At 41.3% G+C, this 288,358-nt stretch overlaps 4 protein-coding genes across 9 annotated transcripts in view; 3 read left to right on the top strand and 1 right to left on the bottom strand.

The window, feature by feature from the left end:
• Positions 1-8,749: 8,749 nt before the first annotated feature.
• RNF150 (ring finger protein 150) lies at positions 8,750-137,434 on the top strand. Of its 4 annotated transcripts, none has more exons than XR_011048364.1 (8): positions 8,750-9,426; positions 82,526-82,776; positions 88,975-89,046; positions 89,467-89,549; positions 97,936-98,032; positions 104,382-104,592; positions 127,998-135,080; positions 135,998-137,434. XR_011048364.1 is itself a non-coding variant. In XM_068402865.1 (8 exons), the coding sequence occupies exons 1-8, from the start codon at positions 8,961-8,963 to the stop codon at positions 136,004-136,006; spliced, it is 1,296 nt and encodes a 431-aa protein (XP_068258966.1). In that variant the 5' UTR covers positions 8,750-8,960; the 3' UTR covers positions 136,007-137,434. The 4 variants fall into 4 exon arrangements, 3 of the variants coding, with proteins under 3 accessions (XP_068258966.1, XP_068258967.1, XP_068258965.1); XM_068402865.1 differs by having other exon boundaries at positions 127,998-128,104; XM_068402866.1 differs by lacking the exon at positions 127,998-135,080.
• A 30,442-nt stretch (positions 137,435-167,876) lies between these two features.
• Positions 167,877-225,985, top strand: TBC1D9 (TBC1 domain family member 9). 2 transcript variants are annotated; one of them, XM_068402921.1, is made up of 21 exons: positions 167,877-168,168; positions 183,700-183,810; positions 190,555-190,673; positions 192,907-193,135; positions 194,202-194,463; positions 195,605-195,812; positions 198,558-198,764; positions 200,493-200,663; positions 201,152-201,302; positions 202,896-203,110; positions 204,371-204,488; positions 205,461-205,746; positions 206,883-207,012; positions 210,576-210,674; positions 210,795-210,863; positions 212,201-212,441; positions 220,625-220,690; positions 221,925-222,011; positions 222,943-223,017; positions 223,158-223,258; positions 224,313-225,985. In XM_068402921.1, exons 1-21 carry the CDS (start codon positions 168,042-168,044, stop codon positions 225,036-225,038), a joined length of 3,798 nt encoding a protein of 1,265 aa, XP_068259022.1. In that variant the 5' UTR covers positions 167,877-168,041; the 3' UTR covers positions 225,039-225,985. The 2 variants fall into 2 exon arrangements, with proteins under 2 accessions (XP_068259022.1, XP_068259023.1); XM_068402922.1 differs by lacking the exons at positions 222,943-223,017; positions 223,158-223,258 and having other exon boundaries at positions 224,313-224,424.
• Positions 225,986-231,887: 5,902 nt separating this feature from the next.
• ELMOD2 (ELMO domain containing 2) lies at positions 231,888-243,868 on the bottom strand. 2 transcript variants are annotated; one of them, XM_068404022.1, is made up of 9 exons: positions 243,812-243,868; positions 243,424-243,571; positions 242,594-242,622; positions 241,130-241,224; positions 239,912-240,041; positions 238,838-238,971; positions 238,156-238,224; positions 236,770-236,903; positions 231,888-236,363 (listed from the first exon to the last, which is right to left on the bottom strand). In XM_068404022.1, the coding sequence occupies exons 2-9, from the start codon at positions 243,566-243,568 to the stop codon at positions 236,206-236,208; spliced, it is 894 nt and encodes a 297-aa protein (XP_068260123.1). In that variant the 5' UTR covers positions 243,569-243,571; positions 243,812-243,868; the 3' UTR covers positions 231,888-236,205. The 2 variants fall into 2 exon arrangements, with proteins under 2 accessions (XP_068260123.1, XP_068260124.1); XM_068404023.1 differs by lacking the exon at positions 243,812-243,868 and having other exon boundaries at positions 238,853-238,971; positions 243,424-243,763.
• Positions 243,869-244,036: 168 nt separating this feature from the next.
• Positions 244,037-288,358, top strand: part of MGAT4D (MGAT4 family member D) — a 46,058-nt gene continuing 1,736 nt past the window's right edge. The window contains exons 1-15 of the mRNA XM_068403473.1: positions 244,037-244,492; positions 247,411-247,555; positions 249,260-249,337; positions 261,265-261,426; positions 264,957-265,097; positions 266,984-267,117; positions 269,308-269,354; positions 271,722-271,835; positions 273,464-273,539; positions 278,688-278,799; positions 279,731-279,861; positions 283,701-283,808; positions 284,689-284,882; positions 286,898-286,976; positions 287,102-287,180. Of these exons, the coding sequence (XP_068259574.1) occupies positions 261,402-261,426; positions 264,957-265,097; positions 266,984-267,117; positions 269,308-269,354; positions 271,722-271,835; positions 273,464-273,539; positions 278,688-278,799; positions 279,731-279,861; positions 283,701-283,808; positions 284,689-284,882; positions 286,898-286,976; positions 287,102-287,180 (1,240 nt within the window). The 5' untranslated portion in view covers positions 244,037-244,492; positions 247,411-247,555; positions 249,260-249,337; positions 261,265-261,401. The remainder of the gene's footprint in view (positions 244,493-247,410; positions 247,556-249,259; positions 249,338-261,264; positions 261,427-264,956; positions 265,098-266,983; positions 267,118-269,307; positions 269,355-271,721; positions 271,836-273,463; positions 273,540-278,687; positions 278,800-279,730; positions 279,862-283,700; positions 283,809-284,688; positions 284,883-286,897; positions 286,977-287,101; positions 287,181-288,358) is intronic.

A 288,358-nucleotide genomic window follows, 5' to 3' on the forward strand; every position in this document is an offset into this window, starting at 1 on the left:
TGAGCTCTGTCAAATTTTTAAGTAACAACTATGTGTACTTTTCCCTTTAACTCTGTTTTCGAAGTCTTCGTAGGCTGTAGGCTGAGTCACAGTCCAGGTAACAAATATCCTTCCATTTAATTTAAAGAAAGGTCCAACGAAGGAAATAAGTAAATGAGACAGCAAAATCCTGGGCTCTCATCTTTTTCATATGCTTGGCATCCCTAGGATTCAGTGCAGTGTTCATTCAAACCAGTGGTAAAAATACCATTTGAAGAGGAATGTTAATAACTGCATGTGAAAGTGCTTCCTTTGAGCAGTAGCACTGCTTCTAAGGACCTGTTCAGTCACAGATTTGAGTAGCAAACAAACTTTAATAGCATATGCAGGAACATCATAACATATGCTTAATGTGACACAGCTACACTGCATTTCGGCCATAACCTGTAAAAATGGAAGTCTGGATGTACTGAGCTTACAAAACTGTCTGTGGCAGCACCATCTGGTGCCTTCCAATAATACTATTTGTGCTATTTTTAGGGGAGGGAAAGGAAAGAAATATCCTGTCAACTTTTAAAGCTAAATTTGGACATAGACAAAGGGGATTTCCTGGATCATCTAGTCCATACCCTGCCATTGCATGCAATCATAATTCCTTCACATCAGTTTATCATGTCTTCTTTAATTCCAGTTAGGTAATTAGAAAATTTCACAGTTCTGTTAATTAAAAACTTTCCTTCATTTTTTGTGTACTCCTTTATATATGATCAACTTGCAGTCTTAAGTGCCAAATCCTAAATTACTATTTTCCTGCCACTGCGTTTAGCCTTCCTGATATACCAACAGAGAGAAATCATATCCCCTTCAGCCTTCCCCTTGTTGCCAAGCTTTTAACTTTTTCATAAATGATTCTTCATACCCTCACTCTCCTAGCTGCCCTTTTCTGCATCTTCTACAAGTGCAGTTCTTATGCACAGCTCAAGGGGGGCTTTCTTGAGGCCTTGTGGTAGAAGATTTGTATGCTCCCCATCGCTGCTGATCCTGTCTGCTAATGCATTTTAAGGCTACATTTGAAGGGAGGGGAGGTTAATGGGGTCTTTGTGACACTGACATCCTCATGAACCGGTATCCCAACCAATAAGCTTCCAGTTCAGAGCAGAAATCTCTGTATCTTTAGTCTGCAAATTCATGACCTGGCATTATGTACTATTGAATTTCATCACATCTCTCTCAGTCATATCAATAAGGTTCTCCTGTATTCCATACATGCCTTTCTCTCTGTTGCCAATGGCACTTTATTTTATGTCATCAATGAATTTCCCATTTTATTTGTATGCATTATGGTCATTAATGGTCATGTTAAATATGATCAGTCACAGGAATCTCTCTTGGAAAACCTCCATTAGTAACCTCACACATCTGTTTTCAGCAGAACGTATTACTATCTTCCACTTGGCCAAGTGTCTGTATTTGCCACCTGTGTGGCACTGCTCTGTTGAAGTTCATCAGCAAGGTGTATTAGTATAGGAAAATGCCCAATTAATTCAGGTATATGCTGCCTGTCTCCCAGGCAAGACCAGGAATCTCTGCATATGTCTGAATTGGGCCATATAAACATTCCCACCATTATCCTGGTTATATCTGTTTTTCATTATTACATTCAGAGGCTGGTTGGTGGAAGTCTTGAGAAACATTAGCATCTCAGTGTCATGGGGTACACTCAACTTCTGATCTGAGCATCGTAGCTTTATGGAAGTGTAACACTGTAAAGGAAATGTCACTTGTAAGCAATTTCTGAATCATAGCTAGGATGTGCACATGTAGCTTGTCCCCTCTTACACCCCTACTGTGCTGGCAATTAATAGCTTCATTTTGGCAATGGTGGAAGGATTTTAGGGGTGTCCTCTCAAAAGCTGAACTTCCCACTAGAAAATCTTTCAGTGTGACTATGCCACTCCGAACTTGCGGTGTAGCCTTGGCGAGGTGAACATTGTATGTTGTAGCTCTGCACCCTCTTCTGCTGGTGATGATTGCTTAAGGAGCAAGATGCAGGATGTCGGTTGAGTGAATAACTTTGTCCATGTGAATACTACCTCTTCTGCAGCATATTCACTGATATGCTTCAACCAAAATAGTGTGAAGCAGGATTCTGCCTCTAATTTGAAAACTGCAGTAATATTTAATATATACTGTCCACAATAGATGCTGTGTTTTTCTGCACAGAGACTGAAGTCTGTATTTCTTTTAGGCATTAGAGAATGGCGTGTAGCTGGCAACCTCTACTTCCAAGATTTATCATTATACCACAGAAGTTATGAGCCACCTAACTAGCACTTAGCATGACTCTCTTCATTCCAGATCACATGAACTTCCAGCTTGAGGCACAGATCATCCCTAATCACACATTTCTATGTAGCTTCTGCAGCAGGTTCCAATCTTTACACAGTCTTGGCTAATACATTTCCAATTTGTCTGGGTTTTTTTGGAAGAATCTCTGTTATAAGTTACAGCTTCTTTTAGGTTCTTCACAATATTTCCCCTGGAAGATGATTAAAACACTAGGAACCGGCATCATTTTGGAGCTTGAATTCTTGTGTGTTAAGAAATTCTGCCACAGCAGGACTGCGCTTCACTCTGTGTGTGTCTGTCAACACCACAGCAGCAAGTACAGACACAGAAATACAAATCTGAGCCTTATCCTACACTTAAGCTAAAGACTGTCTCCAGTCTGTCTGGCTGACCATTCAAGAAAGAGATGAAGCTACCTGGATCTGATGCTAGTGACAGGAGTTCCATCCCTTCCCCCCATGCTGTAGGCTATGGAAGATGGTAAGCTTAATAACAGTAGCTTGTTAGGTCCTGGTAAACCTTTGATATATTTGGTTACACATGCTCTGCCTTAGAAGGAGACAGGTAGGAAAGGAGCAGTAAGTAAGGTGAGCACTTGTAATCAAGTTACTGGTGTACTGCAGGAGAAACTGCGCGGTTGGGATGGCAGGATATGCTGGCTGACGCTTAAATAACCCCCTTTATAGGAGAGCAAGGAAAATAACCTAGTAACAGGAGAAAAATAACTTGGTATTTTTACATTGCAAAGGAAAAGCCAATATTTTGACTGAGGGCTGAGTAAGCCTCTACGTGAGATTAATGAGAAATGCAGAAAATGATGAAAGTTTAAGGGAGCTGAGTGAGCTATTACAGAAGAGAAAGAAATTGCAGAAAGAAGACATGTTTCTTTCAGATGTTCTTTATTTTTAAGAAGCTATAATAGAAGAAGGAACAGGCAGAAAGGTGTTCAGCAGCAGCAGTCTCCTAGGTTCTTGTAGTTTACAAAAAAATCTCTGTAACAAAAGCAGACGCTAAACAAATATGACAAGACATGGCAATTTTTGCCTCTAGGACACAGGGAGCACCATCTCACTATAAAAAATTATCAAGGATCAAACAAGATAAAGTTCCTTTCAACTCTTTTCATAATTTTTAAATTAAAATGTCACTTTCCCTATAAATTCTATTGAACCTTTCCTATAGCTCCAGTGAGGAGTTTCTCTTGGCTGGAACACAGGTTTTTTTCTGGAACTTTACTCTGAGGATTTTTTAGACCATCAGAGCATTATCGAGAATATTAAATTGATGTAAGTAAATGAAACCAGAAATACTGTAGCAACTATAGTAATTCAAACAGTGTTAGAGAAGAATGAAGCAGTATTCCAGTCTAAGGCAGGATTCTGTAGTAAAGTAAGTGACAAGCAATATAGCTATTAGCATATGAATAGGAAGATGGATGGAGTATTAACAATGTCAGGTCAAGAAAAGATGTATTGCTCAATTAACTCTCTAAATGAACAAACTTGCTGGTTTTTTTTTTTAACTCAAAGCACAGTATTAGCAGCAAATGGGCAAGTCGATGGTATTGCTTTATCCTTTGTGTGGTCTCCCAGTGTTAACATCTCTTCTGTTCTTCTCCAGCCGTAAACAAGAATTAATTTCGGTCTCATAGCTAGGGAAGGAAAGAGAACTCATTTTCCCAAGCACCTGCAGAGAGGTAGTATTTCAGTCAACTTTTCCTGCTGTCCATCAGCATCAAGAAGCCTTCAAGCTGCACTGGAGTTACCTCTAACCCCAACTCTCTCTCAGTCCACATCTTCTGGGGTCCTATCCCTCTGGGGACTCATCACACTCAATGCAGAGGGAACTGAGCTGCTGACTGAAACCTCTTGAGAGCAGAGAGAGATGAGATTTCTCACCTACCCTGTGGTGTGTATTTTCCATAGGTTTGCTTTTGCTTGTGTCCAGCCCATCGTAGGATCATTGACCTCTGGGTGCATCTAGGTCCTATATCCAGTAAGGCATCAATTTTGCGTGCTCTGAATTGCTTGCTGGAGGCTGTCTCCATTAATGGTAAAGGGAGCCAACGCACCTAATTTAGGCTTTCTCAATACCCTGCAATGCCATCGTCAGTATTCTTCTGGATTAAGATTCCTAACTTCCAGGTAAATCCCTACTTCAGCAGAATTTAGGCAGCCTAGTCTTTAAAAGCCTAGCTTTTAAACCTTTTGCTGTTTTACCTCTTGGCAATGATTGTCCTGACAGGCTGAGACAGAGGTCCAAAAAACACCATGGGATTCCATAACAGAGGGGCTTAGCAAACTGGAGGAGATTCCTCACCTTTAATGAAAGCAATTTCTATTCATTCCCTTTGAGATCATTTGAAAGTTTGGGTACAGGCACAAAATCCAGCACAATCTAAACATAACAAGTTACCTTTTAAATTAAAAAGGGTATAAACTAATGAATTTTACCTTGTGAAAGGGCAATCTAACAAAGGATTGTGGCACATACAGGTAGTCATGCCATGAATACCTAAATCCAGCTTCTGAGTTTCTGTATATCAAGGATCTGGAGCTGGAGTTCCCCACATGCCACTTCTTTTCTACTTATTGACCATATTTCACACATTGAAGTTTGAATATGATGGTCTTGTAATTTTCTACAAGGTATAGTTCAGCTGGAATGATTCTCACTTCAGAAACACGGAAAAGAGGGAGGAGAATTCGTAATATATTATTAAAGTCATATATAATGTGCAAAATTCAGAGATACACCCCCCACCCCAATGCTACAGACACTGTAAAATTATTTTCAATAGCATATAAAAGTAGAGATTGTGCTTTTCACTGTAGTCCAGGCAAGGTGATTTGTGATCATGCTGGATGAGTGCCTTGTATGCTTCTGTGGAGGCTGGAGTGGGACAAAAGTCAGAGGGTTTGGGTTTTTTGAACAAGAGAGCATAGTCTAGGGTAAGGTGGTGGCAAACATCTTGCTGGCCTGAGAGGAAACATATTACAGCTGCTTGCATGTTCATTGAAAGTACGGTGGGTTTGTGCCAGGACCAAAACAGAGCTCTGGGGAGCCAGGCAAAGGGAGAACCTCAGAAGTTCCTGTGAACAGAAGCAAATATTATGGGGAGAACGACCATCAACTATTATACCAAACTGGGCAATTATAAGTCAAGGCATTAACCTAGTTAATTGTAGTTCAGCATTCAGCAACAAAAATAATCAAATATTCTGTTGTTTTTATTCAGGAGTACTTATAAGATGAGAAGTGACCACTAGATGATAAATTAATTGTGAAGAATTTCATATCTTGCACTTAAATAAAGCATGCTTTCCAGCAGTATTTTTTTTTTGTTTAATTTGAATATGAATAGATTGTCTTTCACTTCCCAGGACTGTCTTGCTTTTGAATTTTCTCCAATGGATAATCAGTGATTAATCAGATGCTTTCCTCTAAGTTGCATTGTCTGGTTTAAACTTTGGTTCTTGTTATGCCTTTATCCGCTAGCTTAGAGAGCCTATTACTACCTGCTGTTATATCCCTGTGGTGGTACTTACACAATGTAATCATATCGCCTCTTTTCTTGAAAAGCTGAATACATTGAGCATCTGAAATCTCTCCCCAGGTAGGAATTACTTCAAATTATTTTTAGGGTTCCTTTCTTAACCTTCTCTGCTATTTCAATATCCTTTTTAAAATGCAGATACCGAAACTGGACAGCTTCCAGTATCTGTCTCTCTGATGCTTCATGCAGAGAGAAAATCGCTTCCCTACTCCTACTTGATACTCCTCTGAAACATCTGAGGATAGCTGCATCCTTTTTAGGCCCCTTTTCCCTAGGAGTATAGCACAATTCCTTCCTACTCTGACCCCCAAATCCTTCCCTGTGTGCAGAGTAAACCACACACTCCCCAGTTCTGCTCCAGAATGGCTGGCAGTTTTGGTCACCTGGAGTCCTATTTTTGCATTAAGCTCTATTAAATCACATTCTGTTTCAACTAAGCTTATCTTATCTGGTCCTTAATAGGTTGCACGTGCAATGAGAATGTCATGTCTCGTTGAATAACACACCTTTCCAAAACCTGTTATGGCCATGGCTGTGTAACTTTACTAACCACACTGATAATTTCCTTGCAAAAACATGAATCATCTTTGCTTGGCAGGCCACTTCCTGTAAAAACAAACTTTATCCATACATTGGATTTTTTTCTGTCTTGTTTTTCCTGGGATTGATTAACATTGGACTAACTGGCCTGTAACTATATGGTCACCATAATTAGTTTTTCTGGATCTTATCAGGAAACTGAACACTCAGTCTTTCAAGATTTTCCTGTTATGCCAACATTTACTTGAAGTAGTGTCAGAGCGCTGGTTATTCTCTCTGCCCTTCTGCCCACTCTTGGAATTCATGTGTGCTATTTTTCCAGGTCTGCTGGTTTTTGTATGTTCATAGGACATGCTGCTTAATCTTGCTTTTATGAGTCAATAATCAGGCAAACACATCCTCCCTTTCTTTCCAGATATAAACCTGAAATATTTCTTGATCATTTAAACCTCTTCTGCCTTCTCTTCTAATAATACTTCATAGTCTTCCAAATATACAAATACGTCATTGTCCATAGCCCTTCCAGGCATGGATTTTCCCCTTATGGCCTTTGCTTCCTTTATGAAATCTCAACACTTTCTAATTAATGCTGATTGCTATCTACTTTTGTTTCTCAATGGTAGTTTTACACGGTAATTTTTTCTCCTTAGTCACTGACTTCACTTCTCCAGGAATGGGCTTTCCAGAAAAGTTGTTCTCTTGCTTGATGGTAGACTTTTTGGCAACCCACCTTGTTTCACTGTAAACTTCTCTATTTCATTCCCCTATTCGCCTGTACCTTTTTCTCCCAAATTCACTTTTCTCAACTTTGGGGAAATAACTTTTTCAAAGCAGCACGTGTGTGTGTGTAAAATACAGTTAAGGCTGTCGTACATTTGGTGAGATCAATGGCAGCTATGAACATAAACTGGAAACAGGCAAATGGTCCTGAGGCGCCGTGGGAAATGTGAGACAGGAGCCACTGGCAGGAGTGGGCAGGCTGGGGCAGGAGCTGGGCCAGGAGCCAAGATTTGGTCTAGTGGAAGGTGGTGTCCCTGCCCATGGCAGGGGCGTTGGACTAGATGATCTTTAAGGTCCCTTCCAACCCAAACCATTCTATGGTTCTATGAAATATTGACACTAGTCAGATACTCAGGCATCTCATCTGAATGAAAGGGAATGGTATTTCTAGCAGCAGATTTTAACAATGAGGGGGCTAAAATAGGCAATATCTGTTCATCTTGTGAGATGTTCTTCTGTTACTGAGCGTAGTTATAGAAAAGCAGAATTTTTGCTACTCGCACCAGGATGGACAAACAGAGTCAGTTGCGTTTTGACCCTGTTTTATGTTGGTAGAAAAGGCTTTTAAGTCTTGGTGTCTCTTTGGGTGTTTTATACGTTAAAAATCCCCAGATCTCGGCTTTCATTGAGCCAAGATTAAACTATTCTTGAGTGTTGCCAAAGCGCAGCTCACTCTTTCTTTGAGGTTTCACCTTCCACATTCTGTCTGTTCCTGTGGGTTGCACACCCAGTTTTGGTAAACGTGCTTCTCTGCATCATTCAGAGCTGTATTGCAAGAAATTGATCCGGTTTGTATTTTAAAACCTGGACACGGGCACTTAGCGGTAAAAAACTTTTTAAAATACACCACAGAATCACACAGAATCAACCAGGTTGGAAGAGACCTCTGGGATCATCGATTCCAACCGTTGCCCTGACACCACTCTGTCAACTAGACCATGGCACTAAGTGCCATGTCCAGTCTTTTCTTAAACACATCCAGGAACACACCAGTGATTATCCCTCTCGGCTGTGTGGCATGATTACGTTGTAACAGTCATATTTGCAGGGTTTTTTAAACGTATCCTACACCAGTCAGGAAAGGAGGGGGAAAAAATAGATCGCAGTTAAACCCACGCATGGGAGGTGTGACCGAGCGATCGCGGAGCCCCCCGCGGCCGGGCTCCCCGGGGCTCCGCTCTCTCCCCGGCGGCTCCCCCCCCTCCCGCGCTGCCGCCCCTCTGCCGGCAGGTGGCGCTGCCCCGCCGCCGCGGCGCCCGCTCCTCCCGCACCCGGCGTCCCCCCACCGTCCGCCGCCGCCGCGCCGCACCCCGGGGAGCGCTGCCCCTCCGGCGGGCCGCGCCGGCGGCGTCCGCAGGGGCAGGGGCCGGGGCCGGGCCCGGAGCGGGAGCGGAGTACCGCGTGTGTGCGTGCAAATCCCCTCCTTCCCCGCCCGGGCTGCCAGCAGCGGGGGAGGCAGCTGTGTGAGGGAGGGGAGAGAGGGGCAGGAGGAAGCAAGGCGGCGGCGGCGGCGGCGGCGGGAGGGAGGGAGGGCGGAGACGGGGCCAGCCCGAGGAAATCAAACGGCCCCGCCATGAATTAGGCAGCAGGCTGCAGAGGGGAGGGCCCCCCTCCCCCTCCTCTTCCCCGCACGGCGCCCGGCGGGAGCAGCACCGCCCCGCACGGAGCCGGCTGCTCGGGGCACGCCACACACGCACAGACAGACGGGCGGGCAGGCGGGGGCGGGCCGGCCGGCCGGGGTGGGGGGGCCCGGCAGATGAAGATGGCAATGTCTGTGATCCAAGCGTGCCGCAGCCTGGCTCTCTCAACATGGCTGCTGTCCTTTTGTTTCGTGCATCTGCTGTGCCTGGACTTCACCGTGGCCGAGAAGGAGGAGTGGTACACGGCCTTCGTCAACATCACCTACGCCGACCCTGCGGCCGGCAGCGCCGAGCTCCGCAGCGAGAAGAGCGAGTGCGGGCGCTACGGCGAGCAGTCGCCCAAGCAGGACGCCCGGGGGCAGGTGGCCCTCTCCGCCTCGCCCACAGACCGCTACGCCTGCGACCCCAGCACCCGCTTCAACGCCCCGGCGCCGGGCAAGAGCTGGGTGGCCCTCATCCCGCGGGGCAACTGCACCTACAAGGACAAGATCCGACACGCCGCTGCCCAGAACGCCTCTGCCGTGGTCATCTACAACGTGGGCTCCAGCAACGCCAACGAGACCATCACCATGCCCCACGCAGGTGAGCCCTGGCACCCTGCCCACGCTCCGTGGGGGCACCCTGAGGTCTGCGCTGGGCGGGCGGACGGACCCCATTTTCCCATGCGTGGTGTCCCGCTCTGCTGCCCCACATCCTTGGGGTGGGAGATGGTGGGGGAAAGGTGTCCTTGCACCTCCTGGCAGGGAGCAAGGTGGGCTGCTGGCCTCGCTGGGCATCCATCTCAGGGGCTGTGAAGGACCTCTCCACGCTGCCATGGCAAGGGATGGACGTGCTGCCAGCAGCGATGCACGCTGGAGCTCTAGGGGTGAAAAGTTTGGGAGATACAAAGTTTGGGTCAAGTTGGAGGAATGGATGGGACCCGGAGCCCACTGTGGGGCACCGATGTTTTGTTGTGTGCTGAGGAACCTCTGGCAGGTGCTGTGTGGGATCGGGTGTGATTGAGACCTTCAGAAGAGAAGCGTAGTGTTTATGGTGCAGGCTTATCAGGAGATGTAATAAAGTAGGGAACATAGCGTCCACTGTCTCGCCTGTGATAGTGTAATAGCTGGGGGATCGATTAGGAATGCTGAGTATCTGATTTGGTGAGAACATGAGATATTTTGTCCAGGACTGGGGTTGGAGGGGGGTTCACGGTCCCAGGTGAACGCTCTGATGGAGTTTGCGCTCGCAGTGTCAGCACATGGGTGCTTGGGTCCCAACATGTGCTCATCAGCTAGAACTAAGCAGAAATCCAGTCATCGGAAACGACCCAAACCTTGGGTTACGCGCACAGAAGATGCTGGTTTTGTAACATTGATCTGAAATAATGTTGTTTTAAAAACAGATCACCAGATTTATGTTTAGGGACAGTGTTTTCTGCCAGGGGTCACTGATCTTTTATAGCAGCCTATGCCATGGAGACTAAAATGCCACCTATTGTGAAATCTCAGTTTGGTTTGTATCCAGTAACTAATCATGCCCAGCTGTTTCATGCCAGTTGACTCTTAGCAGAGTTAGGGGTAAACTGAAACACAGAAAGGCTGCGAAACAGGATGTTATTCTAATGACATTTTAAATTTCCACAGTAAACGAGCATGGATGTGCTGAAAAACAATTTGTTGCCTCACTGTAATACTGCTGATGCAAAAGTAGTGCTTTTGGAACCTCTTGTGTGCAGCCTCTTTAAGAGATTAACCATGTATTTGGGGAAAATTCATGTTTCTTTATTAGGACTGGTGGAAGATGGGGGGGTTTTAGTATTTTCCACTTGTTTTGTGAGACAAGCAACTCATAACCTTTTGAGCTCTTGAAACTGTGCTTTATAACCTGCGTGTGGTTTAGTAGCTGTTCAGATTATACTTCTTGGTAGTTCAGGTATCACAGATTATTTACTAAGCAGTATAAAGTAGCAGGAGCTTGGCATACTTACGTGTTCTTAAAGTAAAGCTCACGCTGTTTCAGACCTTAAGATGCATCGCTTGTTCGTGTCCAGTGAATTTCACTAGAACTGCTAACATGTTGGATCAATTAATGGTTTGCCTCCTTTTTAAAGTGTGCATTGAGCTGGTTTCCCACACAAATGGTGTTTTAGTAAGAAACAGTGGGAGTAAAAAATATGTCTAACCTTTTAAAATGTTAGAGCTTTTGTTTGTTCTAAAGTCTAAAATGAAGTAAGCGGGGAATCTTTCTTACTGAAAGTGGCCTCCGCTTTCAAAAATATGAACGCTGTGTCGCTTATCTTGGAGGCAGCTTCTTGTATGTCATATGACTCCTTACAGTTTATTCTGAGACTTCTTTTTGAGTACTGAGTTGATAACCCAGCAGCGTGGTTGTACAGTATGAGAGACTGAAATGAACAGAAACTTGCAGAGAACAATCTGGACTTGTTGAACACGACCAGGGAGACTGAAGGGCTTTGCTGATTGATTGTATGAGGTTGTCTTCATTTTAAGGATTTTTGTTCTGTGAAGTTGAAAAAGGGTTGTTGGTCTTAACCTTAGGGAAAACCTGCCCTCTGCGTACAGTTAAAACTCAGAGGAGTTTTAGAGCGTGTCTGCTGGAACAGGAGGAAAAGTAATTATTCTTAAACAAACATTTGACAAACCAGCAGAGATTGAGAACTGGATTTATCTTTGCTCTCCCTCTTGTACCCCTGTTATGCTGGGACAAAGCGAATGCATAAGCTGTGTAAAATTATCTTTTTGACTTGCAGCCTTTGACGTTTGCTGGGTCCCAGTCTAAATGATAGCACAAGATTCTAGGGAAGAATGAATCAGGTTTTTGAGTTCAGCAGCATCTGCGCTGCTCTGCCCACGCCAAACCCCGGAGTGGGAAGAAGAAAATTCCATCCTGGAAATACTTGGGGGGCGGGAGGGGAGGGTGAAATATGACCTAAAAAGCAATTTAAAAGGCGAAAGAAATATGATGTTACTCTCTCTCTTTTTTTTTTTTCCCTTTTCTTTTCTCCCACATATTTTTTTTGAGGTTGAGTATAAGCTTAAATAAACTCTTTCTATACAGAGCTGTATATCCTGTTGCGGAACAATGTGGCTCCTGCCCTTACTACAGAACTATTACTCCTAAGAGAGAGGTTTCTTTTCCTGATGCACGTTCTTCTCTTCTGTATGTTTTGCATTCTTTCTTTTACAGTCATTTTGTCTCTTTGTGCTGCTTTTTTCTGCTCCTCTCACCCCCACGCTCATTTCTTAATTTCTACCCCTGTGCTTCATTCCCCTTCTTGACCACATTACTGTGCTATTTCATAGTGCTTTGCCCTTGCCACTCTCTCCCCAGAGCTCTCTTTCTCCTGCCAAAGACCTTACTTCACAGCTGTGTGTTTAATTATATTTCCTGTTTTCTATTAGAATGCATGCTAGTGACCCTTTGCTGACATGGCACCTCCTGATTTTAAAATCTATAGGTAACTGAAGCAAGATACCATCCTTGAATTTGAAGGAGGGTTGGTAGACCTCCCTTCCCCCCAACCCCCCCCAGTCAAAACCAGGGTGGTATTATATCAAAGCCTGTTGTGGAAATCTTCTTTCCAGGATTTATTTATAGTGCAGCAGACAGAACCAACAAAGTGTTTGATTTGAACCAGTTCAGTCACCGTGTTGAAAGCCTCTGCTTTCAGGGAGCGTGTTCTTAGGTCACTGCTTGCACATCCAGAAGAGTGAGGTAGGCTTGTGACATCCATGTTCACAGGGAGGGCAGAGCTCTGTGGTTCTCGTGCTAGGACACGCTTAGCTTTTACATCATCTGCTACAGCCTTGGCAAAGCGGCATCTTTATTTTTATTGGCTTGAAGTATGGTATAGGAGCTGCGAGTCCAACTGTGTTTGCTTTTTGACTATGTACATTTTAATCAGAGAAGGAACAAAAGCATCTTGAATTTCTGTTTCAGATGGTTTTTATTTCTCCTAAATCAACTTTTCTAGTAGAAAAGTACTGTAATAATATAGAGGATGTTCTTTTTCCTCCAGAAGAATAATCCATGGTGTTGGCTAGGCTTTCTGATTGGCATTTTTTCCTTATTCAGAGCAAATTAGCTGTTATTTAGGTTTGAAAAGGCTCTAGCCACTGTGTCTACATTTAATAACTTAGTATTAATTGGAATTATTCTTACTACTTGTTGTAGCACATGTGCTAACGCTTCTTCTGAGCTCTGAATCGATATAGCAAGGGAGCCTTCCGGAAGATGATTGAAGGTGAGAAATGCCCTCTCTCCAGCTCTTATTTGAGGGAACCTGGGCTGACCACTTCTAACTCAGGCACCTTTCAAGTGCTTGGGGCTAGAGAGGGATGTTAACTTGGACCGTACACATGATTCATATGTGGTTAAAAATGAAATCTTTAGTATTCAATACAGTGTGTAACGTTCAGTTTGAATTCTGGGGTGCATCAGAATATCTCACAGAATGGATATGATTATTATGTGAAGTAAATTTCATCCTAAGTATTTTGCACCAGAAGCATATGTGAGTCAGGCAGTTTTGCATTCTCTGTATTCTGCTTTTCCAGTGCATGCCATCACAAATTGTAAGTCACGTGCTGCATGTGTGACAGCCTATTTTCAATGAGAGGCAGATGCCTTGTTTTCTGTAATGCCTCGTACACGCTGGCAGCAACTGCCAACTGTATCTTTGAGACATGAATCTCGTATGTGGTCTAAGCTGACTCCAACTTCTTCCCTCCCTCTTTGGCCCTCAAGTGCAGCATGTGTGTGCCAGATTGGATGAGGAGGGCATGGCCATCCCACTGCAAAACCAGGTGTGTCCCTCCACGCATACTGTGAATGGGGCCAGCCTTGATCTGTGCACATTCAGTTCAATAACAGTTTCTTCCCTTGTACTTGGATTTTTGTTCCACGATCAACGACTGGTCTTGCCTTTTACATGTTTCAAGATGTGTTGGTAGTAGTTTTGGCTTTGGGCTCCCCTGTAGATATGTACTGATGTGCAAATTAAACACTGAAGTTGATGATTTCTCTTTACAGACTTAATTCAGTACTGTAGCTACACTTATTCCTTTACTGAAACAATTGTTTTCCTAAACTTTTGTTGAATTCTAATAAGGAAAATGTGCTGACAGCATTCACACTGAATTTACATATGGATAAGTGTGAATTAATCGAGCGTTGACGATTTCAGGCTTCCAGGGCCTGATATAATTATTTTCTGTTCCAGGCACCCAGGATTCATTCCTAATAGAAACCAACTCAATGGGGGAGGGAGATGGAGATCAGTGCATCTCCGAGCCTTATCCATCATGAAATTGAGGTGTGGCTGCGGTGTGCTGCCATCCTTAGGAACTCAGAGGAGCTCCTGGATCCATCGTGTAGGCCTGGCTTTCAGTAGTTTTTGAAAATCTGGTTCTCAATATTTATGAAAATCAAGGGGTTTGTAATGTTGGCTAGAGCCAGTGGTAGTGCCGACAGGCTGTCCCACGGTGTTGGCTAGTGAGCCACACTTCTGCCTACTAGTTCTGCTGTGGTTCCGTGCTAGACTTCTCTACTGCAGATGTGTTCGGTTATGCCAAGTGGTGGGGGGACTTTGTGATGTTAGGTAACCGGTTTAGCTTTAACTGAATTAAAAGGGATGAATTTGACCTACAATGACTAGAGCAACAAAATCATCTTAGTCTCCGGTACTACTTGGGACAGCCACTTCAGCGTTGAGGTGCTGAGTTTTGTCATTAGATGAAATGCCTTTTGCCTTGTTGAATCTCGCATCTTCTTTCAACCTCACGACTGGCTTGTGTATCTCCTTCAGAGCCCATTGCAGTCAGTGGAAAGACAGTGAGTCCATAGAGCTTTGGATCAAGTCTTAAGGTACAGCTTTCCCTACAAGTGCTGAAGTATTGATTCATTGAAGGTTGCATTGATCCTCCAAGCTTACTGATTGCAAAAGCAGTTAGATTTCTGCATGCCCTTCGGTTATCTGCAGCATTTGTTTGCAGTAATATTCATACAAGTGCTGTCTTCAGACCTCTGCAGTAAGAAGTGACACAGCAAGAAGAAAATCTTCCTCAGAAATAGATCTGTATCAGCAGTGTTTCTAAGTGCTGCCGGTTAATCTGGAGCACCTCCTTTTGGTATACCATCCTTACAAGAATGGCTTGCTTTTGATAAAGTGATTATTTGTTCTAGTCTCTTTGGTATTTTGGCTTTAAAATGATATATGTTAGCTTGGGTTATTAGAATACTGTGGCAGTCAGTGGCTAGTGTGTTAACTCCATTGTAGCTTACTAATTCATGCAGATATATTTCTGTGCTGCCCCCCTTCATAGTATGTCACAGAGCACAGGAACATTTTTTTGGAAAAGGGGGAGAGAAACCTACAGTTAGTTCAGTGTTGGCACTTTAAGAGTCTCTTTTCCTGCTAAAAGAGCACACTTTCTACTTTTCTCATGTAAGCAAAGGACTAAAAGAACCCATTATTTTGCCGCCCTTGTTTGGTGGAGCTCATAGTGCACTGTCATGTGAGATGACTGAGTTTCAAGTGACCTCTGCCTCCTTACACCACAAGCCAGGCTGATGAAGAGTTAGATTCTTCACGAACAGATAGCCCAACGACTTCCCCACTTCCCAATAACTTCTGCATAGCTAACCTGCACAGAATCAGCATTCATTTCAAGACAAGCCCCACTTCTGCCCTTCCAGTTGCATTTGAGTACTGGTCACCTGATGACTTCTTTGGCACAGAAGGGCGCAAACAATACAATCATTGACTCATAGAAATCAGATATGGAAAAGACTGAGTAGTCTATGTAATCTGTCACTTTACTGATGCAGGACTGCTTCCTACGGTGTTACCATCTACTGCTGTCACAGTGCTTTTTGCTTAGCATCTTGCAAAGGAAAGAATCTTGGGATGCTTCAGGACCAAATACAGTCTATGCAAGCAGCAGAATGGTGCTGAGGCAAGAGCTATTAAATGTAGGAGGATATTAGATAGTAATACTGTATCTTGCAGTAATATTTTATTCTCGTAACTTCCACAAAGTCATCTTGGCAGAGGCATAACTGCTAAAGGATAAGGTTTAAAACCAACTGTATCCATTCTACCACACAGTTTAGGGGAGTATATGGCAACTGCAAGAAGAAAGAGGAGACAGAATACTTGGTAACTGGTTATGTCCAAACAGGCTTACTCTGCTGTGTCTTGATTCCGTAGTGGGATGTGACCCAGGACTTCACTAGTGCCCAGCTCTCTCCTCATTTCACTCCATAGTGTTTTGGTTTCTCTGGAAGAGAAATCTAGATGGATAGGCCACATGTCAGCCACTGCATAGTTTGACTAGGTCCTGAATGTGGATGAGCAGGGCTCAAGGATCCCCCCAGGGTACTCTGCTTGTTTATGAGTGCGTTTAGATGTAGTATCTCAGAAGGTAATTCTATTAAGAACTACGATTTCTGTGACCTGGAGGAGAAAACCCAAATCACTTAGGTGAAACATCAACTTTTAAAATTTACTGTATTAAATCTACCAGCTTTATATCTGCTGTCTGACCCACTGCCCATATTAGTGGATGCCGAGTTTCATAAACGTACAAGTTTGCTAATGAGTTTGCTGTGAATTTGAGCTCATCAATAATAGGGCTACTGTTCTTTAGTGCAGTTTATGAACCCCTTAAAAGTAATCCTCCAGCCTGGATAGGTTCTAAATTACTGATTTAGGTGAATTTACCACCCTGGTGGAAACAATGTTTTTTAGTTCAAAAATGGATGAGTGGAAACACCTCTTTTTTCACCAGTTTTAGTAGATGGAGACAGGTTGTAAAGATTGGTTTGCTTATGAAACAACAGTACTATGCAGCTGTGTTTTACAAGAGAGGCTTAAAAAGGGCATTATTTAGTTTTTTGGCTCCTCTTCAATGAGTTATTTGAGACAAACCTTAGAAAACTGAACTTGAGGAGAACTGGAGAAGATGATGAAAAGATTAACCTGTTTGTTTTATTGTTATTCTACATTGAAATATGAAAAGCTAGCATCTTTGATTAGTTGCTACTTAAAGATATAATAGCTTTTTCAAATAATTGTTCGTTTCTTTTCCCTCTCAAGAGTGACTTATAAATAACATCAATAAAATGAAGTGCCTGTTCATTTCCTTCTGACAGTATAATCATAGTGATATTCAATTATACTGCTAGACCTGAGGGTCTGTCAGAGTTTTGATCTCAAATTTGATGTGTTTAACTGTGTTTAAGTAATATCCCCTGCTGTAGATTGGAAAGGTAGCCCGTTTATTTTAACCTTCTTTTCGGTTTGAGACAAAATTGGAGGAAAAAAATGTTTGTATTTAATTCTCAAAACACAGAAACATAAATTACAGCCATGTAACTTCATGGAGTCCTGGTTTGAGTATGTCTTGTATGCTCCGTAAACACAGGTAGAAGCATTACATCTGCACAGGAATGTAGTTCCTCCAGGGATACATGGGATAGGATGAGTTGGCAAGTGCTCCCTCGTGCTATACACTTTATGAGACATAGCTTTTTAAAATTAATTTATATTCCATAGTGTCTTGAAGCCTTTATCATGAGAGTGGACCCCTGGCACTGGGGTGCTCCATAGCAAAGCAGTTCTTTCTCTCTATATGCTCTTCTACCAAGACAGCCACTTATTACTGACATAGTTGTCTATGAACCATCATCATTTGTCCCTGAAAATTGGCGTAATTACACAGGATATTATTCTTCTTCTTCATAATTTGTTCCATACCTTGGGCTTCCTCCCTTTTTATATGCTCTTTGGTCTGCCTCTTACTGTTCAAATCTCTCCTTACAAGGCATCTCTTTTTTGCAAGTCATTGTAAGACTATCTCACCAGATAATATATGTTTTTTAAAGAGAATTATGCATCACATTAATCTGCGCCTTCCAGCTTTATAAATCACACATCATTAAACTGTGCTCTTCTATTTATTACTCGATCTCACAGGCCTTGTCAAAAAATTCACGTCTAGCACGGTCGCTGTTATATTGTGTTTAATGTGTCTGACGTTACACAGCAGCACTAAGAATGGACTCAAGAGCCTAGTAAGTAGGTTCATCTTTAGTTAACATATTTGTCTAATCTTAACATTACTGTAAAACGTGTCAACGTTGGTTGAGTGTGTCGTGGGTTGGCTGGGTTCAGACCCAGTACAATAAGCTCTATGGTTTTATTGTTTTGCTTAAATAGATCGGTGGAGCACTTGAGAAGCTTTTGCACCTAGTTGTTACTGTCATACTAGCAGAGCAATTCCAGTTCCTCATGATCAAAGCTCTGAGTGCCTTAACAAGCTTCACTATAAAAGATTTCTTGGATTTTCCAGTTATGCAAGAGTTCTCTATCAGTATCTGATAAAGATCTCTCTGGTTTTACATCCTGTGATGCTAACTAAAATGTGAGTATTCTTTTTCCTTTTCCATTTCAGTATTTTCTGTTAGAATACAAATATATTTTTGCTTTTCCTTTGCCTCTTCAGAAGTCTCTGTATTAGAGAATCTTAAATTTTTGGCCATATTGCTGGGGCATGTCTGTGTTTGTACTCAAAAAAAAAAATCTTTAAAACAACAGTCCGATGCTGCAGTCTCATTCATGATTGCTTCTTATACTTGTACATCATACGCTTTCCCCTCTTGTGCCTTTTTAAGCTTTTATTATACGCTCGCTGTCTCCTAGTTTTACCTGCCAGTATCATGTTCCTTGAGTGAGGCAGCTTTCACAAGATTGTTTAATCTCTGTGCCTGGTCTCTTATCACTCTTTGTACGTCCAGGTGTTTGAAGTACCATCTGGTTGTCCATGAAATTCATACCTTTACTAAATACTATATCAAGGCTTTTCACTCTGGAAAATGAGGAGCTGTCTGAGTAAAATCCATTATGTCTTGTTATAATATTGCCTTTGATGTCTTTCTCTTACCTTATTTTTCCTTCAATCCTCTGTCCTCTTCATTTTCTACTTAGTTTCTTCTCTCTCTTTTTTTTTTTTTTTTTTTTTTTGAGGGGGGGTATAAATCCTTTACTTTCCACACTTCCAGTAATTCTTGCCCTTGGACTTCTCACCCATTTTTTTTCTCTTCTTCACTTCTCTTTTTATGGGCTCTGCACCTATTTTTTCATCTCTTCTAGTTTTTTTTCCCTTTATCCCCATCCCTTGCCAGGTTGACAAAAATAGCCAAAGGCTATTGCTTTATGTACAAAGTTGACTGTAAGGGGAGGCAGAGCAGAAGGATTATGCTCTTTTGGTTGCTCTTCCTTTGCGGCTGACTCTCCAGGTTTGAAGAGTATCTGCTGACTGGTGTCTGCTGCGCAGGGGCAGCTTGGAGGAGTGGGACACCAGCAGTCGGGACGTGTGGCAGTGCCGTTTATGAACAGAAGACTGCCCATCAGGCATAGCACATTTAGTATGCTTAGAATGGCTTTGTGCTGAACACTCCTAAGTCTTTTTCATGAATTCTTAAAAGACTAAATTATGGTCCCCTCTATGTAAAGAGGCAGATCCTGCTCTTTCATGCTTTTGCAGAAGATGATTAAGTTTCCCCTGCTGGGTGCTAGAAAAACTGACTGGGAATTTTTCCATCAAAACTGTTTTTCTTTAGTAGTGAAATGGATTTTCAGAAAAAAAAAATGTTTTGGAAAGTTTTTGCTCTCCAAAAAAAAGATCTTACAGTTCTGAGTTTGAAGAAAGATTTTATTTTAGTAAATATTTAATGTCTCAGAATTTCAGGTTCAGAACAGTTTGGTTTCTCTTTCCTTTTTTCATGATATATTACATTTTAATTAGCTCCTACCAGCTTTAGGCACTAGTTACACCCCAGAGCACAGACCTGACTTCTTCCCAACTCGAAGGTTACACTTCCGTAGGAATCAATGCATGCATTTGGTTACAAGTAATATTTAAAGAAACTGAACTCAGGTTTGCAATGCTGAATTTCTTTTCCCTGTCATAGGGTGCCAGCAGCTTTCTGTCTTCCCATAGTGCAGTCCCTAAGCTGTAAGATCATTGGCCCTGGCTGTGTGTGTATATATCCTTACCAGCAGGACAGACATGACTTTAGCACTGTGTCTAGATACATATGGGAATGATACTTGCTATGAGATAAAGATTGCTCTCGTAGACAAAGACATGACAAGGATCAGTAGCTGCCAGTGGAAGTGAGACAAATTCAGGCTTGTAGTAAGATGCAATTTCCTAAATGGTTGCCAATAACTTAATGCTATTTGAATGGGCTTGGATAGGTCTCTAAAAGTCCCATCCTGGAAAAAATTACCCCATTGTCTGGGAAAATGGTGGTAGTATGTGTACAAGGAAGGTTAGAAAAGGTGATCATGGTAGTTCTTTATGGTTTTAGGGACTGTACCTCACTGGAACTACCACCCAGCTCTTTTCCACACTTGGAGACTGTCAGAACAGTTCTGGTAGAAGCTCTGCACACTGGGCAGAGGTAAACCCTATGGCCTGAAGCATCAGCTTTTCAAGATGGTTCTCTGCATAGCATGTCCTTTATCACCTGGAAGGAACTTAGCTTGGTGACAGTATTGAACCAATGTCAGTTCATTATTTCTTTGTGACTGTTGCTCATAGAAGAGAAAAGGCAAGAAAAGGCACTTGCAAGTAAAGCATAGGCTGAGCCACTTCTATTTTTTGTGTCTGAAGACAGCCAACAAATGCAGAGAGCTGCCTGTAAGCCTCCACAAAGCAAGCATTTGCTGGAGCATGTGTCTCGCATCGTAAAAGAAGTTGAAAGCCTTTCTCTTCCAAAACTTCTATTTAAACGTTGAATGTCAGCACAAGGGAATATCATGATTAAATGCAACCCAGAGCGGCAAAAGTATCACACGTGGGGATGAAATACTTCAAAAGGCAATAGTACTGTCATTCACTTTGCCAGAGAAATGGCTAAAATAGCCGTTAGATGAAAGTCACATGAATGAACCTGAATCCTGGAGAAGTGAATTCATGTTGATGGGAAAATAATAGCCATGGAAGTAGCTTGTGACCCCCGTGGCATCATCACCAGGGCGACATTCTTCCTCTTGGAGACTATGAAACTTATTTGACTAATCCATATATCTTAATCCCCATTTCAGTTCTGCACTGACTCCCATTTCTCACTGGTACCCACTCTCATGATCTTTGAAATTTTCTTGTTTGCTGCCTCATTGCTGTTTGTTCCAGTCCTTCCTTGCTGCCTTTACAGGTGGTGGGAACATTCCCTGAGGTGATGAGCATCGTGGTCACCTTGTGCTCAGGTTTAAGCTTGTACATTTTCTAGTTGCCTTTGGCAGTTTTGCGTGTTGCTTGGTGTTTGAGTATGGGGGGTTGTATTGCTCACAGAATATTGCCCAACTGGATCCATAGATGAATTAGAGAAGGCTACCAAACAGCTTAACTGTATGGGAAAGTAATGAGCTACATCTAAGGCAGTCGGGATCCTCTAGTGCATATTGATTCTTCAGTGAACTCATCTGTCCTTTTCACCCCCCCAGCCTGCTAACCACTGCTTAAGAAACCGCATACGAAAATTTATTTTTTGTATCGTGTTTTTTTTTTTCCCCCCCCTCTAGAGACATTCTATTTTCTTTATCCATTGAAGTCCCAGAGGGTCTTTTTTTTTTTACTTTTTTTTCTGTCCTAGTCTACTAACCAGGACTTACTGAGATGCAACTTATAAGAGTCCATAGCCTATTTTTAAGAGGAAAAATATGGCTGTATAACTCTTTTTTTTTTTTTCTGTATTTATAATTTCTAATGGTTGGTAGTTCAAGGAAATTTTTGGTAACAGAGAACTGATATTATCTGGTTTCTAAAGATGCATGACCTATCACTTCTTTCTCCAATAATTAAGGGCTTCATTCTCGTTAACTAATTTAAATAATCATCTTTCTGCTGTTAGACTTACAAAAAATAACAAAGCAAGCACTGAATTTTTAGTATAGAATATCTTCTAATGATTATTTTATACATTTGAAGTGTAGAATCTGTTCTTAGTTCTCAACCAATACTGTGTTGAGTCAGCACAGTGATTGCTGTTGGTCTCTTCTGGACAATTCATTTTATGTCCATAGACCAGAAATATTTTTCTCCAATGCAAAGATAACTCTGCTAGCTTTATCACAAAGCTCTTGTCTTTGCCTCTGACTAGCCAAATCTGTTGTGGATTAGCCTGCAAAACAGGAGCTACTGTGCATATGTAAAGCAATAGACTGACTGGTGGTAATGATGGCAGGGAGGCAAGCGTAACTGTGTCTCACCTAGACCGATACAGCAACTCCTGACATCTCTTACTTGCAAATGAGCCTGATATGTAAAAATCACTTCTCAGTTTACTAAGGTAGTGATTTTGCCGTCATAAAACTCACTAGTAGGTATTTTAAAATTTAGGTTACACATTGTTTATAATGTCTACATTATGTTAAGGTAATTTGGAGAATGCTTCATGTCGCAGTTTGGGATGATGTTTGCACAAATGATTATAGTTAAGCTCATGTTTAGTTCTTGCTAGGAATGGGCCAGAAATTGAGCACCTTGACTAAATGGGATTGAAAGTGGTTTTATGAGAAAATGTCATCTATGAAAGCGGTAGAAGTGTCTGATGTAGCCCAGAGGTTTATTACTAAGAATGTTACTGTGGTAATCTTGGGGGGATCTTATGCCCTTCTGTAGCCCTGTCAGTAGTCAAGGTCCTTACAATAAGGCATTTTTATTTGTAATTGTAAATATAAGATATATATATATTTCATAAAACAGGTGCTTTATAAATACCTGTTAAAACAGATGCTTTAATTATTTTACATTTTTCCACATAGATTGGCTTCTGCTTTCTGGGTTATCAGGCATGTCTGCATCACAGTAAGAACTTCCAGTGAACGCTGTTCCCTTGCCATCTGAGGAAGAGGTGACCACCCAAACCCTTGAAAACCCAGATGCTGTCTCTTCTTAACTGTGTTTTATTTGCTGTTACCAGTGCATGCAGAAGAACAATCATGGCTGTGAGAAGTGTGGACAGCTGGTTAGTTATTTGCAGATGGCTTAGAGATTTGTATCAACCAGTCAATTGTACTTGCTAGGTGAGCTAGAGGAGTTCGTGTAATTTAGAATAGCCACACAGCATTTCTTGATAATCAGGGAGCTGACTAATTTGGAAATACATACATATCTAAGGCCTGTCAGATACACAGCAGCTCCGTACCTTACACTCATTCCAGTTTGGGAGGAATTATTGTAATGTTTTGCATGTTTGATTCCAGGAGATAAAATTTTGCATCCTCCCTTGTGGCCTTGTCAGTCTGTCAGCTTCATTTTGCTTTGAGAAATTCAGGAGAGGTTTCCTTAACATTCCCCATGGTACATATCAATTTTGAACAGAACTTTCAGCCACTTGGATAGTTGTTGGGGGTATATTAAGAGGATGGGAAACTGTAACCAAGGAGGAGGGAAGTGTAACATTAGCAGATATTCTTCCAGTAGGCATTCATAACAAGTTAACTGCCATATTTAGTTGAAGGCATCTGCCTGGAAATAATACAATACTTATTTTTAATAACCTTTAAGTATGTAAGGGTGCCCCATGACAACTGTGTTAACATCACAGTAAGATTTGCCAGACCAGACAAATATTAATGTATAATATGCAAGTATTAATGAATACCTGAAGTGACTCAGTAGTGTCTTCAGTGCTCTGCAAATCTGTATTTATCAGCACAAGCTTCAAAGATCCTCCATAATCTCAATGTGAATGGACATCAGTGGGAGTGAAGGTGATTAGTGTCCATTTGTGAGTGCCATGCTTTTCACAGGCCTGGGCCCTAGTTTGCCTTCTTCTGTGTTTCCTTGTTTAATAAAACAGGATTGGAATCCATCCATCACAGAATTATTGCAGGTTTGATTAATTTGAAAATAAAGCTGATGTTCATGCTGTTATCCAACAGTGTCTCTACCTGTTGGCAAGAGTTTCAGGATCTGAGAGTGCGTTAAGTCTGTATTTAAGTGCACAGTATTCAGTCAGCTGCAAAAAAAATAATTACAATTTCATTTTTGTTTTCCATCTTTAACAATAGCAATGTCCCTGTCACTGAAAGGGATAATATACACAGCATGTAAGCACCCTCAGGCTTATAGCAATGAAGAGATTGTACCTTCTTCTTGTGGAAAAACGCTACACTCTGCAGACTTGGTGTCATGGAAACTGAAAGAATGTACGAAGTTTTAAATAGGCAGATGAATTTTAGATCCACTTCTCTAGCTACTTTGAAGAAGCACACAAACAACTTGGCTGGAGAAGTCACAAGAAGCTCACGGGGAAAAAAAATTCCCCAGCATCCATATGATGGTCTCCATAGTTCTTACATGGGGTATTGGGATTAGACTGGGCTTTAAACTGACTTTTCACAGGCCAGATTTTCTTTATGCAGGCTGCTTTCAGGCCAACTCAGATGCTGATTTCTGAACTTTCAGGTTAGCCACCTTAAAGAGTCTCCCAAGTCCCCATTTCATTTATTTACATTTTTTTAATGTTATTAAGAGAAAACCAATTACCATCCTGTAAAATTCCAACCCCAAAAATCTTTCCTTTAGAAAAAGCATTACAAGTTTGCTGATTGCCAGCAATGCACTTACCTATGCCGTTAATTTGTAACCTCTGCTTCTGAAATCCTAACCCTGCTGAAGTCAATGCCAAAACTTCCGAAGGATTTCATTGCCAAGTAGTTAAAGCAAGAAAATAAATACCTGAACTCATTATATATCTTCTGCTGCCCCCAAAGTATTTAACACATTGTTGTCAAGTACAGAAAAGCCCCATTCATCGCAACCCAACAGAAATACTACTAGCCTCCCAGCAGCAATCTCGGTGAAGTATTATCAGTCTGCATTTCATACGAATTGCACACATCTATCAGATTCAAGTAACACAAAATACAACACCAGCGCTTCATTAAGGTCATTTTGTAATTGAGTAAAACTACGGGCCAGGCTGTGAGTGCCCTGAAGCTTTAAGTATTAACTTGCATGAGTTGTCCAGCGCATTTAATAAAAGCTCCACCTGGCCTTCAGTGATTGTATATATTATGTAGCCGTTGTTACATTTATGATATAGGTAGAAGTTAATTTTCTTACTTTTTGAAGTGCTTGAGAATAGTAGGTCATGTCATAATGTGTATTTCTGACAGTGGGCTTCAAAACAAGTTTTTCTGAAATCTACTGACAGCTAAAATTTAGTTCTTGCAAGGCTTATGGCTTTTGTGTGAAATGAAAAGAATCGGGGAGGTGTGGTGCCGTTAGAGCTGTGTTTCAGGAAGAGGCTGAAAAGCTTGGTTTGCAAGATGCACGTGCCTGGTAGCTCATCTCCAAGAGTAGTGAGCAGCCGGGCTCACAAGAGCTGCGAGAGATGTTGCTGCCTGACAAAACTCATAGCTAAGATAAAAGCTTCTAAATCTCAAGCAGGTAGTGGCTGGACACACTGCAAAAAGACCTGTTCTATATTTGGAGGGTGAGAACAGTGAGGTTTTCGCACCTTTCTTCACTAACTGGTACGCTAAGAAGGAATGGCAATGATGACAGCCTTATCACGGGGGGAATGCTTCAGTGATGGTTGTCAGGAGAATTAGTATTTGCAATTTCCAGTGAAGGAGTGGAATCTACGTTTTATACCATCCATTTATATACCAAATAAATGTGGACAGTTGTCACAGAAATAGTTACAGAAGCAAAGTCTATCCACATTAAGCCTAGCAGAGGTCATTTCCAGTCTGACCAAGTTAGGATGGCATTTAATACAGGCTGAATTTATTCCAAACAGAGGGTTAGCTGTTAGATCTTGGAATATGTGGTTGGTTAGTGAATTTTTTTTTCCTTAATTTTCCTGGAAATACTGTTCAGCTGAAAAGACCACACTGCAGGCAATAGTGCATGGTGATTTCAGTGCCTTTGTTCCAACATGCATATTGTGTTTTGAGTGATGCTGATCTGTTTTGAGAGCTTGTGGGATTTTTCAAAACCACTGCTATGTTAATCTTATTTGGCTCCTATAACATGCTTCAGATGACTCTCTCTTTTCAGTGTCTGATGACAAGATATTGAATGGTGTGATTTGTACTGCAAATGGTTTATTTTCAGTTTTCACTTCACCTTCATTTTGGAAATCTGTGACTGTTTAACTCCTTTGTAAGTCTTTAGCATGCCTTATTAACAGTGAGTCTCGTTGCTAATAGAGATGTTTGCTCATGAGAGAATCTCTGTGTCTCAGTTAGTGTAGGCATTCCTGTATCCTAAAGACACTTTGCCTTTTGATCTCGTTGATCCAAATTAATTGTAAGAGGCTAAATGCAGACAGAAATATCAAATGCACAGCTACGCTTAACAGAAACGTTACGATTACATACAAGTATCAGAAATCAAAGGAGAGATGCAGATAGGTGATTCGGCATAGAAATAACAGGGTAGCTGAAGTTCATGATTTAAGCTGGTAGTTCTGATCTGCTTCTACTTAGGCACTGAGTCATCCAAGGCCTAAAAGCTAAATGAAGATAGAGAACATAAGCCTTCATACAAGAACCAAGGTAAATAGAATTACCCTCCTTTTGTGTCCTCTCACATATGGGCAGAATTGGTCTCTGATGCAATCTGAACATAGACATATATGAGGAGCAGGAATATTACCAGCAGAGGAAAATTTCCAACAGTTATGACTAGTATTCCTCCCTGGGAGCCTATATGTGTTTTGTTTGTTGTTGGGTTTTCTTGTTGTTTGGGGTTTTTGTTTTGTTTTTTAAAGGGGAGGGGAAACAGGCATGTAAAAAAGCATGTAAATGTCCGAAACAGCTTGATACAGCATCTGAGTTGCATATTCAGAGAATAACTAGAAGTAACCGTTAAACTGAAGATTGGCTTAAAACAAACTGTATAACTTAAATACATCCCCTTCACATCTTCAGCTGTGTCTTGTGTACTAAAATTTGCTAAATTTGGTGCAAGATTTAGTTTCTGAACATCTTAGATCTGGAGTGTTTCATATCAAATTCTTGTTTCAAGTCATTTAAAGAGTTGTGAAAATCACATTCAATCCAGAACTCTAATCTGAAATTTCTGGCTCTGGTACATGTACAGATAATCAGATTTCAGTAGGGGAATACAGCACTTACCTTATCTGTTGCAGATAGATCCAGCATGGAAAACCCTTATAATCAGCAGGTACTATAAGGAGATCTGCACTGGTATTCATTTGAGTATTAAAAATAAGGGATTAATTAGCAGTGTACTGTGATATCAGTATTTTGTTAAGTGCACTTGTTTTCATCATCCTCAAAGCTTGCCTAAATCTCTCAGAGAAATGGTGGAAACCATATAATGAACCATATAACCACATCAGTCACAGCTGTATAAAATGTAGTGAGGGCAAAAATGTGAAGCCTGCAAATACTGACAGGTAACTCTGACAAATGCTTTGGTTTAGAAATATGAGCACGTGCGACACACTCTGAAGAGATCGTTTTCAGCAGATCATCATAAATTTGCCTGAGAAGTAGGTGCTAAGAGGAATTTATTTCTGACTGAGTAGATGCAAAGTCTCTATTGACATGTTCCTATAAAAGGAACAACCCAGAGGAAGGACTCTGCCTGCTTAAAACGGATTAGGACCCATTTATGCACATAACTTCCATCTAGACATGTAAGTACCCTTATTTAGGGGTAGATAGCAAGAATCCTTTGCCCATAGGTACAGATGTGAGTGTATGTCTCTGTGTCCTTATTCACACAGACATATCTATAAAAATAGTAACTTCCTCCAGGGAGATCAGCTACAGCAGATAACCCATACCTGGTCTTGAACTCACAGATGAGCCAAGGCATGTAGATATCCGATATATTTTGCCAATGAATGATCTATGTAGACGTAAACAGCCCTGTTTTGAGTCCATGTGGCATGGTGGTAGTACTCTTGCTGGTTGCTTTGGGGTTCATTTCAACTGCAGTTGTGCAGAACATGGAAAAAAAAATGGAGCTTTTTAAAAATTTCTAGACAGTTTTAAAGAAGCGTCTTTTCTGTACTCTTTTCTGATTTCGGGGGGACTGAGGAGAGAGGGAGGAAGAAAACTTGTATCTCGGCCAGCTGTAGTCCTTAACCTTTCAGATCTTAGAATGTAAATAAAATGTGTTACACAGTTAACTCATAATGCTATCCTGTAGCTTGTATATGCATAGGTGTAACAGAGTGGGGACAGAATTTGTCTTCTATTCATGAGCATTTCAGAGTACTAGAAGCAAGAGATTCCATCTGGAGATGAGTTTCCCATAGTTTCTGGGTACAAAAATGAAATAAATGTTGTTCCCATATTGTTCCAACTGCTTGATTAGAAATTAGTCAGAGAGTGGTCTCTGTGTTCTTCTCCATCTGGACATGCATACTCCATTATAAGCTCAGATATGAAATTTAAAATTTCTGTTGAAGTGTTTCACTCCCCAGCTAAAAAGACAAGGTTGTTTGTAGGAAAACTGTATAGATTAGTTTTACAGTCTTAGGCCCTCATGCTGAAAATACTCATGCGGGCAAGTACCTCATGCATGTAATGAACTTGCTTGATCTATTTATAGCTTTACTCAGTGTATGTCTGTGCCCAGATGGTGCTCCTTAAATTTCACTGGGCTGTGTGTATGAGCAGCAGTTCACACTACGGATCACAATGCAGGACAATAATCCAGGTAGCAAACAAATATACTTAATTAAGTAGGTGTTCACAATTAGTTAATACAATACTTAATGACTTTTTTTACTCATGTCTCTCTGCAAGAAGGATCTGTAACTGATAGAACTTGCAAAGTTGCTTTTTTTTTAAATTTTGGATAATTTTCTTTATAAGGATAAATAAATAACATTCAATTTTAAGAATGGAGAAACTAACAAAAAGGGTGGAGTAGCTAAATCTTACAGTGTGTCAGGATCAGATTCCAACCTTCTAGAGTCCCTTTCTCTCAGTAGTAATAGATCATTCTCATCCCCACAGCACCTTGCATTTCCAAGCTTGTTCTTTGCCAGTTTTGGTTCTCTGTTGACTCTTTCCATATGCTTGAACTCTCACCAAGATTGGTTTGGATGTCTTTAACAATAAGACTTTCTGGAATTTTCCTCTGTGCTTAACTGAAATCTGTTTGTATTCACTTCCTCCATAAGCTATTCTTATAATTCCCTATAAAAAATATATTATGATTTTAATATATATTCTGAAATTCTACTTCAATCTACTAATTCATAGTTTTGTAAAGCTCAAAAAAACCCCCATAGCTGTGAAGGGGGAACATAATCCAGGCAATGAATGCTTACATTAAACTATAGTTGGAGAAAATGCACTTCCCTGTGCCCTCCCCTCCTATTGAAATAATAGATTTCATGTTAAATACAAAATTTGCATAATATACTTTTTTTGGACACCTCCAGCTACTGAATGCTGTTTCGTCTGCTGATATCCTGATAGTTGTGAATGGTATCTGGTACACACAAACACACCTAGGATGGCTAATTTTAACACTTGCAGGGGAAGGTATTATGACCGTGGGTAAGGATGCCTGCAGCTGTCTTTGGGAGGGTTACAAATGAAAGCTCACTATGAGTCCAGGCTGAAAGTATGGGGTTTTTTGTTTTGTTTTCCTGTGCAGCAAGTGTCAGGAGGCTGGCTTCCCTTGTGCAGCTCGTTACTTGTAAAAGCATTTCAATATACAAATGTAATGCTTGATTTGGGCGCAATGGTTGCAAAGTATTTTCTATGACTTTTAGCAGGATAAATTACTAGATTGGGATTATATCAAAGGAACTTTAGGATTATTAGCATTACTAATCTGCTTCTTGATCAGAACTATTCAGCCCATTGAGTTCAAGGTGGTGAGGCTAATATATTTCTGTAACATGAATGAAATCCGTGTCAGGTTTTAATACAGCCTCTTGTGCACTGCATATAACTTGACTCTGTAAGTAGCCAGATGCTATGAGGTGCTGATTGCCGGTTTTAAACTAATGGTAGCTTAGGGGTTCTTACTTAGGAGATATTAGAAGTTACAGGGAAGCAGTGAAGAAGGGAATACTGCGTCTTTAGTCATAGCATGCACAGCAGTGGCTCTGTCTTTATTGTAATTTCTGTACATTTGGCATAAAACCTTTATTTTCTAGAAAACTTTTTTGTCACTGCTCTGAGAGGACAGAGTTGAAATGGAAAACGTCCTTTGAAAAAAGATCTGCAAGGTCATTTTAATTAACTTTTAAATTTTTTCAAGACATTCATATATAAGTATGGATTTTAATACTGTTAGAAGTTTTGCAGTAGTCTACTCTTCCTTGCTCTTCTGTCCATGGCACAGTCTCTGCTTTCTGGTGTTCATGAAGACCCAGGTAGGCAATATGCTGCAGACTGTCTGCAGAAAGCCTGAGACAAGAAGAGAGTTACTGACCCAGTGTATTTTCTTCAGAAGCATAGATGTCTCAGCAGCCTCTCTCCATTCTCCCTTGCTCTCATCCTTCCTTGTCTTTCTCCAAGCTGCTTGTTTCCCACTCCCATATTGCAGTTTTATGTACTTGTAACTGTTCCAAAAGTAAGCTGGGCTTTAAAAAGATTTTTAAAAATCAAAAAAGAAGCAAGTCTTGTTTGGTTTAGATCATATCAGACCTGATTTACCCCGCAGTCCCTTGGTACCGTGTTGGCCCAGCTGAGCGATAGGTGAGTAGTGGTGCTGCGGCAGGAACAAGCAGCTGTTGGTGAGGAGGGCCAGTAACTCTGTAAAATGGCTTTGTTCCCAAAGAAAGTGCTTGGTGGAACGGCATGTGGATTACGTCTTGAGTTGAGCATCAAGTGCAGCTGTGTTTTATTACACTGTCTGCAAAATAGAGCAGTAGTGTGCAGGCAAAGCTCAAAAGCCCCTTAGCGGCTTCCTAATCTGAGGTCAGCCGGGAAGGGTTTCCCCTGTTTCTTGGTTCAACTTCCAGCTTAGAGGAAGGGCCTGTACATAAATCTGCTGTATATTCAGTCGTCATTTAAAGTGGTCTGGGCTATAGAAAAACAGCTTATAGCTTTGTTAGAGGACCAAGGGACTGGAATTCGTGTAAATAACTCACGTGTCATATGTGGGTGTGGGACTGTCCATATAATGTGTATGCCCCAGCTTCCCAGGCTCGGGGTGCTGACCTAGGCCTTCCCTGCCATACACCCTTAGGCTGTTCATGTTGCTTTTTTCTGACAGCACTTCTATCACACCAGCTGCAGCTTCCTGCTCCCCAGATCTTGGCATGCCCTGTGGTTTGGCTGGCTTGATGATATTCCCTGTTCCAGCAGAGCCATCTCTTCCTGTAGAACATTTATCACATCCTTGATGACCTTCTGTCCTGTTAGCAGTTCATCCTCACTTTCAGTCTCTATTCTGACTGTGATTTCAAGTCGTGTCACGTGCCACACTTACAGGGCATGCATTTGCTCTTTCTTAGCCATGTGCTTGCCTGATCATGTTTAATCAATGCTTTTCCTGAGGGTGGTCTCTAATCTTGCATAGTTTCAATATCTGCAGCTTGTTGAAATAGCTGTAATATTCTGACATATAGTAGAACTAAATGTAGAATGTCTGTCTTTCTGTCCAAAACATTTTAAAGGGCAGGGGGAGATTTTCAAAGAAAGGTAGCTGAGCTCAGGGAAGAGCAGTTACTTACGCTGGAAAATCTGTGAATGCATCTTGGGTAAATCTGCCTGTGGTTTCTTGGTGGTGGTGGGGATGTTAGTAATACCCAACAGCATGTACAAATGCAGTGTTCATGCTCATTCTTCACATGACATGGCTGCATGGCTGTTCATCTCCTACCCATACATCTGCCAGATGTGGAGGAGCTATAAGTAAGCTGTATAGTAAGCACAACTCTGCCCAAGTAAGCTTTTCTGATCAAGGCTAAAAGTTGCATCTTCCTCTCAATGCATCTTCTTTCTATCCTTTATGACTTCGATGAAAAATCAGAAACAGTTTTCTTCAACATTTCTTTCATGTACATAACAACATACTTCCTCGCTGTAGCTTCAGAGAACCATTATTTTTTTCTGCTCCACCCTCCTATAGTAACCAGCCTCTATAGACCATCAGATGCTCTTCAGACCTACCAGAAGTTCATTTAAATAGCAGAAACTGAACATTGCAAATCATGTCAGGATTGTGAAAAGCTGCCTGAAACTCAAAATCAGTCCTGACCTGGAGTTGTTGGCTCGCTCTTCTGCATAGACCTGAACTGTTACAGGTATAGTTCAGTCTTTCTTTAAAATCAAGGTAGACCTTATTTTATGGAGGTGTATCTGATTAGTCTAGTACATGAGTATCCAACTGCACATCTCTTACTAATGGCAATGAATTTAAGTTTCTGTCTGTATTGCGCTATTTAGGCAGTGGACAGCGTCTTCTCCTTATCGTTCTTCACATCTCTATCTGTGAGTTTTCTTGTAAGTTAACAGAACCGGCATTGAATCATTGCAAACAAATAGAAAATCTAATTCTAAACCAGTTGTCCAACTTTGTATAAGACTTGGTGAATAAACCTATCTTTGGTTAAGATTCTGGACATTTTAAAATGCATTGTAAATTATTAAAATCCTTTTATAGACTCTATATTTAGTCCTGTGCTGTCTCCCTGTCACAGATGTACTATTAATTCATTAACATGATTTTCTCTGTAATTTTGTTAGCAGGCTTGACAAAGGCGAGAATTGTAGCAATTCAAAAGGGGAGATAAAAAGTGAAGGTAGTCACTGACCGCAGTAAAGAGTGGAAAAGCGTTCTTCTCAGCAAATGAAAAGGTTTTTATTTTATTTTGCAGATGGGAGATGTAATATGCTAAAAATGCAACTTAATATGCTTCCACATCTCGTTCGAATAGACATCAAGCAAAGCAGATGATCTGTATAGCGTCAGAGTACTTGGCTTCCGTATTGCATAAATATGGATTGTTATTTTTTGGCTGTTTTGGTCTCCCACAGAGTCAAGTACATACTTTACATGTAAAAGATGTGCTCGCATTGCATTTGAGATGGGGTCTTTGTGTATTAGGAAAATTTACCAAAAGGTCTGTGATAGACAGCAGAGAATATCAGCTACCTTCATTAAATATTGCTTTTAATACATCAAATGTTACAGAGTAGGTACAGATTAGGAAAGAAATATTTTGCCTCTTAAGTCAGTGAGGATGGATGAGGGGTTAAAAAGCTGGTACTGGATTCTAGTATCAGTACGTGCTTATTGTCAGGCTGTTCATCACCAGCTGGAAAGCAGTGTTAATAAAAATACCTGTTATCACAAAATCTTGTTAAGAAGCACGTACTCAGGCTGCAATTATTGTATCTTAATGCAAGAAGAATGCATTCTTTGTTTTTGGCTCTAGAAGAAAAATAATTAGTTACCACATTAAAAGACAAGCGGCAAGCATAATTAAGTGGTATTGTGTGATCTTCTTCTGCTTCCAGTATCAGTTTTCTAAGTGCCATATGTACCAAAGGCATCACATACAGTGCTAGCAGCGCTTGGTAGCTCCTTGTAGGAGAGCAGTTTATGGCTCAAGGCAGTTGTTTATTTTGTTTGTTTAAATTTAATCACTAGTACAGTTGACTATCTAATACATACCTCCGTAAGGCTACCTGTGGCACAGCGGGCTTTGAGCATTGAAATAGTCCCGTCTGAAGTCAGAGACAACTTGTTTCTAAGGTTGGGCTTATGATCAAGTACCCTGTTGTATCAGGGACTATGACAAGGAGCCTTCTGAAGGAGGCTAATAACAAGTTTCCAGGTTTCCTTATTGTGTAGCACGTTGTCTCAAAATTACATGTGCTGCGCCATCATTTCACCCAGTTTCATTGACTCATCGGAGGCTTGTTGCCAACAGTGTGCTTCATCAGTTGCTGCCAGGAGAACAGTCTCGTGAAAAGGCAGGCGTGCATGTTATGGAGCTATTCAGAGCTCCAAACAGGATGAGTGCTGAGAAAGAGGAAATAGAAATAGAAGTGACAAAAAGCTACAGATGTTTGGAGAGCCAGAAGACTAACGCAGGAGCTGCCAAAGAAAGAACAGATAACAGCAACAATAAGTGGAAGAGAAACAAAGGAGTGTGGGATGTGGTAGAAATCCTTATGAAGGAAAAAGGTCTGAAATATTTGTCAAGATGGGAATCATCACCAGACCATGAGTGGATTATGGCATTTCCTAAGGTCTTTTCTGTTTCACCACAGTTTGGTGATTTGATTATATTTGCTAAGGTGAATTTACTTCTGTTTATACTCATTTTCCCAGCTGAATGCTTGTCAGCTAGCAAAAATATCATAGGTTTATAGCCTTATATAGGATTATCTTATTGTAACGTTTTATAACATTCAGTAGAAAAGGAAAGCTGATGGTCTAGAGTATTTGAAATGTAATTTGTATTTTAAGTGCGTGTTTTTATCAATATTCTGAAAAGAAGTACCTGTTCTTCCCTGGATCTGTGGAATTAAATTCTGCTCTGCACATACAGATGTAACACTAAGATAATGAATACCCAATGACAAATTGGGTCCATGTTTCCTCCCACAAGCCAGCTTAAGGTATGCTCACCTAGAAAACAGAGGTGTGTTTATAACCCCTGAGGCCAAGCAGTGTTATCCTGCACTGGTGATAGCAGCGGGGAGTGCTCAAGAGCATCAGTAGTGCCTGCATCAGGAGCAAGACTGGGTACTCTGGCCTCTCCTGCTCTGTTTACTAATGCACACTAACGCCCACTCCCCGTATCTTCAGTGTTACTGTTAATTTGTGCTAGCTGGAGTAAAGCGTGACAAGTGGGTAGCTTCATGTCGCTATATAGACATACTTCTAGGCAAACTCTGTGTCTTGCCCAGCCGGGAGGTGGCAAAAGGAGGCCATTGCAGTAGCCAAGGAGTGCCAGAGAGCAGAGGTGTCTGTTGGCCATCCTGTTCTTTTCCCATATCTTCATGCTGTCGCTATGAAAAGGTCCCTCGGGTCGTGACTTAACTCTGAGCAAGGCAAAGCACAAGTAATGCATCTGTCTGCATCGTGGATCCTGTCATTAGTGTTTTTCCTTCTGTCCTGTCTGTACTTTTCATGCCAGTTAGAGAACCCTCTCTAGCACCAACTAAAGCCTCCATTGAGGGCTGTGGTGCAGATAGGTCCTCCAATGCAGAAACCTTCGGAAGGCGTGCATTGTCCTCAGTGAGGAAGAAAACGCTGCAAGTTTCATTTCCATAAAGCTAAAGCAGAATCCTAAACAGCAGCCTCTTCAGGTTATTTCCTATCTTCTCTGTGCAAAATATCAGTGTAGGCCAATCACAAACTTCTCATTTTCTGCAGTGCTTGTAAATATAACATTGTACATTTGTTAATAAGAAGAAAATGAGTTTGAATTTCCCTGTGAGATATGAAAAGAAGATAATCACACAATACTTCAGAGATGGAGGGCTCTGAGATGTGTTCTAATGCTACAGCTGTCAGCCTTTCTGTACATGCAAATGTCGTACTGTCAGAATTTAATAGGGTGAAATAGGTTTTCATTTTAAATGAACAAGAACTCCAATTATAACCTCTTACAATTCCAGTTACTGTACTCGGTCGGGGTGAATGTGTTTAACAGCAATTCAGTATATGGCGTAAAAAAAAAGTCCTTTGCATGTTGGCTGGAATTGCAGTGCTGGTTACAATGTCATGCTGTCCGTACAATAGGGTAGACAAAGCACTTCCATTAATCCCCCTGTATTTGGTTTTTGTAACTTTTTTTAACATGCCTTTTAAACTTGGGAGTTGTCACTCTTATTCTTAGTCCAGAAGTCAATTTCTCTTGATAATTGGTGAAAGTCCCACCTGGCTAATTTAGAGCTCTGCTGTTTTTTAAAAATGGAGGTTTATGATTAGCTAAAGAAAAATAGTCTTGTTCCGTGTTTTAACATTCCTGAAATATGCAAGATTAGAGCACTTAATGTCATGAAAGAATTGTGATATCCGTAATTGTAAGCATAAAATTTCAGTTGGTATTTTTATTGTATTTCTGAAGGCAATTGCTTTGCTGAAAAAAAATGATGTAATTGGTAGCAAAGTCAGTAAACTGTTACCGAAGTCATATATGTGATCCTGAAAGATCTATTTTGCAAATAGGTCCTCACAAGAGAATGTTTGTGCACTGAAGTTAAAAAAACTCTGCCCAGGTTTTATGCGTCTCTGTGCATATTGAGATAAAAACCACAACTCAAATATTTTAAAGAATTCAGTTTCTAAAAAGAAAGCATTTCCATTTTAATTCCCTTTTTTTGATAGTTTGGAATCACAGTGAAAGTTTATTATAAATTTAAATTTACAACCTGATGCATCTTCGTGTACTACTTGCATGAAAACAACATTGTTTTTTAGCAAGATGGGCTAATTTGTTATATTCAAATCTATGCAATTTTAAGATGTTAAGTTTGTATCTTGAAATTTATGCCATTTTAAGATATTAAGTTTCCATCCCCATTTAATCATAGTCCTGGGTTTTACAAACTGTGGCTCAGTCCTGGAAACACCCAGGTGCCTACAGAGTGAAAAGGTTGATGTCTGAGACAGGACAGGAAGAAAAATTATTCCATTTTACTTTTCAAAGGGAGCCTCTATTGCGTAAAGTAGCTTTATCTTCTTCTACTAAAGACATCTTCCCTGTGTACAGTCAAATTAATTCATGCTTATGATAGTTTTCTGTAAGGTTTTGAAAATTTAACATAGCAGATGATAATTGTCTGTCAGTAGTAAGTTCACTTGGCGTATGCTTGAACCTGTGTATGTTACTGTGGTGGTGAACAGTTGTCCTTTGAAGCCCCATGTGAAGACTGGAGAGTACTGAAGTTATACCAAGACGTAACAGCTGGAACAAAGCTTGACTCATTCGTTTGCTTATTTACTAAATGGGAGATATAATTTTACTTGTAGTTAAAAACACGTGGTATGCGAGTTATTGAAAAGAACTAGTTAAAACTTCACGTGTCTCTTTTCTCTGAAATTCCTTGCAGAATAGAACTGTCTGTAAGAAATATTTTGTTACTGCAGTCTGAAATGTTAGTATGAGCAGTAGTATATACTTCTGTTGTAATAGCAAAAGAAAGCAATTTGCTTAAAAAACTCATGTATCTACTGTGGGCTTGTCATTTGTATAGCCTGGCAGCCTTGGTGTGTTTGTGTAGGTCTGTGGTTGGTTTGCAGAGGGTTTTTTTGTTTTAAAAAAAAAAAATATATCAACACTGTTTATTACATAGATATCCATTTCATGATCCATTAACTTTTTAAAAAATACATGAAATGCAATACCTATAAAATAATACATAGCTATAATAGATTAAAGTATGTAAGAGTATTATTTATCAGAAATTTTGTCAAATTCAGACCTGAAAAAATAATCCATATCTGGGCTCTGTGATAAAAATAACAGCGGGATATATTTAGATCACGAACTAAAATGAAATTCAGTAGTCTGTCAACACTGTTGATCTATTTCTGAATGCCATTTAATCTGGTAATGAAAGCCACAGTATCTTCCCCCCCCACCATCCCCACCCCATGCTTAACTGGAACGATTTTTTCAGGTGCTGAGCACCTGTGGCTCCAAATCAAACTAAGTGCCTTGTCTAGCATAAATTGAGAATTCTGCTTCAATCAGAAATGCTCTTCCACAAGTCCTTTTTATTGCAGAGATGACCGTCTGCCCTTGTAAGCTCTTGACAGTGCTATTTTAGGATGGTTTCACTAGTTAGCTCTGGAATGATCGGAACACATCTTAACAGCAACCAAAAAAACTGATCTAAAACAAGTGCACTTAACTCTAGCTCTGACATGCTGGTAGACGATTCAAAATAGTATTATATTTGCTTCAGAGGAAAAAACTTTGGAGAAAATAATGTGGCCAAACAGTGGAAGTGGCATTTAAGGCATGCTTGCAGACTTTAATTCCAGATTAAGCTTTACTGTCTGAATGCCAGTGCACTCACTTCCTTGCCATAAAAAGATCCTGTCTCTTCACTTCAGCTGATTGCTGGAATGTAGAGAAAATGCTCACTGATGGAGTGAGATACAAAATGAAGTGCTGCAGATTAGTGCAGTCGGAATTTGGAGTGCATGGTGACTTTTCTCGCTGAGAAATTATCCTTTTAGGCATTTAAATGGGGCTTGGGGCAGAGTGTTTGGTTTTTGGTTTTGTTTGTTTGTTTCTTTAATGGCAATATTCATTGTATTGATAGAGAAATATGTTTGAGAGCTGGGTATGCTTTTCACAAAGTGAGTGTTTAACTTGTCCCACAGTAATCGATGCCTGGCTTGACCATGTTTTGCTCACATCCAGTCTAAAATTATCAGGAAAAATACAAGTGGAGTTGAGGGCAGAAATTTCTGCAGATTTGCCCTCCTCCTTCCACCCCTAACCGGGGCTCTCAAGTTAAGAAATGAACATACTTGGAGGATTTGAAAAAGAATTATTAAAGTAAGAGCCAATCAAGTGCAGAATGTGTCACAGAGTAACTGGTGCTGTCTTTTAGGAACAGATAAAATATAGCAAGTTATCTCAGCACAGATAGCTTCAGGAGAAACAAAAAAAATCCCCAAACCTGTATCATATACTTTATCACATAAATGTGAGTGTTTTTTCTAGTTACGCAGTAGGTTTTTGTACATGCTGTTCCTCACCTACTCCCACTGAAGCAGGTACTTACTCTTGAATCTGTTACAAAGACTGGGGAGAGTTGGATGAGACGTGCTGTTCTGAATGGATGCTGCAGTGCTCCTCAGTGATCACTCAGAAGGCGGCATGCACTAAGATGCGTGCAGCACAGCCTCTCACCACTGGTGACAAAAATGGCACATTTTGGGGGCTGAACCTGTTTACGCTAATAATAGGTGCTGGTTTTGTTCAGTGCTGAACTGAATCATCAGGAATACTTTCTGCTGCTGAACTGCTCTGTCCTATGGAACAGGAACCTAGTAATGAGGTATTTGGGTTAGTTTGATTTTGCTGTGGCCAGGTTCAGGTGAGAAGTTTGGCAGTTTTCTCTGTGTGTTTTTCAGTACTGGCTGAAAAAAAAATAAATGCAACAAACTTTACATTTTAAGCGCACATCCTTTTGCATAGGTGTGAATCTTCATTTGCTGGCTTTTACCACATTGAGCCATTCTAAGTTTGTTCTGTTGCATATCACTGCTCCAGATTGTGTTAGTGTTAATGAGAAGATTTGCATTATTATGCATGCTCTAATGTGATACGAGAAGCTGCAATGAGTTAACAGCTATGTCCTTCAGTGATTTAACTTTGGCTGCACACATGATCTTTTCTGAGAGATGCTGAGCACTTGCAACTCTTTATTTTCTTTTCCTTTAGTGAAAACAGTGGCTACTCAGGACCTTTGAAAAGCACATCACAAATCTACTCAAAAATAGCCATGATCCTCAGAAGCCCATTTCTTGGCATAATTCAGAACCATTAACAAAGTAAAGGTGATTATCTCTGTGCAAATGCTCCAGTGTACAATTAAGGGCATAGTTTTGAGCGTTTCAACAATCAGAATGATTTTGACTCTGAAATATGCTATAGCACATCCCCAGGCTGCCTTCTGCCAGGAAGCATCACCTTAAGTTTAATAATATCAAACCTTGAGCAACAAAAGCATTTTAAACTCGAAGTTTTTCTAGCTAGTCCTTTGCACCATTTGGATTGAATGGCTCCTTTTTCCCATCCCTGACCATATTTGCTGTAGCACTACTTACCTATAATGATGTGCTCAGTGATTCAGACCTAGTAAGGAGGTTATTACAGCAATGGAATAATTTGCATTTGAACTTACTCAGAGGCGAATACAAATACCTATAAATAAGCAAAAGTCACTTTCTTCATCTATCATTGCAGAGGCATCTAAAAGCCAAAAATACACTGTGCATGATAGCAGACAAAAGATGGGTTTTTTTACTCAAATTCATGAGATTCTGCTCTCTAGAACATCGAAAATAAGTTTAAAAAAGGGAGTGCAGTTAAGAGGAGACCAGAATGGGGATAGAAAGTTGGAAAAGGAACTTACCTAGATGCATGTCGTTCTTGGAAGAGTTTCTGTAAATCACCAAGTTATGGACTCTTTGCATCTTTGGATTGTCCCTTTAATTTTATCATTGACCAAATGGCCTTTAGCAGGTCCAAAGAATGTGCGGTGCTGCTTCTTTCTGCGAGAGTTGTTATTTAAGATGCAACAAGGCTCATTAGTATGGAGGCCTGGGTACCAAGAACACATGTAACATCATAGCAGCCGTAATGAATTGACCTGCATTGCCTTCAGGGTGGAGCAAACACCAAGAGCTTCCCAATACTTATTGATCTGGTTTTGGAGAGTTTCCAGTGCAATAGATTTGTCCCATTTTCAGAGTACTTTCTGTTGCATACTGAGGATTTGAGTAACATGTAAAGTGCCTAAGTGATTGCAAGCCCCAGCAGGATAAAATTAAAACCTTGTAAGACTGAGCTCCCTCGTGAGATATCCCATACTTTGAAATGGTGAGGATGAATCTGGAAAAGATTTATCAACAGGACAGGACACAGATGAGACTAGAACTTGGCCAAGAGATATACAGTATATTGGTGGTCACAAATAAATGCCTTGGGTGTATTAAGAATCTGTTTTTGTAACACCCTTTAAACAGGATTAAAATAGAAAAAGAGGCAGATAGAGGTAAAGGATCTAGCCTTCTCTGAAAACATTGGAGATGTGCTATCAGGTTTTTACTGGTGGGTAATTTGCCTGATTATAGTGATGGATCCTTGATACTCATTCATTTTGCACTTTGATAATTCCTTTGAAAAGTTTGGTCAATACGGCAGTAGCCTGTAATCAGTAGCTCACAGAGCACCAAAAGTCAGGGAGATGTGGACTCAGGAGAGCCGCCGGTATTCCCCATTTGGAGTCGTGCTCCACACACTTCTCAGTTGCCAGGATGAGTGTACAGTTGCCAGTGGTGATGACTGGGAGGAAAATCAGAGATATACTTTTATTTATTAACACTAAAGGTAAAAAAAAAAAAAGTCACTCCATTCATTGTATTATTGGGAAATATGCTGCATACAGATCAGTCAGAAGACCTAAGTGCTGCTTAGCTCACAGGAACTAAGTACTTCAGGAGGATGCACAAGGAAAACAGATTTCAGTCTGTAGTTTTCGGAACTACACAGATTTCCAGTCCAAAAATCCAGTTTGGGTGTTGTTAAAGTGGGATCTCTCATGCTGGACCTCTGTTTTCATGTCAGAGCTCACAGACTTTCACAGAGCTTCTGGTACAATCAAGAGGCTCTCCTAGCAGATCATAAGGTGGAACTGGAACAATAGACTCGAATACTGGCTGTGGTTTGTCTCCATGTCTGTGCTGTGATTTCAGTGCAGTTGGGAAACGTTTGAATTTCATTGTCTGTTCAGCAATTCAATAGTATAGTTACTGGAAAGTATCGTTAGCCACCCTATAAAACCTTTTTTTTCAGTCTTCCCTTCTCGTGTTCTAAAAGCAGATAAAATATTTTTAACCACGTCTGGCTTTTAAATTCTTATGAAGGTGTATTTGGCCAAAGAAGACGTTGCATTTCCCTCAGAAAGGCATTCTTTTTGGTTGAAGGTTTGATCTGAGTTGATGGAATTAAACAGAGATTATTTAGCACTGCTTAACGAGCAAAGATTGATTAGTCAGGTATAAAGACACGGTAGTCTTCCTTTCTCTGAAAGCCTATTTCAGATCAAATTCCGCAGCTCAATGTAAAAGATGACTTGATAGCTCGTAGTGAGCTGTAGCTAAACTGTACATAACAAGGCAGGGAGTTGTGTGATGGAAGCATCTGTATGTGTGTATGAGTGAGAGGGGAAGGAGGGAGGGATTTTAGCTTGTTTAGAAAATAAAATGCATCATTAATCGAAATCCGACAGTAGCATAAGCTGTGAGAACCATCTTCCAAACAGCATGCCATGAGCCTGCCTTGTTTGCTGCTCTCTGCCAGCTGCAGTCACGTTTTTGCCTAACTGCTGCTTTGTTTCCTGGCGCTTAGATGGCCCCGTTGCCTCTGCCAGAAAAAAGCATTGTGGGGAAAGACTGTCAGAAAAAACATCCACTGAAAGAATAATCTGCTCAGATGCAATGTAGTGGGAATGAAGGAGCAAAGAAGAGAGATGCCAGTTCTCCACTGTTCCCAGTTAAATCCGAACTTGTTGGGAGCGATTTTTAGAATGATCACCTTTCTATTTTGCATCCCTTCTTCAAAGCTAGATACAAAGGTAGTTACAGGACAGAATGTGAATACCTAATAATTTCATGTATTTGTCACTGCGCTCTTTTGCATACATGGTAGTTTTCTCCCTTCCCTGAATAAACGTTTTTCCTTTAAACACCCTGCAAGAATTTTTTTAACTTTTTTTAAATAACAAACAGGTCATGGGCGAGAGAGTGCAAAAGCTGACAAACACAAAGCAAACAGCAGTTATGCACAAGGAATGCATGGAGGAATATACATAGACGTACAGGAAGTTTTTAAATAAACTGAATATAAATACAGTGGAAGCAGAAGAGGCTGAACTGCTGCCAGAAGGATAATTATGTAATTGATGTGCTTGTCTATGAGCCTGCTTTTTCTGTGGTTTGATATATAGCTCCGCTAACGAGGTAGGTCTCAGTCACAGAATTTGGGTCTCGTGTTCTGTGTGTAAGCTTTAGATATACTTGGACAGCTCTATGAGCAATATGCCTGCAGCCTTTTGGAAATGAAACGCAGCTCGTCTAGGTAACGCTTGCCGTATCTTGTGGTTTCTGGGCCACGCTATTTGCCACTTCCCATTCAGAGAAGATGGCAGTGGGAGTTGGTACAAACAGAAAATGAGTCATGTTGTGCACACAGCGATTCGCATCTCCTTTCCAACGGGAGTCATGTTTATTTACATGTATTTTCCTGATTGCTTTTGTAACTGAGTTCTCATTGAGCCTCCTTTGCAAATTAATCATACTCTTCATCTCATGCTTAAGCAGAAACTGATCTCATGGGCAGATTGATGTGCTGATGAAGTCCTTGAAAGTCAGAAAAAAGGATGAAGTTCATAGGTGTGTGACTGGAAGAATCAGGTTGTTTTGCTGTTGTGCCACACCAAAGTACTGGTGTTTTGGAAAATAATTGAGTCTAAGCTGAATAATGCATTACCTGGGACCAATGAGATTACTCTAGTTGAAAATTGATTTTACTGTTCTGTTTCCTTTGAAGATTATCAGATATCTTTTTTTCCTTGCTCTCTCTTTTAGTTTTCTGCTATGTGAATTTTCATAGTGTCTTTGTGCTTTCCTTATAACTTTGTTCCTTCCTCTTACGCACACATACACACGTGCGTGCACACTTCACAGAAGAATGTTGAGAAACTTTACAAGTTCCAGAGCTCCATCATTTTCTTTCAGAGGGGCAGAAAGGTGAGAGGGTCCTCAGGATTTCTCTTTCCTCCTTTAAGTGTATTTTCATCTTTCCATTTCTTGTCCCAGACAAGAATCCCTCACAGCAGTATTTCTTTACTCACTACTACCTCTGAAGACATTAGTATTACAGCAGTCTGCTAGTGAAGGAAACTGTCTTTGCGGCCCCCATTCAGTGAGCAGTGTGTCTCTGCCACCGTCCCAGGCCTTAACAACAGACACATTTTGATGAGTATTTTTTCTGTAGTTCTTAAGAGAATTATGATTAGTAACTAATAGCGAGACTCCAACATACTCCTGTTTCCTAGCATTCGGTCTCTTGAATCCCTGTATATTTGTGTGCTAATTTATGTGCTCGAGTGACAATTAGGAGGCTTCAAATCTGGAAATGCTACAATTTAATAGGTAAGTTTAAAATAATTAAAAGTGTTTTGCAATTGGTATGCTTTAGACAAAAGCACAAAGGAGACTAGTTTAAAGATACAGACCAGAAGTTCCAGATGTATATCCCATGATATACATTACGCATGATTGTGGAATATGTACCTGAGAAAGAGATCCCAATGAGATGGGACAGCATCTGTTCTCTGAACCAAAAAGACCTGCTTTTCTGCTCTGCCAGGATTCGCTTTGCCCCTTACGCATCAAAGCTGGCATTTAAACCTTCACTGGAGGTATGATTCCTTAGTTTTGAAAAGGCACAGACCTTGAAAAACCAGGTGACAAACCATTAAAAGGGCATTGTACCGCCTGAAAACATGGGTTATATGCATGCAGCCTCAGATGGGAAGCATGCCACCAGGGTCACTGAAGTGTTACCTGACTCTGGGAGCAGGATTCAGTCACTTAAAAGGAGATTTCTAGTGCCCTTGTAGGCACTGTAGCATTCCCTGCTGCCCACGGGGCTCCCAGAGGTCCTGCGGAGGTCCTGCGTGGTACCTACTGTCCCTGTGCAGGTTTCTCACATACCCTAAGGAGTGTCAAGCGGCACTGGGCACCTCTCTTCAGGCCGTTGAATTTGGTGGCAGAAGGAAGTGGCTGGAGGGGCTACTGGAAGAAGTGCCAGGAGCTGGGCAGCAATGAAAGCACAGCCAGAGCACATAAGGGGGATGTGAGGGAGGCAAATAAGAAGTGTGTAGGTGCTGAGGAGCAGGCAGATAATTAAAGAAACTTAAAATATAGGAGCCTGATTTTTATACATTGAGATGTGTTTCTTCACAGAAAATTATGTTAGCGACTTTCCTCCTGCAGTAACAGGAAAGTCGTTCAGGCTGGATTTGTTTTTCCGTAGCTGTTTTCCTGTGTATAATATGTTGCTGTTCCCTGGGCTAGCTTTGTTGACAAAATTCCTCTCCAAAGGGTTTGTCTGCAAACTCACTTATTTGTCAATAGTGTACATGACTAATATGAACCAAATTGATGGTTCAACATTGTTTTGAAGTAGATTGGTCTTGGCATCAAGAGATATTTTCAAGGAAGTATAAAGCCAAAAATAGAGGTAAAGAATATATATGCAGCAGAGCCATGACTGGAGAGTCATTAGCAATGATATTACTAACTAGGCCACACTTAAAAAGAAAAAAAAGAAAAAAAAGAAAAAAAAAAAACAAACCAAAAATCCAAATGGGAAGAAATCTAGCATAAGTATGCTGCAGCGGGAGGCGGTGTCTGGGTAAGCTACTGAGAAACGACTGCCAGGTTTATGAATTTAAACAAAAATTTCATGCATTTAAAAATCTGGCTGTAGACAGCACGACTTGGGAGCAAGTCAGCTTCGTGGCCAGGAGCTGAACGCGAATGCTGCTCAGGATGGAGCCGAGCCAAGCCAGCACTGCTCAGCACGGTGGGCAAAACTGTGCTTTGTGGCAGCCCAGCCTGGGCAAGGGCCCCCCCAAAAGAAGAGGCAAGGAGGGAGCGGGTGAAAACTAAGAGGCGAGGACCCTGGAGAGGGCGTTCTGCAGGACCGTAGCTGCAGAAGGCCGGTGCTCATGCAGTGCTTGACTGCACCTCCGTGGTGGCTACTGAGCCACGTGCTTCGAGCCCTGCTGCGGCACTGGCAGCTGGCCTGGCTCTGCCCTTCCCTGCCGTAGTGGTGTCTCAGGCTAGTCTAGTCTAAGTCTAGAGCTGGCTCCAGGTTACCCAGTGAATTACTTACTATTATTCTTAATGAGTTGTTGAGAGCTAGGTTAGCTCAGATCTCAGCCAGCAATAAGTTGTCAATACATTTAAATTATTATTTTTAACTTTGTAAAGAAAGAAGACTGTTCAATATATTGTTTGTGTTTCTTCTGGCAGTAAAAAGAAATTTCCTTTTTAGCACTGCCATATTGCTTAATGTCCTCCTCTACCTCTTTGGTGTTTTTTAGTTATAGCATCAATTACAAAATAACATCTTAAAGTTTTGCAGCTTTTTACACAATAAGATGGTGATTTCTTTCACCAAGGGAGGCCATTGCACTAGGAACCGATGACTCCTGCTCCAGCATCTGGAAGTGAAAAAGAAAACAAGCCCATTTTGTTTTGTGAGTGGCCGCTGGCATTCAGGCGCTGCGGGACATGCCCAGGACCAGGCGTCTCAGTGCGTGGAGAAGTGTCACATCTTGTACAGGCGTGTGCGGTGAGTTAATGTGCTGACACAGTGAGCAGGCACAGGGCAGCTGGAGAGGAGATTGCTGAGTGACGGGGAGCAGGAGTACTCAAGGTCTCTCCAAGTTTGCATTTAGGTCTAACACTTTGCAGCCAGTGTCTTTGGTAGCTCTTGTCAAAAATATCAGTCATTTTGGCTGAAGGCAGTGCAGTATATGCTTGTACGGGGCCCCAGGGTCGTCTTTTTTCTTTTCCTAGCTCTATATGGCAAAGTATATGGGACACACTTACATACTTGAAACAGGTGTTACAAAGGCTATTAGCAAGGTATCATGGCTGAAGAATAATTAAGACTGCCATGAGGAAGAAAGGTGCATTAAAACTTTTGCAATTAATCAAACTAGTTACTTAGCACACTCAATCAGCATCCAATCAAGATCCATAAATAAGTATGTCACAAAACTTATGCTTATTGTAGATCACAGGAAAAAAATGTTGTTGGGAATACTGCTTGCGAATATAAAGGCACTATGACTGAGTTTTAAATCTGCTTTGCAGGGGTGGTTTTCGTATTGTTGAATGCTATTGTTTCTTGACAAAAAGGTGTCTTAGATGGTGTCTAATATTTGTGTATCAGTGGCATTACTAACCTTGTGATATCATAAAAATTAGACCCTCTTACTGTAAGCACTTTTGAAAAAGAAGATTTTAAATTTGTTATGCTGTTATTCTTTCATTTTTTATTAATACATTCCTCATACCTTTTTTCCTAAACTTGCACAGGATCAGTATGAGGCTGACCATACAGTATTTTATCCTTCCTAAATGATCATTTAAATTTACTCGACTTTGTTAATTTTGATACTTAAGCCTTTTCTGCATCATTTCTTACCCTCTTTGCCTGGTATTCAAGCATTTTGTTTGCTCCAGGTATATATTAAGAGAAATCTTTAATATCCTTAGATGGCCATGGATGTTTGACTGATTTGATTACCCTCTCTTGTCTGCTTTCCCTTTTTTCCCCCCCATTAAACACAGACATTATATTCATGCATATTCTTTCTAGTGGTTACCCTTACTTCCCTGCTTTTAGAAACGCTTGCAGAAGAGCTGGTTGCTGCAGCCACTGCCTTTCTGACATGTCATTTGTGAAGTTTACGTTCTGTCCTGGTTTGGCCTAAACCAGGCCAATATTCCTTTCAGTGATTTTTACTTTCAGCTAAGTCTCTTCTAAGTAACTGCGCTTTCTGAAAGTAACTGCATGTTTTGCAGACAGTGTCTGCTTCTAGGACTGATAACACTCGAAGTTTGTAGTTGTCACTGAGGCACTGGTAGGGATGTTATGCAGAAAGGCTCTTGCTGTACTTAGTCTTAGAGAAACCAAGGTCACTGCTGAATTCCTCACTGCTTACGAGTGAAGAGCCGAAGGGGGGTCGCACCTGCAGGGAGGAGCGGACAGGGCAGGTGACCCAAAATTGACCAGCGAAGGTATTCCATCCCATACACGTCATTCTCAGTATAAAGCGGGGGGATCACGAGGGTCTCGGCCCTTCCTTCTTCTGCCCCTTCCCTTGCGTCTTCTGCTGTGTTTGGGTGTTTCTGCTGCTTCGGGCTGCTTCTGTGGCTTGAGCCTTTGGCCAGTGTCCAAGGAGGACTCTGTCTTTTTTCCTGCTGCCCCCGATCCTGATCCGTGCATCCCTGAATCCAGCTCTCGACCGTCGCTGGGCCCAGCCTGGGCCTTCCCGGAGCCTGCCCTGCAGTGCCGGTGGTGATGTGGCCAACATCGGGGGAGCTCGATCTTGGTTCTGTATATATTTGTATATATTTGATTATTCCAATATTATTATTATACTCTTTTTCATTATTATAGTTTATTAAAACTGTTTTAACTTTCCAACCCGTAAGTCTCTCTCCCTTTTCCCTTTCCCTTTCCCTTCGGGTGGGGGGGGAGGGTTAACAGAGAGCATCTGCCACAGGTTTAATAGCCGGCCCAGCTTTAAACCGTGACAGGTTCTTTCTTTTTTTTTGCTAATAATACAGTCATGGATAAATATCACTTACAAATTCTGCTCCTGTCCTTGACAAGGTGAAGTTATTAAGACTCATTTACAGCCTGTAAGAGGAGATGTCTGGAGATGAAGTCTAGTGCTACTAAAATATTAGTATATCTGTCTGCTTGTTACTGATCATTGCTGTCAGGTGAGAAAACCTGTGATACATGTTCCTATCTCATCATCTAAGAATTTATTCACATGAATCTTAACCAGCATTAGTCTGAGCTGGAAGGAGGAGGGAGACATACACCTGCCAGAACAAAGACACGTCTGGGAATTTCATGTTGCAATTAAACATGCGAAAGAAAAAAATCAAACCATGAATATAAATGGTAGGCAGGTATGAAGACACGTTAACTAAACATTGAGCTCTCCAGTTTCTACTAGCAGAAATACAAGTATTTGCACAGAGAGTGTTTTGCTTTTGTTTTCCTTCTGGTTTTTTAGGTTTGGTTTTTTTTTTTTAAATCTTCTTTTTGTTCTGTTCACACGAGTTTTGAACTTTCTGTTTCAGTGCTTTACAGAAGCCTTTTTTGACCCTCAACACTGCTGAGGGAAGCTGTTATAATGTGACCTTTGAAGAAACTAGGATCAGTGTTGCAGAGGACAAAGCTATTGCAATAGTCCTCTGAATTTTGTGTGTTGAATAATCTCCCCAATGGAAGAAGAAGTAGTGATGCTAATTAATCCTCCTTAAAATACCTTTTTAGCTTTTATCAGAGCTCTGATTCCCATATAGTTAAGTTTCTTTAAATAAAGAAAAAAGTGAAGATACAATTTTAATTAAATGAGTAAGATTCTTATTTGTCTATACATCAGTGTGTTTATATAGCATTGCTTATACCCTGGGAATGACTGCAAGAATGTCAGAAAGTGAAAGGAGAAAAGCCAAAAACCATTTTTTTAATGTTCCTCTCTTCCTTACCCACCGTATTTCAGTCCCCTGCTATGAATTTTCTTGTAAGTATCCATTTCAAAATACTTCTTTACCTCCGGTGATATAGTCCATCCTCACATATTTCATTTCAGGCCTCCAACCCTTCGCAAATGGAGTGTTTTCAGGCCTCAGCATTCAAATTTCCATCAGTTAAGTTCCCCTTTCCAGCGCCCAAACTGAGACAAAAAAGTGCTGTGAGTTTTTTTTTCTTTGTTGCTTTCTTGTGTGAGACTTGAAAGTGTAATCATTTTAAGCTTTTGCTTTTTTTCTTGCGGCTTTTTTTTCTTTTTTACCCAGAAAAAGCTCTGAGATTGAGAAATATTTTCGAAGGAAAGTTGAGCTTCATACATAATTACTTCATTTTTCCTTCCTCCACAATGTCCTCTCATCCCCTTAGCACTTCTACCTAGCTGCTTGACATTCAGATCATCTTTTATCAGAGGACTTGTTTTTGACGAAAAGATGGATGGCTTCCCCTCAGCCCCGTCACTGTCTTTGGATGAGCCCAGCACCCTCACTGTTTTAAGAGGTGGCTGAAGCATCCCACACTGGGAGCACCTGGCAGGCGTTGAGTGCTTTGTCCTCCATCCCCCAGGCACTACCCAGAGCTTCAACAAGGTGTGAGGATGTACAGCTTCTGAGGCAAGATACTAAACAGGTGAGGTTTTATTTCAGGAGAGACATGAAGAGCTGTGTATGCTTCAGTCTGCTTTGTAGTGATGTTTGCAGGTGGGAGGGATGGACACATATCAAAGTCAAGAGGGAGAAAGCAGAACCACCAGCTTGCTAAATACTTTCATGAGTTTTCCAACCCTAAACAGACCTTCCATCACAGTCAGGTTTTCCAGTTACGTTTATGAGAAATTAATCAAGCCCAATACGTGGAATTTCTGGGTACATTCAAGATTTTCATTACTTTTTCCACAATGTGATTCCAGGTCATAAGATTAACTATACTTGTTACAGAATCCCAACAGAAATTTAAGACACTAACTGTATGGTGTTGTCAGCCTTGTCTTTTCCCTCTCAGTCATTTCATGTGTTTCTTTGAAGCTTTTATTTTTTAAATCATCTTTTACATTGAGGAAATGAAACTTCCAAATTAAGTGTGAAATATTCCCTTTGTCAACAAACAACTTATTACAGTTCTGCCGTGTTATGGCTATACGTGTTCTTTGAAAGATGAGCTGTTGCTTTTGCTCTGAAAACTCACCCTTTCACATGTTGTACGTGCTGGGAAAAAGCTCTTGTACCTTTTCCCTTTCTTCTTTTTCTCCTCCAGTGGAATATTAATGAATTATTCATCCAAAACTCTCAGAAGACAAGGCATAAAAAGGAAGAGTACCTGAATTCCCCAAGTTTTTAATTTTGCACTGCTTTTCACTAAAAAAAAATCCTGAAGTGATACATACATCCAGGTCTGTGAACAAGCACTATTGAATACATAATATGTGATCCTGGGAAGATCTATGTGTGCTTTAAGTGCAGGAGCCATTGACTTCAAAAACACAGCTACTGGTAATAAGCATTGTATATGAAGCCTCATATGTTGAATCTAAAAGAGCCAATTCTGTGGAAAGAAGCTGGGCTTTTTTTGTTTTGACAGCCTGTAGTTGTCTTTTCTCTTTATTTATTCCCTTATTTGTCTTAATTTTTTCGTTATTCCTTGCTCTGTGGTGCTTGCATGTAGAAACCTGTGATAGTTAATGATGGTAATAGAGCGAAAGCCAATAACGGTGCATACTTGAAATCTCTGTTGTTCTGCTGGGACCAACATTTCCAATACAGCATTAATTTCAAAAGAGCTTGCTTGATGCTGGAGAAGTCTTTTAGAATATTTACTTTGAGACTTTATGCTTGGCTCTGTCACATGTGATGCCTGATATTTTTAAGACTTTGTTAAAACAGGAAAATGAGGAAATCTGGGGGGAAGGAGGGAACTTAAAGATTTTTCTCGTCTTGATTTAAAATATCATTTCTGATGTCAGCCTGCCTTCTCTTAGTCTAAAGAGCTATTGTTGAAGAAAAGTCATAACTGAAAATAAAATAAATTGTGAAGTTTTTGCTTTGGTGCAAGTTTTTTTGCATTTGCATGTAAATTAGTCTCAAGGTTCAAATGTGATGCTTTAGAGAGTTGTCAGCAGTTGTACCACGTGCTTTTTTTCTCTTTTTTTTTTTTTCTGGTGTGCTTCAGAAATTAAAATAAAGGCATGGAGAATATTATTTCTCCTAACAAAAAAAAATTAAATCCTCTCAGCTCATAAATGATACATTTGACCTTTTGAATTTTGTGGCCCTTAACTATTATTCAAGGTGATTGTGAAGAAAATGTCTAGTATCTGAGAGGGAGTTCTGTTGCTATTGCAAGTTACATTGCCTTGCCTTTTTTTTTTTTTTTTTTCCCCTGCTGAAGAAGTGCCCTGTGGTAGATGTAAAAATATTGGTAGATGACTTGGTTCTAGACAGTGCAGAAGGTTATTTCCTTCTCAGTGTAATTTTACAATAAAAGCTTTTTCTTCTCATTAAACTCATGAATTCTGTTGGCTCAGTGTTTTTAGAGTACTTCAGGTACAAGACTCAAGATTCAGGAGAGATCTTCTGCCATTAGAGCATAATGTGATGAACCATTATAATACTAATTTTTATATTTAAAGTGGTTCATATGTCCATTGTGAGTAGTGATCTTTGTAATTAGAATTATAGTACAGTTCCCATAATTGTTTTCTTTGTCTGGATCCACTCCTTGTTTATCTGTCCTCCACTCTGAAAAGCCTCATCTAAGCTGGTATTCAAAGGCCAAGTTCTACCGCATCTTATTTTGAAGGCTAAATTATTTAGGAAAGATGGACTAATGTTCTTTTAATCTAGAACATGGAAAACTTTTTGTTTCAGATTTTTTTTAGGTAAAAAAAACAGTCATACGTGGATTGATTTGGATAGGAAAATGCATGTAAATGGCAGAATATTTCATAGAATTTTTTGCAGAAAGTTTAATTTTTCATTCTCCAGCAATATTTTATTAATATTTTAAATAGAAATTAAAATATGAATTTTTTCAACCTATATTGGCATGGATGATTCATTCTACAGGGAACAATTTTTTAGTTGTCTGATCTGTCATCAGATCCATGAATCCTCATACCAGTTGTTTCTGCTCCTATATTTTAGCCACCTTGTAGTTAGAGAAGAATGAAGAATACTGTTCTGAGCAAAAAATTATAATGATGATGATAAAAGTTCTAATGAATTTTATGAGATGGGTGGTACCAAAGTTACTCATGTCTAATGCAGCATGAGAATAGACATCAAGGAGACGTAAATATACTAATACTTGAAATCTGTTTAGAAGGAAAAAATGTTGGTTTTCATTAAATATGCCTATATTTTCCATTAATATAGAATGTGATTCTAATATAATGTAAGCTAATATAATGTAATTTGCTACGTATATACCAGTAGCTGGGTTAGGGGTTGCTTGTTGTCATTTTGTTGGTATAATAATGCCCACAAAATGATGCTTTTCTTTCTCCCATACTCTTTTATGGATGCAGGAAGCTGTAACCCTGCAAAGCAGCCTCAGTTTGTAAATGGACTGCAGCAAAAAGACCTGGATGGTGCAGAAAGGTTTGGTTTGTGCTTTGTCCCAACAGAGAAAACTGGCCTTTTAAGTCCGTCTTACCAGTAACAGGATGGTGGGATGAAAGTAGGCAGAGATATGGAAAGTTTTCTTTGTTTATTGGACATTGGAAAGCTGATTTCTGTTTTTTTTGTGTAGTAAATATAGGAAAATAAAGGTACAGAACTGTCTTCCATTACTCAGTTAACAATAGCGTAGCAGACAGAGAAACACAAAGGCAGAATAAATTATTTCTTATTAGTCATAAAATGTCATGTTTTACCACCTACTTCATGCTCAATAGTTATTCATTTAGTCAGGTTCCTCCCGGAGCACAGCAGAGGTGGCAGGATGAGGCCCAAAATTTGAATGACACCCTTAGGCTCTATTTAGCTGCAACATTATGGTTTAAAAGGAAGTTGATCCATCTGGTATTTTCATCATACATCAAAAGCTCTTTCTTGAAAACTGTTTGCTATGAGAGAGAATAATTAGGCTGTCTAGTTTAATACAGGGTATTGAATTTGAAAACTGCGCCAAATACTTACGTAGTTATGGAGGAAAACAGGTCTGTTGGCAGCGGCCAAAGTGACATGACATCAAGATCATCTATCAAATGCAACTTAGCAGAAGCTGGGAAAGTCTCTGCTGTGCATAGCGCTTTGGCTTTTTGCACTCTAGGGAACGCTGGACCTACTAAACACCAGAATCCTAAACAGCATCTAAGAGCCTTCAAAAAGTAGAACACTGAAAACGTATTATATTTACAGTGGATATTTTTAGAGAGCGCAGTGTAACACAACGGAGTACAATGTGATGAAAAATGTCATTGAATATATCACTTGTAAATCTTTCATAAAATATGCCCTTTCTATCTCAGAACTTCTGTCAGCCTTCCATTTCCTCACTTTAACAAAACTTCATTTATTGACATCAAGCTTCTGTGTGGCTGTACTGGGTACAGAAGCATCAACCTTTTTTTTTTTTTTTTTTCTTTTCCCCCCCCTCCTGCCTCATACATTTACTTATTTGAAATGTGTTATGAAGGAGATTCATAAAAGATGAAAACATAAGACATTTTGTACAAGGTGTGGTCCAAATCCTTTTTCAGTCCACCTGCCTCTAGTCTGATTATCTACTTTGCCCTGCTAGGCTGTTCAGACAAGAGGAGGAAACTGAACAATTAGGTTGAGAAGCAAAGAGGGCTGCTCCCAATTTTCTGTTCTGTTGAACCAGTGCCCTGAGAGTGAGGGACTTTTAACACTTTCACAGAGACCTCGTTAAAGGGGCATGCTTCTTTGGTATTAGGTTTCTCATCTCACTTTGGCTTTCACCATGTACAAGGAGCCTCAGCACTGAAAGATTTTTATAGGGTGTTACAGAGGAAAGCTAACTTCTATATGAGGATGAAGAATCCCGTGTGATAAATCTCTTTAGCTTAGAAGAGAGGAGGATGGCAGCTGCTTTACCTGTGGTGGTCCTGATTCCATTGTGAGTGTTTTGGCTGGTTAATCACTTTATAAACAGAAAAAAAATGCAATGCCTTAACCAGATTTGAGGTATCTGAGAAGTTGTGTGCTAATGGTTTGAATAAAAACTACTATAGAAAACCTTGAAGGCTACACACATAAACATGCAGAAGTGGGGGACTCAAATAGCAACTTGTGCTTTTTGTCAGTGGCAACTTACACGTGGATCCTCAGATGCAGAATGCCTGAGCCCGTGTGCCTGAGGCATTATATGTGACGTGGCAGATGTGTAGCAGGGTTCATCCAGGATTTCTCCTAGCTTAGACCGAAATTAGCATAAAAATCTTTCTTGACCAAGAAGAGGTTGGACTAGAACCCCAGCTAAAATTTTGGGGGTCTACAGAGTGTCTAAAAATGACATAAAAACATCTTGACTACAGAAGACATTTGATCATAAGAAAGACTGGTTTGGACTAGCTTTGAGGCATCAGTGGAGGCATCTTTGGAAATTTGGCCTTACAGGTGGGATCTTTCCTTTCTGCTTAGATAAGGACTTAATCCTCAGAGGCTGATTGTGTTCAGATCCAAGGATTTGGCTCAGAACCCGTTTTGTATGTTAATGATGTGAAAGTGCAGGAACTTTGAAGGTTCTTTGCAGGCAGGAACAACTGAGCTATATACTTACCATCAGCCAGGCTCCCACTAGTTAAACTACAGTGGAAGAAAAGTTGCACACGTGGAACTTGACTCTGTTTCCATTGAAGTCAAGGCATTTTCATTCCAAGAAGAAGAGGATCTGTTTTAGTTTTCCTTTCAACATTGGAAATGAGTGTCTAACAGACTTTTGAACTCTGTGAAGCACTGTTTAGAGATTTTTTTCCATTTAGTATAATCTCTGCTTCCACTTTCTGAATATTTTTGTTTGTTTGTTCAAAATGTTATTGGCATTGTTAGAAAAAATATATATGCTATACTGGGTGGGGTGGTTGTGAAGTTTTAAAGAGATCTTTAATTGCCTGACATAATTGTGAGAGTACATTTCTATATAACTGAAGGCATCAGGCAGAAAACGATTTACACAACTTTAACTAGAACTAAAGAGAATGTTTTTGTGATTTCAGAGCTGGTTTTATGACAGTATAAATTCATGGCTCCCCTAGAAAAAAAATCTGAAACCGTATTGTTTCATTGAATGTTGCCTGTAATTTTTGTGTGGCAAAGAACCAAAACATCCCTAGGAAGCTGTATGTTTGTTTGTCTTTTTATTAACAAGCTGTTGGCTAAATACATTTCCATTGTTGAATGACGAAGACAGTCAAATATTTACGATGCAGACATAGGGCAGCTCCTTTTGAAGGCTGTGTAAGAAACATCTGGCCAAATGACTGAACATCTTTTGTAACAGGGAATTGCTGGGATTAATGGGCAAGGATTCTGACTAATTGCAAGCACTGACTCTTAATGAGTGCCACATGTGCACCTGTTCGCCCCTCTCTCTAGCCCCTCCATAAATCTGTTGCATGGGTGATGTTCTGATGGGCGGCTGTTTTGTACTGTAGCTCGAAGGTCATTTTTCCTGCAGCTCCGTTTTATTTCACACATCTGGGCACATCATGCACACAACAGGATGTCAGCGCTGTTATTCAGCTGTAATCTGGTGGCCCTACATATGCACTAAATCAGTTCCTTAGGCTGTACTTAAAAGTTCTTCTTGTACTTATTGCTCTGCATTAGACAATGTTGTCAGCTGTTTTGTCAGTATTTATCAGCTCTTCAGAATTTGAGTGATTCTGTTCCGAGATGCCTTCCATGCCCTCCGGCACGTAACATTACAGCCTAAACAAAGGCAAAAGAGTTTGCACTGACCATTTAGGGTCTGGATCACTACTTTTCTAGTTCTAGATGGATTTAATGCCCCTGCAGGGAAGTAAGTTTGGGGAGGAGGTGCTCTGCAAATCACAGTCTGTGTCTGGCAGTGAAATTTGCAGAGAATAGGCCTCAAATACCCTTTCCAAGCCCAGTCAGCACAGATCTCTCTCCTCTAACCTGCACTGATTGCTTAGATACCTGTGCTAAGCTGTGCCTTTGCCCTCAAGGTGCTAAACAGGCTCAGAGAGTGAAAATCCCTCATCTGCGCAGTCCCTATGGACCACGGCCTTCCTAGGTGTTCGGGAAACTTCCAGCAAGCGTGCAGATTTGTTGCATGGAGAACCTACATACGCACATATGCAGCGAGTGTCACTGTACAGAGAAGGCTGAGTGTCACCCTGCACTTGCAATGTAGGCTCCCATCACCTGCGTAGCAATAGGTCTCCTGGCTATAGGGATCTTCGAAAATGGAGCCCTAGAATATAGGGTTGTGAAGGCATCACTGCTTGAGTCCTCAGGAGAGAGATGGAGTAGGGCAGGACCTCTTATTAACAGCTTTCTTCAGGGGCAAAGTAGCAGGAAGGCAGTCCTGTGAAAATGTTTGGCTTTAATATTATAATGCAGATATGCCAGAGAGAGAAAAGTGAAACAAAAAAATCTAGAAAGAAAACTCATAAATGGGACATTTGGTGAGCTAAAAGTAGTGGCCCTTATCCTCAGTTTAGGGTTACAATAAATGAGTTGTTGAACTAAAAATCAGTAAGGTGAAACTTTCACTTAAATAATTCTGCAATGACTGCTTAAATCCATAAAAACTTTCTCTGTCGTGAAATGTGGTATGGGATAATCTGGGGTATGACTTTCAGAATCAAGTACTTCGCAGTACCTTTATGTGCATCTCCTTTGCCTTTTGCACTTGGGAATGTAGACGGTACTGTACTTTATAATATTTACAAAATACTTGAAGTCACACAGAATAATGGTTTGTTTCTGAAGCCCAGACAAAACAAATCAAGATTCTTAGCACCTGTGTAAATGTGATAAATTACGAAAAGCAAGCTTACGTCCTAATTTTGAAAAGCCAAGGTATTGCTGTGATGTTTTCAGCTTGTTGCTGTCCAGCTGCTCTGGAAAAGCAGCAGCTGCTGTGCTTCATTGCCTGCTTCTTTCCTGGAAGGTGCTTTATGATTTAAATCACTTCTTTGGGTGGAGAAAAGCAGATCTCTAATTCAGCAGCAGCCATTTACATTGACTTGACACCAAGAAATAAAACCAATTGAAAAGGATCACTGCAAGGATAGAGAAGAATAGGCTTAACTAATAAAAAGCTGCTGAAAGCAAAATAAAAAAAAAGACCTACTACCAGGGTTTAACTTTACTTCAGAACATAAAAAGCATACACAGTTTTATGCATTTAAAAGTAAAGAAAAGCGTTATTTGGTTTTTTGGGGGTTTTTTTAAGGCAGGTTTTCGTAATATGCATTGCTCATAGGTCTAGAATAATCTCTTACATGTGAGAGCAGCATCCATGTGCTATGTGGGCATTTTAAGCAAAGAGCTGACTGTCACCACGTGAAATCCTTTTGCCTTTTTTTACCTGGAGAAGTAATGCTTCCAAACTCGGTGCAAAGGCAAGAGGAGGGCCAGACTGTACAGCCCTATATCTGTGACTCTTTATGCCATGTGCTTTTAGCAGAGTGTGGCATGGCTAGTGGGTACCTTCCCCCCACCGCCCCCAGTCAGATTATCTAACAGTTAATCTGTTTTGTTGATGTGCTGAGCGACAGCAGCTCATTCAGGAACAGACTCGGGGTGGGAGCGGGGAGCGCTTCTGAAAGCAAGCTGTTTCAACCAAACATTTTCCTTTTAGTGATTCGCAGGATTAAATTTCAGGCTGTTGCCTATGGAACCTGGCATTAACAACCAACGCGTTCAACACGTTAGCTTTTCCCCTCAACTTCCCTTATGGAAAAAAATAGAGTCGTAGTTTATCACCATCAAGCTCCCTTGAGCAGCTTATAAAGCTGTGATTACCCTTTTTCATCACCTTTTAATACTGACCAAAACCTAGGGAGTTAAATTCACAATCCCCTCACCTTTTTTCTGTATCTGTGGGTGTTTCTTTTCAGCATATAGAGACTAGTTCTGAAATGAGCTGGGATTGATCTATGCTACTCTTAACCTCTTTCCTTTCTAGACATCATTATTATTTCCCAGCATACGTGTGCATGTAACCATCCATATTCAAGCTATGTAGCAAACATACTTCCCTCTCACCTAGAGGAAAGGTGGGAATATATGTCTTATTTTGTCAACATTTATTGCGCTGTCTTTCTCTTGTTTCAGTTAAGTCCATTAGCCTGTAGATCTTGATACAGTTACCAGTTTATATACTGCTTGGTAGTTGGTATAATGTCTGGATGGTGAAGCCTCTTGCAGTCATCTTTCTCCATAACATAAAGGGGGGCAGGGAAGACCTAAGTCTAATTAGAGTGAATGAATCTGTCTTGTACATGCTGCTCAGAGGCTTTGCTCTTATCCATATTACTGTCACAGCTGAGGAGCACATCACAAGAGCACGCTGGTGCGGACCCCGAATGCTTTATGTGTATAGATGACTGCAGTGTGTTTGTGCAGGGTGAATCCAGACTCTGCAGCTTCAGCTTTCACAAAGCCTCTTCACAAGGGGAAAACAAATCATGTTAGCTAACGTGTAGCAACTGTCAGGAAGTAAAAGCCTAATGAAATTAAGATGAAGTGCAGTTCTCACAGGTTGCCACAAGTGCTATGGAGAAGCTGAGAGATAATCAGAGCCTGGTAACAGGCACTGAAACTACAGATACCTTGCCTTTTCCAGAACTGCATTGCGCTTTAGTCTGTGTGTAAATGGTGTAAGAACATATTTTGACATCACAGAGACAAGATTTCAGCCAGTACAAACAGGACTGAACTAATAACAGCATAGGGTGCAAGCCAAGAACTAGACAATCTTGCCAGGATAACAGGAAACTTCAGCATGGAGTCACAGGGTCGTAGTGTGTGTATTTTATGTGGGAATGCTGTGTTTGCTTAGCTGGACCTGCTAAACTTGTCCTAACCACTGTAGGGATGTGTCCTGTCTCATTATATACCTATGTTATTTGTATCTGGCTATTTCTGTCCATGGAGAGTGTATAAATTGTGTGATACTTCTCACCATGGTGTTTAGAAGATCCTGAAGGGAATAGGTTGAGAGATGCCAAGTGGCCTTTTGAAAGTGCTCAGTGGTGCAAAATGCTGGGAGAAGCTCTGATTCTGGTGGTGAAAGAGAGGGCATAATGTCCCTGTATGAATGTGAAGGCTTCGGGGATTGTCCGGGGCTGTGAGTAACATAGGAGCTGCCATAGTCAGGCAAGAGTCCCCTTGGGCTCCTGGATCAATACAGGTGGATTTTTAGCTTCTAGACAAATAGCTAAAAGGGTCACAAATAAACCTTCTCTGTTTGTGATCAAAGGTGGTGGTCCACCATCTCCTCTCCATTCGATTTCTGAACGATGGCAAACAGCAGTGGCTGGAGCAGCCCAGGTTCTTGAATCTTCTATTTGTCCTCTCTGAGCTTGCTTTTTTCCCCATGTTATTTTTCAGGTCTGCCCTATGTATGACTCTTGACTCCTGCCCCAACCCTTAGCACTATGATAAATGTAACCCTTTCACTCTTTGATTATCATAGTCAATCAGTCTGTTTCTAAGTCAGCATCTGTCATTCAGAAGGGCCACTTTGTACAGTGCCACATGGTATCCAGCCCTCATTCCCTCCAATTCAGCAAGCTGCTCTGAAAACCCCACTGAAACAAAGCACCTGTTTGGCCCTATGTGGTTCAGGCATCAATTTTATTTCATTTTTGAAGCCCAGCATCACTCTACCTTGGCCCAAGATACAGGACTACAAAAGTCTTCTTTCTTTCCAGTTCCAGATTTCTGCCTCTTTTTGGCTTAGTTTCTCCAGTTCCTTCTCATTAGACTTGTGTAACTCCAATAAAACTGGTAAGGTTTTGCCACTGGAGCATTTGGCTAATATTGTATGCCAAACAAAGACATTTTGAAGAGTAACTATCTGCATGTCATGAGTATGTAAATACTTACTTTTTGCTTATGTAACAGGTTTTTTTAAGTTGTGACTTTTGACAGCTACAGTTCGATTTTACCAACTGTTTCTTTCTAAAAATGAAGAAAATACAGGATAGCAAGAGCAGAAACGATACTTTTAATGTAAACAAGTTGGTTTTAGGGTGCTAATGAATGGAGCGACTACTGAAAGATGTAAAAAGCATTGTATTAGTGACTGGAAAAGTGAAGAGTCATGTATAATTCAAAACTAAATCCCCCAGGAAGAGTTCACATAGCACACATGAACTGTTGAGCCATTTAATAAACAAGGAAACTGAAAAGGGCAGCATTTGCTGTAATCCAGACATCTTGTTAATGCGTACAGGTATTTGCAGCCAAGCGAAGAACATTATATTTAACACTGAAGAGTATCTGAGTGAGAAACAAGACAGGGAATTGATAATAACACAAGAAGGTTTTATCAAACCTCTGAAACGTTTTGGGATTCACTTTCTTAGTCAGGAGTAGTGATACAAGAATTTCTGAACTGTGTGTTTGAACTCGCTGTACTCCAGCTATATTAAGTGATAGTAACTTCAGAAGCCATTACCAGTATACAACCTGGCAGTGTTTGGCTTATTTTCAACCAGCATTGCAGATATCATGTAACAGTGGTATGAGACTTTCGGTGCCTTCTGTGGTAACTTCTTCCCAGGATCTTGACAAAATGGAGACCTCCAAAAATTTCACATTGTGATCAAAGCTCCAGTGAACCAAACTTTGCTCCAAGTTAAAGAGTGATGCCACTGATACATGGAAGTCACTTTGCATCATTTGGCCCAGATGTTACTTTTTTTCACAGCTAAATCTGAAATTCCAGCAAAGCCACTGATGTAGATCTTCAACGTGATAGCTGAACTGCTTTCTTTTTTGGTGGATCCTACTGCCCTTTAGCATTTTTGGTAGCACTCTCAGTCAAGCTTTATGTAGCAGCTTGTGTAGGCTACAGCTTCCAGTCAGAAGCAGGACTCCCTGCCTTGGGCTGACTGCTTTGCCCAGTTTCTGTGGGGGTAGGTGAAAGTCAGCTTTTTTTTTTTTTTTTGTCTTTTTGTGCTCTGCTTTGTGCTGTCTAATCTGCCTGACATGGGAGAACTGATTTAAAAGCTGCCCACAATATTTCCTACTAGAAAGAAGTCTGAAGAAATCAGACTGAAGAGAACCTTAAATTTTTGCACATATTTTTTGTGTGTATTGCTGGATGGCCGTGTACCTCCACACGTACTGGGGATAAAAATATAACGGACTGACATAGATTTCAAACCTCTAGGTCAGTGTGGCTCGCTGTGGTAATTGCCTAGTGACCTCCCTTTTGGATCCTTGACAAAGCCTGTCTTTTTAACAACACGTACTTCTGCTATGACTTCTGATTATGGATATAGAAAAAGTATTCCGTTCTTGGTCTTTCTCTCACTTCTTGTAAACAAATAGGTGTTGACTATTGTGGTCATTATTCCCTGAGGGCTTTCTGTGACCGCTTTTCAAGTCTATACTGAGATGAACAGCTTTGTGGTTCGGGGCAGCCTTCAGTATGTGGAGATCGAGTTCCTTGGTCTCCCACAGATTTTGTTTAATGACAGTGGGTTAAGTGCTTTGGAGAGCATTCATCCTTTTTTTTTTTTTTTTTTTTTTTAACAAAAGTTACCTAAAAGTGGGGCTACTAATCTGAATGAGTCAGCTGGGTTCTGTTTATTGTTGAAAAGGAGAGCATGGCATCTGCAGAGGGTGAATATCTCATCTTTTTTGACTGTAGGAAGAGCCCTGAGGTAGCTAACTTGTTACCAGCTGAGTTGGTGACATTAATTCCATGTTCTGATTTTAAATCAGACCACTCATTGATTTTGATGGGAGCACACCTAAGCACCCTTTTATTTCCTTTTCTGGGCATTGACTCATCCAGCCTGAGGCATCCCATGTTTAGAGTATTGGGTTTAACTTTTCGGTGTTTTTATTATCTTTCCTTTAACATTTAGATTGCCATATTCAGGTTTTGAGATGAAACTCACAAATAACTGATCTACAGAAGCATCTCAAGCAGAATGCATTGTTTCTATGGGGTTTTTTCTATCTTTTTTTTTTTTTTTTGGCAAGTACATTTCCACTAAATATTTTTAGGGACTACCATGATGCCTGTAAGTGCTATAAACTAGTAACTGAGAGAATCATGTAAAAATAGCATTGGAAGGAATCTCAAAAAGTCATTTAGGCCATCTCTCTACACTTCAAGGCAGAAGCAACTGTTCTTACGGGTCGCAAAGGTTTGGTTTGCATCTTTATTAACTTGAGTACTCTTACTCACTGGTGCCCTTTCTGTACTAGCTTAAATGTTTTTCACAACACACCAGGATTTTAAAAAATGAACATCTTTTATTAAGCTAGGTGCATTTTACTTTATTTTGTTTGTAGGTGGGATAAATGCTGTCTGAAACAGCTGTGCCAGATGTGTGAGACTCCATCTTAACATTGTTAGTAACCTGGCAGCGCTTCATAGAGCAAAGCAGTAGTCTGTCTGCAGGGAGGAACGAAGATCTAAAAGAATTCACTAACAAAGTTGAAATCTTTGTTGATACACTTTGTTTGTATCTCAGTGCTGTGTTGAAAGAACATTAAAAAATTACCACTGAAAGTCTGGATAAGAGAAGAATTTCATTCCATTTTGGGTCTTGTTTATTCCTTCTCTTCTGGCTTCTGGAAGTGGTTGTTCAAGTTTAAGTGTCTCGATTATATTTTTGGTGTAGGAGACTTGTATGTGTTGACTTCTAATGTACCAATCTCTGAGACTGCCAGGCTCGCCTTCTGGGGAAATTTTATATAACTGGAGTGTCACATAAAGTGTGTTGCTTTTTTGACTGAATTCCTTTAAAGTCTTTGGTATTTCCCTCTTTTATTTCTGAAGTTCCTTCATTTGATGTCATAAATAACACCGAACTTGCTGAATCGCTGCCTATGAATTGCTTCAGGACTGGCTGAACTTTCAGAAACAAAAAGGGAAGTGAGAGGATTTATTCAAACTTGACATTAACATGAGCAAGTGGCACTTGAGGCACTGTCCTAAATACTAAGAACCCCAAAATATTTACAAGAATTACAGAACTGATGTGCTGCTTTAAAGCCATCCTGAACCTAAGCAGAATCAGAAAAATTAGGAGACTGAAGGTTAACAGTGCTGCTGTCTCATGACACAGAGATTTAAACACCCAGGCACACAGACAGCAGCGTTATCATTGTTAAATGTGTATATAATAGTGTAACTTTGCATTAAAAAAAACATCCATATCCTTGTATTCTCAGAATTATCATCCTTTAGGAATGTGGGCTCTCAGGTTTTGCTTTCCATGAGCTTTGGTACCTCACGCAGGCGCAGCTTTGATGGAACACGCGTTCCTTGGTTTCTGCTTCCCTTGTCTTGCATCGCTGCTTACACCAGTGGTACCCAATCCATTCTTTGCAGTCCCTCTGTGCTCCCATGCCTTGTGCGGGCACAGAATGATGCCGTAAGAGCCACAGAACTGTATTTTTGAGCCTTTTACGTTAACTGTCGGAATAATGCCGAGGTTTTTGCAGAGGATTATTGCAGACTTTGCTTTGCATTTCCAAGTGAAGTATGGAAGAAACATCTATATACTTTGACAATCTTGTATCTCTTCAAGCACTATGTGAGGACCAGGTCTTCCCTCCGTGTGGTGGTGACTCTTCTTGCCAAATGAGGCTAATCCCTGGATAGTAGATAGGTGTGATACAGTAATTAGTCCAGAGTACCTCCCCATGGGGCAGGAAATACTGTTTTATTTCTTGATTTCGTTTCCAGCCTTTGCTTAGTAAATAAATGTCTTGAGAGCCTCTGAATAAAGGTAATTGCAGGAGAAATGTACTAAAAGTGTTTGCAAAGAAAAATGCTTGAAATGAAATTGTTGGCTGATATTTTCACTGAAGGAGATTACTCTTATCTGCCTTGATGTTATAAATAGTGGTTTTAAGAAACACAAGATTTTCTTTGCCCAGTGTAGCATATACCAACAGAAATATGCAGTTGTGTGTATATCCTGCATATCCTAGTGCGGTCGGAGATACCTCAACTTGATTTGAATTGTGTGTTTTCTTAAGTCTGCATTTCCAGTGAGAATACTTAATCTTCTTTATGCTTACATGCAATGCTTCTTAGCCTTTTAAGTAATCTGTATCATTCAATTATGAAGCATACAGTTCTCTAGGATTTGATAAAGGTGACATAAAAATAATGTTATCTTTAAAGAAATACAGAGATGTTGTATCTGAAAGGCACGTCACAACTATAACCCTTTTCTTTTCATCATGCCCACATGCTTTTGACGGTGGAAAAAGGACATGCTGAGCAGATGAAGAGGGATTTCTTTGTCTGCAGGGGGAATGTTTTTCAATAATTACAACTCCTTTTAAGTAACTCATTGGAAATAACATCTCTGAAATGAGATTGCAGAGTTGCTTTAGCCAAGGCGCATATCTGGCAGTGATTCGTTCAGATGATGTTTAAAATGGCTTTTCACGAAGTCTGCAGTCCTACTTTGCTGACAATGACAACCTGTAAAATGCCGGGATGTACTGCAGCATTTTAAGAAAATGTTTTGCTCTGACACCTGCCAGGACATTTGGGGCCCTGTTCCCTTTCTCCAGGATGTCTGTAACTTCCATATATAATCAATAGGAATTGCTCATATCCTGTGCTAGGAAAGTACAGCCTGTGAGCCAGTCTATTAAACCCTGTTGTCTGAAGAGCAGTGTACAAATACCACCAGGTTTCTCAGTTTTCTCTTATATAGACCTTACATAGTTGGCCTTACATACTAGAGGTCTGGTTCTGCATCCTTTTAAGCCAGTGGGGGATTTAACTTTCATTTCATTGTGGGGAGAACCAGCTTTATGGAGAAAAGGTGTGTGACTTCTGAACGGAAGCACACACCTTTCCTCCCTGGTTGTAAGGTGGGAAAATAAGGTTTATAAGACATATGCTTTCCCTATATTATAAATGTGCTTTTGAGGTGTTTATATTACTGTCATAGCAAAGTGTGCATTATAAAGGTTTTTAAAAGAAGCTGCATATCCAAGCTCCACATAGATTTAATAATCATAAGGTCCCAGAGCATAATTGTTTCTCTGTATTGCGTTAGAAGGCATTCCAGTGACTTTCTCTATGTGAAATCGGGAGAGATAAACAGTGTGCCTCTATAGAAGTATAAATATTTTTCTCCAAGACATTTAGACTTTCACATGCTGTTGAGGGTTGTTTTCCTTTTTTTCTGGTCTGAGAAGCCCTGCATATTCAAAACATTTTCGGGCTTGATGTGTAGTTTTAGCTGAGGGTGGGTGTATCTTGCAGAGCTTGAGGTTTGGTTAACACTGCCAACTATTTCTGGGTTCACACGGTTCATTCGTCTACTTGAAGCCTGAAAAAAAACACATCTTCTGTGTTTCATTTGTGGAGTTTTTCCTCTTTTCAGTTTGTTTTTGTTTGTTCTGTTTCTTGTTTTGAATTAGGATTTCTGCTCTGTGCTGGAGTTGGAACATCACCTTGTGAAAGATCGTGTGTGTTTTGTAATGTGCAGCTTGTGGTGCCTTTCCAGTCTCACTCCTGGAGCCAAGGATGACTGGCTCAATAATAAATGTTAAAGAATTCTTTAGTGAGTCTGTTGCATGTGAACAGCAACGTCTGGCAATCTTGAACTTCCCATCAAATAATCTCACTTCAGCAATCAGGTTACTTTAAGCCCATGTGCAAATGGGAGTTACAGTTGCCATGGCAGGTATCGGTGACTGTACTGAATAAACACACATACCTACACGTCCTTGCTGAACGCTTGTTTGGACTTTTGTCCACGTGGAAGGAAACACAGTAAAGTTCATATTTTGTCCAGCTTTGTTCTCCTAATAGCTGAGTGTGTTTGAAATTAGACCACGTAAGTTTACCACCCCTAAGTTTCAAAGCTTCTGAGAAGCTGGGGTGCACATCTAAGAAACTGCGGAGTAGTTTTTCTAATCTGATCTGGTTACTACAGATAATCAAGTTTCCATCAGTTTCTCCTGCACTGCTTGAATAGGTAATTCAGCTCAAATTACATGCACCCCCCAAAAATACTTTTTTCCCCTGTCTAATGACCCTCACAGCTTAAAAATTTGTGATTTATTTCTGATTTATTTCTGATTTGAAAAGACTACCTTAAGACTCCAGCTATTGATTCTAGCTGTGCCTTTTCCCAGGTAGACAAAGGCCCTCTTACTAGCCATTATTTTCTCTCGTTCAGAGCCATGTGTACATAGAGATATATATAGATATAGATATATATGTGTATACATGTAATCACGTCACCTCCTGGTCCTGTTTTCAATAAACCAAGCTCCTGGCATTCTTCGGGTCTCCCCGAAACACTTTCTCTGCAGCCACGAGCAGTTGTGTTACTCTGTGTCCTGGTTTGGCCTAAACCAGGCCGATTTTCCTTTCAGTGATTTTTACTTTCAGCTAAGTCTCCTCTAAATAACTGCACTTTCTGAAACTAACTGCATGTTTTTGCAGACAGTGTCTGCTTCCAGGACTGATAACGCTCGAAGTTTGTAGTTATCGCTGAGGCACCGGTAGGGATGTTGTGCAGTAAGGCTCTTGCTGTACTTTTTCTTAGAGAAACCAAGGTCACTGCTGATTCCTCACTGCTTACAAGTGAAAAGCCGAAGGGGGGTCGCAGCTGCAGGGGGAAGCAGACAGGGCAGGTGACCCAAAATTGACCAACGAGGGTATTCCATCCCATACACGTCATTCTCGGTATAAAGCGGGGGGATCACGAGGGTCTCCCTCTTGCTCCTCTTGCCCCCTCTTGCTCTTTCTGCTATGGCTGGTGTCCAAGGAGGACTCCGACTGTTTTCCTGCTGCCCCCAATTCTGATCTGCATCCCTGAATCCAGCTCTCGACCGTCGCTAGGCCCAGCCTGGGCCTTCCCGGAGCCTGCCCTGCAGTGCCGGTGGTGACGTTGCCGACATCGGGGGAGCTCGATCTTGGTTTTGTATATATATTTGTATATATTTGATTATTCCAATATTATTATTATACTCTTTTTCATTATTATAGGTTTATTAAAACTGTTTTAACTTTCCAACCCGTAAGTCTCTCTCCCTTTTCCCTTTCCCTTTCCCTTCGGGTCGGGGGGGAGGGTTAACAGAGAGCGTCTGCTGCAGGTTTAATCGCCAGCCCAGCTTTAAACCGTGACACTCTGCTGTTCCTCTCAGTTGCGCTTTGCTTCTGCTCACTGTTTCCTGTTTATAAATCCCAGGATCGTAGGGTTTCTTTGCCACAAGGTTACCCCTGAACTCCATCCTGATATGGCACTTTTTTTTTTTGGTTGACTATCCTGCCAGAATAACTGCTTTCCAGTTTTCAGTCTCTTTGGTTTTTCTTTTTTTCTTCACCCCCACCCCACACCCCCCCCGCTCCCGGCTTTCTTTTTTCCCCCGTATTTGTTTGTCCAGTCTGGCTCCCCAGTTCCTAGAAACACCACCTTGCTTGTAGGCGTGCTTTAGGAAATGTGTATTGCCACAGGGGCCCAGGTGATCCCTGGCAACCCTCCCCTGCCATTCAATCTGCTTTGTTGTGCTATTTCATATAAGAAACAGGCTCTATTGTGGTATATGGTTGGGCTGGGTTTTCCTCAGGAACATTACTAGGTATGTGTTGGGAGATACACAAAGTAAATATAAGAACTAATGTGTCAGTAGATGTTCCTTATTCTGCGCTGAGTCATTAGTGAGTTGGATTCATAACTCTTGTGCTTTAGTGGAGCCAGAAAGTGGGACTTGCAGACTAGAGCATAGAATCATAGAATGGTTTGGGTTGGAAGGGACCTTAAAGATCCTCTAGTTCCAACCCCCCTGCCACAGGCAAGGACACCTTCCACTAGACCAGGTTGCTTAAAGCCCCATCCAACCTGGCCTTAAACGCTGCCAGGGAGGAGCATCCACAACTTCTCTGGGCAACCTGTGCCAGTGTCTCACCACCCTCACAGGAAAGAATTTATTCCTAATACCTAATCTAAATCTACCCTCCTTCAGTTTAAAACCGTTACCCCTCATCCTGTCACTACCTGCCCTTGTAAAAAGCCCCTCTCCACCTTTCGTGTAGGCCCCTTCAGGTACTGGAAGGCTGCTAGAAGGTCTCCCCGGAACCTTCTCTTCTCCAGGCTGAACAGCCCCAGCTGTCTTAGCCTGTCTTCATAGAGAGGTGCTCCAGCCCTCTGATCATCTTCGTGGTCCTCCTCTGGACTCACTCCAACAGCTCCACGTCCTTGTTATGTTGGGGCCCTCAGTACTCCAGGTGGGGTCTCACGAGAGCGGAGTAGAGGTGCAGAATCCCCTCCCTCGACCTGCTGGCCATGATGCTTTTGATGCAGCCCAGGATACGGCTGGATTTCTGGGCTGCAAGCGCACATTGCCGGCTCCTGTTGAGCTTCTTGTCAACCATCACCCCCAAGTCCTTCTCCTTAGGGCTGCTCTCAATCCATTCTCCACCCAGCCTGTATTTGTGCTTGGGATTGCCCCGACCCACATGCAGGACCTTGCACTTGGCCTTGTTGAACTTCATGCGATTTGCATAGGCCCAGCTCTCAAGCCTGTCAAGGTCCCTCTGAATGGCGTGAGTGTGGGTGAGTTAGGGAAATCAGAGCTGTGTTCTCAGCTCTGCTGCTGATTTTCTCTGTGACTTGGACACCTTGCCCACCTCTAAGCTGATAATACTTACCCACTACTTTACAGCCACCAGAGAGAGAAGATGATGGTGTTGCAGCTGCAGAGAGCAACATCCAACCTTTTACTGGGATCAGAAGCAATCATTTCTCGACAGGGTCAAACGCAGAAAAGCAGCATCTCTGGTGCTAGCCAGGTTAGTTCGACTTGCTGGTGCTGCTAAAGACTGGCACAGAGAGAGAATTTTAGCTGCTTCCACGCATTCTTTTGCTATGTGAGTCAGGGCTCAGGTTGGTTATTTACTTAGACTGAACAGCAGCAGACAAAGTTAAATCATCCCTACCCTAGACTACGGAGCTGACAGTTGAATCAGTCAGTCTGAGGAATATTAGCTGACACCAAGATAGCTCACTTGGGGCAAAAAAAAACCCAACCCAAACAAAACAAAAGATCTAGGAATCTACCTAAGCAAACGTTCCGCTGCCCCAAAACAGTGGTTTTAGGTCATTTGTTCTCAATTTTGTCTCAATTGTTCTTACTTATGTCTCTGTTCCTGTTATTCTGACTTTTTTTATCAAACTTCAAACTGTTATTGAAGTTTGTCTTTAGAAAACCCTGACACCATAGTTAAAAAGGAGTTTGTTGCCCCCCAGGCCTTTTCCATGATGTACAAAGGCCCTGGAAGTTTTATTTTACTGTAAAGCTCTCAAGTTCTCTGAAGTTGATTTTCTTAAAAATTATTTTAACCTGGTTTGCATTGGTGTAGGTAGCTTAACTATAACAGTTTGAAATCAAATTTTAGTTAAGCTTCTGCCTGTTCATAATGTAGGAAAGACCTAACATTTATCTTCTGCTTGATTTTTTTTTTTTTTTGTTAGACATTTTAAGTGTTGTTTACCCTAAGGGATTGTAGGGACAGCTGGAGAATTGCAAAACTAACAGTGTTAGAGACTAATGAAATAACATTTGATTTCTTGAGAAAGGAGGTGAATTTTATTGTCTGAATAATATGTTTTTGTCGTGATTTTTGTCTGATTTATACTAGTTTTATCTTTTTGATTTCAGTATGTGGACTCGGTCCCCAGTTCTAAATGGCTTTTAACCCCACTGCCTGAAAATGAAGGCCAGAGATTCAGCAACTCTGCCCCATCCTCAGGATGGAATGCTTCCCTGACAAGGTTCTTGAGCAAACAAGGTCTCTCCAGCAAAAACAAGAGAGACTTTATTATTCCTGTTTATGTCTGAGGTAAAACAAAGTAAGACATGTCCCCCTCTGTGTTGAGGGTTTTGCTTGGTTTTTGTTCCTTTATTTAATTCAGGAAGTCACTGGCATTTGGGTTTTTAATAGCTCATAAGCAGAAGAGGCTACAGACCTTCCCCCCTAATTGGTGTATGGCTTTGACCGGGCTGGGGGCAATGAAGAAACCTTCTGCAATTGGGTTGGGTGACATTTTGAGGGAAGCAACTGACACTGTGCTGCATGTTTCCCCTCCTTTCCTTCCTCTGCTCCTCGTGTCTCAGCATGCAGAGGGTGACTTCTTTCCCATTCCCCCTGGACCTGGGAGACATGCGGGGCTGGGTGCCTGCCTTGCTGGCGGGCAGGAGGTTGCTTTGCAGGCAAGATGTGAGTCTGTTGCTAGACCCGTAGGAACGTGTGTTTTTCCAAGAGTTGGGAAGGCGTAAAGAGAAGGGTTACTTGAACTGAGAAATAAGGACATTTCAATATTTCTTTGTAGTTTTCTGAATTATTTTTTTATCACTGATTAAAAACAAATGAGGGCTAATTCTACATGAAAGCTAGACCGCTGCTTTTGCGGAGGGTACAAAGACTTGTGGCATCAGTCATCCCTGTGACGCTAACGTGAGGTGACAAAGAAGAAGGTTCAGGCTTGTGGCTACAACTTACACTGAGCGCAATGACTGAAGCCTTTTTTCTTCCTGGGAAAGTCTGTAGGATGGCAGCAACTAGGATAAGCGTTGGCAAACATGCCACTATTAATCAAACCTATCCATCCCCTATATGGAAAAGTGTGTTTTGGAATGGAATGGCTTCCATATGAGGAGCGGATGAGTAAGACGGGGATCATTCAACTTGGAAAAGAGACGACTAAGGGCACATATTGTAGAGGTCCACAAAATTCCTGTAAAAATTTAATGGCACTGAGGGTTGTTCAGCAATTTTGGAGGGTTTGGCAATGTGTTGGTGATAGTCTGTCTCTGATTTGGCTTGTTTCATTCTGCTGCTGTGTTCCTGGCCCTCTGCCTGAGATGTGGCTTATTTGTCCTTTTTGTTTTGTTTTTACCATTTATTTTCACTGTTTTCTTTCTTTTGCTCTATTTAAATTCATTGTTCTTATCAGTTATTTTTAATCCCATCCCCCTGCACAGAGTGATAAAAGCAGTTAGTGTTTTTGCACCTCTGGGGAAGTTTTATCTGAGTGAGGAAAGAGGAAATCCCCTGAAGTAATTTCACAAAGTTCCCGGATTGCTGCTCCAAACCTGTTTCTTGCCCAGCTAATTCAGGGTCACTTGAACTGGAACATGCCCAGCAACGTTGCTTAAAACCACACCAGATGTGCTGTGCTGTTTTCTAGCTCTTTACTTTTTCAGTCATCTGTGCTTTGTCAACCGCAAACCGCTCCTACCCACACGGAGCCACCGGAGTTGTAGTATGTGGTTTCGACCAGAGCTGTCTTAATCTCTTGGTGTGGGGATTTTCTGTGTTGGATTTGTAGGCAAGGGTGTCGGAGGGCTGCTTCTGTGAAGCTTCATCTTCTCTGGAGTAAAACGGATGCCTTGTAAGGCTGCTCTGACTAGCAGGTTTGATGGTGCAGGAGGAGGATGTGCACAGTTGTGGCTCTCCAAGCAGCAGACAGTGTCGCCACATCCCCTTTCCTGCAGCCTGCGGAGCCCAGTCCTTGGATCAGTGTGAAAGCGGGGGATAGAGGGTTACGGGGAAGCTAAGGCAGCCTTGAGCTGTCCCTGAGTAATAATTAGGGTGCCGAGGTGGAAGACCTTCAGTAGGAGCTCTGCTAACTGGTGGGGTGACATGCTGCACCTAGGAGGTGCTGGGGTAGATGGAGAGGGTGCAGGAGAGATCGAGGGTCAGAGCAGCACCACGGCGGGGGCTCTGCAGTGCCCTGGAGGGGCCTCACCAGTCCCTGGGTGCTGCGGTGACTTTGAAGCTGCTCAGACTTGCACTGGGAACTGATGTAGTCCCAGTCATGGGGATCAGTGATGAGCGCCGGTGATTAAGAAACCCTCATCTGGTCCCCATCTATTTCCTTTAATGAATAGTTTTCAGCCAGAGTTGTAGATGAAGCCTCATGTGTTTAAGAGGTATTTTCATCTGTATTGAAAGTGTTTGAAACATCATTTCAGAACTCAGGCATTTCAGTTGAAATGAGGTTTTTGCATACGTGTCTTTGTCTTTCTTTTTTTTCCTTTTTTAATGGCTTAGAAAGTTCCCAATGGTACTTTATTCTCCAGGGTCAACTGTTGTTTATTTTTCATATGGCACTAATATTTTTTTAACACTTTCTCTGACATTATGAGTAAACAGGCAGGATTTGTCACTACATGAAAAAAACACTGATTCTGTCTCTAAATTTAGATTAAAAGCTGTAATTAATCTGCATAATAATGGCTACATTTTTTCTGTGTATAGTTTCATGCTTACTTCCTAATTTTCTGTGTGTTCTCAATATTCTTTGTCGATAAAGTTTGCAAAACACGAACACATAACTCTATATTAGCAGGACATAATTCCATATAGGTTATTTAATTATGCAAATAACAGCTTTAGTGCTTCCAGTGTCATTGATTTGTTTCCCTCGTTTTATCTTTGAGTATTCCATGCATCTTTGCACACCTGTAGGTTGCATTTCTACTGAATGTGTTCGTGTATGGTCAAGGTATGGGATTAAAGTTTGGAAGGAGGAATTCCAGGTCCCTGCTGCATTTAGCTGTGCTAGAGGTAGCTGGCCTGGGGTTTGCGGTGGGAAGCTGTGCTTCTGGCCAGGGTTCACCAGCTCACATCTCTCCTGGCCACCAGCACTTCCCCATGTGGTGTGTTGTGGGAGCAGTCACAAACAGCGAGGGGTACTGCCTTCCTAAACCGTTGGAGTATGATCAGCCGACTGTTTTTATGCCATATTCTGTGCAAGCATCCTGATTCACTCAAATACGGGCTTAGCTGGGGAGGGATCCCTGGCTTGAAGGGAGGAGGGTTTAAAGCAGGTGACAAACTCGGCATGCATGTCCCCAGGCAGGGAGTGGACAATGAGAGCATCTACCAGCTCTTGCCAAATTGCCCTGCTAGTAGAGGGAAGAGCACCTCGGGCAGGCAAGGGCTGTGCTGAACCTGCCCGTGTTTCCAAGGAAGACGTGAGCAGCTCTAGCTGTTCTGCTTGTTCATCCCACCTTTTTGGAGGAATATCGGTGCTTTCCTGTCTTGGATGAGGCTGGGATTCAGATGCTCTGCCCTTGTCTCTCAAGAACCTTTATTGAGTCGTTCAACACACTTGCTCTAGTTTCCCCATTCATAAATGAAAATATATTTGTGCCTGTTCTAAGAGCACCAGGCACAGTAACTAGCTTGTGTTTGCATTGTACTCTACCCTGACTATGTAAGATGCTATTTAAGACATATTTTCTTTTGGCACAACTCTACTGAAGATAGCGAAGCGGCTTCTGCTTTGTGTGTTTTGCCACAACTCTGAAAAGGTTGTATTTTACTAATAAGTTATCCTCATAGCATGTTTTGCTATGAGTTGGAGCATATCCTAGCTGTAAGGCCTGTATAAAGGAGTCTGTCTGGCCACCTTGTACATGAAAAAAATAATAAAGTATTGCAGTGTGAGTTCCAGAAGGGAGAACTTACAACAAGTGGCGTATGCCATTAATGGTAGTATATTGTTTAGAAACCAAGGGAGATTTCTGCAGAGGTCTTGAGTACAAATGATTAGCAGCTATAATGAAGTAATATCCTGGTTAAGATCATAGTGTCTCAAAAATTTGTGCCTTGGGCTAGGTTGGGGTCTGAAGAAACCTCTCGGAGAACCACTCGTTTTCTGTAATTAAGTGTGAATAAGTAACACCACGTTGGTTCATTAGCATTGGTTAGTTCAGCAGACTGATGAGCTGACACTGTGGGAACCAAGCCCGGGAAAAAAATGCATCTATCATGCTGAATTTGATTTTGTGAGTTTTGTAGCTTTTTACTTCTTTTTCCTTTGCTGCAGTTTCTGCATAAAATCAGAGGAAGTCAATATATTCTGAGCTCTTGCAGCCTTGGCAAGTTCAGCTTTGATTACAAAAACATGAACAGAAATTTCTTTGTCCCTAAACAGTAATAAACGGTGGCCGAGACTGCTTTTCACAGGAAAGATCACAGCCAGAAGCATCTTGCGTCTCCTGGTTTTAGCATCGAAAGAAATGAACCAAGAAGAGCTCTGCTGGAGGTTATTGTTGTTCACTTCGGGACCGACTAGAAAACTTTTGTATCTGTTACTTAAGTACTGGAGCCCGTCATTAACATCAGAAGGTCTTTTTTCTTTACAGGTCACTTAATTATCCTACTACATATTTGTGCTTCTGCAATGAAAAGTGTTTCGTGGCAATAAGGTTGTCTAAGAAAAAAAAAATATTTTGCATAAAAGAGTTTCCTTCTTTTACAAATGGGGAAAGTGCTGTAGGGAAAAGGTGTCGCTCCTCTCTCCATGGTTGCTGCATTTGCCTTTTAAGGAAACCTGATTTACAGTTAAATGTTTTGGAAGATGGGCAAAGGACCAAGGCGAGTGCTAACAGTGCCAAGGAGAAGCGGGAAATGAGGGAGAGGATAAGTTGAAGGAAATATCTCTCTGCTTTTAAACAGAGAAGGAAAACAAATTGGAAATGTGGGTGGGAGGAGATGAAAGCACCTACGTCATTGCAAAGCAAGGGCTCTAGAGTAAAAAAGAAAAAAGATTATATGGTGAAAACTCGTGTTCTGATAACTTCAGTAGCTTGATATCCACCAACACGGGGCTACGTGCTGCTATGCTGTCTTTGCTTCAGGCCTTCCCCGGCATTTTTTTTCCCCTCAGGCTGGGCGCCCTAGAAGGGGGTTAGCTCTGCCTGCCTGGTGTGTCTCAGTTTTAGCAGCAGGGACAGAGAAGGGTCACGTTCCTCCTGCTTTCCCGTCCCAGCTGGCAGCTCCCTCCTGCACCCAGCAGGGTGCGAGGGCAGAGTGGGGCTGCTGCATGAGGGCACCCGGGGGCAGGCAGTGCCTGCGGGCCCCGCAGGTGGGTGGGCAAAGACTTCTGCATCCCGCTCTGCAGCCTTCCCTCACTGCCCAAAACCTCACCAATCCCTTGCCCTTGGTGACAGTGATACCTTTCTGGGATGGGCACTGAGAGAAGAGGTGGACAGGCCCATCTTCAGGACCCAGGTGTGATGTTCAGTGTAGGGACTGATGCAGTCCATCTCTCTGGGCCAGCAAGCGCATCTCCTGTCTTGCTACTGCTTTCCTCTGCGCCTGTGTTCATACCCCTGTGGTAGCAGCTGAACACTTGATGCTCACATGTGGTGCACAGCTCTGAGCCACCAACCCACCCTCCTGCCTCCATATCAGAAACACACCCTTCTGCCTTGGGTCAAACCCTAACGGGGGCTTTGAGAAGCAAGAGGCACCAATTTTCTCAGCCTCAGTCCTTTCTTGTTCCTCACCAGTTGCAGAAATGGGTATGGTTTCCCCACTTCGGCTCAAACAGGGACTTGTAGCACAATCAGACCTCTGACTTCAGCCCTGTTTTTTCGCTGTCATGACTTGACTTAATCTTTCTTCTATCCAGGGGAGATAAAATTTTCAGTTCCCAGTTAATGTAGAAGCAAGTTTATGGTTTGAGACCAAAGGTTCATCTGTCCCAGCACTGTGTTTCTTGTGATGGCAAACATCAGCTGCTTGGGGAGGAGTATAAGCGTGGGGTGAACGTTTAGTCCTGCCTCGCCAGAACCGCTCTACCAGCCTCCAGCAGTTTGTGGTCCCTGGGAGCCATTTGTACTTGGTGGCTCTCTGATGTTTTGAACACCAAGATCTTGTCTTTTAACCGCTTATTTTCTCATGTGAGGCCCTTCCTATTTTATTCAGAGTTATCGGTTTTGCTTAAAGAGTCTTTCATGAGGAACCTCACTGAATAACTTTGGACAACCTGATCTGTAGTTGCCCATATCTTTTATGAAACCTCATTAGAAATTGGTGTCCTTTCTAGTCCTCTGGCATTGAGACCGTTTATGCAAGAGTTTATAAATGACAGTTTGTAGTCATTTCACCTATGATATATGATGCATTGACTATATATTACTGTTACTTGCTATATATTGCTCTTCTCTTTGCCAATTTTTTCTATAGTCTCATTTACTGATACTTCAACTTGAGACCAATGCTGTGAATGCCCCATAAAGGAGAGTTCCTGCAGGGAACAATCCTTTTAGCCCGTTTGATTTCTTACCAGTAATGCTTCCCAGCTGGCCTACGTAAGAGTCTAGGACATTGTTTAAACAATATTACGCTGCTGCTTCTCTGAAATGGGTGAAGCTCAGAAATCAGCTTTTCAAAAATATTGCTTTGGTTTCTAAAAGTAATGTTTGAGTTAACAAAAACACAATTTAAGCCTATGTTTAAAGGACAAAAACAGGCAATAGCTGATACTCTGGTCAATTTATAATTGCGCCATACAGAACAGAAGAACTAAGATCAAACTCTCATTGGATGGTCTTAAAAACTTGGAATTGTTATTGCAACTATGAAAATATTAGAAAAATTTGCATGGCATTAGAATTCAATTGAAATGCCGTCTGATTAACCTATATACCATTTCCCATGTAATTTAATTGTAAAGAAATGAAAACCGATTATAAAGCAATAGTATTTTCAAAGGGAGCAAGGTCTGTAGCAAAAGGTAGTGTGTTCTAATAGCCGAACAGACCGTTCTTGGTTGTAGCTTAGACAATCCACAACTACAGTGCCATCACCATGGATTCCTTTTCATCCTCTTCAGTACTAATTTTTCAGCTGAGCTGTTGTTCTGGAGAAAAAAAATATAGTATTCTTTAAAAAATGATGCCGGTGTTTGCTCCAAATTTGCTTTAAAATGTTACACATCATCCAGATCCTAATGTAAAGTCCATTCATACAGATGCAGGCAGGAGCGGGAGCTACGGCAGGAAAGCTCTTGCGTGGTTGGCAGTGCAGGAGTTCCTTGTGCGGAGCAAGCGCTGCTGAATTGGGTCACGCTGTGTGGGGCGGGCAGGACCCACAGACCATGGGCTGAGCCCAGGGAGGGTGCTCCAGAGCTGGGCACCGGCAGGCTGTCGAATCGTTTAGATCTGCGTTTGTTTTTGCTTTTTTCCTATAGGTGCTAGTTACCAAAATTGATTCCTAAAAATCAAGTTATTTCTTCAAGAAGTAAAGGAAGAGTTGCTTAGGTTCTTGAACGCTCTTTTCAGATTTCTATTCCTGGGCTGTGAGCAGGACTGAACACTGCCTCTTTTATCAGGGCAATTTCTGAACTCTAAAGTAGTGTTTGCATTTTCAGTTACAAAATCTGTAAAAGGATATGCTTTCGTACTTGATTTTGATGTACAACACAAGAGAAATCCTTATTTATATCTTGATAGGGTACCTTGGAGAAGACTATATGCCTCCCAAATTGGAATTCTAATCAAATAATTCAATTAATTATTTCTCTAACTGACTTCTGGCAGTTTCCAAGCACGAAGAATTAAATCATCTCTTCTAAGTTAGATGTGTCAGAAACATACCACTTTTTAGAGCTTCCATCAAAACTTGAAAGAGCTAACGGAGCAGCCCGCCACTGCGGGCCCTGACTGCTCATTAGGAGAACAGAGCACCGTTTTCAGTATCACCCCTGAAGCTTCCAGAGCAGAATCAAGGAATATCACAGATTTGTCAGCCCAGCATGTGGCCAAGGTGGAAAATCGACATACATCTTCTGGCCATAAAATCTGTTCATTTCTTCTACAAAAGCCACTGTTACAGAACTGAAGTCTGTCTTTTCCTCTGTCACCATGAATAGATTGTTACACTTGAAGAAGTTTGCAATTTTGCATGAAAGCATTTCAGCTGAAGTGTATTTCCATAACCAAGTACTGTGGGGAGGAGGAAGGTTTGGAGAGAGTCTTCCAGGTCTTTTTCCAAAGTGCACACTCTTTGACTTCATTGCTGCTTCTCAATTCTGTCATCTGCCGCCACGTGTAGGTGTTGGAGGGCAGCTGGCGCCTGCTGCAGACTTCTTCTCCATCTCCCCTCACTCCACAGTTCTTCCTGCTGTTAGCAGTTCCTTAGAAGATGGGACTCCTTCTCCTGCAGGCTGGGGTGAGGAAGAGTCCAGGATGACCCACACAGGAAGGTACAGTGCTTGGGGGATTCAGCCTATTAATTCCAGCGCAACTCTTTGTAAGTGAACAAAGTAGCCACAGCTTGGTGCGGCTGTTGTGCCATTGACGGATTAGCCACAAGGCTACATGTTTGGCCCCATGACTGGGAAACAAGCTGAGCCTGTCTACAGCTCCCCAGCGTGGCCACTCTGGAGCCAGCAACGCCCAGGCCTGTCCAACGTCCACCGATGACTGTGCTGACGGCCCTCCTGTGTAATGCGGTGGGATGCAGAGCCCAGAAGCAGAATAGCTGCCTGAAGACCAGCAGCACATTTTCTCCACCCAGAAATATTTGATCAGGCAGATATGCTTCAGCAAGTTAAAGTGACTTAAATCATCCCAAACACCTATAATTCCTACCTTACTTGTTTTGTTATTGGCTCGTAAGGAGAGAGCACTGATATGTTAAATCTTTCCTAAGCCAAAAAAGAAGGAAAAAAAAATCCATTCACAGCAGCCTGAATACCTTTGATTTATGAATCTCTGATTCATCCTGACAGCTACTTAAAAATTCATGTCAAACCCTGCATTAATCTTGGCCAGAAGAAGAAAAGAAATGTGTTAGGTAACAAGAGTGCCACAAAATGCAGTTACCATTGTGGCTGTGTTTAATGAAAGGCGTCGTTAGCATTTAACTCACCAGAGAAGCATCAGTACATATTAGCAGATACGTTCTCTTTTTTGAAGTCTGTTGAGCAAATGTGTACTTGGGCATAGAAATGCATCTCTAACATTGATATCTCATTACATTATTTCTCCTCTTTAATGTGTATAGTTTTCACGTATGTCAGAGCTTCCCGTGTGTCGTTAGATACTGAAACTGAGATAATACAAACATTTTGTTGTAGAAGGGAGAAAAGGGAAATAAATTACTTTCTCTTTTTTTTTAATTTTCTTTTCTTTCCAATACTGAGCATATTTGAGATTAAAAACTTAGCTTAATGACTTGATTGATCAAATAGCATTCTCTATAGTGCCTTGGAGAAATTATCATAAACTCAATAAAATGTTTAAAAAAATTCCTGATTATTACTTGTTGCTGATTTGGTTATTTTTTTCCAAGAATGCTTCATTGCAAATGGCAATATTTTCCAAGAAAATAACCAGATAGCCTGCAATTTGAATATATTAAGGGTTTGAATAAATAAAAGCAACTGCTTTCCTCTTACAATAGCTGTGTCTTCTCCTTTGCATTTCTAAATGCAATTTTACTTAGCTTATATCTGTGGCAATTCTTTTGTGTTTTTTTAAAGTATCTTAAAAGGCCCTAGGCCCAAGGTGGCAGAAGACCATCCTGGCAGAGAGATATAAGGAGGAAAGAGAGCAGAGAGGTGTGTGGCTGCACTCGTGTTCAAAACCAGTTATGTCTCCACCATGAACTGAAGCCAGAAAGCTGCACTGTAGCTTAATCAGAAAGGGCAGGTGACAAAAAACAGGAATGAAGTTAAATTTATGCAGGAGATTACAAATTTTTTCTCCCTCTCTTTCATTACTGTTAAAGAAAGATAGGACATTACTGTGAGTTGCTTGTTTTATTATTACAAAAATATTAATTTCATAATTGAACAATTGAATGTGATTCTTTACTTGCAACATGTCATATCTGGCCTGTGCCCATTATTTACAGTTCTTCGGGAATATACTAAGCTGTATTCAGTTGAATTAAACATAATTAAACCTGTTGTTAAAGTTTGTAAAGAAATTTAAGATTCAAGATAATTAAACAGTTAAGATACTACATATATTTTCTGCTGAAAATGGTTTTGCCTGTATCTCCCAGGCAAAGGGAGATACAGGCTTTCAGGTAACATCATTCATGCAGTGTCCCAGGTTGTACTGAAGATGATGTTCATACTGGACAAGTGAGTAGGTCAGAATGGTGGTTTTTGAGAGGAGTTGATGAAATTCATTTCAGTATTTTTGGCTTTGGGATTTTTCACTATGGGTTCTTTTTGGCTATGTGTGAGGTGGTTGCTTTGGTTTTCTTGTAGAGTGATTTTAAATTTTTTATTTTCTTTAAAGAAAGGGAAGAGAACAAAGGAAGGCATAAGCACTGCTCCAGACAATTTGTCTTATTGACTGCAGGAAAATTACTGGCATGGCACCAGTGCCCTTCTCAGCCACTTTGAGACTTGGCAAATTCTCCGTAGGCTGTTAGGGTAATGTTTGCATTAGCTTTTTGTAGTAAACAGGTATCAGAAGAATTGCAAAGGTTAATTTATCTTGGCTGCTGACGGTGGGCTATAACTAGTCGAATAAAGGGAAATAGCTAAAAATTATTAATGCTTTATGGAAGAGTATCAGCAGAAGGGTTAAATTTCCTATCATAAATATCTATAACTCTTGACTCAGCCAAACTCTTGATTTCCTCATCTTCATTGACTGGCCTGTTCATAATCAGGAAAGTGTTATGATGGAAAGTCTCATGAGAGAAAGAGTGGTGGTGTGTGCACTTCTACTCCAAGACTTGAGAGAGGAGGGTTCAGTTGCCAGCTTTGCAGCAGATTTCGTGTGTGAGTAGCAACGGTCTGTGACAGCTATTTCAGTACCTCCAGTTGATCCAGGCACCCAGCAGAATTTGATAGTTTCCACCACGGTTAGCATTTTCCATGAAACGCCACCCACCTGTCTGCTTTAGTATACCGGAAATCTTGCTAGATACCTCCTGCTCTTTAGCATCTAAATACCTTTGAAAACCTGGTTTATGCCTCCCAGGGGTTTTTGGTGGAGAAATGTCTGAGCTGGACCATGAGGACTGGGCACAGTGCTGCACCGGTGAAGCTTGGGTTGAATATCAGCTTGGAGGGGGATGCTGTTAGAAACACAAGTCGCCCTCTCATGTCTCCATTCATGGCCAAGCAATCCCTTCCCACCTCCATGAATGTCCTGAGGCAGGCAGCAATTTGTTCTCCTGCCACAGTCAAAATACAGGTAGCCACGGGAGTAACAACATGCTGGCTGTTTTCCTGGGATTTCAGCTGAAATTCTGAAACGCCATGTCTCTGACTTCAGACACCCCCAGTTTGTACCTTTCTTTCTAAATGCCAGTTTGTGATCATTTCATATGCTGTTGTTTCTAGCATGTTTCTACATTCAAATACATCCTGTTTGTCCTTAGCTGCTTAGTACAATTCGGGATTTGACTATTGCAAAACACAGCTTATGTGTAAAAATTGTCTACATATTTGTTTTGTGAAGTGGAAGAACAGAATATCCCTAATACTAAACCATAAAGCAGTGGTAGTTTATCTATAAAGCCAGAAAAGGCATTTAACAAGCTGCCCAATCCCAGATAATTTCAAACTATGTTTGTCATGTGCATAGGGGACATAAAATAATGAAAGGAAAATAGTTTCATCAGTGTGTGATGCAAATAAAATGGAACGACACTGTACAGAAAGGAAAGCTGGTGTAGAGTGAGGCTTGATAGATCATTGGAGTACCCATTTCACAGGGTTGTGGCTTCAGAAAGATTGACAGGACTGTAGGAAGTCCCTGCCCCATCCCATTAGTAGTCAGGGCAATGGTTGGACTCGATGATCCCAGAGATCTCTTCCAACCTGATTGATTCTGTGATTCTGTGATTAGCGGACACCCCTTTGCTGCCTGGGTTGTACTGACTCGCGTCCTTGTGGGGCCATGCTGCAAACTGTGTTGGGGGCTGATCTGGGCTGCACTGGCATTTTTTTGTGGAATAAAACAGTGCTCTTGACTTTAAACTTGCATCAGTTGGCGAGTCCAGCTCCCAGCTGGGGCTCCCAAACATCTGCGTGGGCTCAGGCTGTGGGGAGCCTCTGACGGCATGGGGCAGTGGGTGAGCTAGGAACGTGTCGAGCTGCTCTTGTCCCTGCAGGCTTCTCCTGTTGCCAGCCGTGGGCAAGGGCAGTGATGCCTTGGCACCTTCAGGCTATGAAACCATGTGGGGATCAGTGATTGAAAGTATTTCTGATCTGAATGCGGAGTTTGGAGGGGCTTCTCTGACAGACTCGTGACCCTGCGAAATGGGCTATGATAAATGTATATGGAGTGTTGGATGGAAGGATGCTGGCTGCATCATGTCTCCCTTTCTGCAGTGCTTACAGCAATATCATCTAGATAATCCTCAGTAGCTCCGAAAATCTCTGTTTACATCAAGTCATGAAATATATTTTACATATCTCACCAAGATTAGTTTATAGAAACATACTGTGTAACTGGTTCCAGTTGAAAATTTCACCAGATCCATCTGGCTTACCTCTTGGTGAAAACCAGCAGGAGAAACGGGAACTTTTTTGTTACTCTTTTGCCCTTTTTTTTGGCCTTGCCACATCTTGTCATTTTATTACACAGCGATCACTTGTTTTACTGAAGGTTTCTTTTCTCTTTCTTCTGTCTGATAGGCCTAGAAGATGTTGTAGCAATAATGATTCCTGAACCCAAAGGAAAAGAGATAGTGAGCCTCCTGGAGAGGAACATTACTGTGATGATGTACATCACCATTGGGACACGCAACTTGCAGAAGTATGTCAGTCGGACCTCTGTGGTGTTCGTCTCCATCTCCTTCATTGTGCTGATGATCATCTCGCTGGCGTGGTTGGTCTTCTATTACATCCAGCGATTCCGCTACGCAAACGCCAGAGACAGAAATCAGGTGAGCAGTGCTGGAATGGCTGTTTGTGTTTCCAAAAAGCACTGTGGGATTCAGCTTAAAAGTAACATTTGAGGAAATTGTGAATGTGTGGTTAAAAAAAACAAACCAAACCAAAAAAACAAGAAAGTGAAAGGAATGGGGATATAAAAATGCCTGTGTTTGGGAAAAGCCAAGACTTCTGTCAATATAGATGGGATTGAGGAAAAAAGAAATTAATAAATATAGTGTATATATATTACAGGGTTTTTCCCCTGTGCAAAACACACAAAAAATAGACAGAAAGTTGATAGTGTTTATTAGTGAAAAGGTTGCCTTGGTACATATAGCCAAGTGACATAGAAATGTATGTAACTAATGACACTTGAGATCGAAATGATGGTTAAAAATATAGTGAGGCATGTGAATGTCTGTGTGTGAAACAAGGGTTCACAATAAGTGAAGAAAGGAAACAAGAACAGGAAGTGTTTTCGTTTTAATACTTCTTTAGAAATCTTGAGCTTGAAAGGCAAACGTGTCTCTGTTCATTTGAAAATGATCACTGAACATATGAGTGCTGTAGTGACAGCCAGCAATATTATTAAACCATTGCTTTTGGTTTTGGCATCTTGTCCAAACCCCCTGAAAGAGATATAAAACCTATAGAGCTGGAGAGAAGTCAACAGCAGTGGGAATGAGCCCTAGGTCCTGAGGCCCTCTGGATTTATAAAGCGCTGTGCATCTTTATGGTAGTTCAGCAATGAATAATAATAGCAATGATAATAATAAATTTAATCTTTTCTTGTCTGGATGCAACTATCTCAGCATCAGCAGAACTGTGAAGCTGAGGCTTCTACATTTCATTCTAATGGCACAGTAGAAAATGTTATCAATGTATGAAATCTGAGCAGATAACCATTTTACTGCAGGGGAAAAAAATGCACTGTAATTCAGAGATGTTTCTGGACCCCTAATAAATTACTGTCGGGGCAGGGGGAGGGCTGCCTTGCTTGCTCTGCAGAAAAAGTAAAACTGAGAGTGTTAATAATCATCTTGTAGAGAAAAGTACTGTCACACACTCTGTAACGTATAGTTAACATATAGGGATCCCTCCCCCATTGAAATGCAGGCATCCTCTGAGATAGAGAGCAGCTGCTCTGTATTTACAGACAGAAAGAATATATTTTCCTTTTAAATATACAGTATGAGATTTTGGATAGCAAGAATGAGACTATCCCAGCTGGAATTTGAACATCACTGGCAGCAGATTCGCTGTGACTGTAACGGCTGGGATAATTTTTAGATGCTTTGGCTGCAAAAGCACATTTGTGCCTAATTTATGTATGTGAGTACTGTAAGTGTGCTTTCAATCAAGTAATTATACAGGCAGAGTAGCAGTGTAAATAGACATACACAACCATGAAACCCAGCGAAATAAGGAGCTCGTTCAGGTAATATGCTATAGTTTGGAACGGATCGGTTCATATGTTCGAGCAGACTTCCTTGTCAGTATTGTCTTTCCAAAGTTTGAAAAAAGACTAACATGTGCACAAGCAATTGTCCCATGCAGAGGTTTTAATAACTTTGTTATTATACTAGTTCTGTTCTTCAGAAGAATAAGAAAGCATGCGTCCTAAGCAATTATTTATTACTAATTTTTTGCCAAAGCTGTAGTAATGATATGGGGCAAACTAGAATTTCTTCATGTACTTTCTTCATCCAGTTTTGCCTGACATCTCCTCTAATCTCTTTATTGGCTCTTTTCATATGAAAAATGGTAGTGATATACAGACAAAGCTCAACCATTTGTGTTTATGGGTTGCTGTGGGGTTTTTTTTTCTCTTTTAGTCCTAGCTATGGAATGTAACGATGTAGGTAGTTCAGAAGAGCTCAGCTTGCTCTTGCCCTTTCCATGAGGGTTCGTCTCTGTTTCCCCTAAAGTTCTGCTTATTTTTTTTTTTCTTTGATACATTTTCGTGTAGCACAAGGATGGGATCACAAAGTTCTACGTTAATATCTTGGATATTCAGATGTATACAAGAAAAGCTGTTTGTGTTGCTTTGCCGGAGCAAGATTCTTTTGTCACTGCGCTCAAAAGCTTTTGCCATTATAACTTGCATGTCTGTTTGTATTAAGGTATCGTGCTTACTTGTTGGAAAGACTTGCATGTGTTGTAAGCACCTTCATTGCTGGCCAGCTTTAGGAAAGATGCTTCCTTCTATTTGTATTTGATGTACTAGGCTGAAGTTTATCCAAAGGTTGAAATATTTGGATAAACAGAGCATCGGATGAAGGGGGAGCCAGCTGGCCTATTCAGAGAAAGTTGTGCTGTCAATTCCTGCCCCGCAATGCGATAATATCTGACTGCGCAAACTGACTGCCCGGTTCTGAAAGTGTGAAAAACTGTGACTTATTGATTAGACTTCAGTTAAAATTAAAAAAAAAAAAAAAACAATTTTAAATTCATTTTGGCATCTGAATGATTTAAAATCCCACAGTTTTAAAACAACGGCTTGCGAGGGCGTATGTTTTCTGTGCTAAATAAGAACCTGTGCCTACCTCTTTGTTAACCTCTGTCATGCATGCCCTTCCTAGGTTTGGCTGATACTGGAGTTGCCACCAAGAGCAGTTCAGCCTCCTCTGGATTGGTAGTCTGGGCACTGTGCTGAGGGAATGGGAAAATGTGGCTGACTGCAAAATATGATTGGCAGAAAAAGCCATTATCTCCAAGCAGGAAGAGTGTTGCACTGTTACGTGAAAGCAAGATTTCTGAACATCTTTCCTGTAATAGCCAGGACATGGGCTTAAAAAAAAAAAAACAAACCCCACAAAACAACCAACCCTGTCAGTGTGTCAGATATCGTACCTCACCAGTAATAGTAGACTTCTGGTTTTGTTGTCTGTGATAAGTGAGATGGGAAGATGACAACGGAATGATGTTTATGTGCCAGACCTGCTGACCATATTTCTTCCATATCATTCCTTCCCATTGGTTTCTTGTTAAGAAGAAGTTTTCTGTAAAGTCACTTTGAAACCAGGTGGGCTTTGTGAGTTTTGCAGGATAGTGAAAGCCGAAGCAGGCAGTGATCACACTGGGGCTGAGGAGGGTCCTGTGCGTCCTGTGTTAATCTCCAGTGAAGGGTCTACTTTAGTATGTGACTGGTAGCATGTGGAGAGTCAAGCAGTTATCTGAGAAGGAAGGCTGCTGGCCGTGGCTTGGAATGAGAGTTTTGGGCCGTTGAATAGAGATCTCAATCTTTGAAGTAATCTTGGGAAGATGCTTCCCATGATGGAGTCCACAAACTTTCTGTGGTACAGCAGATGTGTCTGATACCTCGTCCTGATGGTGTGCTTCATTCTGCACAAGGTGATCTCCCTGCAAAGGTGATAGTTTAGTAAGGCTATTAAGAGAGAAGCACTTCCCGTAATTTCTCTTCCACAGCATCTAGTCATTTACTTGCTCAGGAACAGACAAGGGATGCTTTCCGTGCTCCTGTCCTTCTTTTTAACTAGTATCACCATCTTCACAGGACCACTGCATCTGATATGCTTAACTCTTTCCAGCCCATACTGAATGTTGCAGCCTTGCTAATGAGATTGAGATTTATAATTGTAAATCTCTAAAGCTCACTTTAAACCCTTGAACTATTGTAATGCCTCTTATCTTTTAGAGGGAATCATTGATTAGTGATAGCATGCCTTTTGTTCAAATGGAAGAATACTTTGAAAGTATAACTTTACTCCAAGATATTCCCGTTCTTTCAAAAACTAAATTACTCTATTTGCATGTAAAAATCATGAACTTGTCTATTTAAGATAGATGAGAAAGCAAACATGAAAACAAGCAGATCAAAGATGTACATGAGTCTTTAATCTTGTCCTTTCCCCTTGAAGAACGTGCAAAAAAGAACTGAGACATTTCATTAGTTTAAGTAATAATAATGATAAAAAGGAATCACAAGCAATTCCTGAAGCAGGACATAATGGCTCTTGTCTTGCTGTATGTTATCAGTCTGTCTTTGATTTACATTAAAGAAACAAATAGCTGGCAAGAGATGTTTCCAGCTCTCTCTCGTCTGATCCCTTTATTTAAGGGAGACTGTGAGAAAAATGTACCACAGAAAAGATGATGTATAACTACAGGATACTCCCTCACATGTAATAATTAGTTATGCTGGAAAGCTCATATGTAAATCTCATATGATAGCCAAGATCATTTTCACCTCTTTACCCAGATCTGACATTGCTCTCTGCCTTCAGTATTGCATGCATTTTGTCAGTCTTCCGTGTCTTTCCAGTCCAATCAGGTTACTCTCTAAATTTAATTCAGTGTTTTTTAATTGAATCTGAAGAACAAAGTGGTAATTTGTTAATTGCATCTGTATGGTGATTAGGTCTCAATTTACAAACTACATCCAGCTTCCTTCCATTTTTGGCTTCATGCTCTCAGCCCCTCCAGCTGGAAACCCTTCCCACTGACAGGCCCCTCTGAACTCTGGTATAGGCGGTGTTCCCAGCCTGAAAAGTTGAATGTCTTCTTGGTCACCAAGGCTCCGAAGTCTCCCTCCTATCTAATAACACATGGCTGGAAACGTGGATGGGGAGGGGGGCTGAAGAGTTGAAGTCTGAAATTGGTGGAAAATTGGGATGCACTGTATCATGAACTGTTGTAAAACTGACAAGACATAGGAGTAGGTGTTGCTGTGTGAAACTGAGAAAGGCATGAAAAAACTGGAGAGAGCCCAGAGGAGGGTCAGCAGTGTGGTCTGGGGACAGGAGCACATGACATCTGAGGAGAGGTGGAGGGAGCTTGGCTTGCTAAGATGGGAGGGGAGCAGAGGAGGAGGAAGGACTCTGCTTGCAGCCTTCAGTTGCATAATGGGTGGTTTGAGAGAACGAAGAGTCAGACTCTTCTCAGAGGAGCACAGAGAAAGGACAAGGGTAATGGTCACAAATTACAAGGGAAATTCCATTTGTATGTTTTTAAAAAAAAAAAAAGACTGTGAGAGTGGTTAAGCACTGGAACAAATTAGCCACAGAGGTTGTGAAATCTCCCTTCCTGGAGATATTCAAAACTTGACTGGACACAGCTCTGACTTTGAAGTTGACCCAGCCTTGAGCAGGGGGTGGGAGTACATGACCTCTCAAAGACCTTTCCAGCCCATGAGTCTGTCTCCAGATCGCCTCGTTGTTGGGTTAGCACAGGTCAGCAGCCAAGTCCTTGGAGCACTGATACAGGCACAAGCTCGATAGCACAGGGTGCAGAGGTAGCTCTGCTGAGCAGTGATTGTATGAACTGCCCCATAGTGTTCTCAGCCTCTTGCAAGAGGCAGGCATCTCCACCATCAGCATTTGAGAACAGGGTGTTTTGCGTCAGGCTGTTATTGCATACTTCAGTCCTGAGTGGCTGTGACCCTGCCAGCACAGTAACAGTGTTTTGGAAATACGGGAGAACAGTCAGAAACATCACGTGGTAAGCAATTCATGGTCCACTGGAGGGAAAGAGAGAAAGGCAAAGAACAAGCAAATGCTTGTGTATGGATAGGATGTTACTGCAGGACCACATAGTGCTTTACCTGTAAGAAACTGCAGATGCTGTCGCCTCCTTTTTATACCTTGCATTGCTCCTATAAAGTAGGCAACTCTGTATTGCAGGAAAAGAGAACAGCAGAGAAGATTACTCTTTTTTTTACGTGGTTAACAAATTAACAGCTCACTTTCAGCACTTACATCTTGCTGAAGAACATGAACTAGTTCTGGAACAACATAAGAATATAGACCTTCTGAATCTTAAGTAAGTCCAGCATTCACTCTGCTTACTAGCCCAGGCCTCATTTAATAATGTATTTTTAACAAGTGTCATTAAAAAAAGAGAGGGAAAAGAAGTAGGATACCCCAATAGTGGACTTGTTACATACATTGCTACTCGCTGGAATAGTAAAGGTGCTGTAGTGTAGCATCATGATGGGCTCACATGCAGTATCCACCGGAACTCCACTAGAGTAGCTTTGCCTCATCGGCCGTGGGTTACCAGCAAGCCTAGAACACCTACTGTGCCCTTATTGTGAATAACAGCATGACTGACTTCATCTGTTTATATTTATACAGCGCTGTCCTGTTTCATGTACAGTTACTTCAGATTATTAAGAAGCCTAGGGAGAAAAGGTGATGATTTCTGCATGAAGAGATACTCTTTGCTTAAAGGCAAATTTTGTATTACAGCGCCGGCTTGGAGATGCTGCAAAGAAAGCAATCAGCAAGCTGCAAGTCAGAACAATCAGGAAAGGTGATAAGGTAATTTTTCAAATTGCTCATTACCAAATGAAACTCAGTACTGAGGATTCCTTCAGACCACTGGGACAATGAGGCAGAACAGAAATGGCAATTGCTTATTTAGCTCCTATGTGTCCTTCGGGGGGGGAGGAATACTGGTAAGCAATTTACGGATGGAATGGAGTAGAGAGAGAAGAAGGTGATTCTGTGAAGATGCAGAAAATCCTGAAAGTTAAAACATGCTAACTAAATCTGCATGCTTCCCAGAGCAAGTTTCCAACTGGAAAAGTGTTGGAAAATCTGACTTGCTTGTCTTGAAATGCATTACTGGATTTGCAGCATGCATCAGTGACTGTTTAACTTTGTCACATAGGCTCTTGCATGAAGAGATTAGCTGACAAAATCAAAAAATGAAAATGATGGATGTTCTCTTTCCTGTAGGAAACTGAGCCAGACTTTGATAATTGTGCTGTTTGTATTGAAGGCTACAAGCCCAACGATGTTGTCAGAATTTTGCCGTGCAGGTAAGTTGAAGGTTGAAGGTGCTTTTAGCTCTGGTAGTCTCTCTATTTCAAGACAGGCTCTGTTCTCACAGTATCATACTGATGCTATTACCTGAAAGCTTGGGGAGAGAAGGATGAGTTTATCACTTTGATTTATTCAAAATCTGTTCTGTAAAGATATCGGAAATGCCTCTTTATTCGACTTGAAGTGAAAGTAGTATTAATGGTGGAGAGAACGTGAGTTTAGCATGATAGTCAGAAATTTTGTCTGATCTGGACCTATTACAAAGTCTTCAGTAGGATTTTTAAACTAGGGGTTTTGATTCCTTTGTTTTGCTCACTGGTTTTATATCAGTCCAGAATAACGCTCTTAGAAGAATTTGCCCTGATTTCAAAGTGTGCCCTGGGCACAGCAGCCAGGGATAGACCAGGCTCCTGCTCCCCATGGAGCCACTTCTTTTTTTGTCCTGGGCCATGTCCAGGCGCAGAGAACAGGATAACTTCTATCAAAAAAAAAAAAAAAAACAAAAAACAAAAAAACAAAACCAGCCATAAAGAGAGGGATGCTGAGTAGAAACAGTAAAGCAAAAAGAGAATGTGACAAAGACCACATTATCTGTTGCTGCCATGAAAATATTCTCAGGCATGTGGGACATGGAGGTGACAAGAAGAGCTTTTGGGCTTGTTCTCTCTCTTTTCTTCCCCTCATGTGAACGTGCCCTGTGCAGCACATACACTCACAGTGATGTGACACAGGAGCGCAGCCTCTTGCCACCCATAACAGCTGTGTTCATCTCTCTGTGCCATTGTATTGTCATCTGTGAAGTGTTAGCTAATGAAGGATTTCCCTAAGGAGATCAATTTCTTGGGAAATTTCCTAGAAACAGTGGTTCCCCTAGGAGAGCCAGAGCAAGTGTTTGATTTCCCTAGAAATAGGCATCTCATGTGCTGTACATACAGAGCAGAGATTTTTTTTTTAATAGAGTTCCTTTCTTCTCCTGCAGACATGTTCACTGGCTTGAGAAACTGAAATATTTGTTTCTATTCCTGCTATGTTGTTCCCTAGTAGATATTTGACTGTTACAAGCTGCCCATTTCTGTTCGTTCACGTGACTCATTAAATCTGTTTACTGCCATCACTAAATGGCAAACAAAAAGCAATAGATTAATCATAAATTTGACCTACTGTAAATCCCCCACAATGACAAATTGCATGTGAACTTTTTTTTTCTACAAACAGACACAAATGCATGACTTCATGAAGCAGAAATACAGGAAAATGAGAAATTACCAGAAAATGTGGACCTTGGTTTGACATCAAGCTTGTTTTCATAGAAGCATAATAAAGCTTGGAAATTTTGCATGATAGAGAGAGGCAGTTTTTGGAGGTAGTTGTACTACAGCAAAACACATGTCTAAGCTTTAGCTTTCATTTGTGTCTTGCCTCATAATTCAATGAGGCTCCAGCCAGACTTTGTCATCCACAGTGTTGAGTCAAGCAGAGTGAATAGGAAACACATAGTTAACAGGTGATGTTCAGTTCTTGGCTGACTTAAAAGGTCGCCCAGAAAATGACTCATGCTGAAAGGTTAGCAGCAGCAGAACTGTCTTGTAAAATACTCACAGTTTGAGCCTCAGCAGTTTTGAATTACAAAAACTCAAAAGATCTTTCCCAAGCAGCTATTTCACAAACCCTGGCTTTCCTGCTACACATGTTGTGAGGGTAGTATTTTACACATTTGCATGGATTTGGACTTCCAAAACAGGAAATGGTAGTCATGATTCTTTCTGCTGTTGTCGGTCTCCTCTCCTCATCCAAAAAAAAAAAAAGGTGGGGTGGGGATTAATTTCTGTCTCTGTTAAGTGAGTAGGAGAGTGTTATATCTTGGTAAAGACCTACAGACTCTGTAGGTTTCTTCTTCCAGCATCCTTAGTTAAACTGTGTACAGTTTCTAGTCTGGGAACCTCATTAGACTGCTATTTAATAAGAGGCTGGCATTTCACCAAGCCTTACAGAAGCCAGCTCCATATGCTACCAGGGCTGGCTGACCTTAGTGTTTCTATCCAGGAGGTGCTCAAGATGTAGAACTTTTTACCTGCAAAGCCAAATACGCCCCAAGACCTGCACATGAAAGATGCTGCTTTGTACTGCAGGCAGTACTGGGAAAACCACTACTAGCAAGCACACTCTGTATAAAGCCTTGTCTATCCTGAGATTTCTTTTTAAGACTGGTGGAGCCTGAATCTCCTAAGAAATCAGTACCAAAAATCCACCAGCCAATATTGCAGTGGATGAGCTCTGAAGTCACACAGATACATGTTGACTAGTACTTACGCTGTTTCCCCAAATGTCCTCTCTTTTCTGTTGGCAGAGAGCAGGCACTGGGATAGCCTGTTGTTACATATCCTACTCTGGAGAGCTAGGAGGAGAATTCCAGTTAACTTGTGCTTCTTCCTCTCTGCCCCCTTTAGCCAGCTCCCACATCTGACTGTATTAATAAATTTCACTCTACAGAATGTATTAAATAAATAAGGACTGACACTTGATAAAAAATGTGTTGGCTTGCAGCTGGTTTTATGTTTAATGGTAGCAAGCATCACTGAAGTTATCTTTGAGAGCACTGACACAACATCAAATGTAACCAAGTTCATTGTTCCCAGAGTGACATCTCTTGTCATAGCCCTAGTTCCTTCTGCTTGTCCTCCATCGCTAGCTTCAAAACGCCTTCGTCTTTTCTGCTCTGTCTTTGTAGAAGTTACTGGTGCTGCTGCTCCCAGTGTCTGCCTTTTACTAAACTTTTATTAACTTTACTAAACTTCTACAGAGAGGCAAGACGATTCTTTCAACCTCATCTCTGCTGAGTTCTTCATAAGCTCTTTTTTTGGTTGTTTCATTTCTGTCACCAATAAACGCGCTTCCTGACCCCGTTTCAGCTCGTTCCCTTCCCCTGAACCTTCATTCCATGAAGAACTGTGATTTCAGAGACTGCTTCACTCCTTCTTTCTCTTCTTATTAGGTTCCTGTGAAAACTGTTTCATCCCAGACATTCTTCTCTTTGATTCCTTCCTCTTACTTACTCTCGTGATAATTTCTTTTGTCCTTCCTTCTTCCTCAAAAATAAACAAATAATACTGTACATGCACCCCCCAAAAGCCCAAAACTTTTTATTGGATACTACTGCATGGCTCAGTTTCTCACCAAAACCCTTCTCAATCCTCTGCTGCAGCCTTATGTCTAATCCAGGCAACTGATGCTCTTACTCAGAGTCCCTAGGGATGTACCTCTCTTTCTGCTTTTGCCTCCTTTTCTCTTAGCTCATGCTTTTTTTCTGAGAAAAATCACATGACTGCTAGGTTTGTTTGGGTGCAGTTCAGGAAGCTGGGACTAGGAGTGGAAGGTGGGAGGAGAACAGTTTCCCTTAACCTGGAAAAAAGCTTCTCGAAAGTGTTGGCAAGCTGAAAGCTTTACAATAGTTTTACAACAATCAAGTTATTATTATTATAATTTTGGGCTGAGCCCGAAATGAATTTTTTTCTTCTTGTATGTTTAAAATTGCGGCTTTAAAGAAAATTTAAATACATTTCAAACAGAAGTTATCTCCAGTTAGAAAAATATGAAGTACTATTCAGATAATAGTAAATGAAAGGCTCTGGGATTTTGAGGTTCTTTTTTTTTCTTTATGCTCTGTGAGCTTTGCACAGCCGCGTGCAGTCACAAAGTCACAGAAGAGTGCAGGAGGGATCCCAGGAGGCCAGCACCTCTGGAACAGCGCAGGGGCACCAGCCGGGCACGTGTCGTTCTTGGGAGTTATTTTTCCAACACGCTTTGCAGCCTCTGGGGATGAAGACTCTGCAAATTCCCCTGATAATTTATTGCAGTGCTTCGCTACCCTGACTGTGGTGAAGCTTTTCCTATTGTGTAACCTGGATCTCACTTGCTTCAGTTTCAACATGTCATTGTCTCTCTTATCCCTAGGAGAGGTGAAGAACCGTTGTTTCCTTTCTCCTTATGGAAGCCTTTGTTTTGTATGAGGATTGTTACACCATCTCCTCTCCTCTCGCCTTCCTCTCTCTCAACTAATCAATTACAGTACTTTTGAGAAACTTTTAAACCCATCCAAATCAACATAGTTTTGCAATGCATGTGGTTGCACACAACTGAAAAAAAACCCATATATTTTTCTAGCTCTGACTTTGATTGTCAAAGCCATGTCCTGAGCCAGTGCTTGAAACGTCTCTCTTACTGTTATGGGTCATTACTTCTGAACTCATCCATGATGCCTCTCCCTTCTCCTTCCTCTTAAAACTTGCATCAGTCAGAACTGCAAAGGGAGAAGGATTTTTGTTGCAGTTGATCTTTTTTCATCTTTGTCTTAAAATGTGACAGTGAAATATTGCAGTTACTCTCTCATCTTACTTTGTGCTGACCCTTATTTTGCCTAAATTTGGATAATAAACTTATCAGGACATCAAACAATTCACAATTTGTTGAAAGCCATAAGCATGTATATAGTGCTGCAGCTAATAATAAATAAAATAAACTTTCAAATCCAAATCTGCAAAGCCTTCCACTTCTCTGCACAAATGTTTGCATGTTCAAAGATAGATATTATGAGCGCTCTAATCATTTAATGTGGTACAAAAATTTAACAATGCAAGTCTTTATCTGATTTTCAATAACATTCAATTTTTCTGTAGATTTCTGTCAAATAATCAAGTTCCTTCTGTTGTACATATTAAATCTGAAATTAATAGAGCCATAATACACTGTGCTAATTTAGTATTGAGAAGTGCAAAGTGACATGATCTGTCATTTATTTAAATTACTCGGTATTGGTAGGATTTATTTTAGAATATTGTTTTTTGAAGTCAACTTTAGGAACAGTAAACTTCAGTTTTTAAAGTCTTTAAGGCATGAAAGTTCCAAGCTTTTGGTGATTAACAAACATTATGAAATGTTGTAATATGAACCACAGCTTGACTGAGGCTTGCAAAGCTTGAACTTGAAAACAAAAGGAGACTTTCTAGTCTATGGTAAAATGGCTTGATAGAAGTTATGTATTTTTTATCCAAAACAGATTTTGGAAATCTGTTTTTTTCAAGACAATAATGAATAACTCAGATTTTGTAAATGTACTGATTATTCTGGCACAAATATGCTTCAGATGTTTGCAGTTAAACATACTTGTTTATGAATTTGAGTATATAATTAAAGAAAACCAATCACTGTCAAGAATTTCATAGTTATTTCAAATAGCTGAAAAGCAAGACATCGACTTTCAGTACCCTCTGTGAATTAATACACTCAAGGAATTCTGTTGGTTAGACTTCTAAGTGTAAAATTACACCTGCCTGAGGACTGTATCTTTATGCTTTCACCTATTCAGCATGCTTGTCTGATGATGTGCTGAATATGTCCCTCCTGAGATAAAAGGAAGGAAGAGTTACCCAGGACAGAGACCGAAATTTGGTGCATTGTGTTTTTATCCAGTAAGGCAAGTCTTCTTTGAAAGGAGGGTTGTGAACTTTAGTAGCCTTAGTAAAATAGTGGTTTGAACTTCAACTATCATGATACTTCATTTGCGTTAATCATGTTGACATACAGGATCAGATGAGGTTTGACAAAGTTTGGTATTGCAGCCAACTGATATAATTAGCTGAGGTCGAACCTCCAAGAACAGATTTGCCCTTTCCCATAGTTGTGTGAAGTCAGACCACGTACAGGAATGCGATAATTTAGCACGGAGCTTTGTTCCACAAAGGACCCGTTTCTTCTAGAAGTAGTGAGAAAAACATAGCAGTGAAAAGAAGATTCTGAGATTTCATACAGTTTTGGCTTTTAATTTCTAGTGCTATTTAGGGCTGAAGCCAGCTAGTAAGCCAGCCAGCTAGTATGTGGGCCGATACTGTGTTAGTAAGAGCCAGGGTTGCAAATCGATACTGATGAAAGTGCATCTCTATCTTCCATCAAGTTGAAAAGCCATGTGTATCTTGTGTGAGAGAGGCTGCGACACAATACAGCAGCCAAACCCATTCAGCTGAATATGTAACACTTAAATATTTTAAATAATTTTGCTGCATTAAGTGATTCTGGCTTACACAGAGATTGCATTTCCTTGTGGAGGCTGGTATGTGCCCTGCTCCAGGTGGAGCCGTAGAATCATAGAATCAGGTTGGAATCATAGAATTAGGTTGGAAAAGACCTTTAAGATCATCAAGTCCAACCGTAAACCTAACACTGCCAAGTCCCCCACTAAACCATGTCCCTAAGCACCACATCTGCACGGCTTTTAAACACCTCCAGGGATGGTGACTCCACCACTTCCCTGGGCAGCCTGTTCCAATGCCTGACAACCCTTTCAGTGAAGAAATTTTTTCTAATATCCAATCTAAACCTACCGTGGCACAACTTGAGGCCGTTTCTTCTCGTCCTATCGCTTGTTACTTGGAAGAAGAGACAGCACCCACCTCGCTACAACCTCTTTTCAGGTAGTTGTAGACAGCAATAAGGTCTCCCCTCAGCCTCCTTTTCTCCAGACTAAACAACCCCAGTTCCCTCAGCCACTCCTCAAGAGACTTGTGCTCTAGACCCTTCACCAGCTTCGCTGCCCTTCTTTGGACTCGCTCCAGCACCTCAATGTCTTTCTTGTAGTGAGGGGCCCCAAACTGCACACAGTATTCGAGGTGCGGCCTCACCAGTGCCGAGCACAGGGGGACAATCACTTCCCTAGTCCTTCTGGCCACACTATTTCTGATACAAGCCAGGATGCTGTTGGCCTTCTTGGCCACCTGGGCACAGTGCTGGCTCATATTCAGCTGGCCATCAACCAACACCCCCATGTCCTTTTCTGCCAGGCAGCTTTCCAGCCACTCTTCCTCAACCTTGTAGCAGTGCATGAGGTTGTTGTGACCCAAGTGCAGGACCCAACACTTAGCCTTGTTGAACCTCATACAGTTGGCCTTGGGCAGCTGTGAGCTCTGTCCAACTGCCGTTACCTGGTGGGTTACCTCGTATGGCTGCGCTGTACGAGCGATGCACATGGGACAGGGACAGCACAGGAAGACACAGGCTGGGGACTGCTCAAATGTAAAAGTTCAAGCAGACTGAAATGTGACTTTCAGGCTCTGCCAAGTAAAATGTGGGACACCTGTTGCAAGCCTTAGAAAGGAAATTTAGAACTGATCTGTATAGTGTTTCAGAACAAGGAAATCAGTTTGCACCTTTTGGAGCAAGACTATATATCGAGCCTCATATTTCAGAATAAAATACCCTGTTTCAGTTTTGCTTAAATCATTACGTTATGTTAGGCAGTTGGACTAAGGTCCCTTCCAACTGAACTATTCTACTCTAGTTGATTGATTAAAAAAGATTTTTAGGAAGGCAAGTCAGTTTTCAGTTTCCTACATGCCAGTGTGATTTCTGAGGTTATGTGCATGGTAGGAAGCTTTCCTCCTTTTCTTCAGAAGGTGTGGGGCTGAACAAAGCTCACTGCCTTGGGCTGAGTCCTGACTGCTCTACTTGGCCTACTGAACAGCATTTCCTAAATCCCAAGCCCCACATTCCTGCATTTTATAATGTTGGTCCTCTATAACCACAGGGCAACAGAATACACTCGCAAGAGAAAATACAATCTATCAGTCAGGTACACGCACTAAATAGCTCTACATTCAGTCTCAGTTTGTGTCAGGCAAAGCTGGACAAGAAGCTTTCAGTTCCTCCACCTGGATAATGTCTAAGGCAAGTGGCCCCCCCCGGCAAGCACAGGGCTCAGGTAGTTGCTTAGTGGCCACTTCGGACCAAGCACAGGGTTAGCAAGAACTCCTTCAGGGCTGGAATTGTTTAGGAGCTCTCTCTGATGGGCAACTTCTAAAGAGCAGGAAAGTCAGGGAGAATGTTTTAAAAAGCATTGTCCTGTTTTTTCCGTTTAAATGAAAAGTAGCATTTTTTTAATTCACTTTATTTCCTTATGCCTGCATCCTAAAAAATACCAGACCCCCAATGGCTTCACATTTAAATTATGTGTAATCAGGTTTGTCTGGAGAACCATCAAGAAACACTAATGTGATTTTTACCTTTACCAGCAAGCAGGTTTTGTTTACTGACAGCCTTTAACGTTTAAAGAATATGGGTTTTGCTGATGCATTTTGTGTATTTTTCCTAATTCTCTAATTATATACATGTCGTCTTTTCCAAACTTAGCTGAGCAACGCTATGCACATGTGCTTGAGATGCTGCAGAAATAATTTTAGTCTTGTGCGCGTAGGATACAGTTTTGCAGTCCTTGCAGAGGTCACAAACCACACCATTTGAAATACCCTCACTTTGCTGAATTCAGAAGTGTCTGGTACTAAGTGGTAAATTGTGCTGTGGTGAATTTGAATTAAAATCTTGTGGTTTTCATTGCAGGCATCTTTTCCACAAGTCCTGTGTAGACCCCTGGCTGCTAGACCATCGTACCTGCCCGATGTGTAAAATGAATATTCTAAAAGCTCTAGGGATCCCGGTAAGCACGTCGCAGAGCAGCCAGTCAGGGCAGAAGGGAAACACCAGCTACTTGGGTATATCCCTAGCCCTTTGCCTGTCTGTTCCCATCCTACTCTTCTTGCCATGTTATTGTTTTATTAAGGGGGGTACGAGCTGAAATGCCTGACTCTACCTGTCTCCTGCACCCCACTTTTATTAGCAAGGAAGAGTGTGAGTATGGGGGGTGGTTGGGTGTTGGGATTTGTGTGTCTGTGGTTGCCTGCTTTGTGGAGCAGAGGATTGTTTGCTGGTGTTTTGGTGTATTTATAGATTCTTTCACATAGCTTTTGGTTGTATTTTAAATCAGGACTGGATTTATTGTTTTAATCCTGCTCTCAGTTCAAATCTCAAAGCAGGTCTGCAAATAAAATTTTCCCTACTATACTAGTAGAGGACAAGTAATTGCTCATTCTGGGAAGCCAAACCTTTTTTCTGTTAGATTTCTCTTGAAGTCTATCTGTAGCAAGCTGTGTATCCTAATTCCACTTAGGGAGCATTTCTCCCAGTAACTAAGCATGTGGCGAACCACATGACATACAAGAAATTTTTAAGCTCTCTGTTATTTGGAACATTCAGATGTGGTTAGAAGCTGCCAAAGCAATTGATCTTTTTAGGTTGCATGTTTACATTCAGATAGTGCATGTCCTGTCTGCCATACAGTTTCCTAACCGCAGTTATCACTGAGATGAGGGGCTTCTCCAGGAAGAAGTGAGTCACTTTCTCACACTGTGTGAGGCATGCCACGTGATAGTGAAGTTCAATACTGAAACACTACCAGTTGGTGTATTAGCAGGTGCTGTAAATACCCTCCCCAGTTCCAGATGGTGACATACCAGCTCACATATGAAAGAGCTATATAAAGTAAAATAGCTCATGTGGACATATTAGGGGAGCTGATGCAGCCATTCTCCAAGAGTTCATTTTCATGGAGACGAGGAAGCCAAGCAGGTTGCTGCAGAAGAGGTGCCACAGCAAGGGATGAAGTATGCTTTTTACTGAAGTAGGCAGAAATGTTAATCAACCTAATATAATCCAAGCTAAAAACACACGTGAAAAATGAAGTAGAGCTTTGTAGTTAGAGTAACATGTCATTACAGTTGGGCTACTTTTTCTGCTAAGCATGTATATTATCTTTAGACTATTGAAAGATGATACAACTGTTAAATCAGTATTTGAGATGTCAGGAAAGGCCAGAATGAAGGCTGGCTCTGCCATTCATCAGCTCTGCACCTAGGCTTCAATACAGAAATTTTTCCCCAGGTTCCGTGTCTCAGTTTACAGGCCTTCCAGTAAGCAGTTACCCAGGATTTTCACACCTCTTCTCCATACCCAGTATATTGTTCCATGGCTTTCTTCTGCACCATGCAGGACCACATGACTTCTGCTCTCACACTGGTCCATTCATATTTTTGTCCAAGCATTTCATTAACATGCTCTTCATACAGCTTCATAATCAGGTGATACAGACAAATCAGACCTCTACTGTTTGGAAGCCTGCGGTGAGATGTTAAGATCTTTCCAGAAAGTTTAGTAGCGTTAGTATTTACATGCAGAACACGGCTCTCACTGACTTCACTGACAGCTGCTGAAGGCTAAGCCTGTCCACAGGCTGTCTGAGGCTGGGTATACATCGAGGGGAAGGGAAAACATGCCCAGAGGCCATGTGTAAAGGTTTTGGTTTACATGACTGGCTTTTACGACATAGGAACAGCTCTGTAGTGGCAGGTATAGAACCTAATTACCAGGAATAATTAAAAGCACCATTCAGTTTCCTCAGCCATCGTTTCTCTTCTCACAGCTCCCTGTCTCGTTCTCTCTGTACCACGTAGCAGAAGGGGGATCTGTCCTGCTCCACTCACTGGGAGCTTTCCGCATGGAGCTTCTGTGGAAGTTATTGTACTGAGCGTATAATTAAAGATGCTGCTGTAAGGAACATAAACAACTGGGTCAAATTAAGATTTTAGAATCAGCCTTAGCACTGGTCTGTCTTAACTCTAAAAATCAAGTGCATGGATGTTAATGTTCCACTATCAAAGTTTGTTTAGAGGATTTCATTATATGAATTTCTGTAAAAAAAAAACAAAACCCTAGGTTGTTCTAAGACAACAAACTGAAAACAGCCTGCTCCATCATTCGAAGGAAGCATACTGGCTCCCACCCGCATGGATCATCGGTTAGGTTCCTGAAGCTGCATGCTAGAGCCTTACCCCTCGAGGTGACTTATGGTAGGAGCTGTTTTCCATGGGAACTGGGAGCAGATGGTAGCCTTGGTGTCAGAGGTTTCCTCTGGCTGACGGCAAAGGAAGCAGGAGCCTAAGAGCATCTGGTAGCTTGGGGGTTAAAAATTCCTATACTGCCATCAGTTGCTCCTCCTCCTCTGTTTTCTCTTTCTAAAATATACCTCAGCTCCTGCTTCTTCCTCTATGACTTTGTGCCCTTTCCTGCTTCTCCTCTGCATAACGCGTCCTGCCCAACCTTTATCTTTTTGAGCTCCTGCCCTGGTGTCACTGCTCGTGCTCCCTGCTCAGCTCGCAGGACCTGTTCTCCACACGAACAGAAATTGTGCGTCCTCCCCCTTTTCACTGCCTGGCACCAGCTGAGGGCAGCCCGGGCTGGGCTGGGCATCGGTCCTGTGGGGTGCTTTCTGGTGCCACCATGAACTCGCAGGCACCATGCAAAGCCCTTTTCTCTTTGGAGAGTGTGGTTGTTGCTCCTGAATAAGCCACCAGTCTCTATCAGCACACATGAACTGGTATTTTCAGAGGCTCATAACTTAGTCAGATGTCAATAGGCTGTTGTGGGAAAAGACATTTCTGGAAGAAGCTGTAGAGCTCTAGGGCTTCTCAGTGAGAGGTGGCTGTAGAGTGGATAAAGCAAAATGCCATTCCTTAACCACATTCTTGAGTCTTGCTGTGCCATCTTAGCTGAAATTTCCACACAGAGAAAAGCAGCCTTAGGCAGGCAGCAGTCTCTGGTGGGAGACTTGAGCACAAATTTGCCAAAGTCCGTTGCAGGGTTTTACAATGGGAGGAATAAGGAAATCTTACCATAGGCAGGGCTAATATGTTTTTTTTCCTGCCAGCTGCATGTTTGTCCTATGGTTGTTAAAGAGCTGGCTTGTGTGACTGTGGATATATTGTGCTTCATTTAGCAGGAAGACTCGGTATTTTCCAGGAAATGATTGATTAAAACCAAAATATCTGAATGTTTCAGTTCAGTTCACATCTAAACTCCCCATTTACTTTGTAACAGAGGATTCAAATATTATCTGCCCTAAAACCAGATTCCCCAGGCTGCCGTGAGGCACCAAAATCACTGCACTCATTTTCACGGTAGCTGAGCACCCCAGCATCTTCGCTTTTCACCGTGGCATTCTGCAGCTCCAGAGGGTTATTAACTAACTATCCATCAGGGAACAGTTGACGTAACCTTTTCCACTGTCTCTTTGCTGGTGAATCCAGCTCAGAGTATACCTCTTTCGGCTGTAATATTTGAAGGGATTTATCAGTGAAAGAGTCTTTCACTTACAAAGAGCGACATTGCTATTGGGATGATCATATCACATAAAATAGTTTCCCTCTGCTTCTCCCTCTTTTCTGCAGAAATCTGCTGGATATGCAGACAGCTGCATTTTTGGCAACAGATTGGATGACTTGAAGCTATTCACTAAGAGCCTTAGCCAAGCCCTCAGAAGTCAATACAAAGCCTTCCCTTGACTTTAGTGGAATTGTGCCCTCAAAGCACTTACATGCGGGGAATGAGTGAAACCAATATAATTAAACTTAGCAAATGTATCTGGGTCACTCTGACAGCAAAAGCCATAATGTCTTTTTTCCGATCAGTACTTCATATCATTAGTTTTATAGTATGCTGCTTAGTTTGGGGTATTTTTTCCAACTAAAATGATTCAGGAATAAACGGACTAATTCTATCGAGCAATGTTATTTTTGCATCTTTAATGTTTGGTTTGGCTTTCAATTATAATCCCTCCTTTTTAAAGGTTTAAAAGTTAGTGATAAAACCCCATTCTAGGAATAAATGGAATCAGAGCAAAGGACAGACAACTGATCCCCTGAAAAAAAAAATGAAATAGTGTTTCCTAGAGTAGAAAAGAAGAAACAGGCCTTTTTTTGATTTAAGATACACTGTCATGAAAGCCAAATTTAAGCTAAAAATGAAATTCTGAAAGCATTTGTTATGACAGCTAAGGGTGAGGGAAAGAGTTATAGATCTAAGGAATAATTTTGGATCCAAGTCCTACGGATAAATGATTGGTATTTCACTTCGAAAAGTACAGGTTCGATGAGTTTCATTAAAACCTGGTATAGCTGAATGTGCCTTTATCCCAGTTCTGAGGAGCTCTCGCTGCTTGTGGATTAGATTGGAGCCAGACAATGACAATTCAAATTTTTATCCCAAACTTCAGTTTGTGGATACAAGTCAGCTGAGGATTGTTTAAAATGCCAGCCTTTTTTATTAGGAACTTTTGGGAAAAAATATTTATGAGGTGGCAACAATCAGCCAGAGAATGTATGGGAAAAGAGAAAACATGCTAGGTTCCTGGTTCTGCAGAAAATGTAAGCATATGGTCACCTTCTATGGCTGAGTTCAAAGGGATTACTCTTGTGCTTAAAGCTAAGCTTCTGTTTAAGTCTTTGCTGTGTCATATTTTGCTTAGATTCTAGGTGCATTTTCAAAAAGGCCTTAGCAAGTGAGACGACTAAGCAGAGCAAAAGTCAGATCCACAGAGCAGAGTACATCTGCCCTGACTTTAGCCATCCAGGAGCTGGATTTCCAGTCTAGCAGCTTAAGGCCCATCTCTGCTTAGTGCTGAGCTGTGGGAAGGCAGAGGGGGCAATTCACACCACTTACCTTAAGGTGGGATGGATCACACAGCAACATTGTCTCAAACTGTTGAAGTTAGACGAAACCTAAGTGACTGATCCAGATTAGCTGTCTGACTCCTGGACAATAAAGATACATGGGAACAACTTAACTTTAGGTGTCCTCACTTAACAAGGTATCTACGTAATTGCAGCTCAACCTTGCTGTGTCCCTCTGTCATTTTGGAAGCTTTGCACCCTGACACACAGCATCCTCATGTCTGAATTAGCCTTGGGTTTCTTACAATATGTTAAAACTTCAAAACCCAGTTCTTGAAGCAGTTATGCAAACAATTTTTCTCCATGCCTTGGGGAGAACTAGATCTGGTTCTATGGGCAAATGGCACAAGAATCTGTTTCCTCTTAGAGGAAAGAGAGCTTTTTCACTCATATGTTTGTCGCCAGTGTTTATGGGGAGCTCTATAGGAATCACTGCTGTATGAATGGGAGCATCAGGCTTATAACAGGCCCAGAGAAATCAGGGCTAGAAACTAGCCTGACTGTTTTAAGTGCCCAGCTTGAACATATTGTCTCTGGACAAATGATCCCCTTTGCCATCCAGTGCCCACTTGAAGTCTCAGCGCCCTTTGAGAACAGGCGCTCAATGCTAAGGACGCTGTGCAAGTGGTGGGCTCCACAACCCCCTCTCATTGCTTCCCTGTGAGGTCAATGAAAGGCAGACACCTGACTTGAAGAGCTTGGCTCATTCTGGAGGTGTTGGTGCGTTCACTATGTAACCGCAAGAGAGAAATGTCTGAATGCCCCAGAACTGGATTTCAGCCTTGGTCTCTCTGAATCACAAAGCAAGAAAGACTATGAATCGAATAATACTCTTCAATTTGCCATTATTGCTTCTTTATTTCTTTTCTCATGATTTTATTTTGTAGGAAATATATCATTAGTACAGGAAAAGATCTTTTGATGTTAAAAAACTTATCTTATAAACAGCTTTAGCTTCTGTTTTTGCACCCCACACATAGATGCGCCCACGGGCAGTTCCCTTGAATTCCTATTCCTGAAAGCTCTGATATCGGCTCTATAAAATGTATATTTTGGGAAAAGATAATCATTCCCCTTCAGCTACTGTCTCTGTTTACATTTGTAATCTGACTCAGCAATCTGCCTGTGTTGAGCAGATCATATTAATGAGTTACTTTCTCAATGTACACTCTCCCAAACCTTTGAAAAGTATAAATAAAAATATTTTGAGATTGTAGGTGACACAGTTTCATACTGAATATCTGCAATGCAGACAGTTCTCTCTTCCAACAAATTGCATTAAAAGGTTTTAAGTATATGAAAACAAACAAACTCTGCATGTTTATTTGTCATATGTTGCCATTTTCAGTACTGAAAGAAAGTAAAAAACCCTAAAGAAGTGGGAACAGGTAAATTAAATCTTTTTATCGGGTAAAAGCTCAAATTTCTTCTTTTTCTTTCCATTAGCCAAATGCAGATTGCATGGATGATATACCTCCGGACTTGGAAGCATCCATAGGAGGACCGCCAACCAACCAGATAACGGGAGCCAGCGACATAACAGTGAACGAGAGCTCTGTAGCCCTGGATCCCCCGGTGCGGACTGTGGGAGTACTACAAGTCATCCAAGACATAGACTCCTTTCCCCAGGTTGGGGAAGGTAACTTCACAACAAGCAGTAAGTTCCTCTTTCTGGCAGAATTTGTAGTGAATAAATGTTTAGAATCTCGAACCACAAACCAATCTCTTGTGCGGGAAAAATGGCCTTTGAGGGCTCTTTCACTGGAGCAATGGCCTTGCTTTAAGCCTAGCAGAAATCTACAGGGTAAGTAAATTTATATATGTCGTTCTGCTGTACTGCAAACACTTCCAGCCTGTGTGCAAATCAGTGTGTTGAGTAGCAAACTCTAATTGGAGTCCCCTGCATGGACGGAACAAGCTATTTCGTTCAACACGAAACAGAATAAACTTACGATCATCTTCAGATATTGTTTATAGTAACTGATGCCTTTCACAGCGATAATCCGCCATGTATCACCTCGCTTCTTTGTGAAGCAGATTGGCGCGTGTCCTTTGGCCTGCCTTTCCTCACTGGGCTACATGTTACCTTGTGCAAGTGTCCTGGTTGGGTGCGGATAAAATTATAGAATCCATTTTCTGTTGCATTTTGTTTCAGTTTGTGGCCAGCTGTGGGATGGTGATCAAGGCCATTAGCAGTGAAAGCCAGGGCAGCTGCCCCAGGCTGCCCCACAGGTGTGTTCTGTAACATTAATGTCAGGTTCACTATAAATGGGAAAGCTGCTGGGGATGGGGGGCTCTTTGCTCTGCTCTCCTTCTTTCTCCTTCTCCTCTCTTCTCAATGGTTATTCTCCCTGGAGGGACTTGCCACCACTCTATGGGCTAAGTATAATTTTGTGTCTTTTGTATTAGTATCAATATTGGTTTTCTTATTTTGTTAAATCTGTTTAAATTTCAACCCACGAGTCTCCCTCCTTTTCCCAATTCCCTTTCTTGGTCGGGGAGGGGAGAGTGAGTGATAGAACAACTGGTTATTGTTTAGCCCTGGGTGCGGGCTAAACAGAGACAGGAAGCTATTCTTACCTGCATATCATAAAATAAGCAGTGAATGCGCAATCCCTTTTACTGCCTTCAGTCAAGAAGAATGTTGAATTCTGGTTTTGCCTATTCTTTCTCTGCTTACATCAATTGAAGCTCATCTGGTTATTTATTCATACTTGAACTTCTCATTTCAGAAGGATTGATGGTCGGAGTTCCTGTGCTTGAAAACCTGAGCACAGTGAAATAATGTTGCCAATGTGTACACAAAAGGAGAATTTTGGATGTTTTCAATGTGTTTTCACTTGTTTAAGGAGCAGCATTTGAACCAGTAACTCTCAAAATGTTTGCATGTCTCTCTGTTCCTAAAAATTATGTTCTTTGTTGAAAATCTACTTCTGACAGTTTAAAAAGAATGTTGTCAGCTGTTTTCAGTGAGGATTGTACTAGTCTAAAATTCTCATTTTTAGGTAAAATAGTAGATCAGTAGAAAATACATATCTGTTTGATACCAGTTGGTGTATCAGTTTTGACAAGACTATTGTAGAAAATTATCAGATATACTTGAAGGGAGGTAGAAGAATGTGATAAAATACAGGTTTGTGTATGGAGCCAGTGTAGGTCCTGGAAAAGATTATACGTTTTCAACCATTTCTAGGTACTACTCTGGGCCTGGGCATGAAAAAGAAGGCAAGTAATAATATGATGTGTAAAAGGTAGGAGAGAGATGAGGGGATTAGGCTGAAATGATTTTACATTAGTCTCCTTACGCCATGGAGAGACTTAATAATCACATTTTCCCTCATATTGCAACTGGTGTCATGGCAGTGAAAATAACTTCTGGAAACGCTGGACTTGCAACCTTAGCCACAAGTGACCCAGCAGTGGATTTTTAAGTTCTCCCTTTGTGGATTAGCTACTGGTTTCAGGTTTGGTCCTTTTATGGTCTGAGTCCTGGATCCAGCAAGAGGTGAGCGGTGAGGTTATAGGCCCAACTGTGATCCATGGCCAGCCTGTCAGCCGGTGCCATACGACTTTCTCAAGCCTCCTTGAGTGCTGGCAAGAGCTGTTCAAAACAAGATTATTCCAGTAATTGTTTTTAAATGCATTTGAGACTGATTTAAAGCATGAAGGAAAGTTTTTCCTTCGTGGTACCACAATGTAACTGGGCTACACAGTGGTCTCAGCTGTACCCTCTTAGCCCTCTGAAGTGCGTAGCTCCTCTGGCAGATAATTATCCTTGTCCCACTGTTCTTTACAAGGTCTGCTATTGAAGTTGGGAAGGGGGGCTGTGGTGTGCCCTTTACACCCACAGCTGCATGGCACATGCTGAGAAGAGCCGGCGGCCTGGTGCAAAGCCCAGCACTGGGGGTAGTCCATGCTCATCCCAGGATCTTGGCACACTGAGAAGCGGTTCTTCTGGTTTGTCATCAGGGGTAACAATGGTGTTGAGGCAGCCAGGGAGCACAAGAGCTCAGTAACTTCAGCGACTCTCTTCCCCTCCAATTTTGTTTCCAGAGTCTGTGGAAGGATCAGTGTCAGTCCAAACACATTTGTTCTTCATTTTCCAAGTTGCCAGCTAAGCGACTGGGGGAAAAAGTTGCTCTGAGCCAGCAGAATACCACAGAGATGCTTTATTTTGTCTTTGTGCCCTCCATTTTCCCCCTTACTTTTAGTGACATTGGGCAATAGTAGCTAGCACTGGGCAATCCTGAGGGGTGAGAGCAGAGCCCATGGAGAAGGAACTCTCGCCAAGACCAGTGGTCTGTCCAGGCACATGGGTAATGAGGCAGCAAACTGTGGAGCTTCAGGAGATCTCTGTCACCTGAAGAGGCTGGCCATGTGGTCTGGGGAGGGACTGTGAAAAGGGTTTTTCCCTGGTTATTTGAGAGAGAGAAGGAGAAGAGGGCGGGGGGGGAAAACTGGCAGATGGCCTGAGCTCTGTGAAGGTTGTGAGCCTCATGGCATCACAGGAGTGGCTGTGGACCCACTGCTAAAAACAGACCTTTCCAGTCGTTTTGTGAGGAAAGAGGAGTCCTGAGAAAAGCTTAAGGACCTTGGGAGCTTCCAGACCCTGGTGTGCACCTGCCTACACTGCTGCTGTCACACACAGTCACTCAGGGAACTCTGGTTTAGTGCTTGGTTAGCTGTTGTCACTCACCCATTATTGGTATGTAGACATGAATCTTCATCTGGATTTCTCATCTCAAAGTGGAGTACAGTACTTGAATATTAGTCAGCGGTAGGTGTGCACGTTTACATGCTGTCATCACCACATCCAAAGTGGTGCAATTTGCAGTAGTGCCCAGAAACAGAGCCGTTTGGTCTCTTTTTGCAGCAGAACTGCAGCAAAGAAAGAGGTCTTTGGTTGGGAGTTAGGATCTGAGTTCCAGCAGTGATGGGAATTTGTCCCTCCAGCTGCCTTGTGTGGATTTGGGGTGTTTGGGCACTCTGAAAGGTAGCACTAGCATCTTGGGCAGCCTGAACTCTTAAGCCGGTGAAAGGGGAACAGCTAGGACCACTGTATAGTTGTGGTATGAAAGCAAATGCTAACTAAATCAGAGGACAACTGTAGGCTAAATAACTGGGTCATAGCTGTCGTATAGATGGGGCTTTATAGGCATTGTGTCTGTTTATTGTATTTGGGCATTGTATTTCTCATTTCCAGAATCCTCGTAGTTACACAACTGCAGAGCTTGCTGAGCGTGCCCTTTCTGTGAACTAGCCTGCCTGGGAATTTGTAAGCGATGACGCTGATTGCTCCTAGGAATCTTTGCTGAAGTTGCTAGGTTCTGGCCTCTATATAGCATTAGTGACGGGAGCATACTCCAAGGCTGAGTCTGTGCTAGAGTTTTTCTTCCTCTTGTTATTGAATCTGTACGGATTCAATAACTCCAGTGCAGTCTTGACGTGGCACCCTGTACCCAGCACCATGAGTCCTTGCATCCGTCCTTATTCCTGGCAAAGTTCAGTGGTCCAGAAGGACTTGCCTTCTTCTTTCCACCCATTTCTGCAATACTTTTTGCTTAATTGTTGTTGCATCCTTTTTGTTTGTTGATTAAGCATTCTGGTATTGTTGTCTTGTTTTGGGTTTAATTTCCCTTTCTGTGTTTCCAGTGAATATTCAGAGCCAGAAGAGCTCCCACAGTGTGTCTGGAGGGAGGATATTTCCAGAGTACTGTTCACATTGGGTGAAATTCTGTCTCCACTGAAATCTGGTGGCAAAGCTCCCACCTACTTCAGTGGGGCCAGATTTTAATTTCTGGAACTCAGCCAGTGCTTTTCTTTTTATTTCTCTGTGTGTGCTCAGCAGACGTTTCCTCTTCTCTCCCTCCCTTTTTTTCCCCATGCTCCTGAATAGATAATGTCTTCCATGGGACCCTTAGCGACGTAGTGTACTATGAACATCTGGATGGGACTTCATTTGGGGGCTCATCCCTAGGGTTCCTTGCTAAACCACACATCTCCTGTGTAGTAGCACTGAGCACTTGAAAATGGACCAGCAGTTTCTCTCAGCTGGCTTCTACCAAGATCCGAGCTGTCATAAAGTCCCTTGGGTGTATCTACAGCCCAAAGTCTGCTCAGTATTTAGTCTTAGTGACTGTTTGCTCTCTGTGGTGGGATTTTGTGCAGGATCCTGGGATACTCTCTTGTAATGTGATATTTCTGTAATCAGTTGCTGAAAATGGATTGATGGAAAAATATAAAAACTGGAGTTGGAAAAAAAATGGGGGGGGGAGGGAGGGTGAAAAAATTATGTGAAATACATAAGAGTTTATCTCAGCTGAGTTTCCTGCTTTGACCCTATTACTTTTCAGCCTCCAGAGTGTATGAAAGAAGATAAGCAAAGGATCTTTTTCCATAATAATGCATCATAGCAATCTGTGTTGCCTAATTTTTAGTAATGAGTTATGCAAAATGCTAGCATCTTTGGGAATTTCAGTGCAGGTGGAATTTCCTGCTCTACAGATGATGTGAGTGTGAGCTGCACTTGGCTAAGATCTGAACTTGAAGAAGCTCTGAAGTACACCAGCTTTGGAGGAGGGGAAGGTGGGTTTGGGATTTGAGGAGGACATTGCAATATTCTTTGGGTCAGACTCAACTGGGATTGAATGATACGATTAAAAAAGGTAGTTTGCTGGGAAAGTAGCATCTATTTTAAAGGTTGTATAGTGACTCTTGCAGGGGAAAAAAGTACTTATTAATTTTTTTCATCTTTTATAGCATCCACGGTCATTCATCTCCCTCAACCCATGTGGCACTTGCTAATTTCTGCAGTAGATAATGTGCACTACCTGAGTCTTTGCTTTCTGTTGGTAAATACCTCTAGTATAAGGCCTCAGAAATCCCACCAGCACTGTCTCTATAGTTGGAGGAAGATCTATAAATAATTCTACTGCAAACACGGGCAGGAGTTTTAGTATGAAAACCCACAAACTCTCTCCCAAGATGTCATATCACCTGCAAAGTCCACCAAGTTTGGTGCACTGTACAGCAGTGTGGGCAGCCTAGAGAATACCGGCAGTTCCTTTTCTGCCTCTCGTTTTGTTCTTTCCATAAAACCCTGCCAACGTATAGCTCATCATGACTGTTAGGACACTTTTAAGTCTCTTTGATAGCTCTTCGTTAAATCTATTAATATAACTTCTCAAGTAATTATTTTGATCTGTGTATGTCTAAAATGTCTTTGTGAAGAATAATCAGCCTTTGGAAGTGGATGAAAGTACATGGTAAGAATCTGATCCACTGTTGTCTTGCAACCCCTTGACTGATCCTCTGTGCTGTTAATAGCGGGGGGTTTAGGCAGAATGCAAAGAGGGAGGAAAAGGTGGAAAAACTCCCTAGTCAGTAGTTAATACGGAAAGTTATTAACACTTGCATTAGCACCTAACACTGTCCTGGAGACAGAATACTGATGGGACCTAGTTAAAGGTTGAGCAGATTGGGTCCCATGTGCCTGGAGTATGACACAAGTCCTGTTGGCTCTATTAAAAGCCTGTGCGGATGTTGCACTAAATAGTTATCATGGACTGAAAATTCCAGTGAGCTGAGGTCGTAGTTTCATTTTGAGATTCACACCAGTGCCAACATAGCATTGGTGGTTTGGAAGGCCAGCAGTGGTTTGAAAAAGTCACCAAATGAAACCTAACTGGCACTAAAAATGTGCTCTGGGTTATGGCGTACACCTACAAGACTCCTGCTAGGCTCTGTGAATGGACAGTGAAGTTTTCCTGTTATAAAACTGCTCTTCCTTTTCATACGTTAAGATGTGAAATACAGACAAAGTGTTTCTGTACTGCACATTGCAAAAAGAGATGTACAAAAATACTGTGAAAGAAAGAGCAAATTTAAAGTCTAATTTATTTTGTTTTGTTTCAAGTCTGCTGTGTACATTGATGTGTACAGAGCAAGGATGAAACCATCGGTTCCCAAATCTCCCTTCTTCCCTGCAGACATACTGAGCTCTGTCTATGGCTCAGTCAGGGGGCATGGTAGGTACACACAGTAGTCTGGGCTAACCTAGGGTGCCAAAAAGGCTGCAGATCTTAAGAAACTTGCTTAATAATTGACTCTAGGGAGAGATTTAGAAGAAAATGTTCACCTTCAGTAGTGGAAGCTCCATTTGTAAGTCTGTCTCTACATGTAAACGCTGTGGCAGTTACCAGCTTGCCTCTCTGTCCCAGATTACTTATTCCTGCCTCCATTGCCATTCTGTTGTGCAGCTACCTTGTGAGCCCAATCCAGAAGCTAACCAATTTCTTCCTGTTTTGGTGTTCTTTTTTTCATTTGGATCAGTTCCCTGATCCAGAAGTAGTTGTGCTACAAGAGGAGGAAAGAGATGTGGAGCACAAGACAAGAGAGGGACATATAAGCCAGCTTTCACAACAGTATTGCCAAAAGCAAGCACACTAACTCAAGCACAACTAGACCCTACACAGCTGGCTGTTTTGCCCAGAAATCATGATAAACAAATAGGCAACGTAAGCATGGAGTTTCAAATCTCATTTGAATGCTCCTATATCTGAGTATGCAGGCATTTTATTAACAGTCAGTGAATATGAGAGACATAAGGGATTTATTATCTATGAGGAAATTCAGTAAGGAGAAGTGCCATTGTAAAAACTGTGATGGCACACAAGCGTGTCCTTAGACACATCATTCCCAATTGCTCTGAATGTGCATTGCATGCATGCAGGGGAAAAGGGGATCTGAGGACTGGGGTCAGTGATAACATAGCTTATATCTTTCTTTATACTTCACCATCTTAAGCAGACAGCTAGATAAACCATTGAACAAGAAAGCTTTTAAAGCAAAATGGACAAACAATGTAGAGTAAAACACAAATCCAAACTGCAGACAGACCAGATGACTTAATACTAGCTGATCTCTTTGATTTACACTTGAGAATGAAAGCCTTGCCTTGCAAGAGATGTTCAGCATCTTGCATACAATCTGCTTGATTATTTAGGACTCATTCTCCCATCTCTAATACCTGTGGAGTTTTTATTCTGATTAGGGTTTTTTTTTTTTTTACACAAAAGCCTCCGCTGAAATCGTCAGGAAGTGCTGTTTAACATACAATGTGCTGCTGTGATTCTGAATCTTTTTCTGACCAATTCAGGAGCAGACAAATGGGAGACACAAGGATCCAGCTTGGATCAGCACCTGAAAGTAGAATTGAGAAGTAAGACTGAGCAACAGCTCTCTAGGCAGGCAGGCAGAGGAAAGGCAGGGGCTGCTGGCTGCTGCCAGTATTTCAGACAGATAAGCAATGCACAAGTAATGCTTGCCTGGACTGCACAGACCACAGAAATCACACAAAGGAGGTTTACAATCTGCCAGTTCCTTATGCAGGTAGTTAAATAACACAATGTTTTCAGCTGCTAATGTTGCTTTGGGAGACAGCCACCAAATGTGGTACATGAGATATGTATGACTTTGCTTCAGATTTTGCCCCCTTGTGCATGGGGTATTGAATTCAACTGAGATGTTGCTAAACTTTATTACTTCTTTATAATTGCTTTTTGAAAGGGTAGTTGCATCAGCAAATTGTCTTTCTGTGTGTGAAAAGCTATCAGTCTGTAAGACCAAAGTAGTCTCAGAGTAGGAGATTTAAAAAAAAAAAAAAGACCCTTTGCCAACCTGCTCTGGGAGATGCTCCCAGCTGCTGAGGAACCTGCAGCCTAAAGGTACACTTCAAAGGAAAGAGTGTTGAAGACAACCTGTGATAGAAAGGTTCCATTTTCAGTTGTTCACCCTCAAAAGTGCCTTGTTAAACTACTGTAATGACTGCATATTCCACAGGGTGGAAACAATTACATTTGTTTGCAGTAATTCATTCCTTCTGTCTCTCTTTTTAAAAGAATCCTTCAGTTTTTGTCTGGTTATGATTGAAAGATGCAAGTCCACTTCCCTTGTAAAAACTGAAAATATATTGTAAATTAATATTCAGTTTCTAAAAGCCGTCTTTCCAGACTAGATAAATAATGTAACAATATTTTAATCTTTAAATTTTTTTAAAAAGCTCCTGAGATATAAATATTCTTCTGGAACCACCTGGGAACCTTCTAGAAACCACCAGTTTCAATGAAGGAGTTGAAATTGAAGAATTTGAATGGAAAAGGAAAGGTAGAAGGGGTTAAAACCAAACTTAATGTCATGAAATTTTGACTCTAACTTTGCAGTAGTGTTCCCAAGGGAAATACTAACCAATCAGTGCAAAGGCATTTACACTTTTTGAAGTTACATGCTTGGTTTTCCAGGTTTTCAGAGAGCTTTTGTTATTTTTACTTTTCCAGGTACGTATTGGTACATAGGGTAATATCTCCTTCTGCCTCTCTGAAGAATGTGAATGCTCAGAACCTTCAGAAAGAAGGTGGAACAGGAGTATGTATTCACTGAAAAGATTGAAATGGAGACAAAATGTTTTCATGCAGACAAACAGTGTTGAAAAATTACTCTGTTCCAATTTGAGTTTTACTTGTAGAGTGTTAGGGAGGTCTTGATGGTAGTGGTGGTGTCCAAGTGACCTAATGAACATATTTTCTAGTAAAATTCCAGCTGCAATTTCTTGAAACTTAAATTGACCTTTCCCTGTCACTGGTCTGAGAAGAAACTCTGAAAACGAGTGTCTTGGTCTTGGCCTTTCTCATGTTCTCGTGAGCATTTCAGCAAGAGTCCCTGATAAAAGCAGTGGCCTGGGGGGGATTTTATGATGCCAGAAGTTGTTCACTTGAAACTAGATTGTGACTGCAAGCTTATTTGAAAGGAAATGCTAAACGGCCCTAGATTTATGTAGCCTAAGTTTCTATTGATGTCCCTGCAGGATTTCCTGCCAGGCAGCCCCAGGCCTTCAAGGGTACTTGGCCAGTGAGAAATTATTCTGGGTGCTAGGACTGAGGAGCCTTTTAGGCACCTTTAGTGGCCTTCAGGTGAGATTGAGTTCACTCTTTAGTGTTAGCCTTGCTGGTTATTGCAGACTGGTTGCCTGTCTCTGGGTTTTAATTGTCACATCTAGCATCTTGTAAGGAAGTAAATGGAGCTCGCTTTTTGGTGATGTTACCTGTGTGAACCGTGAGCAAGGAAAGCAAAAGGAGCTAGTTAAATAAGGAGGTAGCATGCTTGCACTCTTGCTTTAGGCTGGTAAGACAAAACTGTTGGTTGCACATCTCAAGTCAAGGAGTCAGGTCAAGTAAAACTGTGCTGTGGTTTTTTTCATAAAGTCTCATTTTGGGCAGAAAGGGAGACAGGCAGGAAGCAGACAGGGGTTTAGAGGGACATTCACATTAATTTAAAATCTTTAACTCAAAATGCTTGTTAGTTTGGTTTTAGTTTTTGTAAAAGCTGATTTTTTTTTTCTTCTTTACATAAACCATTTTTATAAATGTATTTTCAGTCAAGATTCGAATATAGCAGGCCTGGCCTGGCAGATCAAAGATTTATTTTTTAATAGGGGAAAAAAACCAAAAATGTTGAGCTATTGCAGCATTGTCAAAGAAGTGTTCCAATTAAAAGGAGATTGGCATCAGTTGATTTAAAATTTTTCTAAATGAACAAAACTAGATAAACTGTTGACCTTTTTCTTTATGAATGCTTTTCTCGATTGTTGTTCTGTACTGAGTTTCTCTGTGAACTTGCATTAATGTACACAGCCCAGCTTGTTAGAATTTTATCTGATGCACTCTCCCTGCTGCAAGAAACAATAACATTTTGGACATTTCTGTTCCAGATAGAGAGTGATTCTGTATACCTCCTAGTTGTATTTTAATCCTTATTTCACGTGCTTGTGATGAGTTTTAAATGTGCTTATTTTTCTTTCCTATAGAATGCTTTTGGTTACATCAAAAATATTGCGAAATCCTTTAAGCAAACTGAAAGCCACCTAAAGGAGATCCAAAGGGCATTTAAGAGGTTGTACTTTTCCAAAAAGAAAAGGTTTTGATACAGTCTCTTTTGGGGGTGGGGGGTGTGTCTGATTTCTAAACTAATGAGAAGAGCCACATTTCTCATAAAAACAACTATGTATAGATGGATTAAATCAGGTTTTTTGCTTAGGTTTGCAGGAAGTCCTGGGAAATGTTCCTGCTGGAAACTACGGGCTGTTTCTGGCTGCATAGATCTACTTTACTGTTTCTGCTAGTACTCAGTCACAGTTATACAAGATTTATAGATAATACCAGCACCGACAATGTCATATCCCATCTGCCAATCCATAAATGTCAGCAGCAGTTTGAGTCCTTTTGCACCCTGTGCAAAATGCCGACCCGCAGCCTGGCACGAGGCACGTTCTGCTTACAACTGCCCTGTGGCACACAAGGACCTTCCTGGTACGTAGACCATGCAAATAATGGGAAGCTCTTATTTTAAGAAGTCTTGAGCACAAAAGTTCACGTTTTGATAGCAAGATTTCTGTTTGTGGCCATGGTCAAATTTTGTTCTCAGCCAGAGAACTGGCCACAACCGTAAATAGCAAATCTTACTGATAGCAAAACTGTTGAGTAGGCTGCAGGGAAGATCAGAGCTAGAATAATTCCTGTTCAAAAACTGCATAATTACACTGGAATGTAAAACGTGTTGCAAGGTTTGATAGGCTTGTGAGGTTTAAGAGAAAGGAGCGTTAGCAGCTGAACTCATCTGTCATCGTAGGATGTAAAAAGGAAATTTAAATCTCTGTGGGTTGGTGTTGCATGAAGGGTTCTTTTGAAAATCAGGTATTAGAGCTTTTAACTGACACCTGGCTGTAGTTCTTCACTGGCAAAGAGATGAACTGAGTAGCTGAGGAGCTTGTACAGTGAAGGATGCTAATTACTAGCAAATCTGAAAGGGATTATATCGTGCAGCCACTACAATAGTAGAGAGTAGACTCAACTACCCAGGACATCCCTTCCTGTGCGAGTCTCCTAAGGCTTCCTCTTTAAGTAAAGAGAAATAATCTGTTAAAGAAATTGTCCTACTGAAGCTATTTTGAAGTGTGGTTTCTGCACTATCTGCCCTTTCTTGCTATTGTTTTAAAACATCATCATCACTTAGACTCTAGAGAAGATGAAAAATCTGAAAACAGCTAAGCATTTCAGGTTACTTATTTTAAAGGAGACATTTATGGTAGCTCCAGCAGTTAGTAGTGACTCATCTTAAGTGTTTGCCAGTGCTCAGTGAAGGTCAGAGCTGTCCTTTCTGTGTGTGTATGAGGGAGGATCGGACACGAGTACCTGCCAAGAGTGCATCTGAACACAGGGCACTAGAAATGAAGTGTACGCTGTTTTCAATTAGGGTAAAATTTCCTTATGTAAACATTCTGCAAAACTGGATATTAAAGACCGCTTCCTTGCAGGATTTTTAAATTATCCTAGGGCCCTCAAAAGAGAAGTGTGTTAATGCTGTAAGAAGCCTGTAGGAAGGAGATTCAAATTAGTAGAATATATTACTTTGGAAACATCTAGATTTTATTTCAAAAAAACTACTGCAATTCTAATGAAATTAAGGGGTGACACTTCAGCTTGTCACGTTATTTTTCTTCATTGCTCATGCACATATAAATGGCTGAAACTGTTTCTTCTGTATGGAAAAGTGGCTGCCCCCTCCCTGGCAGTGTTTAAGGCCAGGCTGGATGGGGCTTTGAGCAACCTGGTCTAGTGGAAGGTGTCCCTGTCCATGGCAGGGGGGTTGGAACTAGATGATCTTTAAGGTCCCTTCCAACCCAAACCATTCTATGATTCTTATTTAATCAATCATTCTATTAAATCTTAAATGTTTTGTGTAAAGATAAAAAGTGCCTGGCTAAGCTACTGAACCATCCCCTTCATGTGTTCAGTCACTTTACCTATGTGCCCATCTTAGCATAGTAGAAATAGTATAGCTATAGGGTATGGCTGCAGTCATCCGTTCGGGTTCTTACTTGTGTTCCAATACATGCATCAGACCTGTCTGCAGAATGTTGTACTGTTGGTGACGCCACACCATCAAAAATGGCTACATCTTCCAGTACCTGGTGGAGTTTGTGAGACTGAAAAGCATGTGCTTTGCTTTTAAACAGCGGATTTCTTACAGAGTCACTGAGACACTGTAAGGTTGAGGCTCTTTTTTTTTTTGTTACAAGAGATTTTTCTACAGCTGAATTGCACTTAAATCAATCTTTATCTTTAGAACTACAGTAAGTAGATAAGCCATGGCCTATGACAAAATATATAATTAAGCTGTCCAATTCAAATCAGGTTAGACAGCCCTGTTAAGTTCAAGAACATATTTTCTCTGGGTTGTCGTGCTGTTTCTGTCATGTATTCTCTGTTTTTATGGACTTGTGACAATTGATCTTTAACCTAAGCCATGTACTTTGGTCAAATGTCTCCCAGTTTTTTTGGGGGCATGTAGCTGACCGTCCTGTAGGAGCGTCAGCATGTGACAGGAGACTAGAAATGGTCAAATTCTGCAAGTCCACGTGTGGCTGGCAGGAGGCCAGACACTGATTTTGCTGCAAGGTGTCAGAAGGGAAAAGCGAAAAGTGTGACACACAATGTTATGGTCTCTGCACATGTCTGTTGTTTGTGGGCAGCCCTTGGGCAGTGCGGAGGGTGCTGAAGCTGTGTGGATGTGTGACCACTGAATGCCCTACTAATCTGCCCAGACTTGGCAGGCACGGCAGTCCCACAGCTGTGTCCTGCTTCAGGCATTGGAGATGTTGCTGCAACAGAGCCTGGCCCATTCTCAGGCACGTTGTTTCCTTCTATTGAACAAAAAGGAAAACTTGTTTTCCCCTTAAGGTAAAAGTTGCAAAATACAACTTTAAACAGTGTTAGTGACAGCAGTAAAAATGACATATCTGATACACAGGTTTCTCCACCGCCACTGTGGGGTTTTTCTCTTTTGGCTTCATTACTATGTGCATTTTTTTCATATGTAATGAGAAGACATCCCTGGGTGATATTTTTATTACAGACATTTCTAATGGAATTAAATTTCAGCCAAGCATGACTATCACCAACATGCATGGTGAGGAAGGGGTTCCTGGCAACATGCACAAAATTCAAGAGCCCAGGAAGTGCTGGGCTGGTGACTTGCCCCTTTATCCTGGAAATGTCCTGGAGATCTCAGGTGGAGCCCAGTGTTAGCAGCATTGGAAAGGAAGGCAGGACCGTGTGTCAGAGAGAGGGAGAGGAGATACACATGCACTTTATTCAAGTAATTCCACCACTCTTGAGCTTTTCAGCCACCTCCTTGTGCATTTTCTCATTAAATTCTCTAATATATGCACAGGCATTTTGTGACATCTTTGCACAAGGATGTTCATTGTAACTGCTCTTGATTCCTCAGTACTGTGCTTTGCTAGTGACCTAGGTTGTTTGAGAGCTTATGCAGTAAAAGGTATTTAAAGAGACAGATTTGAAAATCATGCACATGCTGCCATGACAGACAAACTCAGCCAGACTAACATGAGCTTTTCCAACCCCCTCATTCAGAAATTAACAGGAGTTGTATTTAAAGCAAGCTGTTGTTTTCTGTTACAGCTGTGTACATACTTGTAATTGAGGAAGCAGTTCGTAGTGATAAGGCAGAAATGTTGCTGTTCTGCTTGTCACAGCAGCTTACATTCTCAGAATTAATTGCCCCTGTGCAGGTTTTCACTGGATAGTAGCCACCTTGTACATGAGCTGAAGTAGGAGTGAGAAGCTTTCAACATCCTTGAAGAATAACTGGGCTAATTGGAGATCTCTTACAACAGCCTAGCCAGGCATTGCTCTGCAGGTCCACTTCCATGTCCTAGTCTTGTTGTGTGCCCTTGGTGAATTGCTCTTCCAAGTACCAAGCGCCCCTTCTTGCGTTCCCCAAGTGCCAGAGGTGGCATTCCCACTTCCCAGGAGGGCTGTGGTACTGGGTATCTTTGCAGGATTCAGCAATGCTGAAGCTGTTAGGCAGAGATCATAGCCATGGGCTGCAATTACCCCCAGGCCCTGCTGTGTGCTGGCAGACCCTGCTGAGCATCAGCCACCACCCAGCCTCAGGTGCTCCACAATGGGCTCTTTGGTTGCCCCAGTGGGAAGGAGGGTGCCTGTGGGCTGAGCATCCTTTTCTCATTCCTCACAGCCAGGAGCAGGATGCAAAGCAGAGCTGCTGTGCAGGTGGGGTCAGCAGGGATCTGCAGTCCTGAGAAGGAGCGATCTCAGGTGGCTTTGTACAGCTGCTTCTGCCATGGAGTCCCCCAAGGAGAGGTCACAGCTCTGCAGCATGATCCAGACCAGAGAAAAAGGTTTTGGAAATGACTAGCTTACATGAGTCTTTTAGTTTAATATTGTATGATGCTTCGGGGTATGACAATACCTCTCTGGTGTGACTGCTCTGGGGGATTTGTGTGGTGTTGGTGAGTACATCTCTCAATCACCTTGTGAAAGGATGTTTCTTGCTTGTGTTCCTTGAGAAGAGAACAGAACTGAAGTTTCTCTTACCATTCCCCTCTGGCTCGTTCAATCCAGCACATTATGTGTCTGAGTCAGGCTGTAATTTCCTTCTCCTTTCAGGCTTGCAGGAAGCAGAGCACACTGCTGACACGGGTTTTTAAAATATAAATAAGAAAGTTCAGTCACAATAGCCGTCACCAGTATAGCCCATGGAAACTGAGATGCACACGATTACATTGTGCAATTATGCTTCTTGCATGTAAGTCTCTATTATGACAGCCTGCCTCTAGGTCATACAGTGTGTGACACATGCTAGTACATACAGCATTAGTAGTACATACAACTGTGCTTTTGTCACATATCTGCTGTCCCTTCAGATTTTTCAATGGCTGGCAGTGTGATTAAAGATCTTTGCTCACTGCTCAAAGGGTGTGTATCTCTCCGCACTTCTCACCTCGACTACCAAAAGAATCCCTGCAATATCCCTTACACACCATTAACATGACAAAGCATGATTATTTTTAACTCCATCAGTTAATGCTGTTTGTTTTGCATTGACACCAATGAGCCCTGGTTGTTTAGCAGCTGCTAAGAAAACCAAGTGAAAACATAGTCCCTATGCTACACCTGACATATTAGACGTATAACGTCATGGTACCGCAGGGACAGCTTGCAGATGATGAATGCAAGGGGGGGTCCCTTCCCTTCCTTTCTCTCTTTCTGTATACTTCTTTCCTGAAGTTGGCTGCAGTACTTGCCTTGTGACTGAGCCAGCCTGTTCAGCTGCTAGCCTAGCAAAAAATGTTTCCAAGAGAGTTTGCAGCCATTTTTTTAAATTAAATCAACTCCCTGGCTAATCAAAGGAATAGCAGAGCTGACTCGGGATAGGTGGCAGGAGGGTGAGCTAGAGCAGGGGAGTTGGACTTCCACTGCTTGGCTCTGTCATGCTGCTGGTACACGGAACTATACTTTGGCTAAGTCAGAAATTTGGTCTGCACGCAGAGAAATTAAATGGAAGAATAATAGAAATTGATCAGAGAATAATACTTGCATGTGAAGTGTTTGTAGCAGTGCTTGGGACTGCACGGTAATAGTGGGTTTAGTTCATTCTGGACCTGAGAGACTTTTCTGTGAGTAAATTTGGTGAAGAGTTGAATTAGACTTTTTGTTTAACATGAAATGGAAAACTTAGTGTAATGTTTCTTAGGATTCTTTGAGTGGTGTAGGAAACAGCAGGATGTTACCAAAAGTAGCTAAATTCTTTCAGAATTAAAGATCTTTGACTATTTAATATATTACCAAAGGTAGGTAAGGTCATGTAGTTACATGTCATGTCACGTAAAGTTTGAATCTTTTCCTTTTGTATGGGAGGTCTCATTTTCTGATTTTCAATCAAATAGATGAATAATTTTGCATGTTCTAAATAATAATCATTTCTAACAGGCTGTACATTGAATGAAATGCATTCAGATTTATTTCTGAAACTTACTGTGGGCATCAGAAGAGTGTGCTCTCCTGACCAGAGGTGCAACTGGTGCTTATTTGGGCACTGAGGATGGCCAGTGGTGAACAGTAGCATCCCACTGTCGCTCTCCCCTTCCAGACAATGGGAAGGCTTGGAGGGAGAGAGGAAAAGTAGCTTTGCAAAGGTTTAGGAGGCTGGATGCCCTGTTGTGAAGGAAGTAAGGTAGTTCTTGTCTGGCAGTCAAACGAGGGGAGAGTGGGGGGCTGAAGAATGGGGTCAGTCAAAGATGGAAGAAAATACTTTTTTGTGAGTAAGACCAGATGTGCAGACAAACTGTGAAGGACCTTGAATATGGGGATTAGCTGATATGAGAGCATAGAGGTTGGTGCAAGAGACCTTAGTGTGCTGACTCCGTTGACTGTTCAGGTAATCTTTCTGATCATATTTTGACTGAGTTTCCAATAGGAAAGAGGAAAGACTAGTCATGAGAAAACAACATTGCAGTATCTAGGCCACAGAAGGAGTTTCTCTGCTGGTCCCAGGGCAGGAACGTGATGAGCATGACCCATAAGAGTAAGGAGAAAGAGGAAAGTATACTGAAAGCAAAAATACTAGGTTTTCTTATGTCATACTTGGTAGAGGCATGTTCATTGTATCACAGAGAGGGTTGGCAGCTCCCTGCTAAGACAGCTGATCAAGAGTTCCCAAAACGTCAGCCAGCCTCTCAGAGAGAGAATACACATCTCCAAAGCGTTGACTCCTAGAATAATGTTAATACGTGCTGTGAATTTCAAAGGCCTTGTGTTCTGATTCATGGACAAAATCCCAAGCAGCTAGTTTATGCTCATTAAAGATAGATATAGAGATATATATGAAATGAAAAAAATTGTTTGCTTTTCCAGCCAATCCGGTCCAACTTATGTCATATTCAGGCCCATCTGTGAAGTCTCTCAGCCACTTAGGGGTTTGATCCAGTTAAACACATTTTTGAATTGTTGGGTTGAATGAATCTTGCCAGGTCATGGCATTTGGTTCTTCCTGGTGTGCTGATGGTTGGGTATTCTTTGCAATGTGTTTCAGACATTGTCTGCTTTATCCTCTGGATGAAGCTCTGTTGCCATTAGTACATTCACAGAGCTCTGGCTTGTTTATGGAAAAGACTCTAACCTTTTCTTCCAAAAGCAGTTACCATGCTCAAGTAGCTTTCCCCCTTGCTGCCCAGATAAGTCTCTCTCTGATGCTAGGGAACAGCAGTAAAATATTTCCCTAGTACTTTGTTCTCAATTGTAGCCAGCCAGACTTCTTCATCCATTTTATTAGCCTCTGTGTACAAAATGACCGCATTAGTAACAGGTTTTTTATAAGCCTTTCTCCTCAAACATATTCCCACTGCTTCTTTTGCATTAGAGGTTTTATAGACATTTTTTTCTGTTTTATTTCAGTTGTTTTGTTAGTGCAGTTATGGCCTGTTCTAAAATGTTACGATTATCACGATGACATGGAAGGAATTTGGGACTTATAAAATGATCCAATAAGAAGTATTGGATGATTAATTTGAGAATAATTTTAAGACTCAGTGGTGTTTTTAAAGAAGGGGGTCTTAGCGATAAAATAAATTTGATTGGTACTGTTGTGGAAGGAGTTGCCATTTGAGGTACCAGCTTCATAGGACCATGCTCCTCCTCTTAGACTATAAGCAGCAAAGTGATGCTGTGGCAAGGCTGCAATGGGAGGGAGCAATAAGCTCTGCAATGGTAAAGTGCATTCTTGGGCAGACAAAAACAGAGGGCTCTAGAAATGTCTCTCTCTCTCTCCCTGTCATAAATCAAATGTGACAAATAGTGTTCTGGTTGTTCTGATACTGAAACAAAATCTGAATAACACTGCTTGCGTTGGCAGTTTGCTGTGGCTTCATGCTGAACAGAATCCGTTCTGATAAAGGCCCTGCATCAATGCCTTTAATGAGCCTGGGTATATTTTCTTCTTAGGTCCTCAGAGCTCCAGGACATAGTCACATTTCTTCTGGAGCAAAATACTTCGAGACACATATGATGGGGGGCAATGTTTTTTTAGTAGAAGTGAGCCCCAGATGGGAGTAAGGTTCATGCTAACACAAATTTTAGATATTTGTCTAGATCTGAGAGCATACCTGTCACCAGGGATTTCATGTTTTGGCTTAGTTCTATCTTCAGAAAATGAAGAGTTCTGAAATAAGGTATATTTCATTGTAGTGACAATGTGAAATGAATAGTGAAATTAAGTCCAAGTTTTGCTGTATATTTATTGTCAAAATGAGGTTTTAGGCAGAGTCCCATTGTGTGCTGTACAATTTCTGCCAGCTAAGGATGGGATAATAACTGATGAATTTTTCACAGCATTTCATTAGATGAAGAAATCAATAATTATTCATTTCTCCTCAAAGCTGGGCATCTACCATCAAGAGTGGAAGATCTGCACAAAACAAGACTTGTTTCTTGTGCTAAATGCTCAACTTTATAGCTAGGCAAATAGGTTACACCTAAGTCAGAAGCATGGTGGCAGCTTTTTCTTACCCTCTGATACCTGTGACTGTCATAAGATGAAGAAAACCATTAGCAGCTGCGCAGCTCTGTTCAACAGTTAGTGAGGGGAGCAGGACCGAGTATGCTGAAGTAGTTCACGGAGAGCTGATAATAAATGAAGGAAGGGAGGCTGACTCCCAGCTGAATAGTTTATTGCTGTGGCCCACGTTTTTAATCCACAAGAATAGGAGATTGCTGGCTTTAGTTACACTTTCAGTAGATGAATTACACACTTGGTGGCAGCTCTCATTTGACATGTAAAAATTGATACATCTCTGCTTACTCACAAATGGGTGTAATAGCAGAGAGCTACCTGAAAGTGCAGAGAAGGAAAGAAGTCTGTCATCTTAGACAAATCTTGTATGCATCCAATGCTAAGAAGCTTTTGCTGTATAACATTTTAGTGTATTCTTATTTTTCTGCTGATTTCCTGGATGCAAATTGATTGCGGACCTTCTAGCCCAGTCGTTGGGTTCTGAAGCTTTCCCAGCTCCGTGAGCTTGGGGGAAATCTCAGCTTCTGAGGCAAGCAGGAGCAATTTTAGGAGAGCCCTGTGGCACTGCACGTGTCCTAGGGACATCAGAGCACAGCGTCGGATGTGGCCTCCTTGGGAGGAGCACAGTGGTGAGCAGGATGAGGCCTCCATGAGTGTAAAACCCACCACAGTTACATCAGTTTGTTCCTCATCCTTGAGTGGGTCATTACAAGTATATCTCAATTTGTGCCCATGCCTGCATGTTTACCTACGTGTGGCAGGTGAATGTTTTTGTAAACTCACTTTCCACTCGCTGTTGAATGCTTAGGTCCCTCCCAAGACTCGTGCAAACAGTATCAAATTCTTAGAAACCCATCGTCTGACCTTTTTCTTTTAGAATATTTATTAGTGTACAACAGCCACAGACTTACCCAAAGTGTTAGGAGTAGCAGCAGCAGTAGATAACTATTACTAGTTTGCACTCTTACTGTTTTTAGAGCATCAGAGTAATTAGCTGTTTTCATCCTGGTTTGATTGCAATTACAATCAAATATAAACATCACTTTTATATAAAGTTCATTCTTTGCCACAAGTAAGGGCTGTAGCACTTTATGTAGGGCAGTTCCATATCTACGTGGTGATACTCTTCCTGCATTAGCATCATTAAATTTAAAGTAATATTGGCCAGAGAAGGAGTTTGTTTTATTGCACCTCTCAAATGAATGTGTGTCAGGGAATATAAGTGAGTGGAAAAAGTCTGTCTGGAAGGCAGCGTGCTGTGGTGTATTGCGTTTCGCTGACATGAGAGGAATGTGGCAGTGAGGTCTACAGTTGCCTCCTGTAGGCACTAGCACTCAGGCTGAAAAGCAGCTTGGGATGTGCCTTTTGCTTCATTAAGCAAAAGGCTTTATGCCTGTGGCATGAAATGCTATAGAACATGGTGAAGTATTGTAGTGTATGTTGTTAGGCAGGATTGCCAGTGTCAAAAACCTAAAACCACATGTCAGATATTCCAACATAAAATCTGTCTAGAAATGAGGGATATGTTTTTTTTTAAATTCTTTTATTTCCTTTTTACTTCTTAAGGTTCATTTATTTTTAAGTGAAAGCTGAGATCTTCACTGAAAGTTGAGATCCCCACCTGACTTCAGGGCTTTAAGAAAAACACCAAATTTCAAAAAACTTGCAAAAAGGTCATAAAAGTTCTTAACAGTGAGTCAGGCATCTTCTGTAGAAGCTGTGTGATTGCATAAGCTTTGACACTGTAAATAAGATCTAAAAACCAGGGATGCAAAATGCAGGCTAAGCTCATGGCACTCACGGTTTAGTTGAGTTTTGCTTAGCTTTACCAAATGTCACTAACTGTGCTGGCTCACGTTATTGAGCAGCTGGCCAAAAAGAAAAAAAACACCACAGTCTAGAAAGCCTGTGTTGTGTGGGGGAGCCATGGTGAGGCGGTTTGTAGACCTTGCAGCCAGAGTTACCTACAGCTGATCTGTGTCTGGTGTAACTTCTGCAGCCTCCTGGAGTTTCATCCTGTGCATGTTGGGGTCAGTAGTAGGACTCCTGTTTACAAGAGCAAGCATGTCATGCTGAGGGATGCATTCATTTCCTTGTGTTGTCTGTGTCTGCCAAAGAAATGTTGGTGCTGACCCTTTCCCTGAAAGGGAAGGTGTAAGGGGTGGTGATATCGGAGTTTTCCTCCCCGCTCTACTGAAGCAGCAGGCTGTAGCTTTAGGATTTTGAACCGCTGCACTGTTAGCAAGCAAGGAAGGTGGAGTATTCATGTTTCTAGGCACTTCCACAGCGCTGGAAAAGCAAGGCCAGGGCATAGGCATGGGCATTTTTAGGATCTTCTGTTTATTGTTCCTACTGACCTGCACTTCAGTCCCAAAGAAGACGAACTACAAAGCCCACACTTTGGAAAGAGTAAGATCCAAGAATTTGAATAATTGTATAGGGTTTTTAGTGTAAAACTCAAGTTTGCTGGTTTGCAAAGTGGGTGCTTCTATATACATAGGTTAGACAGTAGGTGAGCTGTAAGTCTGCTATTCTATCTGCCTATCTTGAACTCTGTTGAGATCTTTTTTTGCTGTGCAACCCTAGAAGAAGCAACAATTCTTGAAATAAGACTTCACCATAAACACTTCTCATTTGATGCTCTGACATTTGGTGTTGGCAGCTCAGCCTGCCTCTTCAGCATGCGTGTGGCTATCACCATGCAGCCAGTCCTTTCCTGCACAGCTAGTTCAGATGAAAATCAGCTTTCTCTCAATAGTGCTCCAAGCAGCTGTTTGACACGGCTAAGCCTCAGGAACTCTGTCATGCAAATATAAACTTGCTCTTAGGTCAACATTTAAAGCATCATTTTCATTGTTTTTAAGAATCCTATTAGTTATAGAGGAATGAGGTGGTCTGGAACCATATCGTTCTGGCTTGGGGAGCTGTTACCACTACAGATGATGCTTTAAGTCTTGGAGGAATGTGATGCACTTTTGTACCTTGGATCTAACAGTTCACCTAATGGTTCAATCTAACTGAAGCCCACTGAAGTCTGCAGGAGATACCGTTCAGTTTGTAAGTACTTCCTCCACCTCCAGTGGAAACATTTATAGTCAGAAGCAATGCCTTGAAATATTTTACTTCTATCGTATTGATAAGGAAAAAGTATACAGATACAAAGAGGTTGTGTGCATTAATTATTTATCTTGCAATCAAGAAAGTATAAAAATAATCCAGACTGGGAAGGGTTGTAAAGGAAAGCACTGGCTCTTTCGGTTTGAATAATGCAGACACCACTGAACCTCTCTCCACAGAACATGAGGTCTAATACCAGCAGAAGTACATACCTGTTTTTTCTCTAAAACAGATCTAAAAATCCTGCAGCTCTTCAGAGGAGACTAATTGTGCTCACTTAGCTTGAAGTGAATAATTAAACTGTGAGGAGTTATTATTTTCCTGGCTCCTCTGTAATGTTTCTTACTTATTCTTAGATACTCAACTTTTAGACTTTTTAGCATCAATCAAGCTCTACTTCTATTGTATGAAAAATAAAATATGTAAAGGAAAAACTGCCACAGATTTAAATACTTTGTATTGTTACAGTGCAATTATTATTGTAATTAAACCACTTGAAAATATGAACCATCAACTTTTTCTCTCACGGACTCAGCCACCTATGGGATTTTTGTGCCTTTGAAAATCTCCCCAGGGATCCAGTGTGCTTTGCTTCTCCTGATTGAAAGAAAGAAGGAAAGTTCTTGAAAGAAAATTAGCTTTTAGTCCTTTAAAATCTGTTGACTTTATCTGCTACTAAATACACATGTAGTAAGTGCTGTAGGATCAAAACAAAAACAAGATACTCCTCCTGCACTTGTAGTTTTGATGGGATTTGCAGGTTGGCAAAAGTCCATAATCTGACTCACTGTATTTGGGATCACGGTGGATTAAGGTAGGTCCCTTTGGCCTGGATCAAGAACCTGCAAGGTATCTTCAAATCAGAGGAAAGAGTGAACAGAAAAGACCGGAAAAAGAGAAAGAAGGCACCTAAGAAGGCAGGGAGCCTGGTCCCGAGTCCTGGGGCAGAACTAACGACACCCATGTTGCTTCTTCCAGACATTAGCCTAGCACCCTTTTAAAAGTCTCTGCTAACAGAGATTCTGTCATTTAAGGAGGGTTTGGGATGATTTTTTTCCTCTTAGAAATGTTTTCCAGATGGTCGACCCACTTCACCCAGGTGACTGTGACTTTGTCCTTAACTTGCTGCCTTTGTGAGGAGAGTAGAATGATGCCATGTTGAGGAAGTGAAAGGGGATGGGGAAGGAAGTGCTCAGCTGGTGGGAGGAAGATCCTGGAGATGAGGGGCCTGGCTGGAGAGCCCTGAGAGGATTAGGAGGAGAAGAAAGCATTACCCATCCAGGCTCCTTGTCGTGGTGTTTCTCAGTACCGATGGCTTGAATTTTCTGATATTTTTGAAATGCTTTAGACAGTTATTGAATAAGAGCAAAGTTTGGAATCTAAGCACAACTTCAGTGGTGGAGAAACCTCTGGGTCCCATCTGCAGAACTAAAAAATAGTAATGCATTGACAGAAAGACGTGACTGTAATGCCCTCTTCCTGTCTTTTGTATCCTCACAGATGAACAGGAGCCAGCAGTCAGCAGTGATTCAGATATTTCATTGATTATGGCAATGGAGGTTGGACTGTCCGATGTGGAGCTTTCCACTGATCAAGACTGCGAAGAGGTGAAGTCTTGAAAAACAAACAGAGATCCAACACTAAACTACAGGGGAGGGTCACAGGGAGGGACCGAGTCAGCTTTCTAGGATTTGGACCAGTCATGCACATGCCTCCAGAGCACTGTCACTCCTGCACACTCCATTCTGAGATGGTCACGAAAAGCAATAGCAACAGTTGTGTCTGCCTGGATGCGGTTTCATCATCTACATACGTTCATTTTGTTCACATGGGAGATGAACGCTTCCAGTTTACCCACGTGCTTGAGAGCAGTCATGTAACTCTTCAGTGGCTCATAAACACGCAACTGAAATGACAGCTTGAGTGTTTTCTACACTTGTTCAATTGGGTTTTTGTTTCTTTTTTTTGAAAAGACGTATGTTTATGTTTGTTTGTTAATAGTTTGTTATGGATGGACACACTGTTTTTGTTGACTGACCCCAGCTTTTTCAAGAGTTCAATCCAGAAATCTGAATTCCCATTCGCTGGTCACTTCATGATCTGTCTCCAGGATTTATCATTGCCTTGTTGTTTCTGCATGAAGTACACAAGGCTTCAGAAGGATGGTGCACCAGCACCCTGTGTTAATGTGAAGCCTGCTTTCACTAAGTGAAAGCCTTGGAAATGGTATATTCTGAAGGCCTTTATTTGTAAGAGAGCTCTGAATTAACAGAGATTGGTGAGCTTTGGTTTAAAACTGCATTATGTTGGCTTTTAGTTATAGCTCTGTTCCTGACAAAGTATCGTACAGTGTGAAGGAGAGAAAGAAAAGCTTAAAGCTTCACTCTGTCCTTGTAGTCCTTTGCTATATTTTACGCTATTAGTAGTTGTCAGTACATTAATGGCCTTCCTTCAAATCGCAATTCAGTAGCTGGAAGAGAAGATCTAGTATAACATCACGTCTTTTCTTAATTTTACAGACCAAAATCTGACCATTAGGCTAAAGGAGTGCCTGAGAGGTTTCCAGAGGCTGCTTGTTAACAGCTGTGCATTACACAGATGACAAGAATATTCTTAGAAAGGGTCTGGAGATGCTGATACCAGCGTCAGAAATTGCTAATGAAGCAGGAGGCAGCTGGTTGAAATGTTTACTTTCTGGTTTGTTTAGTTGTTTTTTTTTTTTAGTGCATTTCACTTCTTATGTTTTGAGGGCAGTTTTTGCCTGCTTGTTATCAAACACAAGAGTTCAGGTGGTTCCTTGCCCTCCAGAGTCCCCGTCAACATTGTTGCAAGCATAATGGAATACTTGCAATTTGTATATAGATATATATACCAGAATATTTTGGTATATATAGGAGGGAATTTGAAAATAAGCAGAACTAACGTAAGTCAAAACACCTAAATAATAATGACCTGTGATGATTATTTAGTTCATCCTGAACTCGCTTTCCAGGGAAAAGTTTATTGTTACTTGCTCAGTGTACGATTTTAGTTTTTCAGTCAAAATACTCAACTGTGAAGAAGCATTTTTAGCTACTGTTATACAAGAGTAAATGGTTTCTGTTGACAGTCAGATGATTTGAATCACATTACTGCCTCCTGAGTAAGTCCATAGAATCAACAATTCATCTTACATCGAAATTTCATGGAGAGGTCAAACATTTTGACCTGATGGTGTCATGGCAGCATCTCAAAATGCAACTGTTAGGGTTCTTGCTGCATTTAATATCCTTGTGGATTTACTCGTTAGATGTCGAAACCAACTTCCAGGCAAAATTGGGTTTGTCAGATCTTATTCAGGATCAAAGGTGTTTAGAACTATCCCTAAAATTTTGGCCAACTTGCTTCTTTAGTACAGGAAGAAGGAAAAATTATAGTCCATGCTTTTTGGTCCACTTAGAACTCAGTTCATTTTATAGATTAATTTTTTTTTTATGTTTTTAGTCCCTAAATTGCGGGGTAACTTTGAGGCAAAGGAGCACAGCCTAATCATCCTTCAAAACCATGATCCGGAAATGTGCCGTTACATTTTTATAAGCCATTTGAAAGGACATCTCTTTTTAACTAAAGAGATGCAGGCAGCTGGAAGTCTGCTTGGTTTAAAAAGAATGTTAGAGATCGTTCCAGAGGGCACAGCTAGGTCAGTCTTGCCAATATTTGTGGTTCTGTAATCGTATTTTCCTTATTCTTTAATGTCTTCTCTATTCCTTGCTGCTATGGGAAAGGCCCACAGCATCAGGGGAACTGATGCTGAAATTCACCCCTACACAAGAGAGTTTACACAAGGCACCGCATCAGCTCCACTTAAGCTCTGGAAATAATGCTGAAATGGGATTTAAGTGGTGCTTCCACCAAATACTGGCCCTTCACACAGGAATTAAATTCATCTCAAACGACTGCAGGGGAAAGAGTGAAGCTGGTTATACACAGTCAGGTCGCCCTATGGAAAGTACACACGCTGGTACAATTTCTTCTCTTTGCGCTGGAGCCTGGGTGCTACATGTCACAGGAACATCACGAACACGATGTCCAAGTTGTCAGTGATCCTTTAACATCCTGCCCGCTGCAGCCCAGCACACAGACACAAAACTCCCGGCCGAACTGCTTGGGTTTCAGAGGAGCTGTCACAAAGTCTTCGTTTTATTTCAGAAACTTAAGTTAATCTCAATGGATAGATTGGCCAATTATCTGTTGCCATAGCAGGGTCACCCACAGCACAGCAAGGCAGGAGGTAAAACTCCCAGCTGGTGCTGAACTGGGCCTTTACCCAGCAAAATCATTAAAGGGAGCTGTGCTCAAAGGGGCGTCACATAGATGGTAACTGAGACCCTGCCCATATTTCTAGGAGTTACTGAAGGATTTTGGAGAGGGATCACACTGTGCATGCTCTTTTCCTGAGTATCCCATACTAGATGTGGTCCCTTGGGGTCTGTGGGTGGCCGCTGGCAGAGGCAGGGTGCTAGGCTGGGCGAGATGTTTTTACGTATCACCATACTGTCATCTTTCAGAAGAGATGTCCTAGCAAATCTGGGTCAGGAGTCTTTCTGCTTTTGTTTTCCCAGTTCCACCTGCAGTTTCGCTCAGGAAAGATGTTTTTCCGTCCCTGTGCTCAGGTGTTCTACAGCTCTGAGCACTGTTAAGTGATAACGAGTGCAAAGCCAGGTTACACATCACTGGAGCCAGAACTGAGAAAAGCACTTAAGTAAATGTTTTAGTCCGTCCTTCTTCAGAAAAGCACTTACAACTAATTTTGGACTTGTACCAAAATCATGTTATTTTCAACAGGTCTTCTATGAGCGTAATTAAGCCCCTGTGTCAAATGGAAATGTTTTCCTAAAGCAGGACCTGGCTGACAATATTCTTTGTGTATATAACCTGTGAAATGCCTTGGGAATTTGAGGTGCTTCATAAATATTAAGACCCCCAGATGTATGTTGGTAACATGTATGAAAGCCTTAATTCTGCAGATCTGCAAGCCCATGAACGTTTTTGCTTAGTCTCTCCACTGAGACTCCTTGCAGGGTAAAATTAAACCTCCAGATTGGCAGCTTTGGGCAAGATTAGTCCCATCCTGAGCATTGTGTGAGTCCTCAGTACCGCTGCCCGCTAAGCCTGGGCTCCAGCATTAAATATGTGGGATTCAGATGCCGAGGACACAGCGCTGCCTGTTCAGAAGGGGAAGAGGCCTTTAGCACGCAGCCAGGAAAAAACAGAATCCTCTGGTGCCCTCTGACGAACAAGTGCTCGTGCACATGATTCTGCAGGCTCACACCATGACTGCCCACCCACAGCACGGGTGGCCAGAGGACGGTGCAGCTCTCTGAGAAAGGTGTTCTTGTCATTAAGCTGATCTTGTGTCTCTCCGAGCTCTTCCTGTCCTGTCATCTGAGGCTCTTCTCTCTTCTTTTCCGTGAGCGAGTAGTAGGTGGGAGAAGCATTCGCCTTAGCGAGGCTCACCTTCACTCCAGCTGGGCTGCAGGATGAAACCCGGACAGAGAGAGTCTGCGCTCTGAGTATCCTTTGATTTTCATGGGTTTCACTAAACTGCCTGCCTGAAGGTCTGTTCAATAGGTAGGACACATAAAAAGTTATATGGGCAGAGCTTTGCACTCACAAATGACCTAATATGTGGGTGCAGATGCACAAGGAACCAGCTCTGCATCCCTTCCCCATGGCTCACCCATTCTGACAGGGATATGGATCTGGCACTTGCTGAGAGTTTGTGTTTTTTTTTATTTTCTCACTGCTTTAGAGCCTCAAAACCAGGATCAGGACAATCATAGCACTGCAGTTCATTCTTTAAGCATTCTGTAGAATGAAATTGCCATGTATGCATATAAAAGTATATTGATACGACTATGGAAACTGTATTGTAGTGAAAACAGAAGCAGCTGCCGTTTTTAGGCTTTTTATATGAGGGAGATTGTGGCACTAAAGAAATAGGCTTTCTAGAGGCAACTTGAAAAATAAAATTATTAAAATCACATACAATAAGAGGTCCCTTGGATCTCACTACTTTAATGACCCCTGGGTGAGATCCAGAGGAAGTCATTGCAAGAAGGGCAGTACTTGGTCTCTTGTTGACTGACTCGTTTGGGATACATTCTTACTTTGTTAACAAAATGAACCCAAGCACCAGAGACAGATCCAGCTCTGAATTTAATCTTTCTCAAGGAATATGTATTTTGTAATCCAAAGTTTTTGTTGCCAAACCTGTTAACTCTTTTCCCCTTTGCTAAATAAAAAGAAATGCTTGTCCAATTTGAAAAATGTCTAGCTCGGAAGACCTTTACATACGGATGGGTTGCCCTGGCAGGTATCTGCAGATCACTTAACACTTCTCTGTACTTTTAGTCATCAGTACAACACAGCTGTAGATTTTCCATAAAGCATGTTTTATGGAAAGCTGTTCTTGTTAAACCTGGTGTGCAGTCATCGTATAGATTTTCCAGAGTTTTGCCTTACAAACTTTTTCCTTTGAATATATGCCACAGCCCTTTGAGTGAATTCTGTGATTAAAAGGCAAAGATCGGGGCACAAGTCTTTATATATAATATCTGGACTGCAAGTCCTTGTTGTGACAATTGGTCTGTGCTGAAATGACGATATAGGTTATGTCTAACAGTGGGAAATGCCTTTCAGCCCAGGCACCCGGGAATCTTCCAGGCTTTGTTTGTAAGAGGGTCGTTCCTTCATGGTCTCTGTCCGTAGAAAAGCTCATGACTAAGCATATAGTTTGAAATAAGGCAGGAACAGGAATTTATAGGCTGTGCAAATGAAGAAAACCAATAGTCATTTATTGATTTCTATTTGTGAGCAATAATAGATTTTTTTTTTTTTAACCATTTGTAGTTTTTTTAGGGACAAAGTTACCAGGCTGCTGGGAACAGGGGCCAGAACAAGCTGACTCTCTAAACAGAAGCAGGAGGGCTTGGTTTGCTGTTGGGATGCATCCATGTCTCAGGACTGAAATGGCAGAGAAATCCAGCCAGTTCCTTCCCAGCCCCTCTCACAAATGTTCGCTCTAGTGTGAGCCTTTGTTGCAGGGGAAGGAGATCACGGGATCAAACTAACACCGCACAGCTTCTCTCTTGCATTTTGTGCTACCTGTGTCTCTTGTAGCAGGTCAGGCTGCTCGGGTTCGGCACGGGGGAAAGGAGCCAGCCTAAGTTCAGTTTAAGGGCTTAATGAAAGATAGGCCCAGGGGTGTCGGCAGATTCAGGGCAGCCGAGCTTCTTCATAACCAGTGCTGGCCGGGATTGCTGCTTCGTTGAAGAACACTGAGCATTGACTCATTCGTTTTATAGATGCAAAATGTGTGAGTGTGTATGGGGCAACCAGCGTGACAGCAACAAATCAGCTTGGTTAATGCGAGCGGTGAGAAACAATGGCATGAAATGTTTTAAGGGCGAGGGAAAATGAGGGCGGAGGCGTCGTTTTAGCAGAGTTTTTAAATAGGGACAATTGATCCAACACAAGCATTTCTTTTATTTTACCAAGCTGTCACCTGAACTAATTGATAGTTTCGCAGTTGAAAGAGGGACGCCAGATGGACTTTTTAGTCTGGATTTGTTTGCGTAGCAGATGGCAGCTGCGGGCTGGGGCGGCGAGCGAGGGAGAAGGCTGTCCTCTGCCGCGCAGCTTCCCCGCAGGGCTGGAAACCCGCGCCGCTCCCCTTCTCTTTTTCGGCACTTCTTTTTCAAGAAAAAAAAAAAACCTGAGCAAGAGCTGGAGCTATATTTCAAAGGGAGAAATAGAGAAGAAAGATGAATGAAAGATGATGTGGGTTTTGAATGAAAAGCCAACGGATGGATTTTCCATCTGAAATTAATCTTGCCTTTCTCAACTATTTTAATTGTGAATCGGTGGAAGTTATTTCTTTCTGGGGTGAATGCAAAAAAAAAGGGAGAGAAAAAAAAGAAATAACATTTTCCCTTTTTGTTTGTTTCCTGATTCTTCAGTCCTGTGTAGCGTGAAAAACAATAGCAAGATCAAGATGCTTGTTTGCTCTGAATGTATACAGTTATTTCACATGTCAAATATCTAAATGTTTTGTATGTGTATGTAATACCATCCTTACTTCTTGTTTCATGTTAGGAACCTGAGATGACTGTACCATTTTATAATTAGAAATGTAAAGAGGGGACAGCAGGTGGGAGGGTCTGTTATTTTTATAGCAAGATGTTCCTTGTATTTAGTGAACATTTAAAACGTTTTTGTACATGTCAAAATATACATTCCATCCATTTCCAGAAGAGAATTATTTTTATTTAGAGTAGTTTATAAGCAAACCAAAAAAAAAGTGGCATCCTGTTTGTACGTAGTCCATGAACAGAGCAGAAGTATCCTGGTTTCCAGTGATGGCTCCAAAGCTTTTTCCGGCCGTGTCCCTTCTCACACGCTGCAGAGCCGTACCAGCAAACGCCAATGTTAAAAAGGGAAGAAGAATCCCCAATGAAACAAATACCGTACGGATCAGTGCACGGCTTACCGAAATAACGTCCAGTTCGGAGACAGTGGCCTGTCCCGGTGAAATTCCCCAAGGTAATCAGTCCTGCTCGGGTCAGCAGGAGTGGATTTACTGGGAGACCTTCAGCCCTGCCCGGCAGGGCTGCCAGCCCAAGCAAGCTGGGAGATGACAGGGTTGTCACACTCACACACTGCGTCTCTGGTTGTGCTGCGGCTCCCTCAGGATTGGAGCCTGGTTTTGGCTGAAGCTGTTTTGCTGCTGCAGCTGTCAGTTGCTGCAGGCTGACCACGTTGTGTGGAAACCACCCTTCAGCTCCATGTTAAAAAAGAAAAAAGTTCCTTTCTCCAGACAGCTGCACTTCGGTTTGTGAAACACCTAGCGAAAGCCCATGGCAAAATCACACAGTGGCATTTGCATAGGCCACTCTTTTTCTTGTAGTTAGCTTTTTTTTTAGCCCCCCCTGCTACCTGTGGCTTGCTGCCAAAACAGCGCAGCAGCAGTTTGTGAAGCGAGCCTTTTTTTTTCTAGCATTACTTTCTGTACAGTATTGCAAATATACTTTAATTCTTTGCTGATATTTTATAACGTATACATCTTCCCCTCCAATGCACTTTATCTCTCTTGAAAAATGTGGGAGTCGGAGAACTACCATCCTAAAGGGATTTGCCTGAAATCATGAGGCACACACTTTTTATTTTTTTTTTTTCCTTCTTGCTTTGTTCTATACTGTAAATGCTAAAGAGCATGGACAGTGACTCAGCTGGGGGAAGTACTGAAATGTTGAGGCTAATGTTTGGAAGCATTATTCAGTAGTACAACATGGCTATTTTTGTTATATAGAGGATTATAATGTAAATATGTGAGACTGTGTTATTATGTACTAGTAAAATATTGCAACTCTCAAAGTTAAGATGGTGAATTCCAAGGAATTTTATTGCAAGTTTTTTAATAAAACGAATCTGATTACTGTGTCGTACATATTTTCTAACAGACTGTGTAAAGCTGGCCTTTCCTGATGTGTGAAACTTGCGGATTGTTTCTTCCTGAACTCGGCCGCTGCAGACTTTGGCGTTCACCGGAGGCAGAAGCTATAGCGGGAGGGGACCCGAGTGGCAGCCTGGCCTCCATGCCACCGCTCCAGCCCCAGTCACAGCTCTGGTCCTCACTGTCCTTCAGCTTCTTTCGATCAGAAAGCAGCAGCTATGTGAGCGGTAAATGCCTCCACTTCCCTGAGGGAGAGCTGCAGCCTCACCCTAGCTGGGCATGATGTGTTAAAAGAGCTTTAAAAGGTGACTGCTCTGCCATGCCTCTATGGGAATTGCACTGCTGTTGTGAGGGCTCGTCCGGCTGCTCTTCCCTCCCTGATCAGCCACTGCTCCATGTCCCTGGGAGCGGGGGCAGTGGGAGAGCCCCGGGGCTGTGATGCTGTCCAGCATAGGTGTGCTGCTTACAGGAGGTTTGAGGCACAGTAAAAATCCTGCCTAAAAGAAGTTTAAGGGATTTAAAGAGAAGTTTTCCAGTAGATGCCGAAGAAGGCGGACAGAAATCCCTGACAGAGGGCCAAAACCTGGCTTGAGCTGCAGCCCCGCCGCGGGGGCCCAGCCTGGCTCCATCCTGGACCACATTTTGTGCTTGTTGGCCAGCACTGCCAGCGCGGATGCCTCCCTTTCCCAGCCACAGCGGCGCGTTCGTGGCAGCAATGTGCCAGATCAGCTGGGGCCCTAACTCGGATCTCACCCAGGAGCGAGGAAGGCAGCAGCCGTGGGCTAGATCCCATCCAGCTCCCCCAGACCCCTGTGCCTCCTTGCTGCCATGCACCCACCCCACCGTTTGCTCTTGCTGTTCATTGAGCAAGCTGGCTTAGAGCTGGAAAACCACGTGTGATTTAACGTGGCTTTATCAGCAATGCCAGGAATTATTTTTCCCCTCCCAACCCATGTTAGCCAGCACAGCCTGGAGCTCCTCGTCCCACCAGCCCAGCTCCAAGGGCAGAAGCCCTCTGCACTGAAACAAACCCTCGGCTGCCTTCAGAGGGAGATTTTAGGTATCACTAGCCAAGGAATCTGCTCTCGCTCTTCCCCGCGCGTCTCCCTCCCTGCCCACTGCTTTGTTCTCTGCCTTCATTTAATAACCAGCCAGGGGAGCGAGCGAGCAGGGCGGGTTTTCCTTGGCAGGCAGCTGCACGCAGTTGCTATGTGATCTGCACACACAACACAGCTGCTGCTGGTACTGCAGGTCTGGCGGAGGCAGCGCACCGGAGTAGTGCAGCCGAAAGAACAGCAGCGTGGAGCTGCTGTGAACGGCATCAGGGCTATAAATAACGAGGGGGTGTAAGGCAATTAATTCCAGGATGCAAGCACGTACTTAGGGCTTGGGTTACATCACTCTCTACTCTGTATGGGATTCGTTTCTGGTAAAAATACAGAAATAAAGCTGTGCTGCTCTATGCTCTCTTGTCTTTTTTTTTTTTCTCCAGAAGGCACAAGGCAAATTGTGCTCATTCCTGTGATTCAAGGTGACCCTCAGACCCATCACCATCAATGGAGAGGACTTGGGATGCAAAGGGAGTTTATCTAGATTTGCACTGTGCAACTATTTGTACAGCCCAGCGTCCCTTCTGTCCCGTGATACCCAAACCGTCCTGGGGAAGAAAGCAAGCTTTGTGCTGCAGGCTTGAGGGTGCCCGAAGGGGAGCCACAGTCATCTGTGCCACGTCTTGGGGAGCCACTCTGGAAAAACCACTCTGAGAAGGCAGTTCTGTAACATGGGGAAATCAGGTCTGGGGGCATCCCAGAGGGAATAAGAGGACTTCATGGCCCAAAAGAAATTTAATGGGCTAGTGCGTTCATCATAGATCAGCCATAAGAAATCAGTGCTCAGTGAGGATGTGATTTTGCAACACACTCATTCCTCAGTCTTTGATCCTCATGCAAACAAGCTGCTGGCAAGCCCTACCAGAGGCAGAAGCGGGCAAAGTGTCACCACCCTCATGTGCCTGGGCCACCCTCTGCTGCAGGCACATTGCTCCTCTGGACATCCTCCTGGACAGCTGCATCTCAGCAGCTAGGCTTTATGGTCCATCCTTTCACCTGAGAGCAAAGACAGGCTTGCACAGGGAGGCCGGCAGCGACTTGTGGTGGCTGAAGCCCAGGCAGATGTCCCTCCTCCTGCTCCAGCTAGGAAGCATGGTAGCTCCTGGCAGAGGGACAGAGCAGCCGTCTGGGAGCGGTAACGCCTTAGATGTGTTGGCAGAGCCCCAGAGCTCGTCTGTCGGAGCCCATAGCTCGGATGAAGTTGTTCTTCTGTCCCTGCTTGGGGCAGCTGCGCTGGCTCAGACCAGCAGCCCGCGTCTGACTCAACCGAGACCGGGAGCAGACACCCACAAGGGAGTAATACCAGGGCAATCACCCCCACCTCCACATCACTCCTGGTTTCACAGAGGTCTGGTATATCCCTGTGGTGTCAACGCAGAGGTCTGGTATATCCCTGTGGTGTCAGCTGCAGGGGCTGAGCTCGCTCAGTCGTGTTCTGTGGGACACTGCTCCGTGCCTTGGCCTGTCCTCGCTGCCTTTCTCCACACCCCACCGCCCTCTCCTCACCTGCAGGGCGTGGGGGGTCCTGGCCAGAGGGAGGATGGAGCCAAGCCCCGTGGTGGGGACACGGCCAAGGCATTGCCCAGCACCGTGATGGGAAACAGAATCACAGAATCAACCAGGTTAGAAGAGACCTCAGGGATCATCGAGTCCAACCATTGCCCTGACACCACCCTGTCAACTAGACCATGGCACTAAGTGCCATGTCCAGTCTTTTCTTAAACACATCCAGAGATGGTGACTTCACCACCCCCCTGGGCAGCCCGTTCCAATGTCTAAGGACCCTTTCTGAGAAGAAATTCTTACTAATTCTTCATAAACACGCCCAGGTTCTGTGGGTTTTGGATGCCACCTGCAAGCACCGACCCCGAGTGCAAGGGGTGCGCCCCAGCCAGTGCCCTGCGCCTTCCCCAGGGGCCGGGGGTGCCCGGGGGTGCCCGCCCGCGTGCTGGCTGTCACGATGGTTGCGATATTCGGTGTTTTCTGCCAAACCTCGGCTTCTGGAGGCGCGGGAGAGAGGGGAGGGAGGGCGAGGCGGGGCTGCAGCTCAGACGGCTGAGAAGAAAGGGTTCCGAAAAACGAGTGAGAAGGGGCGTTTATCGCCCCTGGGTGAGGGGGAGGCGGAGGGAGCAGCGGGGCGGCGGCAGCCCGCGCCTTCCCCCGCACCGCCTCTCTCCAGCAGGGGGCGCCCCCGCCCCGCCAATGCGCGGCCCCACGCGGGGCCCCCTCGGGGCGCTGCGGCCGCGGCGTCCGCTCCGCCCCGCCATGGCCGCCGTGACGGTGGGGAGAGTGCAGGGCCGGGGGAGGGATCGGCCCCCTGAGCTCGGCACTGGGGAGGCCGCAGCTCGAATACTGTGTGCAGTTCTGGGCCCCTCACCACAGGAAAGACATTGAGGTGCTGGAGCGACTCCAGAGGAGGACAGTGAAGCTGGTGAAGGGTCTAGAGCACCAGTCTGATGGGGAGCGGCTGAGGAAACTGGGGTACTTTAGTCTGGGGAAAAGGAGGCTGAGAGGAGACCTTATCGCTCTCTACAGCTACCTGAAAGGAGGTGGTAGCGAGGTGGGTGTTGTCTCTTCTCCCAGGTAACAAGTGATAGGATGAGAGGAAATGGCCTCAAGTTGTGCCAGGGGAGGTTTCAGCTGGATATCAGGAAAAATTTCTTCACTGAAAGGGTTGTCAAGCATCGGAACAGGCTGCCCAGGGAAGTGGTGGAGTTGCCATCCCTGAAGGTGTTTAAAAGATGTGTAGATGTGGTGCTGAGGGACATGGTTTAGTGGCGGGCTTGGTAGTGCTGGGTTAATGGTTGGACCTGATGATCTTAAAGGTCCTTTCCAACCAAAACAATTCTACATTTCTGTGAAAACTCTCTGTCCTTCTCCGCACGCGAAAGGAAGCGCAGGGGTCTCCCCAAACGAGCCCTTCCATGTTTGGGGTGTGAGTCAGCACGTGCTGTAGCAGCACAGCACCTTGTAGGACAGGGACTGAGGGCTGGAGGTCACTTAATTAAAGGGCTGCAATTAGCCCTTGGCAGCCACTCGGAGAGGTCCTCCCGGTCACCTGGGGAAGCCATAAGTACAGCTGGGTTTGTGCTTGCTGCCACATCCATCTGGCCCAGTAGCCAGCAGATTTGTCAGAGGGGAGCAAGACTGCTACCCCAATTCATAGCCAGGAAAAATGAAGCAACACCCAGCAAGGACACCTGCTGACAGTGGCTTTAGCAGCAGATGAGCAGCAGGACAGGGACATGAGCAGTGCTGGGGACCAGCGCAGCAGCCCCCACCACAGCCCAACCACCTGGGTGAAGGAGACGGCACACTTTAGTTACACTTTAGCTAAAGGAGTGTTTTTAAAGCAAAGCGGTTGAACTTCTGTTTGTGCACATGCTTACACCATTTAGAAGTGGGTTATTTCGGCATGGCTTTGCCTACAGATCGGTCTGTGGAGGAACAGACCCAGGCATGAATTGCCAGACTCACCTTGCATGGGGAATCGCGCTCAAATGGGAGTGGGACTTTGTGGGGCAGCAGGGGGGATCCCAAATTGGAGCATGAGGCCCATTGTAGGGTGCTGGATCTCATGTCCTGTTCCAGCCCAACCATGAGAAACCCCCATTTGTACACAGGCACCTTTAACTGGACACAATTCAACTGAAATCCGGATCTGCTTCAGTGCAGCTCATCATCTCAGCCAACGTCCTCACCTATCCAGGCCGAGTTTCATGCCCATGAGGTACAACACAGGCTGGAGGTACAGCGTCAAGGTGTGAATTACTTTATCCCCCACCTCAGTGTGCATTGACCTGCAGGGAGATGCTTGGCAGCAGCTCTCTCCTCCCAGAAGTGCTGCCCAGGAGCAGGGGAGGTTGTTCATACCTAGGTGGCTCTGGAGGAGCTTTGGGGAGGCAGGAGATGAGTTTTTTCAGCCTGGCTTGGGTGTGAGAGTCAGAAAACACCAAAGGGTGGGTGAGGAGAATCATACAAAGGTGTGTTACTTACAGTGCTGTTTTGGTGAGGGTGGTGTTTTAAATTATTGTCCTAAAGGACAAGAGAGAAGGGGATTTTCTTGTGGAAAAATTGACCCTGACTGACTTTCAGCTGTGAAGCTGCTCTGAAAAGGATCGTTAGTGCTGAGGGGGGGGGGGGGGGGGGGGGGAGGAAAACAAACCCACAAAACTCTATTTGCTTATGCTCAGTGAAGTCCTAAATAGAAGCAGCTGCCAAAATTCCCCAGATGCATGTGATGCCTCATCAGCAATCACCAGCCTGGGTCGTCCCTGAGCCAGGTGTGTGGGAGGGGGGCTGCCCCCATGCTGGGAAGGCAATTGCAGTACCGGTGGGGACTGGTGGTATAAAAGCAAACCCCCTACAAAAGGAAAGTGCTGCTTGTCTGTTTTCCTTATGCTTGTTGTGTCTCAGGGGTTTGCTTTGCTGCCTTTTTGGTGGAAGAAAAGGGGCTCAGAGCAACGCTGGGGAGCTGTCCTTCAGGGTGTGGAGAAATGCCTTGCCTGTGCTTTGACTGGTAGGAAAACATTTTGTTTCCTTGAAGCTGGTTGTTCCTTGCTGCAGTGCTCTGCCTAGCTCATGGTCTAAGATGCTCCTTGAATGCACCTGGTGTGTTGCTGCCTGGGACTCTTTACTTTGCTTGGGTTTGTTGTGCACCCCTTATTATTTCCCCAAGCTAACCTGGGGTGGGAGGACTCCCTGGTGTCTGGCTTCTTGTTAGGGTGAGGAGGGAGCGTTGCTCTGAGCTGGGGTCCCACTCAGTGGTGTGACTCCCCTGGGCCAGCTGCAGAGCTGAGCTGTGCCTCCTCAGATCCCCCTGTGGAGGAGGGCTCTGAGGGGGGCCAGCAGGCAGTAAGGAGGTGGGTGGGTTTCACTCCTGCTTTTGCTGAGCCTGACGATTTCCCCCAAGCCCTCCTGCTCTCCGAGAGGGAGGCATCCACTGCTGGAGGTGGTCGGGCTGATGCAGTCCACAGCAGAAATGTCCACTCAGGAGCTGTGATGTCTTAAATGCCCTTGGGAGCGATGCTCCCACTACAGGTGGGTGATGTGGGAGGGCTGCGTGGGCAGGGGCGAGAGCCACAACATTGCTTTTTCATAGGTAGATTTGTGTTAAAAGCCCTTGAGGACATCAAACCTATCTCAATTTGGGGTCTGTAGGTCTTCTGACAATCCTTGTGTAGTATGGCCTTAATTTGGGCAAATTGCTGATGGAGCGTTGAGTAAACTGAGTGAGTGCATCCTCAAATAAAGGGCATAGACACAGCAAATAGCCCGGGGGGTGACAGTTATTGCTTGAGCGCTGTACGCGTGTTTTGTTGGCAGCCAGACTCCATCAATGGCAAAGCAGCTTCGCTCTGACCACGAGAGCTTCTCTCTCCTGTGTTGAAGATGATAATCTGATGCAGTGGTGAGATCATCTCCCTTGAGATGAAACCTCGCCAGTGAAGGAGCAAATCCACGCTGCTGATTCTCGCTCCTCAGGCATCTGTGTTAAACGGAGCAACTCAGAAATGCATTTGACCATCTCTGAGACACGAAATCTGACTCCACACAAGTGACACATTAAATACAAGCTGCAAGTGGAGAGTAAATATGATTTTGACTTTCTAGCAGAAGAGTGTCAGCTTGCTTTGGTTTGCCCTTGGTTGTAATGCCAGAAACCTTCCTAAACACCGTTACTCTTGCTGGTGTTAGGAAACATTATCTGTCTTGTTTATTCTCTAATTTGGATGGAAACAGAGATTACCTCTGCCTTTTGGTTTATGTAATGCTTGCCAATAGCCAGGGAGTCAAATGCTTTTCTTTTGCTTTAAATACTTTATGGTAAACGTGGTCATCCTTGCTGCTCCTTTCTCCCTTTGTTGCCCTCTTTCAAAGAACTGTGGTCCTCTGACCCCGAACGGGGGGGGCAGAAACTGTAGTTATTCCAAGGATGTGATTGAGATTAAATCACTTGTATTAAAGTGTCTAAAGCTTAAACAGCATCCATGCTTCCATTTTCTCCCCTTCAGAAGGACGTGACTCTGCTGACCCTCCTTTTTTAAAAAAAAAAACCAAAAAAAACAAAAAAAAAAAAACAAAAAAAAAACAAAAAAAGCTTTTGAAAGCAGCATGTTGAAATACTTAATTTTTTTATAAAGATCTCGGGGGTTCAGCTGGCTGGAGGGAGCATTCAGTGTTGTGCATGGTGTGTGTTTGGGGTTTTTTTTTTTTATGGAAACCATTGGAACTGGGAATTGATGGTCTTGGACCACTGACGTGAGCTGTGAGAGCACGAGCTCAGCAGGCCTGTGTGGGAGGTGCTGTTTGAGACTTTCTTGCTGGAGGGGTGCTGGTGGCCGGAGGAGAAGACCAGTAGCTCAGGCTGGGGCAGCATCTCAGTGGGAGAGACCCATGGGACACGATATTTTGAGTTTGATGGAGTAGCAGGCAGCAAGAGCCAACCCCCGAGCTGCTTGCAGACCTGCCAGGTGCCTTTCTTTCCCACACGTGTAAGACATGACAACAGATGGAGTCCCCTGAATTTCCCTTCCTTTGTATGGTTTTTAGCCTGTAGCCTCTTGGTCAGACCCAGCCGGCTGTTACAACCCCACGGGCGTTGATGGCTTTATTCCTGACTCCCATCCAGGGAGGTTGCAGTCCAGCCTCCTGTCCCTCAGGTTATCCTTATATTTCCTGTACCGCTCACTCCTGCAGAAGTCTCCACGCTCAGGAGAGTTTACCCTTCTTCCCTGCCTTTTCTCTGCTACTGCTGTAATTTTTTATGTTGACCTGACTTTGAGCTTGTCATGTGGCAACATGATAATTACCACATGGAAACAGCTGTAAACGAGTTATGCCTTAAAGAAATGCCTCCTAAAAACAGCTACAATGGAGCAGGATATTCACAAAAATCTGGTCTAGGCACTGCCTTTTCTAATGTAGTCCAACTTGCAAAGTGTTTTGCTTTGCATGTGCACGGGACTCTAGAGTGTTTCTGGGTGTGTGTTCTTGGGAGAGCTGTGAAAAAGAAATGGGGAAAGGAGCTTAGCAAACGTAACTGAATGGCAGGGTGGGAAGTCCCTGGGTGCCAGTGATGCCCTGCGACGCTGCGGGAAGGCAAACCCCTCTTTCTATGCACCATGGAGCAAGGAGGCAGTGACAGGCATCTCTTGCCAAAGAGCCCAGAGGCATCACCTGGGATGTGGCCACTGTGGTTTGGGGACTGCCCTCTCCTTTCGTGGCTGCGTGGCAGGCACGGCAGATCCCGGCCCTCCAGGACAGGGCACATCAAGGCAGGCTCCCTCCTGTGTGTGCCCACCAAAGCTGGAAGGGGAGAACCATCTCTTCCATGTGGGTCCTGAGCATACCAGGTGACACAGCCTCCTTGTTTCTTTACACCCCAGCAACATTTATGTGTGTGGAACAGCTTCAGCAGGGAATGTGTCCCAGCAGGTGGCCAGGGCTGAGCCCTGAACCGCCGCTCTAGGTCGCTTGCTCATCCTTGGGGATGCCTGAAGCCTGGGGCTGCCATGTAGAAGGGTTCATCTTCCTCCCCATGTCCCAGCCTGAGGGAAAATGTCCCCTGTCAGTCAGGCCTCCTGCTGCTGATGCTGGGAAAGTAGATAAACGCGAGCATCATAGAGTCCAACGGGGTCTGTCGGGCACTACAGGCCTCCCAATGCCTTTCCCAGTCCCTTTTCCTTTGCAGGGAGCAGGCCCTCGGAAGCGTTTTAGGCGGTACACAAAGGGGGAGGGCAGGAGTCCTCTCTGTGGTGTCCCTCTGAGACGTCCTGGCCAGGAGCTAGCAGCAAATGGCTGGTAAAAGGCGGTGTGGTTGCTTTGATGTATTTTACAGTGCGTTTTTCTTCTTCTGTCCTTTTAGTGCAAGTGTTCAGCTGTTCGTATGCTGATCACACAGAAGGAGCTATCTTCTGCAGCCACACCCTTCTGCGTTGGCTGTGCTCATGTAACTCTGGCCTGGTTTTTGCTCACCACAAAAAAGGTGGAGGAGAAGGTGGTTCTCTGTGTTTGGGGTGTGTATGAATGAGCCTGGAGTATGGTGGGTGTTTCTTAGTTTGAGATTATTTTTTTTTCCCCCAGGAAAGCTTTGCTCTTTGGCTGTGGGGCATCTATAATCTCTCTACGGTTTGTACCTACAGAAATTCAGGCCCAGCAGCCACCTGCCTCTCTCGGTGATGGTTATCATCCACCTTCATTTATCATTTGCTTGCCTGCATGCTCAGAGCATCATGAGCCCAGGTTCCTGGGCAACGTGATGGTGGGGAAGTTCATCTATGGGGATGCAATACAAAACCCAGACTGGTGATGCACGTTAGCAAGGGAAGTTGCTTGCTGTATAGTGAGGGCTGTGCCTCTTGCAGCCCATCATTGGGAGCTGCCATGGGCAGAGGAGCCATGGCTACCTGCTGAGCTGGCTGCTTGGGAGGGCTGGAAATCACACCAGCATTTGTGTTAGCTGGTGTTCAGTCCTGTGTCTGCAGTGGCACTATTAGTCAGTCCTCAGAAAAATGGTATCTGCCATTAGAAGCACCCAGAGAGTCATAAATTTTGTAGGATACAAAGCACTTTCTACTCCCATTAAAGATGGATATCAAAGCGTGTGTTACTTGGTTTGTACAGGAAGCTTAAGGGATGTGTAAAATACCATTGCAGAAAACAATCATGTAGTTATTTACTCCTGCCTGAGATAAAGGCATGAAAGATATGAAAACTAAAAGCAACAAACGGAAATACCACAATGCAACGTCCTATTGATCTGTGCAATTTGCTGCTGCTTAAGACGCTGGAGCCACAAGTAACATTTGTAGTTGTACTAACTAGAATTAAAATAATTATAGGATGGAAAAAAACCACAAAGTTCCTTAGGTTTAAAGCTTTCTACTGCTCACTTGTTGGCTGGTGGGGTCTAGAAGAAAAGCTTTCTGCCATCCATGCATATTACTGCAGCGCCCAGTTACACGTGCTATGAATGTTTTATGTCTCGCTCTAGAGTGGCTCGTAACATCTCCTCGGGAAGGCTGAGTGCCAGGCCCTCGACCCATAGAAACTGATGTAGCACCGCTGACTTTGGAGGCAGGCTGCCCCTGCCGTGGGCTCAGCCAGCTCCCTTCCAGCCCAGCACTGGTAGGGATCTCATGCATGCAATAAAATCAGAAGATGTCCAAGAAACAGGGTAAGAAATGAAGGCAAACCCTGTGTCTGCTATGGGGAAAACCAAGAGACCACCATCTTAGAGCAAGCAGGGGAGCAGGCACTAGAGACTTGGATATCCCAAGGCAGTGGGGAAGGTGCAGCGTGTAGCTGTGCAGGCTGGTAAGGCAGCAGGAGGGACGGTGTTTTTAACAGCCCCTCTGCTGCAGGTGCCTGTCCCCTGCGATGTGGCAGGATGGCTGCAGTGGCTTAGCACCTGCCTGGGCTTGTACAGGTGACCCCCATTTGCAGTTGGGGGGTAATCAGTAGCACCATGGCACTAAGTAAATTATTAATTTTAATTATGGTGTGTTACAGAGCTGTAATTGAAAGCATCTTTCTTAATTTCAAGCCCTAGTTAATACATTGCTGTAATAACCAGCCCAGCAAACCCAGGTGATGGATACTAGCAGGCTGAGTGACTGTGAGAGCTGGGGAATGGGTGATAGGAAGGAAGCTCGACCTTTCCCTAAGCACTGTTTCTGTGTGTGTTACAACAGCTTAGTGTTGTGGATGCCACTACAATAGCTTTAATTTCTTCTTTTTTTCAGAGTACAGGGAGGGTCAAGCTCTTCAGGAGCTGGTGGGTGGCCTCCTGGCCTCACCACTCCCATGGAGCTTCCTGGCTGCCCACGTCTAAGCTGGGTACAGAGATCCCTTGCTGCCTGCTTGCACTCAGGTCACATACGTGCTTGAGGACATTTGTGCCAAGAAACAGATAACTGCTTAGATGATTTCTTTCCAGTACACGGCCAGAGTTTCCATTGTACTTCAGACCAAATATACTTTCTGATATCAGAAAGACTAAAATAATTACACATAAAACCCGGGGACTGCAGGAACCTGGGGTTTGGTTCTTAGAAGTTTTGACTACTTTTTGACTTGCATTAAAGCTGATCAATTTGGGGCTCAGGTTACATCATCCTTCCTAAGAGAAAGCCAGCTCGCAGGAATAGCTGCTTCTCCAGTGAAGTGCTGCTTCAACAGGCAGGTCTCAGAGACCACACAGGGATTTAAACACATACAAAATCTAGCCTCCAAGGATATCCTTGTCAGCCCTCTCTGCAGTGATGTATAACGAAGTTATGCATGAGAACAAGGCTGTTCACAAAAGACTGATACCTTCCTCCCAACCCCAGTAGCTCCTGTATCCTTGGACCCTACCAAACAGAGTCACTAATTGGGTCTGTGGGTCTTTTCTTCATGACAACAACTTGCAGGGACACTGAGAGCTGAGACTTGAGCAATGAACTTTCATCGAGGCAGGGAAGCAGGGGCTTCAATTACCCATAGGACTGGCTGTGGAAAAAACCCTCAAAATTTCTCTTCTAGGTTCTCAGCTGTGCACCTAGGAGCAGGGACTCGCAAGGCTCTGGTTTTGTTTCCACCAGCCCAATAATGTGTGATGGAAGTGTTCCTGTGAGAGCCAGGTAAGAGTATTTCCCTTCCAGTTCCTAATATCCCACTACGCTGCCATGACACCTTGTTTCCCATGTTTACTTGTTTTTCTAAAGAGAGCCCCAAAGGTGAATGAACAAAAGCCTTTACCTGATTTGACTCCCCTTTCCTCTTGCATGATGCTTCAGCACAGCTTTGAATGAGGCTCCGGTATCAGCCCCCGGAGATTTTGCAGGCTCTGTAGTGCAGTGTCTGAGTCATACTCTAAAAATAGCAGGGAAAATGTCAGCCCAGCCAAAGTCATTGGCTGATTAACAATGAAGTTTCATGGTTCCAGCTACCTTCAGATACACTCCTGATCTTCACTATATATCTGAGCTTCACAAAAAAAATTATGGGTAGGGACTTTAAAGAAAAAAAATGTCAGAGGTAATGCAGAAACAGCTTTCCCTATCCTCATCAGGAAGGTATGCGATTAACACAGTGATTAGGTAGCAAAGGGCTAGAGGGACTGTCCCGTTGGAAGTGCAGCATGTCCCTTCTAGCAAGAAGAATGAGAAAGAAATTAAAAACTGGACAGGACTGAAGATGAAGCAAATCTTTGGTCCTTGGAGGCAATGTGGTACTGTGGCCGTGGTCTCCCATGGGAGTAGGAGATGGTCTGTGGACAGCCAGAATCCAGGCTCTGGGACATGGTGGAGGAGTGGCCACAGTGCCTGTCCCCAGCCCTGGGACCTGGCCAGGCAGGGGCAGGTGGGAAGCCCCCTTACCAGGTGGAGCTGGGCTTGCCCAAGGGAGCAGCTCTGCTTTATAAAGACTAATCCAATTAAAGTCTCCCTCCAGCACTGGTGTGCAGTGTCATTGTGGTGCCTGTGGGTGAGTGTCTGGTCTCCGAGCTGTGTTTAGACACAGGGGCTTGGCCAGAGGTGCTGATGGAGGCAGGAGAGAAAACTCAGTGCCAGAAACATCTGTCTACTGCAAGGGCTGAGGGCATTCCTGAAAGAGCATCTGGCAACAGTTCCTTCAAGAGCCTTGGAAAATAAATAAAATGAAACTCATCACTCTAAAAGCTAACGTGGTGCCAGTGCAGGGGCTGCAATGCCACAGCAGCACCTTGTGACAGCCACGTGTCCCTTGGGCCATGTGCACTGAATGGCTCACAGTCCAAATGTGGTATGTACTGAGACCCTGGGGAAAGGAGCTGAAATGCCTCATCTGGAGAAGATGAGGGAATGAATCAACAGTGAGCAGATCGGGCACTGGTGCCTGACAGCTATAGCCAGATAGTGAATGCTTTGCTGGATGAGTTACCTGTTCCTGTATTAATTCTGGAAAAGTCTTTTCTCCTGGTTGCTGATTTCTTACACAGGGTTTGACCAAAGGCTCCTGCCTGCATGGTCAAGGGAAGAAGAGGGAGGATCCTTGGACAGAATCAGGCTGTTGGAAATGGCAAGGATGGGGGTGGTGACACTGACACCCTGTCCAGTAACTGGTCTGCTTTGTGTGCTGGGGAGGGAGTGTTATTTTGTTATTTTACTGCAGCTTTGGCAGTCCCATCACGTTCCCTCCATGAGCTCATCACCAGTACGGTGCGCAGGCTAGTTATACTGCGAGTCAGGACCATAGCAGCAAAAGTAGGAATGGGTGCACTCTGCCCCTGTGTACAGTCCTTAAGTCATCCTGTCACGTAAATGAGCTTTTCTACAGCTTATTTTCAGGTGGTGATTATGTTAAGTTACGTGAAAAGATGTCTACCTAGGGTGAATAGCTAAATAAAATTGCCATTAATGGCAAGGATGGGAGGGAGGAAGCTTTTAACCTGATATTTCCAAGGAGCTTTCCTTCAAAAGAGGAAGGAGATGCAAGTCCCTGCCAGACCTCATCACGCCTGATGCAGCGCAGCGGGATGCTCTCTGCAGGTACACGCTGCAAATAGCTTTTCCACCTCGGAAGTCATCACCTTCCCCCTGCACATCACAGCTCTGCTGGGCCCATGAGGGTGAAACCACATAAAAGAAATGGTGCTGGAGTGGGGTCACCCTGTGAGAGGCCCTGGTGCATCCATGGTGTGAAGGTGCCTCTGCATCCAGCCACATGGGTGCTGGTGGCAGAGCTGCTGACGCCCCTGGCATCACTACTAGTGCTCACACTTTAAAGATGGTCCGGTGGCATTTCTTGTCCGAGCCCGTGGGTAGGAGGGCTGGGATGCACCCATCAGGGAGGGGGTCATGTTTGCCACCCCATGGTGCTGCAGGGGTGTCCCAGCAAGGCCACTACGGACGGGTTGAATGTGCCAGTCCATCCCTTGAGCTGATGGCTCTGCAGGGACACCCTCTGCCCCCACTGAGGGAGCTTCTTGTTCCTCCTGAGCTCACTGCCTCACACCTTTTAAATTTAAGGTCACTGACACATGGAGGAGCTACCTTCTCGTCAGCTTTCTGAGCCTCATGGACAAACCAGCACTGCTTCCGAGGCTGATGGTCAGCTGTTCGGCATGAGAAACTGTGGGGATGTGCAATGTGCTCTCCTGGGTCCCTCCTCTGCCAGGTAAAGGTTTCCATTTCTCGCAGAGGAATCATGACTCCTCTCCAAAAGCATCTTCCTCCCTGTGCACCACTAAAAGCTTTGTGTGGCACAGCGAGGGAAGGTGGCAGAGCTTGGTTGACCTTGTTCTGGGATTTTAAATCTCTATCCTTTTTTCACAGTGCCATGGAAAGGTATATTTTCATGATAAGTGGAGTCACCCCCCTTTTCCAGGTCCTATCCAGGCCTAGCTGCTATGGGAGATTAAAGAGTGGTGAGAGAGCAGCTGTATGCTTCACAAAGAGGATGCAGAGATGGGGGTGGGTGGACTGCTTGATGCACTCTGAAATCCAGATCTGCTGGAGCCAAGGGCAAGGCTGGGGATCTGAATCCAGCAGTGCAGGGAAGCCAGTGGAAGTGAGCCGGCTGGTATCTGAACTAATGTAATTATTAGAAAGAGGTTTAAATGTTCAAAGGGATGCAATGTTTAATTCTTTCACTGATGCTGCTTGCTGCTGACATGTATCTTATGAAAAAGAAAATATTTCTGCCAAGGGACTTGTAAATAAGTATTCTTCCATGACCTCTGAGCTTTAGTGGATGCATTTTTATAAGCTGAATAAATGCAAATTAGCAATAATGTTTCCCTGATTTGGCAGTCCTTCCTCTTGCATTGAAGACAATGGAGGCGCAGCAGATAGCACAGTGTGTTTATCTATGCTAGGAGAGGCCTCTTCCTTCTCAATAATCAAAGAATAATTTTTTATTCCATCTTGGCGTGGTAACATGCTCTCACCATCTATCAGTCTTCCCCTGCACTGTAACCCTATCTGTCATCCCTCATAAATAAGCTTGAAAGATGTGATTGGTTAAGCAGGCAGCTTTATCAAATAAATATTTCAGGGGCACAGATAATAAAGTGGAGTGAGGCAGGGGGAAGGAAAATCTCCATCATGGGCCTCTCTAGTCTGGCTGTTGCCAGACCAACTTCCAGCTGAACATGTGGGTGAACATCTGGAAACAAACATGTGGACACCCCTGGCTAACCAGGCTGTCAGCATAAAGGGGGATTGGCCAAGCTGGGATGTGTGGAAACAAAATACCAAGTCATTAAATATAGATCCCAATGTCTGGAGACACACCTGAAATACATCAGCACAAGTCTGTTGATGTGCTTGTGTGATATTGGGAAGAAATTCTTTACTGAGGGTGATGAGACACTGGAACAGGTTGACCAGAGAAGTTGTGGATGCCCCCTCCCTGGGAGTGTTCAAGGCCAGGTTGGATGGGGCTTTGAGCAACCTGATCTAGTGAAAGATGTCCCTGCCTGTGGCAGGGGGGTTGGACTAGATGATCTCTAAAGGTCCCTTCCAACCCAAACCATTCTGTGATTTTCTGTCTGTTATGTGTTGATCTGCACCAGGTGAAAGCCGTTGTTGTCTTCCCTGTGGTGTGACTCCAGTGTCACCCTGGTCTGGGTCTGTTGAACTAAGTGATAATTGGCAATTGATGGGAAAAATCCCCAAGCCTCCAAATTATCCCTAAGATGCAGCCACTAAATTATCATTTGAAAATATCTATAATAGCAATCATTTTTCATTTTGTCCTTCCACAAAGCACAGATCTACACGTGAAAATTGAGGTAGGTTATGGAAGGTTGTAGATTTATACTGTGGTATTTGTATGTGGATGAATCCTTGGAGCATAATCTTATTCGGGGGGGGGGACAGGGGGGAGGGGAGGAAGAGTCTTGATCCAGATCAGTATAATCCACTTTCAGTTTTATCCTTGATGAAAGCAAAATTATTCATTTTATAAGCAAAAATAAATGTGTCTGAACATGGAGTTATTCTGGAATGATGACACAGGTTATTAACTACATTGGAGTTTTGTTCTTTGAACAGATTACCCAGATCCCATTGATTTTATTTGTTTTGTTTTTTCCCCCCACCTATTTTTCTCCTTCTCTAATTACTTTGATACTCAGCTACTAAAGAGCACACAGGAAATGCTGAGACTGACTGGCAGCTGGCAGCCAGCCCATGAAAACCTCACCAGGTCAGAACAATTTTTCCGTAGCACTGTTTTTTTCCTGCTTTTTGAAACTAGTACTGGCATTTTATTATCAAGACTATCTGAGGGTAAATGCCTCTCTGCAAATCAGCTGAGTTTGGTTTTTTGGGGGTTTTTTTTTTTACAGGAAAGGTAGAGGAAACAGGTATGTAACTATTTGGCATGTTCTCCACCTGTGACTGGACCTCCTGTTTCTTGTATATGTATGTTAAATGTCATGGATTGACTATGTTACCCTCTTGTTATCCTGATGAGGGCCCGCACAGAGGAGTGCTCTTGAGGTCCTTCTGCATTAGGAAGGCACATTTCTGCATCTTCTGAGCCAAGCGAGAGACAGGTCTAAATTTGAACAGAATTTACCTTGTAGATGATCACTTATTACAGGAAATTACCACTGAGGGTGGTGGTAATTCATGGATCCCTTCAGTGCTGTTCTTGCCCCAGTTTATGTTTAGTGTTTGAAGACATGAGAAGTTCTCTTTATATTCTGGGGGACACAACGCTGCCACAGATTTGCACCAAGGGTGTGAGATAGTTTTGCAGGCACAGTCAGAGGACTGGGATCTAAAGCAAGTGGCAAAACCACGTTCAACAGAGTGCATTTAGTGTTAGACAGCTGAACTGTTGAAATGTGCAGGGTTGACTCTAAAAGGTGTTCTACTGCTACATCATCAGTTTTTACAAAAACAACCAGAATGAGAAGAAAACAGTATAAAAAATATAGATGTGCAAGAAAGCCTGTGACTGCTTTGCTGAAACATGCATGCAACAGGACCTTTGGTTACCCAAAATTTGCATGTGTGTGAGTGTGTCATCATCTTCTATAGCCATTTCCTTCTGTCTCAAGAGTTTGCTTCCCTTTTTTTTCCCTTGCTTTTTCAGGGAAGAAAAAAAAAATCAATGTCTGATCAACACACACATGACTTTCCAGTCTCTGAAAATCTCTGTAGCTGTTCTTGCCTTGAGAGCGATTACACTTCATCTTTTCAGAGCAAACCACAAATAAAATAAGTCATGAAGTTATAGAGAGAATGACAAGTATTCCTGGCTGCTTCTCTTTCAGATTTCAACAAACTGACTTCTGAGATTTTTCCATTCAAATTATTTATATACACATTCATTTTGAAATATGTTAGGACTGTAACTACTTTAATGACTGTTTTATGTAAAATTGAATCAATTTCTTCCTTTCTGAAGTCAATGTACTGCATTACCTTCAATACTTTTCAACCCGAAGTTGCCTGACTACATTCCTTGATTTCCCACAGCTGGTTTTCATGGCTACAGAAATCACTTCTGTGCATAGATAAGCTGTTGGAAAAAACTGAGTTCTATGATATAAAATAACTATTTCTCCTAAATTGCTTGCAAAATTTTGGAGATTGAATGCTCAAACCTCCATCCCACACTACAAAACTGATACATGCAATGACACAGACTGATCTTTATGTGGAAGCTATCTGTGCTTCCATAGCAAAACACGTGTACAATATTTTATGGATATTATTTTCAACACTGATTTTCTGTTCCCTGCAGTTGCTGAGTTGTAAAGAGTTGTGGACTTTGAGATAGTTGCTGCACATGAATGCTTCCAAGTGGGGAAGAGAGATGGTGTCCTCTTCCCTGCCCATACAAACACCAGGTTTATTACACAGGCTGAGATATAAGAAGCACCAGCAACATCTGAGGATCGGAGTCACAGACAAGGTAAAGATGCTTTAGAAACAAAACTGAATGTAGGGGTTGTGCGTTAGTCATGTTTGTGATTTATTGTTTTAGTTATTTTTTGTTTTTCTTTTAACTGTCACTCCCAGCTCATAGAAGATGGGAACAGGAGCTCCTCCAGGTTTTCCACTGCTTCTAGGTGAAGGATTGCATAAGCTGTTCGGGGGACAAAAAGAAAATCCACAGGTCTTCAGGTATTTCATTGGCCTTTGGCAGCTTCTGGAAGGGGACAATACCAAAGTCATTAGCACGGGTTTACAAAGCTGTTAACAATGCATATGCACACAACATATGTAATAATACATAATAAATTAATTCTACAGAGAAACTACTGGAGTTTATCAGTGGAGGACCTTTAGAATAGTATAGAGAGTTACTTCAGAGTTTCTAACTGGTAAAAATGTTCACTTGTTAAAAGACTGTGGGCTGTCGTTAATGGAAAATTTTAATGTTTTGTACCTAAACTTGTTTCAGCGTCAGATTTGGTTTAAGATAGATTATAAATTACTTGGAAACTAGTTTTATCTCTTTGTATGTTGGTATGTTTATGGACTGCTCTGTATAATACATAGCTGGTATTTTATGGGATAGCGTTTCCAAAAAAGATGTTATTTTTTCAAAAACATGCTTAGCTACTCAGCGTAGCTGAAAACTAAGTAACGCCTCTGGTGCTTTACCTGTTGTAAAACAATGTCATACTTAGTCATACCTAGAAAAAATAATGAAAGTGGTGAAAGTGGTTTCCTGTTGTGGTTATGTGCCACTAACAACTCTGCTTCCGGTATGCTGCATAGAAAACAAACAAACAAAAGAAACCCAACAAAAAAACCCAACCAAAACACAGAAGCAGCCTTTTTTGTGTTTTAATGGAGCATATAATACTACTTTAAATGTATATTTCCTGATAAATTATTTTGAAAGATTCAGTCAATAAATATTTTTCCTTTTTTTTATTTTTTCTTTACATGGCAATATAGTAGAGATTTCAAGAATAACTAATTTCAGTAAGACAGCCATGGTATGCACATTGATATTGTTATTAGCTGTGAGATAATGACTTTTCTCCATGTGTCTGTTTAAGTAAATTCTTCCCTAAATTGCATAAATTGCAATTACCACCCCAGACAAAAGGGAGTTGCCTAGAGGAGCTAGCAAAGGAGACAGTCTGAGCAGAAAGCAATGCACTAGCACTGCAAAGCACAGGGCACATCACTCTGGTAGTACTTGTCGGGATCTGGCAGTGCTAGCTTTGCATACACCTTGGCATGAATTACCATGATGGTTTTGTTGATTGAATTCTCCTGTGAAGCAAGAAAGCAGGTACCAAGGCGCTGAAAGAATCTGCCAATGTTAAAACACTGATAGTTTGATGTGCTGCCTCAGTGCTTGCTTTTATTTCTTCCTTTTTGACTGCCAGTTCTTCACCCCTTCTTCCACACATTTCTATTAGTTGCTTTTCTGCTTTTTATTTCTATATTTACATATCTTTCTCTTCTTTTTCCTTCAATGTTAAACCATTTCCTTCTGCATTCTCCTCCTTCCATTTCTCTCACCCCTTTCTTTCACTTTTGCTTGTCAATAGCCAAGAATGTGTTGAAGAATGATGCACTTTCCTCTCTTAGCCCCTGGCAGAGATTACTGGAATGGCTCAAAGGCACAGTTTGCCCTGGACTCTGATGCTGTCAAGCAATGACATATGAGGGTGTCACCACTGATAGCAAATATTTTGCATACTTGCATCCAGACAGGGTATGAGCCTCCATCAAGCGCATTTTTGTTGCATTTAACTGTGCTTTTGCTGTTTCTACATACGTGTATGGGAGTAGGTGCCTTGATGCTTTCTACAAATCTGTTTTGATCCAGAGCCACAAATAAGGGAAAGCTTGTCTTTGCTTTGGGGGGAACTGGGAAGATAGTACAACCTTTATGGATGCCTGGAAAGGAGGAAAGTACTGAGCCGAATTAACCTGGAGCTGAGGTTGCCATGCAGCTCACAGCCACTTAGGCTAGGCTAGCTCTGGCTTAAAACACCTCTTGTACCAGAGGCTGGCTGTGTGATGGTAAGGAGGCTGGTGGAGAAGCTGGCCGAGTGCCTGGGCTAGCGCTGCAGCCAGTAAAAGTAGGCATTTTGTGTGGAGACAGAAACCCTGATCCCAGATTTTCAGCAGCTGCTTGGTGGGCAGCTAGGAGAAGGGAGATGGAGCAGCAGCCAGGAGCCTGCCAAAGAGCTGCTTTTGTCTGCGCTGCTAAAACTGCGTGTGACTTACTGTGGCTTAATTAACAAATAAACCCAAATGAAGACAAGCTCCCTGTAGCTTTTGCCATGTGGCAGCTGGGCTGCATCAGCAGGCCTTCTCCATCATGAGAAACAATAGTGGGAGCTGCTTTTTCCTGGGGTGGCAGGGTGAGCTAGCAAAGACTAAAGTGGTGCTGCTTATAAGCAGAACAAAATGACAGTTATTAGCCTTTTAATTGGGTATTACCTTAAAATGAGAGCTTTAATTTTACCTTGGAGATACCTCAGTTACATCAGTACATACACGGCTCAGAAGTCTCCCAATTCTTTCCTTCTTGCATCTGAACTTTGACCTTCCTGTTTATCTCAGTTTTCTGAGACGTCTAAAACTGCAAGTTTTTCCAAAGTGTTGAAATTCAGGACTGTTGGAAATTGTCATGTGAATATGACCATAGTATGTATACTGATAACTTCCTTTAAAATTAAAATTAGCAAATGGTTCACCAGATATTGACTGTCACCATTTATTACTGGCAAATGCATTTTATACATTATATATAATTATATGCATATAGATTAATAAAATGTGTATCTGTATATTTTACAAATGTTCACATTATTTCAGTGTTATTTTTTCCTTCGTGTAAGTTATTGTAATTTTCATGAGCCCAAAATCCTTACCACAAACAGGGCTATTTGTGGTTTTATTTTTCCCCCTTCTTGAAGTGTGATGTGTAAAATTAAAGTTTAAATCAATATATAAGGTTCTACAGAGAGAGCTTAACTTGCAGTGGCAAGCAGGGTGGCAGTTCAGCTGGGAGTACCTGTCATCCATGCTACATTTCTGAAAGGGTTAAGAGGAAATTTGGGTATGTGTGGTAGAAAGCACAGGCATGATCCTCTCTGGTGCAGACAGATTTAATTGCTGTATGGCCTAAAGGCCTTCTCTAGGAAAAAACCTGTCTCTAACACAAATTTCCAGCCAAAAAAAATTTAGAAGTAAAGCTCTTCATACAGAGATACATCTTCCTGACTATTGATTTCTAACATATCTCTGATGTGTCGCACTCTAAACTATAGTAAAAGTGTACTGAGTTTTTGGAACAAAAACCATTTTAAAACTTCTGATGTTTACAGAAGTTTCATTTCTGATACAGATCAACTTTTACATATGCTTTCTGCTACATCAGAGTAAGTGAGCAAAGAGTAAAAAGATATCAGAATTACTATAAGACATTTAACAAAACTATAGAAATCACTACAAAAGATGTTGTCGAGATCCTTTTGGACATAATAGCCCATGTGAATTGCAAATCAAATTAACAGCAAAATAAAATATTAATTGTACTGAAAGCTCTTGGGGTAGTCTGTGTTGTAGTTCAGGTTGTAATCCAATTGCCAAAGCTCTGCATGTTCATGACTTGTCAGGTATGTGTGACTTTCTCATCAGATTTCTTTCAGAGCTGATATTTTCCATGACTGCTCTCAGTGGCTGTTTTCAAGCAAAAGAGAAAAATCTAAAGAAATTCCTCCTCTTTAGTTTTTGAGGTCTGCACCACTGGGATTATCCACCTGAAAATGATCCAAACCATACTTTTCTACAGAAAGCTACTGTTAATACAGGTAGCCAACTGCAAGATTTGATTTACTGTGGATAGTTTTTCCTAAGCAGTGGGATGGAAGGGAAATGAAGAATCATTTTTAAGTATTCCTGAGGGGCAGCTTATTCTTACTAGAACCTACTGGTCCCTTATTCCCTCACTCCAAATTCTTCCTGTACAGCTCCATCAGCACAGGGAGTACAGAGCAGCTCCTTCCACAGGAGCCATTATCATGAGCAAACAAATGAAGTAATTGCCCAGCCCACAACAGCAATTTCTTCTGGGGGGTGAAGAGGGATGTGAGTGGTATTCTGTAATATACCACTAATTTTGCATTTTTATTTTCAAACAATCAACTTCTGTATTTTTCTGTAACTTGCACAATGAAACATGCATGCTGTAAATGTGTTCCTTGGCCAGCAAGGAGCTGTGCAGAAACTGCAACTGTGTTGGTTTCTACATTCATTTGGGTAGCCACCCTTATTTGAGCTTTTCACTATGGGTGTATTGTAATACCCAAATAAACTGCCACTCTCTTGCCTATGGGGAGAAGAGGTGGTTGGAAGAGAGTAAAGAGGATCCTAATGAAGAAATAGCAAGCTACTGCCTTGGAGGGATAGGTTAAATCCAGTCATTGCAGGGAGATGGAGTAGGTCTGAACTTCAAGTCAGGGGTGGGGGGCAGTTGGGTTTTCTCACTTGTGAGAGGAATCAGAGGGGGCTTTCCATGCTTCTGCACAAAATTGTTTCACACCTTTTCCCTTCCTGTGGTAATCACAGACTTTTTATCTCCTTCCAAATTTCCTAAGAATTCAAGATTTATTGAGTCCTGTTGGCATCACATTGTCTTACACTGAGTACTACCTTATCCCGAAGTAGTAGGTGTACATTTCAAAGAATGCCACACACATGCCCCTTTGGCCAATTTTTGGTGAACACTGAAATGTATGTTTTCTTTTTTGATCTACAAAACCAGTAATAATAATAACAATAAAAACTTGCATGCTTTCTTCTTTTAGGTTTCAGAGAGCTAAACACACAACGTAGTCTTGTAAGCCCATGATTACATGTACGCAGTGGCACTCCAAGAAACTGAAAAATATCTCAATGTTATCCAGGTTGGTGTTTCTTTACACAGATCATTCAGGAAATTAGCACAAACCAATTCATGTACGTGGTTTTGCCAGGCTATGTGGATCAACTGCTATGGCAAACCTGGCCTCCTGGGTTATACCAAGCAGCATGATGCTATTTAGGGGGATTTTAATGTGTTCAACTGGAATTGATGTGACTTTTTCAAAGAAAGTCAGCGCTTCAGATTTCAGTGTCTTAACTCAACTTGGTGTTGTCTGTTATTTTCAATAAGCAGGCAAGTAACTGGTAAACAGTTTATTACATGTCATTTAGATGTCAAATTAAGCATATTTTATCAGCATTTCAGGAACCATCTAGTTCCTTTAAGATATATAACAGAAATTTCTAAGTACCAATTCAAATACCAGCCACTACAGAATAGACTATTAAGCATTTAGTAACATAAAGCAAGATTCCTCCTTGATGTATCTTCACTGATTGTACTAGAGTTGTACTAGAAATTTATTTAGTGTATGCTGCATATTCATATATTGTATAAGTAAGTAGGTATTCTTGTATTTTATAAGTAAGTAGAGGACATCTGAGAGACACTTGAAAAGGCACAGACAAAAATAAAAAAGGCAAAATGAAACAAAAACACACTGCACAATAATTTGTGAAATACTTAGGGTAGTGATTATTCAACTGTACCCTGTTTTACCCCAATTGTTTTTTAAAAAAAAGGCCCTGGTAAGATCTGTTGCCGAAATTATGCCCCAAAAGGCTCTATGGAATGGCTCAGAGACAAAGTTTAGTCTTTAAGCAGCAAGGTATTTATTTCAGGCAACGTTGGGGAACTCCCGGCTCGTGCTGGACAAAAGAGTTCCAAAGCAGTCAGTGAAAATCAGACTATTTATACAATTTGCATAAGAGATTACAACATCTTTACACGCATATTCATATTATTGCAACATCTAATTATAATATTCATAGCAGGCGGAGTTAAGGCGGAGTTATAGGCGTGGTCTTCAATTTGGGGAGATTTTGAGGGGTTGTTCCGTTCTTCAGCTTCATGAACCCAGTGTCCTTTCATCATCATCTTCATAAACTCTTGAACTTTCCCTAATTCGGATGGTTTCCCTATGCATTTGGCAAGGATTCCTAGTGTCTTGGCAAGAATACTTGATTTCTTGGCTCATCCCTTTTCTTATCTCCCCTTTTTTGTATATGCTAGCATTTTTCAGCTTTCTCTGTTCCTGCTTCATGTCATAGCGTCCCAAGCCATGTCATAGCAGTGAATTATTACCTCCAATGTTAATACTAAGTTCTCTAAGTTTTTGCTTAAAGCCTGCATTTAAACATTAACTCTCTGATTCCTGTATTGCTACACTGTATTCGCTTTCCTGGCTTCAGATCATCAAGGAGTTCAATCTAAAGATTACGTCCCCATTTGATCCATATTCAAAAGACTATCGTACACGTGACACTGCATCAGAAATAAGTATCAAAGATAATTTGTTTTCTGAAGAGCCTGTTCAACAAAAGAGACGTTAGAACTCAGAGTGTCAATTTATACTAACCTCTTCTTTCTAAAACAAAACACCCACCCCCCTCCCCAAAAACTCCCCAAATAAACAAAACCCCACCCCATTTACACACTCTCTCTGGACAGACACACCTAGAACCACAAATTATGTTCCCATCTCTATGCCAGCACTTGCCAAATCAACATCTTTGTTGACTCCCTCCACAATCACATCAAATTATTTGGTAAAGGGTGATCACAAAAAAGGGTCATCACAATTGAACAGAAGAATTGCAATTATTATAATACATTACTGTGATTCTTATTTATTAACTCTGAGTTTGTATGCCAAACCAAGGGGGAAGATTCTGCATTCTGCTTCATGGTGTCTCCCTGCCCAGTTATGCTTTGGAGACCTCTAAGCCAGTTTTCACGTTTCTGGTTTTAGCAACCAGAAACGTTGCTGGAGACCCCAGACTAATTGTGAGGAAAGCACTAGAGTAAACTAACTGCAAATTAAATTAACTCTGTAAATCATTCAGTACATGAATGAGTAAATGGACAGACCAGTACCCCGGCTTTTCCCTGTGTTTCCATAGGTCTAATGGAGGTTCAGTCCCCAGCTCTGAAGGAATGTTGCTTCTCTAAATAATTTCAAATCAGATGTGTGCTCTATTTTAGCACAACACAGATAGCAAAAACAATGCCTAGAAAAGCAAGGAATGTCATCAGAGTAAACAAAAATTATCGTGAATTTAAGGATAAACAAACCTCACCAGTTTATGAATGGGCAAAGGTAATTAAGCCTTATGATAACTAATAATGTATTTAAATTGAGATATTCAGCATAAGTAATGAAGAGGTTCTGGGATAAGTAATTACTGAGTATTAACACTCTTAAAGCCAAATTAAGTCCAGCATTTCTCTAACATAACTTATGTTGTCCCTCAAGAAATCTATCATCTCCAGCTGATACAAGTTATTAATTACAAGAGCATGTAATGAAACCATCAAAATCATTCCTTGCCAGGGTTTTTCTTCAAGCTTTCTCACTCCTGTCTCACTGAAGAAGCAGTGCCGATGAAGCTGCTTGCTGAACTGCTTCAGTGACTCCTCATCTGTCTGGCTGCTGGTGGCTCCTGAAAGTGCTAACAGGAGAGTGCAAGATGAAGTTGGATCTCTGAATCTGAGAGAAAGGGGCAGATTGTGCTGTTACCAAGATCTGTACCTCACTTTTTTCCAGCATCTTGCTGAAGTAGGATAACAGTGCCTTTTTCAGGGCACTATTGCATTTAAAATATCAGCTGCCATCAAATGTTTGTTGGCTTTCCACTTATTTCAGTAACATTCACTCAGCTGTGTGTAGGCTCCAAGGGCATATTCAAAGGGCTGTTGTTTTTCTTCTCAGTTTTATGATTATATCAGCTTTGTTTTGTTGTAGAAAATTTTAATAACTTCTTCGGAGTTTTAATTCTTAACCTTTTTCTATTTTCATTCTACTGGAAGATAGCAGATGTTGAAATTTTTATACATTCATCCTTGTACTGATGTAGTTCCCACATTTGAAAACAACAAGCTTTGTTAATTAGTCAGACCTAACAAAATATGGACTAGCTAGTCTATCACTGAACTTTGTTACAATAACAGAATGATTAATCTGTTACAATGTTAACAAATAGTTCTAGGATGAGAATAGAATTGTATTTTATCTTGAACAGTCAATATATGGTCTCATGGAAGTCAGTCCTGTCAAACAAAGCTTGTTTATTTTTTTGGCAGGGCAAAAGCTTTGGTCAATAGAGATAGTTGGTATCATATGTCTGGATTTTGCCAGAGAAATTTTAATTGTAAAGATGAATCATATATGGAATTAATTTGGTCATAACAACTGGGTATGAAACAAACTCACAGAAAGATTTCAGAACAAGGAGATAATAGCGAGTGGGATGGTTTGTAGCAGTCCATATATAATTTTAATAGTCTACTGATCAATACTTGTGCTAAAGGATCTTTAATGACAATGTTTCTAAATGACATAGGGACTGACAGAATAATAAATACTGATGTAAGGTCACTGCTATATCAGGACCCAGATCATTCTGCTATAGCCCACTGCTTATGTCCATAAACCAGATATAAGGCAAAGAGTGCCAGTTATATCCAAAATATGGGTGGCTGCTTTGGAAGGCTCTTCCTGCATGAAGAATTTGGATAAAGTACTCAATGTGTTCCCAGTGCAGTTCTGTGTCAAAAAAGGATGATTCAGAATGTCCCCAAAGTAGCAAAGACCTTGCTTCTAACAAAAAAAAAAACAAACAAAACAAAAATTGGTAAAGCTCTGTTAAAATACTGTGTCCCTTTCTGATACCTACACTTTGGAAATTATCAGAGTTCAAAGGATAGTATAGACATGACAGGACAGCTGGAAACCGTGAGTCTTATCTGACACACCTCATGAGGCAAGGGCAGGCCACAAACGGACATGTGGGTTCTGAGCACGTAGCTGCCTTACCTGTGGAGAGCCTGGTACACCAACAGTGTATTTTTACTTTATAAAGAGTAAAGTAATCATTATGATACCTAAGGGTAGTTAAATATAACATCTTGCCAGAGAGTAGGGAACTGCTTTTTATCAACCTGCAACAAGTTGTCCCTTTGCCACAGGAGACTGGCAGAATCTTACAAAAGACTGGCCTAGAAAAGCTGTCATTCACAATGAGAGAAAAAGTAGTAAGTAGCATATTCAAGAAGAGCTGTCATAGAGAAGTACAAAAAACACATTGTAGAATATGAAAATTTTATTTAACCTTTCTTGGAAATGTAGGTTCCTCATCCAGACCGAAAGCTTGCGGTCAGTTTGTTTGTCCTGAATTTGACAGTCTTCCCAGGCAATGAAAATCTTCTGGGAAGAGAAACGAACAACTGGATATCGTCTTTAAAGTTGATGTTTCCTGTCAGATATGCGAACATAAAAGAATTGAGCTGTAACAGACCTCCTGGTAGGTAGGTAGCTTTAGTAAAATCCTCTTGTTGGATATGGGTAAATTAGAGATTCACTGTTGAAAGCTCCTGCCAGAGGGCCAGGTGCTCTCCCTGCTGCCTTGCTGCATGCCCGAGACCATTCAAACACAGCTCTTCTGTTCCACCTCTGGTGTGCCAAGCTCCAAACTGAGCTGCTAGAGCTCAGTAAAGATCTGCCTTGCTGCTCTGCAGGTGCTGGGAAGAAATGCCAAACATTCCCCTACTAAGAATCACCACATCGATAGGAAGAGAATGCCATGCTGCTAGCCTGTTATTTTTAAATCATCTTTCACTTGAGCTGAATTAATGCAGAAGCCAATCAATGTTTTCATTTATGGCACACAAGTCGGGCAAGAAAGGTTACAGGAAGGGAAATGGTGTAAAAAAAAAAAAAAGTTACATGTGGTGTTCTGCAAAGCAGCAAATCCAAAAATCTTCTGTCAGCATCCTTTAAATGGGGTGCAGATGTTTATCTAGCCTATGCAGTTAGGGCACACTTTGTCCTCTCAAATTGCTTTCGTGCTGGTAAACGTGGCCCCACCTCTTGTTGCAAACTCCTGGGGCTTGTTTGGGATTCTTTCTGATTCCTTCTCTCTCCTTGACCTTGAAATATTTTGTTTCCAGATTCCCTTGGGAGACATTTTGACATTGTCCTCCTAGGATAGTAAATGATATTTCTGGTGGCCTGGTACTGAACAGCTGCCTCAATCCTACAGAAATTAACTCTCTCCTATCAGGCAGGTCATGTTCCAATTTGGAGTAAAGACTTGACATGCGTTGAATCTTATATTTCAGACAAAACATACATCTTGCAGCAGGCACTGGACACAGACGGGACTCGTATGCAATAGGGCCATTAGTGACTTTTAAGACTAGACCCAAGGAGGATAAAATTATTCTGGGATGCTAAAGGGCTGGAGAGCGACTAACCCTGGTCCGTCCTTTGAAGGATACTGTGATCACAGCTGGCAAGTGGGGAATTGTGGGTAGTAGATGCTGTGATTTAATTACTTTCACTTGCAGACTTGCTGGAAGAATTACTTTGTATGATTCAGTTTGCTCATGTGTAAAAGCGCTAGTAATACCTACTTGCAGGAGCATGATAGACGTGACATTCTTTTTTAATGCTTTGAGTTTCTTCCATACGGGGTGTTATGGGTAGATAAACACTAAGGTTTGTGGCACTTGACCACACGCTAAGAAATCTCAGATACTTTTTTCCCCCCACTTTCTGTTTCATCCCACATCACACCTAAAGCAATGTCCTCCAATTTTTTCACGCTTTAGTACTATTTATAAAATTAGTATTACAAAAAATCTAAATATCTACCTCTCCATGTACAAATAAGGTATTGATTTACAGCAGTTGAAGGCTCTAAGCTTCTAGATAATGACGGCTAGGTGCTAAGGGAAGTCCTTGTGTAGGACCTGTATGGCTATTGTTCCAACCTGAACAATGTGTGCATTTCTCAAAGATAATTTTTGACCTCCTGATAGCTTATCTTTGCTCCTAGTCAGCTGAACGGCTGTCCTGAACCACTAGCAAATGCTAGCTGACTGCATCTAAAAAAAGAGGTCCATTGTAAGAAGGTCTTCCAGGGAACAAATGGTAAAATGTCTGCTTCATCTCATCTTTTTCCAGCTTGAGTCATGTTATTGTCCATTAGTCTGATGACATTGCACAGAATGGTTGTCCTTCTAGAATCGTGTTTATTTTCTTCCCTGAGAGGTTTATAATATAGCACTGTAAGAAATAACTCCTTAGTCTGTATCGATATCTGCCCCTGAATTCTTTAATTCTTTTTTCAAAATTGAAATGTATGTTGAAGTTTTAAATTTAAAGGCATAGTGATCTTTAAACAGTCCCTTTCAGTGTTAAAACCACACTGAGGTTCCAATCTGATAAAGTGTTTTCAACAAAACATTACAAAACAAGCTGGGGCAATTATTCCTTTATATCTGTTTCAGATTTTTTTTAAATTCCTATTACAATTCACAGGACTGGCCAGAGGTTCTGTATTTTGTTCCCAAACTACACAACAAAAAAGCAATTTTTGAAACTTTATAATGGAGCATTAGGATCTGAAAAAAACCCACATTTTACATGAGGGATAAAAATATGTGGTGGGCATACAGGAGAAAATATTTGCATTGGCTTCACTGAAAAGGTCAGCCATGATAGCACAGCACCTTTCATTACTGTGAAAGCAGATCAGGTTTCCATTTAAAAATGCCTTGGTACTATCTACAACACAGCAGCAAAAAGACATGATACAACCTCATTTTAAATGTCATTTACTTGAGGGATGACATTTTACTTCTTTCCAGTTTTATTCAAATGCTCTAGAACACTTAATGGAAAATAAATAGGAAAGATGTTAGAAGTTATGCTTTTGGTGTTCTTTATGCCATTAATATATGTCACCCTGCTATCATCTAAAACTGACTAATTGGCACTAATAAGGCCTGGCAGCTGTTTTCAGTGCTTACAGTTTTGCATGCACAAATGTCTGTGAAACTTGTTGAAAAGCAAGTTAGCAATGGGGAGCAGGAGGAGTTCCCAGCCTCTGATAATGCTCTTTTCTTTCTTGAGGACAACTGCACTGGTCACAAAGAAAACGAACTTCATCACCGGCTCTGACTGCAGCAGAGTATCGTTTGGTTATCCTTTCCTAAAATGTCGGTGTGGCTTTAGTAGTTCTGCTGCAGGTTGTTGGCAGTGATGACATCACTAGCACGTAATGACATCAGTACTCCTATGACAACACGGGAGTATTGACGAGCCTTGTGTGTGTGACATCCTGCCTCTACTAAAGGAAGTTACGAGGAATTTTTTCCACGACTTTTAGCCAGGCTAGGATTTAACTTTCAAGCTACTTGGCATGTAGGTTTTAAGTAGAGCTGGTTTAAAAACAATCCTGAAATTTCTTCTCAAAGCTATAAGAATTTTCCTCGTTCAGGGATTTTCTTTGAAAATACACCCCCTCCCAAAATCTTCCAGTTAAAAGGGCGAGGTCATTTCAACAATACTAAAATTCAAAATAGTCTGATTCTGTGATAAATTTGGAAAGGGTGAAGAAGCTCTTCTGCATTCCCATTCAGATTTCAGTCGCCTGCCTTAGTGACAATGCCAAATATTCCCCATGGTGCAGTGGGACTGAGAGCAGTACTATCAATTTTTAAGCGTTCATCAGAGACGGTCACTTCCCTCTCCTGAACTTTTTACTGACACAGTAACAGCCCCATGACCGCTACCTCAGATGAAGAGTCATTTCTCCCATGACCTTGTGTCCATCTCCCCATGAAGAGTCATTTCTCCTATGACCGTGTGTCCATCTCCACACGAAGAGCCCTGGGTACCAGCTCCACACCAGCACTGGGTGATGAAAGGCTGAACACTACTGTGAAGCTACGGCCTGCGAATGAAAAGTTTCAGCTTGGAACAGTGTTTTAATATTTCCTTTGGGGCTTAATTTATTCATCTCAACATCTTTAATAAATCAAAGATAAGTATGTGATCAGAGAGTAACAGTTTTCTGACTAAAGGGAGGCCAGCGAATCAAACGTGGAAATTAAAATAGCGTTCAGAGCTGCGAGGGTGCCAAACATATGTTGTCTATACGTACTACTGTACCCTCTGAGTGTGCTTGGCATACCTGCCAAACGTACCAGTTTATTTTAGGGCTTTCCAGGCCCTCAAAAATTCCCCCAACTTAGGCAGCAGGCATGATGTGGCCTTCAAAAGCAGCGTTGGAGAAGGGGTACGTCAAAGGGGGCTGCAGCAGGAGGGCTGTCCCCCCGCTCCTGTGGATGGCTTCCTTCAAAGGCGAGGCCGGAGCCCAGTTTTAACGCCCCATTTTAACACCCAATTTTACAAACTCCTCTCAGCCAGGGGATGAAAAGGCCAGGTCTTTCAAGGCAGGCGGTTAACGAGGGGACGGGACGTAGCCATCTGCTCCCCAGCGACCCTGTAGATTAATACCAGTGACCGACCAACCGCCAGCCAGCGATTGCTGAACAGGCAAAGTCCCTTCGGCGCTCCGCGCTGAGGTGACGGCCCCGCTGAGCTGACGGCCCCGCTGAGCTGACAGCCGCGGCGGCGCGCACGCCGCAGCCCCGCCCCCTTTCCCGGCGCGCGGCGGCCCCACCCCACGGTGCGCGCAGGTGCAGGGAGCGCGCCCGCGCCCCGCCCCCGCCAGGCAGAGCGAGCGGCGGCGCGCGGCGGGCGGGTTCCCGCCGGCTTTGTGAGGGGAGGCGGGCGCTCGGCGGGCTGCGGGGCGCCACTGCCGGCGGGTGGCGGGGCCGGGCCGGCCGCTGATGTCACTGCTGCCCTCGGCGCTGCGGCGGGTGCTGCCGGCGCCGCCGCCGCCCCTGGTCGCTGCGGCCGCCCCTCCGCGCCCGGCGGTGGGCAGGTAGGCGGCGGGGGTATGCGGCTGCCGCCCCTCGGCCCTGCGCCCGCCGTCTTCCGCGGCGGCCGGGCATGGTGGCGTCTGATGCGGCCGGTGCGTGCGTGAGTCACCGCGCCCCGCAGGCAGCCAGCCGGTCGGGCCTGCCTTTGTCTGCGCTGGGAGCATGTGGGTGAACCCCGAGGAGGTGCTGCTGGCGAACGCCCTGTGGGTGACGGAGCGGGCCAACCCCTACTTCATCCTCCAGAGGAGGAAGGGGCACGGAGGCGATGGCGGCGGCGGGGGACTGGCCGGTAAGGGCGGCGGCGGCGGCGGCCGGGGGGGTCCCGGGGAGGGCGGGGCCGCGTTTCGCGCTGTCTCCCTCAGCAGCTCCCCCGGGGCGGCGGTGGGTCCCTCGGGGAGCGACGCCCGTGGAACCGCCGTGGGGCTGCAGGGGACACTCCCCGCTCCCCGCCGCCTTCCCGGGCGGTCCGGAGCCCCCGCGCCGTGGCGGGGGGAACCCGGCGTCCCTGCGGCGGCCGAGGGCGGCGGCGGCTGCTTCGCCCGGCGCTGTGAGGCGGCGGGGCCTTGGGCGCCGTGTCGGTGTTGAGGTGCTCGGCTGTGCGGAGCACGCTGAGGCTTCCCTGGGGATTTACGCAGGGTGAAGCTTTGTGCGGCTCATCGCAGGTGTCCGGTGCCTCCGTACACCGGGGTGTTACTTACTCACGTTCTCGGAGGATTTTATTTTTCAGCCTCTTAACACACGTTGTTTAAAATAAGACCGAGTTATAATTTACAGGTGTGTACTATGAGAACAGGTTCGCTTCGGCTTCTCCGTATTCTTCGGGATGTCCTTGTAAAGTGCATTCCCCAAATGCATTGTTTTCAACTGCTGGCAACTGGAGACACGTTTGTAGATGTGTGGATCAGATGCACCTTGGTCTCTATAATAGTGTGCATATACACTTGTCGAGACCTTTCATCATTTTTAGGCAACATATATACATTTATCTGAAATTGGAGATGCAGAACCTGATGGTGTTACCACCGGTCCTTCTTGAATTGGCAGAAAAGAGTCAAACTCTTTCTCTGGAAAGCTGTGGTTTCTTCCTTACCTGCTTGCATTGCGACTAGTTCTTTAGGCTAATCAAAATAAACGTATGGATTGCATCTATGTTTGGTTCCTGTGTATATTTAGCAGGAGATTAAGTGTTTCTTCAGCCTTTGAATGCTCTATGGACTTGTAAACAATTTATAATCTAAACTAATGCACCACTGTGAAGAGTGTTTTCATGTAGGCTCTTGAGATCTTCAGTCTTCATCAGTGTTTGGTGTTGATAAACCACCTCATTCTTGCGTGGAAAGTGACCAGCAGCCACTCCACATTGGCTGTAAATTTTTTTAATTCTTTTTTTTTAATCTTTTGAATTATGGACAGTGTTGGCAAATCCATAAAAAGCATGTCTTGCCTCAGAAGTTCACCCCTGCTATATTTACTGAGGAATTCTTTGCAGAGTGTCCTGTCATGGATTACCCCCTGGCCTCTTAAGGATTTCTTCCTCTGTCTTACTGTAGGTGGTCTGACAAGGCATTTTGTACCTTTCTGACTTTGTTAATCTTTGAATTAGAGATCATTTGAGATACCCAGTCAGTTTTCTGAACATTTCTCAGTTATTGGGGAAACATTTTGAGAAGTTGACGTTTTCTCTTCAACCTGTTTGCACAGTGCATGTATATCTAAGCCTTCTTGCAGTTGTACGTATAATAGTCTGGTTGATGATACCACTGTACAGATGGAGAGATCACTTTTGAAGATTTAGTCCTTGAGTGGGACTAGGATTCATAAATATGCACACCTTTTTGTGAAGGTCAGATAAGCTGGCAGCATTTGGTTAGGAGTTCAGTACAGAAATAGTTCTGTCTTTGCTTCTGCTTTTCCTCCCCGCACCCTTGGAATTTCAGGTTTTGTGCACTGTATCCATTATTTTAGTATGTGAATGCAGTCTGTATAGTGAATATGATTTAGAATGGCAAAGTTTTATGTGTATTTTGAAAACTGCTTTCCGTGTAGCTTTTATTAGTGTCTGTGCTTTGCCTGGAATTGCAGCTGTTGTGGCATTGAGGTAGTAGCAACAAGTAGCTAAACAATTTCTAGGGGCTTTGTTTGTTTGTATGGAGAGTGGACGCTTTTTTTCAGTATGTTGCCAGAACCATAACTAAACAAACACCCATTAGTAACATGCAGGAAGTTATTAGTGCTGGCAGTATTTAAAGGGCTGTATGGGAACTTGTCAGACCTTGCCATTTTAGAACATGAGGTTTTGATACAGTGGTCAACAAAAGGTGGGAGAGGAAGAAAGAAAGGATTGTAGAGTGTCCAGGCCGCTCCCAGCTTGGTAGGCACAGTAATAAGTGGAATTTATGATTATTTGTTTTTTCATGGGAATACTGGAATTTTACACTGGCTGTTCTAACAGCTGTGGTCTGCCCATTGAGGGCCCCGGCAGGTGAAGGAAGCCAATGGATTGTTCTTGGTAGGTAAGACTGGTTAAGAGCAAGGTATTGAGGGACCTGGCTGATCCTGAGGGTTCAGAATAAATAAATCTGCTGAAACGATCAACAGGGTACATCGTTTGCAATAATGATAGCATTTAGGGTGACCCTGGGGAAGCTCTGTAGGTGATAATGATACAGCTCTCGTGACAGAGGTGGAGGTTATCTGGTCAAAAGTAAAGAAACAGGAAAAAAAAGTACCATTTGTGGTTTCAGGGGTTTTGGCTTGTTTTCTTTTTTTCCTTAATTGCACTTTATGTAGTGGCATAATGCTGAAATTTACTCAGATACAATCTAAAAAGTTACCCACCCATGAACGTGATATAAAATTTGGCCTGGTTGCTCTGTGGGAAACCAGATTATGTGTCCTTGAAGATGGCTAGAAATATTGTACGCAAGATTTTTCACTGTGGTGCGAGTGGTCTGAATTTATATATGCAAGAGAGGACGTAAATACAGCTGTCACTCTTTTGTGATCTAACTTCTGCTGACTTGTACTCTCTCATTATTGGCTCTTGAGGTAATTTGTCTTAAGTTGTAGAATGACAATTGACTTTCAAATTGATGAGACTACGGGCTTGATGACGAGATGGCTTCGCTATGTAACTTAAGCAGTGGTTGGACAATGAGAAGCATTGATTCTCTGGCATTGCCCTCGAGTCTAGGTTTGCTGTGACACTAACCAGTCAGCAAACTGATCGGGGTTAAGTTGTAATGCCCTTCTCTCCATCGGCGAACACGTCAAGCTTCGAATTAGTGAGTCCCTAGAAGTCATCTCTGCTAACAAAATGTATGGGATTAATATTTCACTTGTGATACAGCTTCTCTACTAAGCAGTGTGGATCCATTTTTATACTGAATTAAGGCCTGGACTCTTGTAAATGATTATGTCTATGTCAGCACCAGTCGCATCAATGTGACTTTCCTTTGTAAGCGTGCCTTACTTGAAGGATTGTTTGGGTTTTGTTTTCCTTTGTAGCAAAATTAAAATGGGAAAGCCTTGTAAGCTGGATTTTAAATTGGATTTTCATAGCTGTTCTGCAAACTTGCATTATCTTGCATCACTGCATTAATCTTCCAGGACAAGACCAAAAAACATATTTTCTGCTTTAAAAGTATTTGATGGTTGGTGATATTTCTCCATAATGAAATTGTTTCGTGCCTTGCACATAATACCATGCCTGTCTTTTGCTTCTCTGTGACCCTCACTCGAGAGTTTCATCTTCCTTTTGGTCACCAACAGGGGAAAAAGTATTTTCTTTCACCTTACTAGTTTTCTCAAAGGTGCTGGATGTTTTTAGTCCTCTCTCCTTCATACCTATTCTGCATCCCTGAAGGGATACCATCCAGAGGGACCTTGACAGCCTTGAGAGGTAGGCCCGTGCGAACCAGATGAAGTTCAACAAGGCCAAGTGCAAGACCCTGCACGTGGGTTGGGGCAATCCCAAGAGCACAAATACAGGCTGGGTCGAGAATGGATTGAGAGCAGCCCTGAGGAGAAGGACTTGCAGGTGATGGTTGATGAGAAACTCAACATGAGCTGGCAATGTGCGCTTGCAGCCCAGAAAGCCAACCGTATCCTGGGCTGCATCAAAAGCAGCGTGGCCAGCAGGTTGAGGCAGGTGATTCTGCCCCTCTGCTCCGCTCTTGTGAGACCCCACCTGCAGTACTGTGTTCAGCTCTGGGGCCCCCAACATAAGAAGGACATGGAGCTGTTGGAGTGAGTCCAGAGGAGGGCCACAAAGATGATCAGAGGGCTGGAGCACCTCTCTATGAAGACAGGCTGAGAGAGTTGGGCTTCTTCAGCCTGGAGAAGAGAAGGCTCCAGGGAGGCATTATAGCAGCCTTTCAGTACCTGAAGGGCCTACAGGAAAGCTGGAGAGGGGCTTTTTACAAGGGCAAGTAGTGACAAGATGAGGGGGAACTGTTTTAAACTGAAAGAGGGTAGATTTAGATTACATATTAGGAAGAAATTCTTTACTGTGAGGGTAGTGAGACACTGGAACAGGTTGCCCAGAGAAGCTGTGGATGCCCCCTCCCTGGCAGTGTTCAAGGCCAGGTTGGATGGGGCTTTGAGCAACCTGGTCTAGTGGAAAGGTGTCCCTGCCTGTGGCAGGGGGGTTGGAAGTAGATGATCTTTAAGGTCCCTTCCAACCCAAACCATTCTATGACTCTTATGATTCCTGCTTATCAGCTCCCTTCCCTGGGCAGCCTGGTTGTTTGGCCTGTATGAAATACTTCCTTCGCCAGAGGGGTCCAGTGTGTTACATGGCAACCTGTATCACCTGAAGCAGAGGCATTTGGAGAGGACACGAGCTCAGATCTCTCCCGTCGTTTGGTCGCTGTGCCCTGCATGACCGTATTAGGTTCATGGATGTAAGGATCTTGAACATGTCATAAAGTTTATAAATAACTAGAAGGCTCATGTTTTTGTGTTATTAAGTATGTCTTGCATTCTGATGCAACAAATAGGTTAAAAAATGTCTCTTAACTGTTTTCTGCCATACTGTGGTAATGCTTGCCAAAGGGGTTTGTTTGGAAACAATATCGCAAGGAATTAGTGCGACTAATAGGTGACAGCAGAGCAATGTGTTCACTTGGAGCTTAGAGGAAGAGAGATTGAGAGTGTGGTATCATTAGCTTGTGGCTGCTGTGCTGAAGTGGGAGTTGGCCTCTTCTCCCAGGCAACTAGCGATAGGACAAGAGGACACAGCCTCAAGCTTCGCCAGGGGACGTTCAGGTTGGACATCAGGAAGAATTTCTTTACAGAAAGGGTTATTAGACATTGGAATGGGCTGCCCAGGGAGGTGGTGGAGTCACCATCTCTGGATGTGTTTAAGAAAAGACTGGACATGGCACTTAGTGCCATGGTCTAGTTGACAGGGTGGTGTCAGGGCAACGGTTGGACTCGATGATCCCTGAGGTCTCTTCCAACCTGGTTGATTCTGTGATTCTGTGATTCTGTGTGTGGAGTGGAGACAAAATTCTGAGTAATTTTGTTTAAAATGTTATTGTAAGATCTCTTTGACTCCCAAGGCAAATAAATTGTTCTCAGTTTCCAAGAACTGTTTTTAGGAGTGAGTTATTCTGCAGATAGGTTATTTATGCTTACAGCTGGGACAGTGCATGAGTGAGAGATTCAGCACAAGTTTGTAAGTCCATGAGATGTTGCCAAAGATGATTGAAATGCTTAAGCAGAAGAGAGCAGATGGAAATTTGCTGACTTGCGGTGATAAAAGAAGTTGATGAAGTACTATCTTTCCCCCCAGATATTTTTGCAGAAGGGGTTATCATGTACTTTCCACATTGGAAAGGCAGAAGGGAGAGGTTCTGAGCTTGGCTGGCTGATGCAAGCCTTCAATGTCAAATCTAATGTAATTTTTAATACTGACAGTGTTCAAACTCGGAACGCTTTTTTTGCAGCCTTGCTGGGCAGCACAATTAGTAGCTCAAATTTGGAGATAAGATTCTATCTTGCTTTCAGCCTCTCAATTCAGAGGATTGAGGAAGAGGTTACTTGAAAACCTGTTTATACTTAAGATTTAGAAAAGCTTTTAGCCAGTATATCGTCTGCCTGACGAAAGGATGGTGCATGCTTTAACAAACTTGACACTTTGTCCTCGTTGACTCAGGCAGTTGGGATTTTGCGTGTCAAACTTGGTACACTTGCATAGAAAGCATGTTCTTTCTGAATCCTGAAATACAGTGTTTATCAAAATGCATGCAGTTAGCATGACTGACATGAGTGGTCAGCCTATCCATCGGCTTTCCGTGTTCAGTTTGGCTCATGGGGTGGAAACTAGTCTCTTCTGCTCTGCTTTGTCATTTGGTGTTACACCAGATCTGCTCTGATGCTGCTGAGCTTCTCGTTAGGATCTGCTGTGGGTGTGTTTGCTTCTTCACACTAGTAGATATCCACTGCAAGAGGACATGCAGATGTCTAGGGTTGAACTGCTGTTTGAGTCTCCAGATTGACTCACCAGGCTTTCTGTTGAATTCCCAGATGCTTTCACGGGTGCTTAATTGGAAGGTGGCTCATTTCCTGCCTAATGATTCTCTTGATCTCCGGTTCTTACAGGCAACGCACTGCTGCACAGATACAGGGCCTGAGATGCCGCTTGGTGTAGCGCTGGTTTCTGTACTGTAATACTTCTCAGTCAAAGGCTTTCCTTGATGTTACTTTATCTTTTACACTTTGAGTAGTGTGACCCATCAATGCCTCTGAGCTGTCATTTGCCATTTTTGCCTTCTGACATAATGTTATTATTTGACACATGGAATTCAAGGATGGCCAGCTATTTCTCCTGAGACCTCTGTCTGTATGAAACCCTGTTGGAAATGTCACACAGGATCACAATATAGTAAGCAGTAAATGTCTAGGCCTCTTAGTAATTTTCTGCATGATACCAGAGTTTGTATTGCTTACAGGGCTTTTGGTATTAAGTCCCATGCTGAAAGGTATAGAGAAAGTAGTGCTTCTTCACATCAGTTTCCATATTTCCATCTCTCCACTGTCCAGTTATGGATCCTTGTAAGAATATATCCTATTTCACAGAGGTTTGGGCCCTTGGGTTTCAGTTAGAGTACTGTAGAATTAAAAAAGATCCCATAAGGTATGCTGGTGTATACTCTCCAATGCTTTTGAAACTTAATTAAAACATACGTATTCTCGTATGATTGTTCTTGTAAATATGTGGTATAGGCAGAATCCATTCAGCTTTCTCTGTTCTTCCCTAAGATTTGCAACCTCTACTTTTTTTAATCCTTCATAGTATCACACTGTGTATGGCTTTTTCCTGTAGTAGACAGGAGTTGTTGCTGCCACTGACTTAGCTGAAGTATGACCATAGAAGGTGTATAAAGGGCTGTAAGCGTTTGACTGAAATCTTGCTTTTCTTCAGCTCTTTGATCGCTAATCATACTTCTGATGTCGGATCAATGTTGATATTCAGTAATCTACATCTGCATTTTGCCTTTAAATCTGGTGCTGAGGTGGGCTTAGGTTCTGGAAGACTCCTTCAAAATCTTTTCCATTTGTTTTCTTTTCAAAAGAAAGGTTGTAAGTATTTTCTAGGCCTGATTTCTGATTGTTCTTTTTTTTTCTCTGAGGTTTCCAGATAGAGATGTATGAATTCCTACTACAGCAGCACTCTTAGTTTCAGCTAGTAAGTTCTTGATCTGTTTTTTGGTTCTTTTCTCACAGTCCTGTCTTGTGTTTCCCCTCTGTGTTTTCCAGTATTTTATTAGCCAAAGTTCTTGGGATTTTCTGTTCGGCGTCGTTCCTTTCCCTGGTAAAGAGCCTCCTCTGATAGCTTATTGAAGTTTGATCTATCTGCAGGTATTCAGTCAGAACAGTTAGAATTTGAACAATTTTTTTTCTGAAACTATTGCTTATTTCAGATTTAGCTTGTATTTGACCATGCTGTGCTTCAGGACTGTTCCTTGGTTCAGGCTGAATTTACTGTGTGCATTTCAATTCTCAATTTGTACCATTGATTTTCTTGGCTAGATTCAGTTTACAATAGTTTTTTGTAGTTTAGTGGTGGTGGTGGTGGTTGTTTTTTTTGTTTTGGTTTTTCCTTACAATTGCTCATACTTACTTGATTTGTTCTTTAATCTTATATAGTTTATCTGAATCTTATGTTGGTGCAGATGTAGTTGATTTAAATTTTGCTCTAGGATGAAATCTGATTTGCATATGGCACTCTGAGAGAATGGGATACTTAAAAAGAATTAGTTCTGAGTGAAATTGACTTCCCTGCTGTTTTGGTCAATGATACTTGATCATGCTTTTCATAAGTGGTTGGTTGTTTTTTTGTTTTTTGTTTTTTGTTTTTTTTACAAACTTATGAGTAAATGTTTATATTGTACTTCAAAGGCATTTATTAACTCCATCTGTATTCTTCTCACGGTTTCTCCATCATTTCAGATAGTCTGCAGTGACTGACATGTATAAAATTTATTTTCTTCAGGTGTGTGAGATTATTTGTTTGGGTTTTTTGTCCAAATACAAATTTCATCTGTGCTATAAGCCCTCACATGCCTGTAACTGTCTAGCATGTCCTGTCAGTGCTCATCTCTCTACTCAACCTTTTCCTACTTCTGCTAGTTTTTTGTTTCGGGTCAAGTCTAGTGGGTTTGTTTCTGGGAACTTACTGATGTGATGTGCTGTGTGAGTTTCTGTGCCTGGACATTTCATCACCTGCGAATTGGGCCTCTGTGGAAATAAAGGCAATTCTTTTGCTGTGTGTGTATGTATCTGTATGTAGCAGGAGTTATAGATTGTAATGCACATTCTGGTTTCCTCTCTGTTGAAGAGAAACACAGTGACATTTTACAACCTTGAAATATTTTAAATGTTGCTTATTAGATAACACTGACAGATGTGGTTACATCTTACAATGACTAGGGCTCTTCAGCTTGGCGGACGAAGTTACAAGAAGTTGTAAAAGCTGGAAGTCTAAACCCAGTCAGATTTAGGTTCAAGTTAAGATACAGACTTTTACAGGGATGGTCATGAGTTGTTTGGACACCGTGACAAGTACTGTGGCAGATGTTCAATTGCTAATCACTTTTAAGATATTTGGAACATAATCTGATTCAATCACAATTGTTAAACTTGAAGGGAGAGTGCAAGCTTTATCCTTTGTTACTGCCTTACCCTGCAGTAGCCAAGCCGGATCATCACACTGGCCCCTCCTGGGCTTTTTTTTAAAGATTAGTGGTTAGTTTTTCAGTCTTCTCTCATTTGTATTCATCAGCCTGAAGACAGAAAAAGCAAGTACTGTTTCTGTTGCTTGTCTTGCTAAAAGTCAGTAGAGTGACAGTCCTTCTTCAAAGTCAGTTTCACTGAACATGTTTGAAAGCTCCTGTGCAAAGGAAACAGTGGCTGGGCAAATCAGTGCTCTATAAAACTGTGCTGGTGGAAAGAGAGAGCAACAAAGGCAGGCATTGGGGAAGACTTAACAAATCTCAGACCTTAATTTCAGAGGAAGAATTTGTTTTTCTTGATAGCACATTACATGTCCATATAACCCACATGGGAAGACAGTTATCAAATAAGTATTTAGAGGTTATTTTGCTTTCATTTGTATGAGTGAACACCTATAAAACAGAACTGTATAACCCTCCATAAAATTCCTCCGGTGCTGTTCACAATGAAGAGGTTATTTTCATACTTTTGTGGTTACTATTACTAGGATCGGAAGTTTAACATTGTAATTATTTTTGAGTGGTGTATAATATGTACTGTTCATTGAGGCTCTCCCATGAAATGAAATCAAATAGAATAGACCCTTCCCTTCAAAAGAATTTGTCTGTAGTATTACCCTTGGAGTTCAGATTGTTGCTCTGGGTTGACTTTTGACAGACAAGTAGTTGGATGACCTCATCCTGTAATAACAAATGAGAGAGCTAATCACATAAACACATGGACTGCCTTGAGAAAGAATGGAAGGGTAATGATTCATTATGGTTACCAGGAAAAACAATAGCTTGTACTGTGCATTTTAACTATGTGTTGTTATGAGTTATTGTTTTTATAGTTCAGGAAGTAACACTTAAACTTTAGGAAGAGTTTATTCATTGTCCATGAAATCAAAGTAAAACTGGATGCTCAGGATGCAAATATGACCCTATTGATTGGGGCTTTCTCAGAAATCAGCTGATGTCTACAATTCAGATAGGTCCCTTGGATGTTTCAGGTTTATGACCGGAGCTCATTATGTGTCCATCTTTCCTTAGTGGAAAGAGAAGGGGTCATCGGCACACTTTAAATATTGGGAACCGTTGAAGCAGTATGTGTTTCATTCGGTGTTGAAATGTCACAGTGCCTGTTTTGAAAAATTCTTACTAATGACACGTGTGACACTTCAAGTTTTCCTAGTTGCGGTGTTGAGCTTATACACAAACAGGCTGCTGACATCCATGGGACTATTTGAGTGATAGCTCGTGAGCATGACTCCAAGTCTGACCTGTATTAAATCTTAGCTCTTTTGGAAGGTATACTTCTGTATTTGCTCTACAAGCTAAAAAGATGTATGCTGTTTGTTCAGGCATTTTTAAGATTAAAAATCTCTTAATGGAAGGTGCCTTGAGAGACTATCAGATAGATAGTAGATAATATTAGTGCAGAGCTGGGAGAAGGATGTGGCAGGGCAGGGCTTGGCTTTCAGGAGTCAGGTGAATAAGACGTGCTTGTGGTCTGGCAAACAGGAGGAGGAGACAGAGACCTGGGTGGCAGTATCGGGCACAACAGTGGCACCAACTGCCGAGTGACATCCTTCCAGCTCTAGGCAAGGTTTGGTGCAAGTTGCCTGTGACACTGAGGAATGGATGTACCACAGGTCACTGGTGTGTGCTAAAACCACCTCTAGTCTAAAGACTGCATGGTTAAAGCTGAACGGGAAGTGTCACTGCCTGATATTGTCCTGAGCTTTTTTATAGTGTTTGCTGTGCAACAAAACCATGGCTGCTGGTAATTTTTAAGGTCTGAAGTGTCATTATTATTTATTATCATTCATAAATAGTAAATAAATTGGCTTCAGTGTTTTAATAAGGTGCACTAGAGGTAATATATAATCCAGGTCTTCATACTTGGATATGTAATGCAGTTTAGTTTGAGAACCCTGTATATTTCAGCAGGTAAAACACTGCAGGCTCACAAACATAATCATAAGATTGCTGTGAGGGGGATTGTAGAAAGGTGATAAAGACTACTTGATCTTTGCATGTGTGTTGTTTAAATCAAAGCGTGACTTTTTGTGAAAGAGGATTACTGTTTGTCAGTAAGAAAATCATTTGTACTAAAAAAGATTGTTCATGTGTAAGGTACATAAAAGTGCTTTTCCTTTAAAAACGCCAGTAATGGGTGTTTTGCAAAGAAACTTGCAAATTCTTGTGAAAGATAAAAAAAATAATCACGAGTTATATTTGAAAAGAAAGAGGGAGGAGTATTCCTGCAGCAAAGATCTGTGCCACAGATACCCAAACAGCTGAAAACATTGTGACTTATTACAGGTATTTGAGTCCATATATTTTAAAGTGTTTGTGTTGTCAGTGGTGGTAACTTGCAGTGTACCAAGTTGATGCTACTGCAGGTTTTCCCTTGATTTCATTACTGTTTGTGGGCAAGTTGTAATCCGTCTGGACTGTAAGCTGTCTGGAAGGCTGGTTTCCAAAGAGCAGAGAGTGCGGTGGTGCTTGGAAGAGTCTTAACTGGCTGAATCGATTAGCTTAGTTTTCAAATCAAGATCACCTGCCTTTCTGCAAAATATCCTTTGGCCAGGTAGAAATCATTTGGTTTAAAGGGGGTCTGTTATGCAGGAGGTCAGGCTTCATGTGGTCATAATCCCTTCTAGCAAAAAACAGTTTGAAAATTGGTTGCTAGTGTAAGGATACAAATACAGAACATCATAATTTAATGCATGAATACAGGGTACTAATCTGTATACTTTGTGCAATGGTTATAGGGTCCCCTTCAGCTTACGACTAAATGTGAGGCACAGAGGTCAGGTAAGTAAAATGTAGTATGATTTCTTCCTTCAGCATAAATTGCATCAGGTAACTGAACCACTTTCCAGCAATACGATCCCCTCCAGTGCATTGTATGTCCTTCCAGTAACATGATGCAAGAGCAATTGCCCAGGCCCCCTAGCCAGTTGTGCCTTTGTATTCCCTGGTTTCAGCTATTACATTTCACTGCTTTTCCTCTGCCAATACCTGTATTTTACAGAAAAGAAAGAAAATATTGAACAATTTTCTGGACCTTTGCTTCAGAATTCAAGTTTGCAAAAGAGGAATCTGACTTTATTCAAGAAGTTGTATCAAACAAAATGAAGGCATTATCCCTCCCTTTCTCCTCCTGCCCCTGTGTATAGGTATGGTTACTCTAGATGTTTGGCATGTGTGTCCGATGGGACTGTTCCTCGGTACGAGGTTACTTGTGCTTGAGTGCCTTCAGGATCGGGGCTGTCATCAGTTAGCCGGACGCTAATCCCACAAACTTTAACACGTGCTTTAAATGTTTGCTCATGGACACTGCTCACTTGAACAAGAGCTTGCCGATTGAGTATTCTTACATTGGGAAGGCCTTCCCTTATTTCACTATGTAGTCAGAAACCTGATGAAATAATGGGAAAAAAATTTGCAATCGATACAGTCACATGATTTGATGCCTGGATAATTCACTGGCTCTTGCCCAAGGACCAGTCTAATCTAAGGAATATGATTCCTTGTCATCTGTTCTGTTTCTATAGAAACTTTTGGTTACTTATTTCTTAACCATGTCTCAAAAGGTACTTGCTTTATGAAGGATTAATGAACAGTATTAAAATAAGTCGGTGTTTTGGTTTTTTTAATTTTATTATGATCATTTCATGCAGAAATTCCTCAAAGAGATTATCAGTTTGAACTGCTGTGATTTCGTTCTGGTTGCATCACATGTCTGCATTACAAAAAAACCAACTCACAAACACCCAAACCCAAAAAAACAACACTGACCTACAATGCAAAATGGAACAGTTCCTGAAGGACAGCAGTCAGGAGCAGTTGCATGATTCCAAGAGTAAATATTAATTGGGGGGTTGGAACTAGATGATCTTTAAGGTCTCTTCCAACCCAAACCATTCTATGATTCTATATAAGAACACATAAATTGTTTTTTAAATATCGCATGTATCATCTATCGAAACAGCTATTTCATGATATAAGTAAAATTTTACTGATAAACTGTCTGTTGCAATTACCTTGTAAGCTAGACTTTGAATTTCCATGGGGTCTTCTGAGTTCTGTGAATTTTCTTCTTTTAACCCCACTGTGTAGATATTTCTACAACCTGTTTCCATTGCTGAAAAGGCACTGGGCAACTCCTCCTTACTGCACCAGTGGAAAGTATTCTTTCTTTTCTTTTCCTTACCTACCTCCCATCTGTGTCAGTGCTGGCTAGTCTCTTTTGATTTTTTTTTTTTTAATAGCGCTCTCCACATTGCTTGAATACACTGCTCTATCTGACAGTGTTTCTGCTTGGTGGGACAGGGGCATGTTCCTCTCTTATGTCCCATATCTCAGGGAGAAGGAGGTAGGATAGGAAGCTCCTCTTAGCTTGATGTTGTTGCACAAGTCAGTGGGTTTGTTCTGGCTCCCTGACCTTACTTCGGTATCCCATTTTTTACAGCTGCAGCGCCGGCCTAGAACTAGTGGCAGAATTGGTTGGCAGGACCACCCACACACCAACAGATTTGGAAATGCAGCAGGAAGAAAGAAACAAGCATATTTTTAAAGATTACAGGGACTTAACAGTGTATCTGTACCTCAGAGAAGATTACATTTGGCCAGCATACAACTTTATTTAGATATTACATCATGCCTATTGCATATTTAGTACTGTCAGTAGGCATGTGAGGCTGCGAAGCATGAGGAATCTTTGGCATAAGCCCTGCTACATGTTTGCAGCAAACCGAGATGATTAACGCAGTGTAGTGTCTGGCTTGGTCTGCACTCCAGTTGAGCAATACTCTTGAGCTCACCAGCAGCTTTAAGCATTGGAGGATCTTTGCCCATGTTTGAAGCATATATGTGCTTTCTGGACCAGGGCCATACTGGTTTTGTGAAGCTAGAGTGGAGAGTATATTTCACAGAAAAAAAAAGTTTAAAGGAACATTATAACCTACTTCAGTCTCCTGAGTTTGAAAGGAGTCAAGATGTATCAAGGAGGGCTGGTGGAGGATTGATCAGAGGCAGCTTGTCAGTGCACACCAGTAATCAAAATGCATGAGATGAGGGTTTAAGATGGCAATAGGAACAACTAAGCTAGTTAGTTAGACTAATGAATATTGGGATATTTTACATTAATGTTTTATGTTCATATCCTGTAATCAGCAGATAGCTCTCTTAACACTGCTTACTAATGACTTGATGTTGTGTTCAGACTTGTTTCTCATGTATTTCGGTATTCTTGCATTAAAAAGTGGTGGATATTAATGCATTGGGCAGGAAGAGATTACATTTGATCCTGCCTGTGAAGATCTGTATGAAACAAAATACAAATGAAAAACATAGAATGGGGGAATATGGAATCACTGATAAGTGGGGTATTTCCAAATATCAGTTTCAGTTCAGATTTAAGGGATCTACTAAGATGGAAAATGGGTAGTGCTTTTATGTCTTTGTGATGCATAAAGCAAATCTGAAAGAAGAACAGCAGTGAGGGAAACAGTCTTCTGTACCAGTTATGGCAGTACAGAATGAGGAACTAATAAAACAATGACAGTAAAAGGTGAAAACAGCCACTTGAAGGGAGAAGAGGGTTTTAACGGGAGTGTTTTAGAATGTTTTTTGGTGCATGCAGTTTATTTCAGCTGTTTAAAAAACCCTAATTTCTACCCCAATAAATATTTACAGAAAAAAAAAAATCTTTAAAAGTTCATCCATCTGTTTTCAATATGTGAATTTGCTGAGAACTTCAACATGAGAATTTAAATCTTATATCTCTGCAGGGGAGATAAAAATTCTTTGTGGAGGTGAAAAGGGGGAAAAATTTTACTCTTTTAAAAATAAATAGGGCTTCTTGTGGGAGAGGGTTTGGAGGGGGTACAGTTTAGTTTTGTGTGCAATTTCTTATTAAAATAGGATCTAGAATTAGTGGAAATATAGTTAAGAATTATTGGTAGCATTTGGTATGCAGCTGTTGATGCCCCCCTCAGTAGCAAAGAATTTTCAAAGGTACTTGGGGAAAACAATATGACTTTGTCTTTCAGTATCGTTTCAGCTGAAAACCAGCTTGACTGTTAGGCGTTTTGATCCTTTCTACCCTAAAGAATAAGGTCATTAAGTAGCATAATTATTTTTGCTGGAAGTCTTAACTTTTTCTAGCTGACGTTTGAGTTTTGAACCCTTCTAGGGTGTATTGTCTGGCGCTTTTGTTGGTGTGGTGGGGTTTTTTTGTTGTTGTTGTTTTGTTCCTCCCCCCAGAGCTCCAACAGTAAACACATGAAAGAACTAAATAACTTCTAAACATGGTTTTATAAAACAGCTGTCTTCTGCTTTGCTTCAATTCATCTGCCTTTCCGCTAGAATCAATGTATATTTAAGAGAAGTCTTGTTGAAACTGAAGATTTTTCCCTATCAAGTCACTTTCCATCTTTACAACATGAGGCAACAAGTGTGGGGATGAATACATAGGTCTACATTTTGCTGTGGAGGGTGAAATGGAAAAGGGGGGGCCACAGAACCCCCTCCTGTGGGATCTTGGATTATCCATCACTATGTATTCATCAGAATTTCCTGTTCCATAGGTCTCCTTGTGGGTACACTTGATGTCGTGTTGGACTCCAGTGCCAGAGTGGCACCATATCGAATCCTGTACCAAGCACCAGACTCCTTGGTCTATTGGACTATTGCCTGTGGTAAGGACAAACATGCTAACATGTGGTTTTTTATTCTTCCTGGATACTGTGCCACATAACTAATAGAGCATCCTGCCTGCTGAGTACAGTCATTTCAGGACAAATAAATGGGTCAGGATGAAAACCTGCTCTAGTGGTTAAATTAAGAAGCTCCAAAGCTTCTAATACTCAGACGTTGAATGCCAGCATGTGTGTGTGTGTGTTATGCACAATGACTGAGTAAAACCAGAAATGGCCATGGAGCAGGGACAGCAGCCTCTGTTGTTTCCCACCCTTCATCTCCCAAAGACGTCCCCAGACAAGCAGTCTCGTATCCATCCCTCCTCCTTGCATGTTCTTCTTCATGCCCATGGCTCACTCGTACAGCACTTCCTATAGGAAGTGCAGCATTCCTGCGTGATGGGGTATCTCTAAAGAGTATGGCAGGTGGAGTACCTGGGTTATAGCCTGCAAATTATCCAGACAGGGCACCTGGCTTCCCTTGAAATGGACACTGGGAAGATAGCGCAACCCCACCTCTCACCTGAGTACTGAATATCGGTATGGCATCTCCTGGGTAGTGAGCTCAGTCTCCTCCAGGATAAATACCGTCTAGATCCCAGGGACGCCTGCCTCCTGGACGTTTATTTCAGACAGTGTCTTGACCTTCTAAATATGATATACTTAGAAATTCAACAAGATGGTAGCTAGGTTAGAGTTAAATGCAGAAGTGTGTGTTCTTACATAGATGCAACAGCTCTTAAGAGTTTTGGTCTTTAAGGCTCAAACTTTGACAGATCTAACCATAAGACTTTCTTCTGTCATTATAGTAGTTGGCAAAATCAAAGAAGTTGATATTTTGATACATTAAATAGGATTTTTGCATGAAATCAGATCCTGTAAATACTAAATGTTTATTTCTGTGGTCAGGTACCTGTTCCAAGTAGCATAAAGCAGTATGTAGTTAGTCTCTGGTTCTGTTCGCTGGCTATGAAAAGTGTCCGAAGCTGAATGCAGAAGGTCGAGGTTATTTAGCTTTGATTGGCCAAGCTTGTAAGGTCAGATCCTCAGTTTAATAGTATTGCTTTTCAGTCTTAGCAAGTGGGAACTTTTGAATGCAACTCCTCTAGCTCTAAGGTTTCAAACACTGTTTTAGGCAGCAGCCAGAATTCTGTTCATTTGAAAGAAAACTGAGAAAGAGGACAAAGGAGAAATGCATACATGCCTGTCATCTCTTTAATAGACTGGTAACTTCCAGCACCCCCAATGCTCTCTGACATTCAAAAATACTAGTTAATGAAGCTGTAGACTTCTTCTGGCCTAACAGTGCCCTCTCATCTGTGCACATTCACCCAATAAGATTTGACATTTAGATTATTTGGATGACTTTTCCTCCAGAGAAATCCTGTGTCTTGGGAAGGGGAGGAGGAATGGATGAAGGTTTGCCATAGATCTAACAATTTTAGCAGTTCAAAGCAGATTCTATTCTTATGAGCATATGATTTGTGTGTCTGACAAAGGTGATATCAAAGCTGTGTCATGTTCTGAATCCAAGAGGAAGTTTTTTAGTAGCTTATCTTAGCACCAGTATTTCTTGCTACTTCTGATAGTATCAGACCTGAAAGAAGGCATCAATTTAAATAGCCTGTTTTTCCTCTGTACCTGGTGGTGCCAACTCAGTGAAGATTTTAAAATGCATATAACCTAATCTGTGTTTAGTGACAGCTAATAGTAAAAACAGATATTAATGAAATTGTCAATATTATGAAGGTCATTTCCAAATCTTCATTTAACTGCTTGCTTTGTACTGTCAGCTCCTCTGCTGTGACCATAAGTAATGAGACCTTGCATGTCAGCTTTCCATGAATCTGAGTCATGAGAAAGAAGGGTAAAAGTATTTGCCAGTATGTTTATTTACACTATTTGTACATTATTTGTGCCAGTATTTGTTTATTTACACAAGAGGTAGTTGTAAGTGCACGTGCAATCCCATCTTCCCTTTATCCAAATGTCAGCACGCAGCAATTAGTAAGCACCTCTGTCCCATAAACTTGAAAGGGAGCAACTGAGGGCACAAATTTTTTTGCTGTTTGCAGACTCCCTTCCAAAGAAAATAACATATCACAAAGCTCTCAACAAAATAGTGTTTCTTCAAAGACACTCATACTGTGCACATATTCAGAAATGAATTTTTAAGACTTTGGAAACAGACCTTGTGACTTTAAGTGCATTTGCAGGTTTTTTGCATGACACTTATAAATAATTTCTATAATTTTATACCTACAATGTATGTTCTCAGATAAACAGGGGCACGAAATTGAAGGCAGATGAGTTATGGCCCCAGAATAAGCAAATGTACCCTATGCATAGGGATTTATGCTGCTGCTGGACTGTGGGGGTTTTGTTTCTCTTCTGTGACAGATATGGCAGGTTTTATGTAGAAATATGGTACTCTGTTTACATTTAAGCTAGTTTTAATAAACATGCTCTTCAATTATGAATCTTTAACAGAAATTCCTAAAGTAGTTAACGTATATATCTGTGCTTCCATTTTGTGGAGAGTTTCTTGAATTTTTAGTCTCCTAATATCTAGCCGGTTGATTGGCTTAGTTATTTTTGTTGAATTTTAAGACCACACTAGCTTAGTCTCGTCACCTGAGGGAATAGTGTGGCTTTTACAGGGAGGTAAAGTTTTACAGAGAGCAAATTATTTATCTACGCAACCTTGAAGATGAGCAGTCCAGTGTTGCCTAAGGCTCTACAATGTGCTTGTTTTATGAATTTGCAACTAAAGCAATTCCTTCTGAACTGATCAAGGGTTGTTAAAGGGATTTAGATATGCAACTCTGATTTATCCTGCATTGTACAGCTGTCCCTCCCTGTTCCCAAGGGGTGGACTGCTGATTATTTGGTACTTGTAATCTCTTATTGTTACAGAAGTTTGTCGTGTTCCTCTCTGCCTTCTATAAAGCAATAATCTCCATCTTCAGCAAGTAGCTATACAGAGTGACTGGAAGAAATTGGATTGTTTCCTGATTCATTCATGCTGCATGACATTTGGTCTTGTTCTGTACAAGACTATTCTGAGGGTAAAAATCCAAAAGGTTTTGTTTGCTCTAAAATGACTATTTAAGTTATATTTAGACCCCAGATTTGTTTATAATTCATTTTGGATGTGAATTTTCCTGGATATTAAGTCTACTGATCTAGGCTGTATGAGAATGCTAGCTGGTAGATGTTAGGCTTTATAGCTCTGTAAAGGAGGCTTAAGAGCACTTTGTCCAGTGCAGTGTTGTGTTGAAGATGTTACGATTTAGAGTTCTGTCTATTGAACTATACTGGAAAGATGTCATTGGTAACTTTTCAAGAACATTTGTAAGTATATTAATTTTGTAATGGTCTAGAAATCCAAAATGTCGTACGTGATCAGCCTTGCATATTGTAATAGCCCCTCTGTGTCCTCTGTCAGTGTCCCTTCCCAGTCTGCTAGTGCTCAATTTAGGGGGAAAAATTATGGTATATGTAAACTCTGTTTGGAAATGAACTTTTTTTAGATCCTTCCCTACCTATAAAATCCGTCATTCTTACGATGGCTTTGTGTGTTTTTCAGGTATAGAACCACTGCTATAGGTTTTTTTTGGTAACAGTAATTATGTGCCTTTCCATAGAAGTTTCTAAATCTGTATTTCACACGTGAAAAAAATTAATTACGGATTATTTTAAAGCACCAACCTTGAATTTTTATTACGTGCCTTGGAAAAGGTTTTCAGAAAAGCCCATGTGCTTTGGTTTACGAAGCTAGAAGTTTTAGTTAGAGTGCTGTTGAGTTTACCAGATGTAACTATATTCTCCTCCCTCTCTGCGCAAATTGAGGTTTTGCCAGTCCACTTCTGAACCTTCCATTACTGGCAAGAACAATTTTAGGCTCCCTGAAGTGTTACAGGTTCTCTTGTAGTGCATTCAGTTAAGGGCAGCAGTTCAGGTTGACTGATAAGCATCTCGGGTAAGTATCTACTTGGAAGACAAGACCAGGTGTGACAGCCTCATCAGGTGTCTCAAGTTAAGCCATTTCTCAGTCACTGGCTGAAACAATACTGAGAGTATACTTCTGAGTGTGTTTGAAAGCGTGTTTATATGACTTGCTAATTTTCTTCTCCGTCCTGAACTCGCTCACATTCCCTCTGTACCTTCACTCTTACCTTAGACAAACCAACCCAGATGCTAGAAACCTAACCCTGACACCCAGGGGTGTTCCCATGTTGCTCATGCTGTTACTCCACCCCACCTGCCAGGCAATTGCCCCTTCTCATCCTCTCATCAGCACCATGCATCCTTCCTCCATCCAGCTCTTCTGGTCTAAACCTCCTTTAGCTCTCCAACTTCAGTTTAACACACTCGTTTCCTCCCTGAAGATTGAGGAGAATAGCTCAGGCTACCAGGGATGCTGGCCAACATTACGCCATTTCATCCATGGAGCAAGCCATAAGCTGAGCGTACCATTAGTTGCCTACTGTATGCGCTCTAGCTATTTTCTCTTTTATTTCCCGTCAGTCTTGAGGGCTCTGTATTCCAAAGTGCAGTGGTTTAACTGTTAAATGTTTTTTTCCCTTCCTTGAGAGTTAGAGATATTGCTGAATTTACCTAAAAGGCCAATAATAGCAAAATGGTGAATGCTTCTAATATGCTAAGATAGGCAAAGATTTGTCAGTAGCAGAGTTAAAATAGATATGTAGTTTAAAACATCGCAGCAAAAGTGCTTTTTAATCCTGAGTGAACAAAGCAGAGAGGAAGATCTAGACTGTGATGATAAATTGATGAGAACTGGGGTGTGGGTTTTGGCCTGATGGAATGATATGCTGTAGATGAGACTGTGAGAGTAAAGAGTAAGATAGTGGAGACAAAAAGCAATGAAACAATGAGATGGGTTGTTACAGGCTGAGAATAATCAACCAAAGCTGTTTCATAAGCAGTGATGAAAAATAGTTGATGAACTGCAAACAAGAAATAGACAGCTTTAAGAAACAGTTCATCATGACAGTGTCTGCACTGCTTGTCACTGCTCTTCAAGAGATGAGTGATTTTTCTGATGACAGTCTAGTTTTATATACATAGCTCATGTATTTCATCATTGCTTTTTACAGCAGTGTAAAAGCCAAGAATAAATAAATTAGTCTTCAGACCACCTCCTGAGTTCCAGAAAGGTCTGGTTGCATCCAGTAGTTTTAAGGAGAAGCAGCAGTTGCAATCACTTGTGGTTCTGTAATATCGGTTAGATATGCAGGCTATTCTGCAACATGATTTGTGTACCCATACTAAAACTACAATTGTGAAACTCCCCTGGAAGTTGCACAGAATCTTGTGTTCTGTTGCTTTCATTGGAGTTGTGTAAAGCTCTGATTGTATACTGTAGAAAGAGTATTCTTCCCCATCATTTGTTGCTGAACAACAAGGAAAATCATTGTTTGGTATGTATTCAAGATGGTTGCACTGACTTCTTTTACAAACCATGGAAACACTTATGCACAGATGTGACAATTTGTGCCTGTAGTGAAGCTGAAGAAGTTATTAGCAACAGTTTGTTGTAATTTAACCTCTTTCTCATTCATGGTTGCTTCACATGAGCCCCTTCACTTTGTTGGGTTCTGTAGGCATTAGCAGGTAGGTACATTTACTTGCTAGTTCTGAGTAAAATGAGCCAAATCTGTGATTTGAACAAAAAGATGACATAGTATCGATGCCATTTCCTACCTGGACTGAGATACTTTTAATCAAGCTTCAGGTACAGATGCTCCTATGTGAACATGTAATGTTTGTTTTCTGAAAATACTTACTTAAAAGTCACGGTTTTGACATAATTCCCTCAATATCATTTTTTGGGGGAACAATTTTTTTGTGAGTGCTTGAATTTGTTCTTCCTTCAGGGTGGGCACAGACAGATCCTGAAGAGCATGAACAACTTATTCTGCAAAATACTGAGAACGAGGTCAAAATGGGAGTTGTATTTATTACAATCCATCTCAAGTAAAACAGAAGCAAATACTTGCATAGATAAACTCTAGTTCATACAAGAAGCTTTTTCATCCCTGTTCTGTACTACTTTACAGACTACATGTATGCTGATTCCTCAGTATCAAAGATATCTCAGTTGACCCCTTTTGATCTCCTAAGCAAGCTGGGATCATCGAAGTTTAGTTTATTCTTTCATCATTAAAAGTAAATTACCTCTGACACCCTCTTGCCCTAAAAAGATACAGCTTTCTTAGAGGTCTTTCAGCACTGTTCTTTTGAGGAATAGACAGTGTAATGTTCTTGTCAGGAAAATTATTCTTTTCAGCCTTTACTCTTGAAATTTTATCATTGTTTCATAATTTATAGATGTATATAATGGTGAAGAGTTAGGAGCCAATGGTAGAATATACAACTGTTGGGTTTTTTTGTCTGTTCCTAACAGATGCAGGTAGTATCTTTGCTAACTCTTTACTGTGACATTGGGCAGCTCAGTGTCATTATTGTGGTTAGAATTCTAAATGTAGGGGGGGTTTGCTCAGGATACTGGTGTAAGTAGCCTGTGCTTCTCACAGAATAATCTTGAAGTTTGCTATCTATTTCTTAAAGAAATTCTTGGAATTTCCAGGGATACAACATGTGGTGAAATATTGTATCTCCAGTTACTGGCGAGTTTTATTAGAGTCTTTTGTTCATGATTAAGAGGACATTGACATTGATGAATTATTTTGTGACTTTTTGTGTTTTCTTTATGTACAGGTTGCTCAAGGAAGGAAATCACTGAACACTGGGAATGGCTTGAACAGAACTTGTTGCAAACTCTCTCAATCTTTGAAAATGAGAATGACATAAATACATTTGTCAGAGGAAAAATACAGGTCGTTAAATATATTATTATAAATGTTGTTAATGATAAATGTGACTGTGGAAGGAAAACTGATGTGAATTCTAAACAAATTTGACTTGGTAGTCCCCAGGCTGCTCCACCCTTTTGAAGGAAAACCAGATTCTGAGTAGCAACATGTGTGTAAAAAAAATTAGGGAAACTGGGATTAGCACACATAACTACAGCAGTGTGATTAAAAAAAAAAAATACATATATAGACAGGGCTTCAAACATTGTGTTCTAAAATTAGTTGTGCTGTTGCTTCTGTCTTAAACTTTGACAGTTTGCTATGTAACTGCTTTTCCAGTGGAAAGCTTTAATTTTTTTTCGTGCACTTGTCGTATAATGTCTCCTTACCCTCTTCTGCGTAGTTAAATCCTGTAGTGTTGGCATTTACACTTCATATAGGTGTTAAACGTTGCTGATTGGTTTTTGTTTGTTTGTTTTATGGTTTGGTTTTTCTTGGGTCTATTTTACCAGAATTTTTTTCTCCTTATAGGAGAGATAAGCTATACTGGTAAACAGTACTAAGAATTATCTAAAAATAAATATTTTGATAAAAAATTGATTGTAAGCAAAATTACTGTACTGACTTGGTGTGCATTCTAGGCATTGGCTTTGTCTCATTTGTCTTTTAACATTTCATGTAGTAAGTCAGCTGTCTTAAGAATCCCCTAGTTGTTTGTGTTTTACTAGTGGGTCAGGTATGAGGGCTATAGATGATCATAGAAACACCTTATGCGAGAAGACATCTGTCTTGTTGTCACGGTTTAAAGCTGGGCCAGCTATTAACCAGGTGGCAGATGCTCTCTGTTAACCCTCTCCCCCCACTAAGGGAAAGGGAAAAGGGAGAGAGACTTATGGGTTGGAAAGTTAAAACAGTTTTAATAAACTATAATAATGAAAAAGAGTATAATAACAATAATAATAGAAATAATCAAATATATACAAATATATACAAAGCCAAGACTGAGAGCTTGGAAATCCTCCTCAGGCAGAGTTGCTCCCCCCAGCACAGGCAGAGGGGAAAATGCAGTAGCTCCCCTGCCATCACACCTGCAGGCTTTTAACTGGAGAATTGGCAAAGCTGGTACCAATCAGCGGGAGACAGGAGGGCCCCTCCCTCCTGGGCCCCACCTCCAGGAGGCAGTGGGTTAGTGATAAATAGGAAAGTGAGAATGACGTGTGTGGGATGGAATACCTCGTTGGTCAATCTTGGGTCACCTGCCCTGTCTGCTCCTCCCTGCAGGTGCGACCCCCCTTCGGCTCTTCACTCATAAGCAGTGAGGAATTTAGCAGCGACCTTGGTTTCTCTAAGACTAATTGGCCTGGTTTGGGCCAAACCAGGACACTTGTGAAATATAATCCTTTAAGGAAATTGTTGCTTTTTAGAGTGGGACAAATATTAATTGTGAATGATGGTTCGCTGTCTTATACTCTGCTTTCCCTGTAAATATGGAGCAATTTGAAGGCAAGAAGTCACTTTCCTTTTTATAACTTTAACAGAGAAGACAATAGAGAAGATTTATAAAAGAGATTGGGGAAAATAAGTGAATAGATCAGAACTTCGGCATAGAACAGAAGGAACTGTAGTCTTTGATGTATCAAAAAGCAGCTTTTCACTAGACTGCTGCCACTTCAAATTTCATGAAGCTCTTCTGCACCTGAAAGTATGAATGATTTTTCCATCCTGCCAGTTAGTCTAATAGGAGATATTTCTTTTTTCCTCTTGCTCTTCTCTTTTGCTCAAGGTCCACTAAGCGGGGTCATAAAAGTCATTTGATATTTTCCCTAATGAACAACTGATTTTTTTTTTTTTCCTTTTACTTTTTTCCGTTCTTTTGGAAGAAAATTTTCTGATGAAATCCTATCCCTGTCTCCTCAGGGAGCATATTTATGTGAAAGGTGAAAATATTACAAATCATAGGTGCTTTACAGAGGTCTCAGGAGGATTTGAGATAGGCTGGTTAATTTAAAACAGCGTACTGGTGTTTAGTTGCTTTTGACATAGACATGGTAGGGAGCAAGGTCATCAGAAAGACAGCCTTGAATAAAGTAAATAACTATATAAGCAAAAGAATGGGCAGAAGAATAAGAGGCAAGCGAAAGACTTTCTTGACATTGCAGTAACTGTTGTGGCCTCTGGCCCAGACAGCAATGGTGATAAGGATATCTGATACCTCATGGCAACTAACATGTGATGTACTTCCTTCACTCCCTACTAGGGCATCATCGCTGAGTACAACAAAATCAATGGCATCAAGGAGGATGACGATACAGAAAAATTTAAGGAAGCCATAGTGAAATTTCACAAGCTATTTGGGATGCCGGAAGAAGAGAAATTAGTGAACTACTACTCCTGCAGTTACTGGAAGGGGAAGGTTCCCCGTCAGGGCTGGGTGTATCTCAGCATTAATCACCTTTGCTTTTACTCTTTCCTCATGGGCCGGGAAGGTAGGTTTTATGGTACAACAATGGTCTGTGCATCTAAGAATTGTTAAGAAATCTTCTGTAGTTTGTTACTGTTCACCTGCTGAACTGCTGGAGGTGAAAAGACACTGCTGAGGAAAACAGAAGCAGGGAGCAATTCCCTGATTGTCACACTGCTTAAATGTGTGCTCGATCCCTTGTTTGTTTTGTCTTTCTCAAAATAGTTCTCTGTAAAACAATACCTGGGCATCGTTTAGAGGTATAGTTCACTTCAGGGACTGTGCCCAAAAGGGAATAGGGATGAGATCACACCAGTTTTGGCTCCTTCTGCTCTTACACAATCCTCCAGTACTACTCTGGCAGACTTTGCAACCTCAAATGCCACATTTACTCGTGTACAACACCAGAGCATCACAAAGGGCTCAGAGGAGACCCAGGATCGAGAACTATGTAGCGTGGATGCAACCAGTCTGCTCTAGAGGGAGTTAATTCTAAGCAGTGGGGAGGTGAGCGAGTCTGCAGTACTTGCTTATGGCAATGGATCAGTCCCAGGTCTTTTTATTTAGCTGTGTAGACGTACCCTAGCGAATGACTGGATTTTTTTTTGTGTGTGTGCGATAAATAAATGTCGATTTAGTCCCTGTTTTAAGGACAATATCCTAACCTGTAGTAGTGTTGGAAGAAAAGCCAAGGTTCTGTCATTACTGTAATATTTGAAACTTTTTAATATATAAAAATAATGCAGGCCTGTCTGATGTGTTTAGACTAGGTTTCTTTGCTTCCATAGGAAAAGAGGACATCAGAATCTGAGCAAGTGCTGTGGCAATGATAAATTATGCTAGCCCACCTAGCTTTGTAATGCTTTTGTGTGGTGTTCTGTACAGAAGTAAATGATATTTAAACTCTTTTATCTGATGTGTGTCAGGTGATCATAGTTTGTTTATACAAGCTGTGTCTATTTATGCTATCCTCCCAGCTTTTCAAGTTGCAAGAAAATTTCAGCTGAATACATTTTATAGGAAGAGGGAAATAAATGCTTTTGAATATGCTAGTTTTTGTACTGAATCTTTTTTTGTTTGCTTCTGTTCAGCAAAGTTAGTTATCCGCTGGGTTGATATCACTCAACTTGAGAAGAATGCTACGCTTCTCTTCCCTGATATGATCAAAGTGAGCACAAGGTCAAGTGAACATTTCTTCTCAGTGTTCCTTAATATCAGTGAGACATTTAAACTAATGGAACAGCTTGCCAATATAGCTATGCGACAGCTTTTGGACAATGAAGGATTTGAGCAAGACAGGTCATTACCCAAACTGAAAAAGAAATCCCCCAAAAAAGTATCTGCACTAAAACGGTAGGTAGCTCGTTTGTTTCTCCTCAGTCCTTTTACTTGCAGTGTTTTGTCCAGAAGTTTTTTAATGTTGCTGTTTACTGTTACTCCAAAAGGAATGATTGATTCCAGCAGTGGCAAAATGTGACTAATAATTTAAATATAATTACTTGGTCTCCTGTTGAAATAGGAAGGGGCAAACATTTGATATGAACGTGTTACAAAAATAAAAGAAACATGTTTGAGCCAAATTCTCATTTGTTCAGAAGCTCTTTAACATATCTCTTGACACCAGCTGCATTAGGTATCTGTTGTAAGGCCCTTTTATGTTACCAGGGGAAGCTAACAGAGCTATTTAAGTGTTATTAAGAAATATGCCTAATATTCATACTTGGTCCTATGTCTGGAATTGAAAAATAACTCTAGGTGATTAATTCTATCTAGAATTTATTTTAGGTAACAGAGATACAAAAAATGACATAAAGTTCTAAGGGATGAAAAATTATCTGGAAAATATTTCTGCTTCTTTTATAGATATCCTACTGCCATTTGATAGTTTCTTGTTATTTTTTTTAACTATTGTATACGTTGGTCATGTTAGTGAACTATACAGAATTGTAACCAGTGCTTGTATATATTTCTTATTACATAGTAATAAGACGTGCATTATATCAGTTAGGTTTGTCTTTTTAACTATTCAGTGTTTTGCACTGAATGCATTATCAAGACTAAGTATTGAAATTGTTAACAAACTCTAGTCCTAGGGATTCCATCATGTTAATAAATAAGCCTCAAAGAAGCATTTTTGGTGTAATATTACATGGGGTTGTGTGTTATTTAATAATAAATGGATTCACTGTGTATATTCTCAGAAAGTAGGGCTGAATGTGAAAAGATGGCCCAGCTTGTACCCTCTGAGAAGTCAGGATCAATGTATCAGTCATTCATGGCAGATTTTTTTTTTCATGTAGTTTTAGAATCTTCCAGCAGCAGAGACTATACATCCCCTATATGCAAACTATTTCCCCTGTTTTGCTGTACACTAGGTGCTTAACTGTGAGTTGTATGTTGCAGGTAACTTGCAATGATTTGTATAAAATACATCTTAAAATATATTATGTATTTCTTAAAACAAGAAAAGCTTTCTGTGGTTTTTTTTTTTTAGGGATCTTGATGCCAGAGCAAAGAGTGAGAGATACCGTGCATTGTTCCGACTTCCCAAGGATGAGAAATTAGATGGACACACAGACTGCACTCTCTGGACTCCATTCAATAAAATGCATATTTTGGGTCAGATGTTTGTTTCTACAAACTACATTTGCTTTACTAGTAAAGAAGAGAACTTGTGCAGCCTTATTATCCCTCTTCGAGAGGTAAATACTTGTACTTGTAAATTTGTAGGGCAAATAATAAAGCAACATCCTACTGGAAATTACATCCTAGCTTTGATGTTTTTTTCGTTATTGGACAAAAACCCCTTTTCATCCCTTTAATCTCTGTGAGCATTACTATTCTGATGTGTTCTAAGTAATATTTAATGACTCAGTATCTTAATTCAAAGTTCATACTACTAAAATTCACAGGGAGTTTTCTCTGTCAGTTTTTACAACCCTCGTGAGTCCTTCTCCTATAATTTACATTTTGATTTACAGCCCACGGTACATTTTTTGTGCCTCATAGGGAGGGATGGACAATAAAACTTCCTAGATTGATGGGTGGAACTTCTATTAAGGAATCTGTCCGAAAAGATTTGTTTTTGTCAGATGTAAAAACATTCATAATCCTAAAGATTTTAATTGTTTCTTCACACAGACTTGCAGTCATTTATTCCTGTATATGGAAAATATTTGTTAGCATTCTACCAATTGGTGTGCTTCCCTTTTTAAAGCTGGCTACTTAAAGCAGATGTTCAGTAAAAAGAGTTTGTTTGATGCAATAAAAAAATTTATGCTGGGGAGGTTTTTAGTGATTGACTTAATTTGTGGGTTGATGGAAAAATGTGTGAAGTCTTGGATACACTAACAAAGCTGATGTAAGCAAGGACAGTTTGGCTTGACTGAAGAACCACGGAATATTTCAAGGCACTGTTTTCCCCAACAAATCAAGAGTAAAAACAAATGGTATTTGTTTGGAAACTTTGAAGTACAGCTTCTCAGTGTGTTGCCATGACTTTGGTTATTTGAGAAGAGACATTCGATTACGGTTGCACTGTTTGACTGGAACTCCAAGGGAACAACGGTTCTCCAGGTAAAGTGGTGGAGGAGGAGAACAAAGTCTGCATTCAACAGGACCTCTTTTCCTGGATGCAGATTCAGCAACTGCGTTTGATAACCACAGCTGCAGCAGCATGGGATTCAAAGCAGCTCTAAAGCTTTAAGAGAAAGAAGTAGCTGAAGGAAAAACTGCTTGTGTGTGGACGGGTTAAGTCTCAGGACCAGCAAGGAGAACAGTAAGACACTGGGTAGCACCAGTCCTCAGAACAACTGATCAGTACCCTTATAATTAAAGGGAAGCTTTCTATTTAATTAAAGCTTTGGGTCAGACCCTAACCTAATTCCAGTATTCTGTAATATCCTGGAGATGTTTTGACAGATGAGACAATGACAAAGCATTGATTGAGAACTGATGATCAGAAAAGATGATTTTCAGTGGCTGACTGCACTGCTCACTGCACCCAGTAGGTGCAGTCTCCGAGATCAGCACTTCAGATATGTGTGTGTCTCTGCTTGAATAGGAAATAAGTGGATATCAGCTCTCATTATAGCAGAGCATGCTTGCTCTAATGTCTGTCTGGTGCCTCTAGAATGTGTCTGTCTCTTGTGCTGATTACACTCAAACAGTTTTTAAGTGGGACAGAAAAATTACATAGGAACACTTTTTAGCTGATTTCAATACGCTATTAGTGAAGGTCCTTTAAGTTAGTGAGTAACTAATAGATTTGTAGTTAACAGAAAAATAAAAGGAAGTTGGAAGGGTAGAGAAATGATTTAGCACCTGAGCTGTGCATTGCAGTCTTTAAATGCATCTTCAAAGAAAATGTAATGTGAAAAATGGTTATCCTATCCTTTTAGGTAGAGATATTCATATTATAGCACTGATGTCTTACCACTGATCTCTAGTTTAAAAAGGGTTTAAAAAAAGAGCAAAAGGTCCTAGTAAACTGAAATGTGCCCTCTTGTACTCTGAAGGCAGCAAGACAGTTTTCATTACCTGGGAAACTGTTTAAAGTCATAAAAGCAGTGGTGAAAAGTACTTACAAGTGATTTGTGTTTTGTTCAATGTATGAGCTGCACAAACTTGATTGGTGTATTTGTTTTTAAGGCTAATAATTGGTAATGTTTGGAACACACAGCTGTTATATAATTCATCCACAGTGTATGACTTATCCCTGAGATTTCTTTGTGTTAACGTGCTTTACCAAAAGCTCAGGGAACTAGTGCCCTGTACTCAGTAGGTTGTGGTGTGAGTACTGTTTACAGGTTGGAGTTCAGTTAGATTAGTGACCATTTCACTAACAACTGAAAGCCAAACAGAAACCTCTACCTCACAGGGTTAGATGTTTTCCTTTGTAAGGAAAGACATGGGGTTAGTTTCCCTTCGTTGAAGGTTTCTGTGTACTGTGAAAATATGGTTGCAATAACAGTTGTTACCACAGTATACAACTATAATATAGAACAGGAGTGTTGTCCCAAAAATGGCTTATTCACCTATACTGGCAATAAAAAGTAAGCAAAAGTCTCTATTGATTCAGCCTGTACTGGTGTTGGGGAGCAGGAGAGGGATTCAGAAGACCTACAAAAAAGCACATAGATCTGCATCCCACAGAAGAAATTTTGTTTTACTGATTCTTTTAAAATAAAGCCTGAGGAAAATAAACTAAGCAGTGCAAAGGAGTTTTGCTGGAGAAGGTACTGAAGCCAGGTATTTGAGGGATGACAGTCTTCATCTTTCAGACTTGGAAGTCCTTGTATCCAAATCCTGTTTTCCTTCAGAGGGATGTCCATAGTGATTTGATATAAAGGGGGAAGGGGCGTCGGTTTATTGTATGAAGATGTTTTTTCAGACCAAGCAACTTGATTAATTAAAGATCTTAAGCTGCAGCTACTGTTTCTCCCTAGGTGACAATAGTGGAAAAGGCAGACAGCTCCAGTGTGTTGCCCAGCCCATTATCAATCAGCACGAAGAACAGAATGACATTCCTCTTTGCCAACTTGAAAGACAGAGACTTTCTTGTACAGAGGATCTCAGACTTTCTGCAACAAACCACTTCAAAAATATACTTGGAAAAAAATATTTCTGGAAGCTGTATCAGCTCAGATGATGAGGTATGTGGAGAAACATGAATCATTTACTAGAAGAGGATTTTAACTGCTGTGGGGAGAGAGAAGCTAGGGAAAACGTTTAAGTTTTTGTAAAGCTAAACCTTTGTACACAGAAATGTTACTACTTTTGTGTTAATGCCTTTAGCTTCCTTAAGCTGAACAGTTAAAATGTTACAATTAGGATATCTATTTTTTTCATGTTAGACCTAAGAGAAATCACCATTGCAGTGGAAGAGCTACTCTAACTCCTGCTGCCACATTCTGAAATTACGGTGTATCTTGTTGGGAAGTGTCATAGTTAACTAGCTAGTTAACTGAATAATACTGTTTAATATCTATCAACTTTTCCAAGTCAAAATGTAATTGTGCAATGTTAATAATTTGAAGAAATCAGTTGATATGAAACTCTTTATTCAAGACCTTAGCTGCTAAATCTTATCCTTTGATTCTTCAGAAAACAATGTCTGAGCTGAGCAAGTTTGCATGTGCACTGCTAGTGAACTTTGGAGCTTTTGAACTAACGAAAAAAAAAAGCCACCAACCCTGTCCTGGACATCAGATGACCCTATTCTGAACCACCTCCCTATTTACCTATGCAAAGTAAATGGTTCTTAAAAGATATGATTAGATAAACTCTTCTCAGGCACTTTGAATATCAAGGCTTCTGCTGAATTCCTAGGTTTTGTGTATGAAATTTAGGTGCTTCATATCACAACCTCATCAGATCTGTTAAACCAGCAAAGTTTAGCAGTTGAGATCTCAAAGCAGAAAAAAAGGCTTTTGTGGTGTATCATTTTGGTTTTATGTAGGTAGATCTCACATTCCAAGTCTGTACTAAGCCATACCTCAGTATTGCACTGAGTAGCCCTACCCTGTTTGCCATGTGAATCTTAAAAGTCAGTTTTTTACTTGCTTTGTTGTTGGTGAGGTGTAATTAGTGTGTTGTAGTTGTATACCAGAGCGCATATGCACATATGTATAATGCTGAAACTTTGTCTTGCCTTTTGCCCTACATGTTCTACCTACTGAATTACAAACACAAATTAATAATTGCAAGCATTATTATTACACTTAGTAATATGACTACATATATAGACATGCATGAATACTAATTACAATTTCAGGTGTTTGGTGTGAACTGCTATATAAGATCCTCCTGTGATAAATTTTCAAAACTGAGAAGTCAGAAAATCCTATTTCTTCGAAATATTTTTCTTTCAAATCACAATCTGACAGTGTTGAATTTTCTGTAGAACTTTTTTTTTAAGTGAGGGGAACAGAATAATTTTTGTGTGTGTCTGTATAAACATATATACATATATAAACGTGTGTACACACACACACACACACATAAATATATGTTATATATAAATCTTACATTCTGGACAGACAAAGAGCCATCTGGGGAATCAACAGTCCTATGATGTTGACAGGAGACCAAGGGAGCCGGTTTAATTGCCCAGGGCTACTTAAAGTTAACACTACCTTAGCGATTCTAATTATAGGATTTGATTACTTGAGGGGGGATGACACTATTGAGAAACTGGAAACAATTTCATTATTCTATACTGGTTTAATTTCTGCTCTCTTATGCTCAGCCTGTGGATATACCTGGGTGATTTAATTAGCTCAATTTTTGTTAGCGTGTATAAATTTTGAAGTAAAATGAAGTAAAAAGTCCAGACTCTGGCTCAGCCCCATGTCTGTATTGCTTGTGACTACTTTCTACAGGTGTTTACAAGATCAAGTAGTTTAATTTCTGCCAGCCCTCATAAAAGCCTCAGCTCTGAGTCGGAGGGAGAGCGACACTTCAATCTCAATGACAATGGCGTTCCAACAGCAACTCAAGCTTTAATGACAATGTATCGGCGGAGGTCACCTGAGGAGTTCAACCCCAAGCTGGTAAAATACACCTCGGAGTGCTGTACCTGACTGAAAAAGTTGTTGAATTATGTTTTCTTTAGAATTCATGTTTCTGACCCAGAAGAGTTTCATTCTGCCACAGACAGTTAAGAGGCAGGTTCCACTTGATGATCTTCAAGGTCTTTTGCAACCAAAACAATTCTGTGAAAGTGTTGAACATGCTGTCGTTTTACCAATACAAACAACTTCACTACATAAAAAAGCAAAGTTGTATGTAACTCAAGGAGAAGTTGTATGCCTGCTCTTAAGTACAACTGCTTCAACAATATTCTTTTCACAGCAAGGTCTACTGGGATAGAAACTAAGAAATGGGAGGAGGCAGCCCATTAAGAAGAGAATTGGACTGCAGCCAAGTTATTTCTTGCTCACTTGGAAAGTTAGGATGTTGCAGGCTTTTTAGCATTTCAGTGGGGCAGAGTGTTAGAAGGAGAAGCTGCATCTTTATGCCTGCCTTTCTTTGCTTTTAGGCTAAAGAGTTTTTGAAGGAACAGGCCTGGAAGATTCACTTTGCTGAATACGGCCAAGGAGTCTGTATGTATCGTACAGAGAAAACCAGAGACCTCGTGCTAAAGGGCATTCCAGAAGGCATGAGAGGGGAACTTTGGCTACTGTTTTCAGGTAGGTATTCATTTGAACGTGACTGTGGGATATAAGCAAAGGCATGAGGGAAGAAAGGATTTCAAGATGTTTAAAGGTACAGATACAAGCATCTACAAATATTTGGAGCGAGTAAGGCTGTGATTGTTAGGAGGTGCCAGACTGGTTTAGACAAGGGTTGTGTTTAGACCAGTAAATACCCTTTCTGAAACAGGCTCAAATAATCAGGGAAGAATATGAAAAAGCAGAACACACACTCTGTTACCAGAAGCCAGCAGTCTAAGGGCTTCTAGATGTTCAACAACCACCAGCAGGCCTACTTCCCATTTGTTTAATCATTTCTGAATCCAATTAAGCTCTTGGCCTTCACAGAAAGTTGTTGCAAGGAATTCCAAAGTTTAAGCATGTTGCATGGAACCACTCTCTTTTTTTTTCTTTTAATAATAAAAAAAGTTACTTTATCATTTTATTAGGTGCCCCCAGTATGTGAGAAAATATTTCTGTCCATCTTTTGTGCCGTCAAGGATTCTCTACATCTATGTGCCCTTAGGCTTTTTTTCAAAGTTGTAGAATTTAATTCATTTTATTACTAGTTATATGGAAATCAGTCCATACCTCAGGCTTTCTTCATAACCTTTCACTTACTGTATCACACTTCTCTAGCTCTACCCCTCTCCGAAATAGTTACCACAGCTACCCACACCATTTAGGATATGAGCACAGCAGGGACTTTATATGATGAATTAATGATGCTTTCTGGTTTGTGTTCTATTTCTTCCCTAATAATGCCTAATCTTGTACATCTTCTCTTTGCTGCTGGGCATTAAACAAATGTTTTTAGAAAATATACACAGGAATTCACAGATCTGTCCTGTGTCTAATTAATAGCTAGTTTGGACCAATTTTCATGGTGTATGTATAATTAGTATTTTTCCGTGTGCATTACTTTGTGCTATTGACACTTGATTTCCTTTGCTGCCGAGATTTTAATTTCCAGAGAAGTTTTAAAGTCAGCAGTAAAATCTCATAGCAACTGTGTGAGCATGCAATAGTATCACGAAGACAGGCTGAGTGACCTGGCCAAGATGAGAGTCATTTTCAGAAGCAGGAATAGAGCTCAGGAGTTCCTGTCTCTTGCTTTTGGCTGAGATATCATACTTCCTGCAACCAAGCATTAATCTAATCCCTCCTCAGGGCAAGTAGCTTTGTCGGAGGCATGTTTTGAGTTATTTAGGATAATCAAACCCACAGCCAGTTGCAGAGAGAGCTCATGATACCATGTGACTGCACAGCTGGTTTGTTTTTCATGCCTCCTGCTTTGTTCTGGCCAAAAGACAGAGAGGCTTTATCGTCTTCCTTTTTTTTTTTTTTTTTTTTTTAAACCTCATTATAAAACGCCTCTAGAGGAGAACACAGGAAGGGGTGATACCTCAATCACCTAAGCACATTTTTTTTTTTATCACCTTTACAAAAATAACTTTTCATATTTGCTTTCAAAGTGCTTGTTGGTGACATTCAAGATGAAAGGATAGCAGGAGATTGTTGTGTTGGGATACTATATCTGCTAACCCTTGCTTTTTTCTTGTGGTTTTAATACTGTTTTCCCACTCCCAGGAGCCATTAATGAAATGGCCACTCATCCTGGCTATTATGAGGACCTAGTGGAGAAATCAATGGGGAAGTACAATCTTGCTACAGAAGAGATAGAGAGGGATCTGCACCGCTCCCTTCCAGAACACCCTGCGTTCCAGAATGAGATGGGTATTGCTGCTCTGAGGAGAGTCTTGACAGCTTATGCTTTTAGAAATCCAAACATAGGATATTGTCAGGTAATTGAAATACCTTGGCACTCCTTCAATTTCTGAAATTCCAGTTCTTTCCTTATACTCCTATTTCTTCAGTCATGTACAAGAGTATTTGGCACACATGAGTATGTGTAAAGTACATCGATACATGTATAATGCTGTGAGGTAAAGCCTCAGTAATGCTGAAGTCAGAGGGATTTGACACAAGGACCTACTCTTAGCATGCATTGCTAATATTTCTGTTAGAGATGCGCATAGTTTTCTGTAAGCATATTTTCTGCCCATAAATCTAGAGACTGGACAGAGGATAACAACAGAGCTGTCCTGAAGTGCATCTATTTTGCTTTGCTTTGGGGAGTGTGAGAAAGAGCAAGAAACAGCTGGTTTAAGAAAGCCTTAGAAACATGTCTTAGTTTATAAAGACAATAATAATATTTTCATATTTGAATGGGCCGAGATACACGTTAAACCACAGTAAAGGGAAAAAGTAAGTAAATTCAAAATGTTTTCTCAAGTCAATAAACGAATGCTGCAAAAAATCCCTGCACTCTTGGGATTTCAGAGAAAACAAGTACACACTGTACACATGCAATTAAAAAACCCTCCTCCAAATCTCATCACTTAAACTATCCTCTTTATGTTTGTAGGCAAACAATTCAAAGGTCACTGTACAATGCTGTGATATTTAAAATGGAGTGAAACAGGCCACAAAAAACTGTTGTGTACACAGTCAAACACGGAGAGTGAGCAACAGCAAGAGACTTTTCTTTCACTATGCTCTGGTTGTTCATGACTGACTATTAGAGGCATTTGCCTCAGCTCACAGGTGCTGTGTCTTGACCTTTTCATAGGAGCAGAAAGCACAGGGAGTGCAGACTGCCCCTGCAAGGAGTGGTACAGCAGCGGCCATCATTAGTGCTGCAGGAGGCATTTTGCCTGCGTCAGACCCAGATTCCCCAAGAGCACCTACTGGCTGAATATCAGTAGCAGTGTAGCTGAATGCTTGCAGACCTGAGTAGGCCCTTGACTGTGAAAAGAAATCTCGATTCATTTTTTTCTAAATAAAAAAAAAACACCTAATAATTTTTTGTGGTTTATTTGAGGCTTTCTTAAGCCTTCCTTTGAGCACTGGGAAAACACTGCCTGCTGTTTTTACAGGAAAATATGTGAACAGTTTGGGGTCTGCAGAGGAAAGATGTAGCTAATTTCCTAACCATAGTAACCAGTTACTGTGCTAGATATTGAATAAATAGGTCTAGCGATTTACATTTGTATTTCTTTTAGGCTATGAATATTGTCACTTCAGTACTTCTACTTTATGCAAAAGAGGAGGAAGCTTTCTGGCTGCTGGTGGCTCTGTGTGAACGTATGCTACCTGACTACTACAACACAAGAGTTGTTGGTATGTTATGGGGGAATTTTCTAAAATGACAGTACAAAAATTAACTGAATTAATTGGTATTATTTGTATTGAAACAAGTACATGTGTAGATGTATGTGTGGCATAGATACAACTGTGAATGCTTGTGGCAAGACAGCTTGCTCAGGAGCATAGAAGCAATTCCCTAAAGAGATACTGTGATAGTTAATAGTTTTTCACTTACTTAGGATTAGATGGCATTCTAAAGTGGGCTTAAACGAAGTAAATAAAAAAGAGATGAGAGGCTAAAATTTGAATTTTGATGATCCAGTTATCTAACTAAAGTAAGGTGGAACCAGGAGCTTTGGCAATTTGCAGTAGAAGTCTTTGTGCTTGTTTACCTCTGATTTAAAAGGACAGAAGTATCTGAAAGCTATTGTTGTCAGATGAGAGTTTCCTTGTGTGTGTGGAAGTGACTGGCTCTTCATTCATCATGGAAACTATCTTTACTGTAGCTCACAAATGCTTGAGATAGTCAGCCTTAGAAATTATTCTTCCTGGCCTGCTTAAGACGCTGATGTTATGGCATAGATATGTATATCACAGGGTTCTCTTGATATAAATCCAAATCCTCACAGACAGTCACCTTGGCCTCCTCCAATAGGTGATGCTGAGGAGTCTTATTCTAATTAGTAATGGTAAGTACTAAGCCATCATATAACTTATGTAGGTGCTAGACCAAATTGACCCTTTGTTAGCTCTTATGAAGTGTATCATTAAAAAAAAACAAAACACCTTATTACAGTTGAATTTGTATGTACAGCTCAGTAGTGGAATAGGATCTGTTATTTATCTGAAAGTGAGCAAAATATGTGTAAGCATCATGTAGAATATTCTTAGGTTTTGTATTTTTATATATGTAGAATATACGTATATATATTTTTCTCCCCTAAATGGTGATGTGGTGAGTTGCTCCCAAATTAATGGACATCCAACCTTTTTTGTTTTCAACAGGAGCATTGGTGGATCAGGGTGTCTTTGAAGAGTTGGCTCGTGACTATGTTCCACAGCTTTATGACTGCATGCAGGACTTGGGTGTAATATCCACCATTTCCCTGTCCTGGTTCCTCACTCTTTTCCTCAGTGTAATGCCATTTGAAAGTGCAGTGGTGGTTGTGGATTGTTTCTTCTGTGAAGGAATAAAGGTGATATTTCAATTAGCCCTCGCTGTCCTCGATGCTAATGTAGACAAGCTGCTTAACTGTAAAGATGATGGAGAAGCCATGACAGTCTTGGGAAGGTATTTATTACAGAAAATAGTGTCTTCATTTTATTTTTCTTTTTTTCTTACTTTTCTGATTTGTGTTCTTCTATGTTGAAATACTCAATTTAAACCAATACATTGCATGTAAATCTTTTACACGCTTGTAGTCCCCTTTTACCCAAGTACTCTTTATATTATCTTAAAATAATGTTAAGTGACCAACAAGATATAAATTCTTCTTTCAAGACATTCAAATAAACTTTCCAAACCAGGTTATAGAAACTTATTTTTGATTGATTATTTTAGTTGATTACATGGTTTTTGTTACTTCATCTTTTGCCTGCTACCTTTTAAGTGCTGCTAAGAAAAAGCCTTGATCTCAAGGGAAATTGTTTTGGGAATGGACTAACCAGAACTCAGAAGAATTAGGTAGGCTCTTGAATGAATAGATTTCAGTGAAACAGGAGGCTGATAAGTAGACTGGATTGAGTCATTTAATACAAACACTCAGTAGTATTAGTAACCTGTGATTTCCTTGTGTTTGCTAGTAGTGTTTAGTTTTCAAGATGCTGCTGAAACTTTGGAATTTTTTTTCCTAATAAGTTTCATTAGTATAGCCGTACTGAAGTCTGTTTTTAATTTCTTTGGGATTAAAGATTATTGTGGTTATGTTTTCTCTGAAGTAAGCCCCAGTGCTTGCTGAGGATTTAAGTGTTCTGCAGCTGCAGGGTAGAAGACACATGATCTACAGCAGCTGCACTGGTGGGATGAACAAGCCCTTAAAGCCCATTGCAGCGAGGCTGGGCAGTAGTAGGACAGGGGCGTGTATAGACTGAAGCACACTGACCCTTGTCCCCATGGTGTCATAATTCCCTTAGCATATTTAAACAGCCAGAAGCAACAAACCTGTTCAGTAAGCCACTCATTTGTGACTAGCTATATTTGAGCTATTTCTTGATAAGGATGATGAATTACTAGGGTTACCTTAGCTCTCTTTGAGAAAACGCAGTGTTAGGATTTGTCAAATTACTGATGTCAAAAATCATGTAGTTAGTAGAGTGGCTTGATTATTTTTACATTGAATAATCTATATGTAACCCTTATTCTATTAACCCACAGGAGGAGGGGGTACAAATGAATCTTGGGTTTCTTATTCCTTTTTTTTTCCCCAGGTATTTGGACAGCGTAACTAATAAGGACAGCACTCTTCCACCCATTCCTCATCTTCACTCACTGCTCAGTGATGATGTAGAGCCTTATCCTGAGGTGGATATCTTCAGACTGATTAGGTCTTCCTATGAGGTAGGATAGGATTTCTTAACAGGAACTTGCCAACTCACACTAGTTCTGCTTTACAGAGGAATTTGATAATTCTATAGTTTGGCTTTGCTTGGAACTGAAAGAACATAAAAGAAATACAGACACACTCAGAAGTCTGAAATGGGGCAGGGGAGAGGGGTTAGTCTTTCTTTTTCTTTTAACCAAAACTTTTAATTGGAGCTGTTTTGTATAGAACGCTGCAGCATCAAATGAGAGCAGCCCACAACCAAAAAGTGATTTACAAACAAAAGGCTCAACTTATAATTCAAAAAAATGTTAATTCTCATCTAAGTTTTTTTCATGCTTTTCCAAACTGAAATATTGGTGAAATCTATATGATTTCAGAAGACCTTTCTATTATCAGTGGAACTTTGTTTCTTTTTACCTTTTATTTTTCAGCAAGTGCTGATTATGACCATAGATCACTAGCTTCTGTATTATCACAAAAGCTAAAAAAATTTCAAGTGAAAGGAGCTGGTAATAACTAATATCTGTAAAGCACAGGACAAAGCCTGCAAAAAACCCTAAAATTTGCAAACCAGTTTCACTGTCCTTAAATTTTAAAAATAAGCCATTGGTTAAAATACGCTTGATGATTACACTGACATATTAATTTTTTATAAAAATTAAAGAGTAACTTTAAAGAGATATTCTCCTTAATTTCCTTTTTTCCTTCCATTGACATGCAGGATAAATTAGTATTTTTAGTTCAAGATGTAGGTTCATACTCAGCAATACAACAGCTGTTTCAGAGGCACTTCCTATGTCCCTAAAACCTCCTTGGTTTAATAACATGATCTCTGCTGAACAAGGAAGTAGATAGTCCTTAGTGTGTTCTATGCTGAAGGGCAAACTGAGTCAAGTTAGATGTATAGTTCTCCTTCACACAATGTTAGAATGGGGAGAAGGATGTTTATGTGAAATTCTGTTTCCCTTGTATTTTTCTGATTTCTTCATCATGAAGACAGCTTGCATTGGCTTAACTGCTTTTAGATGAATAACCTGATTCCATGCAGAGCCAATCTGTCTTTTTTGGAGCTTCTGCAGCACAGAACCTTGTAGCTCCTCCTAGATAAATAACCAGCTGTACTCCAGTGTAATTAGGCAAAACAAATAGCATGGGGAGCAAAGAACTGTAAGGAAAGCAGGAGTTGGTTGCAAAGGGAGAATTAGTTTCAGGAGAGTCGTTGTTGTTGGTTGATTTGATTATTTTAAAAAACCCAACAATTCAATAGTGAACTATAAAGATAAAAAAAACTTCAAGGCAACTGTTACTCAATGACTGTTAATCAATTAGTTGTGTCAGCCCAGTCAGGGCTGGGAACTCACTGCAGCTACAAAGAGTGAAATATCAAGTAAGTGAGTATATCTTTCCTATTTTTAGAGTTCAAGATGTTAAAGGTACTTGTTGGGTAACCATCTATCCTTAATCTTCTAGACATTTATTGTTTACAAAAAATAGGAAGACCTACAACTGAAAAAAATGCTTTTTCTTGGAGTCCTTTCCACTATCTCAAACACACACACACCAGCCCCAAGGCAGGGAAAACCTTTTCCCTGTAGACTGTCCTATGATATTTGTCATGGGAGCGTGATGAGTCTGAAAACTTGGTGAAGGCGCGGCACTGGCAAAAGTACAGTATTTGGATCGTTCTGTGGAGAGCTACTTTCTGTCATGCTCTGTTTCTATCCAGCTCTTAGGTAATCATGTCAGATGCATATATGAGAAGTCTCCAGTGAAAGCTGAAGTGATACAGAGGAATTTTTTGGTAATTTAGCAATTAGCACCCCTCTCTGATGATATTGAACTGACTTTCAACTTTTAAAAGAGAAACATTCTTGAAAAAAGAGAATATATATAACAAGTACATTTTACCCTGCCAGTAATTTTTTCATTTACTGAAAATACTTTTTAGTAGGAAATCTCTTTTCATTCAATTTTGCAATTAATTCAGAAGCCATAGAGCCTGGCATTATAATAATTACAATAGAAGTGACTGAAATAATGCATAATCACTACAGCTTTAAAAGCCTGTGCATAGCTCACTAGCTGTCAATGGAGTGTAGACTCAGATATTCAAAGCTGTTATGTGCTTAACTCCTTTGATTTGTGCATTAGTTAATTTGGAAAAAAAATAAGCCTTAAACACTTAAGCTGCATCTATAGTAATATCTGGATCGAACTAAACAACTGACACTCAAAGGTCTGTGCTGTTGAAAGGCTTGATACAGTTTTGACCTAGAACAAGAGACTTGCTTCCAACAATTCCTTGTATGATTTGAAAGTTAACATGGGCAAGGGACCATTCTCAGAAGGTAGTTGCATGCAGCCTTCCTTTTCTGTAGGCTACTTGAGTCTTAATTGTATGAATGTGAACAGACTGTCTCGTTCGGCCTTTGGACCATTTAATAAGCCCCGATCACTGGAATAGATGTGGCCTCAGAGCCGCAAAAGACTTCTCTTTTCAATGTTTTGTGACCTCTGTGATGCTTGATATTCATGGATGTTTATCTAGATTCCATTTTTTCAAGAGACTTCTTTATTTGCAAAACATTCCAAGTACATAAAATATCTTTTTACTCCTGAGGTACATGATAAAGGTGCACAGCTTTACAGATAAAAGCAGCTTTAGCAGCTAGCATTCTTGTGCTAGCACACAAGAATGTGCTAGCAAATTATGACCTGCTTATATAGATGCACTTGCACTGGAAATATAAATCCATCCTCTATGAAAGTGTATCTTGCCACCCCCTTTTAGTTTTACATGTGGCATACTTGTCATCTGGCGTTATTGTTCCTGCTGGTCACCTGTGCATTTCGAAGTATGTTACAAGTGTTTTCTTGATGGCAAAAAAACTTCTACTTGTAGTTCACAAAAATACAACTTAGGGATTAGGCATTCCTCTACATATGAAAACATGGAATATTATTCCTAATAGGTTTTCCTCTAGGATGCTTCTGTAGTATATGCAGGAGCTCCCTGAGACTGTTATGTGCATTGTGGAAAAAAAACTTCTGAAAATAAGACTTGGGCACTTCAGAGAATCATCTTCTTAATGGAAGTTGCATTCTCGATGCTTAGTTTCAGATCCTCATGAACGTAAGGACTGCTAAACTGTCTCAGCCATTAGAGATCCAGTTAGTCGAAATATCTTCTCTCTCTGTAGCAATTAAGAGATATTCCAGGACAAGCTGAAATAAAACCCTGCAGAAGGAGTTATGAAACAAGCTACTAATAGAGGTTTACCAAGCAAGAAATTTCTGACTACTGAGATTGTGGTTTGAAATGTGAGGATTTGTAACTTAATAAGACCTTTCAACTAAATGAAAATGAGTTATTGAGGAAAAATAAAATCTAGTGATATATTCCTAAAGTCTTTGTAACTTTGTCATGTGTTAGAAAAATGCCTTAACAGCAGTTTTTTAAATATACCATTTGTGGTATATCACATAATTAAATTAATTTCTCAAATACATTAAAGGCATGCTAAGTATTCCAAGTATTAATACACAGACTATCCTGTACGTCTCTTTCTCTTTTAAGAAATTTGGAAGTATCCGAGCAGATTTAATTGAACAAATGAGATTCAAACAAAGGCTGAAAGTTATCCAAACCCTTGAAGATACTACAAAGCGCAATGTGGTAAGTACTGAAATATAATGTTCTTTGCAAAGATGAAGGTCAGTCAGTTTCTGAAATTTAAATTAGCTTTTCAATGAGACAAGGGTTAAAATCCGTAACTGTTATGTTATGTTTCAAAAGGTACGAACTATTGTGACAGAGACTTCTTTTACTATCGATGAGCTGGAGGAACTGTATGCTCTTTTCAAGGTAAAGCTAAGTGAAGATAAGATCATGTGCCTGCAGGAAATGCAAACGTTTATTTTTGATATGGGACTGTTGTCTTTTCTGAAGACCAGGTTGAGTCTGTGAGTTACTTACTATCAGGTATCTTAATACAAACTTGAATTAGCTGCTGTATTATTGAATATACAAAAAAACCCCAACCAGCTTTTAAACGCTCAGGAAATAGGTAATTGACTAAATGATTTGTCCATGGAAAAAATGAATATATTGATGAAAACTATTATAATGAAAAAGTGAATAGATAGAGGCATTTGATCAGTCTTTAGAAACTAACGTATGTCTCTCCCTACCTGACCCAAGTTTTTGAATTTAGCACAGAAATACCTTTATTCTATTAGCTCAGACAGTTACTACTTCCATATCACAACAGCTGATTTTTGCCATTGATAATGCTTTAATGCGTACTGTATTACGTGGAAATTTAGTGTCACAAAATGGTATGTCTTTGTAAGTTGATTGTACAGCAGTACCATTAGATCCACAAATATAAAGGTGAGTGGTTCAAATGCTTTAGCTTCACCTTCATGCACAGTGCTGTAAAACAAGATACTTTCTTCCTCTGTTTTGTTATAACAGATTTTTTTGGTATACCATGAATAATTTATTTCCTTTCAATTACCTATCTGTAATGTCAGGTTTTACAATTGTCCAAATCCTGCAGTGCCTTCTTTCAGTCTTCCATGGAGTCAGTGAGACCAAGTCAGACAGTCTGCCCCGGTTGATCACTGTACAGTGCAAGGATCTCTTTCTCTAAGCTGCTGAACAGTTTTGAATTAGATTCCACCAAAATCAGCTCCAGAACTTTCACTGACCTCAGTAAGACTGAAAGAGTAGGACTTTATACAGTATTTTGGAGACTATACAGTTCAACAAAAAATATTTCAAATAAACAGCTATTTTCATATACTCTGAAATTAAAGATTTCCTGAGAGTCCCCTTTCTGACTTGACTGTATGGTGAGGTTGAAAGGAGTGACTAAGCACAACAAGCCTGTGTATATATGCAAGTCGCAGCTACTTACTGTTCTGTTCAAAACAGGTATTTCATGTTTCATCTACCTGCGAGGCAGAAAAAGTTTTGCTTTACCTTCTTTTTTTATAGAGGGATGTCTTTTTGTGCTGGTTAGAGGAGAAACCTCTTGCCAGAAGTGCAAGGGCTAGGTAGGTGGAAATACACCTGCTAGTCTTGTGGTGTTTTATGAATGCGTATGTATGAGTTGTTTGAATTTTTTTTTTATCGTTGATAGCAATAAGTTGTTTACAGAGATGATGACAATCTCACAGTATTTGCCTTCTGTTCAGGCAGAACATCTGACTAGCTGCTACTGGGGAGGAAACAGCAATGCTATTGACCGGCATGATCCCAGCCTGCCTTATCTGGAGCAGTACCGTATTGACTTCGAGCAGTTCAAGGGGATGTTTGCTCTCCTCTTTCCTTGGGCGTGTGGAACTCACTCAGATGTATTAGCTGCACGCTTATTCAGGCTTCTTGATGAAAATGGAGACTTGCTCATCAACTTCCGTGAATTCGTCTCTGGGCTAAGTAAGGAGACTTCACAGCACTCTCAAAGTGATCTGACCAAAATAGTTTGTTTCTAAAGGGGATCCAGTCCTTCAGAAACACAAATGTTATATTAGCTATCAGATAATGAGTTTGAGTTTGATATATGCCAATTTGCATAAGTCACTCCTTCCTAAAGGGAACTGAGGGCCCAATATGCAGAGCTGACCCCCATCACAGGGAGGTCTGCAGTCTGCCTGGAGGCCAAATCAGGGATATCACCAGGAAACTCCCCAACCTGGTGAAGGCCACAGACTACTACCCCCTGCTGATCTTCCAGACAGGTGGGGAAGAAGCTGCATCCCGTAGTCTGAGGGGGATGAAGAAAGACTACAAGGCCCTAGGACGGTTGGTGAAAGAGTCTGGGGCACAAGTTGTTTTCTCCTCCCTCCTTCCATTTTCAGGTGATGACATGGGATGGAATAGTAGGATTCTCTCTATAAATGCCTGGCTACGAGACTGGTGCTACAGGCAGGGCTTTGGGTTCTTTGATAATGGCTGGTTTTCTAAGACACCAGGCGTGACGGTAATACATGGGAAAGGTTTATGTCGTAGGGGCAAAAGGGTTCTGGGACAGGAATTAGCAGGGCTCATTCGGAGAGCTTTAAACTAGATTCGAAGGGGGATGGGGTGGTAGCTGGGCTTGCACCACTGGGGCAACGCTCTAGTGTTGAGGTAGACCAGGAGGCCACCCATCCCCCTAGGGTGAAACCGGTGTGCCCAGCTCGCTCCCTGAAATGCCTGTACACCAATGCACGCAGCATGGGGAATAAACAGGAGGAGTTAGAAATCCGTGTTCGGTCGGGGGGCTATGATCTAGTGGCAATTACAGAGACTTGGTGGGATGCCTCGCATGACTGGAATGTGGTCATGGATGGCTATGTCCTGTTCAGGAAAGACAGGCCACTAAGGAGAGGTGGTGGAGTTGCTCTTTATGTGAGTGAGCAGCTAGAATGTATTGAGTTCTGTCCAGGGGCGGATCAGGAGCGAGTTGAGAGTTTGTGGGTGCGAATTAAGGGGCAGGCTGGCAGGGGTGATACTGTTGTGGGTGTCTATTACAGGCCACTGGATCAGGATGAGGAGGGTGATGAGGCCTTCTACAGGCAGCTGAGAGCAGTCTCGCAATTACAGGGCCTGGTTGTCATGGGGGATTTCAACTACCCTGATATTTGCTGGGAGGCCTACTCAGCCAGCCATCCCCAGTCCAGGAGGTTCCTCCAGTGCATTGATGATAACTTTCTGATGCAAATGGTGGATGAGCCAACTAGGAGAGGAGCGCTGCTGGATCTTATCCTCACTAACAAGGAGGGTCTGGTTGAAGCGGTGAAGGTTGAGGGCAGCCTTGGTTGTAGTGACCATGAGATGGTAGAGTTCAGGATCTCATGTGGCAGGAACAGAAGCTAGCAGAATCGCAACCCTGGACTTCAGGAGGGCCAACTTTTGGCCTTTTCAAGCAATTGCTAGGGGAAATCCCATGGGACAGGGTACTAGAAGGTAAGGGGGCCCAAGACAGTTGGTTAGCATTCAAGGACTGCTTCTTCCGAGCTCAAGCTCAGAGCATCCCAGCAGGTAGGAAGTCAAGGAAGGGTACCAGGAGACCTGCATGGTTAAACAGGGAACTGCTGGGCAAACTCAAGTGGAAGAAGAGGGTGTACAGATCGTGGAAGGAGGGACTGGCCACTTGGGAGGAATATAAGTCTGTTGTCAGAGGATGTAGGGAGGCAACTAGGAAAGCTAAGGCCTCCTTGGAATTAAACCTTGCAAGAGAGGTCAAGGACAACAGAAAGGGCTTCTTCAAATACATTGCAGGTAAAGCCAACACTAGAGGCAATGTAGGCCCACTGATGAATGAGGTGGGGGCCCTGGAGACAGAGGATAAAAAGAAGGCAGAGTTACTGAATGCCTTCTTTGCCTCTGTCTATACTGCTGGAGGCTGTCCTGAGGAGCCCCGGACCCCTGAGGCCCCAGAAGAAGTCAGGATAGAGGAGGAATCTGTCTTGGTAGATGAGGGCTGGATCAGGGACCAATTAAGCAACCTGGACGTCCATAAATCCATGGGCCCTGATGGGATGCACCCGCGGGTGCTGAGGGAGCTGGCGGAAGTCATTGCTAGGCCACTCTCCATCATCTTTGCTAAGTCGTGGGCAACGGGAGAGGTGCCTGAGGACTGGAGGAAAGCGAATGTCACTCCAGTCTTCAAAAAGGGCAAGAAGGAGGACCCGGGTAACTATAGACTGGTCAGCCTCACCTCCATCCCCGGAAAGGTGATGGAACAACTTGTCCTTGGTGCTGTCTCTAGGCACATCAAGGATAGGGGGATCATTAGGGGCACTCAGCATGGCTTCACCAAGGGGAAGTCATGCTTAACCAACTTGATAGCCTTTTATGAGGATGTTACCCGGTGGATAGATGATGGTAAAGCTGTGGATGTGGTCTATCTTGATTTCAGTAAAGCGTTTGACACGGTCTCCCACAGCATCCTCGCAGCTAAACTGGGGAAGTGTGGTCTGGATGATCGGATAGTGAGGTGGATTGTGAACTGGCTGAAGGAAAGAAGCCAGAGAGTGGTGGTCAATGGGACAGAGTCCAGTTGGAGGCCTGTGTCTAGCGGAGTCCCTCAAGGGTCGGTACTGGGACCAGTTCTATTCAATATATTCATTAATGACTTGGATGAGGGAATAGAGTGCACTGTCAGCAAGTTCGCTGATGACACAAAACTGGGAGGAGTGGCTGACACACCGGGAGGCTGCGCAGCCATTCAGAGGAACCTAGACAGGCTGGAGAGTTGGGCGGGGAGAAATTTAATGAAATATAACAAGGGCAAGTGTAGAGTCCTGCATCTGGGCAAGAACAACCCCATGTATGAGTACAAGTTGGGGACAGACCTGTTGGAGAGCAGCGTAGGGGAAAGGGACCTGGGGGTCCTAGTGGACAGCAGGATGACCATGAGCCAGCAGTGTGCCCTTGTGGCCAAGAAGGCCAGTGGCATCCTGGGGTGTATTAGAAGGGGTGTGGTTAGCAGGTCAAGAGAGGTTCTCCTCCCCCTCTACTGTGCCCTGGTGAGGCCGCATCTGGAGTATTGTGTCCAGTTCTGGGCCCCTCAGTTCAAGAAGGACAGGGAACTGCTAGAGAGAGTCCACGAAGATGATTAAGGGGGTGGAACATCTCCCTTATGAGAAGAGGCTGAGGGAGCTGGGTCTCTTTAGCTTAGAGAAGAGGAGACTGAGGGGTGACCTCCTTAATGTTTATAAATATGTAAAGGGCAAGTGTCATGAGGATGGAGCCAGGCTCTTCTCAGTGACATCCCTTGACAGGACAAGGGGCAATGGGTGCAAGCTGGAACACAGGAGGTTCCACATAAATATGAGGAAAAACTTCTTTACGGTGAGGGTGACCGAACACTGGAACAGGCTGCCCAGAGAGGTTGTGGAGTCTCTTTCTCTGGAGACATTCAAAACCCGCCTGGACGCGTTCCTGTGTGATATGGTCTAGGCAATCCTGCTCCAGCAGGGGGATTGGACTAGATGATCTTTCGAGGTCCCTTCCAATCCCTAACATTCTGTGATTCTGTGATTCTGTGACACCTCACATACATGTGTCCCTGTGTGAGGGGAAGGTATCACACCTCACAGTATGTGCAGTGACAGATACTACCTATAGTACTTCTGAAATCAATAACTGAGACTGCAGACTAAAAGATAGAGCAGGATGGAAGTCACCTGAAAGGGAGGAAGTGGAGGTGCAGGTCAGATAGGGAGGCTGAATGTTGTTAATGGAGACTACGGCCCATGCAAGTCTTGAAGAAGCAAGATTTCAAGACATGAAAGTCAGTATCACAACAAAGGGAACATGCAAGCCCCAGGATTAACATGAAGAAGCAAAGATGAGGCAGAAGCTGGCCACCTCTTTTTTGAATATAGCATTGAATTATTCCCTGTAAGTGACCAACATCTCACCATCTATCGTGTTATTTCATGGCAACCTGGTGTTTCCTCCAGCTATACATTTTGATCCTTTTTGAGAGAGAAAAGGTTTCCCAATCTGGCTTTCAGTGACTCATTGTAACAGTACTACTAAGCATCAGGCCTCCAAGCGCAGCCTTGCATTAAAACCTCCGGACAGCAATGGTAACTCCTGTTCTCTCGCTGGTGCAAAGTAACTACATGACAGCAAAACTGATTGCATGCCTCCCCTTCACACCACCCAGACCAACAGTGCTTCCTGGGATGCAGTTCTCAATTGTATTTGAGGGACTGTTTGCCGGGTAACACTTAACGGCCTTTTGAGACATGACCCATGGATTAACTACTCTTGTTGCTTACAGGATGCTGTTAATAACAATCAACCAGTTATTGGTGGAGACAGCATTTTTTAGAACCAATAATGAGTAATAAGAACAAGAACAGTGTTGAGCACTGTAAACAGAAATGAATGTAAAATGCACGAACGTGGCTATAAGCTAATGCGACTGAACTAAAATCTTCAGTGGGCTTAAACAGTCAAAGCTGCTCATTCTGCAAAACCACATTTTTTCAGAAACTAAGCCCAATGTGGCATAGCTTGAAAATTTTTTTTGAAAAGCCAACCCTCCCAACCCCTTTTTTAGTTTAAGCAGCACATGAATGGTAGCAAGGACAACAGTCAACAAAAACAACATGGAATTTGTTTGAGCATATTTTACCATGCCCCAAGACTTTCAAAAATTCCACAGACATCACCTGCTTCCCTCTGCCTCAGTAACCCTAGGTGCCTTGGCTAGGAAAATCTCCTAAATGAGGAATGTCTTCTCTTGGAGCAAGATGTGTCTGCTCAACAGGAGACTATGTTGCCTTTTCCTTGTGGCTGTCCCAGAAAGCAGGGTCAGAGGAGATGACCTGTGGGCACCATTCTCTCTCTTCTTACTGTGTTGAAACAGCAGTATTGGACTCTGGCCCTGGTTACTCAAGTCTTATCTTTCCTAAAGGAAGCGTCCTATTCAAGTACTTCCTAGGCATGGCCCATCTCAGAGGGTGCTTGTTGACAGTGGAAGCAGCCATGGCACCTGAAGCATTTCTGTTTCACAGCTCTCTCTTTCAATGGCCTTATTCCATGTAGCCATAAGGATTTGTTTCCTCGAAGGCTCTCTTTGATGCCACTGACTCCTCCTAGGAGCTCTGTGAAGAGGAGGTGTGCTGTGTGTCTCAGCAGGGGCTTGTGGCCCTTTCTTCTCTGTCAGCATGAAATCTTTAGGATATGAGAGCGCTGTAATTGCAACTGGGAATCTCCATTTCCTTTTCATAGCCCCTGCAGCAAATAGCTCAAGAACCTCCTACTTCAGATGCCTCTATAGCCTGAGCTGAGCAAGATGGAACAACCTGGCATATTATTCTGTATATTTACTCTGTGTTGTGCTACTGCAAGTTCAAATAAAGGAATGATCTTGATTAATTTGCTGTAGGAGTTGTGCTGCTCAGAAAGGGTTGTCAGCCTTGGTTATGAGCTCTTTGGCATATTCACTCATGAAGATCACCTGCACCCCCACATGACACTATTATAGCATGTCATTTGTTGACTCAGGATCCCAGTAAGCTAGACAGGTTTCCATATAGACTCAAAGTGGCCCCCTGCCTCCCATAGAGGTTTTGCAATACTCCCTTCTCAGAGCATGCATCTGTTCCACCTCTCCAGTGACTGCTGATGACTGCAGCACTCACCACAGCGTTGTGCAGAAGTCAACACCACGAAAACTGTCTCTCTCAAGGAGTACCTGAGTATATATTTTTTTTTTCTGAAAACAGCTCTTTTCCAAGCACAGGTTGTAGGAGGATGTTCAGAAAGCACAGTGTTAACCTCACCACTTCTCTGATCCTTTCCGGGAGCTAAATGCTGAACAAACATGCTGCACCCCTCCACCTGTGTTCAAGAGAGGGGCAACTGAAGCCAACACTTTTATGTTGCTGAGTTTTAGATTAACAGAATAAAGTTCTAACCTGTTTAATTACTTTGTTAATGGCCTCAAAGAAGACGGGGGGGAAAACTCTGCACATATGACGTTATGCCCAGAAAAGACTTGACACCTGCATAGTGTTGACAGAAGGAGGACAGTCAGAAAGGGGGTTGGTGAAGGTTGTGCCATGAAAAGGGGTGTACTGGTCAAGCCCCGAGAGGGGTAAGAGCAGGTGTGTGTGAGGACATTGGTTGCAGTGTGAAGGTGACAGCTTTCACTGTTGCTGTTTCAGGCAGAAAGATTCAAATGGTGCAGTCATGCTCTCTTCCAAGCAGTTTCTTATCTCACCACAAGTAAATTTTAAACTTCTGGATAAAAACTGATGATGCATCATCTGAGACCTGTACTGCAAAAAGACAAGACTTGTTGAAAGTTGTTGAAGATTTTAAGACCCGTGACTCCAGAGTGCTGGGAAGGAAGTATTTCTGACTGGGACTAAGAATGGTCTTACTACCTCCCTAGTGCTATTCACAGGCCTTCAGCAGGGTCATCTGCTTTGCTGTTCAGGGATGCAGGGGCCGTGCAGGAGGCCACTGAACTCTGGGCTCTCCTATGAAATTATCCCTGTACCACAGCATGCAGGTCAAAATGCTGGCCTGAGCTGAGTTATCCACCCATACAAAGGTCTCCCCTAACTCTCCATAATAGGGGCACATCTACCAGCGGTCCATTCCTCTTCTGTTGTCTTTATGAATGTAACCTAAATTTTTTTTAATTGTTCAGTACAGCATCAGTCCTCAGATCTTGGGTAGCCTGCTGCAGCTAACTGTCAGGCGGTTCCTGCAACTTGCCAGCAGGCTGTTCTTCCCTTTGTAAAACTTTCTGACCTCTCCTGGGAGAGACCCAGAGGATTGTGTCTGAGAGAGTCCAGATAATATCTTTGGTAGACTTGTCCTGCATTGTATTGTCTTCATTCATGTATGTTTTGAAGGAAAAAAGGGCCTGGCATTTGGAAGCACACACAGATTCATCTCAGGCGAAAAGCAAAAAGCAGTAGCAGTTGAGCTTTTTTAGTCCTGTTCACATCTGGGAACAGGGAGAGGAACAAGCCTACATGTGTCACCAGATATCCTGTGCCCTGAATCCTATTTTGGTGAACGCATCCCTAGCCGTTGCTGAAGGATGCAGAACTGTAGCCCATTCTGTGCTTTGGTTATTTCATGTCACCTTTAGCAATGGGTCACTTCATGTGGTACCTGGGTGCATAACCTAAGATGTCGTTTCACCAGAAGGGAAAGCATTATCTGCATGGTGTGGTACACCAGATAGGAACATAAGGAGGTTTTGTGCTTAAAAAGGACCAAGTTGAAAGCAAAATGGCTAACGCAGATGTACTCAGTTCTTTGGCCTAACATCTGTGTTTATTGTAGTCTTAAGCGTTACTGTAGACTCTGATTGTTAGTATTTGCCAAACCACACTTCGAGTTTGCATAGCAGAGGTAAGTTGACACGGTAGCCTGTAAGGTAAGACAAATCTTTGCGTAACCTAATTAAGGAAGGTTAATTAATTTGTTTATGAATTACATGTCATAACAAAGAAGTCTGATTATCAGCTATTTCAGTGCTTTAAAATTAACTAAAATCCATTTAATTAATTGGAAGGAGGGGCTACAATAGACCACTTGGATTTCATACAGCTAATTCTAATGTAGACCAGAAAGGAATAGGAATGGAGGTGGATACATCACTAGAAAGTATTGCCTGAACATCAGTATAGCCTGTGGCTAAGCTGTGATAAAATGCTGTTTACTTGAATTTCTCTCTCTTTTTTGGTAAATATCTTATAGTTCTAAATCATGTGATGTTATTATTGGATCCTCAGATCAGAAAGTTTGAAGTCCACACAAAAAAGGTCGTCTTAACTTTCAGCTGGAGGCCTTTCTGGGTGCTAATGTGATGATCATAGATTATTTTTGAGTATTATAAAATAGACATTTAATGAAGGACCCGAGGCTGAAGTACAAAATTCAGGGTAAAGTGGTCTGTGTTCTCTTGCTATTTCTACTGCAGACCGTATGACCTTAAAAGTCAAATGACTGCCTTATGATCTCATGCTGTAAAGGCAGTACAGTGCTTCCCAGAGTGAATGTAGCAGCTTCTAAAGCAAAATGTTGTAGCAATAATAAATAGAATGGCATTGAATGCTGAGTATTAACACACTGTATTTAATGCTGTTTAGGTGCAGCATGCCACGGAGATCTTACAGAGAAGCTGAAGCTACTGTATAAAATGCATGTTTTGCCTGGTAAGTAAATGATGGTAAAATAGCTGTCATCTTATTGAGAACAGAAATTTGGAGCAGGGTTGTTTATGACTAGCTTTCTCAATTAAAAATTGATTTGTGGGAATTATTGTAGCTGTTTATGCAGCAGTAAAATAAGAGAGCTTCTACCATAACCAGGAATGGATTTGGAAAGTCTGAAAGCACCCATGCAGTCCTCTATTGCTCTGGCCACAAACACCCGTTTATGTGTGTCTCTTGCCTGTTTAGATGGGGTTGGTGGCTTCCCCCATGCATAATAAATACAGTGTTCTTCAGCATTTGTTACCATAATGCACTTTATTTAACAGTGAAACTAGCTTAAAATGTTCCTGCATGCACTGGCTACTCTTCTGTCCCCAGGCTTTCTTCTTCATTTCCCCTCTGGGCCGATACAACTGTTTGCAGAGGGAAGCTCCAGATCATTTCATAGATGTGTTTTCCAGGGAGCTGTACAAACTGTTGGACTCAGCTAAGTGAGAAAGGCAGTTTAGGGTGGAGAGGGGATGGAAACATCTCAAAACAGTTTTGCCCCTGAAGAGAGTTATGACCTGGAACTATATCCTCTCTGGCTTGTCACATGTGTGCCATAAAGAACCGATTGCTGTCCTCACTGAATTTGCGATACTGTTTGAGTAGTTTAATTCCTGTGCACATTTACATTCTCTGGTAAAGGTATCTAAAAGCTTTGAGAGGACATTAACCTTCATGTGCTTTGAACATGTGTCCCTGATTTTTCCCTGCTGGCTTTGCTGGAGGTAGACTTGAGTGATTCACTAATTTAACTGGAAAAAAATACAATTTTATTGAACTGTGAGAGAAGAGATCTATTTTTAGGAGTGCAGCTTCTGGTATTTGGGGACTGGTAAGTTCATACCAAATCATGACAGACTGTTTCCAGCTAGGAAAGGGTTCATACCCTGCTTAGGACATGCTAAGCTGCACAGAAGAATGTAATGGAAATAGACATGGGAAGATGGGCAAGCCAGCCTCTGAAGGCACACAGCTCCTTGTTAGTCAGACAGTATTGGATATCGGGGAGGAGACAGTCCAGGTCCAGTTGTTCATCTCCCATGAGCTGAAAAGAGATGATTCCTAACCCATCACATTACACTTCTACTTCTAGAAACTGACATTCTAAATATATCAATGGAAATATGTTCTAGTTTTTAATTAAGGGGTGGAATTTTTAATGAAAGAATTTTATTATATTGCTTAGATCCATCCCCTGAGCAAGAAGAGCCAGACTCTGCTTTTGAAGCTACTCAGTACTTTTTTGAAGACATCACACCAGAATGTACACACGGTAGGCGTCCCTTGTCTCAGACATGAAAAGACGAGGTAATGCATTTCAAACAACTTGTCGTCTTGGGAAGCTACTTTTTTATTGGATTAAACTTTGTAAGTGAAGTATTCTCTGTAAAAAAAAAAAAAGCGTGTAGTCTTTGTATATAGTTTGATATCCTTAGAGGTGCAGGTATGTGTACACTAAGAACTCCCCTGGATTGCGCATTGCAGAAGTACTCTCAGAATAATGTCATCAGTGTGTTGCAATAGAAGTAATTTTGTGATAAGTGCAGCATATATGCCTTGATGGAGAATGAGAACAAATATATTGGCTTTCAAGATATATTTGGATCAGAACTTAAAATATTCTAAAAAAACTGAAGCCAAAAGATGTATCAAAATGTAGTTCAGCAGTTTGGAATCTTGTTGTGCCCTAATGAGAGCCTGGGTCTCATCGCTGTTGTCTTAAATGGCATTCTCTTTCTTGAGATATTTGATGTTAAGTTTCTCTCTGATTCAAGAAAAATATTGCCCATCCTTCAGCTTACAGGGGGAAGGAAGGTTGTTTGAAAATACAGATAAAAATTAATAGACTAGAGATAGTGGTTTTAAGTCCTGATAGACAAAAGAAGATGCACTAATATAATCACCACACATATATCATGCTAGAAGCTGTTTGTGTTGTGGTAACATGACCTAATCATTCTACGACACAAATAAAACCTAAGATGGTCCCTGTCTTAATATTTATATTAATAGTTATATGGAATTTGTCAGCAGATTTAAGAATGAGCAGAAATCATCATTTAGTCCTATCATTTTATTCTGCATGTTCTGCAGTGTAAACATGCAGAAAAAAATATTCTTTATTTTGCACTGTACACCTGAAAAGCATGTATGTATCTAAAACCACGCTGATCTCTCTCTCCCCCCACCCCTCCACGTCCTAGTTGTTGGCCTAGACAGCAGGAACAAACAAGGAGTAGACGATGGGTTTGTTACAGTGAGTCTGAAAACAGACAAAGGTATGCATGCTGTCTCCATTTGAATTACATCTTTCATTTCTTGTAAAGATGCTCCTTTTGAAAATGGAAAAAAAAAAAGTATTAATTTAAGGCTTCTTCCTGGACTTTTCCTGCATCTCTGGGTCATTTGTTGACAATAGGCAAGAAGAGCTCACAAGAGAATCGAAATTATCTTAGAATGTGGAGCCAAGAGAATAAATCCAAAGCAAAAAACACAAAGGACTTGCCCAAACTGAATCAGGTACTTCTGCTGACACTTACTTATTTTTCATTAACTTTAAACGTTCTTCACACACCTAGAAATACTCAATAGATTAACACTCAATAAAGGTTTTATTGTGAGGCAGATACTTTTGTTACCAGAGCAGCAGTCAGCTGATTACAGAAGTTAGTTGTTTTCAACATACTGTAACTGGCATTCAGCTCCCAAAACATCCTAAAAATGAGATACACACATATAGGAATGAGAACATATTATTTTGATCTCTAGACAAAGGGTGATATGACACTGAGTATCACCAGCTAGCTCATAATTACCTGATACACATTACCTGGAAGAAGCATTTTATGTTTTGTAATTTATACTGTCAGTCTCGTTCCCCTTAGATCCGTAGCTGCTAAGGAGGAGGAGATCCACTGGGACAGCTGTTTCCTCCAGAGCATGTAGGGAAGGTTTATTCCCTGTAGAACAATGCTTCTTACTTAAGGTAGCCCAAAGCAAATCTCCTTCCTATTTAATTTGTGAGTTTTGAATTCTAAAAGGCTCACATCCAAGTTACCACTGTCAATTAAAAGAGTGCTGCAGCACTCTTATTTCATTTCTCATTGCTTCTCATGAGTTTTATCAGACCCCTAGTTATACTTAGCATTATTCCTACGAGAAAATCCACCAAAATGAATGCTAAGTGTCTCACTGCTCACCCTCTGTTGCCCTCCTATGGCTGCAGAGAAATAAATTTGTCATGTGTTGGAAGAAACATCCAAAGGTTTATTCTAAATAGCTTTGAAAGAGGCAACACATCTGGCCATGGTCTAGTTGACAGGGTGGTGTCAGGGCAACGGTTGGACTCTATGATCCCAGAGGTCTCTTCCAACCTGGTTGATTCTATGTTCTATAAAGGCTGTCCAGTCATAGAAAACGCTTTCTAGACTGCACCTAGATGATTTCCACTTTCAGTTCAATCACAGAAACTATTGTGTCATACCTCCATTCCAGACTTTTTGAACTGATTTAGTAGATCTCAGTCTGATTTGTTTCCTGCTCTCTCATTCATGTTTCCTCCCTCCATGTTTAGGGACAGTTCATTGAACTGTGCAAGACAATGTACAATATGTTCAGTGAAGACCCCAACGAACAAGACCTGTACCACGCTACCGCTGCGGTGACAAGCTTGCTTTTGGAGATAGGTGAGGTTGGTAAGCTCTTCGGTGTGCAGCCCACGAAAGAGACAGACAGCAGCAGTAACAATTGCAGCAAAACTATTCAGAGCGAGCTGTTTCAGAAGAAAGAGCACCAGCAGTACCCCCTCGAACAGCACAAGCCGTTCCAAAGCAGCCTCATCACCAACGATGAGGAAGCCGTTTGCACTGACAGCACCCTGGGCATGCAGATGGAAGACATTAAGCTCGAAGACTCTCCCAGGGACAACGGAGCCTGTTCTTCCATGCTCATTTCCGATGATGATACAAAAGATGATAGTTCGATGTCCTCCTACTCAGTACTGAGCGCAGGTTCGCATGAAGAAGAAAAGCTGCACTGCGAGGACATCGGTGAAGACACCGTTTTGGTGCGGAGCAACCACCACACCACTTCTCTTCGTAGAAGCACTAGCATTGACAGAGACTGGGCCATTACCTTTGAACAATTTTTAGCCTCCCTGTTGACTGAGCCAGCGCTGGTTAGGTACTTTGACAAGCCCGTATCCATGATGGCTAGGATTACTAATGCTAAAAACGTGAGGATGATGGGTAAACCAATAACCTCGGCCAGTGACTATGAAATCTCTACTATGTCGGGATAAAAGGCAGTTGGGTTTTTTATTTATTTTTTTTTATTCTGTATTTATTAGTACCTGGCACAGGCCCTGGTATTTTCAAAACATGATTGTTTTCACTAATGTGAAAATGCTGGGGTGCAAACTTAACTATCTGGAAGTATAATCACTCTTTCTGTGGGAAATGTTACACAAATGCAAATTTTATTCAAAATACAGAAAAAAAAATAAGTTGTCAGTGAAGTGTGTGTATTATTAACCTTGCTGTCAATATAAAATGGTAAAGATTAGTTCTTAATTTCTAAATGTAAACTTAATGCCGATATTTATGTGCATTTTTAAAATAGACATATATACAGATCTGATTCTTGGGAAAAAAATAAAAAAAAAACAGGAAGTACCTAAAATTTAAAGGGACACTGTCAACCTGAATAGGACCTCAGGTGAAATTAAGTTCCAGGCAACATCCCTGAAGGATAATTTTATTTCATATAACTTTTTTTTTCAAAGAGGATAATGGGTTTTAACGTATGCTTCAATTTTATTTTTTTGAATATATAACAGATCACTTCAGTGACACCTGCCTGGCCCCTGACTTCCTCTGCTTGAGGCTGGTGCACCCAAATAAAAGTGAGCAGTCCATCCCAAGCCTAGCTGGCACATCAGGCAAGTGTGGTTAAATGTGATGATTTCTGCTCCCGCAAAAGGTCTTTCTCTGGGTTCAGTGGCCTCTGGCTGCACCAAACCCAGCAGAGAAAAAGCTCTCTCCCAGCTGCGGCCACCAAGGAAGGATCTGCAGCAGGACCCTGCCTGGAGCTGTATTCCTATCCAGTGGACTGGGAAGCGTTGCTGGTGGGCTCCAAAGACAGTGCATGCAGGTCCCAGAACAGATTGGTAGAGTCTCTTTTTAAAAATTGAAAGCTGTTTTTAAAAGTTAAATATATATATATATATATATACCTTCTAAGGCTGGATCTACAGCATATATAGCTTAGCTCTTACAACTAACCTTTACCACCAACCTATTATATCCTTGTTAGATTAAGAAAATAAAAACCTGTATTACATATGTCTTCATTTACAACAGTGTAAAGTAGCAGTAATGAAAAAAATCTACAAGATAATGTAACTGAATGTTTAAGTCTTACTGAGAACACTGTCACTTTATATAAAATGAATAGTATCCTGTATCAACTTACTGAATAATATGTTTAAATGAAAACTGGAGCACCTGCACTTTGAATCCTTGCTTCTTTTATACAGATATTCAGGATTTTTTTTTAATTTTGTTAGCTGTTTTTAAATTCATATTTGTTCAGTTCAGGATCATGCCTACATGCCTAATCTTTATTTGCTGTTTTGAGAATATTTTCTGTAGAATACTGTTGATTTTTTTATACCTCTGTATATTGCATCCATGTAACTTGCAGAGTTTTTAGCAGAAGCTATGTTTAATTCTTTTGTTTTAAAAGAATGCTTTTAAACTGTCAGATGAAGTGGTTTTTAACCACAAATAGGTAATGTGAACAAATAAAGTACACTCTGCACAGATTTGATTTTTAACTATTAAAGTCATGCTAGAAGGAAAAGGAGGTGACTGTGTTTTATTACACGGACAAATGACTTTGGATCTTCAAAACCAGGTTTCAGACCAAAAACATTTGTTGTTTCTATGCCTGGTTTTGTTAAACACTTGAATGTGTTGAATTCCATCTGCAACAAGGAACCCACGCAGGCTTCTCTCACACTACCCAATTTCATTAAACAGTTCTCCCTGCTATGCTCACACTTGGTGACAACAATTGTTACTACTTTTTAAGACCCCCCCCGGGTATTTTATGACCCATCTATGCTTTGCTGTAGCTCACTAGGTGTGCTTTTAAGGCTTTAAATATTGGAATGTTTTTTACAGGGCACTGGTAAGCTGAGATGTCAGCCTCAAAACCATGGCAGTGACAGAACAGACATGGATGTGCTCTAGTCAGTAAATTGTATTTTTGAAACTTACCATCTATTTGTGTGTATATAAAATTAATTTGCAAAACATGGCTATTAATTTCTGAGCACTGCTCATATATCCCTTTTCTCAGTCAGTTTGCTGTTGTTTTTTTTTTCTTTTGCTGGGAGTAGAGTTCTCTATAATTTAGCCATATGTAGATGACATGTAACAGTATGAGAAAGTAATATAATCTTTCTGGATATGAGGCTATACAGATTGGTTTACGTGTGTATCAAATAATGATTTTTGTTTGAAGCTATAATCACCATTTTGAAGAATATGTATTTTAACTTCAGATGCCAAGGCCAGAGCAGGGTGCTTTATTGTAATGCCTGGCAGCTGAATAAGTTATCACAGAAGTCTTCAGCACTATGGATTAACATCCTTAAGCAGACTTTTGACCTTTTTAAGTTTGTAGATCCCTAAAATATTTATCTTTTAGATGTCTGTCATGGTAAAGTGAATTGAAGCCTATCAGCAAGCTTCCACCCACCCCTAGAGGTGCACAGACCACAGATGAAAAACATTTCTTTATCTTAAAAGGGCTTGACATCTTTGCTCCACACCCCACCCACAGAGCTGGGGGTGCAACGTATCATGAAAATTATTTTGCTGTTACAACTCCTGTAACAAGAAGAGGCATCCACAAGTGGATCTCTGGTGTAATAGGAGCCATTTTGCAAGGCAGCTTCTTTTTGTTGTGCTCCAGTAGCCTTCTTTACCTTTCTGATCACATCAACAAAGCTCCTAAGTGGAAGCCAGGTCATCTTTAAGAGTGGCTTTGCTACAGGTAGCAGCCAGGTGAGCTGATTTTCTCCAGATCTGTTTGGGTGAGGGCTGCTCTCCTAATTAGGGCCACACCAAATGGCCAGCTGGCAGTTGCCTATTTGATGACAAGATCTGCTGTGACCTGTTCTTTAGTTGCTAGGTGGGAGTTGATGAGAGGAGAGCTACAGAAGAGTTCTACTGAGCAGCATACAGTGATGAGAAACCTTCAAGAAACTGTGAGTGAATATTTTTAAACGCTTATCTATGTGTGTAGGTGTGCTACGCAAGCAAGTCGTTATGGCTTTAGAAGTGCTTATGTCTTGTGCTTTGTATGCTTTAAGACAGCATCTCTTTAATCTGTGAACTGTAGAGTTTAGTTAGGGCTGTTAGTCTCACAGCCAGGGAAAAAAAGGATCTTTTTCCTCTTTAGAGCTGAAATTTGTGACTGGACACTGATGTGCTGCTTTTCTAGCTTGGTAGGAGCCTGGTGGCAACAGGGTGCTGCCTGCCTGCCAAGAGACAGACAGCAGATAATGGAGGAGTGGGAGCTTATTTTATAGAGCTTTCTCTATCTTAAAAAAAATAGCTATAAAGAAACATTCTTCTCAAGTTTTGTTTCAACTTACTCAGATGCTGATAGCATATGAAAGTTCAGTGGTACTTACTGCCTTTATTGTAGCATCTTACAGCTCCTGAATTCTAGGCGTTGGAGCCGAGGGTTGTGTTTGAGATCTGTAAAGGTTTGTGTTAGACGAGTTTTGGGTAGGCAGAAAGCTCATTATGTGATGTATTAAACTTACTGAAAATTTGACATCAAAACTGTTGTAAAGAGAAAAGCACCTTTAGGGTTTCTTATACAGTGAGATGCCGGAGCGTCTGTTATAATAGTTGTATGTCAGGTGTTGTGTCATAAATTAAGGTAGCAGAGGCTGGTGTGGTATATATGGTGTGGTATATATGGTGTGGTATATATGGTGTGGTATATATGGTGTGGTATATATGGTGTGGTATATATGGTGTGGTATATATGGTGTGGTATATATGGTGTGGTATATATGGTGTGGTATATATGGTGTGGTATATATGGTGTGGTATATATGGTGTGGTATATATGGTGTGGTATATATGGTGTGGTATATATGGTGTGGTATATATGGGGAGTGCGGGAGAGAAAGGGAATAGGCTTGAAACAGTTGTTAAAGCAAAGAGATGGTGCTTTTGCTTGGAAAGCTGTGTGGCCAGGTCTGGCTCCTCAGCTGGGTACTCTCCACACTTCCAGATCCCTTCTGTCACAGGGTCTTTGTTACTAATCTTTAATCTTGCAGCATTTTGAAACTGTGGTAACTGGGTCTCTTGACAGTAGTTGCAATACAGAAACCAAAAAGAAGCTGTTGGGTAGAGTTTGAATTCCATCGGGATACTCAGAGCAACAAAACAAAGCTGGTGCAAAGCTGGTGCATAAGGCTACAGCCTGCCTGCATGGAAAAGCAACGGGTCTGAGAAGGCACCTGCGGCTGTACCAGTGTATTGCAGGCAGGGAGCATGGCTCTCCAAGCCTCCACCAGTTTGGGTTGTGGGCACTTTGATGAGTTCCAGTGCTGGTACTCTCCAAACTTCTGGCATCCCTGTGAGGGACTTAACCATAATCTCTTGTCTGTTCCAGTTCTTGATAACTCAGTAATAATGAGGTATGCTGGAGCTAGAAGGTGCCTTTTATCAGAAATTAAATACTAACTGTAGAAAATACCTGATGCTGTTGTATCCATTTTTGTAGGAAAAATGGACTAGTTGGGCTTAGACTAAAACATCTGTAGAAAAATGAGAAAATACTGAGGAATAGCGTGCGGGTTGGTAGGTTAGCTCAGCCTATGGTGGAGCATGCCTTAGCGTCCTGGCCTTTTGCTTAGCTAGAGCACGAGGTTCCAGCACCCAGGGCCTTCCTTCGAACCCTGGCATCAACACCTGGTGCTGTGGGAGAAAGCTGGTCTGTGACTAGAGCTCAGCAGTTTATATACACACCAAAGCGTAGCGTTATAGTGAGAAGGGAAGTGAAGCAGTCGTGTCTATTACTGAGCCTTATCCTCTGGTTGAAAGAAAACATTTCTTTTATGCTATTTCTAGTTCTTCCCACTAGAGTTATGTACTTCAAGCAGCAGTTGTGCCTTTTAATGCTCATTTAAAATGCTGATTTATTCAATAATGAAAATATAAATTAGCCCGACAGCAAATAAGTAGAACAAAACTGTGGCAGTGAACACTACGTTGGAATATGGCTAATGATAGAAATGTGTATCGGCAGCATCACTGTGTAGGAGTGTTTCAGAGCTGGGAATACAAGGGGTGAAATACAGTAGTCTTAATTGCAGTGCAAGATGCTCTTAATAAATGGTGGCAGATAATGTCTCAAAGTATGTCACAGCAGAAGATAATTTAACTCTGGTTCTTCTTTTTTCTGCGGTACATGGTATCTCAGTTTAAACTTCCTGAATAGCTGCTTCCTCATCCCATTTTCTAAAATAACTGGTATTTGTATAACTGACCAACTTGACATTTGGGCTTTGGAGGAGTGGGATGTTTCTGTAGTGCAGGGCCTGTCCTATGCTTCTGAAGAAATAAGAATTGCTACAGGTGAGATCTTGTAGATCTCATGTAGAGGTGCTTTGGTACGTTAATAGAAGTGATTGGTCTCCAAGATTCAGGAGTAGAAACAAAGGCTACTTGAGAAATACAATTGGAACTGAAAAACCAAGTAGATTATTGAATGTAGCTTGTATGGAGATGAAGGCATAGAGGAAGACGAGAGGTCAAAATATTTTTTTGGTTAAAAAAAAAAAAAAAGACAACATGAAAACAGATCAGGGTTTCTCTCTCTTTCTCCAGAAAAGTTCTTCAGGGTTCTTCTCCAACTCTGTTTTGTTCCTGGAGTTTTACTCTCCTGAACAAAAACGCCTGTGCTTTTGAGTTAACTCTTGGAGTTAACTTCCAGGTCCTTCAAACAAAATCCTTGCTGTGTTTCTTTTGGGTTTGGTTGGTTTTTTAAGGCTTAAAACAGAGCTTCTTTTAAAGTGAGGATTTCAAGAGCAACTGAAATAAAGCAGCAATACATCTCTACCACTTGCAGCAGAGTATGGCAGTCTACTTGTGTAATATTCTCTTACATACCATAAAAAAAATTCTGGTCCATCACTGAAGAGAGCAGTGTAGTGCTCTAGCTAAAGAAACTCAGCCCAACTACTCTCTGCCTCCTTCTAACCCCATATGCTTTTTGTATATGCTATGTATCAAGGAGGTGAGGTCTACTTGCTGTGGTGTGGACCAAAAGGATTTGAGTAAAAGGGGTGCTGCCACCTTTCAGGTCAGGTGTGGAACAAAGCGAGACGATGGCTGGGGAAGCCCCTCAGGTAGCAAGGCAGGAAGCCTCTCCCTCACCTCGTGCTAACGCTGTTGGTCTGTGCGATACACCGTAGCTGTGACTTTGGTTAGGAGTAACAGGTTGATGAAGGGCTGGGGAGTGAGGGAGAGTTAAAGGCCGTTATACACACAAACTCATAATGTGTGTTGGACTTTCCCATTGTGCACTTTCCTGCTACAACATGTAAGATTTCAAGTGGACTTGCACGTAAGCATGTTTTTCTATGGTATTGGACTGATCTTGAGAGTTAAAAACGAACACTTTTTGTAGGGATCTCACAGATTTAAGTCTTATTCCTTTCTTCTGGTGTTTGATTTGAGGTACATATCTTGGAGAATGGTTTAAAAGTAGAAAATGTATGTGAGCCAGCTAGCCTTTGTTCCAGCTGCTGTGGTGTTTTCCAGTTCAGGTTCCATACACACAGGTGTTCTGCTGCTGCTTCCCATTTCAGCAGTTTCTGCTATAGCATTATTTCCTCATAAGGCCTTTCCTAGGTGCAAATGCAAGCCCAGTACAAGAACCACAAAGGCCTCTAAACAAGTTCTCGGAGCTGGAGGGAAAAAAAAAAAAAAAAAGAAGATGGGATAAAGCTTTCTCTCATATCACAGTGCACGTGCTGGGCTAACTGGAAATTGTTATGTTTTCTAGCAGGTCATAACACACTAATGTTGACAATATTTTGGAATAACTCCTCCTTTATTTGCAACCATTGTAAACATCTCTTTCTATTACACAGACATCACAGCTTACATTATTGCTTTTATACCGTGGTAAACAGAAATTCCTATTAGTATGCAGCTATCTAAGCACAGTGTGGTAAGAAGAAACTGCCCACAAGCTGTCTTGGGCTGGTTTGTTTTGCCCCTAGAGAAAGACAGTACCTAGACTGGCACAAGAAACATCAGTCCAAAGATGGATCACCAATGTACTACAGCAACACAAAACAAGTATGACAGAAAGAAACAGGTTACATCTTTACCACACATCCACTAGCAGTATTTTCAAGAATACTGACTGCTAAATACAAACTTTTTCATCACGATAATACTGAAAACAAGGCTAACCAATATTTTTTTGTAAAATGTTATTTAAACTAGGAGGGAAAATCTGGAAAATGAGTGCTTGGGGCTTCATGTGTGTGTTTAATTTTTTGTTTGCGTTTTTTGTTTTGTTTTTCAAAGAGTGAAAAGCCAGAACTGTTTATCTGAGGTGCTTAAATTGGTCCCTTTTCCTATTGTCCTTCAGGACAAAATGCCCGATTCTTTGCACTGCTGTTGTCAGATAACAACAGAAGCACAATCAGTTTAAAAACATTCTCAGTTTTGTTCTTCTTAAGTAGTGCTGTCTTCGAATAGCTTTCCAGTCAAGTTGGTTACTTATGAAGCAATGTGTTTCCTTACTGAAAGACTAGATTTTACTTTTGCTTGTGGTAAACTTCTACTTATCTTCAGGTTAATTTGTTCATGGAGTGGCACCATGTTTCAAGCATGCACTAAACAACACAAGTGGAGGTAGTTTCTTAAACAGTTGCTACAGGAACAACAACAAATTTAGAGAACCACCTTGTCTTCAGTTTTAGATTTTTTTTTCTAAAATTACTATTGTATATAAGCTTTCACATAGTGAATGCTTTGAAGAGGCAGCAAGTCAGATAACTAACAGTACCTGCAAATTCTAGTAAGATAACACATGCTTTAAAACATGACAGTTAATAAATAACAAGAGAATTTAACAAAGTTTTAAGACTCTTAGAATAAACCATGAACAACAAATGCTGATGTTAAACAAATTGGTTATATCAACTTGCAGAAAGGTGGCCTACCTCCATTTCGGATCTTCCATAACCTTCGGATTGTCGCCCTACAACAGTTAGTATAAAAACCACTGACTAGTAAAACATTGTTCTTCCCTTCCCTAAACACAATCGTACCTTTCTCCACGTATTTTCTAGCTACCACCATAATACAATTAGCCTACCACTGGTGCAAAAAGGGACACCAAGTACTAGTCTAGATATAGTGAGTGAGTCCTAGGCAGAAGGACTGGGCTACTTGATTGTACAAAACTACATGCAAATTCTAACTGTTTACGGGGAAGGTGTATTGGAGCCTAACATAAACATTCACCTTAATTACTACATGCAAACTAATGCATTCCCATATATCTCACTCATCTGATGATGGTTGGGTTTACTTTTTCCCCTTGTATCCTGCCACAGTTTAGTCCCAGCTCATACTTTGATTTAAAAAAAAAAAAGCTAATGAAGATGCATCTCACATGGGGCTCAATCTACATTGTACACTAAAATGTCTTAGGTGTGTGATAGGAAATCTGAAACTTGATGGTTGGGCTTTGAAAGCCTCAGCAGTAGTTAAATGTCCGTCTCCTAGTGAACAAGGAGCTGAGTGAAAGTTTCAAGCATTGAAAGAGCAGGGTGTAGATTATTTTTGTGACTGTTGCCAAAAAAAAATAAAATAAAATAAAGGTTGCAGACTCTAGTACCTGGGAGTGTTTTAGAGAGATGGCTTAAGCAATTTTGTTACTTGCTAGCAAGCAGTAAATGAAAATAAAGAATGGGATCTCCTTTCCTGCTGCTGCTAAACACATTGGGGTCACTTCTGAAATTCAAAAAGTCAGTCTTGTGTTGCTTGCAAAGGAGATCTACAAGCAATAGCAAAAATTATTGAGGAAGAAAGACAAACATGGTAGGAGCTGGGGCTAGAAAGTAACAGACAACGAACTAACCACTCGGCCGCTGGGAAAGAGTCCACTTTTCACTTCCTTCCTCAGATTTTAGGAATGTCCCATATCTACAAGGGTCAGAGAAACAGAGCTCCACCGCAGGACCTGAATCCCAGAACACTCTCCACAGGATTTCAGCTTTTTCAGTGGTGAGAATTACAGGACCCAAGTACCTGGGAGTAGCAAAAGAACTAGGCTTCCTCCGGTCAGTTTGGTATCTAATCTAGTTAGTTTAGCTGTTCAGTTTACAAGCCACAGCATAACCATAAATAATCTCCCTACAAGCATCTTCACATAACTTTTTTTTTTTTAAAGTAGAATAGAATCACAGAATCAGCCAGGTTGGAAGAGACCTCTGGGATCATCGAGTCCAACCGTTGCCCTGACACCACCACGTCAACTAGACACATGCTAGAATAGCATCAACCCAACACAAATGAGATGAACCCTTCACTACCCTGCATGTTAAACTTAAGAATTGTTTAACTCTCATCTATACCTAAGGTATCAGAAAACAGAACTGCATTACTTCCTACATAGATACTGTCTACCCTGATCAGGAGCTTTCCCAGAAACAGGAGATCACCAACATTTAAGGGATCAAGAGCAACTGGGTGGATGCAGTGTAAGAAGTCACTAGTTACACAATACAGACTCAGAGAATTACTGAGGTGGGAAGGCACCTCTGGAGAGCACCTAGTCCAACCCCCTGCCCAGAGTAGGGTCACCTAAAGCAGGCTGCTTAGGACCATGTCCAGTTGGGTTTTGATTCTCTCCAAGGAGATGTAGTGTTACATATTATAATAATAATACATTTAATACTTATGTAGTGTAACATCACTCATTACAAAAAGGGGTTTGTCAGTTTTTTTCTTCTTGTGTTCAGTATTTGTATTCTTCAGGAATCTCTTAATGATTAGTCATTGACTAGAAGTTAACTAATTTACCTGAGATGATTTGGAAAAAAAAAAAAAAAAAAGGCATAAAAGCTTTTATTAGCATACACATTTTGTGCCACTGTGTGCTATTTAGGTATATACTGAAAGAGTCTTTCCCAAATCACTTGAGCTTCTAAGGCTATGATCTGGTTACAGGATCAAAATAAAACACTGATTGAATAAAGCAGAAGGCACTTATTAAATAGGTTTTAGAACATGAAGTGATGGTCATACCAAATCGGTATCAAGTTGCTTTAAGCAATAATTAGTCACAATATAGATATGAAGATCTATTGACTAGATTGTCGGAGGATGCTAAGATTAAGGAACCTGTCGCAGCTGCATCCCTTCCATGGAAAATACATCTTTGTTAAGAGACTTGTACTCAGATGTGAATTTATTTTCACAAAATAGGGACTGCAGCTGCAATAAAGGTTTTTAATGAGTGAACTTTTTATAAAAGGGCTAAACTAACTCTTGTACTTCCCACTGAGAATACCCCATTAGCTGCTAAAAGAACAGGCTGGCAACAAAGTCAAGCAGCGTGAGCAGCTGAAGTCAGGTTAGAAAGAATTGAAAATTTTTACGGTAGGAATATTTTTATAAGGAGTAGCTTTAGTGTGAGGATCTGATCCTCACACTGATGATGTGTGGGTTTTTTTGTTTGTTTGCAAACTAAGCTTTTTCCAAGCACAGGAATTTGCTGGTGCAAATCCATAGATAACAAAACTTCCTTAGCCAGAAGTAATTTCTAGTAAGTACATCAGTATGTTGATGGATTAAGCCTCTTCTCCAAAATCATAAGTGACAAATACATCCCCTTCAAGGACCTTTTCATTACAGGGGAATTTAACATTGATGAGTGAACAATCGACTGTGTACAGAACAAGAATGCAAAAAGTCTAAAACCAGAGTAATTTCAACTAAAAGATGGTTTTTAAAAGACAATTAACAGCCAAACCTATTCATGGAAAACATGATGCAGCATAAATACCTGCTTCATGTTCCTGTACCAAGAAGTATAAAAGAAATTGTGAAAGCAACTGATCCAGAGGCTCTTGAGATTTGTGGGTTGTTTTTGTGTTGGTTTTTGTTGTGGGTTTGTTTTTTTTTTTTAAAAAAAAAAAAGCTGTCCTTTGGAGAATAGCATATAAAGACCTGTAAACAGAGGCTGATTGTCCAAGCTTTCTAACTGAATTTTGATTTTTTTTTTTTTTAAGTGTAAAAAAAAAAAAAAAAGTTCTGTTGTTAAACAGTTCTTGGTGAAACACGCAAAACTGGCATCCAAATGCGTAATTCCATTTTTGATGCAGAACCTCACAGACTGCAGAGCAGTTAAGGTTTCTTTGTATTTTGTAAGGTTAACATTGCATCACAATCCAGTAGAAGTCCCTTGATTTTTTCATGGAATTTCTCTCTGTACTGGTTGAAGTGCATAATGCTTTCTGGTTCTTCTTCAAACCAGAACTTGTCAAACTCATAAACCAGATAACCTGTGAAGAAAATAAAATACAGATCTGCAAAAATGACCTCCACAATTTTCTGCCTTGATCTAGCTAGACCTAGAATGATCCTTTAGACTCTACTCAAGCCCTTAAAATAGGGAGTGTCCCATCCTGGCCAACAGCAAACTTTTGGACACTGTAATAATGAATAAAAACAATAAATCTGCAAATACTGAGTTTTCAGACTGCAGTCTCTAATATACAGAAAGCTACCCAAATTTATGCCTTAAATGTACATTTCTGTAGCACATTTAAGTATCAGGTGCATTTCCAATACCTGATGCAGAAGATAAACAGCTTGCTCTGTGGAAACATACTCCAAAAAAACCTAAACTCTACATTCGTTGTAGGCCTCCTCCTGGTAGTCTGTACTAAAGAAGCTACAGATACTTACAGTAAAACTGGTGGAAGTCCTTCATCTGTGGCAATCCAGAGACCACATTGTACAGATGAGACTTTAAAGCACCATTCTTAAGTAGGCTGTATGCCATTTCTGTCAGATTGATTCCAACTATTGCATAAGAATATCTGCAACACCAATCACAGGTCATGTTTTACCTTATGGATTGAAGGACTTAAAAGCTTCCTTGAAACAGTCTGCATTAGGATAACTCTAAGAGGCAATTTTTCCTACGACAGCGTGTTGACAAGCTGATTCCAGCCTACAAGCCACCCCTTCCGTTCCCTGGTGCATCCAACCATGTAAAAGTTATTTAAAAATGCTGGTTTCCTACACTATAGTATGGCAAATGCCTCCTTTAGGCAATAATGAGATGGTACGGCTAATCAACATTGATCTCAGTTTGCTCATTTCACAGAATCACAGAATGTTAGGGATTGGAAGGGACCTCGAAAGATCATCTAATCATTAAATCTGCTGGAATATGAAAAAAATTGGGCATCAAAAACGTTATCACAGTATAAATGGAATGGCCATCTCAACCCGTTCTTCAAGCTGAAAAAATCTGTTTTTCTGTTGCGTGACACAGAAAGTACCACAACAGAAATTCATAAAGGACTGTTAAAACAAGTGTTTCTGGGGAAAAAAAAAAAAAGATTAATTTTCATCAATGAGATGGGTATTTAATTGATCTAAATGTGTCGGATATCCTATTCATGTCTTAGTTGCACAAAGCAATATTATTTACAGTTGAAGTCATGAAAGCCTCCCATTCTTCATAGGTGATTGAGTTAACTGTGGACTAGATGGATCAGATGATACAGCTTTACCAGCTTTGCTCTGTATCTGCCTGGTTTTAGAGTATATTTCCCTGTAAAATAAGCTAAATGTTTTAATAAGCAAAGTTTTCAAAAATTAAGTTAAAAGTTGAACAACAACAAAGCATCTATTTGTATATACTTATTACAGAACAGAAACCTAGAAAAAAAAAAGGGACCTTAAGAGAGAACCTATACCATCCCATCACAGGATCAGTAAGGCGGCAAAAAATAAGTATTCATTTCTAAATCTAATCTAACCCTATTACAAATAAAGCTAACTATGATGTTAAAGGTGTTCGCTGTGTTAACCAAAGCCAATTTTTTACAACATTTTTGTCCCAACAAGCCTATTCTGAAAAAAACAAGCTGCACATAGTCCCCAGCCTGAAATGGATTTCTGTGTTTGGTTTCTCATGCCTTTCTACTTTGGCCCTTTTTTCATCCTTTAATGGTAAAAACCACAAATATTTTCCTCCTTATTTTCAGGACACATACTTGGCAGTCTTCTCACATAAGCTCTTACAGAGAACAAGCCAGAAAAAGTCATATAGTGACTTACCCCAGCTTTGGGTGATTTGAATGAGAAAGGATCTGACGAGCTTCATCGGTGTAATGCTTACTAAAATACCTGTCAGAGTAAAACAGGATCTTCCATTACTTTTTTAAGTTCATATAAAAAAATATTAATGTGTTCAATATCAAAATGTGTAGCTTTAAACTAAAGCTGAATACTACTCTGCACTGAAAAATAGCACAAAATGAAAACCGAGAAAAAAGGTAGCAAATTAAATTATATTCAGCATGAACTAATACAGTAAAAAAAAAAAACCTTTTGATCTGAACATCAAATATGAAGTTCACCCAAGTCCACATGCTAGCTTAGCAAGTTATGCAAACCTGATTATTTTTCATTACAGTAATTAACTGGAGAATTTTAAAAGCTTTAGACAAGTTACTTTCTAAGTTATAACCTATCGGATCTATCATATGACAACAAAAAATAAGGTGTCTTGGGCAACTTTCTGCTCCTCCCCTCACTTGTTGGCCTCCACCCAACCACACATTTACAGATGTGCAGCCACTAGAAATGTTTACTTTAGAAAATACTGTTTTTCACTGTACAGAAGCCACCATTTATATTTGCTTCTATTCAGTCTTTATTAGAAATGGCACTACCTAGAGAAAATGCACAGATACTGACAATTACTTACAACAGAAATGAAATACGTCTTTTCACTTACACCAGGTTCACTAACCCCAGCAGGCCCATTCCTCTGAAGTCTGTTTTGGGATCATCACCTTGGAAGCCAATGTCACACCACTGCTTGGTGATTCTGGCTGTCAGATTCTCATGAGGCATCAGCAAATTCCAAAGCTGCACAAATATGCTTCCATGTTATGCACAGCTGCTAAAGTATTCCAAGTCACACAATTCAAAACACTTGCTGCTGTGCATTAGAAACCATTCTCCACAGAACAGGGATCAATGCGCGTGCTGTTCTTTCTGTTAGTGGCAATCTGGAGTTATACTACAATGGCTTATTTCAGCAATTATGAAAATGATTACATTTAACATGAAATGCGATAATTTCCCTTCACAGACAAAGCCACTGTATCAATACTAAAGAAACAAAGGCTTCTTTCACTTCAGAAATTAATTTAAGCATCACTTTCTGACAGGACAGCTATAAAAGGAAACACAAGTTTTCAATGAATGCTTACTTAGCACATCAATGTTGGACTTGCAGAGCACACTGGGATAATTACGAAATACTAAGAAAATGACATGCTAATATATTTGCACAGTAGAAGCTATTTAAAAAAGCCTCAAGCAGCATTATATTAGTTGCTTGCTATTATTTATTGTTATCTAAAATACATGACTGATAGTTTTTATCTTTCAGCATTAAACATTTTTGACATTGACTAGGATGCAGTAGCAAGAAAACACTAGTGTCTTTTTTTATTTAGTAATTATTGGTTTACAAAGTTAGACATGTGCACAAATCTTTTTAGTTAGATCCTTCAGTGACCCCTTACAAAACTATTTTGCTACTTATGTGGTGGTGTTATGTCTGATTTCACACAAAACAATCTCAGTGCAAGTAACTCTAGTTTACTAATTTGTTTTGCTTTGATGTTGTATTTTAATGTGTCACTTCTATAATGGCTTAGCAGTTCAAAAGTAGAAAAAAAAAAAAGCTTTAAATAGGCCAGCTGGTAAGAATACTACCAATAAATCAAGTTCATTCAAGCTGTTGGACTTGGAGGGGAAGGAAACAAACAAACAGCTTTTGTATTTAAAAGATTTTCACCTCAATTAACTGTTCCTCATGTTCTTCATTATCCGAATCATACGGGACCTTCCTCAGATTTTCCACATTCAAGTAAAGTTTTTTATAACCTGATATCTGCAGTAAGGATATATGCAGATTTGTCTTAAACCTGAAATAATAACAAAACACCACAGAAGCTATTAAGAGGTGCAGTTAGCCATAAATTCTTGCTTGAACTACCAGATAAGACCTTTCTTACGTTAATGCAATGTAAACACTAGAATTGGGAAGTGCTTTATGTTTACCTTTCAAACTACAGCATGTTGCTTAAGTATACTGTTGTCTCTTTTCCCAAGTAACAAGTGATAGGACAAGAGGAAACGGCCTCAAGTTGTGCCAGGGGAGGTTTAGATTGGATATCAGGAAAAATTTCTTCACTGAAGGGGTTGTCAAACAGTGGAACAGGCTGCCCAGGGAAGTGGTGGAGTCACCATCCCTGGAGGTGTTTAAAAGACGTGTAGATGTGGTGCTGAGGGACATGGTTTAGTGGTGGGCTTGGCAGTGTTAGGTTAACAGTTAAACTTGATCTTAAAGGTCTTTTCCAACCTAAATGATTCTATGATTCTATTTCTACTTAAAAAAAAACTCTAGTCGATTCCTGTGATGCACAGTCAGGCCCTATTCACTGAAATTATGGAAGAAAAAAATAACTTGGCTAAAATCTGTGATGACCCAAGAGAAGTCCATATATCATCCTGACCCCTGTACCTTCACCTACCTCCAACTTTTTCTAAGTTCTAAAGTAAAACTTTGTCAGAAATACTTGTAGCTTCAAAGAAGCATTTTGTTAAACTTTAAAATTTTGGCTATTCACAATTTTTCCTCTCAATCGCTCGTAATTACTTATGCAGATGAATGCAAACATTAATCAGCCATCACTATACTCTCTCAAGTATATCTAAGCAATTACATAGTTCACGTAATCAACCTCTGCGATAATTATATTACTTGGAAATAGAGAGTAACAGAAGGGACCTGCAAGACAGAGATGCAGTTATCCCAAATCCACGTCAGTTAAAACTTTGCAACTTATTTTCTAGAATGGAAGAGGACATAACCATACCTTCTTTTCTAATTTCCTTCTAAAGATCTGTGCTGAATGGCCTAAATATTCTATCAGATTAAGTAACTGCAAGAACGTGCAAAGAAGCCAGAATTAGCTGCCATGAAGAACTTATGTTCAGGTTCCAAACGTACCCTGTATCCTTCTGTTCAATTTTCTTTTCTTTCATTATATCTCTGACGCACTTCTCCACTTCAGCTTCCTCAACGCGTACAGCATTTCTTAAAACCTAGGAAGTTAACACAGCAAAAGACCTCATGAGGAATGCAGAAATCTCTCATCTACTTCATTCTTATTTCTCAGCCTATGTATACCTGCGATGTATATATTTTTTCCTATAAATGAACAGTCAATTTATTGCAAATGTTTACAATAAATGGGCTCAAATTGCATATAAAAGATCTGCAATAATTACATAAAAGCATAATTTGAAACTTTGTTGCACTGTAAACAACAATGTTTACACTGGAGTCCCACAAAGAATAAATAAAAAGCTCAGGAGCTGCTTAGTCTAGGTTCTCGTTTGCTTTCAAATGCTGAATGGAAACATGTTCTTCCTAATCCAACTGAAACAAAGGCAGCTGTTGAGGAGCAAAAGTGATAAGACTTCAGGAAGGAAATAATGCTACAAAATTAGGAGACAGCGAATTATTGAAGTTGAGGTTTCAATGCTGGGGTGAAACAAAAGAACTTAATGCAAGATACTGCTACTCTGCAGTCTTCTAGGTTAAAGGGCAAATACTAGTAATGATAATTATATGCTGCCCACCCAAAATCACAACAATTTAACTTTGTCTTCTGCACTGTTGATGGTCACAATGCATTCTTTAATACAACTCATGCTAACACCAAAGCAGCTTTATTTCAGTAAAGCAAGAAGTTAACTCTTTTAAAACTGAACATTAATATATTTGATATAATCATTTAATCAAGAGATGCTAAAAGACCCACCCATACTGTGCTCTACTGCAACAAAGATGCTTGTGGCAGTTACTAATTCTCTCTCAACATCATGTTTCAGTGATCAGCTAGAAAAAGGGAGAATGCGGTCACCTCACTATCTAAAAGGGAAAAGTTTTGTTCAAGATACACAGATGTGAGGGTTTAAAGTGTTAGCTTATGTCTAACTGCTACAGAGCAACTGGAATGAGCTTGTCAGTTAAATGTCTACCTGCAAACTTGCGTTATTTTTTTTCCAACAATTCAAGACTATTGTATATACTGCATTTAATTGCTTTATCTGTATCATTTACCTACATCACGCTTCTGGTTTCTACAAAAACAGCTAGAGAGATTGTCACGACAGGGAGAACTGACCCTCTCCAAGAACGCAAGCTCTGTGTAATGACTTGTCTGACTTGCTGCTAAAGAGCAGGTAATCCTTCAGAGAGATAGAAACAAACATAGGAAGGGATGTGGGAGTATTTTTGGGAAACCTTGACTAACCCTAGTATGCAGAACCCAAAATGCTGTTCTCTCTTCTCTGCCTTTTATTCCTCTGTTTTCCTCTACCCTCAAAAAGTAAATACACATGTTCTTTTCTGGGATCTGTCTCAGAAAGGAGGTTTTATTACAGTTTAATCTCTAGTATCTTTTACCTTATTCTTTGATGATTCCAGTGAATGTTCTGCAATATAAAAAAAAAAAGTCACAGTTAAATTGAACTGAATTGTTCTAAATAATTGGTAATAGGTGTTCTTGTGGCATGTAAGTATTATAAAATTTTTAGCCCTTTTTTACATGTAATTAATAAAAAATTACTCAATTTTAAAATCAACAGGTATCAGGTAACTGAAAGTCTTACTTTACATTGATTATTTTTTATAATCCTTGAGTACAATGCTGAAAACAGACTTGGATTTTTTAAAATTGATCAATTACATGTACAAAAACAAATTTGAAAAGGTGTCAAGACAAAAATGTCTCATTATTCTTCCATTCTTATAAATGTTTTTGTGTTTATTACTGAAGAATAAGGAAGCAAAGTATTGTTAAAATGGCAAATACTATAAGTAGTTTCTTAAATTAGTATTTTAGCTCAAAACTCTGCATCGGGCAGAACTGTGCATTTAATCACTCTTCCTCCCTCCTCCCCAAAAATGCCTTCATGTCTGTTCTGTGTGGTTTTTTAATAACAGGAAGGTAAAACCAACCATGAAGTGACGGGAAGACTCGGGGCAGGGGGGATATATAAGATTTTTAATTCATTTTTTGAAGCTAATTGGAACTACCCCAGCAAGCAGGCAAGGAAACTAGATCCGGCACTTTGATTTACAATTCTCATACAACAGCCAGGAAGGGGACGGTAAAAACACGACCCAGGGGCTGCACGCTGCACTCGGGACAGGTCCCGGTTTCCAACCACTGCTTCTCACGGCGCTCCCAAAGCTCTCCCCACCCCGCCCCCCGGTTCAGCACCCTCCGTTACCGATGCTCAGCGTCCGCTGCGCGCCCGCCTTCGCGCCCTCGCAGACCCGCTGCAGCTCGCACTTCCCCGTCAGCAGCCTCCAGACCCACTTCAGCCAGAACCGCAGGTAGCTGCTGTACAGGAAACCCCAGAACCGCACCAACATCTTCTGCGGGAGGAAAGCCCCGCCTCAGCAGCGGGGTCGGGGCGGCGGCCCCCCTGCGTGACCAGCCTCCCCGCCCCGGTACCGCCGCCCGAAAACACCCTCCTCTGAGGGGCAGTTCCCCCCGCCCCAGGCCGGGTTCCCCTCAGCCCCGCGCCGCCCTCCGAGCCGTCAGCGGTCAGCGCTGTGCTGCAGCCGGTACGCCCGCCCGGCCGCCCGCTCCCCCTCAAGCCGCCCCGCGCCCACCGTGGCGGCGACCTAGCGGCGCCGGGCCGCCCGCCGCATCCTCCCGCCGGAAGCCGCCTCCCGACCTGGAAGTGATCGGGAGGGGACGGGACGGAAGTGCCGGTCGGGAGGGCCCTTTCCCCGTCCCGGTGGCCGTTACCGGCCGTGCCGTGCCCTTCTCGGAGGGCCGTAACGGCGCGGGGCCGCCGGCCGCCCGGCTCCACTCCCTGAGGCGGCGGCGCCCGCCCGGCCGCCTCCTGCCCCGCCTTGGCGGCTGAGGCTGCGGCGCAGCCCCGGGGCCGAGGAGCAGTGCCCCTCCCGAGGCTGTCACGGCGCGGCTGGGAGCCGGAGGGAGCCCCGGGCAGGGCAGCAGCGGGCGGGTGTAGCTGCCTTCCCTCTGTCTTTCCCCCCCAGGCGCGCTCGGCTGCGGGCAAAGGGCGGTCGGAGAGCAGGCAGTCCTGCACTGCTCGGGCTGGCTTGGGCCGCGGGCAAGCGGGCGGCCGAGCTCGGGTAATGCACCTCCTGCCCCGAGAGCCCGGGGCTTTGACTCCTTGTCCGGTGTCGGAGGCGCCAAGCGTGCCTCGTAGCTGGGCCAAAATTTCTCGTCTCACTAGTTAACACCTTCGGCTTGTTCCTGATGCCGTACAAAAGACAGCTGGGGATCGCTTGTGCTTGTTCAAGTGTTCGCAAAACAAGTCTGATGTGAGTGGCTGAGGGAACTGGGGTTGTTTAGTCTGGAGAAAAGGGGGATGAGGGGAGACCTTATCGCTCTCTACAACTACCTGAAAGGAGGTTGTAGTGAGGTGGGTGTTGGTCTCTTCTCCCAAGTAACAAGTAATAGGACAAGAGGAAACGGCCTCAAGTTGTGCCAGGGGAGGTTTAGGTTGGATATCAGAAAAATTTCTTCACCAAAAGGGTTATCAAGCATCGGAACAGGCTGCCCAGGGAAGTGGTGGAGTTACCATCCCTGGAGGTATTTAGAAGACGTGTAGATGTGGTGCTTAGGGACATGGTTTAGTGGTGGACTTGGCAGTGCTGGGTTAATGGTTGGACTTGATGATCTTAAAGGTCCTTCCCAACCAAAACGATTCTATGAGTCTATGAAACTCTGCTTGAAGACTTGTTCCTTGCCTCTGCTACAGCTGAAAGCAAGGCTAATCAGAAAGATGTTACAAATTTAGTTGGGCTAGATGCTTTTAAGGAGGAGTGCCTTGCCATGGATCCTGCTTTGCCATTGCTGAACGGAGGTTCAGCCTCAGTGTTTGATTTAGTTCAGGTCAGTACTTCCATTGTATTATAATTAACGATTATTTCAGTAAACATGGGTTGAGCAGCGGAAGGAACTCCTATTCCTCTAAATTGTATGCAAAATTTGGAGAGTTGAAAGGGACCTGACAGACTTGCTTGACCACATTCTGATACATTTTTTTAATGTGAGGAAATTGAAGTACCTTTTACACAGAATCAAAAGCCACACAGCAGGTCTGGTGGCCTGTGTCCCACAGAGGATTTCGGAGGGTGGACAAACGCATTTGGCGTCCTCCCTTTGGATCTTTACACTCGTAGGGGTGCAGAGTTTCATGTGGGGGAATCATTGATATATGAACTTCAATTGTTCACAGACTTGATTCCTACTCTTAAAGAAAGATGGTGCATGTTAAGATGCAGCAGGTGTTAATTTTTTTCAGTGTAGCTTCTTAAGTGAGTAATCTGACTTTTAAAGCATTGCAAAGCTACTGGATGAAAATAAACTGAAAAATATTTCTCTCTATTAAAAAGTATTCTTACTTGGTGACAGGATGGCATGATGGTTCTATCATATTACCTACATGGAAGTTGGTCCAAGATAGACAAAAACCAGAAAATATCTTGAAAAAATATCAAAGATCCAGTGCCTAAGAACTGATAAAAGAAACTGGAAGAAATAAATTTGTCTGCGTTGCAGGACCTGGGTAGTCTGCAGCTTCTACCTAGCAGTATGGGAAACAACTCTGAGCAAATAATCTAGATCAGGAAAAAAAAGATTGTGCTACACCTCCCATCTGATGACCTGGCAGAGAACTGAAAGCGTGTCGTCAGGAGGCTCGTGGCTTCAGCAGCAGCGGGGTGTTACAGTTCGATGTTGGGAAGGTGGAGGAGTTGTAACATGAAGAAATGGAAGGGTGGTCAGGTCCTTACTGTATGCCCACGCATGGACTGCTCTGAGGCAGTTCATTAGCAGCATGAGCTACCGGAATTACGTAGGAAGTCCAGCAGGTACACCCTTAAAGTGTGGGTCTGTGCAAATAACACTGAGAGAAATTTGTAGCTGATGAGACTTGTGTTGATGTATACCAAAATAAAACCTTCCTACTCCTTCAAGAGTTCCACTTTCCGTTGCGTATTTTAATTGATTAAATAGCTTCATATCAATGTGATTTTTTTTTTTTTTTCTGTTAGTTGTACTTAAATAGAAATTCCTTTTTGTGTGGATTGTTAAGAACCAAAGCAACTGCTTCTACTACAGGTTTTGGAATTTGTTCCGCTTCCTATTTTGGTTTATGACTTAAAGTTTGGTTTAAGTCTTAAACTTTACTGTGACAATAAATATAGTACATGATTGTTGTTTTCTCAGTCAGTTCTCTTTGCTTCCAGTCTCCAGGACTGATGTGTAGAGTGTCTGGTGTTGACAGTACATTGCAACATACTTCTCTGTGTTATAATTAGACTTGTTGAGGTAAGCCTGAAAATTCTGAAGGTCTTGTTTTAAAGCACTTCTGAAATGTGAGAGTTTAAAAGATGCAAGTTTTAATCTAGCCTGTACTTTTTTTTGCTGCTACAATGTTTTCTTAAATCTGTGTTTTAAAGTAAAATTGGTAACCAATTACATTTATTTATTTAAAAATATGAAAGCATCCATTTTTGACAGTTTTCCACACATTTTTATGACATGTTAGTAAAAAGGTATAGAGCTTATCTACTGTAAGTAAGGCAGGAGATAAAGGTAATTATACCAAACTCAGTCATTACAGGTTTCTCTTTAGGTTCCAGTCTTGATCATCTTTTTCAGTGTATAACAAGCAAGTGTCAACACTTGACTTAAAGCTTCATTGGGTTCTTTACAGAACTGAGTGATCCAGCAGTGAGCGTGTTTGGTTTTACACAAATGTTAGTACTTGAATCACGCAAGATGCATCTGTATCGTCATCTTTAGTCAATTCATGAGTTGTATTAGGACAGTCAAAAATATAAAGCAGTAGCTTAAGGCAAAAAGTTCTAGCTTCTTCTTTTTGTGTTCAGTAGTTACCTTCCAGCATTACCTTCACAGAGACTTTGGTTGAAGGAAAGATAATGATCTACTGTTTACCTTTTAAAATCCCATTTCTTAGGTGACAGCAGGGCAAATAAAAGGGAACTTTAACCAGCAATATCAGTTGGATCTTTACACAGTCAGAAAACTTTCCATGGCAGCGATTATTACCTGTTGTTACTGGTAGTTATTCTTTGTTCATGTACCCTTGTAGATGAAGGACAGCTGCAACCCTCCTGCAAAATAATCCATTACTTGTTTCACCCATGAGCGTATATTTTGTCAAATATTTATTTTAATCTTTCTTATCTCTACTCTTGCTTACACACAGATGTGTGAAAACAGTATCGAAAATGTGAGAAAATCATCTTAGCAAGAAAGGACACTGAGTTACAAAGCGTGAGGACAAACCTAGAAACTCTTTCTTGCAGGGAAGCCGCCTCGATGGACCTCATCCATTGAATGACTTGCTTAGTGTAAGTATTAGAGGTTACTCAGCAACATGTCCTGTACAGTATTTTTAAAGATGATCAGTTTGCCAAAAATGCAGAAAGTCTGCTGCTGGGAGGTAGAACTCGTCTGAAACATTTTAACCTGCCTCCAAAAAACCCTGTGCATCTTATTCCAGTTGTACACAGTTCTTGAGCGTATGAAAGAACGTATGAAGAGAGCAGTGGGAGGGAGATATTGGGGAAGCATGAAGCAAGTAAGAGGGCTTGTTTGCAAGTAGGTCCTAAGGCAGTGGAAGTTCATGACATTTTCAGTGATTAGGTATTTTGACTTTTTTTGAGGCACAGTTAATGCCCTACCTCATCGTAAGTTAATGCGCTAATCTAAGAAGTCAGCGTTAAGTAAATGATCACCACAACTCGGCGTGGCTGAGTAACTGCCTCTGCTTTAGAGTCAGCCTTAATAAATAACGTCTGATGCGTTCAGTGGCAGTCTCCACAGATGTTCCCTCTACAGTGTGTAGGTTTGTTATTAGTTCCTAGAAATATGTGATGTGGGTATTTTTTTCTGACTGGCTCTGAAAATAAGCTAAAATTAAGTGTGTGTTAACAATAACAGAACTCTATCTTCAATAGCCTTCCTGCTTGACCACATCATTTACATGTTCACTTCGGCTTTGTAACAGGTAAAACACTGGCCAAATCAATTAAAAGGCATTTTATTCATTACACGTGACATATTTAATGTTTATTTGTTCCTCTGAGTTCTAAATCTCTATTTTACTGCAAATGTGCCAAAATCTGCATTAATCCTCCATCAAAAGTCGTGCCTTGAGCTTTTAGTTTGTTAACTTGGAGAGGGAAATGGTGATGAGGGGGCAATAGCATAAGAGTATTGAGTTGTAGCTACAGTGGTTAATATGAACAATTACAAATACATATTCAAAGTGTAGCTTAAAGAGTTTCACCAGTAAAAATATCAAAGATACAGTCAGAAACAGAAGGAAGAGGGAAGTTTGGAGTGAATGAGTACAGATCAGGAACAGTGAGGTCTAACTCAAGGTTTCACGGTGATTCACGGAGCCACACTCAGATTTTTAGTTCTTCATTTGTATATTGATGCAGGCTGCTAGCAGTCTCCTGCATTATTAATGATTAATAACATTTATAATTCAAAGTAAACAGAGAAGTAAACCCATCCATATCATCGTTCAAACACTGGAAGGTTACACTAAGCTCCCAAGAGCAGCAATGTACAGTTTGGGGAGTCTAAGATTAACTTTCAAAAAAGGACATAGTTACCCTGTTGGTAGTACAAAGGGTGGCACATAAAGGCATCGTTCACATTAGGACTCCGGCACGCTTGTGTCTGGACACCGGTGTTGTAGGTTTTTGGTTTGCTTTGCACAACGCTATTCCAAATGATTTAGGGTTTTGGTATAAGATGAGATGCAATTGTTAGGTAAACAAATAGAGAAGGCGAGGAGGGAAGAGATATTGTATTAATAATACAAGCATATTTTTATAAGCCAAATTATATAAAATACTATATCTTTTGGGTAAATAAGGTAGTAAGTTATATATGCTAGTAGTAAGTTAAAGGAAATAGTTAACGCATTAGACAGCAATCAGCTTAGTGCTTTTATCAGCTGACCGAGTCCAGTATGACTTCTGAAGTTGTCCTTTAGATCTTTGCAACACAGAACAGGAAACCGTTTTTCTTTATTGCAGGTGTGGAATGGCAGGGGCAGATTTGTGAGCAGGTAGTGAAGGTGTCAAAGCGAAAGCCACTGACTACCCACTGATCAGGTATGAAAAAGAGGGCCTTTTTGCACATAAAACAGGTGGGTCTGTAAAAACTATGTCCCTGTAACAGATGCTGGGAAGCTCTGTGAAGAAAATTTCCCTTGCCTTTGTAAACTATGTTGTAGAAGATGTATTCTAAACAGTGACTCACTTTTCATTTGCTTATGGATTGCTGAGGACCTAAAAAGGAAGAGAGGTGTGCCTGCCGTAGTGGGAAGGCGCACGTGTGAAGCAGGGCACGATGGCAGAAATAAAATACTTTTACCAGTGTATATTCGAATTTCATCAGGTCAGATTTTGCAGCTGTTTTCCCTACTTTTTCTTCAAAGACGAACTGAAAAGCTTTGTTTCTTTATCTGACTGTGCTAAATGCATGTATGAATTGTACGATACAGCTGGGCTTCCTGATACAATCTTATAAGCAAGATGCAAACAAACGCACAATTGGCTTTAAATGAACAAAATACTCATAACCATTATGATGTTGTGACTCGGGCTAAACAGTACCTGCCCAAGTGCTGAGCCGAGACGGTTTTTGGCTGTAAAAATACAGCCTATGGCTGCCGCAGTGAAGAGGTTTTTCAGTGTGGGTCCTGGCACGGGGAGGGCTGATGGCAGGGCAGGGCTCTGCCCAGGCTTTCGGCTTTGCAGCGGGAACTGCCGTGGGCACTCGTTCACGGGGCTCCTGTCTCCGGCGGCGGGAGGAGCAGGTGCCGCCGCCGCACCCCGCGGCTCCCTCCCGCCAGGCGCCCGCTCCCCGCACACCCCGCTGTGACGCGGGGGGGCACGGTGGCTCTGCCCGGCGGGAAAGGGCATGCCCCGGCCCCTTTGGGCGCAGGGGGCGGGCGGCCGGGCGGCAGGTTGTTGCGGCGCGGACACGCCCGGCCGTCAGTCGCCCGGCCAGCCGCGGGTTGGGCGAGTGAGGCGGGCGGGCAGCGCCCCGCCGGGAGATGCGGCTCCGGCGCGGCGCGCTGCTGCCGGCGCTGTGCCTCGGCGCCGCCTTCCCCCTGCTGTGGTACGCGGCGTGGCAGGGGCGCCAAGGTGAGAGCGGGCACCGGCCGCGGGAGGCGAGGCGGGGGCCGGCCGGGGCGCGAAGGGTGGGCGGCACCTGCTGCCTCCCTTTCGCCGGGCCGTCGGGGGCACCGCGGCGCTGGGCTCCCTGCCGACGGCCGGGGCCCGCCCGCCTGTGGCGGCGGCACCGCGGGGAGCGGGACCGTCCCGGCGAGCGGCGGGGAGGTCGGGGTGCGGGAGGTGTCGGGTGGCCCCGTCCCCCACGCCGTGGAGCTCCGGTCCCCCGCGGAAGGAGGGCCGGTAGCGGCTGCGCTGCCGGCGTGGGGTGCAGAGCCGGTGCCCGCGCTCCGCAGCTCAGCCGCCCGCCTCGGGGCGTTAGCCTGGGCCGGGGGTCTGCCCCGCAGCCCCCCCGCAGCACTCGGCTCGGCGCCCCGCTCGGCTCTCGTGGCAGCGGCTGTGCTGGGGGAAGAGGAACCGGGCGCGGCGGGGAGGCTCGGCCCCGCGTGGGGCTGAGGGTGCGGGTCCGCCCGTTCCCCAGGGTCACGGCTTACGCGCACCGAGCTTGTGGAATAGCTTACGGGCGTGGAGCCTTGGGTCGAACCTGTCCGGTTAAAAAAACCCCAAAAAACAAAAAAACAAATTTAAGAAACAATTTTATTACAAGTTACTAACAACCGTCCTGCGTTGGGATGGAAAGAAATGTCTAAAGGAGGTGGCTGTGGCTGCTGCTTTTTAAGTGTTCTTGTTTTGAATGTTGCTCAGGGAGGACAAAGTAGCGTTATCCATTCTGCAGTTGTATCGTGCCTCCTGTGCGGTCCCTCTGCCACGTGTCTGTTTCCAGCACCAGAACACAATGTTCAATCGAGAGAAAAAATACCCGAGTTTTTATACTTTTAGTTATAAACTTTAAAATGACATAATATCTTTTTAATAGGTTATGTAGGTGCCATATGTTGGGAAGCACTACAGAAAGCCGTGTCTAAGATTCTCTGAGCCTACATAGGAAAGGTAAAAGTGATGCTATTTTCTGAAAATAAATTAGAAGGTCTCTCCACATAGTATCTCTGAGGGCTGCGGACATGGCTGTTACGTGACAGTTTGTTTGGGGTGACGGTGAGAGAGTGGCTCTTTAAGTGCTTCCTATATACAGCTTTACAAAAGCTCCTGTTTTATAGATGCAGAAGAATTAGAGTAAGCCAATTAGTAATTTCTGGGATGAACACAGAACTCTTAACTACCTGTTTTTATATATATATAAAAATATATATTTATATTTATTTATATTGTTTCTGTAACAAATAGAAGTGGCGGCAGAGATCTTGGCCCCACAATGGAATACTGAATAGAGTCGAGACAGTGCTGATCCTTCTGCCTCTATGATTTCTTGTCAACTGTATGGTTGTTTATCTTACAGCACTTGACACTTCTCTCGGTGGCAATCCTGCTAGGAGTGGGGAAGGAGAAACAGAAGTAACAGCAGGGTGTGTCTTAAGAAACTAAGATCCAAGAGATGATAGAATGAAAGGGTTTGTCCCATCCGCAGTTACCACCCCTACCACCACGTTATCTTGTGACTCGTATTTTGTGACTCCTCGTTGCTGACATTCCGTTTTCATTCCGCTTTCTCTTTGGCCTTTCTCTGCTGGCGTTCCGTGCTGGGGTGGTTTGCTTTGAGGTTTTTTTGTTGGGAGGGGTAATATGTGTTGTGGTATTATATGTATAGGTGTCGTTTTAACTTTTCTCTGTCCACAGTTGTCTCCTCCTCCACAGTAAACAGAGTAACTAATTCCTCTCAGATGGTATCATTTCTTAATTATTATTATTAGCACCTGTTTTCTTAACATACTTTTAACCATTACAAATGTAAATATTTAGTGTTCAGAGACTCATCCTCTCTTAAGCTTGGTAAATCTCACAAATGTGTAAATAAAAGAGCTGATACTAGTAACTAAAGGAGGAGGTAACAGCACATGGTGAATGACTTTGTATTAAGTTTATTTAGCTGGAAAGACAGTCTTTGCTCCTAAGTGGTGCTAGAAGACATAAGACCACCCCAAAAAACCTAAGAACAGCCATATGTTGTTACATTTTCCACAGAGAGAGGAGCGCTGTGAGAAAACCAAGTAACGTTCTATTGTTGCCACAGAGTATCTAAGAAGATGGTTTGAAATTAATCTTTTTCTCTGAAAACAGACAGGTATCTCTGCTTAGATATTGTTAAACCTCTCTTCTTCCCTTCCACGCTGCTGAACATGCCTCTCCACTGACATGCCTAGAGCACTACAGGAGTTCCCACATTTCTTGCATCTCAAACTGTGATGTTTGTTTTCTTTTCTAATGCCCTTTTCATTTATCCCACCTGTTACTGAGAGGCCAAGTACTGTCTCAGCTTGTCAGCTCTCATCTCTTTCACTCATTTGCCAAATGTTCTTCTCTGGCTCATTTTCTTCCACACATTTCTACTTCAGTTTCCTTCTCTGCTTTGCCCATTAAATGGTTTAGGCTGCTCTTGATCTTTGACTACAGCACATTGCCTAAGCAGCAGTAGCCTGTAGTATTCCCTCCCATTTCTTTCCGGTTATTGTTTCCTGGATTGTAGTGACGTTGGGATAGCAAATAATCTTTTTTGGTTGTTGTACAACTAGGACAGGGCATCCTAGCTCAAGACTAGTGGTCTTAGGTACTTCCATAACGTGAGAAGTATATAACAGCCCTGTAAAATACTGTTCAGTTTCTCTGCAGTTTCAGAGCCTTTGAGTATTAGCCTGAAGTGTAAATCGGGTATTGGCTCTGACACGATTTCTGTGCAAATAAAAATCAATAGCTTAAGCCAGCAACTTTTAAACACCTTATACTAAGGGGCTAGCTAGCTTGAGAGGTTTGAGTTGACATGTGTTTGCTGTCAATGACAGCAGTAAATAATTGGCTGTTTGGTACTGCTTCTAACTAGTCAGTGCAGCCTCAGTGTTGGCTTGCAGTTGTGACACTTAACTCGAGTACAGGTAACTTGAACTGGCATGGCAGGGAAGATGCTCCTGCATCACTCATGCACTTAAAAATGAAAGTTCAGAATCTACCAAAGTCACTAGACTTCAGCTGTTGTGGATAATATTATATATGTTTTAACTATCCTTACAAAGCTGTTTTCATAGTCACTTTTTCCATTGCTTTATAAATATAAGCAGAGGTTTAATTTTAAATAGGCTGATATTTTTGTGGAAAAAAAAAAAAAAAAGAGATAAAAGTAATTACAGAGACAATTGGTGATCACCAGATCTTCAGCAAAGCCTGATACTGACTGCCTGAACTCGGTGATTCCTTCAACATCCTCTAGAGTGCTTGCGAACACGGGTTGCTGTTACCAAGTAATCGGGTGGACCTGTTCCACGTCCTGCATGGTTTTGTTGTGAGTTTTTTGGTCCCTCCCCAGGCCCCAAGCAAAACCTGTCTCGAGCAGTTTGCATCTGAGGACAGGAAAGGCTCTTGTCAGGATGATGCAGATGTTCCTTCCTGCTGTTGGGCAACTGAGTTACAATCCACTTGTTAATTCACCTGACCAAAAGAATTTGCTGTTGTAAATACTCTTCATATAGATTTGTAGTTATGGAAAGTAGTATACAACTTACAATATATGTAGTGATTTTCTCACACAGTTTTAGCTACTGTTTTCTGTGTAAATATTAATCAACAAGAAATATCACAGGTACACAAAAATACAAAAGGAAACATAAGGAGATAGCAAATCTTGAAAAACAGCAAAGGCAAGAGTGCATTATAAACTCATTACAAACTTACATAAAGTTTCTTCAGAGGAAAGACTATTCCTGAAGAAAAAGAAACTTTTGTGTCTTGGCTGAATAACAATGAATTTTTTAGAAGTTGCAGCAATGAGGTAAATCAGGTCATCTCACATGGCAGCCCATCTTCATGTTGCTTCTAAGGGTTACAAGATTAGATTCTGAATTGATTTGTAACATGCTGCTGCCCTCTTCACCTAAATTTGTGGGATACTTTATCCAAGATAAATTAAAACTAAGCTTTGTCTGGAAGTTAGGAGAAAGTGATGCTAAAATATGATATCACAAGGACATAAGTATGTTAATATATACATATTGAGTTAAACATTGTGAAACCTGGATTTCTTTAGTTATTCCTTTGAGGTGGGGTGAAGAAGAAACTGTTGGTACTTAATTGTATTCACAGAAGTATACTTAAGGTTTATCAGATTGTTTAACATTAAATTTTTCATCATTTCACAAAACTTTTCAAAAGTGAAAGGGGTACAAAGGGTTAAAAAGGTATTTCTGATGAAAGTAATTTTTTTGCAGTTGAAATACAATGATGTACCTGCTAGCCCAAACAGCTGATTACTCATTTATTTCCAATAGTCTTCTGCCCACGGTGTGTTGCTTTGCTTTGACTGGCCAACCCCTGCTCCTGCTGTGCACCCAAGTGCAGGTCCCCAGGAGATTCTGTCATTTGTGATGGAGTTCTTTGCAGGTTTCCTGTCCAGACCCAACTGGCACACTCTGGCTCAAAGCTTCAATGAAATAGTGGCAAATTGACAGATTTGATAAGGAGTCTTGAATTACACCATTCTCATTTCAGCCAATACAGCTTAGCCAGATCTATGAACGTGCAGAAGCCAATTTTCCTGCCTTCTCTAGGCTGTGTTTAACCACCATTTTCCCCAGTTGACTGGTAGGCTCCATCTTCCCTCCTTGCCTTCATGCATACGTTTCCTTCCAGTGGAGCTGAGAGCATACAGAGGTTATTGCACATCCAGCTTTTGCCCCAACACGCAGTCAGGATGTGACTGAAATGCAGAGTGTGGTAAGGGAAGAGTTTCTCCAGCCCACTGATAACTTGGTTTCTTTACATAATTCTGCGTTCAGGTATTAAAAAAAAATACAACCACCTCAAATGGGACTTAAGACTTAGTGTTTACCGATCCCAAATTTTGTATCAAAATTCATATCCAAGACTTACAAATGCTGTATAGTTTTACTGGTTTCTAAATGTGTAATTTACTGACCTAAGAGTCTGCTGCTTCTTGCAATTACTTCAGGCGGATAGTGGCTGCCTTGTTCTCAAGAGTAGAGGAACTGAGTCATAAATCCTATAAAGACTCAGGTACAAAATGAGACTAGTTACTGTTGGGTTTTGAAGAGAAAGGGTTAGGGAACATTTCAGACCTCTCTTTGTTTGCTGTGCAGTGTCTCATCACAACCTGTACTTAGACAAGTGTAAATATATGACCTTCACGCTTCCCTAAGGTTGCACACCGAGTCTTGAGGAACACAGTTTTATCCAGAAATACTTTAGTTAGTGGCTAGGCATTTAATTAAATGTGTGGATAAATAAGTGATTGTTGCTACATTAGGCAGAACAGTAAAAATATTTAAAATACTAACCAGAATGAAGCAATAACCATTTAATTGTCTGAAGTGAATGAGTACTTTTTATTTATCTGATAAAGGCCATATTCAAATCAGAACTTTTCCACTGCTGTTAAGAACCTATATTGAGTTACTAACTTTACTATGTTAAAACCAAAGTATACCAGTTATGGGCAAACACTATGCAATATCCATTCAATTTATACATTTTTCCACTTATTTTAATACTATTGCTTTCCTGTATAGTGATGTTCTGACTGAATGTTTTAAGATCACTTTTTACTATGTTCTAATATAGGAAAAGACTCATCTAAAATGAGGACTGTTTGCCAGCATTTAAGAAAATATTATTAGAACTTAAGTTGTATTTTCTTTGAAACAAGTTTGCTTGTCTATTTTCAGTTAGATACAGTATGGAAATGGTTCAGTAAGAAGTATTCTATGCCAAACCCAACAGCAAGTCCATGTTTGTTATACAATTGAATGTGTTTTTGAAATTCAGTTATTAGCTTTGATCTGCCTTTAGCTTTGTAAGGTGTTTGGTTGTTCATTTTAATACTGGAAAGCAATTGTGATTCTCTTCCTAGTATATCCTCTGTATGGGCACAGAGGAACCCTAACTCCCCCCTCAAACTGGTTGCCACTGCTTTTCTTTGATGTCACTGTGTTAATGCAGTGTCCCTCTGCTGGCCTCCACTGCCTGGAAGCTCCTGATATGGATACTGTCAAAGATGAGTAGGTGCATTGGCAGAACATACTGCTGCCTGGTTCCTCTGCTTGCTCAGACACCTACACGGAGAGCTATAAAAACATGGTGAGAGAGTCCTCGCTGCATGTTGAGCCCTGTGCTCTGGCTTACCAAGCCTGCACGTTTGATACTGCTGTTCACAGCCAGGCAAAGGTTTCAACCAGCCGCCTGAGAATTGTGCCTGGCTGAAATTAATTGTTCTCCTCCTACTCGTAGCCTCTGCTGTAGCAATAGCCCCTGCAGCCCAGTTGCCATCAGAGCATGGACAGGACAGATGAGTGGAAACAATTAGAAGCTTCTTAACCTGCTCACTTAACCTTCCCTTTCCAATCATGTAAAATAAACGAACCTGAGCACTGACTGACTTCAGAGGCTCCTGAAGATTTAAGATACGCATTAAGACATGCTTTGTGCTATGCTTAAAACTCAGCCATTGAAGCAACCCCAGTTCTGACGAACATTAAACACAATGGGTGAATGTACCCAGTGCAGGTGAAGCGGCTTCTGACTTTATGGTAGTTTTTCTGGGCTGTTTCTGACCTGTTGGGAGACACAAATAATTCAGTGCTGTAATGCTATAAACAAAATATTTAAAGATCATGCACAAATTCAGGAAGGTGCCCTCACCTCGAAAGGTGCTTAAATACCCTTAGACACATTGTTGAATTTAAGTGTTTGCGTAAGAACTGGCTGTTCTGAACTAAGAGGCATTGTTTGGGGGATTTTTTTTTCCTCCTCACTCTGAGAGAACAAAACCCGAGCTTGCGAAGCGTGTAACAACATTTAGAGAGGTCTCTATTTTAGATCAGTTACGGAAAGATAATAAACCGCCACAGTTACTAGTGCAATGCATGCCTCGATGGTTTCATATGCTTCATTAACCTGAACAGCGAGCAGTGGTTCCAAGCGCGGAGTATGACAAGATCTTTTGCAGTTAGTGTACCTATATAGTTTTCTTTTAAAGAGGGCGTTACCCAAAGTTCAGTTTCTAAAACAAAGTGTCTTTAGGTACGATAAGCAGTGTAGCTTGTACTCAATAAACAGGAACGAGAGGCACTGCTAGCGTACGGGGTGTTTTCTTCCCTTCCTTCTGCCACTCCCAGTTTTCCTTTTATTTTCTTTTTTCTTTGAATGCTAGGAGGAGACAGTGATGAATTGTTCTACAGCTCTTAGATATTGCCAGAAATCAATTGTTAATAAAACTGGAAGCATTTATGGTAATAGGAAGTATGCGTGTGTGGAGCTAAGAGAAATAATCGGTTGACTTTCAGAATGAGTATTTGCTTTAGAGATTAGTATTGTTTCTAAACAGTTTCAGTTTCCGGTCCAGAAAGTTATATATATGTATCTATTGGGAGATAACACAAGATTGCATTTAAAACCATTTTAAGTATCGCCATCTTAGAATTACAGTAGCCATAAGTATATGTGACAATGTGTAGTAAGCAGTCAGAGGCAATGCTGTAGTAGAGCTGAAAATTCATTGCAAAAGCTTTGAGTTCTTGATGAGTCTGGTTGGTTGTTGTTTTTTTTTCTCCCCTGGCTTGTAGCCAGGGTAACCCCACTGAAATTTCCTAGTAGGGTTTCCTTAGCCCAGCAGAGTGATTCATCTTCAGCTCGCCAAGGGGAAAGGCAGCGCCTTTACCTTCATTTTCTTTTTTGTAGTTTTGCCATAGGTCCTCACCTTGCTGTTTTCCGGTTTTATCCTGACACTCCCCGTTGCTGATAGAACCATTGGTAGACAAGGTGTTGCCAAGTCAGGCTATTGCTGGGGACAGACAGCGTTTCACGGTACGGCCGAAGCCCCTTTCTCCTGGCCCTCCTTGCCAGAGTGAGCTATATTTGTGAAAACGCCCTGGCTGCTTCTTTCCAAGCAAGCCACTGCAAGCAGCTGCTTTAGTTCTGTATAGATCCTTAGGTACCTGAAGAGCAACACTTTCCACACACACACACAAAAATCCATTTAAACTTAATGACTATTTAAATATTTAGAGTATTTAGCTTCATACTGCTTCTGATTTTATCTTCTTAGCTTGCTACAGTTATATCTAATAAATACCGTTCATGACAGTACCTTATTGCACAGCAAAATACAAAAAGTTCAGTATTGCTTTGCAGACACATTTTTTGCCAAAGGTTTACTAAGAGTTAATATTGCTCATTTACATACGCTCTCATAACATTTAGAACATTTAATGTTCTATTTCAATCTATATATATTTATAATATCAAACTCATTCTTCTCTAAGGGTGAGTGAATGCTGCTTTCCTTTTGTCAAACCCTTGTTTCTCCAGCTGTCAAAATCGAATGAGATAAGCAATTGTTAAGTCTTGTTCTACTAACTGAACAGAGGCTTCAGTTCTGAAACACTCAGAAATGTGGTTTCCCTCTTCTGGCCTGAAGAAATAGATAAGGCCAATTACAAATGCCAGCTTCTTTGGGTGCGCTCAGTGATAACTGAGTCTTGACCTTTTCTTTATTTTATTGGTATTTTGGTAGGCTCACCTGTAAGTAAGCAAATAAAACTACAATTACTTGGTGCTTGCCAAAATGTCAGCCCGGTAGTGACATCGGTAGTTTTGAGTCACACTGACACTGGATAGCTGAAAGAATTGTAAAGACTACAGCATTGTTATTCATCTGCAGGTTCTTTACTGATTCCTCCTATAATATAGTTGTACTGAGGGGAATTTTAGTTTGGTTTAGCAAAATCTTAAGCTATTACAGCACTGGAAATGTCAATGGAACAACACTTTCCAGCATTTAATTACAAAACACCTCCATTATAAAATGGCTGATTCCCTTTTCAGGAGCAGTAAGTTGCATCCTGTGATAATGTGCATTTATCCTAAGATTGCAGGCTTGCTCTTCGTTGTTTGCATCTTCCCAGGAGCATGTGGGACTTTACTGCAGGTTAAACCTTCACTTTTTCTTGGCGCTTGATGCTGTCTAACTCCTAATAAAGGCAATTGGAATTTAAAGAAAAAATGCACATCCATTACTGTATCTTTAGTTTATACCTCTGAATTTGTCTTGGAATTGCAAGGTAAATCTCCACTGTGTTTACATGTATCAATGCTCTATTTGGAATCACTTCCTTGCTATGAAAACAGTATGATTAATGTCTGTCAGTCACCTAAATCAACTTAAACCTTATGTTTTTATTTTATTTGTATACATTCTAAAGCAAAAAGCTAAAGGTTGAATTATTACTTCAGAAAAGTAGAACTTGTTGCATGCAGCTGTAATAATCCAGATTTCCTCACTGTTCAACAACACTAAATTTACATTCATAGCTGTACAGTGCAGAATACTCCTAGATATGAATGCCTTTCTTGCAAGTCAGAACATTTTTAAGACTGTCAGAAAATTTTAGGAAGCATTAATTTTATGTGCGTTTTACTAAACATGCTTTAAATTTTTAATGAGATCAATAATAATAATAATAATAATAATAATACAGATCACATGTTTACTGCTTTTTTCTAACTGCTTTCTTCCTAGATGTTTTAGACTTTGGAGTCTTTCAATCATACATTTATTGATTAAATTAAGGACTTGTGTTTACTGCAAACAAACTGTTTATCCAAAATGCAAATTAGTTCCAGTTTGAAATGCCTTTGCAAATCCTCCAAATTTGTTTTACCTGCGCATTATGATCTTAGTCTCTATTCAAGCTAGAACCCCTGGGAATTCACTTTTGCTGAGAGACAATGGTGTGTCCTAGAAAATGAATCCTGCCAAGGATGGGACTCAGCACAGTCCGCAAATAGAATGGGAGAAGTATCTAAATAACAGCATTTAACTAAAAAAAAAACAAAACTAAAACAATAAAAAAGTAACATTATAAAACATTTTTAAATTAAGTATAAGTCATCTTCTGCCCTCTACTTTCTTTACTTCCTATGACAAAGTGAGTGACATTGTTGAAGTGTTGTCTTATATTAATTTTAATAAGTCTAACAATCTTTATTCATGTGGCAATGAGGCAGTGGAGACACTAACAGGTGTAAGTCTTGTATATCATCTGTGATAACTGAGAGCTTCTGACAGTACTTGCTTCTTAGGAAAGTGTATCTTCTATAAACAAAACATTGACATTATCTGAGAATACTATGCAGAACAGGAGAGGTGTCTGATAACCATGGCTGAGAGTACAGTGTTTCTAATATTGATATGATTGTAGAGTATTTCATCAAAGGTGGACTATATATTATGAAGGTATCCTTCAATCCAGAGCACACTTCCAGTTGTTATCTAATGAAATACATCCAGGAGTTCAAATAACCATCTTTATTAATAGTTCTTAATATACTCCAAGCACTTTTAAACTCATAGATGAAGACTGAATACCTTAATATCTGTATTTTAATCTTTAGTGTTTTATACAAAAGACAAGCCATTACATAGTTAACTCATCAGTGTGACAAGGGTCATCAAGATTTGTCACTTAGTGAAAAACGTTCTTGGCTTTACTGGATGGCACCTTCCCCTGCAACTCATAGTCTTTCACTGACTTTTTCATTATTATGGATGTCATATTCTTGTTCTTGTCTTCAGTTGCAAACCTTTATCCAGCTGTGCTCCCTAAAATCTAATTAATAATCTTCCAGACTTCTTCATTCCATGAATAAACTTTGAGCAGCCTTTTTTACTATTGTTTATAGACTTCTGGTCATGTCGTCTTCTGGATCATCTCCTGTTCTTAAACTTTCTCTTTATTTCATCATATAATTCACCTCTTTGAAAAGAAATTATGTTCTTATTGCAGGAAATGACTTAAACGCGTACCAAAGCCAGTTTCTGCAACTTCGAAACAGACTACTGTATGCTGAAAAGGAAAACAGAAGAAGATCACATGAACTGAGTAGTGCCCTAGCTGAAATTAAACGTGTGATTGCAAAAAGAATGAACTTGACAACAAATGATACAGGTTTGTATGTATAAAAATGTACTGTGTTAATGGCTCAAAGTTTTGTGTGCTCATGTTTCTTTATCACTGGTGTGGGGACAAAAATAATTGATTCGATTATATTAGCGTTAGGTAGAAGTTCCTGCTTTAAAAAAGGGGTGGAGAAGTAATCTGTAGCCCCTCTTTAAATAGGATTGGTTAGTAACTAAACAAATAAGAAGAAAAAAAGGGGACACAATAGACTGCAGTGGTGTCATAGTAGCAAAGATGTACCTGTTGCTAATCGAGTTTCTTACAGTGCATATCCCTCTCTTGCTGCCAGGTACAGAGCACTGAATAAGCTATTTTTATCAGCTTTTACTATGCCACTACACCCTGAAAAATACTAGGGCTATGTCTAACCTGGAAGGCAGGTACAGCTCCTCAGATGTTCCACAGTCCTGGTCCCTCTCCTGTCCAGGTGGAGTGACTTTTTTGGGGGAATTTTTGACCAAGAGTGCTCTGCCATCCTGCCAGCAGACCCCAGGCACCGAGGGGCATGTGGTGGGTGTGCAGTCTCATCTCAGCAGGGAGACCACATACAGCTGGGTACTTGCCTGAACCTGGGAGTTGAGAAGCCCCATGAGATCTTGCTGGCTAGATACAGCCTAAGAATGTTCCCTCTAGAATTTATTTTTATCTTGCAAGTAGTTTGTTAATAATCTGAAGGAAACGTGAATGCTTGTAAGTGATGCCAATTAAAAGAAAAGCTTTGAGGGGGGTTTCTCTGCTCTGTTTTTTTTTAAATTTATTTTAGAGGGACACCAACATGCAATTAAGTTTACTCTAGTGATCTGGCTTCTTCCAATTGTTTAATTAAACTTCTTATTTATTTAAAAATATATCAGATCCTTGCCTTACACACTTGCATGTCCCCATCTATATGCACTCTGTAGTTGCATACAATAAATTAGACAGTTGGATTCTGTCGCATAAAAGAAATGCTGTAGTAGTGCAGGATCTGCCTTCCTCCCTCTTCGGGTTGGAAGAGCTACTTCCCTGGGGAGAGAAGGAAAACTAGAAGGGGCATCTCTGCGCTAGAGGCATTCCACAAAACACCCCGACTTCAAAAAGAGTCTGGATGCTACTGAAAACTACTTTTTAGAAATCCATATTTGCATTCAGTACAGCGGGCTGGTATCAAATTAAAATAGGGAATTAACCAAGACTGTTACAGGGGAAGAAGGAGCAAGGTGCGTTCCTGGTTTGTGTAGTCAGATTCATTTCTTATCCTGTTCTTCCCTGCCTCTTTTTGTCGGTTTATTCAGTATTAATTCAGTGCCACTGTTCAGATGTGTATAAACAAATGCTTGAGCGTTGGCAGGGTTGTGGCCTTACAAGGTTTAGAATAGAGACCATGTTGTCAGCTACCAGTACTGCTACCAGTGCAGCTACCACATACTGTGGACAAAGAGTTATTGCCTAATGCACATAATAGCAGTAGAGGAGAGTGCAAGTTCCCCTTCCCTCTGCTCTTCGTTCTTATTGGAGTCAGATGAATATCAGAAAGTATTAAAGCTGTCAATTCACAGGATTCAAAGCAGAAATTTCTTAAAATCACTGAATAGTTTTCCTTTTATTTTTACATACTCTTCTGCTTCTCATTCCAGCCAAGTTTATTGTACAACAAAAATCAAAAGGTTTATTGTACGCAATAAAAATAAAAGTCCCTTGCCCAACCCTTGATAGGTACTACTTTCAAATAAAAACAGAAAGTCCTTGAGAAGTTATGAAGGTGGTTTTGTTTCTATGCAGCAAAATTCCAGTATATTTATTGGCAAAGAAGAGTGGGAGGAGTTGTGGGTTTCTCTTTCATACACAAATGTCTGGACATATATACATATATATATGTATATATGTATGTATGTATGTTTGGGTTTTTATTTTTTAAAAAACTTTTCTGTGGAGTGGGGAGTCTCTGTCAAGTCCTAATTTTCAGTGGGAATATCTTTTGGAAGTTGAAAAACTTCAAACAAATATTGCCCATTCAGTAAGCCTCTGTCTTCATTGATCTAAGCTGAGTGAATGAAGCTGACGATGGTCATTTGTAAGACTTGTTTTAAGTAACTTTGAAGGGTGATAACTTTGAGGAGTTATCTTAGACGCATTTCTTAGGAAAAATAACTTTCCATCTAAGTCAATAAACCTTCTGTTGCTTTGCTGACTGTGACACTGTGAGTTTTCCAATTTTCTGCAGCTTGGGAGGCTGTTAATGTGATTTTGTTGGCTAAAACTAATTGAGGTGGTGTTCTGATATCATGAAGTGCCCTAGCACCAGCCTCTGCACAACTGAGGAGGTGTCTGGAGGAGGCACCTACTGAAGTGTGAATTACCCTAGATAAATTCATAGAGGCTTTATTTTTCTTTCAGGGCAAAGACATACACATTGTAGGTAGCTTGTAGGATACAGAAAAAGTCAGCAACAAAGAATGACAGACAAAATTGTAGTATGAGAGCCATATGCTGCCTGTGTCAGGAAAGCAAGATTTAAGCCTTTAGACAACTGGTAAATAAAGTCTGGAGTGATCTTCAGTTTTGTTTCCAAGCAGCTTTCTTAAATATTAGGAAGACCATTTGCTATTCATTGTAAATATAGTCTTTATTTTAATCCATTCAAATACCTTTTTAAAAATTGCATGGTGCATATCATTTCTGCCCCCATGGGTATCTTCCATTAAGCACAATTTTGTGTTGCAAGCTTGTAATTGGTTTTATAATGATTTTAGAGTGAAATTGTTCAAGTTTTTATTAAAATTATTTTAAAGAATTTTTACCGCTGCTGGAGTATTCAGGAATGTTTATATCAAGGAAGATAAATTAGTAAATTAATGGTATCTGGGTTTTATATGGCTTATTAAAGGTCACACTTGAGTTATTTCAACATGAGTAACTAATTATTTTCATCTTTATTTTAAACTAGTAAAGAAAAAAAAAATTCCCTACTTTTCTCTTAACTATTAGACTCTTTTGTTTCTTGAGTAGTTTCTAAAGGCCTGGATCTGGTTGTCCTTTTTGCTGTAGGACTTTTTATAACCTGAGAACTTCTGTTTAAGCCCTGAAAACCACCATGTGTTACATTTTGGGGAAAGCATTTAAGTTGGCTAAGTAATTAAGAAAGTTATTAATCAGAATCTGTGTTTCTTTTCATTTAAAAAGCTGCTTGCCAACTGTGCAAAAAACAAACCTTTTAAAATAACTGCTTATTGTGTTTTAAGATGGCTCAATCCCGCAGCTGTTTAGGCACAGGGAAAGGCAGGTGGAGTTCCCAGGACATTCAGACTTGGAGCGCTGCACCATCGCCTGGGTGGGGGGGGTGTACTGGGTGATTCTCAGTTTATTACTGCAGGAGGGTAATATATATGACATATAATCACTTATGAGGAATAGTTCTGATTGAATAACCTTGTATGTGGTAATCTGCCAGTATTCAGTTGAGGAAAAGTGTTGAAATAATAGGCTTCGCTGCTGGCTTTTTATTTTATGTGTATATGTGGGTTTGTTGTTTCTTTAAGATGATATGAAGTGGAAAATGTTAAACCTCACCGGAAAACTCCCTGTGCATCTTACAAACATGTACTACTATCTACCTCACCTTCGAGAATACGAAGATGCCATTTTCCCAAATGTTATTTTTGGGCAACAGAGAACTGGAGGTAGGAAATAAAGTTTGGCTTATGTTTTCTACATGTTTATATTTTTATATTAAGTTCTAGCAATGAAGCATACTCAAAGTTCAGAGAGGGTTTTTTCCCTAAACTTTCTAATGTTGCCAAACTGAATACGTTTTAATGGGGATGGCAAAAGCACTTTTACCATTCCCATCCCAATTTCAAGTCTTCTCCAAAGTATTCTGATAAACCTTCTCAAATATCAACAAAAATAGTCATAACTGAAAGGGATTATTGTTTTTTGTGTTCTTAGTCATGGATTCATGTGGCAAAGATGCATTAGCTGACGTTTTTTTCCCATAAAATTAGTATGAGTAAGGAAGCCAGGGAGAATTTACAATTCAGTTTGCTAAGGTTGGAAGCAAATGGAAAGGTGATGTGATCATTTGAAGGATATTAATAAATCTTCGGTGTAACTTTTTCATCCACATGAGAAATCAGCTGACACCTGCACAAATCATAATGAATTCCAGTGAACTGTAATACAAATTATTAAGTTACATCTTCTCCTAATTGTCGTGTGATAAGTAAAAAGAACATGCAAAGCAATAAGCAAACAAGGAACTAGTCAACTATTTTGCTGAGTTTTGTATTTTGTTGAAATTCTGACTTTTCTCTAGGGTGATTTTATATAAAGAAACATTGGCAGCACTTTTGATTTAACTAAAAAAAATAACTTGGCCATGCCCATGACATGGGCTAGTGTTTCTACTGGAGTAGTGGTGTGGTTCTAACTGGAGTGAGATCTATGACCCCTTAGATCAGTGTGAGTATGGAAAAGACCACAGGTAGTCAGCAAAATGATTTGCAAAAAAACCTGAGAAAACAAGATACACTTGCAAGCAAGCAAGCAAAAAAAAAAAAAAAAAAAGTAGTAATAAGTGACAAAAGAATGCTGCATTTGCCGCATGTTTAATTTTCATTTATTTGTACATGAAAATCACAATAGCAAGACCACACTTTAACAAGTACAGGTTGACCTTCAGTGTGTAAAACCAAACAAAACCCCAGTAGTTTAGCAGGTTATGTGCTGGGAAGGAACGTTGGAACTTTGGCATTTTTGAGCTGATGCTGGCACAAATTATGAAGTCTGGAGCAAGTCACTAACTGCACCTACTCCTTTCCTTCAAAATCTGCTGCTTCCTTACCAGCCTCACAAGGTTTTGGTGAATAGGAATCTTCTGCAAGGACTAAGAATTCTACAGGTTTACTGAGCCATATTAGGTCACTGACTTCAGTAATGCCCTCACCAATGGAAAAAGAGAGGACCTGCTTACAATCTAATGATGTAATATAGCACAGGTTTGCTACTAGTGAAGTCTTTGCCGGAGACAATTTCAGTTCCTTTCTTCTTAATAATCTTATTATTGATTATGTCAAAGCCATGGATTCCTATCACTTAAACTGCTCAGAAAGATTTTTGAGATTTTGATTTTTGGATTCCTGTGTGAGATACACAGCGCTCACCTCTTGTGACAACTTGTTCAGTAAAGCAGTGTTGGTTTAACTCTTACTACTCAGATCTCCAACTCCATACCAAGAGTCAGCACTTATTTTGCAATACCCACTTTTGAAACTCAACAGCAGATACATATGTGTTTGCCAGAGGTAGTATTATCTCCAAGTTCTCAAATGTTGACGGTCTACACAGTGTAGACCTGGTGCTTATAACACAGACACAGGTGTCTCTAAACTAAACTTAGCTGGAGGAATCTCTCCTTCCAGGTAGTAAAGCAAATGCTGTCACAGTGCTATAGGAATATTAACTGTCACCAAGTCTCATGGTCGCATCAAATAAAAATTAAAATGTAAATTCAGTTTCCCTTTACCTGACTTAAAATTATGTGGCTTGTGGACTTCTTTCTTTGCAGTCTCACTGGTGATGGGTATTCCTACTGTGAAAAGGGAAAAGCAACATTATCTGATTAACACGCTGCATTCCCTGCTGTACGAACTTTCTGAAGAGCAGAAGAACGACTGCGTAATAATCGTCTTTGTAGGAGAGGTAGGTTTGCATGGAAAGCTGCAGTATGCTGACAGAAAGACAATATGGAGATTTATGTCTTAGTGTAATAGTGTAGGAGAGGCTGCAAAATACTGTTAGCCAGGCCTTTGGAAGGGTTTTCTTCAGGGCTGGAGGAGACAGTGAGCAGCTAGTGCCTCAGTGTTCATATGTGGAAAAAACCCTTGTAACTCAGATGACTGAAGGGTAAAAAGTCATATTACATTTACAAACACAGTTGTTGTAGTCAGATTTTCAAGTAAAACTATATGAACTCATTATTTATCTCTGGAAGTATTCTACTTCAAGAATGAAATGTAACTCCTCTACAGAGAAGTTCCATAGAACCTTAAAAATGTAAACTTACTCAGTCTAACAAAAGTTCATATTATTTATCTGCTGCTTTGATATCATATATCTTTCAAAGTACCTTGACATGCTGGAGCCTTGCCTTCTGCACGTGTATTGGTATTTTTTGTGGAAAAGAAAACTGTTCAAGGACTTGAATGGTTCCACGTTTGGGAGAGTAAACAGTGCTCACGGTAAAATATTAGGGGTAAATGAATTTTTTTCTCATTCCAAAATGTCTTGGTTGCATGGGAAAAAAGCTACAGAAGGGAATTAGCTAGTGATAGTTACCTGCAGGAAAAAATGACTGCAATTATTCAGACTTTGTATTTATTCTTCATAGTTCTTGGTCCTTCCATAAACAAAATTCAGTTTCATACATGTATTTAATAGCAGTTAAAGTTTGCTTTTTTGGTTCAGTCATCACTTAGAGCAGTTTTTGCGACTGTAATGCTGTCAAACAGAACGTAGCTCACTTTATTAAGTTAGGTCATGACTTCCCCTTTTCTGTTTGGATCACAACAGTAAGTAGATAGGCCCAATTTTACTGGCTGTCTTTCCTCTTCAGCACCATTTTCAGGAGCTGAACTTATTTTACAGTTGCTGCTTCCCAGTGAAGAGCCCTGGCAATGATGAGCTTTGCCTAGCTGCCATTCAGATTAACCTTCTATTACAGGGCTTTAGAGAGTTCTTTGAGTTTTTAAGGGTTAACTTCTGAACCGTACAGTTTCCCACTGTGGACAAGTCCTAATGTGGCACTTTTAACACACAGCAGCTTTGGTTGCAGTAATAGTCCATTTCAGCCCATTTAGGATTAAACTGCTGTTGTAAGAATAAGTTTCTCCTCTTTCTCCCATCCCCAAAGTCACGTTCTTGCAGCTTCCATTTTTCAGCCATGCAGTAAATTAGAGCAGGTTGATTGTGCTGATATGAGAGGTGATAAGAACATTTAATTATGAGAGGAGGGCAGGTGTGTTCACTGATTGTGAATCCACACCTTCCTTTTTCCCAGAAAGTTTCAGAAGATCAAGTTAAATGTTTACACTGTGGGTTAAGTCAGAGTAATTTATTGACTGAAAGTGAGTTGCAAAGTTGTTGGTATTTTTTTCTTATCACAGTTCTTTACTTACCATTTCACATCATTTTTACTTATTCCAAATTTAATGTATAGCTGGTAATGATTATTTGTGTATTTAAAAAAAAATCTGAACTGCCAAGACAGGTATTGTATTGCTTTGAAAATCACATCCATAAAACTTAGCACTCTTTAATATAGTTAACAGATGTGTTTTCCACACTGAAACTGTTATTTTTATGAAACAGCAGCAATGAGTAAGTATGTCCTCAAAATTTCCAGACTTAAGAGCCATAAGTTTGTTATATTAGGAAGAAACTCTAAATAAAAAATTTAAGTATCACTAGCTTTAGAAAATTTTGCTTAGGTGAATTTTCTCAACAGCCTCAGGCCTCTTTTGTGATTTTTGGATGATTAACCTGAAGCTGCTCTTTTTACTGACAGTTATACTTTTCTAGCATAACTGAAAGCTGTAGAACAGAATTTTATGCAGAAAATGGCTTGGCCTCCTGCAGAAGCAGTGAAAAAAAACAAAATGTAGAAACCATAGCTGGAGATAGTTCAGTTCTACTTTCAGCTACATTGAATGTTCACTTGGCTTGAAAACCCCATACTGTCCTTTAGTAGAAATGCTGCTGTAACATATTGCTTTTGTTTGGAAGGAAAAGAGAGAATAAAAATGAAGTGTTTGCATATGAATATTCCCCACAAAATGTTGCTTAATATTAAAATGGGTGACTTGAAATGAAACTTCTCCTTCTTTTCTTTAGGTGAATGCAGAATATGTTAACAGTGTTGCAGAAAGTGTTAAAAGCAGGTAAGTCCCCATAGAGTGTAACACCAAACAGCTAGTAAACACATTTTGAGCTTTTACAGAAAGAAGTAGAGCATTTCAGCACTAAATTGTAACTCTACCATACTGAAATGGAACTGCTAAGAAAGGAGGCAAAGGTGCACTCTTAGTATGTGTATCATAACACACTGGGAAATTCAGAACAGAAGGATGTATATCAGTTTATTTTCCTTATTTCATAAATATGCTTTAACTAATCAGGCAAGGTCTCAGCTTAAGCCTCTGATAAATATTTACTTGAACCTAAGTCTTTCCCCCATGAAATTAATGATGCAATTCAAGGCACCTGAGACTACATGTATTAGGTCCCCACTGACTTCACAGCCCTGCAATGTATTCTGATGTCTGTCATGTTTTCTAGGTGTCTTTGTTTCCTTGTTTGCCTCTTTTTCATGAAGGCAATGGACTTTGGACAGCAATAGGATTATATTTATGATGTTAAATGCTATTATATGATGGGTAACATGAGATGGGTATTAATGTAAGAGCTATCAAATGCAGGCTTGGTTCCCACTGCAGTTTTGCTTGCTCTTATCATTCTTTTCTATAGATGATTACAGCATCATGTGCATGTTAAAAACTTTAGAGCAGCTTGAGAGGAACAACTACTAAATTAAAATGTTTGGGGAAAGATACGTTCATTGGTAGATTTAGTTTGTCTTGCAAAAGCTGCTTTCTAAGAAATGGTGTAGCGTAGCTAACAGTCACAAAACAGATAAGGCTAACGGCCCTGAGGCGCAGCTGACTGAAAGAAGCAAGAGATGAAATCTGCATTGTGCTGCAGTACTGGTGTTGCTGGTTTCTTTGGTGCAGAAGCTTATTCGTGAATCGGTTACTCTGTCAGAACCACACTTTGGCCAGTATTTGAACTGAAACAGCCTTTCCCCTCTCTCCTTCTTGAAAATGACTACAAGAGAGCTCTTAATCTTTATAGAGTGTTTTAGTAGAATTATAGAATCATTTTGGTTGGAAAAGACCCTTAAGATCATCAAGTCCAACCGTTAACCCAGCACTGCCAAGTCCACCACTAAACCATGTCCCGAAGCACCACATCTACACGTCTTCTAAATACCTCCAGGGATGGTGACTCAACCACTTCCCTGGACAGCCTGTTCTGATGTTTAATAACCCTTTTGGTGAAGAAATTTTTCCTGATACCCAATCTAAACCTCCCCTGGCACAACTTGAGGCCATTTCCTCTTGTCCTATCGCTTGTTACTTGGGAAAATGGATGGACGCTCTCCCAAAACAACAACAAAAACCAAAGTTGAACAAGATCCCGAGAGAGGCTGCCCTTTTCCTTCACTTCTGAGGCTTTTCTGCACATCCTGCTCCTCTCAAGCGTTTCCCAGACTGTATTAAGGGTGCAGGTTTCCCCCAGAAGGCTCCCCATGTTGAGCCTGCTAGCTAAGTAATAGCAATAGCTTCCTGCCTCCAGAGGGTTTAGCTCAGCTGGGAGTACTGCAGCCAGGACACGGTGAAGAGGCTGTCCTCCTCAGTACTGTTGAGCACCACAAAGGTACAGTACATACAGCAACTTAAGCACTTAGATAATTTGTATGATTTCTTTATGGTTTTTGAAAAAATTACTGCAGAGTAGATGCTTTGTCAGTGTTACACAGTAAGATTGAGATTCTTTTTCATAAGCATGCTTGTACTGTGATGTGCTTAATTTTTAATGTTAGCTTTTTTTCATTAATCATAGGAAATGCGGAACTCTGTTCTGAAAACTCCTTATTTCAGTGATCCTATACCTATTAAAAACTGAAGAATTTTTTTTTTTTTTTAATATATTCTGGAGGAAGGGGGAGATTCGACTTCCAGGTTTGGCTCCCAAAGTTGATTACACATTTTTTCAATGACTTTTTAAATGGAAGATTTAATCCTTGGAGCAGAGACTAGACCCAGACTCCCCATACCAAACCCCCACTCCAGGACAGTTTCATTTTGGCTAGAATGTAGAATTAGAGCAAGTGTAAGGAAGCTAGGAGCTCTCATGCAAGGGGGAACAGTTGTGTGTAGTTCTAGATAGTGGATTTGGTTGTGAATTACTGCTGCATCTTGGCAACCATCTCAGAATTATGAGTAAGCATCTATGGATGCAGGAGGGGCAGGATTTCTGAGACGTTGATGAGTTACTGTCCTGCCTGTTCTGATGGTTGTCAAAGACCCCTTCCTGGTTCCTAATTTACAATCTATGTGACTTAGTTTCTTTGCTGGAGTTGTGAATTCCACTTATGGAGTAGTAGACCTAACTCTGGGGAGCTGCTGTCCGTGGTTGCCCTCAGAAGTCTTTTTGAGGAATAGGGTCTCACTAAGCTTCTTTTATAGCTTCCCCAGAGAAATCCAGTCTGGAGTTCTAGAGGTTATTTCTCCTCCTGCTTCTTATTATCCAGATCTTTCCAACCTGAAGAAAACATTTGGGGATTCGGAGGACAGAGTAAGGTAAGATAGCTGTATAAAACCTAAGAAATTTTGCTAAGAGTGTAGAATAGAAAATTCTGCAAAAGTCAACATTGTTTGAGTTGATAATGTTTTGTATTTCAGAGCTAATGGACCTCAAGTGTACTTTTTAAAAAAATTATTACACAAGGGGATCTTGAGAAAAGCTATGCTGCACATCAGCTTCAGGGTGAGAGCTGAGGCTTCTTCTTTGGGTCTTGACTCTAGGCATCCCACAGGTTTTAAACCAGATGGATAATGTCAAGAGGCAATAGACTGCATAGAATCACAGAATATTAGGGGTTGCAAGGGGACCTCTGGAGATCATCGAGTCCAACCCCCCTGCCAGAGCAGGACCAATCTAGGGCAGGTTACACAGGAACGCATCCAGATGCGTCTTGAAAGTCTCCAGAGAAGGAGACTCCACAACCTCTCTGGGGAGCTTGTTCCAGTGCTCTGTAACCCTTACGGTAAAGAAATTCTTCCTCATGTTGAGGTTGAACTTCCTGTGCTCTAGCTTGCGTCCATTGCCCCTTGTCCTATCACAGGGCACAAGTGAAAAGAGGTTGCACCTTTCCTCTTGACACCCAGCCCTCATATATTTATACACATTAATCAGATCCCCTGGTCATGAAGTTAAAAACAGGAAAATCTTTTACATGACAGATAAGGGAGAGGCTCTGTGAACACACAAAGGAAACGCCATGTGGCCCCTTAGCTAACTGGTAACAACTACTGTGCGCTTAATTAATGACCTAACTTTTGGTGGTCATGGACTTTTCATACTGCTGTTAATAATATATCCTAACTGGTGATTTCATTCCCTCATGTGCCCCAAATTCACTGAGACAGAGATTATAACCTAACAAAATTGATTGATTGGAGGAAAGTAATTTTCTTTCAATCAACAATAACTAATTTATCAGAAGCTACCCCAACAATGCAGCAAGAGAGCTGCAGTACTGAGAGTTTAGATTGGAGGAAATCAGGAAGTGTATGTATGCCTGTATATTGGGTTTATAGATAAACCTTATTTCTTTCAGAGCATAAACATATTTATATGCTTATATTTAAGTTTCGGATATGATTAGATTTGAATCAGATACACTTTTATGGTAATTAAATACTAATAAATTACTCTCCAGACATCAGCTTAATCCTCTGGTAAAATGAGAGACTGTACTTTGTAGAGAAAAATCTGTGTTTACATTTAAACCTGAAAATGAAGTTCATCAACCTGCTTCTGTGCTGTTCATCAGTAAAAAGCACTTAATTTTAGATCTTTACATATTCAGTGTGTGTTGATCTCTACTGTTCATAATATAATGAATAGAATCTTTAAGTCATTTGACATGAATATACTTGTTAGACATTTTGTTTGAGGCTGCATCGATACAGATCAAGATTTTTTGCTTAGTTAATGTTAACTTTTATAGGAAAGTCACATTACTTACAAATGTTTACACTGATTATAGCAGAATTTTTATTCACTTAACAATGAGTTAGAATACTCAACCTTACAATTTTACTGTAGAGAAAAAACTGCAGAGCATTAGAAATGCTTTTATTATAGAAATAACTCTTGCAATCCATCCCAAAAAAGCTTATCAGAATTTGCTGCTTATGTTTAGGTGGAGAACTAAACAGAATTTGGATTATAGCTTTTTAATGCTATATGCCCAACCTAGGGGAACATTTTATTTACAGGTATGTTCACATTATCATTAAGTAGCTGCAATACCTCTGTACTTATTAGCTTTGCCAATTTTCATTTGTTTCAAAGGCCTCAATAAAAACAGCAATCTGTTGTCATTTTCTGTGTATTTTGCCTATGCTCTTCACAAGCATCCACATATTTCTGTGTTTATATACATCTTGCAGCCAGCTACTATTTGATTAAATCCATCTGTACCTTCCTGTCATTTGTGAGGTTGAATAACAAGGTAACTGAAGCATGAAACCCTTATTTGATTAGGTTAGGAAAGTCAGAGTTTAATGTGTTTTCACTTGGTGCAGCAAGACAGAATAGTGGTGGTAGGTCCAGGTTATAGCCCAGATCACAATGAACCAAAAAACCCTTAAAGGACCCTTCCAGATAGGCAAACATACCAGTATAGTGACACTGGAGACAAGGGTACACTGCAAGTTGGTACAGATCCTCAATTCCCCAGAAGATTTAGAGTGTTAGACTTTAAGAGGATCCCCATGCATTCAGGCTTAGGTTTAGCCATCATTCTAGATTTGTGCTAATTTGCACTCCATAAAGATGATAATCACCACCAGAGATTCCAAAATTTAGCATGACTGTTCAATAATGGAACAGATCTATAAAATTTCATGTAGCTCATGAATGTAAAAAGTTTTAAAAAAAGCTCAGAGCAGCCTTTTGCTTAGTTCTTAGTTTTCTTGGGTCTTCTCCTGCTTGAACAAGCCTCAGGCTCTGTATCACATAAGTAGATCACAAGATTCCCAGAAGCAGAAGACCACAAGAGCAGGCATCTCGTGCAATTCTTGTCAGTATTTAACACAATTTAACAATAAGAGCATTTGAGCTGGACTACTCAAGAGTCCATGCTCTGTCCTCAAATTTGGCACAGGCACTCAGAAGACAGGTGGACAAAGAGAAATGTTGTCTACTGAACACTTTAGGTTTACTGGAAAATGAGGTCTTTTCTCATGACTTTCATCTATTTTTAAGAATGCTACCCAAGTTTACTAAGCACACTAGAGCACTGAGGCATGGGAAACATGGTGAAGGCAAATGTTAAGCATGCTGCCAGACACTTAATGTCCCTTTCTATTATCAAGTTCTCCAAGCATTCACGTTTGCATGGGAATGACTTACTTATGTGTGTGTATTTTTAAAGAAATTTAAGAATATATTTTCTTATCTGGGACTTTATATAAGGACTGAACTGTGTTATTTGGAGCAAAGCCTGGAGTGTGATGGTCTGGTGATAGTTATGGCTGTATTCAGAATTTTCCTAGAAAGAAACTGTGCTTTCCTCATATCCTTGTCTGGTATATCCACTTCCTCATTTGTGTGTCCAGCCTGCAGCTGCTTCTCTAGCACAGATGCTGGTCTGCCTAGGAAAATTCTCCATATAGTACAGCCGAAAAGAAGGAAGACATGCTGCCATAAAGACAGTTATCATCTACCTCTGTTTGGAAGCCTTACAGTAATGGAAAGCAATTAACCTAAAAATCCCTTTCCTCAGCCTGGTACAAAGATTTACTTCAGTAATCTTAGGGAGAACTTGAAATAGATTAGATTTTATTTACTGTTTTGTCAGAAATAGTATCATAAGGGTGACTGATATTAACTTTAGAATTTTGAAAGAAGATAAGCATACGTAATTAGCCTTGATGTCTACAGAACAGCTGATGTCATGAGTCAGGCAAGATCTTTGCTGAATAAACACATAAACACTCATTCTAGATACTGCTGAATCAGGATTTAACCAAGTAGCTTTGTGAAGTCCATTGAAGCTATGGGGTTACTTTGTGGGTAAACCTTACCTACTGATCAAACATAATTTTTGAAAAAAGACAATAAATCCCATCAGTCTTCCCATCTCTTCTACTTGAAGTATCTCTTCTTCTTTGCCTGTCTTTTTTTTTTCCCCTCCTTTTTTTCCTGAACCAGCTACTGCTCCTTTCAGGCTTTTTTTTTGGTGAAGTTTTCTTAATCAATAAAAAACTAAGAGAACTTTGAAATACTTGTTTCCACTTTCACTATACTTCCTGGAGACCGCCAGAGCCCCTTGAGACACTTGTAATGATGTCAGAGACAAGATAATGGGATCTTAACATAGCCATAAAAGCAGGGATTTGAATCCCAACCTAGTAGTGAAGAGGTGGCGTTTGTTCTTTGTGTCCGTATAGACTTAGTTCATTCGGAAGTGATTGAAGATTTCAAATCTGAAAGCATCTTTGAGAAACTCAGACACAGCAGTTTTTGAGAAGTGCTTTCTATTAGCACTCAGGTGAACCAAAAATAAAATATTAAATAAATCTTTTAGTATCTTCAGTTAAAATCTGTTACAAACTTCAAACAATCAACTGAACTACTGCTGAGCTTTTTTCACCTCATGAATTTTTTCCTTGTGGAGACTGGGGGAGCTTTGTGTATTTCTATATAACATACATGTATATGCCAGTAATATATATTGCCAGCAGCACTTATCTGTACACCATTATTATAATTTCTCTAGTGTGTTTCTCTAATGGTTTTAAGGCCTGAGCAATAGCTCAGTGAAGTCATTAGGAGTCTTTGTATTGATTTTTACTTTTTTTTCTTCCCCCTCACTACACTCTAGGTCAAGCCTGTTACCTGGTAGAGTTCCTAAAAGGAATAGTTTTCATGAAAGTGCTTTTTTAGCTGAAATTTTCTTTATGCTTGTACTAAAAAAAACAAAAAATCTTTATGGAATGAACTATTGGAGGTTTGTTTTCTGTGGAAAATGAGAGAATAAGATTTTTCAGCCTAACAGTTTTCACATATTTGTTGAACAGTGATTCAAAATAAAAAAATGCCCTAATATAATTTAGAAAGGAAGATACTTTCCTGTCTGATGCTACACTTGCATTGTGTGCTACCACTTTTTTGTTGCTTCTTCATTTTTACTTCTCTTAGACAGGTAACCCACATAAGAAAAATGAATGCAAACCCATTTTTTGTCTATCATTTAGGAAATTTGCATAGCCTTGCTACTGTGCACGTATCTTTTTTCATCGCAAAGTACTGATGAGTGAAGGGAAATTAGATGCAATCGTGTTCTGCTGGCCTTCTCATGGCAATGGGGCAAATGGACTACAGAGTTCATATCTTAAACTCCCTGATCCAGCTGTGTACATACACTGTATAATCTCCTTGGGTAGATAAGAGCATACGAAAAACAAGTGGCTGTAAGCTGAAGCCAGAAAAATTCAAATTAGAATTTGGGTAGCATGTACTAAACGTTCAGGATAATTACACATGGTATAACTTACTGAAAAAGGACTGATACTGAAATCTCTAAGCAAGGGCAGATGCTCTTCAAGAAGATGTGCTATAGTTGAACATAAATTAGGGGACTCAGTACAGGGTTAAGTGAACAACTTTTAATGGCCTGCAGTACATAGGATATCAAGCTACATTCTCCAATATTCACTTTTAACTGTCAGCTTCAGAAAAGACTGTTTCAGGCTTCTCACTATGCAAAACTGCTTTCAGTTCATAACCACATTGACACCTGCTTTGCATCACAGCCTCTATATTTTTCATCTCTACTACTTTTGTACGTTTTCTTGTAGTGTTGCTCAATATGGTGGCCTCACTAGGTTTTTGAGATACTCCTCTCTCTGCCTTCTGACCTTTTTTCGATGCCCCTCCATTTATCTTTAAGGATTGTCTGAAACTCTCTGATTCTTTGTTGTTCTCCCTTTACATCTAGCTACTGGTTAATCCTCTTAGCTCATTTAATTTTATGTAAGATTTCTTGTAAGTTGATGTTTTGGAGGTTTTTTTTGTTGTTCTCTTCTGCATAACTGTCACGTCAACTCAATCTCCAGATCTCAGAATCTGTTAATAAGTATTTGTCGTGATCAGTTCATCTCTATCTATCTATTTTTTTGTTATCTTAATCTTCAGCAAAAGCTGACAGAATCAAAACAGATCCCTTAATCTTGTCTTTCAAACTTCATTCTATTTCCTCCTGGGTTCACTGTTCACAATGCATTTCTCCCCCGCCAGCCCTGCACTTCTAGTAAGGCCAAATTTGGCTGAAAGCTGTGGGCCTGCTCGCTCAAGTTCTTGCTGCTGACTCTGCGCTGAGTCAGTTGAGGATGCAAAACCAGAAGGAAACTATGCAATTTTTTTTTTCTTATAGCATTCATTTTCTACTTATTTAGCTTTCTGAATCAGATTCCATTGCCACCAGACAAGCACCAGGGCCAATGAAGTACAGCAGTTAGATCAAATTAACTGTATCATTACACTGCACCCCAGCAATATTTTCCTGAAGGCTTAGCCTCCTCTTCCTGTGTTTTTCACACCCATACAGAATTCAAACCCTGAATCACTTGCTCCTTCATTATTTCTGGAATTCAATTATTTCCTCTGTGTCATTACCACTAAACTCCTTGTTTGGACGACTTATCCTCAGCTTTAGTAACTGGAACAGCTTCTGGCTTTTTGGATCCCCCGTTCTTCTCTGAAAGCCATGCAAAAATGCAGCCAAGGCCTTTCCCGTTTCCTTGATGGATGTCAGTCTCCTTTTCCAAGTATCCTTTAGCTGACTCTACTGCTGTGTTCAGTGTCAGCCTTTGCACCACCTCGAAACCTCTATGTATTCCTGTCCTTCAGTGTGCTTCACAGCATTTTCCTTCTTTCATGACTAGTATTTCCTGGAACAATTTGCTTTCTACTAGCATCTCAGTAATCATCCACAGTTCTTCTCAGTCACCTTGTAGGTACGACAGTCTGCCCAGGCTACTCTACAGAGCTTTTAACCATCTGCTTTAGACACCTCTCTTTTCAAACAGTTTGCTCCTGCTGCTTATCAATGCTTATACAACTGTCTACTGTCTTCTTCCTTAACCTCTATCTTTTTACTTAATGTTTTCTTTTAAGTGAGATCTCTTTAAGGTAGGGAGTTCTCCTTTCTCGAAAAAGTGAGAAGCACTCATGGTGTTATAGTCATTCCTGTAAATAAATATTTAATGAATGATACTGAAACAGATGTAATGTAGAATCTAAACAGCAATCCACTGTAGTTTGGCACACAGCAGTAAAACAATGCAATTACCACTTACATGTGGCAACATCACCACCACTTGCCTTCTGTTTTTTTGTTGTTTTTTCCCCCCCGCCAGCTGGAAGATGATATTATAGCCAAATCTGATTATGTTCAAAGTATAAAAAACTTTGCTGCTGAACAGTCCCAAGAGTGGATGATTCTCGAGTTCTCCCACCTTGGATTTATTGGTAAGTATTAAGACCTTAAGCAGGGTCAGTTGGATTTGGAGCTGTGTAGGTCAAGTAGATCTCACTTGGAATTACATTTCAAAGCACGGAAGAACTCACATATGAAAACTTCCTTTGTTCTTCAGGAAAGCTCCCACTGAAAGTCTTACTTTCTGTGCTCTTTAAAACTGTCTTTTTTAATGCAGAGTCTCCTCAGCATAGGATCTAGTAGTTGGGTTCCCCTAAGAAGCAAATTGTTCCACCTCAGGGCCCTATGTGCCCCTGTAGTGTGTACTCTTCTTTTCAAGAATGGAATTTGAACGATCTATAAAAAAATCTGCTTCTTTTTCTTTGTGTAGCAGAACATGCATCCCATATCATAGGGAAGGTTTTTTATTATCTTTAGTACTAAGTTTCTTTTTCTGTTTTCTCTTTGGTTCTAATACAATTTACTTGTGATAACACCTTATAAGTGTTAGGTCAAACAAAGAAATCTAACAAAATGTGCTAATAAAAATAGCAAGAGAAATAAATGAACAGTGATAGTATTTTAAAAGCAACATTTTTCACATCTATGTCTTAATTTAAATATATTCAGTATAGTATTGCCAGCAAAATTGCATGTCTAGCATTTCGAGGAATCAGACTTCATTTCATGTGACACACTGATACAGGTGACTGGCAAATTTGTGTTTGGAACTAGGATATAACTGCGTGCTTTATTAGTCAGCTGGTTGACTAGGTGAGAATATCTCCAGGCGTGGAATGGAAATTTTTTCAAAGTCCCAATAAGCTGGAGGATAAGCAACTCTCCAAAGCTGGAGTCTGTGTGAAATTTCCACTAAATATCAGAATTACATCCATGTGTTTAAGGCAAGAGTAAACATAAAGCTGTTGATTTTTGCACAGCAATAAAAGTATCTGAATATGCAACTTCTTGTCTCCCTTTCAGGAAAATTGTTTAAATCAGAAGACCTGCCACTCATAGTGGATTTTTTTCTCATGTTCTATAAAGATAAGCCCATAGACTGGCTTATAGACCACCTGCTCTGGGTTAAAGTGTGCAATCCAGAAAAGGATGCAGTAAGTATGTCTATGAATTTATGAACATAAGAAATATTCAAACAGTCTCAGTGACAAAATAATTTCTTTTCAAAAAGCGGAATAGAAATCTCTCAAACCTGACTGACTTTGGAATTTGTGGGGAAAGATCTGCTGCAGATCTGCAAAGAGTGGCATGGTGTTTGAGCCCATTAGGGCATATGGAGAGGCCTGATTCACAGAAATTCAGATTTCCACACCAGAGCTGTTTTGCCTCTGTCAGCTCAGAACACGGACAGCACAAGCTCACATCTGCCTGCAGCACCACAGAAAATTTTGAATATGTAAACCTATGTGGACTATCACTTCTCATAACCTTCTGCTGACCTTCTAATATGAAAGTCAGTAAAGCATACAATTTTACAATCACAGTTGTTCTGAATTTTGCGTACCAATTCCTTCCTTTCAGGAAGCAGAACTTAAGTGTTTTGCTTTAAATTTTTTACTACCTGGGAAAAAACCTGACTGTTTGCCTGAAAAAAAAAATGCAGGGAAACATGTAGATTGAACGAACTAAATGATACTTTTACTGAAAATGAAAGAAATAGTTGTGTTGAATTGCAAAAGGTGCCATTTCTAGCACTACAGGTGAGCCCAATGTTAAGTATTTCTTTATGTCCTTTTGCATTCTTCCTCTCACCAGTCTTTGGTGCTGGTCCCTACTCACACTCTTCTTGTATAACAGTCTGTGCCCCAGAGGACTGACCAGATTTTCTGCTCCTTCTTGGTTTTTAAGGTTCAAGAGTTTTATTTGAGTAGTGTAGCCAGTCCCCACTCCAGGTGTTCACACATGTGACTTCTGTGTTGATAAAGAAGGAAGAAGAGGCAGATACGAGTTGTGCAGAGCAGGAGATTGAGGGAAGCAGAACAAACAAGCTTCAAGTTTTACCATGTAGCAGAGGTGACTCCTGGGGATAGCGGAAGGTCCCTGGTTTTACGCTTAGTAATACCACTGAGGAATCTCAATTCCCACTTCATGCAGAAAGGAGTAAGCTTTGAAATCCTGCTCCATGGGTTAGGCCGGCTCATAGGAGTTAGAGTGAGCCTCAAGTACCTCTAATTCAGGTTCGTGCCTGCCTGTGATAACAGAATAAAAAAAGATACTATTATGTTAACATCACCGATTCTAGATCTGTCTAGCGTGTGCAACTTCCATCTGATAGTTGAAACGTTTTACTTTTGTTCTTTAAATTACTGTTCTAGCTTCTAAGACCTGATTCATATCTAAAATGAAGCTGTGTTCCTGAAAGGCAGGCACGCAGCTCGTGCGTGTCTGCGCTGGCCAAGCCGAAGCAGGGTGGTATTAGCAAGTTTCTAATGAGTTTCACTTCCACAACTGCAATTTCAATTGCTGTAGGTAGCAAAAACATATTGAGACAAGTCAATCTCACGCTGCCCTTGGGTGGGAATGACCAGTGGCATGACCTACTGGGACTACTTATGAGAATGTAGCAAATGAAGGCTGGAAGAAGGACAGAGATCCCAGCTGCTGCCTCTCCTCTGCTTAACAGATTAAAGCACTGGACTTTCCTACAGGCACCAGAGAAGACAACCTGACAGAAATCCTCACACTTCCCAAGCAACTAAGAGTGTCACTAAGTGATCACACACTGTCCCTCACGGGAGGGTCAATGGGGCCCCTGTTCTTGGCTTTTATGTGCCATCCTGTGGTGATGGGTGTTTGGCACATGTTTTCGGCCTGGGCTGAGTATCAACATACCAAGATTCAGCTACAACTGCTCACCGAGTTGGAAAAGACATTTTTGTGATGATCAGAGCCATCTGCATGGTTCAGAAACTTCATCATGTTTACCTCCTGTGAACCGTTATCCAGTTCTGGGGTCCCCAGTACAAAAAAGACATGGACCTGTTACAGCAGGTCCAGAGGAGGGCCCCAAAAATTGATCAGAGGGATGGAACACATCCCCTATGAGGAAAGGCTGAGAGAGTTGGGGCTGTTCAGCCGTGAGAAGAGAAGGCTCTGGGGAGACCATATTGCAGCCCTTCAGGACTTAAAGGGGGCTTATAAGAAAGACAGGGAAAGACTTTTACCAGGGTCTGTCATGACAGGATGAGGGGCAACAGTCTTAAATTGAAAGAAAGTAGATTTAGATTGGACATAAGGAAGACATTTTTTTACGGTGAGGGTGGTGAGACACTGGAACAGGTTGCCCAGAGAGGCTGTGGCTGGAAGTGTTGAAAGTCAGGCTGGATGCGGCTTTGAGCAACCTCATCTAGTGAAAGATGGCCCTGCCAATGCCGGGGGGGTTGGAACTAGATGATCTTTAAAGGCCCCTTCCAACCCAAACCATTCTATGGTTCTGTGATCATATGCAGTGGCATGTATCTATCAAGTGTAGTGGGGACTAGCAGGCTGCAAAGATGGGAGCCCTGACTCAACAAGGAGCCTTATCTCAGTTTGTGCACAACTGACCACACCAGTCCTGTGCTACTGATTATTCTCAGCTGCTACCATAAGTAGCTCTTTTGGTAGTGCTGCCATAGCATAAAAAGAGACATGCTAGAGATGACATTATTATAGGGGATGAACTGCAGACCCTGTCAGTAGAAAGATCAGAAATTTATTTTCTAATAATGAATGTTTTTCCTAGCAAAAGTAGAGTGTGGTTTTCAAAGAAACAGCTGCCAATATATCAATTTGCATGTATTGTGTTTTTACATTGTTCTGCTGAACATCTGCTGGGGACAAATGTAAAAATACTTAGTTCTTTTTATAGCCTTCCAGGTGGTTTTGAACTTTTAATTAGTACTTCCGTGGAAACCATAAATCCCCCATGAGTTTTGGTGTTTAAGCCAGCTGAGTGAAGACTTTATCACTTCTAGCTTTAGAAGACGCTAATGTAGTTTATGTAACATTTTTCTTTTATAGAACTGAAAGCACTTGGTTGCAGAGGTAAACACATTATCCTCTTAAATCTAAAGATGTGAAACGTGGGGTACAAAGAACGTAAATGATCTTCCAAGCTCATGCGATAATTCGTGGCAGAACCAAGAGTAGAACACAAGGAGTCTCATTTTAGCTCTTTGCTCTGTTCTATGCAATTATGCTTCATTATATCTCATTAATTATTGTAGCATGTTTGCTTCATTGTATCAAACTATGATGCTCTATATAGAGCAAAAATTACATTTAAAGAAGTAATTTGCTATCATTCAAAAAATCAAGAAACTCAGAAATTAGTACCAATTACAGTTATTTAATTCCCTGGTATATGTGATGTCACAAAGTGTACTGAACTGGAAAATCAGGATTGAAAGATAGTATCTGAGGGCTTTATGTAATTATAAGATAAAAGATATGTAACTTATAGTAGAGTATAGTACATTGTAAGCCTCTCAAACATAGCAGAAAGAGCCAAAATGATGAAGATTGAAACGTAACCAGAATCTATCTCAAGAAAGTCAGTTTTGGTCAAAATAGTTTAATTAGAATGATATGGCAAGGCCAAGAGTTGAAATGAAACTTGCCACAAACAGTTAAAAAAATCAATCAGTTTCAGATTTGAGGTCCATTTTTGTCACTCTGAGGTGTGATTGATGATGGTATACAGTGCAGAAGTCCCTGAATTTAGTGGTGGTTGAGCCTTCAAATCTACATAGCACCGTGAATGGAATTAAGAGTTTAGGTCTAAAACAGTGTACTTGAAATGAGGTGACTGTTAACCTAAGGATTACTCATTTAAATGTGGATAAAAAACCTGGACTCATACCCGCAACTACATAATGAAATTGCTTTGTGGAACTTAGTTTGTCTCTCCTTTATTTAAAGAAAACTTCACTCCCTTTTACTTTCTTTCCAGATACACTGTGAAAAGGAAAAGGCAAAGTTACGTATCCGTGCTAAACCATCTCTCTTTCAGCATGTGGGAATTCATTCATCATTGGCTGGGAAGATACAGAATTTGAAAGTAAGGATAAGAAACTAATGCCATACTTCTAAACTATATGCTTGTGTTCTGACTTGTTTCTCAAATCAGTGTCAAGCATTGCATTTTTGGCATTAGATGGCATTTCCATATCCAGGAATGTTGGTTTACAGATTTGAGGGGGAATAATGATCTGGCATCTAAACTGCAGGTAGGGCATGCTGCTTCTGCACAAACATCTTTGAATCTCTAATCTGAACACCTGTAGCAGTTATAGTAACATGCAGGAACCCTCTTCACAACACAAGGTTTCATGTGCTGTGCACGGTACAAACACAAACAGCTATGATGGTTTGTTTTGGCCAAATAGTCCACAATCCCAATATGAGGGACTATTAAGAGGAAGGTATATTGGCAGGACAAGGGTGTGGCTATCGTGACAGCAGTAGATTTTTAGGGAGATTTTGGAGGGCAAACAGTGGATTTACAACGTATCTGATAAGGACAAGAGCAATGAAGCACCAGACTAGGGATGTCCTGATGGTGCCATTTAGACTAGTCATGAGATCATTCAAATTGCTGTATTGGATCAGACTAGAGGTTCATGTAGCCTTTAGCAGAGACCAGCATCAGATATTCTGGCTGAAGGCATAGTAGACAACTATGAAATAGCCTACTGTGGAGAAGTTTATTTTTAAATCTAGGCAACTGAGAAATAATCAGGACAACTCTATCTACAGACTGTAACATTGAGTCTCAGGGATTACACTGAAATGAATATTCTATTTCTATTAGAAATAGATTGTGTATTTTTTGACACTGAGATAATTATTTTCTGGAATAGCTGCCTGTAGTAATTCAAGATATTTGAGCACTTTTTTTTCATTGTATGAGTGAAATTAAATTTCTTTATATGCAACAGGATAAGGATTTTGGCAGAAATGTGCTACATAAAGCACATAATAATCCACCTGCACAAGTGGATACAAGCCTGAGAATATACCAGCAATATACCTTGGAAAAAGTTTATACAGGAAAAGACTGTTTTTGGGCTTCAGCTCCAGTGGCAGGGGACTACATCAGTTTCACCTTTTTAAATCCACTAAAAGTTGAAAAGTAAGTATTACATGATATGAAATATGAAAGCCTACATATATCCAGTTTGGAAATGATTGAGTCTGTTCAAAATCACTAGTGCTCAACTGTTCACATAAACCATAGCCTCGTTACTGACAAAAAAAATCCATGATTTGCTATTTGTCTGCTCTGCTTCTTGAATTCCCCTCCTGAAATACATTTCTTCCTTGGTGATTTCTTCCTTAACTGATGGATTTCATCAATGGAGTCAGTGAAAGCTTTATTTCTATACTTGTCAACAGAAAGGCTGTTTGCATGATGTCAAGTCAAAGGCCATGTCCCAGACCAGACACTTACCAGTGTAGGTGAAAGCAAAGAGAAAACGGCACTATTGTGGGGAAATAATGAAGAGTGAATTAATAAAGGTGGGATTCAGTTGAAGATTCAGAGACTTGAATGTAGGTGTTTACAGTAGAGATGTCAACGTAAAGTAGGTGTGTAAGCTCCTACTATATGTGACAGAGAGAGATCTACTTGATAGAGTCAGTGGAAGCTAGACAGCTATTCATCTCATTCTCTGGTCACTTGAGTCAGTTGCTAAGTTTCATTGACTGTATTGAGTATATCTCCATCGCCTGTAACAAAACCTTGAACACTTGGGTCACAGCCAGACTTCTGACTTCATGTGTTTGGATCTACAGCCAAGACCCACCTTGGATGTTTTTCTCATTCTAAAAGATGAAACTATCTTCTCTGTTTTCACATCATTCAACTTGGGCATCTTTGAAAGAAAGAGACACCTGTAGCTTAAGATAGAGAAGAGTTTTTCAGAAGGACTTACTCTATGAACAATACAAATTGAGGTTGGCATCAAAAGAAGCAGTCCTGCCTGGTTCGGCAAAGTTTCTTCTTCTCTATGTGTCAGATTGGGGAACAGATCGGAGTTAAAACTAACCTAGCAAGAAATACAGTTCCAGGAGAGTGTCTCTCACACAAATTACCATAATGACCATATCTCTGTAATGATATTCAGAGAGAAAACTCCTTCACTCTTGTTACACTTCCTCCCAAAACTGGTCACACAACTAAGAGACTTCCATTTCTCCAAAGATTGTAGATTTCTCATTGATTTAAAAAAAAAAAATATCTAAGCAAGCAAGTCTATATTTCCATCTAGTGAGCTGCACTAGATGACAGTTGCTATAAAACACTGGTGTTCTGTGATCCACACTGTTAATTAACTGGTTTATGCTTTGGGCAACTTGAGCAGCCTATATTTTTGCATTTTCCTGTTACTGGGAAGCTGTACTGGATGAAGCTAACTTACATATGATATTGCCTAATGGCTGGTCCCAGCCCCATCACATTGCTAAAATATATAGTTAATATTTGGTGCTCGTCTTAGGTCTTGGTTGTTTGATACCAGAGGAGGGAGGTTGATGCTTTAAATTTCCTTAGCTCTTTTTGGATCTAAAAACCTAAGAATTCTAATGCCAGAAATTTAAAAGCAAACAGGGATTTATTTATTTTTTTTAAATCTCACGGGTGTTTTTGCTTGGATTCTTGCTTTGACAGTGCTGTTGCTCGTTGGCTATAAAGGAGATTATTCAGAAGCACCTGAATTGCTCAGTATTGATAAAAAGAGGGATTCTCTTGGCATGTAGCGTATGGTCTACTAGAAACAGGGATTTTTGCTGCCATTGCATTCCAGAAGCCCATCTCACCTTGGCCTTAGGATGGCAGGAACAGATCAGAGGGCAGATCTTCCTTAGCTCTTTAAACCTCTAAAGTTAATTTATTTTGAACTTGAGCACTGCAAAGGGGGAACGCTTGCATTCATGGTTCCACAGAAAGATGTTTTTAATGCTTGTTCTGTTTAAAATAAAAAGCCTCTAGTATGGTTTGGTCACACACTGGAAAGTTTCAATGCCTGTGTCTGTTCTCTATAGCCTACAAAAGGTTTTTGAAACTTTCCTTCAAAACCGGAAAGAATTGCTTCCCTAGAACTTTTCTGAAGTATAAAATACCTGGAAATAATAGACCTTTATCATCAGGTACCTCTTCAGAAGTGGAAACATAGAGCACCCTGGTGATAAACTGTTTAACACTACAGTGGAAGTGTTGCCAGCTGATGTAAGTCTCTCATTTCCAACTGTAATACACAGTGCTACTTCATTTTGAGAATGATGTTCAATATAAAAATGCAATGCCCTAGAAAATATTTCTGGGGATTTTATTAGTGTGGTTTTTTTTTACAGGAAATGCTAAGAAAAGAACTGGTTGACAATGGAAGTAAATTTAACTACCCAGCAGCCAAAGACGGATATTTAAAAATAGGTAAAATGTTTATTGTCAGTTCAAACCCAGGAATTTTGTTATTACATATAAAATGTTTCTGCTTTTGAGAATTTCATTAAATGTGTAATAAATATAACATTCCAAGGTGAACTAGTAAGTAAAAGAAACCCTTTGCGCTAGTGCATATTATAGTATATGATGTTTGACCAATGATTATCCTATTTTGTTTTAAATAATGAAGTTATTTAATTTCATTACCAGCAATTGCAAAAGCCAAGGAATCTAATTAGAAGAAAAACTAATTGCAGTCTCTGCAAGGTCTTAATAGGATAATTGATTCTGGGTTGGATTTTGCAGCCTTAGCTGAAGACAAAGGATTTCTTATGATTAGGACAGCATTAACTTGTGTTCCAACCTAACAAGAAGACAAAGCATAATGTAATGCACCTTCCCCTCTTTTGCCCCCACCCCTGCTTACCCTTATTCCTTTCTCAGGGTGCTGTGTGACTTTACTCTTAAATGAACTGCAGGTGCTCCACATGCTTGCCAAGGCCTGGTTTCTACTGTTACCTAAACTAAAACGCCAGCATGTGAACAAAATGGACTGTTGGGAGATCTGCTTTGCTTGCCACTGTCTTCTGTCTCTTCTACCACATAATTGCTCTTTTCTCCCAATGAACCACTTTCACCTCACCAACGCTTCTAGTTTGCTTTGATTTGCACCTCTCTCCCACGTACTCGTGGCTGTTTTGCTCTAATTAGAGATCCAAACAGAAATGGTGTCAACTCACAGTTACACATGCAAGTTGATAAGAAATGAGTATCAAACATGGGATGAGCGTTTTTCATTTGCTTGCAGTGATTTTATGCCAGTTTAACAAGGTTAGTGAAAAAGCATTGAACTAGTGAAGAAATGCATCAGAATTGGTCCGTGATTCCTAATGTATCTTTTTAAAAATAATCATACTTGCTCAGAAAAGCTCTTTTAGATTATTTCACATGACCATGTGTGCCATATGTATATGGTCACTGCTAACATATTTAAATTTATTTTTTAACATTTGTAGCTGTATGCTTTTTATTTTCTTGTATTCTCCAGCTCCTAGTTGCTGTAACTGAAGGAACAAATCCTGCTTCTTGTTTATAGCTTTATCTTTCAGTTGTTGTTGTTTGACCTTTTCCAAAAGATTTTTTCCCCTAATGTTGTATCCCTGGAG

This window comes from Nyctibius grandis, chromosome 6, assembly GCF_013368605.1.
Source record: "Nyctibius grandis isolate bNycGra1 chromosome 6, bNycGra1.pri, whole genome shotgun sequence".
Classification (NCBI taxonomy): Eukaryota; Metazoa; Chordata; class Aves; order Nyctibiiformes; family Nyctibiidae; genus Nyctibius; species Nyctibius grandis.

Bases quoted from the DNA above. Each gene is read 5' to 3' on its own strand.
- RNF150 (XM_068402864.1), top strand. From the start codon at position 8,961: ATGAAGATGGCAATGTCTGTGATCCAAGCGTGCCGCAGCCTGGCTCTC. The intron at 89,047-89,466 runs GTAATTTTTCAA...TCTTTCCTGTAG, and splicing joins CAATCAGGAAAGGTGATAAG to GAAACTGAGCCAGACTTTGA. The intron at 104,593-127,997 runs GTAAGTTCCTCT...GTATCCTCACAG, and splicing joins AGGTAACTTCACAACAAGCA to ATGAACAGGAGCCAGCAGTC.
- ELMOD2 (XM_068404022.1), bottom strand. From the start codon at position 243,568: ATGTTGGTGCGGTTCTGGGGTTTCCTGTACAGCAGCTACCTGCGGTTC. The intron at 240,042-241,129 runs GTACGTTTGGAA...TTATTATTTCAG, and splicing joins ATTGAACAGAAGGATACAGG to GTTTAAGACAAATCTGCATA. The intron at 236,364-236,769 runs GTAAGTATCTGT...TTTTCTTCACAG, and splicing joins GGACTTCCACCAGTTTTACT to GTTATCTGGTTTATGAGTTT.
- TBC1D9 (XM_068402921.1), top strand. From the start codon at position 168,042: ATGTGGGTGAACCCCGAGGAGGTGCTGCTGGCGAACGCCCTGTGGGTG. The intron at 205,747-206,882 runs GTATTTATTACA...TTTTTTCCCCAG, and splicing joins GCCATGACAGTCTTGGGAAG to GTATTTGGACAGCGTAACTA. The intron at 223,018-223,157 runs GTATGCATGCTG...TGTTGACAATAG, and splicing joins GAGTCTGAAAACAGACAAAG to GCAAGAAGAGCTCACAAGAG.